At 36.2% G+C, this 288,358-nt stretch overlaps 1 long non-coding RNA gene across 3 annotated transcripts; it reads left to right on the forward strand.

Moving 5' to 3' along the window:
* The first annotated feature begins 22,173 nt into the window (after positions 1–22,173).
* On the forward strand, positions 22,174–141,712 carry LOC309666652. 3 transcript variants are annotated; one of them, XR_014267190.1, is made up of 5 exons: positions 22,174–26,936; positions 32,075–32,152; positions 34,119–34,201; positions 120,779–120,915; positions 138,851–141,712. It is a non-coding gene; the product is annotated as an uncharacterized lncRNA (long non-coding RNA). The 3 variants fall into 3 exon arrangements; XR_014267191.1 differs by lacking the exons at positions 120,779–120,915; positions 138,851–141,712 and adding an exon at positions 39,014–40,712 and having other exon boundaries at positions 22,174–32,152; positions 32,615–34,201; XR_014267192.1 differs by lacking the exons at positions 120,779–120,915; positions 138,851–141,712 and having other exon boundaries at positions 22,174–32,152; positions 32,615–37,034.
* The last annotated feature ends 146,646 nt before the right edge of the window (positions 141,713–288,358 follow it).

The following is a 288,358-nucleotide window of genomic DNA, read 5'->3' on the forward strand; positions in this document are numbered from 1 at the left end:
TAAGTTTATGTGGTGTGTACACTTTGTTTCGCGTGTTTTAGTTGAAGTAAAATATCCATCATTTGATTTCAGAATAAGCATAGTTTCAAAGTATTGGCAACAACTGGCAGTATTGGAGAAAATATCAGAGAACACATGGAGGACTATGTCGTGACAATTCTGAAAATCATTTGGAGAGGATACAATTTTAAAGAATGATTTTTGGCTAAAGAACATCCCTTGTCATTTATTCAAATAAATGCTAAAAGTCAACCTGCACATACATAAACAAAATAAATTAACCATTTTGAGAAATTTTAACTGAAGTCAATTAGCCGACAGAAATCCACCAGAGGCGGACTCCATTACCCCTTACTCAGTAAAAAGAGATTGTCTCTTTTCTAGATAATTATTTTATTTTTGTAAATCACATTCCCTTTTTAGATATGTTTTTAGATATTTTATTATCTTTTAACTTTCTCTCCTAGACTTTCTAAGAATTTTCCTGCAAGGAGTTCCAAGTGTGTTCTGTACCAAGATGTACTTTATAAAGTTAGCAATGCCTTACAAAATGTTTACTGTGTTCACATGATCATTTTCCCAAATGTACTGTTTTCCATTATTCTTGGTCAATGTCTCATAGTTACTGCAATCCAGATATACGTAACTAAGTGGTACAGATTTTGTAATATAAAATTTTTTGCAGAAAATGTATTTAGCTTATAATCTTTGCATTTGGCTCAGTTATATTTTCTGGTACTACCCACTCTTCCTCTACATCCTTCTAGTATTATTTGCCATTCATATCAGTAGATTGTGATATAAAATAATAGGTTATGTAAGATCTTCTTTAGTATATAATGTGTTTCAAATACAACCGAGGCCTAAAGCGCAGCATGAATAATACAGACTTTTCCATTAAGGATCAAGGATTTCACAGTGCAGTGATGGAGACAGAGATGAACAATCGATCCGAATTAGCATCGTGAGGCATATGCTAAGATGGTGGCAGAAGGCACCATGAGGCTAGGGAGGGCTGCATTTAACTGTGGTTAGTATTCCAGTCTCCAAGCATGGGAATCAGTCAGATCTTGTGATAAATTGCAGCTTCTGAGGTGTCCACCAGAAGGCAACAGGCAGCCCTCTAGGAGGGAGACATCATGTTAACGAGGCTTTGCCTTATTTTGGTTCTTCAAGTCTATCAGGTTCATCCATTCCTTAGGTCTCCAGCTGATACTATTGCCTCTACTAGGAATCATATTTTGTAAGGTTATTATCATGGCCAAATCTTTGCTGCCATTCAGGTCTGAGCTCAAATGTCACCTTTTCAGGTAGGTCTTCCCCAATCTTTTTTGAGTTGTCTCATTTATTTTCTTTATGGCATTTCTCAATCTTGATCATTTACTTGTTTTCTTATTGATCGTCTTTCTGTCCACTCTCATGTGCCCCTCCCATTTCAACGCAAATGTCATGAGGATAAAGCTCTTGCCTTCTTCCCTGCTCTGTCCTCAGCAGCGAGGGGCAGTACTGGATCACTAGAGTTGCTCAGAAACTATGGATGAGTACATGAATGATAATGAGTGAATAAAGGCATTGGAGATCGAGTTAGAAAGTCTTTATTTTAGGGTAGTCCTTCCCCCACTGAAAGGATTGAAGAGTAACAGACATAGAAGGGACTTGCAGTGAGGGTGACTAATGATGAACTGCCAGTGTAGAATTCCTTCGAATTCTTCCTTTTGGGACTGTTAGAGTGTGGTGAGGGCCTGGACCTATAGGTAAGGATTCAATGAATCTTCAAGGAACACAGGAGCCGAAGGGTGAAAATAATCAATTCATTGTTTTACCTACCCCTTAAAAAAGAGTAAAAAGCTTCAGGCAAAAGCTTCACTGACATCTGAGTTAGCTGAAAATTAGCTTTCCAAAACAAGTGTACTCATAGTTGACCTATTAGACCGAAGTAACTGGTTGTTTCAATTAACTGGCACTGTCTTTACCTTTGTACATCACCAGCACAATGATAGTATTCTATCACAAACATCATGTTTTTTTTTTTTTAATTAATTTATTTATTTATGGCTGTATTGGGTCTTCGTTTCTGTGTGAGGGCTGTCTCTAGTTGCGGCAAGCGGGGGCCACTCTTCATCACGGTGCGCGGGCCTCTCACTATCGCGGCCTCTCTTGTTGCGGAGCACAGGCTCCAGACGCTCAGGCTCAGTAATTGTGGCTCATGGGCCCAGTTGTTCCGCGGCATGTGGGATCCTCCCAGACCAGGGCTCGAACCCATGTCCCCTGCATTGGCAGGCAGATTCTCAACCACTGCACCACAAGGGAAGCCCCAAACATCATGTTTTAATAGAATTAAAATCTGGACAGTAGGAGACATGAACATAATCTCTCTTTTTGGCCTTTCACACAGATTGGGTTAAGGTCCTGGATCCTTGCAATGCCAGTTTATTATTAGGCTAGTTTATTCTGGGGATAATGCCCAGTAGTGTGCTTCTAAAGAGACATTAATATTTTAACCTTTTTTTTTTTTTTTCCCGGCCACACCATCTGGCTTGTGGGATCTTAGTTCCCTGACCAGGAATCGAACCCATGCCCACTGCAGTGAAAGCATGGAGCCCTAACCACTGGACGGCCAGGGAATTTATTTGCCATAGTGAGTAAAGTAAGTCAGACAGAGAAAGACAAAGATATTGCTTATATGCAGAATCTAAAAAAAAAAAAAAAAATGATACAAATGAACGTATTTACAAAACAGAAACAGACTCGCAGACTTAGAGAACTTGTTGGGGGGGGAGGGGAAGGGGGGGAAGGGATAGTTAGGGAGTTTGTGACTGACATGTACACACTGCTATATTTAAAATGGATAACCAACAAGGACCTACTGCATAGCACAGGGAACTCTGCTCAATACTATGTAACAACCTAAATGGGAAAAGAATTTGAAAAAAAAGATACATATATATGTATAACTGAATCATTTTGCTGTACACCTGAAACAAACACAACATTGTTTATCAACTATACTTCAATATAAAATAAAAAGTTAAAATAAAAAATAAATTCAAAAAATAAATAAACCATAATAATAATAATAATAATAATAATAATAAATAACCATAACACAGGGAACTCTACTCAATATTCTGTAATAACCTATATGGGTAAAGCATCTGAAAAAGAATGAATATATGTATATGTATAACTGAATCACTTTGCTTTACACCTGAAACTAACACAACACTGTAAATCAACGATACTCCGATAAAATTTTTTTAAAAAACATAAAAAATAAAGAGACATTGATAGACAACATCACACTATTATAGAGTTTATTCCAGAATTTCAAGGTTTAATACAAAGGCTTCAGCTAAAATTTGTTTACATATAATAAAAAAATTTAAATTTCAGTAAGCTATGAACACAAGCAAAACATCTCACTCTGCTAAAAGGCAGAACCAAAAAACTACACTAAACTTCACATGCGATAGTCAAAATAGAAATATTCTCACCAAAGTCTGTAAAAATGAGATGAGGGTACCCATTGTCATTGCTATTAGTCAATATTTCAGTGGAGACAGACTATACAAAGAGAAAAATTTTAAAGCATGTAACTATTTGAAGTGACTATTATTGTCTACTTATACAATGTAAGCAAATGAATAAAAATTTTAAACTAATAAGAGAATCTATTACGATAACTAAAGATCAACATATAAATAAGTAGAACTTTTCTGTGTAAATATATGCCAGAATTTATACACGAATAAAATAAAATAATCTCATTTACTGCTGTAAGAAAACCAATAAAACACATAGGAATGATCCTAAGAAACGGTCATGAAAAAAACTATAAAACTTTTCTGAGTGACACATCCAAATCAATTAATCAGTCCTCAATAAATAGGCTTAATATTAAATGTCAATCTTATGAACTTAATGCCATTTCTATCAAGATCCAAGGAGAATCTTTATAAAATTTGACTAATTTTCCAATCAGGTTGGAAGGAAAAATTTCAAAATAATTTCAATATTTTGAAAAGCAAAAACCAAAATCAGGAACAGTCTGTAGGGGTCTGTATGACCATATACTTAAAACATACTTAAAAGCCATAGTAATTTAAAATATTGTATTGGCACATAAAGACAAGTAGAGAACCATAACTTTAAAAAATGTTCAGAAAGAAATATTAATATCTAACATTTAATTTGTGAAATAGGTGACATTGTAAATTATGCTTGTAAGATGGGTCAGGGAAAATAAATGATATTGTGAAAATAGGTTATCATTGGGGGGGAACAAACAGGTTAAATCATTACCTTGCTCCCTTCTGAAACATAATTCTAGATAAATTAAAGAACAGAATATAAAATAATGAAAAGCAAAAGAAAACAAAATTAAAGAAAATATAACTGACTTTAAAAATCATCTTAAAATGAGAAATGCCTTTCTGATTAAGATATATAATTTGGAAGACATAAAAGAGTAGACTGACAGATCAGATGGCATGTAAATCAAACACTTGAGTGCAATAGGACACCACATGCAAAGTTAAAAGACAAATAACAGAGTAGAGGAAAATAAATGCAATACATTTAACTGAAAAGGGTTCCTGTGCAGAGTACATGCAGACTGAGAAGAAAAGCAGACCAACTGAAAAATGTGAAAAAGCTGTCATCACGTTTTCACAAAAGAAACATGATGGAAAACAAGCGTGTAAATGCCATATAATTTTTTTCTTATTGAGAGGGTTCTATTTTTACTAGGATGAAAATAAAGTTGACTTGGATACTAATCTAAGATCTGTCTAAAGGAAACCCTGCACCTAAAGTAGTTTTTCTAATACAATTGTATGTATGAGACTTTTCTGCTATAGATTAATTTTAGCAGAATATGAAAATTAAATTTTAGGGCTATTCTTTTTCTGAAATGGTGTGTTCATTGGACTGACTGCCCTAAAAAATACATAAAGGTAATCATTTATGTAGTCAGTGAGTGATTAAAAAAATAGTAGTAGTAGTTAACTTGATTAGTCTGTCTTTCAGCCACAATCTGACATTTAGATATTGGTATTGGAATAGTTGACTCTCTTAGCCACTTTCATTCAACAAATAATACTTATGTGCCAGGTAATTGTTTACTAGAAGTGTAAAAAATAGACAAAAATTTCTCTGTCTAGAGATCTACTTGCTTTTCCAACTTCCTGTACATCAACATCTGTAAAGCTGTAAGTTAGACATAGCTCTTCCTGCCTACTCTTGGCGCTCATGAAATTTTGTACATTGTTCTATTATAGTACTTATTATATTAAATGTATTTGAACACTTACAGCTCTTTTAAAATGTTTACCTCATTTGTTCCCTGTACCGAGTACTGTGCCCAGATTCTGCATGGCATAGTTTCTGTATTCATCTGTCTTGCTCTTCAGTCTTGGGGCAGTGGTTTGCCCTGTGTCTTCCCCTCCCTTGTGGAACCAAGATTTGTTGTTCTTTTAGTTTCTTCAGCTTTTCCTTTTTATTAGGACAGAGTGGCAATTTTCAAGCTTACATGCAAAGCTGGAAGCTAGAGTCCTTGCCATGCTACATTTTAAGAATAATATCTCTGCTCATCATAGTTATATTTCTGAGTTTGTTCACTGTTTTGACATGGTATACATATAAAGAGATTCCTAGAGAATTGGGCACCTCATCACATTGTTTTTTAAATTAAAAAAACCTATGACTTTCCAACATGCAAAGAAAATCTTGATTATTAAGATTGAAATCCATATTAAAATATACTTTAAAAGTAAAAGGAATATTCTTGCTAATTACCTTGCAAAACAGATATGTTATTGGTTTTATAATGAATTATAGGTATTATAGATACTTGATTTTATTTCCAGAATCCAGAAGAATGTAATTAAAAAAATAAAAACCTAACCCTACAGATGAAAAAACATATTGGCCATTTCAGTACTCTCTCAGGAATGATGAGAGATGATGAAAATTCCAAGGTAGCCTCTTGGTGATTCTTAAATCCATTTGTAAAACTTTCATTCACATGCTACATAAGAACATCCATAATAGCAGGAACAGATTGGATCAGACTTCATAAAAATATTTGTGGGGTGATTTTCTGAAAAATTTAATGAGTGACTGAATCTTGCCTTACCTTTAATTTACATAAAATGTAGCTTTGCTGTACAAGTAGAACAACTGTTAACTTCTACATGATGTTCAATTTAACCATTGAATAGTTATAAATGGATGTCATTTGTGCTATTCACAGGCTTGGGATATGTTTTAGAAACTGTTTTTAAAATTTCTTGTTGGCTAGAAGCTCTCTCTTAGAGAAAGGCTAATGGTCTAACTGTTACACAAAAGCTTATGCTCTATCATTCAGGAAACACTTATCAAGCACCTTCTATGTGTTTGACATTAAAGAATGTAGATACAGTATGTAGCAAGATAAACCCATTTCCTGCTCATGTAGAATATATTGCCTCATGTATAGAAACCATTAACCATGAAAAGCATCCAAATTAAATGTTAAAATGCTGTCTAGAAAACATAATCAGATATAGTTTGCCTAAAAATCTAAGTGCACCATTCAGATTAATAATTCTAGTTTTTCCTAACAATATTCATGAACAGTTGTTTTTAGTTAAATGTAAGACTCAAGAAAGCATTGAATGTTCTACTAAAGAATGAACATACAGTTTCCTAACCAGGAGTGTGCTTCAGAATTATCTGGGGATATTTTAGAAATACCTGTGCCTTGGCTCACTCTTAGAGATTTGTCTTCCTTAAACATCTCTGTATTAAGTTGGTTTCCCTCGTGGTTCTTAACTAGCTAAAAGCTGTGTGATATTAAAAATTCTTATTAGAGAGCCTATATGCCTCATCAATCGCAATAATTTGAAGGAAAATAAGAAAAAGAGAGACATGTAGTGATTAACTACATTAAGCAATAAGAAGAGAACAAGCAACACCCAGGGTCCCGAGTGAAAGGAGCTTTGTTATTGGTTAGTGATGCTCTCCGTGTGGAACTTTAGAAGGAGTTGACTCCTGCGATAAGTGGGCTAGTAGAACAGAGAGAAGGATACTTCTACTTGTTCCATGGGTTTGGAAAATTTGAGAAAATGACTAACGGATTCTCTTAGGCATCTTATGATTTCCGAACTGGGTGCACTTGAATAGTTTCATTTTGATTATGAAGATCCTAGAAAAGAAAAGAAAAAATAGAGTGACCACTAAGGACCAGTGACCATCTGAAAAATGCTAGGGAAAATACTATCTCCAGGTAAGCTTTGCTAAGCATCTAACCAAAATAAGTAATAAGCCCTTAACAAATGATTCCATCCAACTGAAATCCCTTCCTGGGGTTTGTACTTAACTCTTTTAAGTTAACAACTTCTTACAAAATATATTGACTAAGCATGTGCTTGTATTAACTATACAGTTATTTGTGCCTTTATGAATGTTAGAATAAAATATTTCTACAAAGGTACATATACCTTGTATGTTATATTTACCAATATTGCTGCTTACTAAAATAAAACACATTAATAAGGAATTTGTCCATGTGAATGTGCCAATTTGATTTCCGCTGTCATTAGGAATGCAGATGGTGAGAGGTCTGAGAGCCCAAATCATTCTTCTTTCTGTTTTGACTAGAAATAATAAATGGATCCTTAATTAGTGTGCAAGGAAATATGTTTTAGTCTGTAATACAAATGCATTATGTTTACTAGGTTAATTATATTATTACCAAGGAAATCATAAAGCTTTGTGTAGAAAATGTGTTCAGAGTGAATCAGTGAGTGAAACAAAAGAGGATTTGGATTTAGACTGGAAGAGTGTTTGGGTTATTTTATGTCTTGCATATCTATCCACTTTTATCAGTTCTTTTGTCTCTTTATTTGTGATACCTTTAGAGGGAAAAAAACACTTGAGTTGTCAGCAACCTCCTATCTCTAACTTCTAGGAATTCTTTGAAAAGAGGAATTCTTTCTATTGCTACCCCTCTATGTTAAACTTCAATTAGCATTTTTCTTCAATAATTTTTCTTTTCATGTCAATTTTTGAAGGAGGAGGTGAATAGGAGTTCATATTTGGAAAAACAGAAGACGTGAGAATACAAAGCTAGTATTTAGATTTGGGTCCAGAGAGTTGGCAAGAAAGTTGATAAAGAGAAGAATTCAAAATAATCAGTGGACAGTTTGAGGAAAGCTCAGATGTGTTCTCTACAAAAAAGAAAAGGAACTCAAAGGAGAAGGAAATCACTTCTATATCGACAAACCCTCACTTTCTCCACAAATTGCTAGTGGGATCCAGTTTACTTTTGATCCAGCTTTACATGTTCCTGAGATAAAACTCAGGCCATTGATCCACAAGCTATGCATATATCAGAGCTTTTTTCGATATATAATGTGCTGTATTGGAAATATACAACCCAAATCTATGAAGAAATGTTTTATTGTTTCTGTCAAAGAATCCTTCCTCTGCTGTAATAATCAATTTTTCAGATTAGTTTTGTAGATCAAGGAATAAAACTTCTAAGAAGTTCTTCTTAAGCTTAAAATTCGACAGCAGTTTTGCTTAAAAAATTCTGTATAAGCCTAAACATTTCTTTTTAACTATTGTGAGAAGGGAAAGACTGATTAGAAAATGAACCTTTTGATTATGCTAGTATTTTCTATTAATGATTCTTTTATTTGTATATTTTATAGATATCCAATGAGAGTTTGACAAGATTAATACTTTTCATGGGGACTGGGAGATCAAAACTGCTTTCATAATAATAAGGTTTTATTTGCTTTTTGCACTGTTCTGACATTTTCGCTGATGGTACAGAAGCAATGGTGGACAAAACAGTAAATGTCTTGGCCGAGAATCAAAGCAGTGGTATGAGACTGTTGCAGTGGTCCTTGTTTACTTTACTATCATGCACTCATAGTTAAAAATTTAAAATACACGGAGAGTTTCACTTGAGTGTCCTTAATGGAAATGGAGAATTTATTAATTTCATAAAATCTCTAACTTTGAGTACATCATGCTTTACTAGTCTGTGAGACAAAATGGGAAATTTGAGTAAACCATTTCTGTTGGTTTCCAAAGTAGGTTGGTTGCCTCAAAATAAAGTGCATTTGGGCAATTGTTTGGTTCTAAGTTGAAATAGCAGCTATTTTTTTTTAATGGGACAACAGTTTTACATGAAAGAATGAATGATAGACAAACATACAGACTTGAGCATTAGGCAAACTTTTTTTGAAAATGACAGGTGAGCTCATCATTTCAAGAGCAAAAAAAATGACAGTATTTGTTGTTAAAATTTGAGTTGTAAGCAAAAATAAGAATTTTGAAAACTTCTATCTACCATTATGAGCTTGACAGTGTCCCAATACTTAAAGAATTTTCTGATATCTGTGGTAGTATTAACAGACATAAGTTTTTTAAATCATATGATGAAACATGTCAACATTTGGACAATTTGTATAATTTACTGCATTAATATTTTTCAAATGACCAATGCTTGACATTACAAAACCATGCGTGGATAAATATCCATTTAAAGTGCAAGATGGAGGAGACGTTCAAGATGGCGGAGGAGTAAGACGTGGAGATCACCTTCCTCCCCACAAATACATCAGAAGTACATCTACATGTGGAACAACTCCTACAGAACACCCACTGAACGCTGGCAGAAGACCTCAGACTTCTCAAAAGGCAAGAAACCCCCCCACGTACCTGGTTAGGGCAAAAGAAAAAAGAAATAACAGAGACAAAAGAATAGGGACGGGACCTGCACCTCTGGGAGGGAGCCGTGAAGGAGGAAAGGTGTCCACACACTAGGAAGGCCCTTCACTGGCGGAAATGGGGGGTGGCAGAGGGGGGAGCTTCGAACCCACGGAGGAGAGCGCAGCCACAGGGGTGCGGAGGGCAAAGCGGAGAGATTCCCGCACAGAGGGTCGGCGCCGAGCAGCACTCACCAGCCCGAGAGGCCTGTCTGCTCCCCCGCCGGGGCGGGCGGGGCTGGGAGCTGAGGCTCGGGCTTCGGTCGGATCCCAGGGAGAGGACTGGGGTTGCGGCGTGAACACAGCCTGAAGGGGCTAGTGCGCCACAGCTAGCCGGGAGGAAGTCCGGGAAAAAGTCTGCAGCTGCCGAAGCGACAAGAGACCATTGTTTCCTGGTGCGCCAGGAGAGGGGATTCAGAGCGCCGCCGAAACGAGCTCCAGAGACGGGCACGAGCCGCGGCCATCAGCGCAGACCCCAGAGACGGGCATGAGACGCTAAGGCTGCTGCTGCTGCCACCAAGAAGCCTGTGTGCGAGCACAGGTCACTCTCCACACCACCCCTCCTGGGAGACTGTGCAGCCCAACACTCCCAGGGTCCCGTGATCCGGGGACAACTTCCCCAGGAGAACGCACGGTGCGCCTCAAGCTGGTGCAACATTATGCTGGCCTCTGCCGCCGCAGGCTCGCCCCGCATTCCGTACCCCTCCTTACCCCCCAGCCTGAGTGAGCCAGAGCCCCATAATAGCTGCTACTTTAATTCCGTCCTGTCTGGGTGGGGAACAGATGCCCACAGGCGACCTACACACAGAAGTGGGGCTAAATCCAAAGCTGAACCCCAGGAGCTGTGTGAAAAAAGAAGAGAAAGGGAAATCTCTCCCAGCAGCCTCAGGAGCAGTGGATTAAATCTCCACAATCAACTTGATGTACCCTGAATCTCTGGAATACCTGAATAGACAATATTCATCCCAAAATTGAGGTGGTGGACTTTGGGAGCAACTCTAGACTTGGGGTTTGCTTTCTGTCTAAATTGTTTTTGGTTTTATGTTTATCTTAGTTTAGTATTTAGAATTTATTATCATTGGTAGATTTGTTTACTGATTTGGTTGCTCTCTTCCTTATTTTTAATATATATATAGATACATATACATTTTTCCTTTTTCTCTTTTTCTGAGTGTGTATGCTTCTTTGTGTGATTTTGTCTGTATAGTTTTGCTTTTACCATTTGTCCTAGGGTTCTCTGTCCATTTTTTGTTTGTTTGTTCGTTTGTTTTTGTGTAGTCTTTATTGCTGGTTATCATTGGTGAATTTGTTTTTTTGGTTTGGTTGCTCTCTTCTTTCTTTCTTTTTTCTTTTTTTTTATTACTTAAAATTTTTTTTTACTTTTAATAATTTTTTTAAATTTTTATTTTAATAAATTTATTTTATTTTAATTATTTTTTTTCTCTCTCTCTTTCTTTCTTTTTTTCTCCCTTTCCTTCTGAGCCGTGTGGCTGACAGGGTCTTGGCGCACTGGCTGGGTGTCAGCCCTGTGCCTCTGAGGTGGGAGAGCCGAGTTCAGGACATTGGTCCACCAGAGACCTCCCAGCTCCATGTAATATCAAAGGGCGAAAGCTCTTCAGAGATCTCCATCTCAATGCTAAGACCCAGCTCCACACAATGAACAGCAATCTACAGTGCTGGACACCCTATGCCAAACAACTAGCAAGACAGGAACACAGTCCCACCCATTAGCAGAGAGGCTGCCTAAAATCATAATAAGGCCACAGACACCCCAAAACACACCACTGTATGCAGTCCTGCCCACCAGAAAGACAAGATCAAGCCACATCTACCAGAACATAAGAACCAGTCCCCTCCACCAGGAAGCCTACACAACCCACTGAACCAAACTTAGTCACTGGGGGCAGACGCCAAAAACAACGGGAACTATGAACCTGCAGCCTGCAAAAAGGAGACCCCAAACACAGTAAGTTAAGCAAAATGAGAAGACAGAGAAACATACAGCAGATGAAGGAGCAAGGTAAAAACCCACCAGACCAAACAAATGAAGAGGAAATAGGCAGTGTACCTGAAAAAGAATTCAGAGTAATGATAGTAAAGATGATCCAAAATCTTGGAAATAGAATGGAGAAAATACAATAAACGTTTAACAAGGACCTAGAAGAACTAAAGAGCAAACAAACAATGATGAACAACACAATCAATGAAATTTAAAATTCTCTAGAAGGAATTGATAGGAGAATAACTGAGGCAGAAGAACGGCCAAGTGACCTGGAAGATAAAATAGTGGAAATAAGTACCAGAGAGCAGAATAAAGAAAAAAGAAGGAAAAGAACTGAGGACAGTCTCAGAGAACTCTGGGACAACATTGAATGCCCCAGAATTCGAATTAAAGGGGTCCCAGAATAAGAAGAGAAAAAGAAAGGGACTGAGAAAATATTTGAAGAGATTATAGTTGAAAACTTCCTTAATATGGGAAAGGAAATAGTCAAGTCCAGGAAGTGCTGAGAGTCCCATACAGGATATATCCAAGGAGAAACACACCAAGAAACATATTAATCAAACTATCAAAAATTAAATTCAAAGAAAAAATATTAAAAGCAGCCAGGGAAAAACAACAAATAATATACAAGGGAATCTCCATAAGCTTAACAGCTGATCTTTCAGCAGAAACTCTGCAAGCCAGAAGGGAGTGGCAGGACATATTTAAAGTGATGACAGGGAAAAACCTACAACCAAGATTACCCAGCAAGGATCTCATTCAGATTTGATGGAGAAATTAAAACCTTTACAGACAAGAAAAGCTAAGAGAATTCAGCACCACAAAACCAGCTTTACAACAAATGCTAAAGGAACTTCTCTAGGCAGGAAACACAAGAGAAGGAAAAGACTTACAATAACAAACCCAAATCGATTAAGAAAATGGTAATAGGAACATACATATCCATAACTACCATAAATGTAAATGGATTAAATGCTCCAACCAAAAGACATAGACTGGAGGAATGGATAAAAAAATAAGACCCATATGTATGCTGTCTACAAGAGACCCACTTCAGACCTAGGAACACATACAGACTGAAAGTGAAGGGATGGAAAAAGATACTCCAAGAAAATGGAAATCAAAAGAAAGCTGGAGTAGCAATTCACATATCAGACAAAATAGACTTTAAAATAAAGACTATTACAAGAGACAAAGAAGGACACTACATAATGATCAAGGGATCAATCCAAGAAGAAGATATAACAATTGTAAATATTTATGCACACAAAATAAGAGGACCTCAATACATAAGACAAATGCTAAAAGCCATAAAAGGGGAAATCGACAGTAACACAATCATAGTAGGGGATATTAACACCCCACATCCACCAATGGACAGATCATCCAAAATGAAAATAAATAAGGAAACACAAGCTTTAAATGATTCATTAAACAAGATGGATTTAATTGATATTTATAGGACAGTCCATCCAAAAGCAGAATACACTTTCTTCTCAAGTGCTCATGGAACATTCTCCAGGATAGACCATATCTTGGGTCACAAATCAAGCCTTGGTAAATTTAAGAAAATTGAAATCGTATCAAGTATCTTTTCCAACCACAATGCTATGAGAATAGATATCAATTACAGGAAAAAGTCTGTAATATATACAAACACATGGAGGCTAAATAATGCATTACTAAATAACCAAGAGATCACTGAAGAAATAAAAGTGGAAATCAGAAGATACGTACAAAAATGACAATGAAAACACGATGACCCAAAACCTATGGGATGCAGCAAAAGCAGTTCTAAGAGGGAAGTTTATAGCAATACAATCCTACTTTAAGAAACAAGAAACATCTCAAATAAACAACCTATATTTACACGTAAAGCAATTAGAGAAAGAAGAACAAAAAACCCCAAAGTTAGCGGAAGGAAAATCATAAAGATCAGATCAGAAATAAATGAAAAAGAAATGAAGGAAACAATAGCAAAGATCAATAAAACTAAGAGCTGGTTCTTTGAGAAGGTAAACAAAATTGATAAACCATTAGCCAGACTCATCAAGAAAAAAGGGAGAAGACTCAAATCAATAGAATTAGAAATGAAAAAGGAGAAGTAACAACTGACACTGCAGAAATAAAAAGGTTCATGATATATTACTACAAGCAACTATATGCCAATAAAATGGACAACCTGGAAGAAATGGACAAATTCTTCGAAAAGCACAACCTTCTGAGACTGAACCAGGAAGAAATAGAAAATATAAACAGACCAGTCACAAGCACTGAACTTGAAACTGTGATTAAAAATCTTCCAACAAACAAAAGCCCAGGACCAGATGTCTTCACAGGCGAATTCTTTCAAACATTTAGAGAAGAGCTAACACCTATCCGTCTCAAACTCTTCCAAAATATAGCAGAGGGAGGAACACTCCCAAACTCATTCTACAAGGCCACCATCACCCTGATACCAAAACCAGACAAAGATGTCACAAAGAAAGAAAACGACAGGCCACTATCACTGATGAACAGAGATGCAAAAATCCTCAACAAAACACTAGCAAACAGAATCCAACAGCGCATTAAAAGGATCATACACCATGATCAAGAGGGGTTTATCCCAAAAAAGCAAGGATTCTTCAATATACACAAATCAATCAATGTGATACACCATATTAACAAATTGAAGGAGAAAAATCATACGATAATCTCAACAGATGAAGAAAAAGCTTTCAACAAAATTAAACACCTATTTATGATAAAAACCCTCCAGAAAGTAGGCATAGAGGGAACTTACCTAAACATAATAAAGGCCATATATGACAAACCCACAGCAAACATCGTTGTCAATGGTGAGAAACTGAAACCATTTCCACTAAGATCAGGAGCAAGACAAGGTTGCCCACTCTCACCACTATTATTCAACATAGTTTTGGAAGTGTTAGCCACAGCAATCAGAAGAAAAAGAAATAAAAGGAATCCAAATCGGAAAAGAAGAAATAAAGCTGTCACTGTTTGCAGATGACATGATACTGTACATAGAGGATCCTAAAGATGCTACCAGAAAACTACTAGAGCTAATCAATGAATTTGGTAAAGCTGCAGGATACAAATTAATGCGCAGAAGTCTCTTGCATTCCTATACACTAATGATGAAAAATCTGAAAGAGAAATTAATAAAACACTCCCGTTTACCATTGCAACAAAAAGAATACAATATGTAGGAATAAACCTACCTAAGGAGACCAAAGACCTGTATGCAGAAAACTATAAGACACAGATGAAAGAAATGAAAGATGATACAAACAGATGGAGAGATATACCATGTTCTTAGATTGGAAGAATCAACATTGTGAAAATGACTCTACTACCCAAAGCAATCTACAGATTCAATGCAATCCCTATCAAACTACCAATGGCATTTTTCACAGAACTAGAACAAAAACCATACATTTTGTATGGAAACACAAAAGACCCCCAATAGCCAAAGCAATCTTGAGGGAAATAAAAGAGCTGGAGGAATCAGGCTCCCAGACTTCAGACTATACTACAAAGCCACTGTCATCAAACAGTATGGCACTGGCACAAAAACAGAAATATAGATCAATGGAACAGGATAGGAAGCCCAGAGATAAACCCATGCACCTATGGTCACCTAATCTATGACAAAGAAGGCAAGAATATACAATGGAGAAAAGGCAGTCCCTTCAATAAGTGGTGCTGGGAAAAGTGGACAGCTATATGTAAAAGAATGAAATTAGAACACTCCCTAACACCATATACAAAAATAAACTCAAAATGGATTAAAGACCTAAATGTAAGGGCAGACACTATGAAACTCTTAGAGAAAAACGTAGGCAGAACACTCTTGGACATAAATCGCAGTAAGGTCTTTTTTGACCCACCTCCTAGAGTAATGAAAATAAAAACAAAACCAAACTAATGAGACATAATTAAACTTAAAAGCTTTTGCACAGCAAAGGAAACCATATGCAAAAAGAAAAGACAACCCTTGGAATGGGAGAAAATATTTGCAAACGAAGCAACTGACAAGGGATTAATTTCCAAAATATACAAGCAACTCATGCAGCTCAATATCAAAAAAAAACCAAACAACGCAATCAAAATATGGGCAGAAGTCCTAAATAGACATTTCTCCAAAGAAAGCATACAGATGGCCAACAAAAACACATGGAAAGATGCTCAACATCACTAATTATTAGAGAGATGCAAATCAAAACTGCAATGAGGTATCACCTCACAGCACTCAGAATGGCCATCATCTGAAAATCTACAAACAATAGATGCCAGAGAGGGTGTGGAGAAAAGGGAACCCTCTTGCACTGTTGGTGGGAATGTAAATTGATACAGCCACTATGGAGAACAGTATGGAGTTTCCTTAAAAAATTAGAATAGAATACCATATGACCCAGCAATACCATATGACCCAGCAATCCCACTCCTGGGCATGTACCCAGAGAATACCATAATTCCAAAAAGATACATGCACCCAATGTTCATTGGAGCACTATTTACAATAGCCAGGATATGAAAGCAACCTAAATGTCCATCAACAGAGGAATGGATAAAGAAGATGTGGTACATATATACAATGGAATATTACCCAGCTATAAAAAAGAACAAAATAATGCCATTTGCACCAACATGGAAAGACCTAGAGACTGTCACACAGAGTGAAGTAAGTCAGTAAGAGAACAACAAATATTGTATAATATCGCTTATATGTGGATCTAGAAAAATAGTACAGATGAACTTATTTGAAAAGCAGAAATAGAGACACAGATGTAGAGAACAAACTTATGGTTACCAAGGGGGTAAGGCGAGGGGGCTGGGATGAATTGGGAGATTGGGATTGACATATGTACACTACTATGTATAAAATAGATAACTAATGAGAACCTACTGTATAGCACAGGGCACTCTACTCAGTGCTCTGTGGTGACCTAAATGGGAAGGAAATCTAAAAAAGAGGAGATATATGTATATGTATAACTGATTCACTTTGCTGTATAGCAGAAACTAACACAACATTTTAAAGCAACTATACTCCAATAAAAATATTAAAAAAACAAGCTTATGTTATTTATTTTAACATATAATGGCATTATTATTGCTATTATGAAAATATTTATAAATACATATATTTTTTAAATTTCTGTTTTAATTGCTAATATGTTAAATATTGATAGATATAACCCACATAAACAGAAGCTCTTTGGCATCCTCAATAATTTCTAAGAGTAAAGACCTTTTGAGACCAAAGTGTTTGAGAACCCGTGGGCTAGGTTCCTCTGGTTCCCTATGTCAATGTGGGGTTATCTTTCTCTACTTCTTATTATGTCATAGTTTTGGGGAGAAAATTTCACACCTACACATAGGTAGAGATAATACTATATTAAACCTCTATATTCTCATACCTAACTTCAACAATTATGAACACTTTACCAATCTTGTTTGAACTATTTCTTCTTCCCATGAACATTTTATTTTGCTTAAATGTTTTAAAAACAAATCTCAGACATCATGGCATTGCCAGGAAAAACTTCAGTATGTATATATAACTGATAAAATGTATATGTATACATAATTACATACATCATATGCATACGCCTATGTATAATCACTATGCCATTATCACACATAACCAAATTAATAATATTCCCTTAATGTTACCCAACCTCTAGTCTGTAATAAAATATCCCCAACTGTTTCTGACATATATGATTATAGATTATAATTGTTTTGTCAAATTAGAATCTAGTTAAGGTCTTCTTACTGTTATGGGTTATGTGTCTTTCTAAACTCTGTGTGATGTAACCTTTCATATTATTGCTATGTTGGAGAAAGCCATTCTCTTGTCCAATAGAATGTTTCAGTTTCCACATCTGGCTGATGGTTTCATTTGATGTTATTAACTTTTCCTCTATTCCCTGTAAGCTAGATATGAGGGTGTGATTAGATTCAGATACATTATTTGGCAGGAATACTTCTATGGATACTTTCAACTTCCTTTTGAAGTACCTCTCAAAGCACAAAGTGTCTTTTTCCATTTTTAATGAATGTTAAAGTTAACCAGTGGGTACAGGTGGGGTCAGCCTGATTTCTCCAATATCAAGTTCTTCATTAACATTTCACTTAATGGCTTTAGAATCCATTTAATAATGGTTTGTTGGATTTATTATTCCACTTTGGTTGTTTTCAAATTCGGTCATTCTTTCTGCATTTTTTTTAAAAGCTGAACGTTTTCTATAAAGAACAATTTTTCCCCATTTACTGTTGATTACTTTGAAATTATAGGATTATAGGATTATAGGAGGAATGCTTGGCCATTTTCCTTTACTTTCTATTTCAAAGTAATGTGTTGGTGCTCTAGTAGCCAGCACTGTGGGCCAATGAGGGGTTTTTTTTTGTCATTAAAAATACGAAACTTTATATAAAATGTGTGTTAATTACTTGCAGTCAATGTTCTTTCTGATGATCAAATTGCTCCAAGCGTGGCTAGTGTGAGCCCCTTTGAGTCGGCTCCTGTTAGTGTGTCATGGTCTGCAAGTCATTTGAAAATTTGCTTTGTTTCTGGTAAAAAAGATGTCTCAGGCTCATCTTGTATATTTCTTATATATATGGAAATAGTCATTTCTGCAAGGAGATTGGTTCCTTCCCATAGGAAATAGTATTCAAAGCTATAATCTATGTCCAATCCCACTTCACTTTTAATTTCGCATATTAATCTAAACAAATAAAATTAGTAATTAATATCTGTTAAGAAAATCCCACCATATATTTTGCAGTGTAAATATTGTGTACATATTTTGCTTACTGGTGGGATTTAGAAGAAGGCATGTGATTGTTTAATGTTCATTTTTCCTCCATGCACTGTCATTATTAAGAATTGATCACACAGAGCATAAGCTAACACAACATTGTAAAGCAATACTCCAATAAAGATGTTTAAAAAAGTTGATCATAAATTCAATTTATATGATGCCTTTCAGTTGCCTAAGACAAACTGATTTTATTCCTTAATACCCCCCCCCCAAAAAAAACCGGAAAGGATCAATTATGTTAAAAAGTTGGTCCCTAGATTTATAATACAATATTAATGATATAACCAGACACAAATCTTGCTCTCCTTATAGATTTTTTCAGATTTAAATCTGTGAGTGCCTCAACAATTTGGAATTCCTAAGGACAACAAAGATGAATAAAATGGGCTCTTGAAATTTTCAGATTTTGAACCCTTAATGTTTAGTTTAGATTTTCCGTTTGATCAAAGTACTCAGATAATTTATAAACTCCATTTCACTTTTGTTAGGTTAGGAGAGATGTACAGTCCAGTGCTTAACCATTTTGATAAACACTTTTAAAAACTGACAATTTTCAACCTCCTTTCAAATGAAATATTACCCACAGGCCCAATACTGGCAAAGATATAAAAATAAAACATGGGGGCTTCCCTGGTGGCACAGTGGTTGAGAATCTGCCTGCCAATGCAGGGGACACGGGTTCGAGCCCTGGTCTGGGAAGATCCCACATGCCGCAGAGCAACTAGGCCCGTGAGCCACAACTACTGAGCCTGCGCGTCTGGAGCCTGTGCTCCGCAGCAAGAGAGGCTGCGATGGTGAGAGGCCCGCGCACCGCGATGAAGAGTGGCCCCCGCTCGCCGCAACTAGAGAAAGCCCTAGCACAGAAATGAAGACCCAACACAGCCAAAAATAAATTAAAAAAAAAAAAAAAAAAAAAAAAGACAACAGAACTGGGGTATTTATACACTAAATTCAAAAAAAATAAATAATAAAACATGCCCAACTGCTCTGTTTAAAGCAGAGATAGGCAAGGAAAAAGGGTGAGACTGAAGCCCTGAATGTAGTTTCAAATAAATTGATTTTTTTCAGTTACTCTCAAAGTGTGCTATGCAGACGTAAAGCATCAGCCTCACGTTCTCCAGCCCCACCCAGTAGGAGCTGAGTCAGACACCAGGGAGTGGAGAGCTTGCAGTAGCTGTTGTGACAAATCCTGATGCATGCTAAAGTTTGAGAACCACTGACATAGAGAACCACTGACTCCATGTTTTTCAAGGTGCACTTCCCCATATCCGCTCCTTGTATCTTTGTAACAGTTCGGGGTTGGGGGGGCAGTTTCTAAACCTGCTTTATAGTTAAGAAACCTGAGAGACCCAAGCCCAGTGATAACCAAGCTTCTGGACTTCTCACCTTTGAATTGGACACATTTTTACAATATCATGCGGCCACATGGTAAGTCTCCTCTGTCATGGATATTCTGTATTTCAAATGCTGGGACATATTTTAAAGTGATACTTGGCAACCATTAATGCAAGGAGAACAAGAAATCCTTCTCCTGTGAAACTTCTTATAAAACAGGAGTAATCTGAAGGCAGAAGTGACACTTACCTTACGGGGCTGTAGGAGCATCATATGAAGTCAAGCCTGGACTCTCTAGCAAGAGACAACAGTGTGCTGGGTGCATGTACGGATTTAGCTACTCCTATAAACCCACTTCTTATAAAGTAATCACCTATTCAGGGAATTGGTCACAGTGTAAGATGCCTCTATATTTAGTGACTTTCATTCTTGAGATACCTTGGGCTATAAGAATCATTTCAGTTGCTCCTTGTAAGACATGCAAGAACCTGAGTTTAAAGATAAGAGTATATTTCCTCCTCCCAAGAGACAAACCCCTTGATTATTTGTTCAGGTCTCCTCAGCAGCTGGAGTACCAGCTGCCACAGCAGACAGCTGCAGCGTGAAGGGCCTCGTGTGCAGTGAGAGGGAGATTTGGTACCCAAGGAAATGAAAAAAAATATCAGAACTGTTATCTTCTGTACTTACAATAGAAGTACTGCAGGGCAGATAACAGCATTGGAAGTTTTTTTTTTAACTTATCTTGTGTTGCATCTTCTGAACAAAACCAAGGTGTAGACAACTGAGGCTTGTTCTAATAACAAAATTGTTGCCTGAAATGAAATTTTTGACATACCACTCATTCTCTGTAGCCAAATCATTTTTCTTTTCATATAAAACATGTTTGGAGAACACTTTAATGAATGTTTTGCACTTAGTCATCCACTTTATTTTCTTTGCTAAGAGGTCCTTCAGTCGCCACTAAAGAACAAATCTCTCCTGGGAGGTATATTTCCTGGCATGTTATTAGCAAAATGTCTTCCTAGCTAGTTAAGAAGAAACTGACAATGATTGGGAACAAACATGACTTTTCCTCTGCAATTAAAACGAGTGAATGAGAAATTTTGTGATTGCTTGTTTTGATACTGTAGCTGCAATTTTGAGTTAAAGTGTTCTAAGGGCATGGCCTGATAGATCTCACAAAGGGCAAATACTTACTTAACAATTAATTGATGGAGAAAAGCCATTCCGGGTTAAGGCCATGGCCCTTGAGTTTGAGGTGAATGCCGAGAGACACAATTTAGGGGAGAAGGGAGTGACCCTGGGCTTAGTCCAGATAAATCAGGGTTGCATGTGTGCCGTAATTTCCCTTGAGCAAGACACTCTGCCTACCTCATCCTGAACCTCACTAACCTAACACTTGAACCTTTCATCCCATAGTTAGAAGTAATAATTCACATGAGCTACCCTTGAGGAGAGTAACACTTTGCTTATTTTTAACACTAAGATCAATATCAGCTTCTTTTCTGAGAGCAAATTTTGGAAACTAGGTGGAAAAGGAAACTCTAAGGGCAGTGGTGGCAAAGGGATAATATCTCCACTAAAGTAAAGTCTCTGAGGTCAAGGCCACACCTGCCTTGCTCACCGCAGAACTCTGGTGACCAGCGTGATGTCTGCAGCAGCTGATTTGTTGTTTGAATAAAGGCACCTATGAAGGGTGAAGGCTGAGAAATGTCATTGAGAGTGCAAAGGGATTTCCAGGTGCCCCCAAACAAACCTGATATCACAGTGTCTGCAATTGAAGCTGATGTTTCACTTAGTAGCTTTTAGGCAGCTGTTCCCTCTGGGTTTTTAAAAGTAGCTACAAACATTGCTAGAAAAGCCATCTGAGGTACTGAAGCAGTATTTCTCAAACTACCTGTGGTGAAGGACCAGTTTTATTTGGTTTTTTATTCGCATTCAGTTGCAGGCCAATACTTTAGTAAAATATAGTAAAAATGAATTAATAGAGCAAGTGAAAAGGCAAAAGAGGACACACAAAATACAAGGCCATTTGAAGAATTATTGTTACCGAATCCAAGTTCGCACTTGTCGCTGCACGACAGGCCAATAAATCAAAACATGAGGCATTGGGGCAAGGAATAGTGCTCTTTGTTGCAAACTTCTTGTTGCCAGCTAGACCCCGGCAGGCATGTGATAATCCTCTGTTCTTACAGCTGTCCGTGTAGGTCTGGTCACGATGTTCCTGCAAATCTCCAACAAGACAGATGTTATTTTCTGTTCTGCAACTTTATCTCTGTAAGAATGTAAAAGTGTTATACATTTAAAGGTCAAACCTGGGAGGCAGAGCCTTGAGAATGGGCTATCATGTATATTTCAGGCAATAGGCAACATTCCTTTACAAAGGTGCAGAGCCAGCCTGGCTAAGCACAGGCAACAGAGCACAGAGGTTAGGGGTAAAGGAATAGATCCAATATGGAGTCAGGTTTGTTCTCTGTTACATTTTGAGTTTCCACAACCTAAAATTACTCTGTAAGATGACTATAAGAATGGCTCCAAGCATTCCCTCCTTTGTTGCAACCCGGTAACAAGAGCTTCCTGGAAGGCACAGTTGCACAGCACACATTGAGTTGTGCTGCCCAAACACTTGGCCCCAGTATCCTTTATTTGAAGGTTGGGAGTGGAATGATTTGGGCACTTTCTAGAGATTAGCTATTCCAGTAAAGAACTGCAGGGTTAGTAGTGATTTAATGTGTCATAGCTCTGAGTGCCAACCCTGCCTTCTGAAATATAGGTAGAAAGAATTAAAGATGCAATCATCTTTCAACAGAATTACTTGCTGTAAAATAATGTCCAGTAAACTTCAGACTAAACTGATAAGAAACAAAGACAATTGCTTTGCTCTTCTATTCTCCCTATGCTCCTCCAAGGGCACTGGCTACAGTTAGAGTGAGGGGGAGTACAGGTAAACCAAGGACTTGCTTACTACATGCGTACTTTATTTACTTCCCTTAGAATGTAGGTTCTATAAAGTCAAATGCATTGATTCTTCTTAATCAGACTTGCCAGGAGTTTTATAGTAATAGATTTTTCAACCCACTGAAAAATTGCAGGGGGAGAGTAAACTAACTTGTTTCTATTTATTTATATTTTAATAACTAATTTAAATCATAATTATTTCCTTACTGTGATGATATGGATAAAATTTATTGCTGATTATAGGTCTAATTCCTAGAATTTAAAACTTTGTTCATTGAAAGCATTTAGTATTTAATTTTTTCCATATATAATTTTGTTACACTCAAGAGATTTGATATATTGTACTTTTATTTCAGACCTACATATTTTTAAATTTCTTTCTGATATCCACCTTAGGTTATATATTATTTTAAAGTGAATTTTTACATTCCAAATATTATATTTTAATCAACATTTTGTTTTGAGTTCTAACTTCAATGAATTCTAGTCAGTGAACATGGGACCTATGATATTGATTTTCAAAAAAATGTGGTGAAGATTTCCTTTGTGGTCTAAAAAATATATAGTGCAGATTGCATATCACATATTTCTTTTTTATTAATATATGTCTGTGAGTTTCTGTAAATAGCTTTTCCTTTGAATTATAGCTTGCCCAATGCAACTAACTTTTGGTTAGTACTTGGGCAATATAATTAATTCCACTCCTTTTTCTCATCAGCTCTATATATTTTAATTTTAGTTGCATTATTTATAATCTAAAAGTTATATTTAAAAATATTTTTATATTTAAAAAGTTATATATAATCTGAGAGTCTTCTGCTAACAAATATGATATTTTACATAATATATATGTTTTTGGCAAAACTTTAATTCATGCTATACATTTCACATCCTCCTGAACAAGACAAAAAGGAAATTTGGCTTAGTAGCAGGAAGGTGACACTTGGGAAACAGGCCAGATATGATCTTGCTTCCTCTGAAACAGGATAATAAAGGGGAAGAGAAAAAAAGAATAGGAAAAAGGGAGAAGAAAATTCTGGAGAGTATAGACAACCTGAAATGGCTTTGGGGTTAGAAGGAAAAAAATGGAGGTCTGTGACAGCTGACTAGATCACTATACATATTATTGGTAGGAAGTAAATACATGTGATATCCACTCAGTTAGGGAATTCTGTGTTTAATTGTCTTATTAGTCATTGTTTGTAATCACAGATCTCCATGTATCAAAGGTAAACCTTCTTTAATACCATAACCAGAAGACTGTTTTTGCTGTGCTGAAGACACTTCATTAAAGGGGTAATTGTAAGAAACAAAGGGAAATGTTTGATGCCCCTAAAACGTAGTCTTTGGAGACAAGAAATTCCATGTCCCTAAACTGATGGCAGAGGAGAAAAACTACTTGGCAAGGATAATGGGGAAGCTTTTTAATAAGTGTGGCTACAGATCTCCTGAATCAAGAAAAACATGCTCACTGGATCCAGGTGAGTCAGAATCCTTTGGGAACCTGAACGCATTAAAGAGAGTCTGAAAATACCTCAATTCATATCCTCTGTTTCATTTTCCAAATGCCACTTAGAAAGCAGAAATAACATCTGAGTGGCTTTCTGTTTCAAAGCAGCAGTCTGGAAGGATTGTCTACTTCTGCTGGAAAATGAGATGTCACTTCCATTTTTCCTTCATTTCTTAGAGACAGGAAGAAGAGAAAGATAGATATCAGGGACAACAGACAGTGGTGGTTTTTGTTGGTTTTTAGGGAGAAAGATGGAAGTATGAAGCAAGATGAGGAACCAAGAAAATACATCTCCATTGGAGAGGAAAATTTTGGCGTTGGCGTTACCGAACCAAACTTGTGTCCAGTCACCTGCACGCAGTGAAGCCAGTCTACTGATACGGGGTGTGGTGAATGAAAGTGCAGTATTTATAGCAAGTTGCCAAGCAAGGAGAATGGGTAGCTCATGCTCAAAAGACCCAAACACCTGGATGACTTTCAGGGAAGGGGTTTTATAGGCAGTGTGAGGGAGGGGGCTGCAGGGTGCATGATCAGCTCATGCACAATTCTTGGATTGGTTGGCATCAAGGTGAAATGTCAAGCATCATCAACATTCTGCTTTCAACCAGTCTAGGGTCTATGCTCTTGCGGTCAGCAGTTTTTATCTGGTGGGGCCTGCTTCCTGTAAAAACAACTTAGGAATGTGTGCCAGGCCTTTATCTATCTCTTTCATTGAACTGTGAGTTCGGTGATCCTGCTATGTGGTGGATTTATAGTCTAAATTGTTACCAGTTCCTCAGCCCAACAGCTGTTCTTTATTTCTACATCTTCAGGTTTCCTAATCATTAACTGTTGAGTCAGCCTTTTGAGACTCAAGGGACACCAGGGAGACTACAGCAAAAGCCTTTTACTTCAAAGGACAGGGACACAGGGGCTGGTATATGGTTTCAATCCCCCCTTTCCTTTGATACCTCTCAATCTTGGTGGGGACAGGTTCAGGAAAAGAAAGGGAATAAAGTTTTGGATAGTGAGGTTAATCATAAACTCAGCAGAGGAACTCAGTTTTAGGGGGACTCGGTTTCAGTGGTGTCAGTGTGTGTAATTTACCATGTCCAACTTTTCCTTGCTCTGACTTTGTCACTGATTCTTCTCCATTCCAGGTTTCCCCAAAGACTATGAAATAGGGGCAGGCTAAAATTTTTCTTTATTTTAAAAATCTCCTAGGGTCCTTTTTGTGCTGTCCTTTACACTTCAGGGATACTGTTAAATTAGGAACCCAAATGCTGAACATCTTTACGGAATGAAGTGTTTCCAAGGATTCATATTCTTCCATACCTTGAGCCTGCTAATGTAGATTACTATATAGTAATGTACCTATCCAGAGAGGTTAACAGGAAGATGTGCCTTTTTATTTCAGAAATATTATTATTTCTTGTTTGCAAAAACAATAGTAAAATTTGTCCCAGTTCATATTAAGAAGGAAAAAAAAAAGAGATTTATTGATATTTATCTCCTACTATTAAACCCGTTTTTAAGAAACTGGTTTCCTTCCAAGACAATTGTCTAAAATGTATAGATTGGGGACTTTTCTTCAATCTTCATTCAAATTGAGTAACAAGACCAGTAGATGACAGAAAAAAAATACAAATGATATATTTCAAATTTCACAAGAATTCTGGTTTAGTTCCACATAAAAATTAAGGAAATTGTTTAGATCACACTCATATGCAGTACATCTAACCAGTTAAATATGCCATAATTACAGCTTTAGAGGTTCAGTGGTGTCCCAGGAGAAAAGAGATATAAACAAAGTAAAGTTTTAAAAGAGCTCTGTCATGAGTCCAAAATAGCTTAAGGTATTTTTTAAATCATGTGTGTTATCAAACATTTTATTATCCTACCCTTCATCAAATAAAATCTTCTGCAAAGTGTAATTAATGAAAAATTATAAGTGGATTGGTATTTGTATTCACTTATTTTCTAAGTTCAATTTCAGGAGAATTACTTCTTTTAGATAAATTGTGGTATCAGCAAGAATGATTTAATCAGTCCAGCCATTTAAAAATGCATGGTTATGGATGATAATTTCAGAATCTTATTAGTTACATAGTTACATTCTACATTTTGGGGGAAGAGGGGTGAATAAAATTAGGAAAATACTGATTTACCCAGGTTTTTTTTTCACAAGTGGAAAAAAAATTAAAATAGGATACCTTACTATCTCAGGGTATAATTTACACAAAGTGACCTAAGATCAAATTTTTCTTTCAAAATTTACTTGCAGATTGACAAAGGAGCAAAAGCAAAACAATGGAACTAAGACAGTCTTTTCAACAAATGGTGCTGAAGCAACTGGACATCTACATGCCAAAGTATGAATCTAGACACAGACCTTACACCCTTCACAAATATTAACTCAAGATGGATCGCAGATCTAAATGTAAAACACAAAATTAAAAAAAAACTTCTAAAAGATAACATAGGAGAAAAATGAGATGACCTTGGACATGCCTTTTTAGATATAACACCAAAAGCACAATCTATGAAAGAAATAATTGGTAAGTTGAACTTTATTAAAATTAAAAATTTCCACTCTGTAAAAGACAATGTCAATAGAATTAGAACACAAGCCACAGACTGGGAGAAAATATTTGCAAAATACACATCTGAAAGAGGACTGTTATCCAAAATACACAAAGAACTCTTAAAACTTAATAATAAGGAAATAAATAACTCAATTAAAAAATGGGCCAAACCTCTAGAATTTGTAGTTTAATTATATGGTGGAATTACTCAATTAAAAAATAAACTTCATGCCTCTCACCTCTCAAGAAAAACAAAGCAAAACAAAAAAAAGATGGGCCAAAGACTTTGACACCTCACAAAGGAGACATACAAATGACAAATAACATATAAAAAGATGTCCCACATCATATGTCATCAGAAAAAATGCAAAATTAGACACCAATGGGATATCACCACACACCTATTAGAATGGCCTAAACAGAAGACAGACAGCCCCAAGTGCTGGCGAGGATGTGAGATAACAGGAACTCTCATTCATCACTGGTGACAATGGGAAATGGTAGAGCCATTTTGGAAGAGCTCGGAGATTTCGTACAGAACTAATCATACTCTTACCATGTAACACAACAGCAATTGTACACCTTGGTATTTACCCAGAGGAATTGAAAACTTATGGCCGCTCTAAACCTGCACTAGGATATTTATAGCAGCTTTATTCATAATTGCCAAAACTTAAAAACACCTGCGATGTCCTCAGTAGGTGAGTGGGTAGATAAACTGTGGTACATTAAGACAATGGAATATTATTCTGCACTACAGAATATGAGCTATCAAGTCAAGAAAACACATAGAGGAATCTTAAATAAATATTACTAAGTGAAAAGAGTTAATCTGAAAAGTCTACGTACTGTATGATATCAACTATATGACATTCTGGAGAAAACAAAACTGTGGAGACAGTAAAAATGTCAGTGGTTGCCAGGGGGTGGGGTGTGGGCAGGAATGAGTAGGCAGAGCACAGAGGGTTTTTAGGGCAGGGAAGATACTCTGTGTGATACCATAGCCATGCATACATGTCATTATACATTTTTCTAAACTGTTAGAATGTACAACACCAAGAGTGAATCCTAATGTAAACTATGGTTTTTAGGTGATTATCATGTGTCAATATAGGCTGGTCAACTGTAATATACATTCATCAAAGGTAATACCACTTTGGTGAAGGTTGTTTATCATGGGTAAGGCTTCGCATGAGTAGGGGTGGGGGCTATATGGGAACTCTCTGTACTTTCCTTTTAGTTTTGCTGTGAATCTTAAACTGCTCTAAACAAATCTTAATAAAAAATTGAATCATGCATATAGATTTCCTTAGTCTGTCAACTCAGACTAAGAAACAATGACACCCCAAAAGCAATAAACACACCTAGTTTCTAAGGAAGAGATCCTGGTTTCTAGCATTATTCTGCCAAAAAAAAAAAAAAAATCAGAAAATTGGCTTAGAAAAGTGGATGATTCTGGGACTGGAGCAAGAAAATATAAGATGGACCTGGAGCATCTTGTACCGCCAGAAAGTACAGAATGCTAAAAAATAGAAACCCACAATAATGGGTATATCAGAGGTACATAGGAGCCAACTGAAATAGCTCCCAATGGTGGAACAATTTGAGGAAAAGATAATTGAACAAAAGAATAACCCAAGGTATAAAATAAATATCCGTAATCCCATACTTATATGTATAAATTATTGAGTAAATAAATAACTGGGAGAGAATAGACAAGTCTCCTGTGCAGAAGAATTCTAAATAATCTATGTTGACACTCTATGCTCAAGGAGGGGGAGTGTAAATCCCCGCTTCTTAAATAATTGTCTTTCAAAGAGTATGCTATGGGAAGAGGGGAAAAACTCTATAGAAAGGGGGCAAAAGAGTAACCGACAGTGGAGAAATCTGACCTGTAGTACTTCAGCCTGGAGATCATGAATTACAATGGTAATTCATGTTGATACGATATGGTGTGGAGAGATTAAAAAGATACTTCATCTCTCAATCTTCCTCCCTAAAACCAACAATCTGAGTCTAAATATGAGAAAAACATTAAACCCATTCTAATAGAGGAGCATCCTAAAAACATCCAACCAATACTCCTCAAAGTCATCAAAACCAAATAAAGTCTGAGAATATATAATAAAAGGGAAAGCCTCTTTTATGACAATAAAAATACGATAAAATACTTAGAAGTACATTTAACATAAAACACCTGAACAGGGCTTCCCTGGTGGTGCAGTGGTTACGAATCCACCTGCCAATTCAGGGGGCATGGGATCGAGCCCTGGTCCTGGAGAATCGCACATGCCACGGAGCAACTAAGCCCGTGCGCCACAATTACTGAGCCTGCGCTCTAGAGCCCACAAGCCACAACTACTGAGCCTGTGTGCTGCAACCACTGAAGCCCCTGCGCCTAGAGCCTGTGCTCCGCAACAAGAGAAGCCACTGCAATGAGAAACCAGCATACCGCAACAAAGAGTAGCCCCTGCTCGCCGCAACTAAAGAAAGCCCATGTGCAGCAACGAAGACCCAATGCAGCCCAAAATAAAATAAGTAAAATAAATAAATTTATTTAAAAAAAAACCTGAACATATGTGAAAGATATAAAATGCCCTGAAATTTCACAAAAGTAGAATTGAACAAAAGTAGCTCTTTAGAACATTTCAACAGCATCAAGATATAAATTCTCCCTAAGTTAATTTATAAACAATGTGATACAAATAAAAGAATCATAGAGTTTTGTCTGGAGCTAGTTGAGTTAATGGGAAAAATAAACATGTAAAGATGGCTAGGACGCCACTGAAAAGGAATAGTTATGAGGAGGAAGTAGTTTTTTACACTGTGTGAAACATACAACAAAGCCTCTATGATTAGAGTTTGTGTCGCTGGCCCATGAATAAACAAATAGATGTATGGAATAGAATAGAAAGTTCGGATATAAACCCAAGTACATATAATAAAGGAATATCTCAAATCACCGCAGCAAAGATGGGCTTTTAAGTAAATGGTGTTGGAATAATTTAATAGATATTTTGAAAAATAAAATAGACTTTTCTCAAAACATACACAGAGGAAACTCCAAATGAATCAGAGTTCTAATTGTGAAATATAAAACTGTCCAAGTATTAAAAAAAACACCTTCATGAATTCCTTTATGAATGTAGGGAAACTTTCTAAATATACATAAAAATTAATATTCAATAAAATAAGATTATTTTAGACTTTATAGAGATTTATGTTCATATGATATATATAAATATATAAATTCATATAAATATTTATAATAAATAGATTTGTTAAAATTTGCATAGGAAAAATGCACATCAGAAAGAAAATAAAAAGGCAAATGACAAACTGGAAGAAAATTTGCAGCATACATCACTGATACAAAGTAATATACTCAGTATATGAAGAAATTTTAATAAACGTGAGAAAAAAACCTAAAGAAAATGGGAAATCATATATAGACATACACACACAAACGGTATACACACACGCACATACACACAGAATCTTTAAATATTTAAATATATGCAGAGATGTTCATCTTTACTTATAAGATAAGTGAACTATTGAACAAAATTTGAAAGCTTGACAATATATCCTGTTGGCAATGCTGGAGAAGCTGTGGTCACTCTATGAAATAGTCACTCATATATTGCTCAAAGAATGTACAACTGCTATGAACGGGAATGTCTAAAAGTCAATGTATGCATTTGCCTTTTGACTCAGCAATCTCTTTTCTGGAAATTAACTCTAAAGATACACCTCCAACAAAAATGGCTTTGCTCAAGGTTATTCATTAAAGCATTATTTGTAACTGCAAAATATTATAAACCACTTAAATGCCCAAATATAGTGGAATTGTTGAATGAACAAAAGGTTCTGTTCAGCTGTGAAAAAAATTGAGTAAAAACTGATTGAAATGATTTACAAAATACATTGTAATAACCATAATATATAGGGAAATTGTTTATTCTTTATGTTCTTTATATATTTTGTAATATGTAATATATTAAAAAAAGTAAAGTGCACATTTATATATAGCATTTTTCTATTTGTGTACAAAAGAAGGAGAAATACAACGTACATGAATCTACTTTTTTTGTTTTTTAACATCTCTATTGGAGTATAATTGCTTTACAGTGTTGTGTTAGTTTCTGCTGTATAACAAAGTGAATCACTATATGCGTACATATATCCCCATATCCCTTCCCTCTTGCGTCTCCCTCCTACCCTTTTCATCCCACCCCTCTAGGGGGTCGCAAAGCACCGAGCTGATCTCCCTGTGCTACGCGGCTGCTTCCCACTAGCTATCTATTTTACATTTAGTAGTGTACATATGTCAATGCTAGTCTCTCACTTCGTCCCAGCTTACCCTTCCCCCTCCCCGTGTCCTCAAGTCCATCCTCTACGTCTGCGTCTTTATTCCTGTCCTGCCCCTAGGCTCTTCAGAACCATTTTTATTTTAGATTCCGTATATACTGTATTTGTTAACATATGGTATTTGTTTTTCTCTTTACTTGTGGATGGACCTAGAGTCGTCATACAGAGTGAATCTACTTATTGTTATAAAAAATAGCACAAAATGGATAACTAGAACCCTGCAAGATTGGTTACCTATGTTATTAGGTTAAGGAGAAAAGAAAGAGAAAACAGAGGGAGTAACACTTTTCTGAGTATGATTTTTGATTAATTTGGGAATCATGTTCATAGTCTAAGCATTCAAAATTAAATTTAAAAAGATAGAAGGAATTCTAAGATGGAATGCAAACAGGGGCCAGTAAATCCAACTATATTATAGATGAGTAACATAGCCACGTTGAATGGGTGGGGGGGTGTCTGAGAGACAGCAAGTACAAGACAGTCCTCCACTATCATTATGCTGATGAGAAGGGGAGCAAGAATGGGCTTGTAGGCTTTGAACAGCGCCTCGTTCCCTAAGCATTTTGTACCATGAGTCAGGTTCTATTTGGTTCCTAGTTTGTGCCTCAGTTTGCTTTCGTTTTGCTATCTCAGTTCCCTGACAGTGGGTGTCAGATTTGCCTCTGCTATCTGTGACTCTTCTTTTGAGTGCGCATCAAGGACTTTCCTTGGATTCATTCCACTTCTCAATTTTTTTTCAGCGTGTCATGTGTTCACTTCCGATGTCTGGGACACCTGGCTCTCAGCTGATCCAACAGGCAGAGAATTAAGGAGAACAGGTGAGGACAAGAGATTATTTCTCCTCTGAAGCTATGTTGGCCTTGTCAGAGCCGTCTTAATAAGAGCGCAGGTTGTTGGTTCAAAGAACTGGTACTGAAAGAGGACTTTGGGCTCCAGTATCATATCTACTCTGTTAGTGGGCATCTGGCCACTCACTGGATTAATTAAACAGGTGAAGTCCTGCTGTGCAGGTAACACCATGGTATTATTGGCTCTCTCACAGCCCTGCTGAGTGATCTTGGGCAGCTTCTAGAAACCTTAACTATTCTTAAACCTTACGTTTCCATCCCTATAAAATGGGAAACAATCACATTTCCCTCCTAAAGTTAGTCCAGGGTTGAAATGAATTAGTGCATGCAAGATAGAACAGGGCCTGCCATATGTGTTACTTACTATTACAGTTAAAGAGATATTTGATATTGTTAATAGTATTAGCTTGTTAACTACTCCCTCCTTTTTAGGATTAGTGTGGAAGGGATTATGGCAACCCACAGGGTTTATAGACAGTGAAGACACTGCCCCTCCGGGTCTGAAGGATATGGTGGGATGATGCGACTAGTGCCAGTGAAGTGTGGATGGCACCCACTTGCCATGCCCACTCCTCCTCTCTGAGTACGTGCTTCAGCTTTAGTACAGATGAGTCACCGGCCCAAAGCCAGGCTACAGAAGCTACCAGGTACCCCTAGTGCATGACATAGAGACAAGTCTTGATCTTCTTCCAATGGAAGTCAAAGCATGGATTTGGTGAGCAGAGGTCAAATCTGGGCTATGGGAAGTGTGACTTTCCTCACTGGTGGGGTTGACGTTCTGGAGGCGCCCACACATAAATTAGCCTGGCTTACTGTCAGCACCAGCCTGGTATGAAGCCTATTCCATACCCTTTCTGCCAGCGGAGTGTGAACACTTTCACTCCAGGACATGATTTGCAGCCATTAAAATGTTTGTGAAAAGTGTATAATAACATGGGAACTTTATGTTATAAAGCCAAATGAAGGAAAACATGAAATTCGTTTTACAGTGTTATTTCTTTTTTTCCCACCCCATTAAAAAAATCTGCCCTTCCTCTAAGCACCTGTTTTTATCACAATACAGATAAGTGCATTTTAAGACACATAACACCTTTTAATAAAGCATTTGTTTGCAATTGCATTTTGAATTAAAAATGAGCTCTTTAGGGTAAAGTTTCTTCATTTTTCTACCTCAGCCCCTAATACATTGCCTAGCACATAGCAATTATCCAATAAGAATTCACTGAAAGAATGAATCAACAAAAATCTTTGCCACTAGGCTAATTTAAAAATTAAGATACACTTTCATTTTTTGAATATTTTGAACACTCTTTTTAGAGGCACGGATCTGGCTTTAGTTTCTTTAAGTCCTCAGTGGTCAGCTGGTTTGTTTTTATGAGCCCACATAAATTAGACTAAATAACATCTATTTTTCTTTGGAGAAGTGGTATTATTGCTCAGAATCATGGGTCTCTTTGACATTACATCACCAACCTACACACATTAAGCTCCTTAGCCTAACTTGGAAATTAATATTTCTTCTCCCAATCATTTCTTTTGCCTGTCTATTGCACTCTTGGTAGGGTTATATTACCTCAGACACTATATCAGATGCGGTGTCCCCAGAGCTTTGCAGAAAAAGGCTATTACTTTCCTAACGTATGATCAAATGTCTCTTTATACACAGCTTTGAGAATCACTGCCTGTTTGGGTATTGTGTTACATTGTGTGTGCAACTCTAATTTGTCCTCAGTTTTCAGCCATTTGTCTCCTTTGGTGATATTGATTTCTAGAGCAATTCTGCTCATTGATTTCAGACTATTTTCCTGAGATCTATTCTTGTTTGTTCTCTTCAGCATTTATGGAGTACTTCCGAACTTAGCTTCAAATTCTTATATACACCCTTTAGGAAAGTCTTACAGCATCTTTGAAGTAGTTCTTTCTCTTTTACAAATAGATATGAACAAATCACAGGAAGGTAAAACAAACCTCTCTGGAAGGAGTGATTTTGGCTCAAACAAGATTAGGAAGATGTATCAAGTAAGCTGGGGTGGGGATGGTGATTCCAAAAAAAAAAAAAGTTTCCTCATATGCCCTTGGATAAATCTTAAATCTCAATTTACAAACTGTAAAGAAGAAGGATAAGGAAATGCTTTTCCCTCCCTATCCACTACCTACCTTACAAAGTTGTTGTAAGGATCAACTGAGATAATGGATATAAATATTTCACAAAGGGGAGTTGAGCTCAGAATAAAGAAGCAGTGAGCATGTTTGATATATTCTAACTCAAATCTTAATAAGAAGTGTTAACAATGAAATAATCACTAATGCTGATGGCCAGTTGAGCATTTTTTTACAGTTTTTTCAACTAAAAGAATCAAGAATTCAAGCATGAAAATTCTCTGTGTGCTCAGTAAAAATGCATGAGATTCACAGATTTAAATAAAGCTCCTCTTAGATGTGTCCTGCCTCCTAGAAATGAAAATGATCTATGAGGATTTAAAAGTACCAAACCAGACAGACCTGGTTTGAATCTCAGCACCACTGCTAACTATAGCAATCTAGGTACTCTTGGAAGAGTGGCTTACCTATAGCTTCCTTAACTCTAATGCAAGGCAAGGTGCCAGCATCTGTTTGAGGATGAAATGAGAATGCAACCCAAGGACTGAAAGCTGGGTCTGGTTTGAATGAATATGTGTTATTATTAGTTTTCCTTTTAGATACATTTGACTGTGAGTATTCCTTTTTTAGTTAGATATCACTTGAAAAATGGCCTCTGGTTCCTTTCTTCTCCTATTCTCCAGGTTTGTGTGTTAGACGCTGGGGGGTACAAAGATGGGTGAAATAGAATCTGAGCAATCACTAGCTAGGATGTGGACCTGTTCATTGGTGCATCTCCCTGAATAACACTGTATCTGGTACATAGTCCATACTCAATACTTTTTTAATTAAATGAGTTAATGTCTCAGTGCTTTTGGCTGAGCAGCGGAGATGACTATGTAAAAAATTTTGCAAAATGCACTGTAGTAAGTGTTATAATTTAGGAGTCTACTGTCTCAATTTAATTTCATTTCATCATAATATTCCACTGTTGTTTAGTTGAATTTCATTTGTTTTATTTTCCTTTTTATGGCTACCTTGCTATTGGTTCTTAGGCTTTTCCAACATTTGCAGTGCCTCCCAATTTCGTGTCATGTAAATATTTCATTAACTTTGTATTTATTCCCTCTGCCTGATGTTGAATAAAAATAATTTTACACAACCATTACTAACACCCACCTTCACTCTCTGGCCGCCTCCTCATAGCCTATTAAATACTGCATTTATCATATGCTTTGATCTCTGGCCTTTGAGCGAGTTTGAATATTCACAACTATAATTTTATGAAGAGCAATTTCATAAGCATATTTTCCAATAATATATTTAGGAAGAAACTTAGGAGACCTACATCAGAGCATGTGCACGTGCACACACGTGTGTGTGTGTGTGTATTTGTGTGTGTGTTTGTGAGAGAGAGAGAGAGAAAGAGACAGAAATTCAGTCAATTTAAATCCAAATCAAATTGAATGATTTATGTTTAATAATAAGCAGGTAATCAAATGATTTAGAAATTACTTTCTAAAGCAGGATATACATTAGATCATGAATAAGGACGTTAAGTCTCAGATAAAATAATATTAGCTAATGTTTTTTGAGTACTTACAGACTGTCAGGCACTGCTCTAAGTTTTTTTATGAATTAAATCAACATTTTTATGAGATAATTCTAGAATTTTCTTTCATCTACAGATGAAGAATACAAGGCACAGATCAGTTAAGTAACCTGACAAAAGTCACAGAGCCAGTGAACATGGCAGAGTTTGAACTCCAATCCCCTCACACTGGCACCAAGGGCTCATTTTCTTCTGGAATAGGATTTTTAGCTGTCACAACTTTGTCTGCCAAGAGTCCATTCCTCCTGTTTCTTGAAACAGCACTTTGATTTATCTTTGGGCACCATCCCAGACCCAATGAAGAAAGACTCAGTAGAACTGTTTATCAAGTTTCTTGACCTCTCTTTACAGAGAGAGATGTGCGTGACTTGAGAGCCAACAAACTCTCTCCTCCAAACTTTTATCTTGATGGGAGGTCTAAAAAGACTGAAATGACTGGAGTCATTCAGATGGCACACTGAAGAGACTCTATTAGTTCCAGCTTTTGAAGTCTCTGGAAATTCTCTGATTTGGGGCCTTTCAAAGTCTGGTTTTTCATTTCCTTCAATTCTCCAAGGTTCTTGAATAAGGCCATGAATTATGATTGTACAGGTTATTCACTGCCCAACTATAGCGGGTACCAGGCTCAAGTAAAGGCAGCTTTGTCCCTGACATCCACTCAGCACACTCCGTTTTGTCTAAATTGATCATGGTCAGTACCTATTGCTTGCGCTTAAAGAACCCTAATGAAACTCCCAGGATACAATGGCTATTATGAACTGAACTGTAGTCCCCCAGTGTCAATATATGGAAGCCCTAACCCCCAATGAGACTGTATTTGGAGATAGGATTTTTAGGGAGGGAAAACCTCATTTGAGGTTGAATGAGGTCATAAGAATAGGGTCCTAATCTGATAGAAGCAATGTCTTTATAAGAAGAAGAGACACCAGAGACCTCTCTCTGCACACACATAGAGGGAAGGCCATGTGAGGGCACAGTGAGAAGCCGGCTGTCTACGTGCCAGAAAGAGAGATCTCACTAGAAACCAACCCTGACAGCACCTTGATCTTGGACTTTTAGCTTCCAGAACTGTGAGAAAACAAATTTCTGTTGTTTAAGCCACCCAGTCTGAGGTATTTGGCTATGGCAGCCTAACAGACTAATATGATGACCTTGAACTCTTCCAGGGGAAGAGTTCTTCCACATTCTCTTTGGGAGAATGTGCTGTATCTCTTGCTCTGGCTGTCCAGAGACTAATATCTACCATGTAAGGACATTTTGGCTATTCCTCCCAGAGTAATCATTGCGTGCTGAGTGATGAGGGGTCAGAGGCGAACAAAGTAGATGCAGTGTCTGCCCTCATGGAGGTGATTTAAAGTACGTAGTGCTAACTTCATGGACAACTCCTTTACATCCTTAAGATTTCTGCTAAAATGGGGCCTTCCTTGACCACCTACCCAAAGAGGCAATCTCTTAACTAGGAGTTCTCCCCGTCCTGCCCTGGTATTTTCCTTCTATAACATTTCCTACCAGTTGACAGATTAGATATTAATTTCTTGATCTTCTCATTCCTGTTTCCCCATGAAAATGTAAACTCCATGAACTCGTGGGCCTGCTTTTCTTCATTGCTGCATCTGTTTCAGCTACGCAGTGTTTGGCATCCAGAGAGAGTCAATGTATCTTTATTAACTTGAATGAATTGGGGAGTGAATAAATGAGGTACATAGCAAAGTGAAATTCTCAATTGCTATCAATTCAGAATTTCTCTAACTACTCTCTATATGCTTTCCCAGTGTGTGAATGGCTTCTCTCTTCCAGGATGTGTTTCTTTCCAGCACCATTTGTCTGCTCTGCCTTTTTAGTCTCTCCTTGCTTCTCTCTTTCTTCTTTTTTCATTTATCTTCAAACCTGCTTCCTCTACTCACTCTCCCATTCAAACTTCTCCCTCTTTCTAGTTATAACTTTAATAACAGATCATAACACAAGGTACAAAGCATATTCCAAATTACTTGATTAAGCGGTATATCCATTCTTATTGATTAAAAAGCTAATGAAGTCATTTAGGTAAAATTCTATCAGATAGAAAAGGGCAAGCCAAGTTATATTTGATTTCCTTCCTAACTGACTAGTGAACCATGAATTAAAAAATAATGGTTCCTCAGTCCTATAACAACCCCACGGCTTCACGCTGAAACCACTGATATTCCCACTAACATGAATTTATAAAATTAGATTTAGTTGCCAATATTAAAAATCGTTTAATGCCATACTTAAAAAACTCTCAGAACCTGGGTTTCTGGATCTTCTTGAGAAACCACATCCTGAAGAGGCCCTTGTTGCTATCCAACTAGCAGCTCTGTGCGATCTACAGTTCTCCCCTTCTCTTCACCCAACGCTCTTTATTAGATTCCCTGCATCTGACTGCTTTTGTCCAGTTGCATCTCATGGTTGGCCCCTTGAGGTATGTGACATCCTAACACTGATCTACCCAAAGGTATATTTTTATAGGATAGTAATGGCTACTTAAATAAAGCTACTGCACTGAATGAAATCTTTCTAGTTTATTTTAATGGAGTAAGAAGGATTTTAAATTGAAATCAATTTGGATCAGTATTAATTAATTCCCTGTCGAATTTATGGTCTTTTCCTGTCCTTTAAATGGCTATAGCAAGTGTCAAACAATCCCTCACTAAGACATTCAGTGCTTCTTCAGTATCTGGGCCTAGTGTTATCTTTCCTTAAAATGGGCTCTTATCCAACATCTCAGTCTTACAGCTAATTCTGCTCTTCCTTTCCATCCCAAGTCCCAAGAACTAGGATCTTGCATTGTTTCTGGTGCCAGGACCACAGCTTGTAGCTCCATTTAAGTAACAAGACTTTCTCTTCCTGGCTTTCTGCCTTTGCAATTTGATGGTCCACCTACTCTCACCAGTTCTTGTAGGGACTAGATTCTTGAATTTGAACTCATATACATACACTTTATACACTCTTCCTTGGAAATTTAGGAATCTTTAGTCCTCTGTGTTCTTTAACAAGGTGAGACGTCGATGCATAGTGCCAGATGAAAGCAAAGTACAGCATCGGTTCTATTTTGTGTAAAGTTTCATTGGAGACTGTGGCTATGGTTTCATTAAAAAGGAGGCTTCTCTCTTTCCCCAAAGCTAGATCTTGAGGCATTTGTCCGAAAGTGAGCATACAGAGATGACCTTTATACATGAAGAATCCACATGGCTTCATCAAACATACAATCTCCTAAAGGATGGATAGTTTCAGAGAGAAAGGAAGAAGGGTACAGAACAAGGTAAGCCTCCAGGTAGGCCTTTAGAAGGTCTGTTTTGCTATCTGGGCCAACAAGATAAAAACCTTCCTTAGTGATTAGGATAGCAGAAGGGAGGTAAGCTCCGGACCACTTCCTTTTTTTTTTTTTTAATGCAATGACACTGCTCAGGATTTATATGACAGTATATATCAGGTTTCCCCCATGTTCAACTGGCATGTTATTCTTCTTTGTACATTGATTAGCAAAGGAAAAAGTGTTAGAGAAGAGGTAGAAATATTTAAGACTGCCTTCTCTTAGGGCTACAGGGATCAACCAAAATTGGTAACATAAGGATAGAACAATGCTTCCTCTGAAATCCATAACAAGTGAATATACATACTGTGCCCATTTTACAGGTGAGGAAACTAAGGCTTAGAGATATTAAGCAAATTGCACAAGGGTATATGCCTAGCAGGTGGAAATACAGAACTTGAACTTGGTCTCTATTTCTTGTTAATAAACTACCCTGAATAGGAACTCCTGCCTGCCTGGCATTTCATTTCAACTGTGGATGGAACCAAGGTTCCTACCTCAAACTGCTATGAAGATCTATTCTGCAGGTTCTTCTTTACCTCCAAGTCGTTCACACTGACACCTGTGTCTCAGTTCTGACCCTTTCAACAAACTAATGTGCTTTGGATACAACACAAGACATCAGAGAGAAAATGAGAGGAATAACATTAATGTTTCTGTTTAATTTCTAGAGTCCAGAATGAGAATAACATTCTTTGCTTAAAGGCATTAAATGTTTATTATGGGAGGTAGAATTATGCAGAGAGATTGGGCTGTACTTTCTTAACAAGAGAAGTTGATGCCCTGGGACAGAGAAATGAGTTCATTTATTCATTCAGAGCAAAGACATATTTGTAAATGATAAAATATTTTATTTATTTCACTACTTGTGAAAATAGCCCATAGAAAGGGACCACTTGTACTCTGTAAGCAAAACTGCCCTGTGGCTTTTGGATAGATCTATGATAGATCTAGATGATAAGAAATGGTGTAGTGAGATTCGATTTAAAGGAGGTATTTTAAAGCTGGATGTAAATCTCCTGAGTGAATTTTGTCCATCCTGTTCACAGCTGTTACCCTAGCACTTAGACTATTGGAAGATACATTTTAGACACTTAAATGTTTGTTGAATAAATGAGTAAAATTTTGGGAAACTATTAAGTCATGGGGCATTGGGGCGTAAGTCGTTCACTAGAGTATGTAGATGAATAGTCTAGTCTTGTGATAGGATATTATTCTTCAGAATTTATTTTACTTTTTGTTCTACTACAGTTAGCTCCAAGCATGTCTCTGAATTAGCCAAAGCTTGCATTGGCCTCCAATGCAGTTGAGCCCCTTGAAGAATTCTCTTTCCACTTACATTAAGTGTCCATTTCCCTTATGGTCCTTCCTTTCATTTTCACTTTATAGTTCCTGAATCTAAAATATGCTTTGAAGAAAGCATTTCCAATTTATATTAAATGTATACACATCATAAATTTTTACATTTTCGGTAGGGATGAACATATAAACCCAAGACAAAAGAAAAAGAATTTTCCCTGGTTGATTTTCACATAAGGGAGACCAAGTATGGATGTCCTGATGGACCCACCAGGTACTTGCCGGCCCCTCTGTCACTTCAGGGCAAGCAGTTGCCTATTCAGTCTGCATATCTGATGAGTCTTGGGACTGAATTTGTGATTGCTCAGACACATTTATTAATATTAATTTAAAATATTTAGTGCTACGTAGAGTGTCTCTCTGGACGATAAGAACTACTCAACTCAAAATGGTAGTGTTTTGGCCTTAAAGGATTATTTATTAAATGCAGCTGCTTTAATTACAGATTCATTCAGTTTCAAGGGAGAACCTTGAGAAAGAAAAACAAAAAGAGTCATCAGAATGTCAAGTTTCTTCACTGTAAGATAAATCTAAGATGGAAAGATTCATCATGCTGAGATAGCAGAAGTGATCATACAAAGGCTCAAGGCAGAAGGAACAGAAATCCATTATCTAAAATATCTAACTCCTTCAGAGATTTATAAACACTAGTGCATAACCTAAGGAAGGGTGAGTCATTGCTTTCAGTGTAGTTAGCCTGGTATTCACCCACTAAAGGAAGGAAACTAAAAGTTTATGAAGAAGTAGTAGAAATTGCAATATGGTCCTTATGCTATTTGGATGTCAGATTCTGTGCAATTTCCAAATCGCCAAAATGGAGAGTATGGACAATATATAACTATTTCCCCTGAAAAATATCATTTTATACATGCATCTTCAATTCTTTTAAGTCAAAATAGTCTATGGATATACTGCTTTCCTATCTTCTATGATACAGATTATAACAGCTGCCATCCAGTAGGTGCTCAATAAATATAGACTTGAAGAATCAACAAACTTTTCCTACCACTCCATTTTTTCTCTATTTAGTTTTATATCTGAACATTAACACTATTAATATGGTAAAAAAAATAATTAAAAGTATTTCTAAGAGTCCCTTTAAATTTTTTCACTGTTGTATTTTCAGTTCTTCTGATTACATGATAATTATATCTAAAGATTCCTGTATCAAGAACATGCAACAGCGCTGTGTCCTTTTTATTATTGAAGGTCTATTTGGGGAGCGGGAGAGATAAAATTGTTTGTTCAGGATGAATGCTGTTCTATTAAGCATTAGTGAAAGTTTCTGAGTCTCTGCTCAGGCCCATGAATTCTATGATAGCCTTCCCTATGGTCCCTGCTTCCAAGTTATTTAACTCTGGAGCAGCCTCAGAAACATCTTCCTGATATTTTAAGGTCTCTACTGGATGCCACATGGAGGCCATCAGAGGGTCTCATGTGCTGGGCAGGTCCTGAGGAAGAAGCTATCCAGCTCCACACGTTGGCATCTCCAGAAAGAACTCCTTGCATTACCTCTGGGGGTTGCTTCCATGACCTTTTATGGTGACCAGTTTCTAGACTCCATTCATTTATCTCAAGCATGTAGACGTCAAGATCACTTGACAAGAGAATGCAGAAAGCAAAAGTGACAAGAAATTAAGGGAATTAGGAACTTTCCTGCTCATTTCAGACCTATCAGTGGGCAGGGAGGTGGTGGGGCTTAGTGGGGAAGCATGCTAGGTCTGGAGTAAGACACTTAGGTTTGAATTCTGCCTCTGCCACTGTTTAGCCCTGGTGTCCTTGGGCAAGTTGGTTAAGCCTCTTTAAGCCTCACCTTCCCTATAATAATCCTTCCTTCAAAGAGTAGGTGTTATGACCTTGAAGTGGGATAGCATATGCAAACTCCTAGTACATAGTAAGTGCTCATATTAGTATTGTTGTTGCTTTGTTTTCTTTTATGAACTAGCCTAACCACTGCCTGCTCAGTAAATTCTCACCCACCCAGGAACAATTCTTGCAATTTCCGATACACATGTCTTTTAATTACCAAAACAAGTGGAAGTTTTCTGATTTCCCAATAGTCCCAAGTATGACTTTCATTATGTTCACTGAAAATAAACCTTGCACAAGATGTGCCTACAATTTTGTGGGTGCTTTTAGTTGTTACATAAACCTGAACAAAGGAGAAGTGTGAATAACGCCAGAGTTCCCGTTCATCAACTTCCCCCTCAGACACATTTACAGTCTTCAGAACATTTCTTCGTATGTCAGAGTACTGTCTGAAGTTTCTCATTTTCCTGGGGGAATGACTAAGTTCTACGTGTTTAATTGTTCTGTAAGACCTTCCCTTCTCTCTTGGGAGGGGCAAGTCCAGCATGAGAGTCATACTGAGCCCCTCGTTCAGAAGCACAATGCTGGGTGGGGGGGGGGGGAGAAGTGGCTTTGAATATTTCACAGGCGAGGCAGCTCTGAAGCTCCCCAAAGAAAACATTCTGTCTAGAAAGTCTCTAAAATGGCTCGTTAGCAATATCCGAGAGAATGGCAGTTCCCTCTGGTTTTATTTAAAGATATAAAGAACGCAAAGGGAATTGGGTTTTCAAAACGCAGCAGAGAACATTCTTTCTCTTACTTGCTCTAAAGTTTGATTTGGTTATGTTGCAAAAAGAAAAAAAAATAAAAGAAAGAAAGAAGCAAACCTATTTTGGGGATGGAATGTTTCCCTTCCACGTTTTTTAAGATCACTGAGTTCTGTAGTTATCTGTACACAGATCTAATGCTATGTACCCATCCCACTGCTGTCTTGCTGAAATCCTTATAATCCCCCCATCCCTTAAGGAATAAATTTGGGAAAAGCAGTTTACTTTTTCACCTCCCTGTTTCTTCTCACGATGTTCACCCTGTTTGGAATTCCCTCTCCATTTCTCTCCATCTATCCAGTTTTCAAAGATTTAAGCTCTTCCCAAACCAACCCTAAAAATCTCAAGCCCAGCTGCGCCCTTCTTCATTTGTCAGCTGTTACCTGAGGTGCCTGTATTTCTCATTTCGCACCTGTCTATCATGTACTACATTAAGGGGGCAGGTCTGAGATTGTTTTGCGATGCTACCAAATTTGCCATACAGTGAAATTTTGTCTTCCAATCTGGACAGTGGTTATTTGGGTCCTACTCTGCCTTATACAAAAGAAGTTTCTTAGCATTTGTTATTTTTGAAGCAGATGATTATTACTCTATTTTGTCCAAGTTTTGGTTATAAACCCCATTTTTATTGTCTACGTGGCAAAGGGTCATGGAGGATTGGACACGCACTCTGATTTGTTGCTTAACGAGTTTCCACAGTATCCATAGAAAAGCTGATGTCTCCTGGAATCCTGGCATCATTGAGAAGCCTGCCAAGTCATTCGGTCCTGCATTGACCATAGGCTCGAACCACAGGTCTGTGTCTTCTTCCAATAAAGATGTTACATTTATCCTAAAACTCATAAAGGAATGTTAGAGAATCAGAAGGAATCGTGAATGTCAAGTTAACTAACTATTAGGGCTTTGGAGTAATAAAAATAAAATTGGGGCATTAAGCTTTCAATCAATAAAATTAATTCATTGGTCTGAAGGAGACTGGTCCATGTTAGTGTATCTCAACATAGTTCTTGCTAACAGTATTTCTTTGGATACATAGATAAGTCATATAACAAATTCGAGGATGGAGATGTGATGAGAATATTGAGCTCTATAATTATTAAGCAGACCAATCTGAGGACCAATGCATTAGTTGTATCGATTGAAAGCTTACAGCCCTGATTTAATTTTTATTATCCCAAAGCCCTAATAGTTAATTAACTTGACGTTCATGATTTCTTAGACTCTCTGACATCTCTAAGTTTTATGGTAAATTTAACGTCTTCATTGAACCTGTCTGGAGATAAGCAGCTGTCCCAGCCCTCCACATCGGCCTGGAAGGAGTCAGGAGGTGGCCCAGGAACTGGCAGTGCTCCAGATGAGACTATCTCTCACCCCAGCACGAGTGAGAAATGCACAGTCCAAACAACCCCCTTTCTCCACCTTTACCTCCCTCCACCCAAATAAAACCCTCATAGCCCCATCACTAACTTTCTGGAGGCAATAGGTCTAACCTCATGTCCTGGTTATATCAGTATTCAAGATGCATTGGACACCCAGACTATCTCTTCCCCCATAGAGGTTCTCCTCCCAAAGCAGTCTGAGGGGCAGTGAGGCCACAGTTCACCATTGCTCTAGTTGCCTCTTCTCTCCTTTATTTTTCTCCATAGCGCATATCACTAGATGAAATACTATACGTTTCACTAATTATCTGTCTCCTCTGACTTGAATATACGTTCTGTAGGGGCAGGTGTATGCGTGCATGTGTGTGTGAAAGTCTGTTTCTGCATCTCCAGTGTTTATAATCGTGCCAGCACGTTGTAGGCACTGGGTAGATGTTTGTTGAATGAATGGATGAATGCATGTATCGAAGTTTCCCTGGAGAGTTTGTCTGCTAACAAGGTCAGGGCTCTGCAGAGGCAGGCCTTGCTCATGATTCCTGAAGCCCGTCTCCTCAGCCTCAGCTGCTTGTTTGCAGCTGATACCCCTTGGTTATTTCTTAAAATGTCTGTGAATGTTTCAAAAGCCAGACCAATATTTAAACTCTCTGAACAAACGTCACTTCCAGGGCTTTATGGTAAGGAATAATCCAAGAGAAGGACAAATTTTAATGCCTGTAAATGCTGACTGCAGTCTTTTTGAAAATAACTAGACATTTATTCATTCATCTCTCTATCCAGCCATACCTCTAGTCAACAAATTTTCATTGATCACATATTATGGGCTGGAAAATGTGTTAGACGCTGGACATATCATGATGAGCAAAGCCAAGACAGTACTTATCCTCATGGAGAATTTACAGACTAGTGAAAATGATCTAAATTTTCAACCCTGATACAATGACTCAGCAGATTGAATAAGATAACTTACACTATATTTCGATTTTGATGACAAAAGAATTGTGTGTTGTCATATCATTATCCCTGTTCCTCTCTCTATCCTACGTAATGTCCACCCCAGACCTTTTCTTTATTATATTTCTAAACCTGGAACGCCTCATAGTTTTCCCTTCACTTACTGAGTGGTTATATTTATTTTTTTCTATTATTTTCTAATAAACTGCATATCTCTATCATAAATTTACCACATTGTTTTTAATTATTTGCTTATTTATTAGTACTCTCTTGTTCAGTATTCAAAATAAAGTGTATGCCTTATTAATTATTGAAACTCTAACACTGAAATCACTCTTTTGATACATAGGAAAGTACATATATGTTCACCAATTCATGGCTAAATCAATAAATGAATGAATGATGGAATTTTAGCACTACAGAATGACGGGCAAGACTTGAAATTAGATATGGTCATTCTTTAACAATTTTACTCATATGCAGTAAATATATTTAATCTGTAATGTGAACTTTCATCTTTCCAGTTTTCTTATAATTTCTATGCTTATGTATGCATGACAAATTCGACTTTCTCTGCCCTAGGCTGATGGCTCTAATTGTAAGTGATAATGAGAGAAAACATACACTAAACATCTAAAATGTTTCAACATAATCTCTCAATATACTTTCAAATCTCTATTTCTGAATCTTACCTCCATTTCCATAGAGCCTGGTTGAATTTGCATTACCAGTAGTACTATAGACACAGCATTGTATATTTAAGACTAACCCCCTTTAGGTTTACCAAATTACTCTGGTTAAGGTTTCTATTTTTAGTTTAGGATCTAGTCAATCACATAATTTAACCTATATTTACTAGGAGTCTGAGATACAGCTGTCACTGTGAGGGGCCATAGTGAGAAAATGTATCAGGCAGGCAAATTGCACATCAGAGAAAATATTTCAGAATCTCCCCATTTATTTAATATCTTGTAGCATGAATGTCAATTTCCATTGTCATTTTTTCCCTGCAAAACTGCCTTTTGGTAGGTGAATTAGTTGTCAGAATTCACATTTGTCGATTTTCATATAGTGTAAGTAATGTAGTTATCTCCGAGTAATTAGAAAATTACATAGAAAAATGCACCTTATTGCTTCCTTTGTTTCCTGTTCATCGTACTTTTAATCTTTTTAATGGAAACTATCAAACATTAAAAAAGGAGGTAAAATAGATAGAAAGGGTAGCATGGTGAATCCCAAGAACCAATAACACTACTTTCATCATTATCAACTCTTGTCCAATCTTGTCTCTTCTGTATTGATACTAATTTCTCTTCCTCACTGTACTGCTACACTCCATATTGTTTTGAAGTAAACATATGATTTCGTCCCTAAATATTTGCATATATAACTCTATTATCATATAAAGGCACTAAATTATTATTTTAACAAAATCACAAAACAAGTGTCATACTAAAAGTTTTAACAATAATTTCTTAATTTCAATACTCATATTTCCAATTGTTGCATAAGCAATTTTTTTTTTCCTATTTGCTTCCATTTGTATAAAGTACAAGAACCGGTGAGACTAGTTTCTGCCATTGTAACTTGTTTATACCCTTTGTTTAAATCAGGGTATAAACAAGTCACACACATGGAAATTGGCGAATATGATCCTTAATTTTCTTCTGTGTTATGTCTCTTCTGTAACTATTTTCCTCTGCAATCTATTGTTAAAGAAACCTTATCATTTGTTCTACAGAGCTTTGCAAAGTCTGGATTTTGCTGACTGCATTGCTATGGTTTCATATTTTGTGTTCTTCTGTCCTCTGTGTTTCTTGCAAATTGATGGTTGGATATAACAGGATTTAGGTTCAACATTGTTGGCAAAACTTTTTCAAAAATGGTGGTTTGAGCTTCCATCATGAAACAAATAATGTCTGTTTATCTCCATTTTTGTGATGTCAGCAATTATTGATGCTCAGTTTTCTAGATCAGTTTATTTATTAGTAGCTATGAAAAAGGGACATTCTAAAAACTAACTTTTTAAGTCTATTGACTGAAATATTTCTATAAAGAGAAATATCTCTTTCTTTACTATTTGTTTCCCAAGTGGTACAATTAGTATAGGGAAGTCAGCTTATGCTGACATTTATATACCTAATTTGTCTACTTACCAGTTTTCAAAATAGTAAGTTAGTTTATTAACATCTATCAAAAGCAACTTTTTTGTTTTCTGTTTTTGGTATCAAAAAGAACTAATCAGTTTAACATATTTTGTATTTTCAATACATTGTAATTATTATTACTATTAATCAAGGTGCCCCAACTTTGGCCAATGGGAAACTCTTCAAATGGCCTTTGAGTCCCTTAGATAGAGCCCTAGTAGACTTTGACGGATTCCTTGTTGTTTGGTATAACAAGAGAATCTGGTGTATTTTTTTTTTTAACATCTTTATTGGAGTATAATTGCTTTACAATGGTGTGTTAGTTTCTGCTGTATAACAAAGTGAATCAGCTATACGTATACATATATCCACATATCCCCTCCCTCTTGAGCGTCCCTCCCACCCTCCCTATCCCACCCCTCTAGGGGGTCACAAAGCACCCAGCTGATCTCCCTGTGCTATGCGGCTGCTTCCCACTAGCTATCTATTTTACATTTGGTAGTGTATATATGTCCATGCCACTCTCTCACTTCGTTCCAGCTTACCCTTCCCCCCTCCCCGTGTGTATTTTATGTCTCAGTGATGAAATTAGCCCTTATTCCAAAGAACCCTTGCTTCTTTCAGTGGGAAATGATGTTTAAAAAATCTAACCTAGGGCTTCCCTGGTGGTGCAGTGGTTGAGAATCTGCCTGCTAATGCAGGGGACACGGGTTCAAGCCCTGGTCTGGGAAGATCTCACATGCCGCGAAGCAACTAGGCCCATGAGCCACAGCTGCTGATCCTGCGCGTCTGGAGCCTGTGCTCTGCAACAAGAGAGGCCACGACAGTGAGAGGCCCGCGCACCGCGATGAAGAGTGGCCTCTGCTTGCCACAACTAGAGAAAGCCCTCGCACAGAAACGAAGACCCAACATAGCAATCAATCAATCAATAAATAAATCTTAAAAAAAAAAAAAAAAATCTAACCTACACACTAAGGTTGCTCATTGCTATTAGCTCATAATGATTCCTGGGCTTCTTCAGTGGATGGACAGAGGAAGGGAATTGAATGTTTGTATTTTTAAAGATAAAATACTGAAGAATAAATATTGATAACTACAATTAAAATGACACTATAGAATTTTCACTTAGTTCCTTCTATTTTACAGCTGTTTCTCCTTTCTCCCACAAGAAACCTGACAGCCACTCTGGGAAAGAGTAAATTTGAATATCACATACTCATTTACTTTATCCCACACTACATACATGATTTTCTCAGAATAAAATGCCAGTGTTACCAGCAATCGTATGATAATTAAAACAAGTAATTTTTAATACCTCTTTTGTCTTTAGGATATGTCTCTCTAGAGATGACTTATCAAATTACTTTGTTTTAAAGGCACTTGGAAAAGGTGATTTCTGTGTGGTTATGCTATAAACTAGAGAAATATTTGGGCTGATTTGTTCTATTTTAAAAATTTAGGGATGTCTTTTAAAATTTAATTTTGTTTTATATGTATCCATACATGTTTTTATGTTATTTTATTTTTTTAAACTTTGGGTTTATTTATTTATTTATTTATTTAATTTATGGCTGTGTTGGGCCTTCGTTTCTGTGCGAGGGCTCTCTCTAGTTGCGGCAAGTGGGGGCCACTCTTCATCGCGGTGCGCGGGCCTCTCACTATCGTGGCCTCTCTTGTTGCGGAGCACAGGCTCCAGACGTGCAGGCTCAGTAGTTGCGGCTCACGGGCCTAGTTGTTCCGCAGCATGTGGGATCTTCCCAGACCAGGGCTCGAACCTGTGTCCCCTGCATTGGCAGGCAGATTCTCAACCGCTGCGCCACCAGGGAAGCCCCATACATGTTTTTAGATCAATTTAAAAAAAAAAAACAACAATAAATAATCACGCATAGCTGCTACCAAGGTCTTTTCTAATCTATTCTCTGAATTCCTCTACAGATAACCGTTAAAACATGTTATGGTTTATCCTTTCATTTTTAATATTAGTATATAATTCAGAAATATATATATTTTAATCGTTTCTTGGATACATATTATTTTATCAGTCTTTCCTCTTTCCCTAAGTTTTCTATTTTATTTGCTTTCTAGAATTGTTTTTGTCTTTTTAAAAGAAGGGCTGTATTTTTTTTTTACAATGGTTATTTTTATGGTAGTCCAGTCCCCTTAAAATACTCTTAGTTTTTTTACAGTTATTATCTATTCGTTCACTTTGATGATCAAAATTAAAATAAACTAATAGCTTCTTTTTTCCCCTTGAGCCTAGTATCACTATAGATATGATCCTTTGGTTTTTGGCTTTTTTTGTTTAGTTTCTCTGTCTGTTTTTATTGAGGGGTTCAGGTAGATGAAAGAACAATGCAGTGTCTACCTCTGTTTCCCCAGATAGTACACTAATACATTACTTATTTTGCTATCTTTATTGTAGCACATTATTGGGAATTTACTGTAGCAGAAAGAAAAATCAAATTTATGATTTGACTTTCTCTTTTGCAGCATTTCCAATTTAAAGAAACCAAAATTATAATATGTTATAATCAGAACAAAAAGTAAATAGCTTGAAGATTCTTGCTGGTAAGAAGGTAAATGTCCATCATATTTGATCCTTAATATTACCAATTTCTAGGTAATTACCTTCTCCTGAATGTTAAAATCCTCTAAATAGTTTTACACTTTTGGTATTTGTCAAGTGTCATCCAGGTTATTTTGCCTTTGTTCTTTTATTTTAAAAAGTTAATCTCATAATTAACAAAAAGCAATTATAAAATACTTTATAACTCATAAGAGTTATACTGAATACTATCTGTGAACTCTGCATGCCTTTTATAATTTGTAAAGTTTTATTTTAGATAAAAAACAATTACCCTGGAAACTAATGGATAGCTCCACTGTGATGAGTTCAATAACCGTGCATTAGGCTGAGGGGGTCTCGGAGGAGGAAAGTATAAAAAGGATGTGAGCTGATTGCAGTGGGGATAGAACTTTTGTATTTTTCAACCAAGTCCCTTCAGTAATGGAGCATATTTATATTTTTTGCTTTGGGTCATCCTCTCTTCAGCTTCTTGAATTGTAGACTCCCAGCATTTGTACAGTGGAAGAGATACATCTGAAAGCTCTTCCCTGCTTCTGTTGAATTTGGATATTGTGTGTGTGTGATCTAGCCTGAGTCACAATCATTTGATTCCAGCAGTGTGATTACCTTATTAGAAAAGCTAAAAGGGGGAAATCAGACTTCTGATGGCAAACACACAAAATGTGTTCTGTGATATTCTTTTCAAAATGAGAAATAATTCTCTTCAAATTGTTTAGTTCTTATGTAAACATCAGGTAACAGAGAGTAAAAGACACCTGTAGAAATAAAGAACATATTTTTTCCTTGTGGCTTTACTCTACCATGTATGCTGTTTGAAGCGTATTGTGTGCTATACACATGAGGCATTGGTTAGGGGAAACATTTATGCAGAAAAAGTCTGCCTCTACCTCTGTCACTGTCTTACGAACTTGGACAGGAGAAAAGAAATCCCGTCTTGGAAGACATTTTCTGTAACACTTCTATGTTTGCACTAACAGTTTCGTTGCCATCTCTTTCCCCAAATGCTAACCACAGAAACATTTTGGCTACTGCCGCTAAAAAGGCAGATTATTTGCACCTTGAACATGAGTGCTGTGGTGCTTCGTTTCTGAACAGAGATTTGTGTGGCCAGTGTCTTGGTCTGCCACTGAGAAGGATCTGGATTCTTCAGGACTCCTGCATTCTTGGGACCTCACCAGAATGGAAGGGGTTAGAGCCCTGGGCTTTAGAGCATATCTGAGCCTTACCAGGAAGCAGAAATGGCCCAGGCTCCTTGTTTCAGCCCTGCTGGGCTGTTAAAGCAGGAATTTCCCAGATCCTGCACTCTGTACCTTTTGGTGATCATTTCTTTTCATGAAGGCTGACATAATGACACTGACACCTACTTGCAGTGCAGTCGAAATGAAGGTGATGTTTTCAGAGAACAACACGCTCTGCAGCTAGGAAGTTCAGCAGAAGTGGAGTGATGCAGCCCTGCCTCAGAGCAAGCCGGTGCCCACGGATACACAGCGCTGCAAGCGAGCTACCGGCTCCTGGGTATGTGCTCAGGAGACTCAAATCATCATTCCTCATCTCCTCTCACATCACAGTCATTGTCGACCTTCCCACCGACTTGATATCAGCCGATCACCACAGCTCATTGCTCCAGCCACCTGGCCACCTTTTGTTGACGCATCACACCAACTCCCTTCCTGCATTAGGGTCTTCTAGGACTTTTCTCTCTGCCTGGAATGATCTGCTTCAGGTCTGCCTCTAGATCTTCCCACGGACATTTCCTCTGGTCAATCAGTTCTTACAGAGGCTTTCTTTCCACATCTAAAGTGGTCCTATGCACTCCCTAGCACACCGTCTCATAGCACTTCTTCATATTATCCTAAATAAAATTGCTTATTTATTTAGTGACTTATTTTGTAAACTTAAGCCCCTCCACCCCACACACAAACAGACCGTATGCTTCATTAAAAGAAAGTCTACATCTAACTCTTGTACATTTCTGTGTCTCCAGTGCCTAGATAATATGCACTCAGTAAATATTTGTTGAATAAACGATTACTCTATATTTTCTGCCTTTTGGTGCAGGTGTAGCTCTAAAAAGTCACTTTAAAATCAATAACATTCAATTTTTATTGACTATAACTCTTATGGCAAGAACTAAATGACTATGCAAAATGTGAACACAGTCTTGTGAAAGCTGGAATTCTGATGAAAGCCTAAAGACACATTGGTGGTCCGTGGAGGAATCCATTTGGATGATGTGGTTCACCTCTTATCAACTGGCTCCAATGATGTTGACGACACAGTCTCTACTCCCTCTTTTATGAGCTCGAAAAGACTGTGTTTTTTGTGGTCTTTGTACATTTGTGTTCTTAAATTGAGTGGTTTTACGTGTTGATTTTATTTGTTGATGTGTAACTTACATGAATATATGTTCTTTGGCATGTTTCAGAGTAAAGGTGATGAGAGTAACCCAGTGATTGATGCAGTTTGGTGAATATAGATATAAGGACTCATTACCTGCCTTTAAGTGGTTTTCAGTTCAGTACAGTGATAGAGGCCTGAGAAGGAAGAAACCCTGGGAGAATCCTCTTATGGCTTCCTCAGATTTAATCCTCCTCTTCTGTGACTTGCTAGAATTGATCATTACACCATTGAGTAAATTGGTAGAAACATTTGGAGTTTCCTCCCTCATCCATACAGGGTTTTATTATGTGGATGTAAATGTTGGTCTAAATTTTGAATTAGCGGACTTGAGTGGTTTGTTTGGTTAAGTTGGATATGTGAACTAATGAACAGATGGTGGCACCCGAGTGACTGATGGTAATCCCAGGTGTTCTCCACCTCATTAAAGAATGGACATCTTGAGACTCCTTATTTTTTACAGCTCTGTGTAATGATCTCCATTTTGCAGCCATGCAAACCCTGCTGGGTCAGAAGTGGTGAATGGAAGGAGAGGATTTAGCATCATATTGGAGTCACAGGCTTCTGGGATGAGCCGCCACATTCCCTCCCCTCCTGTGTGTAACTGACTATCGCATGAAAGCGTGAGAGATGCCCTCCACCAGAGACCCACTCTCTTATTCTTCTGGCCCAAGGGTTTGGGGAAATGATAATAAGTCAGTTAGAGCATTTGCTTAAAAATGTGGGTATTGTTCTGTCTTCTGTCATTAGAAATAGATGAAAGTTTCATAAAAGACTAGATACAAATATGCAACCAGATCTGTGACGTGATCATAACTGATACACAACTTTCCATCTTAGATATCAATTTGGGTAACTAAATTCCAAAATTTCTTGAGCATAAAACTGCCATAGAACTCTAAAGGACTATATAATAGGCTGACCTATAATTTTGGAAGATGTGAAATTTTCCTGTTAATCATTCATTTTCCCCTACCCAAAAGTTTTGTGAATTTAATTACAGCAAATTTTTGTCAAGAATTGTGACCTGCAATTAACACAGTATTTATATTCTAAATACTTTTCGGGCCAATAAAATCTCCAAAGTCTTGTTCAAGATCAGGCTGTTTAAAATCAGGAACTTTGTTTCAAGTTCTGACTTAATCACATGCTAGCTGTATGAACTTGGGAAATATACTCAACTTATCCCCAGCTTGTGGGAATGTGAGCTGATACAAATCACATTTTTGGGGGGGGGAAATGAGTTTTTGGAAATCAATCTGGCAATATTTAGCATACTTAAGAATGTGTGTAATCCAGGTCTCTACGGCAGCACTTCTGGATATATGAACCAATTCATTCACATACAGGTTGTAAGGAATATAAACAAGAATGCTCATGTTCAGGATGGTGTTGAGGCAAACTTGAGAGAAAATAAAACAAATTGAGGAATGGTGTATGGACCAGTGATGAGAACATGCTATGAAATGAGAAGTGTGATGATCATAAACCTCAATATCTGAATGCCATGCTCTCCCCATCACAGATCATTTTGACTTTTACTGTGTCAGCTCAGCTACTTTAACGTGTTAATGAGAGAAGGCCCCTGCCCTCCCCAGCTGTCTATCTCTCTGTTTATCTGTCTCTGTGTCTCTTTTTCTCTGTCTTTGTCTCTCCTTCTCTCTCTCTCTCATCATGGAGAATAATAAATTTAGACTTCTATGAACACTGTGTATTGTCTAGTCCCAAGAGATAACTAAGAAATGGGATTTCCAGTCACATGCTTGGGCTCTTGCAATCCACAAGAAGTGATGCGAGACGTCCCACTTGAAAGAACCTCTGGAGTTTGGCTAAGAGAAGCTTTAATTCTCTCCTTGGCTGTAACAATTCTATTGCTCATTTCCATTCCTGTGTTAAAGAGAGAGTGAACGATTATACTGACCTCCTTCAGCAGAGGTTTAACTATCAGTATTATTATCTTCATATGGCCTCATGACGACAACGTCTGTGTGGTTTTGTTTTCATTGATAATAGACAAGCATCTTTTGGCATAAAACTCATTATTCTTACTACTTCATATTGAAAATAGAAGCCCTCTAACTCTGCCAACCATCTAAGATCCATATGGGCTTTTTGAACTTGGATGTGCCACTGCGCTCAATTGCATATCCATCTATCTTTCATTGTTGTGGAATTAAAAGGGTATTTTTACATAGAACTGTCCCCAAATATGTAACTATTTCTAATCTCTGTTAATGCTGTCTTAATTGTTTCTAATTGATGTATTTTGAGAACTAGATACAGAGTATCCAATTAACCTTGACAGGAGATGGCTGTCTTTAATCTGAGGTGCCAGGCTCTGCTCTGAATTTTAATGAAGAAAAGAAGGAAAAGAAAACTCCTCTCTCTTCTCTTTTTATATCTTAATGCAAATGCATGCCTACATTTTCCCCCTGTTAACAGGAAAGAGAAAACCAGGGATTTGAAAGTAAGGATTATCAAATAGATCCCAGGAAATTTAGGGCAATATAAGTCCTGGCTTCCTTTTTGTGACCTTATAAATTAGAAGGATGGTTAGCTGATCAAGCTTGATCATATAGAAAAGCAAATGTTTGGATAGAAGCTCTCTGACTAACTACTTACATTTCCTTGAGAAAGAAACAGCAACTTTCTGAGTGTGAGTTTCCTTAATCATAAACTAGATAATTTTTCAGGTTTATTTGAAAGATCAAATGAGATACTGCATTAAAATTTTATTTATAAATATAGCACATGGCAAGTGTGTACAGTACAATAAATAATATATTTTAATTTTTTCTTCATTTTAATGTCGATGTACATATTAGCTTGCCACTTTTGAGAGTTTATGGCATATAACAGAAGAGTGAAGTAAAAAAGTGTTAATTAAAGATAATTTTTGAAACTTGACACTTTAAATAACAGAATATTTCCAAATTTTGCTTTTTTGGTAGGTCATTACTTAGAGAATATGGTGATACCAACCAATGTTCATACATGGAATCCTAAGAGACTCCTTTCAATCTCTTTGATATTTAGTTACTGATTTGCACCACTTGTTTAAAATCACAGTATAATGAGAATATCTCAAAACTTACCTCAATCAGCTTGTGAATAGCATCTTTTATTCCAGTGATTTTTTTAAGAGCATGAAATTATTGCCACTGAGCTTTATTTTCTTTAAAACAACAATTACGTGAAAATGAGTTACTTACAAATAAACTAGAAAAATGTGTGTATCAGACAATAACTATTTGTAAATATTAAGTAAAATGAAACACACTACAGCAGGTAAGCAACACAGAGCCAATATTTAAGCATTTTCAGATAAATATATACTAGGAAGTGATTTTCATTAAAAAAGTGCAATATAAGTATTTCCAATTTGAGGAAAACTGCTATTGGATTATAAACCAGTTAACTGCCATAATAATCATTCATCTAAAATGAATAACATTAGGAAAACTGTTTTGCTTCCTGGATATCAATGAGGTATTTTCATATAATGAGCTTCTTAGTAAAAGGCATAATTTTTTAGCAGTTTTTGACTGACAAGGTGACCATTTAAATCTTCCCGAAGTACATTGAAAAAACCTCTTTCTCTCTTTCCCCTTACCACTTTCATTCAGGATTCCCAGCACCAGAGATTTATTCTATTCCATTAGAGGTCTAGGAACCCCTTGTTAAGATATAGGTGTTCCTGGTACTAACCAATAATTATCCATTAACATCCTAACATTGGCCATATCATTAACTGCATTCGTCTAGCTGGACTCTTCAGGCCATGTTGAGAAATAATCGTCCACAGGTCTCTTACATTTCTGCATGTCTTGAAATTAAAGGTACTGACTGGCTTTTGTTCTGGACAATCTTTTCAAGGAAGTTTGTATAGTAAACTGCCTTGGAAGATAGTGTCTTTCTTGCTCTCTGTCCAGTATAATAAAGATGATGGATTCCATCAGAGCAAAAGTCAGGTAAGTTTGCTTGCAGCCAATTGGAAAAGACTGAGGTTTCTGCAGCTTGGAGTTTCTCAGCAAAACCCTACTGTGTGCACAGCATCTACCCAGGCTGCTATGTGCCATCTCCATGTGACTTGAGGGTCAAAAGGATCTGATATAACCATTAAACTTCTGCCTGTGCTGTAATAAAGTCTTTTTGTCGGACCCAGTAGTCTCATATTTTCTATCAGCATCCATGAAACTGAGGCAGGCTAACTTGTTAGCTTGCAAGTATAATATCACAGACCTTCTCAGTCTTGTCAGGCCATAAAGGAGACACACTGTAATGGGAGGTGAAGCAAGTTTTGGAATATAGGGCAGTCTACTGAGATAGGTTCTCAATGGGTTTCCCTGGATACAGAAAAGGTATAGAAAGTGAGAGATATTGAAAACTCAAGGGTAAGAATTTGAAGCAGAAATGTTTATTCCGAAAGGGATGGAGGGAGGGTGCATGAAACGATGACCCCTGTTTTTTTTCTTAAATTAATAATCTAATGTCTTTTAATTCCTTACCATGAGGACATGGTAGAGCTTATTATGTGCACACACCCTGATGCTAGAATATGAAAATGTACAAGTTCTATTGCTAGTTTATGCCCCTGGAGAGGCAGGAAATAAGTTATACTAGAATAAGCAAACACTTTTTTAATGAAGAGAAAATTGAAATAAAACAATGCCATCAAAGAAAATAATGAAGAATGATTCTAAGCTGAACTTCCGAGTGAATAAACAATCAAAATGCTTGCGCATTCTAAGCGTTCCCATCGCCCTCTCACTTTAGTCAGCTAGAGTGCATCCTCTGAAATCCATGTCAGATTCTGCCATCCCACTTCTCAGAAGTCCTCCAGTGGATCCCCATATCTCTCAAAAGTACACCCAGATTTACTCACAGTGACTTACGAGGCCCACCAGGACCTGGCCCTTTTCTGTCTCTCTGACTTGATCTACAACCACCTTCCTCCTCACTCTCTCCTATCCAGTTATTTGGCCACCATGCTCTTCATCAAACATGCCAAGATTTCTCTCATCTGGGGGCCTCTGCACTTGATGCTTCCTCTGCTCTGGCCACATCTCCCCTAGACATTCCCCTGTCTTCCAGGTTTCTTGTTAAATTGTACCTTTTGAGCAAGGCCTTCCCTGACCACCATATATAAAATAGCACTCATTCCCTTAGCTGTCACTCTCTGTCCTCTTTAGGTTCTTTCACTGTTTTCATCACACTGAACGCCGCAAGCCATGTGTACTCATCAACCTGTAACATGTAAGTGCATGCACACACACATATTGACTTCTAGGTCACTTCCTCTGCCATGTGAATGGGAGTCTAAAAACCTGCTTTGTGCCAACAAACACACGAAAAGATGCTCAACATCACCAATTATTAGAGAAATGCAAATCAAAACCACAATAAAGTATCACCTCACATCAGTCAGAATGGCTATCATTAAAAATCTACAAACAATAAATGCTGGGAAGGGTGTGGAGAAAAGGGAAACCTCTTGCACTGTTGGTGGGAATGAAAATTGATACAGCCCCTATGGAGAACAGTATGGAGGTTCCTTAAAAAACTAAAAATAGAACTACCATATGACCCAGCAATCCCACTACTGGGCATATACCCTGAGAAAAACATAATTCAAAAAGATACATGTACCCCAATGTTCATTGCAGCACTGTTTACAATAGCCAGGTCATGGAAGCAACCTAAATGCCCATCTACAGATGAATGGATAAAGAAGATGTGGTATATATATACAATGGAATATTACTCAGCCATAAAAAGGAAAGAAATTGGGTCATTTGTAGAGACGTGGATGGATCTAGAGACTGTCATACAGAGTAAAGTAAGAAAGAGAAAAACAAATATATATTAACGCATGTATATGGAATCTAGAAAAATGGTACTGATGAACTTATTTGCAGGGCAGGAAAAGAGACGCAGACGTAGAGAATGGACTTGTGGACACGGTGGGGGAGGGGAGGGTGGGACAAACAGAGAGTAGCACTGACATATATACACTACCATGTGTAAAATAGATAGCTAGTGGGAACCTGCTGTATAGCACAGGGAGCTCAGCTCAGTGCTCTGTGATGACTTAGACGGGTGGGATGGAGGGGTGGGAGGAAGGCTCAAGAGGGAGGGGATATGGGGATACATGTATACATATAGCTGATTTACTTTGTTCTACAGCAGAAACTAATACAACATTGTAAAGCAATTATACTCCAATAAAAAAATTTAAAAATAAATAAAAACCTGCTCTGTACATGCATTTGATTAAGTTACATTTATCAGTAAGCAGTTGATCATTATGTCCTGACTTACACTTTGGTGTAAAGGAGTTTCACTCTCAAAAAGGTGCCTGATATTTGACAGAAAACGCGACCATGAAGTTTCTTGTTCAAATAAAGCCCTTTTGAGATTCAAGGACACAATTATAATCCCACTAGGATAGAGATAATCTTGGATTGTCCTAGGCAAACCAAGGTGCATAGTCACCCTATTTATATGGGATTCAGTGTGAGAAATTCAGGGGAGAAGCTCCTCCCCAAACTGCCCCACTTTACCAATGTTTGCCCTTCTGCCCAAAGAAAACCTATCCTTTGAGACTCACCACATACATCCTTTCCTCCATGAAACCTTCCTGGTTACCATTCTATCCTCAAGCTCCAGCGAAGACAGTCATCGTCTCTTCCAGATTTTTAGTAAATATTGGTGTTCATTTGTGATCCCTCATGACCTAGCCCAGTGCCTAACTCACATTAGATACTCAGTAAATCTCCATTGACTGAGTGACTTCAGGACTTGAGGCTCGTTGGGTCCTGTATGTCTTAGCACAGGAAGGTACCTATCTATCTGGGAGTGGGCCTTGGGTTAGACAGCAGACCACAGCCACCACTAAGAGGTTGATAAAGAGTTGGAGTCAAAGATCTTCTGATGCATTACCTGGTCCTGATTTTATTATGATGTATAAAGGTTCTGACCTGTATATCTAAGATAGTGACTCTCTATACAACACAATTCCAAGGGAAAGGTGAAATATTTTTGTTTTTGTTTTTGTGGGTTTTTTTTGCCAACTTCACATTTTCTGAAGGCAAGAAGTCAACTGCTCTTCTTTCTAGCAGCCAGTTGAGCTGCCTGTTTTACTTCCCTCTGGAGCCTGGCAATTAACCAGTGCTTGAAACCCTCCTGTCAGGCCTCTAGGAACACTTTTAACACCATTACTTCTTCAATTTTCTCTGCTAAGGGAGTCTTCACAGTTCATTAACCGAGTACCAATCTTAGCATAACATTTTTTGCACTTTTTTCTTAAACCTGCAACGTTTTAACCTTTGGGCATTGGAAATCCATCACATAGTTTCTGGTTCCTGTTTTATTTTGTTGATGTTTTCATTTAAAAAGATTTTTCTTAACCAGGACCTCATTAATTTTCAGAAGTCTTCTCTCCTCTTCTAATAAAAGGAGAATTTTTCACAAAAGAAATCAGTGCACAAAAGCTCATTTGGCAGAAGAAAAGATTCTGCGAAGTAGAGAATCTGTAGAGAGAGGTAAAGAATTGGAGTAACTATGCAACAAACATACCAAAGCACATACGTTCAAAGAACTCTTGTATATGTTTAGGTAGTCACATTATTTTTATTTTTAGGAAATTATTAACCACCTATATATTTCACATAAATTTTCTACAAGCCATGATTTTCAGATAATTTTGGGAAGTTCATGTATTCTCTTTTACAACTTCTTCCAGAAATACTGTATCTTTTGGGGACCTATTCACCCTGGCTTCATGTTAAAGTGTTTAATTAAGAGAATACCATCAAACATACTTATTCAGCACTTAGTGGCTTGCACATAGGCTATTCCTTAGAGGCCGCCGTGTTCAAAAGCTCTTTCACCCCACCCGCAACCGGTGTGCTCAATTCAGCTTGGTCTGGCCAGTAAGACTATGGAATACACTTGCCTTTCAATTCGGGGCACATGGCTTATGTCTTCTGAAAATTTTTTTCAAGGCCTTAACCCATAGTAGGACTAGCTAGCCCGGCCATATAACACACAAAGCGCCTCAGAGGCAGAAAGGCAAACCCTCAAATGTGTCTCAGGTGAGGTCTTCCAACTGTAGAACGTCCATAGGCACAGGTAAACTCTCCACTTGAAGGATTTAATCAGGAAGGAAGGAAAATCAATACTCATTTTTACCTTATTTCTTTTTTTTTCATTTCTCCCTGTTAGTGTTGAGTGGTCTCCATTGCCATCTTATTTCTCCGGTTTCTCCTCTGAGGACCTCTCTTTGACATTTGCACATCAGACTAAATCTCTACCACCTAGCCCTCAAATTCCTCATGGCTCATGTCATTTAAAAAATTTCCCTTTTGAGACTGTATTCAAAGGCAGCTTTTGAGCACATAAGCACAGTCGTCTTATGTATAATAACAAGTCATTTATTATCAACCTTGCGTGATTTAGGCCAGTGGTTCTCACACTTGAACCTGCATCAAAACCACATGGAGGCTTGTTAAAACGCAGAGGTTCTGGTTTAGTAGAGCTGGGGTGGGACATGAGAATTTGCATGTCTAACAAATTCCAACTGATACTGATTTTCTCAGTCCAGAGATCACACTTTGAGAACCACTGACTTAAGCAATGCTGTGTGGGCCCTTCACAACACTTTGTTCGAAGGGATAGAATTGCCATCTCCAGCTTCTACTTAGGCTTCTGGTTTATTGCACTACTATCAAGATGTCCAACTTGGGGAGTCTGAAGGCTTAACTACTTTAGGATAGTGTTAGGCCAGTGTCTCATTTGGTCTATGAACAATGGCAGGGGGTGCTAGTATGTTAGTCGGGTATATATTTTTTAATGCTTTGACATGAGAACTCCTTGGTCACAGCAAAGGATTATCTGTCTTTCTTTATTTCCATGTGTCTACTGTGTACTTGCTACTTAAGTTGGAGAATCTATAGAATACTGCTTAGAAAAGCAGGGATTTGTCATATTTGTCATATTTGTCATGTCTGACCAAAACAAACCAAAAGAAAAAACAAACAAAAATTCAGATAGACTGTCTTTTATCTATCTTTTTATTTAACCTAAAAGGAAGAAGGGAGAGAGTGTAGGGGAAATACTAAGCTGTGCCTTTTTTCATAAATTCAGCTTTTCAGCAACATGACCCTTCCCTAGAAAACATAGCCTGTGGGCTCAACATTATAGCCTTTATTGTCTTGTTTCTCAATCCTCTCCTATTTCTCTCTCCTTTTCTCCTTCTTTCTGATGTTTGTGTATTTCTATGGCGACTCAGTTTTCAGTAACAGTATTTTAGTGTAATTTCAGGAGAAGTGTGGATGAGGCTTTTGAATTAGGTCTTCCAACCCCTAAACAGTAATGTGCCACAAGGGGCTTCAGTGCCCATTAAACACCAACTGACCAATGCAAACTGACCTACTTGTCACAAAATAATACACAAAGAAGTACAGTATTTGGAGAATCATGGAGGAATATATTTTTCTAATATGCTCTGGAAGTGTGAGAATGGCAATTTTCTTTCTCTTCTTTTATTATGTTTTAATTTTTAAATATAGTTTAGCTTGGAATGGATTCCAGGAGTTGATAGCTCCATTAATTTACTGACTGGGGCCAGTAGGGTAGAATGAACTCTAGTTCCTTATTTTTAAAAAGAAATAGTTTTCCAGTAACACCAGGAACTGTACAGTACTACAGAAACAGACTCAAAGACTTAGCGAGTGAACTTATGATTACCAGGGGGGAAGAGTGGGGGGAAGGGATAGATTGGGAGTTTGGGATTGACATGTACACACTTCTATATTTAAAATGGATAACAAACAAGGACCCACTGTATAGCACAGGAAACTCTGCTCAATATTATGTAACAACCTAAGTGGGAAAAGAATTTGAAAAAGAATAGATACATGTATATGTATAACTGAATCAATTTGTTGTACTCCTGAAACTAACACAACACTGTTAATCAGCTATACTCCAATATAAAATAAAAAGTTTAAAAAAATGTACTACTGTAAAAAGGACCTGCTAACTAAGGCTCTTATGTAGTTACTGTTTAGTTCCCTGTGGGTTGTTTTAGGTGCATTCATGTCAACATTACCTTTCTGAGTGGATAAGTACAGGGCTCTTCTATACAGTTTTCAGTTTAGAAAGTTAAAATGATCTCAGTCAATGACTTAAATGATGTACTTCCCTGCGTCAATCTGCTTAATACCATCCATTTCCCAACGACCTAAATTCCCTCAAGTATTCAAATTATCCTTTAATTTTTAAATGACTCATGGGTTCAAGATTTTAAAAGAAGGACAGTGCAACCACCATCATCTTTCCCAAACTGTGATTATTAAATATAGCAACTCTTGTACTCGGATGGCTAGTGCAGAGAGGCAGTGAGAGGAAATTGGATGTGTTAAGAATCTTATCCATTAGTTATACCTTTTTTTTTGCCTTGTTCTTATCACTTTATGAGGTCTTTGTGTGCTAGTTTTTTGAAGACAAAGAATAAATGAAAATTGAGGCCCAGCATATTACTGTTAAGGAAAAGTAAGTTTTAATAAGCGTGTTATGCCAAAATTTTAACGTTTTTCTGTTTATCTTGTAAATTTGCCAAGGCCATGACTACAAATTAAAGCTGAGAAGTTGTGTAATTGTCTAGATTACCAATTTAAGATATTTTTGCAATTAGTTCTGTAATGGGGGAGTTTAACTTGAAAAAAATTTTTAATCCAAAGCTACTACCGTCCCACTGTTGTGTAATCAAACTGTGGGAACCATACAAAGGGTTCCATAGTTATTATCTCCTATTGAGGTCAGGCCAGGCTGTAGGTCTCTCTTCTCATAGTTTGTTATAATTTATAAGGTGCTGCTAAGGTGATGAGGCATGTATAAGTTAAGCATAGCGATACAAGTTTGCTGCAAAGAAATAAACAAAATATTTGTTTTTTTAACATAAAGAACGACAAAGAATCTAAACTTTTTGGCCCTTAAAAAGGATATGAGGCTTTCCCTATCCTACTTCCATATACACACTCATACATGGCCTAGAAATTTCCATAAAGTCATTCAAGCTTCATTTTTTGATCTTATTTAACATACGTAAATGAATAAATAAGCAAACTTCTTGTTGTCACGCGACATATTCGCAATCATGTTGAGACTAAGTGTCACGTATCAAAACTGAAAAATTAAAAACCTAAAAGAAAATGTTTACAGAAAATCACAGAATAATGATTTCATGCCTTTGTTTCTGTAAGGGATAGAAAGTGAAGGGGAAAGCAGCCTTCCTACAAATTCCTTCTAACTTCTTTCTGCTCTTTTTAAAAAGAAATACTAAAAATATATAGAGTCATAGCAATAAATTGCTTCAAGATAGAAATGTACACACAACAATATTGTTGCTCCTGAATTCTTCACCAAGAATTGAGCAGGTATCAGTAAAGCAAAACTGACACATTAAGTGCACTGCTATGTATTTTCAGTTGGAGATAACACACAGTAGGCACATAATGAATGTCTGCTAAACTGAAAGAATGTCCAGCCTTAGTTTCTTACCACTACAAATAGTGGGGTGCAGGGGAGAAGCAAAGAGAGGTGGTTGAAAGAGGAAAATGGCATTCCACACAGATATGCATATATCACATACCCCCAACTAGGAAACTGTCTTCTACCCTTCATGTCCTCTCCCTTTCATCCTTCCATCACGGTAAATGATGCTTCTTTCTGAAGATCAGATTTGTTGAAGCCTGCCTTGATCAAATGGTAGGGCTGAGGCCATAATGATGGTGAGTCGTCATTGAACAAATGATTATATTTAGAGAAACTGCTTCTTTTCTAAGTGAAGTATAAGTTCTTCCAAGTTTTACATTTTATCATGTGAAAGTGAAGGAAATGGATATATATTCCATTAGAGTCTTTCACTGACATGGAGTGTTTCATTGACATGCTAAGTCATTACTTCTCTGTTGTTTTTGCATGATCTTTATGATCTTTGTTCTGTTGGTTGAATGACATTGAAAGTTACTTTTGCAGAAGTTTTCATGTTTTTGTTTCTCCTGTGAACATTACTCATTAAGGGCTCCTTTTTGGATCAGAGTAGTGGCCATTTCTCAAGGCTGGCATTTCCATTTTGTAATGTGGCTCTGCTACTTTTAGTCACCAGTGGAAGTGCTTCATTAGATAATGTTAGGGATAACTTAATACATTTTGCTAGCTACAGGGAAGCAAACGCGCTCCAGGGCTCTGTATGTGATTCGTTAGTGAATCAGAGCAGGCTTCCTATGGAAGGATAGGTCTTTAGCTGAGTTTTGCTGGCTGTTTAAAAAAAGTAAAAGATTAAAGACAAATAAATTTTTCTATGTGCAAAGCTTTTTTAGAGTTGTACTGTCTGCTTCTTCTCATGGATGAATTCACAAAGAGATATGGAGAAAATGTTTCAAGAGCTCCTAGCAAGTATAGATAGCAATAGTGACAGAGACCTATATAGATGCTTACACCTCTCATTATAGTGAGAACAATTGAGTCTTTCTGTAAAATTTGGTGTCAAAGAAAGGAAAAGAGGTAAGAACTGGATATAGACAAGTCTTCAACTGTAAAAAGAAAAAAACTTGTATTTTAGCTTGTAAATCCATTAATTTTTTTCTCTATTGAGATATAATTGACATATAACATTGTGCAAGTTTAAGGTAAACAACACATTGATTTGATGAATCTATTCTTAAGGAACCTGGAATTATTCCTACTGTATATGTGAATCCCTTTGCTTCCCTTTTTCCTCTCTCTTTCTGCCTTCTATGACCTTGACAAAGAAGAAATAAATTCACAACCTCCATTCAGAGTAAGCTCGTATCTCCCATATGAAGAGAACACTGTGTGGAGATGCAATAGGCGTACATTTTAAGGAGGCTTTGTAAGATGCAGATCCTATTGTGAACAGAAAAACTTTCTTTGCATTTTGTATTCTATGTTTTATTTTCTAAAATTCAACCAGAAGTTTTAAATACTTTGAACTTAAAAGTATTTATACACACACACACATGCACACACACACACACACACACACACACACACACACATACACCCATATATACGCCCTTGCTTACACCAAGGTTACATACTTAATGTTTGTATTATATACATTTTAAAAAAATGGTTTAATTAGGTAATTCAAACTGCCTGGAATTAGTCAGTCCTGGACAATTTTCAACTTTAAAGTGCTTTAATGGAGTCAAAGAGGAGGAACAGTATCCTACTGAAGTATTCAGAAAGGCACAGTCATGGTCTCCACCCTCCAGACACTTTCTATGCCAGATACTAACAAATGCACAAAGTTTTTATTTTTATTTTATGGATTCTGATCAATAGCTCTATTAGCAAATTGTATAGGCTAGGCCACACAACATCTAAAGAGAACATTTACATTATAGTTAATATTAGAATGTTTCTGATGAATGATGAGTTTGTGTGTCACCTGGGGTTGCAATTCATATTTTTATGCCTCAAAGGAAGGAAGCTATACTAATAAGTTGCACCTCTGTGAAGAATTTTACTCAACAGTTTAGAAACAAATCTATTTTTTTTCTGGGGGGCCTAAGCATTTCTTTTATTGAAGTATAGTTGCTGTACAATATTATATAAGTTACAGGTGTGCAATCTAGTGATTCACAATTCTTAAAGATTATATTTCATTTATAGTTATTATAAAATATTGGGTATATTCCGTGTTTTGTATAATATATCCTTGTAGCTTATTTTATACCTAATACTTTGTATCTCTTACTCCTGGTTATCAGTGGGGAGAGGGGAATGGGGAAGGGCAATATAGGGGTAGGAGAGCAAGAGAAACAAATCTACTTTTAAGCTACGTATCCATTTATTGTGATCTGACTTTATTTTACTAAACTATGAAGACAAGTTGTTGAGGAGGAATGGTAGAAATACATAAAAATACGAAAACTGTAAATAAAAGAGAAAAAATAATAAAAATGGTATGTGGCAATCTGTAAGAAATGACTTTGAGGGTTAAGAGACAAATGATCAATACAAATATTGAAATTAATAAAGATTTTCTCTAAACATAACAGTTATTTACTGTGCGTGGATACACATTTCTGTTTTTAAACATTTTCTTTAGTGTATAACAGTTTTGCTTTCCCTATATAAAATTTTTGGAAAATTCAGAAGCATGTGAAAAAGAAAAAAACCAAAAACATCCATTTTCTCACTATCATTCAAAACCCCTGGTACCTTTGACATATTTACTACCAGGTTCCTTTCTATATAGGTACATGTAGTTGAGATAATTTTGTGTGTGTGTATATGTATATATATATATTTTTTAAGTTTTTTTAATATTTGGTTTTATATCTTCAAGGTTTTTCCTTAGTATTGCATCACTTCTGTGACCAAAACTTATTCACCAGTGGATTTCTATCTTACTTGTCACGGGCTGAATGATCTTGGCTCACCTTGGGACCTCATCTCCTTCCACTTTCCCTCTTTCATTCCACTTGCCACGTGGGCCTCCTTTCTCTTCCTATTACTTGCCAAGCCTGCCCCTCTTTGGGGTTCTTTGTCTTTGCCACCCCTCTGCCCACAGCGCCCTTCCCTTTAGTGTAAATGGTTTTCTTCCTAATTTCATTCAAGTGTCTGTTCTAATACCACCTTATAGGAAAGGATATTCCTAACCAACACATGTAAGTAAAGCCCCTCAGTCCTTCACTATCTTCCCACTCTACTTGGTTTTCTTCATACTTCTTGTCATATATATTTATTTCCTTAATATCTATTTTTCCTTCATCTTACACACACACACACACAGACACACACACCACAAAATCTAGGAGAACGGGGTCTTTGTTTTGTTCACTGCTCAATTAACAGTGTCTGATACATAGTAGATAATAAATATTGAACAAATGATTAAATTTATTGGCTGTATAGTATTCCATTTCATAGATATGCCTTACTCTGCTTAACTCTATGGCTGGACAATGCTCTTATAATAAATAATGTGATGTTTAGCATGTTTATAAGTAAGTTATCTATCAAGTTTATGTCCATAAGATTAAATCTTAGCAAAAATTTGTTGGGTTAATAATATAAAATTTTTGTAAAATTCCCCTTTAACAGTATAAATCATCATTATTAACTTTAGAAAAATTTGTAAGCAATTTATACAGATTTTCAAATTGCCATTGTAATAATCTGTACTAATTTATACTTTTACCATTTTGCATATAAATGGCTATTTTTACTACAATCTAGCCAGGAAGAATATTGCTAATTTTAAAGCTATAGTAATTTGAAAATTTGTTATTTTTGAATAATAATATAGCAAAATGTATTTTCATTGTGTTAGTGATTTTTTTTTGTATTTATTCTGCTTTCTCTATTGAAGTTTTGCAGTTTTATCTATCGCTTTCTTCACAAAATATATACATATATACATGATACTTGTATATATATTTTCCATAGTTAAAATACATGAATATCAACATATAAAATATTCACCTATATAAGTAATAAAATTTAATAGATATCTGATATTTAAGAAACACCTTATATTTAAGGTATGCAATTTTTCTTATATGTAATCCCTAATTGCTAAACTAGCATGGAAAATAGTATTTTATCATCATTATATTAAAAAGGAAGATATCAAAATTTACATATTAAATAACTTTCACACTCTTGGTGAAGTAGGAATTTGGAGTCGGTCTCCTAATTCATACTGTCTCTCCAGTATGACATATAATCAATACATTTTTAGTCTGTTATTGGACTTTACTTTTGTTAATGGTGCTTTTGGCAAATAAGAATTTTACTTTTCAATATTATCAAATGTACTTAGTTGGAGCACATAACACATCTAACGACCAATATTTGACCATTTTTAACTCATGAAATGGCAATTTCATATGCTTTAACCTAATATTATTTTCTTTATGACTTTTCCCTTTGATTAAGGTTTTAGAAATGTTCTAATATTCATATATTTGTCATTTCACATTAGAATTTTATGCTTCAATATTTCTGTTTATTTTTAAATCCCTCAGGATATATTTTTTTCCAAGAAACTAACCTATTTTTCCAATGGCGTTTGTGGATAAGTTTTCTTTTCCTTCCCAGAATTTGATGTCATCCTTATATACTATAAAATTAGAATATATACAAATTGTATTAGTTTCTGAAAGCTGCCATAACAAAGTATCACAAAATGAGAGGCTTAAAAGAACAGAACTTTCTTGTCTCACAGTTCTGGAGGCTAGGAATTCAAAATCAAGTTGTCATCAGGGCAATGTTCCCTTTGAAACATGTACGGTAACATCCTTCCTTACTTTTTCCAAGGTCCAGATATTGTGCCTGCAATCTTTGGTGTTTCCTGGCTTGCAGAGACATGTCCCAATCTTTCGTCTTCACATGCACTCTCCCTGTGTCTTCACATCATCTTCCTTCATTATGTGTCTATGTCTCTGTAAAAATAAATGTCTACTTTTTAGAAGGACACCAGTCATATGGGATTAGGGCTCACCCTAATGACTTCATTTCAATTTGATTGCTCTGTAAAGATTCATTTTCCAAAAAAGGTCACATTTTGAGGTATAAGAGGTTAAGACTGCAACATATTTTGGGGAAGGAAAAGTCGTGGGGACACACTTTGATCCATAACACTAGTTTTACTAAAAAAAAAAAAAAAGACTCTTCACTCCATTTTATTCATCAATATTTCTATTTTGGGGAACTGCCCTGAGATAATTATTTTGGTTTTATAATAAGTTCTATTTTTTATGATAGGATCAGTCTTCTAATATCAATCTCTTTTCTTCAAAAATGTCTTAGCTATACTCAAACATTTTTATTTCCAGATGAGTTTCAGAACGTTGTTCTTCCAACTTCTGCTAAATCTATAAATTAATTTGAAGAAAACTGACATCTTTGTAATAGTAATTCTTTTAATTTGGAAGCATAGTAGGTCTTTTGATTTATTATGTCTCCTTTTTCCTACACACACTTTTATACTTTTCTTCATAAAGTACTGTCAGAATACTTGAACAGGTTATTACCAGGTGTTTCACTGCTGTGTTGCTATTGTGAGTGGGATCTTTCTCCTTTTTGTTTTCCAAATGGCCATTGCCAGCACATGTAAATATAGTACTAATTTTTTCACATTGGTAAAATGCTTAATACATTTATTAAATACTCTATCTAAACCAACACGTAAGCTAGCTTAAATGATGCCACATCCACATTTTAATATGTTACCCATCTAGGGTATTTGCATTCTGGAAAAGGGTTTCATGAGATGCAATAATTTTAGCCCTTGAGAACTTCACATCAAGAAACACTGTTAAGATGTTATAGGAGAGTTCTTTGAGCAATGCTCTCTAAATTACAATGAAAAGAGCAAATAAGGTGAAAAGTCTATCCTTGTTTAAAATGTATGTCCATATAACACCACGTGAAAGTGACCCTTAGAAATTATTTATTTGACCAAAATCAGCTATTTTTTAGACACCCTTTGGTTGACTGACTTAGAAATGCTGTGTAAGTACAAGCACACCTTCTTCCTTGCACATGTTAATTTTTAGGATAGAGATTTTCATTTATCAATTCAGATAGCAAATTAATCAACTAACAAGGATTTGACACATGGAACATGGATCAGTCAATTTTACAACGATAATTGGAATCAGACACTTCACATTTTATGCTAATATTAGTGATTCAGGTGACTGAGTAATTAGAAATAAATTATTTCTGCAAAGATCCATCTCAACACATAACAAAACAGGGGCTAGGAATAAACTAATTTATTTAAGAAAATCAGAGTGTAGTAAATATTTAGTGAGAAGCATAATAATGTATACTATATTAAGAAAGATAGATGTAATGTAAGATGAAATCTGAACATAGGCATGGCTCTTCAAGAAACTCCTTACCCTGGTTTACAAAGCCCTGTATGAGTTGGTTCTAGCTATGTGGTTTGTATTGTATTGTACTGTATTGTATTTTACTTTATTTTATTGGCCGCACTACACAGCATGCCAGATCTTCCTGTATGAGTTGGTTCATGTCTACATTGCTAAGCATATCTGCTTTTTTTCATCTGCTATGTTCTAGCTATGTGGTTTTTATTTTATTTTACTTTCTTTGATTTTATTGGCTGCACCACACAGCACGTGGGATCTTTCCGTAGGAGTTGGTTCATGTCTACATTGCTAAGCATATCTGCTTTTTTTCAACTGCTATTTTCTAACTATGTGGTTTTGATTTTCTATTATTTTATTTATTTATTTATTTATTTTTGGCCATGCTGCATGGCATGCAAGATCTTAGTTCCCCAACCAGGGATCGAACCTGTGCCCCCTGCAGTGGAAACACGGAGTCCTAACCACTGGACCACCAGGGAATTTCCTGTTTTTCTATTATTATTATTTTTTTTTTAACATCTTTATTGAAGTATAATTGCCTTACAATGGTGTGTTAGCTTCTGCTTTATAACAAAGTGAATCAGTTATACATATACAATATGTTCCCATTTCTCTCCCCTCTTGCATCTCCCTCCCTCCCACCCTCCCCATCCCATCCCTCTAGATGGTCACAAAGCACCGAGCTGATCTCCCTGTGCTATGCGGCTGCTTCCCACTAGTTATCTATTTTACATTTGGTAGTGTATATATGTCCATGACACTCTCTTACCCTGTCACATCTCACCCCACCCCCTCCCCATATCCTCAAGTCCATTCTCTAGTAGGTCTGTGTCTTTATTCCCGTCTTGCCACTAGGTTCTTCATGGCCTTTTTTTTTTTTTTTTCCCCTTAGATTCCGTATATATGTGTTAGCATACTGTATTTGTTTTTCTCTTTCTGACTTACTTCACTCTGTATGACAGACTCTAACTCCATCCACCTCATTACAAATACCTCCATTTCATTTCTTTTTATGGCTGAGTAATATTCCATTGTATATATGTGCCACATCTTCTTTATCCATTCATCTGTCGATGGACATTTAGATTGCTTCCATGTCCTGGCTATTGTAAATAGAGCTGCAATGAACATTTTGGTACATGACTCTTTTTGACCTATGGTTTTCTCAGGGTATATGCCCAGTAGTGGGATTGCTGGGTCGTATGGTAGTTCTATTTGTAGTTTTTTAAGGAACCTCCATACTGTTCTCCATAGTGGCTGTATCAATTTACATTCCCACCAACAGTGCAAGAGTGTTCCCTTTCCTCCACACCCTCTCCAGCATTTATTGTTTCTAGATTTTTTGATGATGGCCATTCTGACCGGTGTGAGATGATATCTCATTGTAGTTTTGATTTGCATTTCTCTAATGATTAATGATGTTGAGCATTCTTTCATGTGTCTGTAGGCCATCTGTATATCTTCTTTGGAGAAATGTCTATTTAGGTCTTCGGCCCATTTTTGGATTGGGTTGTTCGTTTTTTTGTTATTGAGCTGCATGAGCTGCTTGTAAATCTTGGAGATTAATCCTTTGTCAGTTGCTTCATTTGCAAATATTTTCTCCCATTCTGATGGTTGTCTTTTGGTCTTGTTTATGGTTTCCTTTGCTGTGCAAAAGCTTTTAAGTTTCATTAGGTCCCATTTGTTTATTTGTGTTCTTATTTCCATTTCTCTGGGAGCTGGGTCAAAAAGAATCTTGCTGTGATGTATGTCATAGAGTGTTCTGCCTATGTTTTCCTCTAAGAGTTTGATAGTGTCTGCCCTTACACTTAGGTCTTTAATCCATTTTGAGTTTATTTTTGTGCATGGTGTCAGGGAGTGTTCTATTTTCATACTTTTACATGTACCTGTCCAATTTTCCCAGCACCACTTATTGAAGAGGCTGTCTTTTCTCCACTGTATATGCTTGCCTCCTTTATCAAAAATAAGGTGCCCATATGTGTGTGGGTTTATTTCTATTATTTTAATATGGCAAACCTGTTGTAGCTTGAGAGCCTTTACGTCAGCTGTTTCCTTTGCCTGGGATGCTCATTCCCCAGATATTTGAACTTCTGACTCCTTCTCATCACTCAGATTATTATTACAATATTACTAACTCAGAGAGGCCTGTCTAGAACAACTAGTCTAAAATAGTTACCTAATGGCTCTCTATAATATTATTTTATTTTAATTATCTGCATATACTGGTCCCTAGCTGATGTTTTTTAATTTGTTCATTTATGGTCTTTCTTGCATTTCCACCCATCTCTAAGCTTCATGAGAGCTGGCAAATAATATAAGCTCTATGTAGTAGGCTGAATGGTGTCTCCAAAAAGACATGCTCTAATCTCCGGAATCTGTGAATGTGACTTTATACAGCAAAAGATGTGAGAAGTTAAGGATGTTGAGAGGAGGAACTTATCCTAATCTATCTGGGTGGGCCCTAAACACACACAGAGGAGAAGATGATGTGAAGGTGGAAGAGGGATTGGAAAGATGGAACCATGAACCACGGAAAGCCAAGGCACGCCGACAACCACCAGAATCTAGAAGAGGCAAAGAATTCTTTCCCAGACCGGCCAGCAGCAGCATGGCCCTAACAGAAACTTGATTTCAGATTTCTGGCCTCCAGGACTTGGAGAAAACAAATTTCTGTTGTCTTAAGACACCCGGTGTGCAGCAATTTGTTACAACAGCAATAGGAAACTAATATACCTTCTTTAAAACAAAACAAAACAAAACAAAACTTAAAATAAATAAATCGAGATACAGAGTTGTTAAGAAAGAGTTAAAAATAACAGAAGGAAAGCTAAAGGAATGACTGGAAATGTTGCTAGGAAGCAATATTAAAAGCAATGAAAGTTAAATTAAAAAGTGACTGAAAACACAGAGACCTAGGGGACAGATATAAGCAATTCTCACAAAAAGAAACTGTAAAGTAAAAACATTTCAATGATTGTGGAGACTATGCTTAGTACAGAAAATGGCAAAGATGAAACGCATGTTTTTGGAGTCCCTGAAAAAGAGAAAAGAAAAATAATATTCAAAGAAATGCCATATAAATTTCCCTGAGTAAAAAAATATAAATTTATTTATCAAAGGAAATACCACTTCCCCCCAAACTAATATAATATGATTAATGAAGAAATATCAAGCTATCGTTTATGCATTTCTATAAAAATAAAGGCATATGGTTATAGAGGTAGCAAAAATAAGAATTGTCCAATATCAGAGGTAGAAGAAAGGTAGCTTATTTAATCTCAGACTTCCTCTGGACCACATACAACCTCAGAAAACAAGAAAGCTGTTTGTGCAACTCACTGAATTCAGGAACTAAAGGAATACAGCATCCATGAGCCTTTATTGGAATATGATATTTGAGGATGAAGTCTGACTAATCAAGAGATTAATGATAATAGTACAAACGTTAGGAAAGTAAAATAATAAAACTTCTGGTGGTAGAAAAGGATTTCTAACTGTGGCTCAAAATCCTGAATCCACAAAATAAAGATTGATTTTGATAATCTTAGAAACAAATTTCTTATTAGCCAATCAAAAGATAAGTTACTTTCTGTGAAAATTATTTGCAATTTTATAACAGACAAGAGCAAATATTTTGAATCTGTAAAGAGTTTCCCAGAGTTGATAGGATAAAATCAATCACTTAATAAACAAATGGGCAAATTATGTGAACCAGCAATGAACAAAAAAGCAAAGCAACTTGTCTGTACACATAAGATGCCCAACCTTGTTTAAAATAGAGATGGACAGTAAAATTGCACTGAAATATCATGTTTTCCCTGTCAGTGAAATGAAAATCTAAAAATTTGATAACACTCCCAATTTGTAAGATTTAGGATATCAGGAACTTTTCTACTTTGCTGTTGGAGGGTAAATTTGTGCACGTTCTCTGAAAGAAAATTTGTCAGTAGTTATCAAAAACAAATTCATATACCTTTTGTACACCAATTTCACTTTGGGAAATTTATTTTACAGATGTACTTCCAGAGGAAAGAAATTAAATATTGCAGTATTGTTTGTAGAAACAAAGTATTTTAAACTTCCTAAGTGTCCATTAATAGGGAACTGGTTAAAAGAATTGACACATTGATACAATAGAAAACTATGAAGTTATAGAAAATTATGATTCAACATCAGTGATATGTTGTGAAATAATAAACATGTATATTCCCACATATATGATTAGCATAAGATGAAATAAAAGTGAGTATAATGTACTATGTTTTCCATTTTAATTACAATGTGTCTTGGTGTGGACTCTTTGGATTGAGCTTGTTTGGAACTCTCTGTGCTTCCTGGATCGAGGTGTCTATTTCCTTTCCCAAGTTAAGGAAGTTTTCAGCTGTTACTCCTTTAACTAAGTTCTCTGCCTCTTTCTTTCTCTCTCCTCCTTCTACGACCCCTAGAATGTGAATGTTTGTATGCCTGAAGTTGTCCCAGGAGTCACTTAACTATTTTCATTTTTAATTTTGTTTGTTTGTTCAGCTAAGTTTATTTGCACTACTCTGTCTTCCATTTTGCTGATCCATTCCTCCTCATCATCTAATCTACTATTGATTCCTTCTAGTATATTTTAAATTTCAGTTAATGTATCCTTCAGCTCTGCTTGGTCCTTTATATTTTCTAACTCTTTGTTAGTCTTCTGACTTCAGTCATCCATTCTTCTCCTGAGTTCCTTGAGCATCTTTATAATCATTACCTTGAACTCTTTAATAGGTAGATTGCTTATCTCTACTTTGCTTAGTTCTTCTTCTGGGGTTTTATCTTGGCCACTCCCCAGCGTTGTCTTTATAATGTTTTTATTTTGTCTGTTTCTCTAATAAGAATAAAAGTTTGTGTTTCCTGGAAATAGATCTAAAATAAAGACTTGTCTACAGAAACTTTCTTGGAGAGTGCTCTTGTGAGATAAACGCGTAAGGAAGTAAATAAGGCAAAATTGGAAAGAGATGTTGCTATAATTGCAAGAGACCTCATCCAATCTTTAATATGCTCTGAGCACACTCTAAACTTGAAGTGGATACCCTTAGGGGATGTTAACATGCTACACAAAAGTGTTCACAATTTGTGCATACTCATATTTCCAACTACATTCCTTTCCCTAAAACTTCAATTCTCCCATCTCTTTCTTTTCATGTCCCATACCATCCAGTCAGGCCATTCATCCTGCCTATGCATCTATACAGACTATTAGCTCAGCCCATTTCTCTCACCAAAAGTGAATGACAAAACGTGTCATCTAGACCTCTTCCCATAGAAGGATGTCATTCAGGACCATCTCACTGGGGCTGTAACTCAGTTGCCCTCCATTAGTAGCTCACATAAACTTACTCAACTGACCCATTCATGACAGTCAAAGCCATCCTTTTTCCTTCTTCATGAATTGGCCATAAAGAATCTCTCACATGATCATAAGCATAAGCTTAGCATGAAGCACTGGTGCAGCAATGAGGGATGACATAACAGTCTGGGTAACCTACTTGTGTAGCTTGTGTGGTCACTCTTGCACTGCTCACACATGACCCCAGATGTGTCACTTCCAACTTATGATAGACTGCTGTTAAACCCACTTAACTTTATGATATGTTGGGTCTGACAGAATCCAATGCATTATGGGCAGCTTTGGTTAGATAATCAGAGTGTTTCACTCTCTGTTACTCCATCTCTCTCAGGTGGATTAACCAGATAGGAGCTATTTTTGGAATGGTATATAGTACTCTGTAGATATCATGGCCTTGCTCTAGAACCATGTGATCTACATTGTCATTCACTATTGGGTCTATCATTAACTGCACATATCTTTCCAGCAATAAATAACCCCCTGCACTGTCCAATATGGTAGCTTCTAGGCACATGCGACTATTTAGTTAAATAAAATTAGAAATTCAGTTCCTTAGTTGCACTAGCCACATTTTGAGTGTTCAGTAGTCGCGTATGGCTTGTGATTACTATATTGCACTGTACAAACATGGAAGAATTTCATCACTGTTGAAGGTTTTATTGAAAAATGGTGCAGAACCATGAGGTCTTCCAGGTCATAGGAATTAAGTGGCATGTCTCCTTTCACCATATGTGGGACCCTTTTGAGCTCTTTCCTGTACTAGGTCCTTCTCAAAGCTGACCATCTTTTATGGCACTAAGGAATTGAATTTGAACTAATTTTCCCAAGTTAATAATACGCTACCATCTAAGACAAGCCACAGCCTAGGAGAAAATATTTGCAAAAGACATTTCTGATAAGGGACTGTTATCCAAAATACACAAAGAAGATACATAGATGGCAAAGAAGCATATGAAAAGGTGCTCCACATCATATGTCATCAGAGAATAAAAACTAAAACAATAAAGAGATACCACTACATACCTATTAGGATGGCAAAAATATAAAACAGTCAACATCAAGAACTAGCAAGGATGTAGAGCAACAGAAACACTCATTCAGTCCTAGTGGGAATGCAAAATAATACAGCCACTTTGGAAGACAGTTTGGCAGTTTCTTACCATATGATTCAGAAATCATGCTCCTTAGTATTAACCCAAATAAGTTGAAAATTATGTCAACACAAAACTTGAAAATGAGGGTGATGGCAGCTTTATTCATAATTGCCAAAACCAGGAGCCAATCAAGATGTTCTCAGTAGATGAATGGGATGAATTCCATACAGTGGAATATTATTCCGTGTTAAAAAGAAATTAGCTATCAAGCTCTGAAAGACATGAAGAAAATATAGATGAATATAAATATAAGTGAAAGAAGCCAATATGAAAAGGCTACACACTGTACGATCCCACCTATATGGCATTCTGGAGAAGGCAAAACTATGGAGACAGTGAAAAGATCAGTGGTTGTCAGGAGTTCGGGGAGAGGGAGAGGTAAACAGGTGGAGCACAGAGGATTTTTAGGTCAGTGGAACTACTTTGTATGATACTATAATGCTGGATACATGTCATTATACATTTGTCCAAACCATAGAATATACAATACCAAGAGTGAACCCTCATATAAACTATGGACTTTAGGTGATAATAATGTCCGTGTAGCTTCATCAGTTGTAACAAAGGTACCACTCTGGTGGGGGATACTGAAAATAGAAAAAACTATGAATGACTTAAGAAAGGAGGTATATGGGAAATCTCTGTACCTCTGGCTCAATTTTGCTACGAATTTAAATTTACTCTAAATAAAGTCTATTTTTAAAAAAGGATATGCTTTGTAGATAAGTTCAAAAACAGAAACAGAGTTACAGATGTAGAAAATAAACTTATGGTTACCGGCGGGTAAGGGGGAGGGGAGGGATAAATTGGAAGTTTGGGATTAACACATACACATTACTATATATAAAATAGATAACTAATAAGGACCTAATGTATAGCACAGGGAACTCTACTCAATCCTCTGTAATGGCTTATATGGGGAGAGAATCTGAAAAAGAGTGGATATATATATATATATATATATATATATATATATATATGTATAACATTCAATTTGCTGTACACTTGAAACTAACACAACATTGTAAATCAACTATACCCCAATAAAAATTTTTTAAAAAGGGTATGTTGCCTCCAAAGGTCAGAGTCTTACCGAGTATGCTGTTTCTTACTTGTGGGTCATGCAAGATGTGATATTTTGTCCTATACTTTAGATTGCATATCCCAGTATGACCTAGATTTCTGGATCCATAAAATTCCATTTACATGGCCGATCGTTGAATCTTTATGCAGTTTATCTCCCATCCTCTGGAGTCTGAGTATCTAACTAAGCCATGTGTGCCCCTTGCCATTTCTTGTTCATCTGCCTGTCAACATGATATAAACACTATACTTGACCAAAGTGATGATCTGAGGAATGTCCAGAAGGTCAAGTTACTTTTGGAAAGTTAATATAGCTCCGGGACAAAAACATAATGTATACTGTTGTCCATATCTTGTGATGTCGACAGTTTCTCATGATCCTTCTGAATAGGTATGAAAAATAATCATACCTGCATGTGCCAGAAGCTAAATTAATATGCCCTATCAAAGATACCACATTTGCACAACTTCTACAATTGGAACTACTACTTAGTTGTTTGTATTAGGCTACTGTCATCCATAAACCTATCCAATGTTTTTAGGGGCTAGACTACTGAACTATATGGGGATGGTAAGAACTACCACACCTGTCATCTTTAAATATTTAAGGGTGATAGTAAGTAACCCATTCCTTCAAAAATGTGTTGCTGTTTTTTATTTACTATTATTTTCTGGAGAAGTGGATAGTTTTAGAGGCTTCCAATGGGCCTTCTCCACTAAACTCTTACCATGTGGACAGAGTTGTAGATATCACACTCTCAGACCTCAGACTATAATACAAAGAGGCAGTAATCATAACAGCATAGTACAAGCACAAAAAACAGAAACAAAGATCAATGGAACAGAATAAAGAGCCCAGAAATAAAACCACACACTTATGGTCAATTAATCTATGACAAAGCAGGTAAAAATACACAACAGTGAAAGGATAGTCTCTTCAATAAGTGGTGCTGAGAAAATTGGACAGCTACATGTAAAAGAATGAAAATAGAACATTCCCTAACACCATATAAAAAGTGAACTCAAAATGGATTAAAGAGCTAAATGTAAGACCTGAAACCATAAAACTCCTAGAAGAAAACATAGGCAGAACACTCTTTGACATATATCATAGCAGTATTTTTTGAATCTGTCTCCTCAAGCAAAGCAAATAAAAGCAAAAATAAACAAGTGGGACCTAATTAAACTTACAAGCTTTTGCACAGCAAAGGAAACCTTCGACTAAATGAAAAGACAGCTTACTGAATGGGAGAAAATGTTTGCAAATAATGACCAATAAAGGATTACTATCCAAAATTTATAAACAGCCTATACAACTCAACATCAAAAACAAAAAAAAAGCCAGATTAAAAAGTGAGCAGAAGACTTGAATAGACATTCTTCCAAAAGGACATGCAGATGTCCAATAGGCATATGAAAAGATGCTCAATATCCTTAATCAGCAGAGAAATGCAAATTAAAACCACAATGAGACATTACCTCACCCCTGTCAGAATGGCTATCATCAAAGACCACGATAAGAGATGTTGACTAGGATGTGGAGAAAAGGGAATCCTCGTACACTGTTGGTGGGAATGTAAATTGGTGCACCCAGTATGGAAAACTGTATGGAAGTTTCTCAAAAGACTAAAAATAGATCTACCATATGAACCAACAATTCCAGTCCTGGGTATTTATCCAAAAAAATCCCCAAAACACTAATTCAAAAAGATACATCCTTGATTTTTTGTTATAGAAATTAAGCAATATCCTGGTTAGCTTTCCATGTAAGTTACTTTTAGAAGTATTGTGTTATATTGACCATCTCCACATATCTCTGCAGGTCAAGCCCTCGCCAGCCTGCCACCCCAAATTTGCTGCTTATTTTAATAAAGTGCTCATCTTACCTTGACAGTAAAGGGCCACTACCTGACTTCGTTTGTCTCAGGATACTCATTGCTGTCAGGGATACTGGTTCTGTTACAGCATCTCCTACATCCAACCCTAGAGGAGAACCTTACCAAGCTTCCCAGGGACAATAGATGATAGTGCCATTCTCATCAGTGTAATCTTTATTGCTTAGTGAATGAGCTGTGCTTCTGGCTATTTATTAGTACTTGTATATAGTTTTCTGGTGTTCTTCTGATCTTACATAGTATATCACTATACCACACACATTTCTTTAAGCCATGTCATACCTTCCTCTTCTATCTGTCACACAATTCTGGCATTGTTACTTCACTTATATGCTCCATCATGTTTCAGACTTTCTAAGTGACATCCTAGCAATGTATTATATGCCTCCTACGGTCCTTGCCAGTGTGTTAAATCATGTATCATATGAGAATGCTCCATACTGATACAATCTCCATTATCCAACTTTATGTTCTTTACTTCTTGGTCCATCACCTTCAGGATCCAGTTTTATTCATATCTCTTGGACACTGTGGTAACTATTAAACAGATCCTGCATCTCCTTTAGCATAGTCTCTTTCGTCCTATAGCTAGCTCAGTACTTCCTCATGGGACTGTACTGGTATTTGACCCTTCTTATTGGTCTGTTTACTTGGAGGGAGATGAGGGTAGATCCTTGGGATGCAGGGGCATTGGTGGGAACCTTGACTTTGAAAGCACCTAACTCATTTGAATCTTCTGCATGATCTCCAAGCCAAGTCTTCTTTAAAAGAGAACCACTCTCTTCTAACAAAGGAGTTTGGGTTACTTCCACTACTAAGAGGGTTCAGGGGAAAATGGAACTTCAAGGTTCTCAACTTCATCTAATCAATTATCTTTATTCCAAATCTAAGAGGAATATGCCTTTATTATTAGAACCCTGACCTTAGTCTAGGAGATCTGCTGGGCTGAGAATTCAATTTTCTTTGATGCTTCACTAGTTTTATGATTAAGTTTTGAACCCAGTCTTCTATTCTGTCTGCTCTCCAGTGGCAGGCAATTAAATTCTCCTTAAATGCTGCCAAGTGTCACACTGGTATTCAAATTTTGCCTTGGATTGATAATTAATCACATGAACTTGTCATTATCTCTCTACAATTAAAACAAAATGGCAGAGTGAAGTAAGTCAGAAAGAGAAAAACAAATACAGTATGCTAACACACATATATGGAATCTAAGGAAAAAAAAAAAAAAGGTCATGAAGAACCTAGTGGCAAGACGGGAATAAAGACACAGACCTACTAGAGAATGGACTTGAGGATACGGGGAGGGGGAAGGGTAAGCTGGGACGAAGTGAGAGAGTGGCATGGACATGTATACACTACCAAACGTAAAACAGATAGCTAGTGGGAAGCAACCGCATAGCACAGGGAGATCAGCTCGGTGCTTTGTGACCACCTGGAGGGGTGGGATGGGGAGGGTGGGAGGGAGGGAGATGCAAGAGGGAAGAGATATGGGAACATATGTATATGTATAACTGATTCACTTTGTTATAAAGCAGAAACTAACACACCATTGTAAAGCAATGATACTCCAATAAAGCTGTTAAAAAAAATTAAAAAAAAAAAAAACCAAAAAAACCCCCAAAATGGCTTTAAGTAAAACCTTCCCAATTCATAGTTTGTTTGTTTTTTTAATTAATTTATTTATTTCTTTTTGGCTGCATTGGGTCTTCGTTGCTGCACACAGGCTTTCTCTAGTTGCGGCGAGCAGGGCTACTCTTCGTCGCGGTGCATGGGCTTCTCATTGGGTGGCTTCTCTTGTTGTGGAGCATGGGCTGTAGGCACGTGGGCTCAGTAGTTGTGGCTTGTGGGCTCTAGAGCACAGGCTCAGTAGTTGTGGCTCATGGGTTTAGTTGCTCTACGGCATGTGGGATCCTCCTGGACCAGGGCTCGAACCTATGTCCCCTGCATTGGCAGGCAGACTCTTAACCACTGCGTTACCAGGAAAGTCCCCTCAATTCATAGTTTTTATATTTACTGTTTCCCTTTTGCCATTAAGTTCCATAAATGATTGGAACTTAGCCAATGCGTGTCCCCTTCCACCAGCACTGTGCCCCAATTCACTTTGTCATTTTAACAATTGTCAAATGATAAAGACTTTATTTTCTACCTACCACCAACAATGGAGTCCTCATTGCTAGATAGCCTTTATAAACAAATTACCAGAGTATATAGCCATTTCATACTAGTATTTTCTTCTTCTTAGCCCTCATTTCATCTTAATTCGATAGGCAACTATATATTGATACTCACCACCAGTCCTTATGTTCATGCATCTTCAGTCATTTGGGTTGCCTGTAGGTTATTCTCTCATAGATTTCTCAGGTAACGCTCATAGGAACAATATTCTTTGAATTCTTACATATTACACATTCTTTTCAATTACATATTGTAATTGAAAGTCACTTTCGTTAGACATAAAATCATTATCTTACAAAATTGTTCCTTGAATATATGAAACATTTTTCTCCATTTTCTTGTTGCCTAAGTATATAGCTCTTGAAATCCTTGTGATAATCTATGCTTACCCATATGAAATGTATGGTAAATTTTCTAGATGAAAAATAATTTTTCTTGTAATCACTTAAAATCTAATAATTTTATTTGAATGTGCAATGTGGAATTGGTGATTCTGGAATAAGATTCTTGGGTTCATGATATGCTATCTCAATTTGTGGTTTCAAATATATTTCTTAATTATTATTTTGGGAAAGCTGTTTTATCACTTTGCTTTGGTTTTCAGCTCCAGAACTCCTATTATTTTAATTTGGACTTTCTCTTCCTATCTTTGATATTTTCCCTTTTTTTTCTAAGACTTCTTATCTTTTTCTTCAAGTTTTTATTTTATTTAAAAAAATTTACTTCTTTACATCTCTGTCGCTTAAGGTATCAGTGTTTATTCACTTGTATTCTTTCTAGTTTATTACTCTTTTCTAAACAATAATAATTTTCTTTTTCATTTTTTCCTGAGTACTGACACATCTTTTCAAATTTTTCTAATTCTTATTTATGTTATGTTTGTTATGTTATGTTATGTTTTTCTTTCATGTTTTTAAATGTCATTAAATGTGATTTAATTATTTTAAAGGCATATGTTTATGGCATACTTTCATTGTAAGGTTGTCATTTTTCTTCTTATTTTTTCTTACAGTAATTTTATAATGTACATTTTTATTCAAAAATTAGACTTCACAAACTTTTAGGATGAAGCATATTTAAAGAAAACTTTGATCAGTTCACATGACTCCCCCTCTGTTGGTTTTCTCTAATGCTCAAATATATGGCAGCTTATTTTCTGAAATATTCTGACTGTAGGCTTCTCCCTCACTTTGGTTTAGATCTTTCTTTTTCCTTTGCCTTTACTTTTCCTGTCATCCTCAGTTTTGATTCTACTCTCAGAAGCTTTCCTTCACTCTTAGGTCCTGTCCAAAATGAAACTCTAGTGGATCAGTTTTCAAGTTTACAGGGGTTGCACTGCCCAGCAGTTAAATATCCCTTTCTTAGAAAAATTTGAAGCATCTCTTCAATTATTCTGGGAAACATTGGTAGAGTGGGGTTAATAGATTAAACTGTAGAAATATTAAACTTTTAAAATGTATTTACATATAATGCCAAATTTATTTCCAGATATTTTCTACCAATCTACACAATCTATCACCATGGAATAGCAATTTCCATGTCACCACACCCATGCAGGGACTGAATGTTGTTCTTTTCCTTTGTCTGACAATTTAATTAAAGGTTGTTTTTCGGTGTTTTAATCTGCATCTCAGCCTCAATCTCACTCTACCAAAACACAAACAAAAGTGCTCATATGCCTAAGTTAAATGATGTGTATGAGTGGTTTCTTTTTAATAATAAGAAAAAAGTAGTATGTTTGGTTTGAAAACTCTAGAGGAATTGTAGAGACTCTTAGACATTACATGAGGCATCAAAACCCAGATTGGCTGTGACTGGTTTTCTCTCATTATTCAGATCAGGATTAAAGGATTCTTTCAGGCTCTGGTCATTAGGCTGTTCTTTCTGCCCTGCTACTGGTCCCTTCTCTTCCTGATGATTCTCCTTAATTCTTCTATATAGTTTCAATAGAAACTTCCTCTTTTATGCCACACAGTACTTTTTTATATTAACCTCTGTTCCTCCACCACTTCACTTAAATCCCAACAGACAAATGTACACGTGTGCGTGCACACACACAGACACACACACACAGTCACAGGTACCTCCTTTTCTCACAGGAAATGTTTTTTTACTTTCAACTCTGGCCCCCATAATCCTAGGATAGAAGCTGAAGTTTCATGTTGCAGGACAGGAGAAGTAAGAAAATACAGTGATTTATCTGAAGTAGTAAAAACAAGAGATTTGAGTGTAGTACCTGTGCTGCCAGCAAATCAGCAGGAAAGAAATCAGAATTTACTCAGAAACTTATTTTCCTGATACTGTGCTTGGCACTTTTCATGCTATGTTGCTATCAGTCTTTAACAATAATTCAGTGAAGTAGAAGTCATTATCCCCAGTTTACAGAAAAAGAAGCTGAGACTTAGAAACATGTGAACTGCCCAAAGACAGAGGTATCGAATCACTCTTACACATTAATATGTGTAAGAGTTGAACTCTAAGTTTAGAACTGTCTGACTCCACAGTCTATGCCTTTTTCCCATACTGTCAAACTACAGAGAACATTTTTCTCTGAGGTCTTTATTAATGATGTTGTTTGGGCTATGGTAAACAGTGTCTCTGTTTTAGCTTACTGTGCTTTGCAGAAGTAAAAAAACTCTTTTTAAATCTCTATTTCCTCCTATGGGCATACTTCTCTAATCATCTCATATGAATAAGGAGTTTTCAAATACTGTTCACGGAGATAATTGAGACAGTTCCTAAGTGAGCAAAATTAGAAACCTAAGTCCTGTGTTTAACACTTAAAGTATACAAGTATTTAGGGTTTGTGGACTTCAAATAATATTAAAATTACTTACCTTATTAAAATGCATTTTAAGCTATATATTAAAAAGTAGAGTGATTCATAAGTATAATAATAACTTGATATTTCTAAAATCTGATATAAACAGGTCATATCCTGCTTTGATTTAAATCTGTTCTGTTCTCAAGTCTATGAGCGTTGCTGTGAAGAGCAAAGAGGAATAAATGACTAGGTGTGTGTTGTGGTGGGCTGCATGCTTCTTCTGCAAACTTGGTCTCTTTTCTAGAAGTTTGGTTAACTTTTATGCTCTGTCTACTTTTAAACTAGGCCTAGATATATTAACATGACATTTTGATGAGAAATTTGCATAAAATTTGCTAAATTTACCGTTAGTTGAAGACTTTCTCCTTTCTTATCACACTCCTCCATTCTGCAACACAAAGGCCTTGCTTAATTTAGTAATTCAATTAATTTCAGTGTACAGTAATAAGGGAAAGGAGAAAGAGTTTTTTCCATGTTACCATGGTGAATACTTCTAGATTTACGTTATTTTAATTTTTTAAAGCTAAGTTTTATTGATTCCTTTCAATAAAAAACACTTTAAGAGTAATAAAAGAAATTACCCATGTTGAGACTACTATTTTGAAGCCATGACACTAAACAAAGAGGAAAACCAAAATGCATGTTAGCTTTAATTTTATTCTTTCCCTACATTTTGCTTACGTGGGTTGGGTTATGGAATTCATCACTTGTTTCCTTCTGAAATTAATTTTAAAGGAATTAAAATGATCATTTTTATGAATACATTATCGTATTTAAGAATGTTAACTCTTTTTCCCTGCATTGTGACTAGTATGTCATAACTTTGTTCATTCAGCATTCTGATGAAAAAACCAGTTAAGTCACCCCACTTACATATTAGTCATTTAACCAAAAAATAATATAAGAAAATAAAAATTCTCAATTAGCATAACCTAGCTTTGCCCCTCTAAGTAATTTTATTTATCTCCTTAAATCTATATGCATGAGGAAACTAGATTGATTACAAATTATCCTTTTTGCTAATGTCAAAATGTCACCTAAAATCAGCCAAGCATTCCTGACCTGGATCTTGATAGTTTAAATACTCAGGCAAAGTTATTTTAAAAATTTGAAACCATCACTTTTTTGACACAGAAAATTTCGCTTTGACTTCCTCAAACCTGTACCTTATACAACAACTTCTGGTTTGTCCTTCATTATAAGACATGAGTTTGTTTACAATGGATATTTTAATTGCTAAATTATATATATGTATACATATATATGTATATATACATATTATATATGTCATATTAAATATTTATAAAATTATATATCATTATACTATTATTAATATTAGTAGTACATATAAAATTATATATAATTCCAACAAATATATAATTTAAATAAAATAATTATATAATAACATACACTGCTGTATCATATAAATATATGTGTATGTGTGTAATGGCTGTTTACGTATTCTTCAAATGAAAAGGGAAGGCTAACATATATTCATTATCATATATTCATTATTAGATATTAAAACCCTTGACAAATATTTTTAGATGAATAAATGAAAGACTTTGAGGAACATATTTCATAACCTCTGTTCTTCACACGAAGAAACTGAAGATCAGAGAGACTGAAAAACAAGAACAGGAACCTCTAGCCAGTTGGAATAAGAACCTCACTTGTAAATACAAATCAGTTTTATTTCAAAAACTTTTGTTCTTACCAAATTAAGTTGTATAACAATATAGTAAGTTGGATTAAATGCATGTGGAGACCTGAGCAGAAGAAATGCAATTACAAAAATTTTTTAAAGTATAGAAAAAAGTGCTGTATATAATACATAGCTAGCTCATTCTGCATTAGAACTTTATTTTATATAATACCAGCATTAATTCTGTTTTCATCTATTCATAAAATTCTCCATTTATCAGATTTGGGGTGTGAATTAGGTAATACTAACTGAAGAATAAAAAAGTAAATGTATTTGAATTTTTTACTTTTTGAGATTTTTTTTTGATAAATCTGGAAAAAATTAATATTTCCAGAGTTATTCAAACTTCTTACTGCTAATATACAACTCATTTGGGAGGAAGATAACACTGCCTGATGTAAGAGCTACGAAAAAGATAAGCAGAAGTGATATTTAAATGACTTCTATAATCTATATGGAGAAAATACACTCTATTTGTATATTTCTGTTCATACGTACTTTAATTTTTAAGGAAAAATATCACTCTGTGAGGAATAGAGACACAATATTAATGATCAAGCTTCTAAGGCAGAAAACAAAATGCATAGATACTTTCATGGAAGATGAGGTCCCCAGGTGCCTCTATGAATTCTGCTCAGATTATTAAATAAATCATATACAGCTTCCTAACATTCATTCAATAATTTAACAAATATTTATTGAATATCTGCTACAGGTCAGGTAATATGCTAGGCTTCATAGATACGACAATAAGCCAAATCATTCATGGCCTCTGAATCTTGCTGAGCATTGAATAAATCTCAACCAAATTGTCTAAAAATAAAAGGTTGCTAAATAAACTTTTAAAGTCCATGCATACTATTCTCCAGCATTGAATTCCTTGGTAAATTCTGTTGGCTTTACCTCCAAGATTTGTTGAGATCCCAACCCCTTCTCATCATCTCCATTCCTCCTTGGTCGGCACCCTCATCTTCTAGCTCCAGAATTATTATGATGGCTTTCTAACTTGTCACTGTCTTCTGCTCTCGCCCCATCTCCTCTCTCAATGTCTTTTCTCAACACAGTAGCTACAGTAAAACTTTAGTGAGGTCTTTCCTTATCTCTTACAGAGAAAAGTAACTCCAACCTCTAGACCTTTTTTCCCTTGACCTGCTCTATTATTTTCCATACCGTGTATCACAACTGGACATGATTTGTTCCCCAATAATTCTCAAATGACTTAGAATACTACCTGGCACACTGTAGGTATTTCACAGTATTTGTTTTGCATGAATATTTTAGGATAATATATTTCAATTATAATAATGCTATATAAAGGTTATTAGTAACAGAATATTTATAAAACCTATTAAGCTAAAAATAAGATAAAGAATAGATAGGTAGATATATAAGATAGCTTCAAAATATTATCTTTCAGTGGACTTTGATTTGGGTAATTTTATTTTCTTTTGCAAGATTTTCCTATTTATTCCAATTTTTTTACAATGAATGTGTACTAACTGGTTGGTAAAACACAAAACATCAGTAAAAATGCAAAAATATTTTTAAATAAGGAAAAAATAATTTGAAAAGTGATAAAATATGTAGAGACAAAATTAGGAATAATGCACTGGGGTAACGTCAGCATACGTCTGTGTCAATACCAATCAATCATTCCCAGTATGGTTTGGGAATGAAGCCTCTTTGTTAGGAGGGGGTAGAATTGTGGCCTTGATGTCCATCTAGATAATCTGCTTTTATCATCACGTTTCTGTGGCTCTCACTTTTATTCTTCCTTTTCACTCTCTCATTTTTCCAGCCTATTACTAATATCAGAGACTTCTGCTCATGCAAAGATTGTTAGTTTCTTTGATGTAGAGAACATCTGTTCTGTTTCCAAAAGGGCTCAACAACTCTATTCCTATTGCTCTGTTTTGTTTTCCAATTCTAATTTCATGAACCCTTGCTACATCTTCAGGAAGGGAAACCTTCTTGTATAATTTATTTGGAAGGCGGATGTACAGTGTTTGGGTTGAATGACTGACTGTGACTATGTATAAAAGGTACATTGTGAAATGTTCTATTTCTTATATTGAACATTTCCCATAAAGTACTGCCCTGCTATTCTTTGAATGCCCTTCATGATTATATTTTCCCACCACAGACATTTGTACGATATTCAGCCCTAAGATTGAATTAATTTTAGCCCTCTGGGATTTTGCTCTTTCCCTACTTGATAGCAAGTCACACCTAGGTTGGGGTTGCCTTGACTTTCAAATATCTACTAAAATTCTAGGGATAAAAGAATGATGAAATGACTTAGTGTAAACTCTTATTTGTTTTGATGATTAGTACTTGATATCGAGTAGATCCAGGTTAGGAATGCTTGGCTGATTTCAGGTGACATTTGGACATTAGCAAAAAAGATAATTTCTCTCTCTCTTTTTTTATGTAAATATTTTCCCCTGTGTTCTAGTGTGGTACTTGAGAAGCCCAACGCTAGTCTTTTTTTTTTTTTTTTTTAATTGAAAACCAAATTTTTCTATGTGGAAGCTTGTAAAGTATGCTTTTTATTTTGGGGCTATAGAAATGTTACCAGGATCTATCTAGGTAGAATCTGGGTTTGTGCCTTTTTTTTTTTTCATTAGCCCTATATAAAATTGATTATATATTTCCATTAGGAGAACTAGCATTCCTATTCATGGAAGATCTCTTCTATCATTTCTTTAATTTTCATATCTCACATTCTTTTACTACTTTTCTTCCTGGAAAATATTACTTGAATGTTAGTGCTCTTGAATATGTCCTTGTTAAATATATATATTTTATACGTTATGGGAATTTAAAAAATTTAGTGCGAAGGCTACTAGGATATGCTTTTCAGTTTTATTTTCCAGTTTATCGACTGAATTTTTACATGTAGAAATTATTTTTAGTTCCATACGTTGTTTTTATGTTTTATGTTTCATTCCATGAGAGTTCTTAATATCACTCACGCATTTTCTCTAGTGCCTCACTAGGTCTAACAATTGTAATATTTAGCTTTATTTCCTGCTCACATAACCACAAGTCCTTGTAAATGGGTATACTTAATTTTTATCTTCATCGATATTGTTTCCCAGGTATGTAAGCTGTCAAGTATCTCACATGGAGGCCACTGGCAGGAAATGATGGACCAGTTGCAGAGCAAGAACTTCTCCAGTGGACCTCTGGCTGATGTGGGGATGTTATGTGGTTTCTCTGGTTCCAGGCTTTTTCATACACAAGTGCGGATGGTGTGATCCTGTAAGACGTAGGGAGGCAATTAAGTTCACCTGGATAAGTCCTCTCCAGGGTGTCCATCATCAACTCAACCAGGAAGAGCCCTATAACCGAGTACCTACCAGTCTGGCAGGTTCAAACTTTCCCTTCACACCATTAAAACAATGCTCTGACACCTGTGATGGCTGAGTATTCTGTGGGCCTGTCTCCAGAATGTACTGGAATCTTCTGAGCCCTTGATTTTCTCAGATATTCCAGATAATTTCCCTCTGGGCAGTTTCATATTCTGCAATGAGCTAAGTTTCACTTCCATCTGATTTATTTTAAGTACTTATGGCTTAGGATTTAGAAGACAGGAGCGTGAAAAATGTAAGTGTCTAATACTTTCTTCTCTAAATATGCTTTTGGGCATCCCATTTCCTTTACAGACTATAAAACCACTTAACAGCCAGTATATGAAAAACTAGAAAAGAATGGCTTATTGCATGGAAAGAGACATACTTGAAACAACGATCATGATGATAGTGACAATAAAGACACCTATTGTCAAAAAGTCAAAAAAAGATATAGACACAAAGATATCAGTAGAAAATAGATTTTATAATCATATTCACTTATTTATTCATTTGTTAATTCAATAAATGCTTGTTTACATCCATTATGTACTAGGCACTTTTTTTTTTTTTTTGCTGGGGATGTAAAGACAGATAAGGCAAAACTTCTCTTAAATGTTTCATAGTCTAAAAGTTTTGATAGCATTAGTTGTAGCAATAGTATAGTAATAGTAATCAACATTTCCTGCACACCTAAAATAGTCAATGTTCTTTTCTAAGTGCTCTGAATGTGTTTTCTCATTTCACGTTATCTCATCTAATGTTAAAATGTTTCTAGGAAATAGGACTGTTATTACCCTCATTTTACAACTTAGAAAGCAAAGGCATTGAGAAAACAAGCAACAAGATCATACTTGTATAGGTAGGTACAAGAATTCAAGTTCAAGTAGTCTAGTTCCAGAATCACCTTATTACTTACTATGATGTCAAGCACATATATAACTAATAAAGCCATTAAATTAAGAAAAGAGCAATAAAAGAGACTTGAAAAATCATCTAGGTGACACAGGTTATGCAGGGAAGATCTCTGCTGTGGAATAGACACCTGCGAGAGTCCTTAGTAATTCCTTAGTAATTAATCCCATTGGGCTAGTGGAGAAGATTTGTACTGGAAGGAGTACACTTAAAAAAAAAAAGGTTGACAGAGAAAAATTATCTCAGAGAGGAACAGAATAAAACATGGAATGAAAAAGCCTAGAGTTTTAGACAGATAATTAACTTTGAATCCTCAAACATATGGGAAATTAATTTTAAAAACTCTTTCAAATGATGAGGATTAATATACCAATTATCAGGAATTACTTTTGGATGTGAAGAAAATGCAAAGTAGTTTTAGTTAAAAGGAGAAAAAATTCTATCACATTGAATTATAAGAATCATTAGGAATCCTTGACAAGCAGAGTAAACACATCTTATTTCCATTTTAGTGAAAAAAGAAAAAGAAAAAGCATTATTTTAGTTTAATCATTCGTCCACTTAAGCAAACATGGGTATGATGAGCTAGCGAGTCTTAGGTATGATTAACAGTTTAGTGTTCTAAATAGATTTTTGTTAACTTTCCTAATATGAACTGTGCTTCTTTCACATCTATTCAACACAACATGTGGCAAAATAAATTTTTGTCAAGCCAAATGGACCCAACAAACCATGTCTGCTATAAATCATGTTTGTAGAAAATCCTGAGATTAGTTTTCATATATTGACTTTCCTATGGGAAAAATATTGACAGAAATTGTTGTAAGAAAATTGAGCTTCTTTTTTGGGAGATGGAGGGAGAGTATAAGACTCTCAGGCCTTATGTTGTAAATTTTCATAGGTTTATTCTGAACTGTTTCAATATCTCAGTTTCCTTGGATGGTGAAATTGAAATCACCCTAACTTCAGTATCCATAGCTGTTTATTCCTATGTTCATGTCTATGTAGATTTCTTTACAATTATTATTGTATATATTTATGTTACTCACAGACAAACCTCTTTTACTTTTTGCCTTCTAACTTTTGTGAAATTTTGCCTTGCCTTAGTGCACAGACTAAGTTTTTCAACACAATGTTGAACAGAAGTAGTGAGAACAGACAACCTTATATTATTCCCAATCTTAATATTTTACCATTAAGTATGATGTTAGATGTATTTTTGCCTAGATGCTCTTTATTGGATGGAGGAAATTCTCACCTGTTGCAAATATGCTGAGATTTTAAGATTATGAATGAATGTTGAAGTAGGTCAAATGCTTTTTCTATATCCACTGAAATTTATACACACACACATTTTATTCTGTTAATGTAGTGAGTTATAGGAATTGATTATTTACTGTTGAGCCAACTTTGTATTATTGTACCTTTTTAAATACATTGCTGGATTTACTTTGCTAAGTTTTGGACAATGATTTTGCCTTTATTATCAAGAGTAATGTCAGTATGTAATTTTATTTTTCTGTAATGTTCCTGTATCAGGATTATATGGGACTCATACAACAAATTGATAAGTATTCACTTCTGCTTTATTTTCTAAAACAGAAATATGTAAGATCTGTACCATTTCTTCCTTAAATATATAATAGAATTTACCAGTGAAGACATCTGGGCCTGGAGTTATTTTTGTCAGAATTTTTAATTATGAACTCAGTTTATTTAATTTATTCATATACTTTAAATTGTTTAATAAATACATCCATTTTATTAACTACATTTAATGATAATTACATTCAATAAGTATACATCTGTTCTTTTGTTTATTTTGATAAATAGTGCCTTTGGGAATTTACCCATTTCATCTAAATTATCAATTTTATTACCACAAAGTTATACATAATATTTCTTCATTATTATTTTAATGTCTGTAGACATGTTTTATTCCTGATATTAGTAATTTGTGATTTCTCTCTTTTTATATTTTATAAATTTTAATAGATGTTTAGTGGTTATAGTAATCATCTAGAAAATAAACTTTGGCTTTGTTAATTTACCTTACTGAAGGTATGTTTTAAATTTTATTAACTCTACACAACTTTATTATTTTCTTTCTCTTAATTTCCTTGAAAACTATTATTTAGATCCTTTTTTAAACCTTAATTCAATTGTGATTTTTTATTCTAATTATATTTATTTTAATTAGTGGAATTAATGTCTTTAAGTCTTTCATCTTGATATGTTTTCATTTGTCCCTTTCATTTTTGCTACTTTATTTTCCTCTTCTTGATTTCTTTTCTTTTTTTTTTTTTTTTTTTTAAATTTATTTATTTATTTATTTATTTTTGGCTGTGTTGGGTCTTCGTTTCTGTGAGCAGGCTTTCTCTAGTTGTGGCGAGGGGGGGCCACTCTTCATCGCGGTGCGTGGGACTCTCACTGCCGCGGCCTCTCTTGTTGCAGAGCACAGGCTCCAGACGCGCAGGCTCAGTAGTTGTGGCTCACGGGCCTAGTTGTTCTGCGGCATGTGGGATCTTCCCAGACCAGGGCTCAGAACCCGTGTCCTCTGCATTAGCAGGCAGATTCTCAACCACTGCGCCACCAGGGAAGCCCCTTGATTTATTTTCTATTGATCTAGTATATGTTTTAAAATTTTCCAGTTTTATGTCTCTATTAGCTTTTTATTTTGGTCATGCTTTTAGTATTATTAATTTACTTGTTACCTGGAAATCACAAAATGCAATCTTGACTTGCCAGCAAGACGGCAGAGTAGAAGGACGTAAGCTTACCCCTTCTTACAAAAACACCTAAATCACAACTAACTGCTGAACAACCATCAACAAAACAAAACCAAAAAAAGTGCTGGAACCTACCAGAAAAGATACCCTACAAAGACAAAGAAAAAGCCACAACAAGACAGTAGGAAGGGTGCAATAGTGATAAAATCAAATCCCATACACACCGGGTAGGCAACCCACAAACTGGAAAATAATTATACCACAGTTATTCTCCCACAGGAGTGAAAATCCTGAGCCTCATGGTAAAGATATATATTCTTCTTTTTGGAAGAATCAATATTGTCAAAATGACTATACTGCCCAAGGCAATCTACAGATTTAGTGCAATCCCTATCAAATTACCAATGGCATTTTTCACAGAATTAGAACAAAAAATTGTACAATTTGTATGGAAACACAAAAGACCCTGAATAGCCAAAGCAATCTTGAGAAAGAAAAACAAAACTGGAGGAATCAGGCTCCCTGACCTCAGACTATGCTACAAAGCTACAGTAATCAAGACAGCATGGTACTGGCACAAAAACAGAAATATAGATCAATGGAACAGGATAGAAAGTCCTGAGATAAACCCAGGCACCTATTGTCAATTTATCTATGACAAAGGAGGCAAGACTATACAGTGGAGGAAAGGCAGTCTCTACAATAAGTGGTGCTGGGAAAACTGAACAACTACATGTAAAAGAATGAAATTAGAAAACTCCCTAACACCGTACACAAAAATAAACTCAAAATGGATTAAAAACCTAAATATAAGACCAGATACTATAAAACTCTTGGAGGAAAACTTAGACAGAACACTCTGGCATAATTCACAGCAATATCTTTTTCAAACCATCTCCTAGAGTAATGGAAATAACAACAAAAATAAACAAATGGGACCTAATTAAACTCATAAGCTTTTCCATAGCAAAGGAAACCATAGACAAAACAAAAAGACAACTGACAGAATGGGAGAAAATATTTGCAAATGATGTGATTGACAAGGGATTAGTCTCCAAAATTTACCAACAGCTCATGTAACTCAATATCAAAAACACAAACAATCCAATCAAAAAATGGGCAGAAGACCTAAATAGACATTTCTGCAAAGAAGACATAGAGATGGCCAAGAGGCACATGAAAAGAGTCTCACCATCACTAATTATTAGAGAAATGCAAATCAAAACCACAATGAGATATCACCTCACACCAGTCAGAAGAGCCATCATCAAAAAAATCAATAATTACTGGAGAGGATGTGGAGAAAAGGGAACCCTCGTACACTTTTGGTGGGAATGTAAATTGGTACAGCCACTATGGAGAACAGTATGGAAGTTTCTTAAAAAACTAAAAATAGAGCTACCATGTGATCCAGAAATCCAACTCCTGGGCATATATCTGGAGAAAAAAAATGTTTGAAAAGATACATGCACCCCAATATTCATTGCAGTGCTGTTTACATCAGCCAAGACATGGAAGCAACCTATATGTCCATCAACAGATGAATGCATAAAGAAGATGTGGTACATATATACAATGGAATATTACTCGGCCATTTAAAACAATGAAATAATGCCATTGGCAGCAACATGGATGGACCTGGAGATTATCAGACTAAGTGAAGTAAGTCAGACAGATAAAGACTAATATCATATGAAATCGCTTATATGTGGAATCTAAAATAGAAAATGACACCAATGAACTTATTTACTAAACAGAAACAGACTCATAGACTTAGAGATCAAACTTATGGTTACCAGGGGGGAAGGGTTTGGGGGAGGGATAGATTGGGAGTTTGGGATTGACATATGCACACTACTATATTTAAAATATATATCCAACAAGTACCTACAGTATAGCACAGGGAACTCTGCTCAATATTCTGTAATAACCTAAATGGGAAAAAAATTTTGAAAAAGCATAGATATATGTAACTGTATAACTGAATCACTTTGCTGTACATCTGAAATGAACACAACATTGTTAATCAACTGTGCTCCAATATAAAATAAAAATATGTAATCTTAGCTTAAAAGACTCTACCTTATGTTAATATTTTTATCTCCTACAATATGAAAACCTTAATATAGTTTAATTACCATTGTCATTTGCCTTGCCTTCTGTGATACAAATTGCCTGTATGAGACATCTTTGATTATATCTGATATCTTTATTATGTTCTTTTCAGTTTTATCATTTTTTTTCTGTCAATTTCATTTTCTACCCTCTAGTTTGCTAAGCCTTTCTTCAACTATATCCAGACTGTTATTAAAGCCATACAGTGTATTTTTATTTCATATATTAATTTTTATAGCTCCAGAATGATTGCTGGTTATTTTCCTAGATTGTAATTTCCAGTAGAAATATTCTACCGTTTCATCCAATTTATCCTCATTTAATTCTATTTCCTTTCACATGTTAAATGTAGTTATGTTCTTGTTGCTAACCACATTATCAGATCACCTTGGGATTTATTTCCACAGACTGCTTTAACTCTTTATCAGTAAAATTTTCCTGATTCTCAATGTATCTAGTGATTTTTGATGTATGAAGTATGCCGTGAGGATGATATATAGTGTAGAATTTCCTCCAAAGAGTGTTGAGTGAGTTTTATTCTTTCTAGCACTTGCATTACCTGCTGATCTTTGTGATCCAAATGAAGCATGGTTTTAGGACTGATTAGGATAAGTCTATTTCAGTTTCTCCTTTTTCCCTAGGGCATAGTCCTTCTTCCTATACTTTACAACTAGGGCATGTATTTTCTGCGATCTCAACTCAATGACCAAGGTATGCACTGAGGTTCCTCCACTCTGGCTGGACCTGAACATCTCTTTCTCTTTTTCTCATCTCCAGTAGTCTTGGTCTTTTCATGCACAGTTTAGGACTTGGCCAAAGACCCGATGGGAATATTACAGTTTTTAGTTCTTCTATTCTGCAAATACCTTCTCTTGTCTGGTGCCTTGTCTCTTCCCCCATCTTTTCTCCTTTAGCAGTATTGAAGTCAATCCGTTTCTTCCAGCCTGAGACTGTCTCCCTCTGCACTGCAGTTTGGAAAATTCCTTGAGGCAGATCACTGGTGTAAATATGGGGCTCACCTAGTATGTTTTCCTTCCCTTAGGAATTAGCCCAGGGTTGGTTGTTGTACAGTGCCTGCAGAAAGCTCTTTTTAACTTTTTACATGTTTTTATTTAGTTCAGCTTATTTTTAGCTATTTAAGAATTGGAGGGTAAGTCTGGCATGGCCAGAAACAGAAGGCTCCTAGTCACTTAATTATCCAAAAATATTTATTGCAAGACTGAGTTAGTTTCTGGGAATCCAGTGATGTGCAAAATAACAGTTTCTGCTTTCAAATACCTTATGTTTTCACAGAGGAGGTAGACAACTGGAGAGATATAGCATTCTGTGTCTGCCAAAGAATTTACAAGCTTACCAAACACTCTAGAAATTGACTAAAAAAATCTTTAAAACTCTTCATGTAACTTAGATTTCCTTTCCCACAATTGTCCACAGAATTGCTTTGGTAGCAGGATATAGTTATGATATATGGCTCATTATTTCTGGAATTAATTTTCAATCTCTGAAGCTGGCCATTAAGATATTGATGGAAACTTCAAATATAGCATACTTTCTTTCTTAAAAATATAACATATTTTAATGTACTTGGTGTTTTTACTTATATATACATTTTGATATTTATTACTATAGAATGATGTTCTTTTCACATGTAGAGAGAAGTCAAAGTATCTAAGTGTATGAATATTTAATTTGAAACATATTTTATAGTTTATATGTAGATTAAATACTAAATAAGAGAAATTTTTTTCTGTAAACAGCTAAAGTTAATATTTCTTTCAACATGTCAGGGATTTAGCAGTTAGAATTTCCTAAAGCCTTCCATTATATCTGCACCCCTTTTAGTCAGTTAATGTAGATTAAGTCAGATAGTATAGAATATCTATTCTAGTTGCAGACATGCAGTCTTTAGATGCCCTTTGAGACAGCTGTATTTTATATCCTAGAATTTGGTAACATAAGAACTTCGTCTTTACTGATACTATCTAAAGGCAGAGTATTTTCTATTTAACTGTGAAATAAGTTACTCACCAATTAACATAATTATAGTTATGCCTATGTTTTTCATGATGTGATTTTAATATCCCAAATTCTTTGGAATAAATTTTATTAATACTTCCCTCATTTTGATGTGGGGAAATGTGTACTCCAGATCAACAACTTCTGGTTCAAAAAAAAATGTAAATGCTTAAAATATGAGAACACCATGGTTAATTTAGCATTCATGTGACTTTGAAGATGTGCTAATTTTGGTTATTGCTTTGTGACATTTTTACCAAGTATCTTAGAAGGTCTTAGTTCTCCTGATCTATAGAAAACATATGACCTGCTATACAATAAGGCTTAGGCTATCCTTGAAGCATATAAATGAAGGTCTTTCAGTTTTCTTTGTCCATCTTAAAAATAAGTTTGGAAAGAAAGGAACTAGTTAGGGTTTCTCAGCCTCAGCACTATTGACATTTTGGATGGAATAATTACTTTTTGTGATGGGCTGTCCGGTACATTGTTGGATGTTTAACCTCATCCCTGGCTTCTACCCACTACATGCCAGAAGTATCTTTCCACCCCAATGTGGCAACCAAAAATGTCTTCAGACATTGCCAAATGTTTCCTGGAAGGTGGGATGGCTACAAAATTGCCCTCAGTTAAGAACCACTGTGCTAGAGGATATAATAATTTGGTTCCCATTAGAGAAAATTTTGATGGGAAATATATATTCGTAACACAGGATGGTAGAGCTGAAATGGCGCAGAGTAGCAACAAGAACGACGGAACAAAAAACTAACACATGCAGTGCTTAGTATGTGGTAGGCACTGCTGTAAGCTTTATACATATTAAAATTATTTAACACTTTCAACAATCTTATTAGTTAGGTGTTATTATCTGCATTTTACAGATGAGGAAATTGAGGAATCAAAATTAAATTGTCTAAAGTCATACAACTAGTAAGTGGTTTCAACCCTAAGGAACTTATTTCCAGCATATGAGCTTAGTTGTTTGTTTTTAATATATTTTTATTTAGAATGGTTTGAGATTCACAGAAGAGTTTCAGTGATAGTACAGAGTTCCCATGTGCCTCATACCCAGTTCTTCCTATTGTTTCCCTATTTTACGTTAGTGTGGTACATTTGTCCCAAATAGTGAATAAATATTGATATATGATGAACAAGAGTCCATACTTTATTCAAATGCTTTTAGTTTTACCCAATGTTCTTTTTCTCTTCCAGAATCTCACTCAGATACTCCATTACATTTAGTCATCATATCATCTTGTTTTAGACTTCTCTACACTGTGGCAGTTTCTTAGACTTTCCTTGTTTTTTATGACCTCCACAGTTTTGAGGTGTACTGGTCAGGTATTTTGTAGAATGTAGAAAGTTTGATGTTCTCTCAGGAGTATACTGAGATTCTGGGCTTTGGGGATGGAGAGCACAGAGGTAAACTCACCTTTTCATCACATCATATCAAGAGCACAGGCTATCAATGTTCATTATCACTGTTGATGGTAACATCGCTCACATAGCTGAGATGGTGCTTGTCAGATTTCGGTAAAGTTACTCTTTGTTTGCTTTTTTAAGTTACTCTTTTTTAAGTGTAAAATTACTCTTTTTCTCCCTCCTTTTAATACTCCTTTTGGACTCCTTTTGGAAGAAGATCACTATGTGCAGCCTAAAATTAAAGAGTGGGAAGTTCTGCTTCACCATAAATTTATATAGTTTGTGTACATAAATTACTTGGAATTCTTCTGCATGTGAGATTAGTTTAATCTCCCAATTCTTTATTTTTTTTTCAATCATTTAGTTATATCAATATGAACTCATGGTTATTTAGTTCATACTTTGGGTTACAATCTAGTATTACTTTACTTCTTTTATTACTCAAATTGTTCCAGCTTCGACCATTGAGAGCTCTTTCATTTGGCTCCTACTTCCCTTTGATAAACTCCCATCACTCTGTGTCTGTGTGTATGTGTGTGTGTGTGTGTGTGTGTGTGTGTGTGTGTGTGTGAAGCATTTCCTTAATTTCTGGCATTATAAGATGTCGCAGGTTCATCTTGCATAATCCCTGCCTCAGACCTAGTATCAGTCAATTCTCCTTGTTAATTTTGCTGGAGAATGGTATGAGAAAGCAAGATCTGGGTACTGGGTTTGCTCATTGCTGCTAGGGAATACTTTCTTCTAGGCCCTCTCTAATAAAGCAAGGGAATATATGTGTGTGTACTAACCCATGTACACACAGTGTTTTGTGCTAGTATCAGCATTTCAATAATGATGCTATGGCTTAGGAATGCCTGAGGGCACTCATTTGGGCCCATGCTACTTGTGATGAAAAGACACTGACACATTCCCAACTAGAGCCAATGTTGTGGCTGGACCAGCCCTTGTGGTTCTTATTATGATTGCAGGTGTACCTCAGCAGCAGCCATCAGGGAACCTTGAAAACACTAAGATCACAGATCCTAGAGAGCAAATGCCATGGCTGGGACCTCACAGCCTCAGCAGTGAGGCTGCTGGGAGAGAGAGAGAGGGAGGTGGCATGGGCCTGGGGTTCTGCTTTCATTGAGATTAAGAGCAAGGTGCCTATGTTTTCACAGATTCACTCTTAAGTATAACGTATTAAAGCTCATTATTTTATTAGAAAATAATCTTTGGGTGGTTAACTTAGTAGAAGTCAATTTGTCTTAAAGCACATGGTGTGCATTTGAATCAATATAAAGAAGTACAGGTAAAATACCATGTGAGTCAACAAAAAATCATGGCCTTCCTTTTCAGTTCTGCACTGCAAAGTTTAGGTCATTCTGTCTCACAAACCTTAGTCTTTTTAGGAAAAGTGGGGTGCAATCCAGATCTACCTTCCATAAAGAATTGCATTAGATACCTACTTAAGTCAAAGTACAGGAAAAAAATTTATTAAGAGCCAATGTTAATTATCATATAAATCATAGGTGTTATCTTTATTGTTATCCTGGAAAAAAAAGTTGATTATTAAGAAGACATTTTTTCAGGATCTGATAAAGTCCATAACTTAGCGCACAGACAGAAAGAAAATTAAGTCTGATGTGTAGACTAATTGTCTCTTCCAGCGTAAGTAACTGAGCCAATGTTAAATCACAAATACGATCAGTTTACTAAAGAACCAAGGTGGCCTGAGAAAAACAGGTGCCAGTATCAACCTTTGAGAATAAACATACTTAGAAATCAGAGAATAATTAACTCAATATATTATACCTGTTCTTTGAACTAAATGTTTTAAGAAGAATATTTTAATTATTTTTATTTTTAAAATTAGTTATAGCTATTGGTACAATCAAATGACAAAAAGCATTGTTCCCTCTTCTATTTCGACTTTCATAGCAATAAAATAGATAACAGAGACCAAAATGACTGTAATACAAACTTTCACAAGTAACATTTCCATGACTCTTGGGTTTTTTAGGCAAAAAAGGATATGGAATGTGTTAGTTATCTTGAGTGGGGAGACTACAGAGCCTGGGGGACTGTTTAGAAGATTTATCTAGAGGGAGCTATTGCTGATCTGTGAGTCTTTACTCCATGGGCAGGTAAAGGTGACTCTGTGTGTGTGTGTGTGTGTGTGTGTGCACGCACGAGTGTCCTCCATATTAAACCTTGTGATAGCGTTTCCTATGTAACGTATTAGCACATATGAAATATTATTCTAATAGTTGTGATACTGAGGAGACTGGTAAGAAAGAAAACATCTTGTTTGGGGTCACAGTATAGAGGTGACTGCAGTGTGATCAGCCTTTGAAATAAGATTGAAGGTTGATTAATGGATTTGATTGAACGTTTGAATTTCTAAGTTGGGATTGTGTTTGCAAACAATTGACAATATGCACATTCATTACCTAAAAGACAATAGCAAAGCCATGAGCCTGTTGGAGCTTTCATTCAATTATAGAGGAAGATTAATTCATAAGAATGACTTTTAAAGGGCAGTGAGTGACAAAAGTATAAAAAGTAAATATGTCAGCTATTTCTTTCTTTCTTCCTTTCTTTCCTTCTTTCTTTCTTTCTCTTTCTTTCTTTCTTTCTTTCTTTCTTTCTTTCTTTCTTTCTTTCTTTCTTTCTTTCTTTCTTATTTTATGAGACATTCCTTTTCAACAGTTCAACATATAGTTATAAACATTTGTCAAAAGTATGTATACTAATTTTATATATTTTTCAATTAAATAAAAATTTAATATTATTTTTCAATTCACATTTTAACTTTGGAGATGTCTTGTTTCTTTATATAATTTAGCTCTAAGGTGATAATTCCATTTACCTAAATCTGTGTTATTTAAATATGATATAAATTTCTTTTACTCACTTGTTAGAGAGGAAGCAGTGAAGGAAACATATTCTCTTTTAAAAAAAAAAGAAAAATAATTATTGACAGTGAAATATTGGAGCTATATCATCATTTTAAAGTCTATGGTACCCTAAAAATTATAAACACAAACCTACTAAAGACATTAGGGAATCAGTCCTCACAACTGTTCCAAAAATGAGGTTGACTCCATAACTATAAAGAGATAAAATGGTAATAATTCATGAAAACTGGGATGAGGAAAAAAATAAAAAATGAAACTGGCCATTCAATAACAAATAATTCTAAAGAAGAATAAAACAGGAGAAGGAGAATGTTTGTACAAAAGCCCTTTTTCTGAGATGAATTTTTTAAAAAAGATATATGTATAAGAGATGGAAAGGAGGAAATAACTAAAGATAAATGCAAAACAGTGGTATGATACCTGTAATATAATTTCAGAAAGATAAGGAAAACTCAACAAAAACAGGAAAATCCTTATTTTGTTTACTGCTGTTTTGTTTGCAATAACAGAAGTCAACTGGACTTAGTTCTAGAAAAAAAAGAGAGGGATCAATTAAAAAGCTGCATGAGGGGCTTCCCTGGTGGTGCAGTGGTTGAGAATCTGCCTGCCAATGCAGGGGACACGGGTTCGAGCCCTGGTCTGGGAAGATCCCACATGCCGCGGAGCAACTGGGCCCGTGAGCCACAACTACTGAGCCTGCGCGTCTGGAGCCTGTGCTCCGCAACAAGAGAAGCCGCGATAGTGAGAGGCCCGCGCACCGCGATGAAGAGTGGCCCCCACTCGCCGCAACTAGAGAAAGCCCTCACACAGAAACGAAGACCCAACACAGCCATAAATAAATAAATAATTTAAAAAAGAAAAAAAAAGGCTGCATGAGTGTCTCATCCACAGCCAGGAACGTGGGCAGCTTCAGACAAGGACTGCACAAGGAACTGAAATGACATCCACATTTTCTCTCTTCCCCTCATCCTTAATTTCCCATTGCATCTCCTTCATTCTCTATTTTTTGGTCCATCAGCTTTCTCTGTTTCTTAGTCTTTGTGGTAAAGTAAAAGGTATGGTCACCATTAGCTCTCAAGTTTACATTTTACAGGTCAGCTACCTGGGAGAGATGAAGAAATTTCTCCCTTCATACAAATTCAAGATTTTTAGGAAAGGGATTCTGATTGGACCACTGGGTTTGCATACATGCAGCTTGACCAATCAGCTGTGATCAAACGAACATGGTTACAATGAATAAAAGCATGGTGGTTGTGAATCCCTGTGTGAACTTGGTTCCCATAACTGTGGGTTAGAGATGTAGTAGGCATCAGAGAAGGGGAAGCTGTGACTTGGAGACACTACACAACAAGTGCCTACAATCAGCTGAGAAAACATGTTTGTCATGCACATGGTTTTGCCTTATAAGGAAAAGTTTCCCCTCCTTGACTCCTCTCCCTCCATACTTGTTCTGAGAAGGCTGCCTTATCTTCCCGACCAGATCACCGATCATTAGATTATATTTGGGATCCTGACTCAAGGCTGCAGTCCTTCTAATCAGGAATGATGCTAATTAACTGTACCAACCCAATTCTACTGTTCAGGATTTTTTTCTCAAGAGGAGTGAAAAAAGCAGTAACAATAATTAAAAACAAAAAAACTCACAAAGCAATTTCATAAGAATAGAGTAGAAGAGAACTGCAGCCATAACATTTCTGGTGAGCTGACAGTGGGACAAGGCCACCCAGAAAATGAATGCAAACCTAGAGGATATTCCAGCTTAGTTTTCAGCAGATGAAAGGTGATGTCATCACATGCTCCACAGGTCAGAAGACGGGGGAACATGATGCTTGGTTCTGAGCAAAACTTGATACAAGAGATCGTGACAAAAAGAAGCATAATTAGAATGAAATGATTTGAATAATGAACACCTCTAAAAACATGCCATATAAGGCATTTTGAAAAGAAATTAGGAAGTTTAGCCTGGAATAAAACATTTGACAGGGGAGGGAAAATACACTCACTGTCTTTATATCCTTAAAGGTTTACCAGTTGGAAGAGAAATTAACATCATTTTCAGTACCTATGTAGGGAAGGACCAAGAACAATATGTATATGAATGGAAACAACCCCACTTTGAACTATGATCACGTGTAATAGGGCTGTTTAACAAAGCAGTGGGCCACTTTAATACTGATCTCTCAGTATTAGGATGAGAGGCAAAATAACCATCTTCATTGATGTTGTGGAAGATGGATACACTCTAAAGTACCTTTTGATTGCAGTTAAGATCTAACATTGAAAAGAGAAAGTGTGAGAGCTGCTGGGAGCCCAGAGAGAGCCGCTAGTGGTAGCACAGATTGCAAAGTTGCTAGAAGAGAGAGAGGTCATCTGTGGTCTCATCTTCAGGACATGAAGAAAGACACTTGTCCTCAGGCTGCCCACTGGGTAAGTAGCTGGTATAATCTTAGGAAAATCCTTTATTTTCCCAGTTCCTTAGCTTCCTTATTTTAGAGTGAGAGAATTAGACTGGGTGCTATTTAAAATCCACTTGGCCCCTAAAATTCTTTAAATGCAGTATATTGATATTGCAAATCTCCCCCAAACAATAAAATGTTATCAGCATCCTCATGTTAGAAGGCTGTGCATTCACTGATACATACACATGGAGTCCTTATTGTGGCTAGACACCCCGTCGGTACGTTCTCCTTCTATTTGGGAGCTCTGCTTGAGAAACTGAGCTGTTATAAAAATAACTGTAGAGCTGTATACTCATATCTATGGAACTGTTTTTTTCACACCTCAATAGAGTATATTTGGAAGGGAATTTTGTGAGCATTTGTTTTAAATCTGTCATTTAATAAATAAGAAAACTAAGGCATAGAGCATCATATGAAGTCAAAAAAAAAAAAGATTAGGGAATTTCATTTTAGCTGTATTTAAAAACAACCTGAAAGCAGAGCTTTCTCTAAGAGTAAGCAGAATATATCGTGATCTCACCTAGGATGCCACCTCTTGTCAGTGAATTCTCTCCATGCTAAGCCCGGAATATTTGTGCGTAGTAGAATCATGCTCAGTGACATCCAATCCTCTACTTCTGAGGCTCAGGAAAGTCTACACATCCCAGCACCAGGCAGCAAGTGACAGTAACACTTCCCCTGTGGGCTGAGGCAGTGAAATCCCTAGTGACCCTGTAGTTCTCTCTGCCCCTAAGGGAAGACAACACGCTTGGAATGATCACTTTGCTTTTGCTTATTTAATAAACAATGAATAAATAACAATTTCTGTTAGGTTTCAGTCACTTTGAAATGCATTGTTTAAATTTTAGCTTATTGGCACATTTCCAGAAAATTATCACTTTAAGCAATTTGCCATGTTTTTAATGTAAGTGGTAATGTGCTCACATCACCTGATGTATTCTTGAGAGCAAGGAAGTACATAATGGACAGGGGCCATCGTCTTATAAAAAGGCATTGTGATTATATAAAGAAGCTTAGATTATATAAACTAACTGAAGAGATGGATGCCTGAACCGGTTTCTATCAGCCCTTAATCATCTAATACCCTTGGTGATGTCTAGCATCCCTACCACGTTGCATCTGAGCAGATGTACTTGTTCAGTTGATTATGGAGTTTCTATTCTTCACTGGCTGCTTCACCCAATTTTTTTTTCTCTCACTTTTCCTCATTGTGATAATTATCAGGCATAGCACTCCCTCTGAAGTTAGCCAAAGAAAGTGAAAGGCAACACTGTGCATCATTTCTGGGCTTTAAGAACCACTGTGAGATTGATTTCCATATCTTTTTTCCTGCCTTGGTGATGTTGTAAGCATATGTCAAGGGAGAAACTCCATCAGTCTGGGTCCCAGTGAGACTAAGCAACAGAGCCTGCCTCCAACACATTAAACATATTGCATAAGCAAGACAACCCTCAGAATGAGAGAAGATATTCACGAACAAAGCAACTGACAAGGGATTAATCTCCAAAATACACAAACAGCTCATGTAGCTCAATATCAAAAAATCAAATAACCCAATCAAAAAATGGGCAGAAGATCTAAATAGACATTTCTCCAAAGAAGACATACAGATGGGCAAAACACATGAAAAGATGCTCAACATCACTAATTATTAGAGAAATGCAAATCAAAACCACAATGAGGTATCACCTCACACTGGTCAGAATGGACATCATCAAAACATCTACAAACAATAAAAGCTGGAGTGGGTGTGGAGAAAAGGGAACCCTCCTACACTGTTGGTGGTAATGGGAATTGGTACAGCCCCTGTGGAGAACAGTATGGAGGTTCCTTAAAAAACTATAAATATTAATGCATATTTGTGGAATCTAGAAAAAAGGTACAGATGAACCAGTTTGCAAGGCAGAAATAGAGACACAGATGTAGAGAACAAAAAGTGGGCACCAAGGGGGGGAAAGGAGGGGTGGGGTGAATTGGGAGATTGGGATTAACATATATACACTAATATGTATAAAATAGGTAACTAATGAGAACCTGCTGTATAGCACAGGGAACTCCACTCTACAGTAGAAACTAACACAACATTATAAAACAACTATACCTCAATTTAAAAAGTAAAAAACACTCAAAAAAAAAAAAAAAAGAACTACCATATGACCTAGCAATCTCACTCCTGGGCATATACCCAGAGGAAACCATAATTTGAAAAGATACATGCACCCCAATGTTTATTGCAGAACTATTTACAATAGCCAGGACATGGAAGCAACCTAATGTCCATTGACAGAGGAATGGATAAAGAAGATGTGGTACGTATATACAGTGGAATATTACTCAGTCATAAAAAGAACAAAATAATGCCATTTGCAGCCACATGGATGGACCTAGAGATTGTCATACTGAGTGAAGTAAGTCAGACACAGAAAGACAAATATAATATAATATCACTTATATGTGGAATCTAAAAAAAAGGGTACAAATGAACTTATTTACAAAACAGAAGTAGAGTCACAGATGTAGAAAACAAACTTATGGTTACCAGGGGATAAGTGGGTAGGGTAAATTGGGAGATTGGGACTGACATATACACACTACTATATATAAAATAGATAACTGATAAGAACCTGCTGTGTAGCACAGGGAATTTCACTCAATACTCTGTAACGGCCTATATGGGAAAGAATCTTAAAAAAAAAAAAAAAAAGAGTTGATATATGTATATGTATAACTGATTCACTTTGCTATACACCTGAAACTAACACAACATTGTAAATCAACTATACGCCAATAAAAATTTTTAAAAAAGAAAGAAATAAACATTAATTGATATAATGCACTAATATTTTGGAGTTGTTTGTTGCCACAGCAAAACCTAGACTATCCTGAACAAAATGTTCTCAGATATGTTTAGATACAGATCATTCCTCAGATGAAAATACCTAACTTAACTTTTTCATTTTTCTTTTTTCTTCCCAAGTAGATTGTAATCTTTCAGAAAATAGGAATTATATCTTTTCCTTTGTAGTACTTCTGTAGTGCCTAGTGTAAAGCTTAACATTTTGTATGTAACCTACTACTACTAGTACTACTACTAGTACTACTACTACTATTGTTATTATTCACTTGAATGGCATTTATATCTGAGTGGCTGTGTTAAGATTTTAAGTGCATCTAGAGATGAGTTGCAAACTTGGTAATGAAATGTAAGTGATATTAAAAGAGAAAATACCTGTCAGTAGAAGAAAGGGATCATCCCCTGAGGGGATTTTGATGTTATTTTTAGAGTCTAGATTTAGCATGATTGGGGAGTAGAATCTGTTTGTAAATTCAGGAGAATTTCACAGGAGTAGTTCAATCTCAACGGAAGAGTTTTAGGTGCGCTTGAAAACGGAAATGGCTAAGCAAAAGCTCATAAACTGGTGAAAAGGATTTGAAAATGGATACATTCAGGCAAAGTGAGAAGAGATTACACACACACACACACACACACGCACACGCACACACCATCATCATCATGACCATCAATCACCATTATGTAAATAACTAGGAAACTTCATATCTCAATTTCATCACAGCAATATTTGCTTTGAAGAATTCACCTGTTGGTAGTTCTGGGGAAAGTGTAATTGCTTTAAGTTACTTCAAAGTGTATTTGATAAAGTCTCAATGGTAACTTAAATGTTTTGCTCAAAGTAATACTTTGTTTTAAACATAGTTTCACATTTTCATTCAAGGATATGTTTGACATTGAAAAGCTGAATTAATACATATATTCACTGTGACTTTAGAGCTGGAATCTGCGAGCTCCTGAGGAATATATGACATGACAAGAACTGACTCTGGTACCACAGAATAGTGTCTGTTCTAAAGCAATCCATCCAGATTATATCAGGATCTTCCAAAATAAATAACATATGGAATGCTTCTGAAGATCAGAAAAAATGGCAGGATACTTTCAGCTAAAGCGATGAAGAAACAGTAAAACGAATTCAGTTCAAAAACGAACATTTGGATATAGCGTATTCAAAGATGGGCAGCACATGCATATTATTTTGTAGGAGCTCAAATTCAGACAGAGAGCAGAAAGGCCACAGTGTAATATGTGCTGTGATGCAGGTGAGTGTTTAGCACTATCAGTACAGAGACATGGAAGCAAACAGGTGTGATTACAAGGTGGGATGGGGAGAAGAGGACGGAACAGATGAAACAAGGCTTTGTGCTATCAGTACATCGCCCAATAATTTAATGCACACCTCTTAGATTCTGATTGTGCTATTAACTAAGATCAGTAGTCCCAACAATGTGAATAAGAACAAAAAAAACACACAAAAATATTGTTTTCTATCAATGATGATATGATCTTGGAGATGCCTAACACCAAAATGGGATCATAAAATGCCAGGGCTCTTCTACGTCTCTATTTTTTGGAATGAGAGGCTTCTTCTGGAAAAAATTACATCACATTGCATATTTTCCTGTAAGAAGAAACATAAATAAATTATGCATTAGGAAGCTAGAGGCAATTTGGAGAAAAAAGTTGGGCTTGGAATTTGTTTTACTCAGGGAAATACAAAATGTTTCCACCGTCCATCAGTATGAAAGAAATAAGCTGTGCATCTATCACAATAATTTGAATTATGTATTTCAAATATTAGGTAAAAATAATTAACAAAATAAGAGAAGAAGATGAGTGCTGTATGTTGCAGCCTCAGAGTTTGGAAATGAGGAAAATTAAAATTTTCTTTGAAGGATAAAATAAGTATAAAGGATGACGTGATATAATGAACATTAGCAAAAGAGAAAATGTCTTTTGATACTTGAGAACCATTGGATGGTTGAGAGGTACATGTACGTATACAAGGGTAGGGCACAGAGACAATATTCAAGCAAGAATGGTCCAGGGAGGAACCAAAGTATTCAAGCGTGTTGTGCAGGTCTGGTGCCATCATGGAGAGGAAGACATGAAGAGACCAATGTCATTAAGCATTCAAAATACGCAAGAATTCAAAATGTGCAAGTGACCCTCTTTGTTCTTGTTCTGTACACATCAAGAATACTTCTTTTGACTTCAACATGAGCTGCCCATAAAAAGAGAGTCTCAGTCAAGTCACTGTGAAGCAGTTATATTTCTTGACAGTTATATTTCTCATTGTAAAGTAATATGCCATCTTTTTTATTATTTTTTTAACATCTTTATTGGAGTATAATTGCTTTACAATGGTGTGTTAGTTTGTGTTTATAACAAAATGAATCAGCTATACGTATACACATATCCCCATATCTCCTCCCTCTTGCGTCTCCCTCCCACCCTCCTTATCCCACCCCTCTAGGCCACCTTTTTAAAACATTTTCAGGAATATTTTGTATTCCATGCAATGCTAACTTCAAGGCAGTTGCAGTTCAATGATAAACATATAGGAAGAATTGTAAGTTATGCTTCTTAAAAAATAGTAACATTTCTTTAGTATTTGGGCCAAAAAAGCCACAAAAATGGCAAATTGACAGCTACCTCAAAGAAACTGCAACCCGTTTTGATATTCCTTGTGTTAACTAGAGGGGCAAGGCGGAAATGTTCTGGTAGTAAAGAGACACTCTAGCTAGGAAAGAGTAAACATAGGACATAAAAGCTACTGATATTCACTTTGATGCCTATCTCAGAAGTAAGTGTTTGAAAAGTAAACATGTTAGAATTCTGGAACTTCTCTCAGCATCCCATTAGACTTGTATTCAAGGTGTATTTCAAACTCTGACCTGCATTTCTCCCCTGCACTTAGATAGCCCAGCCTGCTGTGCATCTGATACGAAACCTGAGGCTGTACTCCTGTGAGACCATTTTCATATCCTTCTGAACTCAGGGCTCTGAAAACCGTTTTCATCAGAGACACTGCTTTATCTAGTGAAATGAGAAATACCCTAGGAAGCATGAGGTGGAGTGGACAGTGGAGAAAGGATGTTTCATGTCTGCTGTATAGATCCCTGGGTAGCCCTTGCCACTCTCGGTAGACTTAGGCAGGGCAGTGATGTCTAGAGGTCTGAACATGGCCTGAACTGGCAACCCTCCTTTGTATGGTACCTTACCTCTCCTCAGCCTCTGCTCTTACAGTAATTTACACCAATGCTCAGCTTGCTTTATTTGGTGAGATAAAAAAAAAAAAAAATGTGAACAATATGTAATGAACACAGTAAAAAAAAAAAAATAATGATTTTAAAGTTCTAGAGAATTGTAAAGCTATTAGCAATGAACTAAGACTTGCCCAGCAGATTATAGCGTTAGAGCTGGAAGATCCCTTTGTTAGGGCCCTTAGTTCAAACTTCTCATTTTGCACATGAGGAAATGGATCTCCAGTAGCTGAGGCTTGAAAGAGAAGATATGGAAAGAGCAAGTTTATTCATTATGGGTTGTATTAGATTTGAGTGGCTACTAAGATGCCTCAGGAGAAACATTAACTGGACATTAGGCAATGTGATCCCAGGGACAGGCTTCCTTCGAGTTCTGTATGGTGTTTGTTCTGAAACAATTTTCCCCAAGATATTATGACTTTGATAAGTATCACATATTTGTGCCACCAAGAAAGATTATATTTCTTTATTATAGACTGGGGACAAGGAACTTAAAACAACATCACCCCTAAATTTTCCACTGGATACTTTCTCCCCAGGACTGTGTATATGAATCTGTAATAATCCTACCTCATCTATGGGCTACCCTTCACTCTGTGAGAGGTTACTTACTTTCTAGAACTTTTGGAAAAGTTCTCTTTGTGGAAGACGACATCCTTCACAGGGAAGTCAGTGGTTGTGGATGCAGAGCATGACGGAGGTCTCCGACTCCTACACACAAATCTGTATCAGTACTTAGGGTTGGGGTGACTAAAGAGAATTAGTACGGGGGGAAAAATAAAACCACATTATTTGTGCCTTTTCCCAGTGCTCAAGGAAATAGCTTCCTAAAATAAAGTGCTCTTGAAGCATCCTTTTACAGAAATTTCCTGGCCTCAAGTGCAACTTGGTTATAAAAACCCAATGGTTCCCAACTCTGGTCGCCCATTAAAAACCCTTGAGTTATTTGATTTGTGTTTTGCTTTGATTATTGTTTATTTTTTATTGAAGTACAGTTGATTTACAATATTGTGTTAGTTTCAAGTGTACAGCATAGTGATTCAGTTTTTTTTTTTCTGCAGATTATATTCCATTATAGGTTATTACAAGATATTGGTTATAATTCCTGGTGCTATACAGTAAATCCTTGTTGCTTATCTATTTTAAGTATAGTGGTTTGTATCTGTTAACCCCATATTCCTAAACTGTCCCTCCCCTGACCTCCCCTTTGGTAACCGTAAGTTTGTTTTCTATGTCTGTGAGTCTGTTCCCGTTCTGTACATACATTCATTTGTACTATTTTTTAGATTCCACATATAAGTTATATCATATAGTATTTTTCTTTCTCTGTTTGACTTATTTCACTAAGCATAGTATTCTATAGGTCCATCTACATTGCTGTAAATGGCAATAGTTCATCCTTTTTTATGACTAATATTTCATTATAGACATTTGATATATATATACATATATATCTCACGTCTTCTTAAGCCAATCCTCTGTTGATGGGCACTGGGTTTCCTACCATGTCTTAGCTATTATCAATAGTGCTGCTATGAACATCAGGGTGTGTGTATCTTTTGAAAGAGTTTTTGTTTTTTCCAAGTATATACCCAAGAGTGGGACTGCTGAATCATATGGCAGCTCTATTTTTAGTTTTTTTAAGGAACCTCCATACCGTTTTCCATAGTGGCTGCACCAATTTACATTCCCACCAACAGTGCAAGAGGGTTCCCTTTTCTCCACACCCTCTCCAGCATTTATTATTTGCAGACTTCTTGATGATAGCCATTCTGACCAGTGGGAGGTGATATCTCATTGTGGTTTTGACTTGCATTTCTCTAATAATTAGCAATGTTAAGCATCTTTTCGTGTGACTGTTGGCCATCTGTATGTCCTTATTAGTAAAAATGTCTAATCAGGTCTTCTGCCCATGTTTTGACTGGGTTGTTTGTTTCTTTGATATTGACTTTTGTGAGCTGTTTGTATATTTTGTTGGTCGTATCATTTGCAAATTCATTTTGTTTGGGGCCTTCCATGTTTCCTGTACCTGGATATCTGTTTCCTTCTTTAAGTTTGGGAAGTTTTCAGCCATAGTTTCTTCAAACACATTTTAGATCCCCTTCTCTCTCTCTTCTCCTTCTGGAACCCCTATTATGAGTAGGTTGGCACACTTTTTTTATCCAAGAGATCTCATATGTTGCTTTTTTTTTTTTAATTTGTTTTTCTTTCTGCTGTTTTGATTGGTGATTTCCATTATTCTGTCTTCCAGATTACTTATTTGTTCTTCTGTGTCATTTAGTCAGCTATTCATTGCTTCTAGATTGCTTTTTATCCCAGAAATTGAATTGCCTACTTTTCATTCATTCATCTTCATAGTTTCTAGTTCCTTGTTGCAGTGATCTGCATTTATACCAATAATCTTTCTTAATTTAGTTAGCATTTTTATTATGACACTTTTGAACTCATGGTCTAATAGACTGGTGATCTCTGTTTCATTATTTATTCTTTCAGGGGATTTCTCTTGCTCTTTTAACTGGCAGTAGTTCCTCTGCCTTTTCAGATTATTTAACTCTCTCTGTCCCTACTAATTAGGGAAAAATTCTAAATTATCTATTGTGGCCTTGAAGGGGTGCTTTTATGTAGGAGTGCCCCTGTGTAGACTGTGTGTGTCCAATATTATCGGTGTGAAGGCTGGTTTCAACACGGGCCATGTCTTTCCTCAGGGTGTGCTAACACTATCACCTTAATGGGGGGTGGTGGTTAGGACTGGGGTATCTAAAACCTAGGTAGGGTGTGAGGCAGAACTTCCTCTCTGCTACCTGGCTGTTGCTGCCCCATTAGGGGTTGGGTCTGTCCCCCAGTTGGAGTAGCACCCCTGAGGGTCAGGGTCAATCGTGCTCCCTCCCTCTTGAGTTCATGCCCTGTCCTAAGGGAGAGAAGGGCTGAAACAGATGCTCATTCACTCGCAGAGGTCTGATGCACGGCCTGTGTAGGCGTTTGAGGATCCTTTCCACTGTTGTGGTTGTCGCAGTTCTATTGCAAGGCTGTGGCATGGTGTGTGCAGGGCCAAAGTGTATGCTAGCCTGGGCCTTGGGGTCAGGGCAGGGCACTGTGGCTTCAGGAATTGAGGTAGCCGCACTGCCGCCAGAGATCTGGGCTGCCTCTATGGCAGACTTCTCCCAGGACCTGTCGGTCCCTGATCCAGCACCAAGCTGTGGCTGGAGTGGACGGGGCCGAAGTACTTGCTTAGCTGGGAAATGGACCACGGCATGCTGGTCACTCCTGAGGCACTGCTGGAGGAAACATCAACAGTAGCCACCTTTGACTTACTTGGACCACACCCCAGGCCTCTGGGCCATGTCTGCATCCCTAGATAGAGTCTTCTCCCAGGGTCTATTTGCCCCAGATCCAGCATCAAACTGTCATGGGAACGGGCAGAGTCAGAGAGTTTGCTCAACTGGGAGCCAGGACCTAGGCATCTGGTTTCCAGCTCTGCTCAAATAAGCACTGACAATGGCATTACTGCCCCACCTGGACCACACCGCAAGCCCCTGGGATGTCTCTGTGTAGTGAGACTGTGTCTTTTCCCAGGGTCCAGCTGGCGTGCATCCTGTGCCAAGCTGTGATGTGGAATGAGCAGGACCAGGGTGTTCACGTCACTCAGATTGCGGAGTACAAAGAGGTGGCAGCTGCCAGGGCAGAACTCTGTCCACCTAACTGCTGGCAAGCTGGACTGGTGCATCCTTTGTGAGTAGTCTAGGTTTCTCCAGCCCTTGTATATGTCCCAGTAATTCTCCCAGCAGCCAAGGGGTCTTGTCTCCTCCACGCAGGACCCCAGGACCAAGAAGCCCAGTTTATGGCTCTACCCGTCTACTTACCAGGGTGAGGGCCCACCCGTGAGGACCTTCTCTTGCTTTCGGATTCCTTCCAGGGGTGGAGGTCCTGACACTATGCCTTTTTTCCATCCTACCCAGTTACGTGGACATCTTTCTTGCAGCTTTGGTTGTATAGGAATTCCTCTGCCAATTTCCAGTTAGTTTAATGTGAGAATTGTTCCACATGTAGATGAATTTTTGATGTGTTTGTTGGGGGAGGTAAGCTCCACATCCTCCTCTGCCATCTTGATCTGATCTCTGGTTTTGTTCTTTAATACAAATCCTCAATTTGCATCCAGATCATTGAAAACAGTATCTTTAAGTAGGTAGACTAAGCAATTATCATTTTTTAAAGATCTTCCCAGGTGATTCTTAGGTACAGACAGGCTGAGAAACATAGTCTTGACATCTCTTGGGAATGAGACAAGGCTGGATGGTTGTTCTAGCAGGATAATAAGTGGTAGTTACCTTTGGCAATCCAATTTCTGAGAACAACGAGGAATCCTGGGGCTCTGAGTCCTGCAACGCAGCTCATTTTATACATGGGAACACCAAGCAAAGCAAATATTTCTCAACGAGCCACACACAGCAATCACCATGGATTGCAAACCTGTTTCTATATTTTTCAGATTTTCCAATGGGTAAACATTGCATAAATCAAATGGGTAAATACCGCCCTCCCACACACACACACACACATCTTAGAACAAAGTTAAATCTCAGAGACCAGATCATCTTACTTGAATGCCTTGAGGGCCAGGCAAATAAAATACATTTCAGATTCAAATTTGGGTAAAACAATAAAAAGTGGTGAAGTCCACAGTTGCCAGCGAGAATGTATCAGATTCATTTCTAAAAAGTCACTAGACTGGTTAAATAAAGCAGAGTCCTTGGCAATATTCATGACCTCTAGCTCTAGATCTGGTTTTCTAACTGATTCGTACTTATGAAACCATCTCTCTTCCCACAATGGAGTTTGTCCATCATGTTATTAAGCGTTGAAGTGTTAGTTCCTTTATTTTTTTTTAATCTACATCTCCTTGCACTTGTGCATTGTTCTTCCTTAGTCTTGGGGGGAGTAAGTACACAAGCCCATTGCTAAGCCAAATATCTCTTAGTGGCTACTACATAAAGTGTCATACAAATTTTGCAATTGCCTTTCTCCATTAATTTCTTGGCCAGAGCCATTTTTAACTCCAGACTCTGTCTCAGCGGAGGTCTGGATAAAGTGGGAAAGAAATTTTGTTGGTTTATTTTTTTCTTTCTTTTATGCCCACTGCAGGCAAGTTGTTCACATAGACAGGGTCAATCTTGTACAATAGAAGCTCACACAATAATCAAAGTGTGGACAGATATTACTATTTATAGCTGGATTTATGCAATTTCATTCCATATTCCATTCTAAATATAGAATGAAGTGGTGATAATTAGTTACATATTTATCATGATGTCCTTTGAATGTTTCTCTGTGTAGCTCCCCAAAAGAAAACAAAGTGATTGCAGGAGAACGATTTTTGTATACACTTTTCTTATCTTCCCAAATTGAAAGCAAGTGCTCTGAAGACAGGAGATATGCCTCAGTCTATTTTTGTGTGATACTGAGTGCTTATACAGTGTTGGACACATCATAGGTACCCAGTAAGCATTAGTCAGAGCAAATTTAATTCTGCATTTTGTATTATACAAAAGAATTATAAAGCATTGTCTTTCACTGGGCTAATATAAATATATATCTGGTTTACTTAGCATCCTGAGAAAGACTGAATAGATGATCCCTTCAGAACTAATGAACACTGCTGTTAATAGTACCACACAGCCTGCCAGGGACCCTGGAAAGGGAACTTTAGCTCTAGGTGTACCAATATTGGAGGTAGCTTTATCATATGCAAATTTTTTTCTAGAAATGTTTTGAGATTTGTTTTTATATGTTGCTTTGGAAATTGTTAGGCTCCAGATTTCCCCTTTAGTGTATCACTGCCTATGATTTCTCAGAAAGCACTGTGAATAGGGACATATGTAAGCAAGAAAAGTTATTGCTCCAAATTCATTTATTCATTCATTCAAAAATTTTATTGACATTCTGCTCTGTTGTACATATTATTTCAGGAAGATTGGGATACATCAGAGAACAACACAGTGAAATCTCTGTCATCATTGATTTTTTCTGGTAGTAAATGGAATTTTTTCCAAGAGTAATTAAATTTTGATAAATACTAACCAATTACTGTAGCTGACAAAATGTTAACTACTCATTTTGCAGATGTTTAGTTAAATATTTGTTAATTTTTAGTTTTGCAGCTTTCTTTTCCATTTTAAAGTGTATATGTATTTATACACATGTGCACTCACTATATATTTATATGTATAATTATATAATTTATATATATTATACATAGCTAATCTATTTTATATATATTATATACATTTAGTGGGTATAATTTTTTCTTCTTACCTTTCTTGGGCCCCTGAAAATCTCAAAACTTCTAGGTATTCTTCCTAGTTCCTAAAAATGGTAAAATGGTTCTGATTTTTGTTTAATGTTTTGAGTTAGAGAAATGCTGGTTGATTCAGTGCTAAATATATTTTATAAAACATAATGAAGACAAAATTCTACACTGGAATAATGACTGCTGTAATAGGAAAAACACTCTTGTGTATCTCTTTTCTATCACCCACACCGAACACTTCACTTCTGACACTTCTGGTAATCATATGTGTGGCCCAAACCAAGCAAATTTCTGCAACACCAACAGGGTGTCCTACAATTCAATTCAATTCGTTTTTTTTTTTTTTTTGAGTTGATATACCTTTATTTTTTTAACTTTTTGTTTTATATTGAAGTATATCCGATTAACAATGTTGTGAAAGTTTCATGTGAACAGCAAAGGGACTCGACCATATATAAACATGTATCCTTTCTTCCCCAAACTTCCCTCCCATCCAGGCTTCCACATAACACTGAGCAGAGTTTCCTGTGCTATACAGTAGGTCCTTGTTGGTTATCCATTTAAAATACAGCAGTGTGTACATGTCAGTCCCAAACTCCCTAACTATTCCTACAATTCAATTCTGACACTGAGTTCGTTCAGACCACACAGTTTAAGAGCTCAGTCCCACAAGACTTTCCTCCACGTCAGATGCCAATTGCAAGTAGTAAGTCCCCAGGTTACCCAAATCTTCTGTCAGACTTGGCTACAAATCGGATGTTCTCATGACTGCCCTCCTTGGGTTTGATCATTTGCTAAAAAAGTTCACAGAACTCAGGGAAACACTTACTTACATTTACAAGTTTATTATATAGTAAAGGATAGATAAAGGGTATAGGAGGACAGTCAGGCGAAGAAGTACATGGGCAAGGTTTGGAAGGGTCTTGAAAGCAGGGGGTTTTGTTGGGTTGTACCACTCTCCCAGTTCGCGGATGTGTTCACCAACCTGGAAGCTCTCAAACCCTGTAGTACAGGATTTGAATTTTTATGGAGGCTTCATCACATAGGTATTAACTCAATCTCCAGGCCCTCTCCCCTTCTCAGAGTACAGAGGGTGGGACTGAAAGTTCCAAGTTTCTAATCATGGCTTGGTTTTTCTGGTAACCAGCTCCAACCAGGAGCCCACCTAGAGTCACCTCATTACAACAAAGACATTCCAATCATCCAGGAAATTCCAAGGAATTTAGGAGTTTGGTGTCAGATGCTCCTGTCTCTCAGGAAATTACAAAGGTTTTAGGAGCTCTGTGTCAGGAATTGGGGCCAAAGACTAAATGTCAGGACAAAAGATTATCCTAGCACCAATATTTACAAGGATTGTAGGAGCTCTGTATAAGGAACCAGGGGCAGATATATAGATATAGATATAGATATATCATAAGATGTATATTGAAATAATAAGTATAAATATATTTCTTATTATTTCATACTGTGATGTTACAAATCTTCAGTGTCAAAAATGGTACAGAATACACCAAGAAAATTCACATTAAAGAAGAAAACTTTTAAACTTTAAGGACATTTTGATGTCAACGAAATTGTAATAACAGAATATGAGTGCATCTTTCACTATTTTAATTTAAAAAAAATTTTTGGCCACACTGCACAGCAGGTGGGATATTATTTCCCTGACCAGGGATCGAACCTGCACCCCCTGCATTGGAAGTGTGGAGTCTTAACCACTGGACTGCCAGGGAAATCCCAACTATTTTTAAAAATAGGGACAACTCACACTAGAACTTAGTTTTCTTTACCACCTTCTAAACTGAGAAATGAATACAGCAGGAGGTATATTTGTTGTTGTAACAAAGCACATCTTATTTAAATTTAATAAATTAGTGAGAAATTGTCCATGTGGAATTTATTTTATTCATCACTTTTGATTTTTTCCAAGGCCTACAGAGAGGATAAAAACATATATATATATATTTCTGTCATGGCACTGGTTTCCTACAACCATTCTTGGGGGTAGAGAATGACAGCCACAGCTTTTATTTCTTGTTGCCGGAAACCACAATAAATTCTAAAGACATGTCCATGGTTTAAAGGCTTCTATAGAATGACTGATTGTGTGTCTATAATTGACATTTGTATTACCAGAGAGAATTCCCCTACTTCAGAGAAATGGTTGTAGCATTCAATGTGTTTCCGAAGAGAATTTAGAAAACTTCTCAAGAGCTGAAACTCTCTTAAGATTTTCTACCTTTAGGATAGCAAGATGTTTTTGAGTAACTTAATTTTTTAAATTTAACTTTCAAATAGAGTTGTCACCTAGTTCATTGGCCCCAAGTTATGTGTTACATTTCTTTTTGCTTGAAGTCTAAACGAATTATATGCATCCTCAGAAAGCCAGTGACCCTGGAATAATAATCCCTAAGAGTACAGCCTTATGCTCCAAAGTAATATCCATCAAAAATGCATTAGATATTCTTCTATTTTACAAGAAGTGTTGTATGTGATCACATCAAATAAAAGGCTCTACTAGGAAAGACATTCTGGTTTATATTTACTTTCTCTCATCAGACTAATACTAACAACCAGTGTGGAATATTTTTTTAAAACATTTTTATTTATAAATAAATTTTATCTTTTATTTTCCTGTTATAAGATTTATACGGGGCTTCCCTGGTGGCACAGTGGTTTAGAGTCTGCCTGCCAGTGCAGGGAATACAGGTTCGAGCCCTGGTCTGGGAAGATCCCACATGCCGCGGAGCAACTGGGCCCGTGAGCCACAATTGCTGAGCCTGCGCGTCTGGAGCCTGTGCTCCGCAACAAGAGAGGCCGCGATAGTGAGAGGCCCGCACACCGCGATGAAGAGTGGCCTCCGCTTGCCACAACTAGAGAAAGCCCTCGCACAGAAACGAAGACCCAACACAGCCATAAATTAATTAATTAATTAATTTAAAAAATATATATATATATTAAAAAAAAGAAAAAAAAAGATTTATACGTGCATATAATAGAAAGGGGAAAAATAACAGCAACAATGCCAAAAATCACCCATGGCCTCATACTATGGAAATACCTACTATAGATTTTTTTATATTCTCCTAATCTTTTCCTATGACTAATTATTTTAGGTTTAAGAGCCATAATCACACTGTATGTAAGATTTTGCATTCTTTATTTAGTAAATTACTATATTATCCTCTAAAAATTTTTCTATAGACTCTTGAACATTATCTTTTCGATTTTTGCCTCATACCTGGGAAAGAGAGTGAGACAGGGAAACAGATACATAGAATGCCAAAGACTGTCTCATTAAAGAATAATCAAAAGAAAGAGTAACAGAAAGACAATAAAACTGAAGTTTTCAACTCCTGGAGATGCTGCTCTGTATCCTTGTCAGCATCCAAATACATCACTCCTCGACATTCCATCAAAATATAAAATAAATAAAACAAAAATTTCTGTGGTTGTGATGAACACACTCTAAAAGTTCCTTCAGTTATTCCCATCTCTGTGTACTCATGCTCCTTGTTCGATGTGGGTAAGACCCTGTAACTTATGTCTAACCAATGGAATATGGCAAAAGTTATGGAATATCCCTCTGTGATTATATTATTTAAGACCATAACAACTGCCTTTCAAAGAACTTTGCCCCTTATTGTTTTTCAGGAAGCAAGTGGCCATTTTGCTAGATCCACAGGGCAAGAAACTGAGAGCAGCCTCTTGCTGATAGCCAGAAAGAAACTGAAGGTCTCAACCCAACGGCTGACAAGGAATTGAATACCACCAACCACATGAGCTTGGAGGTAAATCCTTCCCCAGTTAAAACTTCAGGTGAGAACCCAGCCCTTGCTGAACGTCAGCCTTGTGGAAGGCCCAGTTAAGTTGTGCTCCTGACCCACAGAAACTGTGAGATTATATATGTGTATTGTTTTAAACTGTTAGATTTGTAGTAGTATTGTCATGTATGTAAGTAATATGGTGTTAGCAACTATGTTTCAGACACATGCTAAAGGAATAGGAGATAAATCAAGTCTGTATTTTAAGGGCTTTCACACTTGCTTTGTATGAAAATTATTTAAAACAATCTAAGTTCTAAAATTTAATGCAAAGTTCTGGTGAGGAAAAAAAAGGGAAAAGATGGATGGTTTTGTCTGTATATCGAGGATGCCTTCAAAGAGATGGATCTTGAAAAACAAATAAGAGTCAAATGAACAGAGAAGAGTGAGAAGAACCTTTGGATGTCTGTCAAATGAAAATAGACTGACACGAGATCAATTTATCCTATAGATCAAAGAGAAACACCGATCAATAAGTAATTTGGTCTTAATGGGAGGACATTTATGGTGGCAGGGAATAGGGAATTGTATCATGTGATGAAAAGTAACATTGCATAAAATCAGCATTATTTACATTTTTTCAGAATTTTTCTTTCTTTTTCTTTAACTATCCCTCAAAACTACCAACACTAAACACTTGTGTGTGGGTACACACATATATACACACATACACACAAACATAAAAACACACACATGCACACACATGAGTATTCCTCTTAACTCTACTTTCTGAATGTGCATAAGAATACAAAGCATCAGTTTTCCAGGGGACTGTCTTGATGCCTCTAAGGTAGAATATGTGATGATTGGGAATCATGGCAGGAGATAAGGTAGGATAGTAGGATGAGAATGTCTCTTCCTCCCTTTCTAGAAGTTTGAGCTCAATCTGCAGAAATTGAAAGTCCAAGCCTTGATAACTAATTAGAAGATACTTCCTGTTCTTACCAATATGTTTCTAGATTTATATATTTCTGATATGGCAACAACATCATTATTAAGGAAAGCAAAAAGTGGAAGCCCATAGTAGATTGACACTGAGAGACTAATTATCTCAGCTGCTGTTGAAAGCTTATCAATTAAACCTCTCTAAAGTTAATGAAGTAGTGGAATTTATTTATTTATTTATTTTCTGTTTGGATTTGCCTAATGAAAAAATGGCATTTGCATAGGGATTACTTTCCTACAAGTGCCCTCTCCTAATACCATACCATGTGCAATCTTGCCTATCAAGACAAAAATATGCTTTTAGGCAAAAAATTGATCTCAATGTCTCATGTTTATTTCCTGAAAAAAGCAAAGAGTGATGAAATATTTAACCTGTGGGAGCCTCTCAATTTTGAAGAACAAAAAACTCTGAAGGAAAAAATAGAAGAAATGAAAATTGTTTCTATTTTTCTTGGTTATCTTTTAAATGATATATATACTCATTTACAATTTAACTCGAAGGAATTACATTCTTAACCAATTCTTTCATCAAATTCATAGAGAGATTTGAATTACATTGTTTATACATTTTAGGCTGGTGAATGAGTAAGACACAATTTGAAATCATATGTATCTGTAGGCATTAAAAAGAAATTATTAAAGAATAATTCTTAACCTGGAGTCAATGAATGTGCTCTTTTATTTGTCAGCCCCTCCTAAAATAAGTCAGGACTGGAGGTGTGGTTTTCTCAGTGGAGAAAACATATAAAGAATCTCTGCTCTTGCCCTTTCATCTGGGTAACATTTCACTGCATCCCATTTTGCCTCATATTGACTATGTAATCAACTGGTTTCCTGATTTAGAAAACAATGATGTATTTGTTCAGTTTTCAGTAAACCTTTTTCTGTAGAAACTGCACACTCCAACAGTCATGATTGTACTCTACCACCTTGCCTGCTGCCTTGGCTACAGTTGTTTGGACCAGTGTGGGCACCTGCTTCCAATTGGTACAATTCTTATTATTTTTCTAGCTGGAATTTGGTATAGGGACTAAGAGATTTGTAGTCAGTCTGCTTAGATCAAGGAAATGAATTAAATGTAAACTGTAAAATACAGGAAGCCAGTATTCCTGATATGTACATGAAGAATCAGAGTGAAAAATCATGCAAGAAAAGAAGAATAAATCAAACAGTGGAGAGATGAAAAGATGAGAGATAGAGAAGGATGACTATTTGGGTTTCTGATGACCTTCTCATTATTAGTTTCAATCATGCCTTTTGTTTCCATGAAATAACTAAGGTTTCATCAAGTACATTTAATTATTTTGCTTAAGTAACTTCAGTAGCTTTCTGTTAATTACAATTCACTCATGACTAAAACATTTCCTAGGTCTCCTTCACATGAAAAAATGTTCCCATATCAGACTAATAAAATAAATTTTTGGAAACGAAATGGAAGTCTCAATGTGCATTATTAATATTATAGATAGATGATAGATTGATTGATAGGTAGAGATAGATTTAAGCTTATGCTCTAACCAATTGAATTAATTTTGATCCTTCAACCAAATATATTATCTTTATTTATGTTTGTAATTCAACAAACATTGTAAGCCTTCTGCACCACACTACTGGAAATATCCCTGAGTTATCAACAGTCTCTTAATCAATAGTTTTCTGGTATGTTTTACTTCATCTTCAGTCATGAAGACCACATCCTTAAGGTTCATATACATATATATATGTATATATACACACATACACATAATCTATACCTATACCTATATCTATTAGAAATTTTATAGACGTTGATGAAATTCTTGCTAAAACACAGATGTATCAGGCCAATAGTGTTCCCTTGGTAAAATGATTTTAAGAAAGGGGAACAATGTTGGTTTAGCATAACGTATTTAGGTGAATTTGTCTTTGTATTTTTCATTTATGGATCTCTCTTCTTTTTGTTGTTAAGCCTCTCTTTTATTCCACCACAAATGCCTTTATGTACTTACTGACTTTCTATATATGTTCTAAAAACCCTTCAAAATATGTTTTGATCTGTTTTTTTCTCCAGCAAGTTCAGTCTTATTAGGAAAACAGGTGAGAGGTTGGTAAAATTCCCACTGTCAGACATGGACATCATGGCTCCATGTACAGGGACATTACACAGAGGAAACGACACTTTTCTTCAGCAGCCTTTGGATTTCAGGACACAACGTGGGGCTATGGTAATGGTTAGTGCATGTCCGCACAGCTATGGTGACTGCATTCAGACAAGGAGTTCCACGGTGTCTGAGCAGAGACTAGCTTTGCCAACGTTCATTAAACCATCCTGGATCTTTGCCAGCAAGGCTTTTGAATACAAACTTGTTTCCCCTTTTTTGCAGCTTCCAAACTTCATGAGACTTTTATCATTTGCTCCAGGCTTACTGCAGGAACTTCCTAGCACATCCTATTGCCTTCAGTCACTCTTTTTCTTGGGAAAGTAGCACATTGTCTAATCTTCTTCAAAACTTATGTCTTAATATTTATCACTACTTAGTATATATTCCTAGCTCTTACTATATAAAGTTAAAAAATGCGCTCTATGAAATTTCTTTATCTTCTAACCTATTTGTTCCATGACAGTATTTTTATGATTGTTTTTCTACTCCCTCTACAGCCATTTCCCAGATTTATCATGCTAGCTCAGTTTCTCTGATAATATTTCACCTAGCTGGAAATTCTACATCACACCAATCTGACAACTTTCAGTTTTCACTACTTACTATTTGTCAAAACTGTATACTTAGTGCTTTTCATATATCGTCTTGCTTAACCCTTAAAACCCAATGCAGCATACATTGTTGTTCACATGTTTCAAATGAGAAGATAGGTATTTCTCCCAAGGTCACACAGTTGATTTATGATGGGTTAGGATATGAAGGATCTCTGTGCTCTGGAAACTACATTTGTGATGATTATCCCCAAAGACTTGTCTTCATTTCTCTGTGATCTTTTTTTCATAACTTGAATTGCACTAGTTTCTGTTTACCCTCTGATTAATGACTTTTCTATATTGATTTAAAACGCCCTGTCCACCTAAAATGCATTTGAGACACTGCTCATTTTTGGTTGAGTTCCACAATATTTTACTGAATATATAATTTAGGCTAGCAGAGAGACTCAGTAATGAGGGAAACATTCTTTCTTTCTAGAAGCTTAGTGTAGCAGAGAATATATACACCTGAAGAAAAACAGTTAAACCCTTGTCCTTAATTTTTGTAATTTGGGATAAAATATGAGGTCAGCTAAGAATGGAGTGGGCTGCATTAGGGAGAGTCTTAAAGGAGATCTCTCCTGGCCCTAAGTAGCTCAGTAAGATGAGCATTTAGTATATTTCAGTGCCTTGGAAATATTCTGAGAATAAATGAAATAATGTGTAGGAAGTTTCTGCTTTGGAAAAAGGCAGTTCAGCATGTCTGTAAATAGGGAGCAATGTAGAATTCAATTTCAGAGACTGCTTTTCACCAGCTTAATCTTAGTATGCAACTATAGATATACTTTTGTATCCCATGGTCAGGCTATGGTAACTAGTAAAAAAATCATAATTGTTGTCACAAGTGGTAATGATTTGTGTTTGTGATTGAGACATGTTTTCACTAACCTGCACTTTGGACATGGAAAACAGTACCCTTATACATAAACATGCAGGCAGTACAATTTTATAATAGGCTGGATGCTTAAAATGAAAATGAAAAGATTCTACATTTTAAAAGTTATAATTCAAAAGGGTTCACAATGCTTGTTAACAAAGCATTTTCTGTGTAGCACCCACTCTGACCTTCCTTGGTGTCAGGTTGAATGTGATATATCAAAAAGAACAATCTGCTTCTGCCTTTAGGGGATTTTCACCTCAATAAGGCAAAACCATTATACAAATCCTTTCCCCTTTCGTAAAATGTGTTGGATGAAACTGACAAATATATTTGCTTTTTTCATACATTGACTCATTTATTTGTCGGCATAAGATAATATCCAGAGTTCTACCCATTCCACATGACTTTGGCACCTGAATGTATGAGAGATGGTGGGACTGACTTCACGAATAGCATGGAAACAATTATGAACAGAACTGAGGAATGAGCCATCAAGAAAGCCCAAGAAGGAAAGTAGGAGAGAGGAAGAATAGCGCTGGGCAAAACTGATTAGTGAAACATAAACAGTAGTGTCAGAGAAGCATGGACTATCTGAGTATCCTGAAGATGAAGTTGATTAGTGAAGGCTCTAGAATCTGAGAATAATTGCTTTAAATTTACCAGGGTGTCTGAGAGTTTTGTGAAGAGTAATGTCTTATCCGAAGGAAGAGATGAGAAAAAGCATTTTGAAAGCATTTTTGAATTAATATTTTTTTTCCCTCAGATTTATACCCAGGTATAGAATTACTGGATCATATGGTAGTTCTATCTTTAGTTTTTTGAGGAAACTCCATACTGTTTTCTATTGTGGCTGTACCAATTTCCATTCCCACCAACAGTGTACAAAGCTTTCCTTTTCTCCACATTCTTGCCAACATTTGCTATTTGTGATCTTTTTGATGATAACCATTCAGACAGGTGTGAGGTGACATCTTGTGCTTTTGATTTGCATTTCTCTGATGATTAGTAATGTTGAACATATTTCATATGCCTGCTGGTCATCTGTATATCTTCTTGCAAAAACACCTATTCAGGTCTTCTGCCCATTTTTAATCAGTTGTTTGTTTTTTTGATGTTGAATTGTTTGAGGTGTTTATATATTTTGGATATTAACCCCTTGGTGGTCATATCATTTGCAAATATTTTCTTCCATTCTGTAAGTTGCCTTTTCATTTTGTTTTCTTTGATGGGCAAAAACTTTTAAGTTTAACTGGGTCCCATTTTTGAAATTTTTGTTTTTAGTTCCTTTGCTTTTGGAAATGGATTTTTAAAAATTGCTACAATTTATGTCAAAGAATATTCTGCCTATGTTCTCTTCTAGGAGTTTTATGTTTTCTAGTCTTACATTTATGTTTTTAATTCATCTTGAGTTTATTTTTGTATATGGTGTGAGGAAATGTTCTAATCTCTTTCTTTTACATGTAGCTGTTCAGTTTTCACAGCACCTCTTTTTGAAGAAATAGTCTTTTATCTATTGTTTATTCTTGCCTGCTTTGTTTTAATTGATTAATTGACCCCAGGTGTGTGGGTTTATTTATGGGTTCTCTATTCTGTTCCATTGATCAATGTGTCTGTTTTTTGTGCCAGTACCATACTGTTTTGATGTCTGTAGCTTTGTAGTATAGTCTGAAGTCTGGGAGGGTGATAACTCTAACTTTGTTTTTTTTTCTTAGAATTGCTTTGGCAATTCAGGGTCTTTTGTGTTTCCATATAAAATTTAGGGTTATTTGTTCTAGTTCTGTGAAAAATGACATTTGCATTTTGATATAGATTGCATTAAATCTGTAGATTGCTTTGGGTAAAATGACCATTTTAACAATATTAATTTTTCTAATTCAAGAGCAGAGGATATCTTTCCACTTCGTTGTATCATCTTCAGTTTCCTTCATCAATGTTTCATGGTTTCCAGAGCATAGGTCTTTTACCTCTTTGGTTAAGTTTATTCCTAGGTATTTTATCCTTTTTGATACAGTTTAAAAATGGATTTTTTAAAAATTCTGTTTCTGATACTTTATTATTACTGTGTATAAAAAAGCAACAGATTTCTATATATTGATCTTGTACCCTGCAACATTGATAAATTCATTTCTTAATCTAAATTTTTGGTGGAGACTTTAGGGTTTTCTCTATGTAGTATCATGTCATCTGCAAATAATGACAGTTTTAATTCTTCCTTCCAGCTTGGATTCCATTTCTTTCTTTTCCTTGTCTGATTTCTGTGGCTAGGACTTCTAATACTGTGTTAAATAGAAATGGTGAGAGTGGGCATCCTTGCCTTGTTCCTGATTTAGAGGAAAGGATTCCAGCTTTTCACCAATAAGTATGATGCTGGCTGTGGGTTCATCATAAGTGGCCTTTATTATGTTGAGATATGTTCCCTATGTACCCACTTTGATGAGAGTTTTTATCATGAATGGGTGTTGAATTCTGTGAAATTTTTTTTCTGTATCTATTGGGATGATCATGTGATATTTATCCTTCTTGTTGTTAATGTAATATATCACATTGATTGATATGTGAATATTAAACCATCCTTATATCCCTGGAATAATTCCAACTTGATCATGGTGTGTGATTCTTTTTATATATTGTTGGATTCAGTTTGTTAATTTTTTGTTGCGGATTCTTACATATATATGCATTAAAGATATTGGCCTGTAATTTTCTTTTTTGTAGTATCTTTGTCTAGTTTTGGTATCAGGGTAATGGTGACATCATAGAATGAATTTGGGAGTGTTCCATCCTCATCAATTTTTTGGATTAGTTTGAGAAAGATAGGTATTAGCTCTTCTTTACATGTTTGGTAGAATTCCCCTGTGAAGCTGTCAGTCCTGGATTTTTGTTTGGATGGAGTATTTTTACTACAAATCCCATATCACTACTAGTGATCAGTCTGTTCAGATTGTCTATTTCTTCTTGATTCAGTCTTGGCAAATTGTATGTTTCTAGAAATTTGTCCATTTCCTCTAGGTTGTCCAATTTGTTGGCATAAAACTGTTAGTAGTATTCTCTTATGATTTTTCTGTGTCTCTGTGGTATCAGTTGTTATTTTTCCTCTTTCATTTCTTATTGTTTATTTGAGTCCTCTCTCTTTTCTCCTTGGTGAGTCTGGCTAAAGGTTCATCAATTTTTCTTTCTATAATTGATTTCTAGTTTCATACCATTGTGGTCAGAAAAAAATGCTTGATACAATTTCTATCCTCTTAAATTTGTTGACACTTGTTTTGTGGCCTAGCATGTGATCTATCCTGGAGTACATTCCATGTGCACTTGAAAAGTGCTCTTTTATCCAATCAGACACACTATGTCTTTTGCTTAGTGCATTTAGTCCATTGACATTTAAAGTAATTATTGATTACTTGTTTTCTGGTTGATTTTGTAGTTCTCTGTTCATTTCTTCTTTTTGTTTCTTCCCTTGTGTGTAATTATTTTCCTTAGTAGTATGCTTGTATTCCTTTCTTTTTGGTTTTGTGTATCTATTGTATGTTTTTGATTTGTGGTTACCATGTGGTTTGTATATGTTGACATATAACTACTTGGTTTAAACTGGTAATCATTTAAGTTCAAACACATTCTAAAAGATCTATATTTTGTCACACCCCCCACAACATTTTGTGTTTTTGACCTAATATTTTATATCTTCATCTTTAACCCTTAACTATTTATTATAGTTTTTGTTTTTTACAATTTTTTTTCTTTTAATTTTCATACTGGCTTATTTAAGTTGTTGATCCTCAGTCCTTACACTATATCTGCCTTTTCTATCGGGGTTTCCCTTTCCTGTAGATTCTTACTTCTTTTCTACTTTGAGAAGAGCTTTTAACATTTCTTTTAGGGTAGGTTTAGTATTGATGAATTCTTTTGTTTTTTCTTGTCTGAGAAATTCTTTCTTTGATTCTAAATGATAACCTTGCTGGGGGAAAGTATCCTAGGTTGTAGGTTTTGCTCTTTCAGCCCTTTGAATATATCATGCCACTTCCTTATGGCCTGCAAAGTTTCTTCAGAGAAATCAGTTGATAACCTTAGGGAATTCCCTTGTAAATGACTCTTTGATTTTCACTTGCTGCCTTTAGAATTTTCTTTAAATTTAGCCATTTTTATTATGAAGTGTCTTGGTGTGGATCTGTTTAGGTCCATCTTATTTGTAACCTGCTAATTCCTATACCTGCATATCTGTTTCCTTCTGCAGGTTTGGAAGTTTTCAGCCATAATTTCATCAAATACATTTTGATCCCCTTCTCCTTCTCTTATACTTCTGGGAGCCCTATAATGCAAATGTTGGTATGCTTAATCTTATATTAGAGATATCTTACACTGTTTTTTATTAAATTTAAAAAAAATTTTTGTTCTTCAGAATGGGTGATTTCCATTATTCTGTGTTCCAGATCACTTACACAGTCTTCTGTCTCACTTAGGCTGCTATTCATTCCTTCTAGTGTCATTTTTATTTCAGCTATTGGATTCTTCATTTCTGATTGGGTATTTTTTTTTAATATTTTCTAGTTCCTTGTTAAAATATTCAGTGTTTAGATCAATTATTTTTCCTAATTCAGTTAACATTTTTATTACCGATTTTTAAAAAATTTCTGTTTCATTATTTATTTTTTCAGGGATTTTCTATTGCTCTTTCTCTGCCTTGATAAATTTAGGTAGAACAGTTACCTATTGTGGTCTTGAAAGGGCATTCTTATGTTGGAGCCTCCCTGTGCAGACTGTGTATGTCCAGTGCCTTTGTTCGGAGAGCTGGCAAGACAAGAACACAACCCCATCCATTAGCAGAGAGGCTGCCTAAAATCATAATAAGGCCACAGACACCCCAAAACACACCACCAGACGTGGACCTGCCCACCAGAAAGACAAGATACAGCCTCATCCACCAGAATACAGGCACCAGTCCCCTCTACCAGGAAGCCTACACAACCCACTGAACCAACCTTAGCCACTGGGGACAGACACCAAAAACAACGGAAACTATGAACCTGCAGCCTGCGAAAAGGAGACCCCAAACACAGTAAGTTAAGCAAAATTAGAAGACAGAGAAACACACAGCAGATGAAGGAGCAAAGCAAAAACCCACCAGACCAAACAAATGAAGAGGAAATAGGCAGTCTACCTGAAAAAGAATTCAGAATAATGATATAAACATGATACAAAATCTTGGAAATAGAATGCAGAAAATACAAGAAACGTTTAACAAGGACTTAGAAGAAGTAAAGAGCAAACAGTGATGAACAACACAATAAATGAATTTAAAAATTCTCCAGAAGGGATCAATAGCAGAATAACTGAGGCAGAAGAATGGATACGTGACCTGGAAGATAAAATAGTGGAAATAACTACTACAGAGCAGAATAAAGAGAAAAAATGAAGAGAATTGAGGACAGTCTCAGAGACCTCTGAGACAACATTAAATGCACCAACATTCGAATTATAGGGGTCCCAGAAGAAGAGAAAAAGAAAGGGACTGAGAAAATGTTTGAAGAGATTATAGTTGAAAACGTCCCTAATATGGGAAAGGAAATAGTTAATCAAATCCAGGAAGCACAGAGAGTCCCATACAGGATAAATCCAAGGAGAAACACGCCAAGACACATATTAATCAAACTATCAACAATTAAATACAAAGAACAAATATTAAAAGCAGCAAGGGAAAAACAACAAATAACATACAGGGAATCCCCATAAGGTTAACAGCTGATCTTTCAGCAGAAACACTGCAAGCCAGAAGGGAGTGGCAGGACATATTTAAAGTGATGAAGGAGAAAAACCTACAACCAAGATTACTCTACCCAGCAAGGATCTCATTCAGACTTGATGGAGAAATTAAAACCTTTACAGACAAGAAAAGCTAAGAGAATTCAGCACCACCAAACCCGCTTTACAACAAATGCTAAAGGAACTTCTCTAGGCAGGAAACACAAGAGAAGGAAAAGACCTACAATAATAAACAAAAAACAATTAAGAAAATGGTAATAGGAACATACATATCGATAATTACCATAAACGTAAATGGATTAAATGCTCCAACCAAAAGACATAGACTGGTTGAATGGAAACAAAACCAAGACCCGTATATATGCTGTCTACAAGAGACCCACTTCAGACCTAGGGACACATACAGACTGAAAGTGAGGGGATGGAAAAAGATATTCCATGCAAATGGAAATCAAAAGAAAGCTGGAGTAGCAATTCTCATATCAGAAAAAATAGACTTTAAAACAAAGACTATTACAAGAGACAAAGAAGGACACTACTTAATGATCAAGGGATCAATCCAAGAAGAAGATATAACAAGTGTAAATATTTATGCACCCAACATAGGAGCACCTCAATACACAAGGCAAATACTAACAGCCATAAAAGGGGAAATCGACAGTAACACAATCATAGTAGGTGACTTTAACACCCCACTTTCACCAATGGACAGATTATCCAAAATGAAAATAAAGAAGGAAACACAAGTTTTAAATGATACATTAAACAAGATGGACTTTATTGATATTTATAGGACATTCCATCCAAAAACAACAGAATACACATTCTTCTCAAGTGCTCATGGAATATTCTCCAGGATAGATCATATCTTGAGTCACAAATCAAGCCTTGGTAAATTTAAGAAAATTGAAATCATATCAAGTATCATTTCCGACCACAATGTATGAGACTAGATTTCAATTACAGGAAAAAATCTGTAAGAAATACAAACACATGGAGGCTAAACAGCACACTACTTAATAACCAAGAGATCACTGAAGAAATCAAAGAGGAAATCAAAACATACCGAGAAACAAATGACAATGAAAACACGATGACCCAAAACCTATGGGATGCAGCAAAAGCAGTTCTAAGAGGGAAGTTTATAGCAAACAATCCTACCTCAAGAAACAAGAAACATCTCAAATAAACAACCTAACCTTACACCTAGAGCAATTAGAGAAAGAAGAACAAAAAACCCACAAGGTTAACAAAAGTTTACCATTGCAACAAAAAGAATAAAATATCTAGGAATAAACCTACCTAAGGAGACAAAAGACCTGTATGCAGAAAATCATAAGACACTGATGAAAGAAATTAAAGATGATACAAATGGAGAGATATAGCATGTTCTTGGATTGGAAGAATCAATATTGTGAAAATGACTCTACTACCCAAAGAAATCTACAGATTCAATGCAATCCCTATCAAAGTACCACTGGCATGTTTCACAGAACTAGAACCAAAAATCTCACAATTTGTATGGAAACACAAAAGACCCCGAATAGCCAAAGCAATCTTGAGAAAGAAAAACGGACCTGGAGGAATCAGGCTTCCTGACTTCAGACTATACTACAAAGCTTCAGTAATCAAGACAGTATGGTACTGGCACAGAAACAGAAATATAGATCAATGGAACAGGATAGAAAGCCTAGAGATAAACCCATGCACATATGGTCACCTTATCTTTGATAAAGGAGGCAGGAATATACAGTGGAGAAAAGACAGCCTCTTCAATAAGTGGTGCTGGGAAAACTGGACAGCTACATGTAAAAGAATGAAATTAGAACACTCCCTAACACCATACACAAAAATAAACTCAAAATGGATTAAAGACCTAAGTGTAAGGGCAGACACCATCAAACTCTTAGTGGAAAACATAGGCAGAACACTCTATGACATAAATCACAGCAAGATCCTTTTTGACCCACCTCCTAGAGAAATGGAAATAAAAACAACAACAACAACAAAAAAAAAACAAATGGGACCTAATGAAACTTAAAAGCTTTTGCACAGCAAAGGAAACTATAAACAAGACGAAAGACAACCCTCAGAATGGGAGAAAATATTTGTAAATGAAGCAACTGACAAAGGATTAATCTCTAAAATTTACAAGCAGCTCATGCAGCTCAATATCAAAAAAACAAAAAACCCAGTCCAAAAATGGGCAGAAGACTTAAGTAGACATTTCTCCAAAGAAGATATACAGATTGCCAACAAACGCATGAAAGAATGCTCAACATCATTAATCATTAGAGAATTACAAATCAAAACTACAATGAGATATCATCTCACACCCGTCAGAATGGCCATCATCAAAAAATCTACAAACAATAAATGCTGGAGAGGGTGTGGAGAAAAGGGAACCCTCTTACACTGTTGGTGGGAATGTAAATTGATACAGCCACTATGGAGAACAGTATGGAGGTTCCTTAAAAAACTACAAATAGAACTACCATACGACCCAGCAATCCCACTACTGGGCATATACCCTGAGAAAACCATAATTCAAAAAGATTCATGTACCACAATGTTCATTGCAGCTCTATTTACAATAGCCAGGACATGGAAGCAACCTAAGTGTCCATCAACAGATGAATGGTTAAAGGAGATGTGGCACATATATACAATGGAATATTACTCAGTCATAAAAAGGAACAAAACTGAGTTATTTGTAGTGAGGTGGATGGACCTAGAGACTGTCATACAGAGTGCAGTAAGTCAGAAAGCAAAAACAAATACCGTATGCTAACACATACATATGGAACCAAAAAAAAAATTGTCATGAGGAACCTAGGTGCAAGATGCGAATAAAGATGCAGACCTACTAGAGAATGGACTTGAGCATACGGGGACGGGGAAGGGGAAGCTGGGACGAAGTGAGAGAGTGGCATGGACATATATACACTACCAAATGTAAAATAGATAGCTAGTGGGAAGCAGCTGCATAGCACAGGGAGATCAGCTCGGTGCTTTGTGACCAGCTAGAGGGGTGGGATAGGGAGGGTGGGAGGGATGGAGATGCAAGAGGGAAGAGATATGGGGACATATGTATATGTAGAACTGATTCAGTTTGTTATAAAGCAGAAACTAACACACCATTGTAAAGCAATTATACTCTAATAAAGGTGTTAAAAAAACAAAATAAACAACATATATACATTATATGTGTAAAATATATATTATATATATTATATATAACATTAAATACTTTAAATATATATTTTATATAACATTATATATAATAATGTACATTATATATAATGTATATATACTATATTTATAAGTATATATTATGTATTATAATATATATATTTAATTGAAGTATAATTGTCTTACATATATTAGTTTCAGATGTACAACACAGATTATAGATTATACACCATACAAAGTTATTATAAAGTATTGAATATATTCCTTGTGCAGTACATTATATCCCTGTGATTTATTTATATTATAACTGGTAGTTTGTACCTCTTAATCCCCTTCACCTATTTTGTCTCTCTCCACACACCCTCTCTTCTGGCAACCACTACTTTGTTCTCTGTGTCTGTGAGTCTGTTTCTGTTTTGTTATATTTGTTCATTTGTTTTGTTTTTTAGATATCTCATCTAAGTAAAGATATACAGTATTTGTCTTCCTCTGTCTGACTTATTTCACCAAGCATAATACCCTCCAGAACCATCCATGTTGTCAATAATGGCAAGATTTCATTCTTTTTATGGCTGAGTACTATTCCACTTTGTGTATATATAATCCACATCTTCTTTTTTCCATTAATCTATCAATGGGCCCTTAGGTGCTTCCATATCTTGGCTATTTTAAATAATGCTGCTGTAAAATTGGGGTGTGTATATCTTTTCAACTTAGTGTTTTCATTTTTTTAAGTTACTGGCACAGAAACAAACACATAGATCAATGGAACAGAATAGAGAGCCCAGAAATAAACTCACACACATATGGTCAATTAATCTACAACAAAGAAGCAAGAATATATAATGGAGAAAAGACAGTCTCTTCAATAAGTGGTGTTGTAAAAACTGGACTGCTTCATGTAAAATAATGAAACTAGAACATTTTCTCACACCAAATACAAAAATAAACTCAAAATGGATTAAAGACCTAAATGTAAGACCAGAAACCATAAAGTCCTAGAAGAAGACATAGGCAGTAAGCTCTTTGACATCAGTCTCAGTGATATATTTTTTTGCATCTGTCTCCTCAGACAAGGGAAACAAAAGCAAAGATAAACAAATGGGATCTAATCAAACCAAAAACGTTTTGTACAGCGAGGGAAACCATCAATAAAATGAAAAGGCAACCTACTGAATGGATATACTTTGAAGATAAAGCCAAAAGGATTTCCTCAGGGATTGAATAAAGGGTGTGAGAGAAAAAGAATGGGCAAGGATAATGCCAAGGTTTGTAGCCTCAGCAGCCTGGAATGATAGTATTCATGGTAGACTTCTCTCTACCTTGATTCCTAAGTAATGTGATCTCCACTTAAGGAGGCTGCACTTTGATGACTCTTAGCATGAACTGCTTTTATTCAACTTTGTATCAATTCAGAAATCCTGGTTCTAGAATTTTCTCCAGTTTTCTGCAGTTGTATAACCTTTTGGGTAAATCATACCCAGTGACCCAAAGCCGTCTATAGCAACTAGAAAAATGACCTTCTGGCATTGCAATATGACATATGTAACTACAGTGTAGGTTTGGATATTTATCAGAATCCTTCTGCAGTAGGACTGGGCTGAGGACATTACCCAGGACCGGCTGAAGCAAAATCTCTGCTCTGGGTGGCGTCCAGAGGCAGATCATTCTAAACGCCAAACATAGGATTTGGAGTGAAGCCCAGCTAAGTTTGAATTCCAGTTCTGGCCTTTACATAGTTAGCTTCAGGCTCTCATCTATAAAATGAGGAACATAATATTATTTCCTGAATTTTTTTAAAGTTAGCATTTAAGGAAATGCATATACAGTTCTTATAATTGTTGATTCTTATTCTCTCCTCATCCTTCTCCTTACTTTTAATCATGTGCTAGTATTGACAGTCTTTGTACCAAGCATCAGTGTCTGTAACAAAACTCATAAAAGCCTGCATCATCTTGATACTCCACCTGTCCTCTCTTGGGTATCTTTTGTTAATTACAGGAAGGTTTCCTGCCTAGACTTGGTCCCAGTCTCAATCCTTAAAACAGGCTTTCTGGGCTTCCCTGGTGGCGCAGTGGTTGAGAATCTGCCTGCCGATGCAGGGCACACGGGTTCGAGCCCTGGTCTGGGTAGATCCCACATGCCGCGGAGCAACTAGGCCCGTGAGCCACAACTACTGAGCCTGCGCGTCTGGAGCCTGTACTCCGCAACAAGAGGGGCCACGATAGTGAGAGGCCCGCGCACCGCGATGAAGAGTGGCCCCCGCTCGCCGCAACTGGAGAAAGCCCTCGCACAGAAACGAAGACCCAACACAGTCAAAAATAAATAAATAAATAAATAAATAAATAAATAAATAAATAAATAAATCAACAGGCTTTCTGCTTCTGCTACCCAACTTTTCATGTCTAACTCTGTTGCGCTTATGATTTGTATAGTTGTTCCCATCTGGTATGTGGCACACAGCAAGAACTCAATAAATGTTCTCTATTGTTATAATAGTAATATTATTATTAGAGAAATAAGATGATGGATGTCCGTAAGTGTGTGAAATGTTTCATTTTCCTAAGGGAAAGTGGTTTATAGGTTTTTGTGATATTATATGGGAAATGTAATTCTACTCATGCATGAGCTGAAGATCTGTATCTCATTACTTACTCATCCTTTCCCCATGATGTTGTTGTTTCTTGTCTTCAATTGGAAATGCCCTTGTTGACTGTCTCAGGACAAATTTAGCTGATCCAGCCTTGGGTTTACTGCTCATAGGTTTTGTATTCTCTTCATACGCTCCACATAGGTGTGGATCTGAGAGTTGTTCAGGTGAATGAAATAAAAATGATGAGGATTGGGTAAAGTTAATGGGAGAAGAAATTGAGTATGGGAATAGAATCAAGGTTCTATGTAAAATCGGGGGTTGGAAGATGCACTCAAAAAAGCAAAGTCAATTTAGACTTTCCACTTTCTAAAGTGTCAATTTGCTGACAAAAATATTTTGTTGTATTTTGATAGACAAAGTCCTGTTCACAATAAAATTCATGAAGTAAATTTTAAATTAATTGTTAATTTCGAAAGCACTAATGGATAACATTTTTGACTCAACTCTTTTTCCTTAAAAGAGAAAAAAATAAGCTTTTTTCATAAAAATGTTTATTTCATGCCTTTTTCATAGCTGGACTAATCTTTAGCTTTCTTAACTCTCCACATTGACATAAGGCTTCCCTGGATTTCAACAAGTCACTGTTTGATGCCTTTCCTCGTATACCCATCAAGTTAGATTCTGACATGAGTTAAATTGGGAAATTCAGTCAATGTAGAGTTTTCCAGAGAAAACAAACGCCATCCTGAGATTGAGAAAGTTAATTCATCAGCTTCAAAAGGAGAACAAGAATTCTTGATTCAGCGTTATTACCAAATGTGTTCATATTCTGTATATATTTTTTCAGTGAATGCAGATGAAACAGTTCTGAGTGGAGGCTGGGAAAATTATTACTTTTAGTCTCTTACAAAGTCTTTGATCTATCTTTGTATTTCACTTCTGTTTCCTTACTGCTAAGAAAAAGATGTCATGTGCCTTGCAGAGATGCTATAAGAATCTCTCTTTAATAATTATTTAAGCTTTTAGAAAATATATCCCTTTGTTGTTACACAAGAATCAAGTAAGATGATAAATATTTTGCATTATACAAACTCTCTCCTCAAATAGATATTCCTGAATATGTATCTGAGCCATTATGTTTGGACAATGGTGACTCACGCAATACTAAGGGAAATTTTATCCAGTGATTTAAATTTTGGGTTAATTTTAAACAAAATGTGATCTATGGATTAATTACTTAGGTAGGCATATTTCTCAAAACCATTAAATGCACTTTTGTTTACATCAATGGAGGAGAGAAAATTAGTAAGGTTTTCTCTGTTATTTTCCCCCAGACAATGTGGGAGAAATAGACATGAAGACTTTTGTGAATCAAAGTAACTTGATTAAGAATTTATTTTAAAATACCTGAAAAGTACAACTAAATTTCATAGCTAGCCAGTCTGTTGTTTTGGTAATTCTGTCCTTTGTTATGACTTTTAAATGCATATTTTCTACACAGCTCCTTTTAGAGACTGAAAGCAAAAGACAGCTTCTCAGTAATAAATGCTCTCTAGCTTCCCTAAAGAAAATAATAGCTTCCAAAAAAAATGTTTGAAAGAGGACTGTGCCTACTTTTTCCACTGAATATTTAAGCAGAGAACAATAGATTTATTATGATCAATATCATCATATTTTCCTGGCCATATTCATTGTTTTTTTTTTTCCTCAGCTTTTGGGCTTGTGTCACTATCATTATCTTTCCCAAATTAGTTTTGGAAAAATAAATAAGTACAAATTAAAAACTGTTGGTCATTTACCTTAGGTTGATACAACCCAGGGATTCACTAAGAAGTTCACCTGCATTCGGTACATGAAGATTATATGCATGAAGCACATTGTGATGTGAGTATGCAAATGTCATGCTTGCAAGATTTCTCATAAAATAAGGTGAATGAGAGCTGCCTCATCCTCATCCTTGAAGAAATGAGCTGATCTGGAGGACCTGAATCCCACATTCAACATGGATAATGTATTCATCGATTGTGACCAAGTAAATTCAGCACCCCTTTCTCCTTTTAACATCCCCTTTAGTGTAAAGTTTAAAAGGTCATTTAACTGATGAGTTTCAAAGAAAAATCAATCACATTGGCTGAAAATATTGGGCTTGGTATGTTACCAATGTCTACGTATTTTGATTTTCTGTTTTCTAAGCTCCCCCAGTTCAGAGCGATTGGCTGATCAGTCGCTTTCATACAGCCCAAACCTCTGCAGGGCACATCTGAGATAAACAAAAAGAACAGAAAAAAGACCCCATGGTACCCCTCTACTGCCCCTGTTGCCACCCTGTTGCTGCATTCTTTAAAAACGGCTCTGCATGCATCAGTTTCAAAGAATGAAATGCTTGAAATGGCTCTGCATATATTAGTTTCATATATTGAAATTCTTGTAAGGTTTCATTTGAAGAAGCATTTCTGCTGCTTTTCACAAATTACGAAAACTACCTTGCTAAGCTATTTATTGAACATCAACAGTTTTGATGTTTTGCCAGAATCCAAAGGGCAGAACTCCTTGTTGACAGGAGTGCATATTAGGTCAGAACAGGAAGGAAATCAGGAACTTACATAAGAAACCCTATGCTAAACGGCAGGTAGGTTTAAGATGTCAGAGCAAGAGAAAGTTCTTTTTTTTTTTTTTGCTCAAACTATTTCTTTTTTAGAAGAATTTTTAACTGAAGTATAGTTGACTTACAATGATGTGTTAATTTCTGCTGTACAGCAAGGTGATTCTGTTACACATATATATATATATATATATATATATATTCTTTTTTTATATTCTTTTCCATTATGGTTTATCATAGGCTACTGACTATAGTTCTCTCTGCTATACAGTAGGACCTTGTTGTTTATCCAAGAAAGTTCTAAACACTACGCAGAGAGGTAAAGTGGAGCCCAGTGAAATGGAATTGCCATTTTTCTATATGGTAAAATTGGATTGATACCTGTGTGTGGCTTTCCTGAGCCTATGAGCACAAGCTGATTAAGTTCTCCACTTGGTTGCAGAGCTGGCGAGAACATGCTCTTAATTTGACTAATATGCTTTCCTCATGTGCTGTGCTGTTTTGTTAAATACTCTAACATATTATGGGTTGTAAGGTATAGTTTAGGCCAGCGGTTCTCAAACTATTGTGTGTTCATCGTAATCAGCTGGAGGACAGGTTAAACTTCAGAATGCCTGATACCACATTCACAGTCACTGATTCAGTAGGTCTGGAGTGAATTTCTAACAAGTTCCCAGTAATGCCTCTGCCGCTGTTCTAGGAATCATACTTTAAGAATGAACCAATGGTTTAGAAATTACTGTAATTTGCTTTGTTAAAAATTTTTATTGGCGTATAGTTGATTTACAATGTTGTGTTAGTTTCAGGTGTACAGCAAAGTGAATCAGTTATACATATACATATATCCACTCTTTTTATTTTTTTAGATTCTTTTCCCATATAGGCCATTACAGAGTATTGAGTGGAGTTCCCTGTGCTATACAACACATTCTTTTATTAGTTATCCATTTCACATATAGTAGTGTGTATATGTGAGTCACAATGTCCCAGTTTATCCTTCCCCCCATCCCCTGGTAACCATGAGTTTGTTTTCTACATCCCTACCTCTACTTCTGTTTTGTAAATAAGTTCATGTAATTTGCTTTTTAATTAAATGATTTCCATAAATTCAGGGTGGCATTTTCTTCTTTCCTGGATGGCTACTCTCATCTTAATTCCCATCCCTTTTCTATGGGGACCCATCACAAAGATATGCTAAGTTTGTGCTGAAGTGATCAAAATTAGCAAAAGGAGAGATTTGCTTTTCATGAAGGTACTTCACCACACCAAGAGATCATACACAAACCAGTAGGGTCAATGAGCTATACTGGGCTAAGTAACTGAACTGTCTCTCCTTCTGAGAACAGTCAAAGATACTAGATTAAAAATAGGTGTTGTGATCTGGCTTCTGTCCATGGATGTAGAAAGTTGGAAGGAGTGTTGTTCCCATGCTTACAATTTAAAAAGAGTCAGATTAACTTCAAAATCATGACTTTATTCAAAACTACTGGAGAGTTGAGGTCACAGAGAAACCATCTGAGCCAAAATGTTAGAAGACGTGACAGTGACATCAGGGATAGAAAAGATTTAAGCATGCCCTCACTTGGAGTACATGCAGCCAGACAACCATAAGGAGAACTAAACTGAAATAGTTCCTAAAGGCTAGTGGGACAAAGTAAAACTCCTGGGGAAGCACAGGTACTGGGGAGTCTGAACTCTCTTGCAGGCTTTGTCTACATGACCTCTACTGAGCGCTCACAGAGAGATCATAAAAATCCCTAGGAAGTGCAATTGTGATTCCAACCTGAGGGAGTCCTGCAAGAGAAGCAAGAAACTCCTCCCATATCCTCTTCTTCTATCTCCCCTACAAAAGACTTTACATGTGGGGTATAGGAAAGAATCAAGAAGTGCTTCTTTAATCTGATAAAAGATGTCTACAAAAATCCTACAGCTATCATTATACATAATATTGATAAAATGAATTCTTTTTTTCCAAGATCAGGAATAAGGCAAGGCTGTCCTCTCTCACCACTCCTATTTAACATCACACTGGGAGTTTTAGCACAACAAAGTAAGAAAGATAAAATAAAGAATAAACAATACTGCTTATTTTTGCAGAGGACATGAGATGGCTGTCTAAGTAGAAAATCCCCCAAAACTGTTAGAAGTAATAAGTTTAGCAAGGTAGTACACTATAACAGCTCATTAAAAAATCAATTATACAAGCATGCTAGCAATAAGCAATTGAAATGTAAACATTTTAAAAGATACCATTTACAATAGCACCCCATAAAGTGAAATATTTCAATATAATCTAACAAAAGATATGAGATCTCTATGCTAAAAATTATAAAATATTGATATTTAAAAAATCAAAGAAGTCATAATAAAAGGAGACATGTACTGAGTTCATGGATTGGAAGCCTCAGTATTGTTAAGATGTTACCTTTCCACCACAGATTCAACAAAGGTTCTAAGCCAATCATTAGGAAGTAGAAATCTTTTAAAAATTGCTCTAAGAGTAATTGGGTATTCATTTGGATAAATTAAATATAAAACAAATGTATAACAGTGAAAACTGCAAAGATAATAGTTGACTCAAAATATTAATGAGTTGTCCGTCCTCTTATTATATTGACTAAGAAAAACTTTTAAAAAAGGAGGGCTTGAAATAGAATAAATTAAAAATGAGACATGAATACAGATGCTACAAACATTAAACATATAATAAGGAACTGTGTGACTTTGTGTCAATATATTTGGATATTTAGATAATCAAATAAAACAAATATAACTAACATATATAACTAGTAAAAACTGCCATAGAAAGACAAAACATAGTCTTATAATAATTAAAGAAATTGAATTAGTAAAAATGTTGCCACAAAGAGGACTCCAGGCACAAAGGTGCTACTGGTAATATTCAACAAATATTAGAACATTCCATCCTGGCAAATGATTCACCCCAAAATTCTACTCTCACAAAACTATTCCGAAAGGAGAAAAATTCATTAACTCATTTTTTTGTTTTTCAACTTTGTGATGGTTAATTTTATGTGTCAGCTTGGTTGGGTCACAGGATGGTCAGATATGTGGTTAAACATTATATCTGTGTGTGTCTGTGAGGATGTTTCTGGATGAGATTAACATTTGAATTGGTGAACTGGGTAAAGCAAAGGGCCATGTTCCATGTGGATGGGCACCAGTCAATCCACTGAGAGCCTGAATAGAATAAAAATGTAGAAGAAGGTTGAATTCACTCTCTGCCTGACAATGTGAGCTGGGACACGATCTTCTCCTGCCTTAAGTGCTCCTGAATCTCAGGCCCTCAGACTTGGACAAGAATCTACTTTAGGCTCTCCAGCTCTTGGTGCTTTGAACAACATCACTAGCTTTCTTAGGTCTCCAGCTTGTGGAAGGCAAAATGTGGGACTTCTTGGCCTCCATAATCATGTGACCCAATTCCTTATAATAAATCTCACTTATATATATATATATAAATGTATATATATACATATGTATATCTCACTACATATATATATATATATATATATATATATATATATATATATATATATATATAAATCTTCTATTGGTTCTGCTTCTCTGTAGGACTGATTAATACAGTCTTACATAGCTTTGATATCAAAACCCGACAGAGTTTCAAAAGGAAAATCACAGGCTATCTTACTTATGGGCATAAATGTAATATCCTAAACAAAATTTTATATTGCTGAATGCAGCAATATTAAAAAATTATAATTTATCGTTATTAACATAGTTTACTTTAGGAATGAAAGTAGTTTAATAATATATTACCTGAGTAAAACAGTAATCCGTAAAATAATTTTATTAGATTCAGTTAAAGCCTTTGAGGAACATAGTACATCATTTCATGAAAGATTGGTAGCAAAATACTAATAAAAGTGAACGGCATTAACCTAATTAAAGGTACTTACAAAGACCTATGGCAAACATCAGGCTTAATAATGAAGTGTCAAAAAATAGGTCTGAAATCAGAAATGATCATTTTGACTTTCTCCTTTACCATAATTCAACCAAATAGGCAAAATATTTTTCTTAAATGTAAAAAATGTCCATAATGTAATCATCATGTTTGTAAATCTCAGAAGTAAAATGGTTCCCCAAATAAAATAAAGATGTGCTTTTATTCACTTATGAAACAAACAAACAAGGATTGATTTTTACCATTTCAGAAATGTTACAACTGGCTTCAAATATGTTGACTTTTTTGTATTGATTTATTGGATTGAAAGTGCAACTGTGAACATTGAGAGAAAGATGGCTTATTTTCTATCCTGTTGCCTTTCCTCCTGCTGACCTAAGAGACTGGTCTAGTTTCAGTCTGTCAGTGCAGCTGTTCAGCTGGCAGAGTCGCTTAGCATACAAACAGGCATCTGGAACCCAACCCAAGCGTCTCTTAAATTGCCACCAATGCATCTTTTTCTTTTGCAGCCAAATTCTTGAACAGCTCGACTCACATAATTCCTTCATTGAGTTTGCTGCAATACACCTGCTACATCGTCTCATATTACTCCTACCCTGTTGCCTTCTCCTTTCCAATCTGAGCTCCCACTTCACAATAGTTCAATATCCCTGTGCAATGGCCACAGCCTTCAACCACACTTGGAGTGCTCTGCTGGCTTCACAAAGTCTCTGGGCTTCTTCTTTCTCCTTCTATAGGAGATGCTCTCATCTGACTCACTCTATTCTCCCAGGTAGAACTGAAGAGATGAAGTTAAATGAGCAACGTTTGCAGCAAGATGAATCATACTGGATGTATATTGCTCTAGATCAGACACGTAAGTTATCTACAGCCTTAAATCAAGTGTGTGAAAAAGTTGTATGTTCCAAAATTGTTCTCACTGAACTTTGGACCAAAATCTTCCTATTATAGTCATAATCATTGCAGTCTATAACTGACTCTACTATTTCCCCTCTTATCCTGCCCAGTAGGGAAAGGCAAGTAAGATAAAGACATAAAGAATAATGGATGGCCAACTGAATGGTTCATTCACTCTAAAGTACTTAATTCCTACTCTGCTCCAGGAGATAGTTGCATGTGGAATGAGTATTCTATGTTTTGAGATCTTCTTTTTGAAAAGAATCCTGATATTTATAAGTGAAATACTGTAATGTTTTACTGTTTGCAAGTAATTAAGATTTTTTTGAATCTCACTGCAAGTCATACAAAAACGCACACCCATGTGAGCCAAGTTTGAGCAGGGGACCACCAGTTTGAGGCCTCTATTTTAGAAGTTGGCCTAAAGGAAAAATCTGTTTTCTAGTACCCCAAAGGATTTTTAAGCCTCCGTGACTTTGGTTTGGGTTTTATGTTCAGTGCAGAAATAACAGAATATAACAGCTATATTTCCAATTTTCTTATAAAAGCTTTGAGAACAGGAAGGATTATTTTTGTTTAGGCTGGTGTATGGCCTTAGTCCCTTCAGGTTTATCATCAGTTTATGCTAAAAATCCTTGTAATGCTGTTTGCAACATTAATGCTTTATATGAGTTTGAAAAATGATTCATTTCTAGTTGCCAGGTTTTAACCACTAATGTTATTCTTTTCTGGTATAATTCAGTTTGTGCCTGAATCCTAACTCCTTATCTAAGCTCTTGAAGATGCGACAGCAGTACAAATGAGATTATTATAATGCACTAAGGCATTCCAAACCTCTGTAATGAGAAAGATGCCCAGAGACAAAAGAACAAATATAAAGGAAGCAATACATATTCACTGGTTTCACAGATTCATTGAGTTTCCTCACTACACAAAGGAAAGAGTCATGACTTCTGAATTCAAATACATTTAAAATCAAACTGTTATACCTAAGACATGATAGCAACCACTGATATAACTCATGAAAAAGACCTTGGGGAAATTCATTGATTGGTAGGTGTAAGGATTTTCTATGGGTCTCCCACTCATGTAGGTCAAAGAAGAAGGGCCTGAGTGTTGCTTAATAAAAGCCTAATATCAGATTGCTTTGGGTAGTATAGTCATTTTCACAATGTTGATTCTTCCAATCCAAGAACATGGTATATCTCTCCATCTGTTGGTATCATCTTTAATTTCTTTCATCAGTGTCTTATAGTTTTCTCCATACAGGTCTTTTGTCTCCTTAGGTAGAATTATTCCTAGGTATTTTATTCTTTTTGTTACAATGGTAAATGAGAGTGTTTCCTTAATTTCTCTTTCAGACATTTCATCATTAGTGTATAGGAATGCAAGAGGTTTATGTGCATTAATATTGTATCCTGCTACTTTACCAAATTCAACAGATTCAGTGAAATCTCTATGAAACTACCAATGGCATTTTTCACAGAACTAGAACAAGAATTTTCACAATGTGTATGGAAACAAAAAAGACCCCAAATAGCCAAAGCAATCTTGAGAAAGAAAAACGGACCTGGAGGAATCAGGCTCCCGGACTTCCGACTATACTACAGTAATCAAGACAGTATGGTACTGGCACAAAAACAGAAATATAGATCAATGGAAAAGGATAGAAGGCCCAGAGATAAGCTCATGCACATATGGTCACCTTATCTTTGATAAAGGAGGCAAGAATATACAATGGAGAAAAGACAGCCTCTTCAATAAGTGGTGCTGGAAAAACTGGACAGCTATATGTAAAAGAATGAAATTAGAACACTCCCTAACACCATATACAAAAATAAACTCAAAATGGATTAAAGACCTAAATGTAAGGCCAGACACTATAAAACTCATAGAGGAAAACATAGGCAGAACACTCTATGACATAAATCACAGCAAGATCCTTTTTGACCCATCTCTTAGAAAAATGGAAATAAAAACAAAAATAAACAAATGGGACCTAATGAAACTTAAAATCTTTTGCACAACAAAGGAAACCATAAACAAGACAAAAAGACTACCCTTAGAATGGGAGAAAATATTTGCAAACGAAGCAACTGACAAAGGATTAATCTCCAAAATATACAAGCAGCTCATGCAGCTCAATATCAAAAGCCTAATACTAGGCAGTCATGGGATGTTTGCAGTATGCAGTGAATAAGCAAAGTCATATAGGTCGCTTTCACTATTACTTTTAATAATTCAAGAAAGGCTTTATTCTTTTTGTTATTATAACCTTAATAAACTCTTTAGGCAACTTTTAACTTTGTGGTCAATATCTTGGGGTATTTTTATGCTACTTCCTTATGATTGTCATTCTTGGGGACTTATGATTCAAGAAGATCATTGTCATCTTCTAACCCTAAGACTAACTAGTGAAAATTTTCTTAGCAATTCTTATCGCAAAGCTTTTTATTAAAATTCTCATTTTTGAAATTTCAGAGGAGTCTGGATTAAATCCAGGTCTCCCATTTCTCTATTTTGAAGAATTACGCTAAGACCTGGATTGTATGTAAAATGTTATCTGTAAATTAAGAATCTGAGCTGCCTATAAACTCCAAATTTCCACCAAATAAATCCAGTTCACCTAAAGGTTTCCAGACTTGTATAACAACCATAAACCAAAATATTCCTCCATCCTTACTTTCAAAATAGACATTTTTGAGTGATGGACACAAGGGAGTTTTAGCATTATAGAAATTTGTCTTGGGAGAAATATATCAATCTCATGTTCAGTTAATATGTCTAAGAGGTTGAATGTTCTAGTCAGTCTGGGGATGGCACCAGACTTTAGAAAACAGACTGACAAGGTAAAATACGATTCCCAAGAGAGAGAAATTTTCAGACACCATGTTCTTTGGTAGAGGGTTCCAGCAGTGAGTCAGTGAGAAGAGAGAAAGTTTCAGAGAACTAGCCATCTTCACATATTGATGGCTGCCACATAAAAGACTTGCTGGTTCTGAGTTACTCTAACAAGCAGAAGTAGTACCAAAGGGTACCCAGAGACATATTTTGACTTCCATATGGGAAATATTTCTAAGAATTAGAAATGATCAACAATGAAATGGCCCATTTTATGAAATAAGCAATCCCATATTTCAAAACATTCTGGGAAACCGGACAACTGTCTGGGTTTCAAGTGCAATTCCTTCAAAGGGTCCAATGTACAATGCCTTCTTCCTCTACCATTACATGTCTATTCATTTCCAGTTTCTTTGCCATCTTTCCTATGAGAGAGAATCTTTTCCCATTGTCATATTCTTCCAACCTGGTCACCATCACTAACAGATTACAGTGGAAATTTGGTGCAACAGAATTAATTCCCTGGGGTCCATTACACCAAGATACTTTACTCCCTAAGATCACCAACATATAGTTATCATACAGAACACTTATTCCTTGAATTAGGATGATTCCTGAATTAGGATGACTCACGACTACTTTTCAAAGCGTAAATATTGAAAGTTTACTATTTTCCAGGTACCAGGCCTCGTGGCTTGGTAAGCAGAATGGACGATATCCTCACAGACAGACAAAGTGTGTTAAGTGACTTCTGATCCCACCTAAGGTATACAAACTCCAAAATGAACTCTCTGGTTCTCTAGGCAAACATTTCAATTGCCTTTCTTGACATTATATTTTGTAGGTTTCTACTGAATGAATGTCTAAATTCTAGGAATACCTACATTCTTGAATATAGTACAATGTAGTTGTCACAAGTGTAACTGATCGAAGGAAAGATGGTAAAAGGCACAAATATATTATCCTAGTTCTTTTAATGTATATTAAGGATATAAATATGTAACTCTGTAAAGGCAGCATTATCCATACAAGAAGTAGATTCTCAAGTTCTATAACCACCTCACTGGGGTGATAATCTTGTTCAGTTCTTTGGGGAAACTAAACCAATTCCTTTTATCATGGAGTTGTGGGTTTCTTTATATCTCTGTGACTGTTCTTGGGTGTTTTGAGATGATTTGGCAATCCTGCCAGCCTGGTGCAGCAAGGTACAAGCAATAAACCTACTGGGTGGGTTATGAGTGCATTTGCCATGGAATCATTCATACCCATGCCTCTTATTAACTTATGGTTCTTATTGCTAGTACAAAATATTGCTGGCTCATGCCTGCATTTTTTTCAGTTTAGCAGGTTGAATCAGAAGCCAATACTAGGTACTTCTGGGTTCTGATGATCCCTTGGAACCAGATTTCAAACACGTATAAAGTCTTATCTCTGTCAACGGAGCGGTTATTTCTCAATATGTTATATTGCATGTATTTTGGAATCTTACTCAATTATTCTAGTCTCTATGGATTTGGTTCTGAAAGACTCTACCAAGCACATTACTAGCATATAAATATAAATGCTGATGGTGCTTCAAATCATCATCATGTCAGGTTTAGCAGCTCAAGACTTAAGCATTCAGTGGTTTCTTTTTCCCAGTTTTCAAATTAAGTCCCTTTCTTGAAACACTGGCTCTCTCACAGATATATCCCCACCTGAACACACACTTCCTATGAAATAAGAATCATGTCAGAGAGTGACTTCTGTTCTGAGTTGGTCTGGATTCCTCTTCTCTCAAGATAAGAAGATGCTTTTCCGTATGCCCATATTGTTCTCATCCCAGCTTGTCTGCACTTCATCTAAGGCACTCATTAGTATTTACAAGTGGTGTTAATCTTTGCACTTATAAAGGTTCAGTGTTCACAGTTACCATTTGGCTTCTATGTAAATACCATATACTAATAATTCTCATAAATATCTCAGCCATATTGTTTCACCAAAGTGTGACATATGGGCCAGAAATATTAGTATCACCTGAGAGCTTATTAGACATGCAGAATAGCAAGGTCCATTCCAGACCTACTATAGCAGTCAAGGTCACGTAAGTAGACAAAAGACACACTCGTCATTTTAGCAGAACTTAATACTAAAAATTAACTAGAATTAAAGGTGTTACATAGATAAATAAAAAAGGCAAAAGGAAACACAAAGGTATTATGATGGAATAGTTGTAAGAAGCATTTCTTACTCCAAGGGCTGGTTGGAATTGTTAAATATTGGGGACATGGAGAAGCTCCATGGAGCTGAAATCCAGACCAATGAAGAGGCAGTGCTGGTCAGCTCATGACCTGAGTATGGAGGAGAAGCCCCACTGGGCTGGGACCCCAAGGAGAGTGCAAGTGGGCAACTGGAGGTAGCATCTCAGCTCAGAGAAGGGGCTTCTTGAATCTGAAAATCAGATTCCTGAGTGGGGAACTTGAATGGCCCAGTGCAGCTTTGCTCCAGTAGGGTAGTGTGGGGAGGCAATGAGGCTGGTCCAATGAACGTTCAATAATCCAAACTGGATTTAGCTGCTGCTGCTGCTGCGAAATGGTATCGTTAAAATGGCATTCACAGTAGCATGAAGCAGGCAGGAAACCTAAAGGACGCAGAAAAAGAAACTTCCTTCATCCTTGCAGTCTACATTCTGTGTCCTGTTGGCAGAGCCAAGCATAGACCAATCTGATAGACACAGAATCCTGAAGAGTGGGTGAAGAACTCAGAGTCAACGGATCACCCACAGAATAAGAATCTGTATTTTAATGAGATCCACCTCCTCATCCTCTGTGCCCCGGGATTCACAAGAGCATTCAAACACGAGAAGCTCTCATTCAGTGGATGTTCTAAGTAAACATTCTTGTTTGGAATGGATAATTTGAATTCTTCCCCAAAGACTAGCAATTACTCTAACCTACGATTGTTGGTCCTTAACTACATATCTTAAGCAACATTAATGTTCAATAAACATTAGTCTAAGTTTCCATTTTTTGAAACAATGAAGCTGATAGAAGATTACATATCTATGACATCATATAACAAATTCATGAAGATCTGGTTGATTTGTCCAGATAGTCTTATATCTTTATAATAAGAATAACTGCTAATTGTGGTCTTTGAATCCTTGACGAATTCAAGTATAACTTTGTGCACAGGTTCATAGGACTCTGCCGCAAGATCCGGACATATTTTGCAGGTGGATATTTAGGCTCTACTTTTGGTTTCACCCTTGACTTTTTTAATCCTTTGGGGTAAGTCCATTAACTTTTGCTACCAAATAAATGGAGAAAATGTGATTATTTGCTCTATATCTCAGAGGTCGTGTAAGATCCTTGGGCTTTAAAGTTATGCATGTATAATGCACGTGTAGAGGTGAAGTACAGCTATAAAGAAATAGTAGTCGTTTTGTGCAAAAGTTCTAGACTTTACTTCCTAACTTCAAAACTGTCACCCCGAGAAGGTATAATGTTTGGATATTCCTAACTAGGACTGCTCCCTGGATTTTGGATTTTGGATTTATGAAATCAGATTCAGTTTCAGAGACAGATTTGTCTGAATATTCTCAGTAGTTGCACATTGCTTTTGAATGGGATTTATTTTAGAAATACACCCTTTCAGTACTCTTAGTAGCCCAGCACTCTATAAGAATATATCTAGATCTTGATTTCTCTAATTCCAGTGCTAAATTTGGGCCTGGCATGTAAAAGGCTGTATCAAGACTTGTTAAGTAATAGAATAAATGAACGGTTAAATGAAAAGACATAAGTGAGTAATAAAGTTTAATTTTAGCCAAGGTATAAATGTAAAATCATTATAAATGTGGCTAGAAAACAGATATAAAAATATTTCCTAAATAGAAACTTCAGAACTACTTTAAGAAATGGAATAAGTGTAGAATTGCAAAGGAAAGGGAAAGTATTGACCTTGAAAGACAATTTCTGCTAGGTTTGTTTAAATCAGCCTGATTTTAATAATATGCACATACATTATACATAACTTAGTTACATATGTTATGTTTCTATAATTGCAAGGAAAATGATGACTGAAGGTTATTTTTATTATATTAGTAAGCATATCTCTTTCTGAATTGTTTTACAAAATTACTCAAGTGCTTGGAAATCAGCTCAGATACACTAAATCCTCAGTAGTACCATTAGCGTTTTTAGTGCAAATTGCTAATTTTTGTGTCAAGTCAATAACTGAGTTTGTGGTCTCAGCAGCTGAGAAGTCTGTTTAGCTGTAGTGAACCACAAAATGTCATGCCACTCCAGGATAGAGTAGCTCTAGAAATCTTGGCAGCTGTAGGCTGACCTATACAAAAGAGATATTTGGCCAGTTAAGACATGTCTGGGAATATTTTAGGTCGGAAGAAAGGGCTATCATTAGATAGAAATATTGAAACATTCTCCATGGGAAGCCCAGAGACTTTGCTAGATCCACATGGCAAAGGCAGTGTAGGGGCTGGAGCTTCAGAGATGGAGGGAAGACCCTTCTCTGTGAGTTCTCTGGTCCACAAGAAACCAGTGAGGTCATTAGAAAACCAGTGAGGTCATTTTGACGTGAAATGGTCAACCAATGGTATAAATTTGCTGAGATAACGCAAAGATAAACAAATCTGGAAATGCAGGAATTGTAATAAACATCCTTATCTGGTGACTTAAAGAATTTATTATGTATTAGTGCTCATTTGCTAGAGTTGCTCTGAGCCACTTGTCTCCAGACTCATGATGAATTATCATATGACAAAACTTTTCCCGTATTTATTAAATATATAATAGAGCACTAAGAATTTTAAAATGACTGTCATGATTGTTGTCTCCATTCCTGTCACCTTTCATGGGAAAAAAAGTTCTTCCCAGGCTGGCCTGAGGCAACATTGTGGAAGAAGCTTACTCTTCCTTCTCTGATTCCCTCTCATCAAAGAATAAATTCAATGACAGGAAATCTTGTGAATGATGGTTAAAACAACCGCTGAGAAGTTACTGAAGGCAGGCACTCTGCTTTAAGGGTGGCAACAACATTAATCCTCTCCCAACCCCAAGTGACACCCAGTCTTTTCTGCATTTTACAGATGCATTTTATAGACTGAGACAGAGACAGGTTAAACAACTTGCCCGAAGTCCCTAAACCACTCAGTGGAGAATCCGACAGTGACTCCAGAATTACCACACACACGCTTTAGCAAGGGTAGCAAATGCCCTTGCATAAAGACGTTTGCATATTAAGAGATTTAGTTCAAAAATTCTCAAAGGAAATAGTCTATGAGATTTCATTCCAAAGAATTCATGACCTGAATCTGAACTGAGTCAGGAACTGTTTTGACTGGGACAGGCTTCTCTAACGTTCCTGGAGCAGAATCCCTTGGGAGCTAACCCCCCTGCCTAACTCAGAGTGATGGAAAGGAAAGCAAACAGCGACACCAGTATCTGGTGAAATCATCATCTTCTTTTCCCATGTGGTCTGTTGAAAAGTTTCTTTTTTTGTGGGCCTTGGTGTGTCCTTGGCTCTGGAGAGATGTGTGCCTTTGAGACATTCTTGCAACTTCCTCTTCCACTTCCCAGCAAGAGCTCATTGCTCCCTCTCAGGCTACGTACCCTTCATTCTCTTCAGCACTTCCTCTGCGACATTGATGCTGTTTGTTTGTTTGATGCTTCTTTCTCATTAGACATGAGTAAGTGCTGCAGAGCAGGGACCACACCACTCTTCCTGGGTACCCAGCCTCTAGCATGGCCCTATAGGTGTCAGGCGCCAGGACTCATAAGAGCTTTATGACCCTGGTATTTATCAACAGAAATTTAATATCGACATGTCGCTTATGTGAGGTATCAAATACTGCTGATTTCACAAGTGGAATAGAGCTTAGAGAACAGTATTAGAAACGGACTATGGCAGCGTAGGTCAGCCAAGATCTATATATCTGTTAGCTTTAAGAACCCGTATTTAAGGCTGATGAAGATAAAGACAGAGAAAGTTAGAAGAAGCAAATTATAATAAACTATGGCATCCTCCCTTTTGAGGTATAAGTCCAGGCTGTCTAAGTCAGTAAGAGTCTCCTGAAGGCTATAATTTTTGTGCTTAGTATTGTCTTCTTGAAACAGATTATTTATAAAGCACTTTAGACAGCAGACTTCAAATTGGATGTGTTGACTTCACATATTTTCACGCTAAAATTATAGAAAATCTGGTATAAAAGTCTATTTTAGTCTCTCCTCCTTAAAGCACTCCCTAATTAATAAACTAAGGCTTTAGGCTGCTGATATTCCATGATTCCAGTTCTTTCCCTCATGGCTATGTCACATATTTTGTCTCTCAAGCACACACATGAGAAGGATTTTTTCTCATACTGAAAAGTTATCATGCGCATTCCACCAGAATAGATCATAATAAAAGATCTAATGATCATAATAGATCATTTAGGGACTTCCCTGGCATTCCAGTGGTTAAGTCTCTGCACTTCCAATGTAGTGGGAGTGGGTTCAATTCTTTCTCAGGGAACTAAGACCCCACATACTGGCACGTTTCCCCCCCCCAAAAAAATTAACATTCATTGAGGAGTAATTACATGTGCCAGGCCGTAAGCCTAGCACTCTATGTGGGCTATCTTTATCCTCATAAGAATTCTGGAAATCACCTACTATTATTATTATATTTTTACAGATAGGAAAACTGAGATGTGAAGTTATTTACCTGAAGTTGCTCATCTAATAAATGGTGGGGCAGTATTTATTCTCAGGCACTCTGAGCTCAAGGAAGTTATGTCGAGGAAGATGGCCAGGAAGAGTCATCTTGCATTCTTGGAAAGTAATCAGCCAAAGCTTAAATGTATAAAACCATCTGAAGGCAGCTGAGGAAGCAGAACTTGGGACACAGTCACAAGGTTGTGATGCAGTCCTTCTTCCCTTCCGTTTACATCAGGGTAGCTTCAGGGCACACGTTAGGATCTAACCTTGAAGTGACACACAGAAAGCGGTGTGAAGCTTGATTGGGCCTGCGTGTCCCATAGTCCTGACTCTTTTTATTTGTTATTTTTTCCATGTAAGCATTTATCTTTTAAATAAAAAATTATATATATTTAAGGTATAAAACATGATGATTTGATATACATAGTTGAATGATTACTACAGTCAAGCCAATTAACACATCTTCTTACCTAGTTACCATTTTTTGTATGATGAGTGAACCTGAAATCTACTCTCTTAGCCAGTTTCCAGTATCCAGTAAAATAGTATTAACTATAGTCATCATACCATACATTTTACTCACCCTACAGCCCTGCAACTTTGTACCCTTTGACTAACATCTCCCTTTTCTCCCACCCCCCTACCCCTGGTAACCACCATTCTACTCTCTTCTTCTATGTATTCAACTTTTTTTGGTTTTACATGTACATGAGGTTGTGCAGTTTTTTCTTCTTTCTGTGTCTGGTTTATTTGACTTAGCATATTATCTTTCAGGTGTATCCATATTGTTGCAAATGGCAGGATCTCCTTTTTTAAGGCTTAATAATATTAATAACTTAATAATATTTATTTATTTCCACAATTACTGAATCTCCTTTTAAAGGTAATATGTAATGTGAGGAAGCCGTATCTTGGAAGAAACTTTATAAAAGAAAATCTAACCAATCTCTGAGTGCTGGTTGGCCTTATAGCTCTAAGTATTAAGGAGAAACATATTTGAAAATAATGGTTCTTACCTAGTGCATCAAATTTGACCTATTCTAGAGACTAAGTGTATCCAGTGGAATACTGTGAATCACAGACACAAAATATGAGAAATCCGAACGTAAGTATCCAAATCAGAGCTCTCTGCTCAAATCAGTGCTCATGCCAACCACAACCTTGATCACAGCTCTGCCAGCCACACATCCTGGTGGTGAGTTGCCTGGGCTGGAGCAGAGCCGTTCACATGCACACGGATGCACTACTCTCGCCCAGTAGAAGTTATCCCGCTTGGGGTTTGACTGCAGAGAGATGCAGACTAAGAGGACTTGCAGTATATCAGACACAAAAAGGACATATTAGATCTCTTTTACATAAAGGAATCAAGACCCAGAGATGGTGAAAACATTGTCCAAAGCCTCATAGCTCAACAGGGACAGAACTCCAAACTTTTACTTCGACCCTATTTTACTGGCTCTGGATTTGTATCTTTAAGGTCCAATGAGGTACCAGATTACTTTCGAAAGGAATTTTATTTTTGTGTGAAATCAAATCCAGATTTCTTTTTTCTCATCATACATTTTCTTTCTTGCTAGGTGGGTTTTTTTCCCCCTTTTTCTTTTGGACATGATTTCACTTAGCTGCCCAAGTGGCTAGCATTTGTATGGTTGTTGGTTATAAAGTGTGTATCTAAACAGGGAAGAGCAGTACTGAATTTGCTTTGGACATAAAAAGCATAGTGATATAATTGGATCTAAAAATGCACAGGATTGCAAATCCATGTGTTCTATAAAAAAGGAGGGCATATTTTCCATCCCTCTAGAATGCTCTTTGCAACTACAATGAATATTTTACTGTTGTGTCCATATGCATACTTTCTCTAATTTGTCTTGAAAAAGCTTCTTAGTTGAGATGGCACTTTAAAACCCACCGATCCACCAACGAAAGCATCCAATAAACAAAATTAAGCCTGCCAGCAGACATTAAGGACCATCTCATTCGGTGTCTTGAAATCATAGGCCACACTTGCCTCCTACCTACAAGCATAGTAAACCCAGTAAACATTGGCTAAGTGTGATGCCAGCTATGGTTGATGGATATCAGATTTACAGTCAAAAGAAATCTCTGGAAAGTAGCTTTGTGAACAGACACAAAAGCCAGCTGGCCTTGGGAGTAATATCAGGAAGGGTGCTTTTAGCAGCACCTGCCTCTAACAGTAAGGACATTTGCCAGATGACATTCCTGGAAGTTTGTTGACATCAGGGTTGGTTGATTCTTTTGCTTAGCAATAAACTGAGTTCTCAGGTTCTTCCAGTCTCTCTACTTTGCCAGCAACAGTGTTGGCTTCATCTATAGCCACATGGCTGAAGAAGTACCTCTTACTCTATCCAGACTGGAACTATATCCAGAGGCTAATAAAATAAATCATTTTCTTACTCTATCGCTAAACTGTCTAGTAAAACCTTATCATTGATTTATCCTCAGTTCTTATGCTTAAACCAAATTCCTATTAGGAGAAAGGATTGCTCTTTTAGGACAGGATGTCTGTTGAGGATTGCTCTTTTAAGACAGGATGTCTGTTGAAGTCAGGAGTGGGTTTTATGTACAGTGTTGACTACAGCAATATTTCAGATTGAAAGATTCATGGAGTCCAGCTTTGGAGATTCCATAGATAGATGGAAAGTACGGGCACATTTCATTCTTCCACTATCCTTGAGTGCTATATGATACACATTTCTAACTTATTGTTGATCTAGTATAATTATTACATATTTAACATTAACCATTTCCAAAGTAATTTCCAATACATTCCAATAAGTTATCTCATTTGCCCTCACAGAAATCATGTGGTCAGAGAGGGTATTCATTTTCTATGTCTGCTTTAACAAATTACCATAAATATAATGGCTCAAAATAACATAAATATATTATATTACATTTCAGAAGGTCAGAATTCTGAGGAAGGTTTCAATGGGCTAAAGTCAAGGTGTTGGAAAGGCTGGTGCCTTTCTGGAAGCTCTAAGGCGGACTATGTCTCCTTACCTTTTTCAGGTTCTAGAGGTTGCCATAGTTCCCTGGGTCATGCATGCTGCCATATTCAAAGCCAGCAACAGCAGGTTGAGCCTTCACACTGCATAACTCCAACCTTGCTTCCACTGTCGCATCTCCTTCTCTCTTCCACCTCCCTTTTCCACTTGTAGGGACCCTTGTGGACATTGTGCGCATCTGGATGATCTCCCCATCTTCAGGTCTGTTATTAGCAACCTTAATTCCATCTGTACCCTTAATTCCCCTTTGCCATGTAACATAATACTTTCTCAGATTCCTACGATTAGGACATGCACATCTTTAGAAGGGCACGACTCTGCTTACCACAAATACATATTATATTATATCCACATTTCATAAATAAAAAAAAAAACCAAGGGGCCAGAGAGTTTTAACATTTGCAAAAGGTCAGACTAATAATGGACAGAATTAAGGATTTTACTCATTTATTCAGACCCCAAACTCAGTGGATTATTTAGAAAACAAAACAGTTGCTCCCAAATGGCTTTCTAAAGAAGACTTTATTTTCAGTATTTACACTGCATGTAAATATGAAATAGAATGTTCTGAAGGTACAGCGGGAAAATTGTTTTATGCTGGATGCATAAGTATTAATTTGACCACAACTGCTTTGAAAAATGTAGAGTGAAGAACAATCACTTTTTTGTCATCAGGTTCCCAAAGATATCTCGGGCCGGGGGGGGGTGTCCCTCGTTGAGTCTAAACAGTGTCCTTCCCTCACCCTCATGCTCTTCCTTTATCATGTCACCTGTTATTTTCCTCATGGGACCAGTCATTATATGAAATGATGAGGCTTACATTTTTATTCAGTTGTTATGCACCTCTCTCCTCTCACAAAGGAATGTAAGTTTCCATATCCTTCTTGATCATTTCTTTATCACCACAACCAAGGTAGAACCTGGTATTTAGTAGAAAATCAATAAACAGCTGTTCAGTGAACCATTGCCAAAATTATTGGGTTGGCCAAAAACTGCCTTTGGTTTTTAAGTAAAAGTAAAAGACACATTTTTCATTTTCACCAAGATCTTTATTGAACAATGTATTCACCCTTTTGTTCCACTACCTTCTGCCATGTTTTCAGGAAACTTCATCATGCCTTCTTCCCAAAACTTTTTATCATTTTGAGCAAAGAACTATTCCAGTGCCTTTTACAGTCTTCCAGGGGACTGAAATTTTTTCCATTAAGAGAATTGTGTGAAGACCGCAATAATGGAAATCCGAAGGTGCAATATCTGGTGAATATAATGGATGAATCAGAACTTCCCAGCCAAGCTGTAACAGTTTTTGCCTGGTCATCAAAGAAACATGCGCTCTTGCATTAGCCTGATGAAGATTATGCGTTTTCTGTTGATGAATTCTGGATGCTTTTCATCGAGTGCTGCTTTCAGTTGGTCTAATTGAGAGCAGTAGTTGCTGGAACTAATCATTTGGTTTTCCAGGAGCTCATAATAGAGGACTCCCTTCCAGTCCCACCATATACACAACGTCACCTTCTTTGGACGGAGACCGGACTTTGGTGTGGTTGGTGGTGGTTCATTTCGCTTGCCCCACGATCTCTTCCGTTCCACATTAGTGTACAGTATCCACTTTTCATCACCCGTCACAATTTGTTTTAAAAACGGAACGTTTTCATTACATTTAAGTAGAAAACTGCATGCGGAAATACGGTCAAGATGGTTTTTTTCCACGTAACTTATGTGGAACCCAAACATCAAAGCGATACACATAACCAAGATGGTGCCAATGATTTTCAGTACTTGATTTGGGTATTTTGAGTATGTTGGCTATCTCCCACGTGGCATAACATTGATTGTTCTCAGTTAATGTCTCTATTTGATTGCTATCAACTTCAACTGATCTACCTGACTGTGGAGCGTCATACAGCAAGAAATGTCCAGCATGAAACTTCGCAAACCACTTTTGACAAGTTAGGTCAGTCACAGCACCTTCTCCATACACTGCACAAATCTTTTTTTGCATTTTGGTTGCGTTTTTACCTTCTTGAAATAATATAGCATAATATGGCAAAAATGTTGCTTTTTTTCTTCCATCTTCAATATTGAAACGTTTACACAAAAATTCATCAATTTTGATGTCTTTTTTTAAATGCATGCTGATATAAGAGCGGTCACGTACAATCTAACAAAATTGTTTCAAATGAAGTTAAAGACAACTAAGTGTTACTAGAGCCATCTTATGGAAAAAACTGAACGAACCTTTCGGCCAGCACAATATTTCCACAGAAGAGAACATACCGAGGTGGGGTAAGACCGGCTCTTTGACCAACTCTGGTCTTACAACATGGATTCTGCAGAACTGGCAACATCTATATGCAAAACATGTTTTTCACCATCTCCTTATGGTTTGATGTGCAATTAATTTCTTATGTTCCTTCTTTCTATTAAAAATAATAGTGATGAACAACATTTTACAAAATTGTTTTCCTTTACTTTGATTTTATCCTTGTATTAAATTCCTAGAATTAAAATTACAGAGTTAAATGATCAGTGCATTTTTAAGATTCTTGATAAATATTGTCTAACTCTTTACTAGAAAGGTTGTATCAAATTATATTCTTACCAGCATGTGTGGAATGATGTCTGTGATCATATTATTGGAAACAGTGAGTATTTTTTCTACTTTTATTTATTTATTTTTTTATTGAAGTATAGTTGATTTTCAATATTATATTAGTTTCAGGTGTACAGTATAGTGATTCAATATATTTATTGAATTTATACTCCATTTAAAGTTTTTACAAAATAATGGCTATATTTCCTTGTGCTGTGCAATACATTCTTGTGGCTTATCTATTTTATAGATAGTAGTTTGTATCTCTTAATCCCACACCCGTATATTGCCCCTCTCCTCCTCCCTCTCTCCGCTGTTAACCACTAGTTTGTTCTCTATATTTATGAGTCTGTTTCTGTTTTGTTATTTACAGTCATTTGTATTATTTTTTAGATTCTACATAAAAGTGATAACCTAGAGTATTTGTATTTCTCTGACTTATTTCATTAAGTATAATGCTCTCTAGGCCAATCCACATTGTTGCAAATGGCAGAATTTCATTCTATTTTATGACTGAGTGGTATTCCATTGTATATGTAAAACCACATCTTCTTAATTCATCCATCTGTTCATGGACACTTGGGTTGCTTCCCTATCATGGCTGTTGTAAATAGTGTTGCTATGAACATTTAGTTGGGGGTGCATGTATATTTTTGAATTAATGATTTTTTTTCTTTGACTGTGTACCCAGGAGTGGAATTACTGGATCATATAGTAGTTCTATTTTTAGTTTACTGAGGAAGACTCCACATTGTTTTTCATCTTGGCTGCATTAATTTACATTCCTACCAAAGTATACCATGCTTCTCTTTTCTCCACATCTTTGCCAACATTTGTTGTTTATATTCTTTTTGATTATAGCCATTCTGGCAGGCATTAGGTAATATTGTGGTTTTGGTTTGCATTTCTCTAATAATCAGTGATGTTGAGCATCTTTTCATTTGCCTGCTGGCCATCCATATGTCTTCTTTGGAAAAATGTTTATTCAGTTCTTCTGCCCATGTTTTCATCAGGCTGTTTGTTTTTTTTGATATTGGGTTGTATGAATTGATATAATATTTTGAATATTAACTCCTTATTGGTCATGTCATTTGCAAATATTTTCCCCCATTTATTAAGTTGTCTTTTCATTTTGTTAATGGTTTCCTTTGCTGTGCAAAAGCTTTTAAGTTTAATTAGGTCCCATTTGTTTATTTTTGCTTTTGTTTGTTTTGTCTTAGGAGACAAATCCAAAAAAATATTGCTACGATTTTTCTCAAAGCACGATCATATTCTTGGAAAAAATGAGTATTGACTTTTAAAATATTTTCAGAGGAGGCGTCAAGATGGTGGAATAGGAGGATGCGGAATTTGTTGCTCCTCACAAGTTCATCCAAAACACGTTGACAAATGGAATAATTCCCACAGAGCTCCTGCCGAACAGTAGTGGTAGACACCTAAAAGAATGGAAGAAGAAGAAGAAAAAAGAAGAAGAAAAAAAGAGACCAAAAAATGCGGCAGGAAGCTGAAGGTGATGAGAAGTTCCCTCATTAAGAAAGACTCCCTCATGGAGGGGAAAGACAAGGAACTTCGGGGGATCACAGGAGAATGCAGCCGATGGTCTGTGGAAGGCAGGACAAAGTAAGAACTGCGTTCATGATCTACACCGCAGCTCTGCACATTCTACCCTGAATAGTGAGTCCCCCATTGCGAAGAGGAGCTGGGTGCTGGAAAGAGTGGTTTGGAGTGCAGACCCAGGGAGAGGACAGCTCTTGGCTATGAAAAGACAGCCTGAAGGGGCAGAAGCAATGGGCACCACAACCGGGAAAGTCTGTGGAAAAAGCCTGAGGCACCAAAGCAAGACGTCATAGTCGAGCATCATGCAAGGGGCAGAGCTGCCCTTATAAACCCCTTCCCCACCCCCCAGCTTCTTCTGCCTCTGAGGGCATTGGGAGATGCTCCCACCTGAGTGGGCCCACCTGCCTCTTGGGCCGGGGTCGCCTCCTCCTGCATTGGCTCCAGGGCCCTGAGCGCCACCCACCCCAAAACCTCCCTGGGAATCAGCCCTGGGTGCCCCTGCCTGGGATGAGAGTCTGCCAAAGCTGGCAGGGTCAGAGGGCTAAAGCATGGGGTTGGAAGAACACACCTGGGAAGAGAAACGCAGTTGGCTGCACAGATACAATAGAAGGGATGGGAGTGAGGGGACGCGTGGCCTGGAATGCCCCTAGAGGAAGTGGGGTCTGCCTGGAAAGTGAGGCGTCATTGTTGAGAGACCCATGGGGGACAGAGCCAACAATGTTCCCATATGCCAGCTCCTGCCGCTGCAGGTACTGGGAGTACCCAAGTGTGCTCCAAGCAGCCACTGCTTTCGCTCCCACTCACCTGGGCAAGGATCAGATGCCTGAGGGTGGCACACATGCAGAGGTGGGGTTAAAACCCAAACTGAGCCCAAAGGGTTGTGCAACTAAGGAAGAGAGACATAAATCTTTCTATGTAGCAGCACAAGCTGTGAATTAAATCCCCAAGATCGGCTGTGTAAACCCTGTGTTTGTGGAATACCTGAATAAACAATGAGTGTTTCAACATCTGAGACCAGTCTAGCCTTTGCCGCACTGGACTTTGTGTGTAAATACACAAGGGAATTGGGCCAGATCAGAGTCTGAGCTGGCCCCACAGTGTCCACAGCAGGTCCAGAGACCTACTGTATATTCTATGTTTTATTTGCTTTGTTGTTGTTGTTGTTGATGTTGTTTGCTTGCTCCTGTATCTGTTTTATTTTACATTCTTTGTTTTTGTTAGAATAATCCTTATTGACTGTTCTCACATTAGAATTCTCTTGTTTGGTTGTCTGTTCCCTTGTTTTATTTATTTACTTTTTTCTTTTCTGTGTGTGTGTGTGTGTGTGTGTGTGTATGTTGTGTTGCAGTTGCTGCTGTTTGTTTGCTGCTGATTTTGCTATTTGCCCTGAGTTTGCTTGTCTGTTTTTTTTGTTTGTTTTTTGTTGTTGTTGGTTTTTTAAAATTTTTGTTTTCTTTTTCTTTCTTCTTTTCTTTTCTCTATTTTTTATTGGGCTGCACTGTGCAGCTTGCGAGTTCTTGGCTCCTCTGCCATGGGTAGGGCCTGGGCCTCCAGGGTTGGAACATAGAGTCCAGCATGCTGGAACACTAGAGAATTCCTGGGCCCAGAGAATATTAATCAGCATGCACATTTCTGAGGGTTTCCTTATCAATGCCAAGACCTGGCCCCACACAACTGCTGGCAGGCTCCAGTGCTAAACATCTCACACCAAACAACCAGCAAGACAGGAACACAGCCTCACCCATCAGTAGACAGGCTGCCTAAAGTCGTACTAAGCTCACAGACACCCCAAAACACACCACCCGACACAGCCCTGCCCATCAGAGGGAAAAGACTCAACTCCACCCAGCAGAGTGCAGGCACCAGGCCCTCCCACCAGGAAGCCTGCACTAGCCCCTGGACCAACCTCACTCAGCAGGAGGCAGTCAAAAGAAACAAGAGGAACTAGACTCTGCAGCCTGTGGAAAGAAGACCGTAAACGCAGTAGGTTAGACAAAATGAAACAACAGAGAAATACACTGGAAACAAAGGAGCAAGGTAAAATCCCATGAGACAAAATAAATGAAGAGGAAATAAGCAAGCTATCTGAAAAAGAATTCAGAGTAATGATAATAAAGATGATCCAAGATCTAGGAAACAGAATGGAGAAAATACATGAAACGTTTAACAAGGACTGAAGAACAATCAGTGATGAACAACACAATAACTGAAATGAAAAATACACAAGAAGGAATCAACAGCAGAATAACTGAGGCAGAAGTATGAATAAGTGAGCTGGAAGATAGAATGGTGGAAATCACTGGTGAGGAACAGAATAAAGAAAAAAGAATGAAAAGAATTGAGGACAGTCTCAGAGATCTCTGGGACAACACCAAATGCACCAACATTCGAATTATAGGGGTCCCAGAAGAAGACGAGAAATGGAAAGGGTCTGAGAAAATATTTCAAGAGATTATAGCCAAAAATTTACCTAACATGGGAAAAGAAATAGTCAATCAAGTCCAGGAAGCACAGAGAGTTCCATACAGGATAAACCCAAGGAGAAACATGCTGGGACACATATTAATCAAACTAACAAAAATTAAATACAAAGAAAAATATCAAAAGCAGCAAGGGAAAAGCAACAAATAATCTACAAGAGAATCCCCATAAGGTTATCACTGATTTTTCAGAAGAAACTTTGCAGGCCAGGAAGGAATGGCAGGACATATTTAAAGTGATGAAAGAAAAAACCTACAGCCAAGATTACTCTACCCAGTGAGGATCTCATTCAGAATCAAAAGAGAAATCAAAATCTTCACAGGCAAGCAAAAGCTAAGAGAATTCAGCACCACCAAACCAGCATTAAAACAAAGGGTAAAGGAACTTCTCTAGGTGGGAAACACAGGAAAAGAAAAAGACCTATAAGAATAAACCCAACACAATTAATAAAATGGTAACAGGAACATACATATCTATAGTTACCTTAAAAGTAAATGGACTAAATGCTCCAACCAACAGACACAGACTATCTGAATGGATGCAAAAACAAGACCTGTATATATGCTGTATACAAGAGACCCACTTCAAACCTAGGGACACATACAGACTGAAAGTGAGGAGATGGAAAAAGATATTAAATGCAAATGGGAATAAAAAGAAAGCTGGAGTAGCAATATTCATATCAGAAAAGATAGACATTAAAATAAAGACTATTACAAGAGACAAGGAAGGACACTACATAATGATCAAGGGATCAATCCAAGAAGAAGATATAACAATTGTAAATAACTATGCACCCAACATAGGAGCACCTCAATACATAAGGCAAATGCTAACAGCCATAAAAGGAGAAATCGACAGCAACACAATAATAGTGGGGGACTTTAACACCCCACTTACACCAATGGACAGATCATCTGAGCAAAAATTAATAAGGAAACATAAGCTTTAAATGAAACAATAGACCAAATATTCTTAATTGATATTTATAGGACATTCCACCCCAAAGTGGTAGAATACACTTTCTTCTCAAGTGCTCACAGAACATTCTCCAGGATAGATCACATCTTGGATCACAAATCAAGCATCAGTAAATTTAAGAAAATTGAAATAGTATCAAGCATCTTTTCCAAGCACAATGCTATGAGATTAGAAATGAATTACAGGGAAGAAAAATGTAAAAAATACAATCACATGGAGGCTAAACTATACACTACTAAATAACCAAGAGATCACTGAAGAAATCAAAGAGGAAATCAAAAAATACCTAGAAACAAATGACAATGAAAATATGACGATCCAAAACCTATGGGCCACAGCAAAAGCAGTTCTAAGAGGGAAGTTTACAGCAAGACAATCCTATCTCAAGAAACAAGAAAAGTCTCAAATAAACAACCTAACCTTACACCTAAAGCAGCTAGAGAAAGAAGAACAAACAGAAACCAAAGTTAGTAGAAGGAAAGAAATCATAAAGATCAGAGCAGAAATAAATGAAGTAGAAAAGAAGAAAAGAATAACAAAGATCAATAAAATTAAAAGCTGGTTCTTTGAGAAGATAAACAAAATTGATAAACCTTTAGGCAGACTCATCAAGAAAAAAAGGGAGGGGATTCAAATCATTAAAATTAGAAATGAAAAAGGAGAAGTTACAACTGACACCATAGAAATACAAATGATCATAAGAGAGCTACAAGCAACTATATGCCAATAAAATGGACCACCTGGATGAAATGCACAAATTCTTAGAAAAGTACAACTTTCCAAGACTGAACCAAGAAGAAATAGAAAATATGAACAGACAAATCACAAGTAATGAAATTAAAACTGTGATTAAAAATCTTCCAACAAACAAACGTCCAGGACCAGATGGCTTCACAGGCGAATTTGATCAAACATTTAGAGACAAGCTAACACCTATCTTTCTCAAACTCTTACAAAAAATTGCAGAGGTTGGAACACTCCCAAATTCATTCCATGAGGCTACCATACCCCGATACCAAAACCAGAAAAAGATATCACAGAAAAAGAAAATTACAGACCAATAACACTGTTGAAGATAGATGCAAAAATCCTCAAGAAAATGCTTGCAAACAGAATCCAACAACACATTAAAACGATCATACACCATGAACAAGTGGGATTTATTACAGAGATGCAAGGATTCATCAATATACACAAATCAATCAATGTGAAACACCATATTAATAAATTAAAGAATAAAAAGCATATGATCATGTCAAAAGATGTGGAAAAAGCTTTTGACAAAATTTAACACCAATTTATGATAAAAACTCTCCAGAAAGTGGGCATAGAGGGAACCTACCTCAACATAATAAAGACTATATATGACAAACCCACAACAAGCATTATTCTCAATAGTGAAAAACTGAAAGCATTTCCTCTAAGATCAGGAAGAAGACAAGGATGTCCACTCTCACCACTATTATTCAACATAGTTTTGGAAGTCCTAACCATGGCAATCAGAGAAGAAAAAGAAATAAAAGGAATCCAAATTGGAAAAGAAGTAAAACTGTCATTGTTTGCAGATGACATGATACTATACATAGAAAATCCTAAAGATGCCACCAGAAAACTACTAGAGCTAATCAATGAGTTTGGTAAGGTTGCAGGATACAAAATTAATGCACAGAAATCTCTTGCATTCCTATACACTAACAATGAAAAATCAGAAAGAGAAATTAAGGAAACAGTCCCATTTCCCACTGCAACAAAAAGAATAAAGTACCTAGGAATAAACCTACCTAAGGGGGCAAAAGACCTGCACTCAGAAAACTATAAGACACTGATGAAAGAAATCAAAGATGACAAACGCAGATGGAGAGACATACCATTTTCTTGGATTGGAATAATCAGTATTGTGAAAATGACTACACTACCAAAGCAATCTACAGATTCAATGCAATCCCTAACAAATTAGCACTGGCATTTTTCACAGAACTAGAACAAAAATTTTTACAATTTGTATGGAAACACAGAATACCCTGAATAGCCAAAGCAATCTTGAGAAAGAAAAACGGAGTTGGAGGAATCAGGCTCCATGAATTCAGACTATACTACATAGCTACAGTAATCAAGACAATATGGTACTGGCACAAAAACAGAAATATAGATCAATGGAACAGTATAGATAGCCCAGAGATAAACCCACGCACCTATAGTCACCTAATCTATGACAAAGGAGGCAAAAATATACAATGGAGAAATGACAGCCTCTTCAATAAGTGGTGCTGGGAAAACTGGACAGCTATATGTAAAAGAATGAAATTAGAACACTCGCTAACACCATACACAAAAATAAACTCAAAATGGGTTAAGACCTAAATGCAAGACCAGACACTATTAAACTCTTAGAGGAAAACATAGGAAGAACACTCTTTGACATAAATCACAGCAAGATCTTTTTTGACCCACCTCCTAGAGTAATGGAAATAAAAATGAAAATAAACAAATGGGACCTAATGAAACATAAAAGCTTTTGCACAGTAAGGGAGACCATAAACAAGATGAAAAAACAACCCTCAGAAAGGAAGAAAATATTTACAAATGAAGCAACTGACAAAGGATTAATCTCCAAAATATACAAGCAGCATATACAGCTCAATATCAAAAAACAAACAACCCAGTCAAAAAATGGGTGGAGGACCTAAATAGACATTTCTCCAAAGAAGACATACAGATGGCCAAGAGGCACATGAAAAGCTGCTCAACATCACTAATTATTAGAGAAATGCAAATCAAAACTACAATGAGGTATCCCCTCACACCAGTTAGAATGGGCATCATCAGAAAATCTGCAAACAACAAATGCTGGAGAGGATGTGGAGAAAAGGGAACCTTTCTACACTGTTGGTGGGAACGTAAATTGGTACAGCCACGATGGAGAACAGTATGGAGGTTCCTTAAAAAACTAAAAATAGAATTACCATATGACCCAGCAATCCCACTCCTGGGCATATACCCAGAAAAAACCATAAGTCAAAAAAAAAAACAAAAAACATGCACCCCAATGTCCATAGCAGCACTATTTACAATAGCCAGGACATGGAAGCAACCTAAATGTCCATTGACAGAGGAATGGATAAAGAAGATGTGGTACATATATACAATGGAATATTACTCAGCCATAAAAAGGAATGAAATTGGGTCATCTGTAGAGATGTGGATGGACATAGAAGGTGTCATACAGATTGAAGTAAGTCAGAAAGAGGAAAGCAAATATTGTATAATAATGCATATATGTGGAATCTAGAAAAATGGTATAGATGATCTTAGTTGCAAAGCAGAAATAGAGACACAGAGGAAGAGAACAAATGTATGGAAAAGAAGGGGGAAAGGGGTGCGGTGGGAGGAACTGGGAGACTGGGATTGACACATATACATTATGGATACTATGTATAAAATGGACAACTGATGGGAACATGCTATATAGCACAGGGAACTCACCTAGTGCACTGGGGTAACCTAAATGGAATGGAAGGGAAGTCCAAAAGGGAGGGGATGTCTTTATGTGTATGGCTGATACATTTTGTTGTGCGGTGGAGGCTAACACAACAGCGTAAAGCAACCATCCTCCAATACAACCTAGCAATCCCACTACTGGGCATATACCCTGAGAAGACCGTAATTCGAAAAGAGTCATGTACCACAATGTTCATTGCAGCTCTATTTACAATAGCCAGGATATGGAAGCAACCAAAGTGTCCATCGACAGATGAATGGATAAAGAAGATGTGGCACATATATACAATGGAATATTACTCAGCCAAAAAAGAAATGAAATTGAGTTATTTGTAGTGAGGCGGATGGACCTAGAGTCTGTCATACAGAGTGAAGTAAGTCAGAAAGAGAAAAACAAATATCGTATGCTAATGCATATATATGGAATCTAAAAAGAAAAATGGGGCTTCCCTGGTGGCGCAGTGGTTGAGAGTCTGCCTGCCAATGCAGGGGACACGGGTTCGAGCCCTGGTCTGGGAAGATCCCACATGCCATGGAGCAACTAGGCCCGTGAGCCACAACTACTGAGCCTGCGTGTCTGGAGCCTGTGCTCCGCAACAAGAGAGGCCGCGATAGTGAGAGGCCCGCGCACCGCGATGAAGAGTGGCCCCCCGCTCGCCGCAACTAGAGAAAGCCCTCGCACAGAAACGAAGACCCAACACAGCCAAAAATATAAATTAATTAATTAATTAATTTTTAAAAATCTATTAAAAAAAAAAGAAAAAGAAAAATGGTTCTGAAGAACCTAGGGGCAGGAAGGAAGAAAGACACAGACGTAGAGAATGGACTTGAGGACATGGGGAGGGGGAAGGGTAAACTGGGACGAAGTGAGAGAGTTGCATTGACATATATACACTACCAAATGTAAAACAGATAGCTAGTGGGAAGCAGCCGCATAGCACAGGGAGATCAGCTCAGTGCTTTGTGACCACCTAGAGGGGTGGGATAGGAAGGGTGGGAGGGAGGCACAAGAGGGGGAAGATATGGGGATATATGTATACATACAGCTGATTCACTTTGTTATACAGCAGAAACTAACACAACATTGTAAAGCAGTTATACTCCAATAAAGATGTTAAAATAAAATAAAATAATTGTTAGTTTGAGGAATCAAAGGAAGAGAATCTCATTGCTTTGGGAAGAATTTGTTTTCATTTAATTGCTAAGGAGCTGCACAATTTTCATGCTGGCTATCTTTGGTTAGTCTATGCATAATTTCATATGTTACAAATTATTCATGTCTTTGACTCAATTTTCTGTTGAGTTCTTCCAGTTTTAATATTCATCGCTTTTTCAATAGATCAACTATATAAAATCTCTGTTACATTTTTGGTATTTTCCCATTTTGTCACTAGTATTTTTTTTTTAAACATCTTTATTGGAGTATAATTGCTTTACAATGGTGTGTTAGTTTCTGCCGTATAACAAAGTGAATCAGCTATATGTATACATATATCCCCATATCCCCTCCCTCTCACAGAGAATTTTGTTTTTTCAGGACTTCAGAAATATGTTGATTATACCCCTCAGCTTATGACATGATGTCATCATCAACCTGTATCAGACAGCTTTTTTTCTTCGTTAAGATATGTTTGATATATGTGTAGTTAGAAAACATACAGTATTTTATTTTATGTGTCTGTTTTTATTTTAAAATTCATTATTTTTCTTAATTTTCATTCAGATGATTTTGAAATCTACCCACAGCATCCTGTGCAAGTATAGATAATTGCAGTGTAGTATAAATCACATGCAATGATCACTGTAGCAGATGCTGTTCTGCCTATGCCCTCACAAGGTGTTACCTTTTTTGTGTTTACCAGACAGATTTCAGCTGGCCAGCACTTGCAGCTTCACCAGTGGTTTGCCCTTGGGCTACAGGAATTCCCTCTGCTGAAGTTCATTTCAGGCCAGAGTGCCTGGAAATTAACACCCACTGGGCAGCACGGGGTGGATAAATACATAATCTCCCTGACTGTTGGCTGAGATTATTCTGAGGTGTGTATTCTGCACAGTTTTCCAGAGCCTACCTGTGGGACTAAGCTTCAGTTGCCCACCGTAGTAACTGGCTTCGAAACAATCTCTTATTGGCTGCTTCTGATCTCAGAAAGGCAGCGGTGAGCAGTCTTGAAGAGAGATCTTAGTTTCCTGCCCAGGAATTGAACCCGGGTAGCCTGGATGAAAACCAGGAATCCTAGCCACTAGACCACCAGAGTCTAGAAGCTAGAAGCAAAATTCCCCTGGCTTTTACCCCCATTTGAAAGCAAGAATGTTTCAAGGAGGCAAAAACTGTAAAAACAGGTACAAAGTTTATTATCAGAGACACAGCACAATATATGGGAGAGCATACAGAGAAGCAGTTTGTTTATTTAAAACAGAAGCAAGGCAGAAGTACATACCGGGAGAGGTGTGCGGGAGCGCTGAATGAGGGGAACAGTGAAGAGGTGATTTAAATCACTTACATAGAACAGTCCTTCTAGGTCTTTCTTTACATTTGGCCAATGATCTCACTTCTTTTTCCACATCTGACCTGTCTTAGGGCCCTCCCCAACATGCATGTGCATCATTTTGCTAAGATGAATTCCACCGCAGAAGCCTGTGGGTGCATGTCCACACTTATTATGGGGCGGTGTTGTCCCCTCCCTTTTTGACCCCCGAGGAACCTTCCCGCACATGTGCAGACAGGGAAGTGTCCCTTGACCTCAGGAGTGGTCATCTTATCTCTTTACTTCAGCAGAGCTCAGCTTCTGCCACCAGCTTTGTCCTTGGTGTGTCTGGGTGAGAACAAAGCTTCAGTTTTACTCCACTTGACAAACACCAGCTGTCCAGCCCAGGGGCCAATCTATCTCCTAGCTCACTTCCTTTTCCTTATTTTACCTCTCCACTTCCCTTCTGGTTTCCTCAGTTCTTGTCGCAAGGTCTGCTTCTGGAGAGAACCCTAGTAGGGCAGCCAATCTTTTTTTAATCTAGTGGATAGATTGTTTCCAACATCTTGCTACCACAAACAAACCCACACAAAAAACATTGTGTGAGCATAATTTTACATCTCCTCATGAATCTATGTAGGATTTCTTTAGGCTATATTACCCAGGAGTGGATTATCCAAACATCAGGTATATTACCCAGGGCCATGGAGTAAGTAAATATGTAATTTCACTCTCTACTTTCAGCTGCTTTGAGAATTTGCTGCCCAGAGACAGTCCCACCACTACAGTACATCTTCTCTGTTTCTCCCACATCTTCACCGGCATTTTATATCATGTGACTTTCCAGTTTTTTTTCACACTGCTTGGTATCAAGCAGTGTTTCATTATTTGATTTGTATATCTCTACTTATTAGTGAAGTGAAGCATTTTTCTTTCCTATTCTTCTTAGCTGAAGGGAGGGCGTCTATTCTATGAATTCTCTATTTTTATCCTTAGGCTGATTTTTCCACTGAGCTTCTTAATTTTCTTGCTGGTTTACAGAAACTCCTATAAAATCTAGATGCAGATGCTTTCTTATTTTTTTGACATTGCAAATATCTTTTTCTCGTGTCACACCTTTGTTCATGTTGTGTGTAGTGTTATTCATGGAAGAGACAACTTGAAATTGATTCAGTAAAATCCACCAAATGTAAGATAGGTACCATTATATCTTACGCTTTGGGGTTCTTAAGAAATCCTCCCCTACCCAAAGGTCACAAAGATATTTTATTACATTTTGTTTTTCTAATACTATTACTTTCATATTTAGAACTTTAATACATTTAAAGTTTATTTTTACATATATTGTGTGACATAGAAATTCAATTTTATCTTTCTTTGGATCAGAGCTAATTTTCTTTACACCATCAGTTACACAGTCAATTTTTTTCTGTACTGATTTGTGATGCCATTCTATACTTTTCTGATTTTTCTATTTTGTTATGCAGGTCGATTTGTCAGCACGTTTGTTAATACAACACAGTTTTAATCATTTTTGCTTTATAATGTCTAGAAGGGCAAGCATCTTTTTCCAGCCCTTAGCTCCTTATTTTCAAAATTGTTGTAGATCTTCAGAGGTCTTTATTTTCCCATACATATTTTGGATCATTTTGTCCAGTTTTCAGGAAAAAAAGAAAAAAAACAACGCTTCTTCTAATCAATTGAATTGAATTGCACTGAATTTTTAGATTAATTAGCACAGAATTTACTCCATAGCAGTTGTGCTTATGTTATCTTTTCCTATCCTGATAGCAGATGTATTTTCACATATATTTTTATAATTCTTAATGAGTCTATTTTTACACATTTATATCAAACAATTTGAAATTTATTTTGGTAAGTTATGGGAGTAAATATTTAATCACATTTCTGTAATAAGTTAATTACTATTTGTCTAGTTGCTTCTTTACTGATTTGTGATATAAATTTATTCAATTTTAATTTATTGCAGTACAAGGATTATTTTTTCCTCCTATCTATTCTGTTGCAATGACCTGTTGCCTGCATCTTATAAGCATAACATATTAATTATACTTAGACCTTGGGAAGGCATGACCTCACTGATTATTTTTATTCCTAAACATTTTGGGAGTCTCTTCTTGTTCATTTATTCTTTTATACAAGCAACTGAAATAACCTGTAAATTTTAATTTAAAATTCCCATTAGAATTTTGTTCATAATTGTATTAAACTTCAAATTAATTTGTGAAGTTACATATTAATTCTATATTTTAATATGTATTTTCACTAATCAAAATCTTATTCTGTGTCACATATATGTGCTTCATAAGTGTCTGCCTTAGAAATGATCTAAGTGGTCTTCAATCCCTTTTATGATGGCAGGGGTTGATTAGAATGGGGGATTATTTGAAGGTAATGTGTCAACTTAAATATATTGCATAAGAATATCTTTGAATGCTAGCAGCATTGACTCAGGGCTATGTCACCCCTAAGATCAACTGTGATGTATTAATAGGAAATACCACTTTATCCAAAATCAACATGTAAATGGTGCACACATTAACTAGGAAAGGGATTTTGTATAAAGAAGGCGTTCAATGATTGCATAATTGAATGATTGAATGCAGCAACTCTAACTTTAAGCTCCCATTTTTCTAACTTTTATAGACTAAGAAAATTTAGTTAATGATGTAACAGGATGGGCCTATCACAATTTAAAAGTATCCATCCAGAGGTCCTGCCGTATCAATGCAAATAGTCATCCTTCTGGTTGAACTAATTAAAGCTTTGTAAACCGTACATTATTTGCATTCACTTTTGATCTAGCAACAGCTTCAGAAATTTTGCACACTGCAAATATTCTCTACACACGACTTCACTAATCATTACTGAGCTGGGAAAGAAGCCAAACACTTGATACCAATGCTGCTTTTTGTTGAAAATCTTCATATGCAGTGTGTGCCCCTTTATTTTTCCTGCTATGTGTTATTTGATGATTTTAATTGCATTGTAGGAGAGGTCTGTATAGATTGAGTGAGAAAAATAAGATTAAGGAGATCCCTGAGGTTCAACTCTCCAGGCAGCTCATTAATCCACCTAGGCAGCTCGTGCTACAGTGGTGATGTCAATCATAAACTGTACAAAACCTAACTGAAAGTTTGGAGCAGCAACAAAGTTACCAGATGAACCATTTATATGCCTATCTATCTCCTGACAGCAGTACCCATTTTCAGTATTGGGAGAGCAATTTTCCTTTTCATTTCCAACTACTGCAGTCCTAGACGATTCAACATTGAGTGTGGACACTGGCTATAGTAGAGAAATTGTTGTAATACACATCAAATAATTTAAGTTCAAAGGATTTAAAACACAGAGCTACAGATATCTGTTTCTTTTTTACTACCAGTAGACCTATAAGTGCTTGAAGTGGATTAAATTCCAAACCTGCTAAATTCCAAACCACACTCCATTCTAATGCTGAGTTCATGGAGTCTCACTTTGTCTTCTCCTCGAATCCAGATACAGGGCTCACCTTCTTGCTTATAATTGGACTTCAAATATCTTGCCCGTATCTCATCCATCCCTTACCACTCTTTTTGTCTCCATCAGCTACCATGTTCTCCCATATAAAAAAAAAATAAATGATAGTGCATCATTTCTATGTTCAAAAAATCAAAAGGTGCTATATGATCTCACTCTGGCTTGCTTTCTGAAGTCATCTGCTATCGCTTCCCTTTTGGTTCAGTTCATTCCAACCATATAGTATATTTGTTGTTCTTTGGACTTGTCAAGCTTACTCCTCAGGTGCTTTGCCTCTACTAATCCCTCTGTCTATCTGTAATCTCCCCAGGTTTTCACCTATTTGCTTTTTCACTTAATAGAAGTTTTTTGTTTTTTTTTTTAGGTTCAGTGTCTCCTAGAATCTTTTCTTAAACACTCTATTCAAAACTTCTCCCATCATTTTCTTGATCTGCCCTGTTTTTTATCTTTGTCTTCATTGGCTTTCTTCTACATTAAAATTTTGGCAACATGAAACAAGGGTTATTTCATCTTGTCTCACTGTATCCTCCTTTCTATCACTCATATATATTTGTTCATGAACATCAAATATATGTGAGAACCAAACCCATATTGGGTGCGATTTATCTGATTCTGGGTGGGGAAGACTTAGACAATATCACTCCTAGGTTTATTCAGTCATGGAGACATTTGACTTACTTGTTAAACAGTCAACAAATATTAATTGAGCACTGAGTATAACTTGGACCCTGTTCTAGGCACTGGCGGTACAGTGGTGAGCAAACCAGATGTGTTTCCTGATGTTCAGAACTTACATCCTGGTGATGTTGTTCATATTGAAATTATGGCAAGTTTTTACTAATTAGGAAAATCTATGTTCATCTGGGGTCCTAATAAGAAGAAATCCTTTGTTTACAATCAGAAGAGATCCCTGAGAAGCTTGTTCTGAAAACTTCAGTTCACCTTTGTCTCCTTTGTCTGCACATTCTAGTGAAATATTTCTCTAATATTTGTTGGCTTCTGTTATACAAACAGAAACGCACTGTGAAATATGAACATTAGTTTTAAATACTTTTATTAATTTGTGAGAGCTAGAGACAGCAGCACAAAAGACACTGGCAGTAGCTTATTATACATATATATTATTATACATATATATACATATATACATTATTATACATATATATACATAGAGAGAGAGAGAGAGAGTTTTAGGATCACTTGATCTCTGTCAACAGCAACTTTCCAAAATTCTTCACTCATTCTTCACTTTTCACTCACAAAACCATCAGTCACTTTTATTGGTATCACTACCTGTTGCCTTAAAGGTAATGAAATATCACCTGAAGAACTATGGTAATGACCAGGCTATTATTGAGGTTTTAAACCATTTATACCCACCAAGTCCACCTAATCCTATGGATTTGGTTGTATGTTGTAGTTTGCACTGTAGTCAAAAAGTCTTTGTATTTGTGGAATTAAAATGTTTTCCCCAGGAAAAAAAATAAAGAAGAAATCTTGCCACTTAAAAGAGTAGACTTTCCTCCTACAATAGTCTCTGAAGAATACAGAGATGGAAACAGAAGCCCATTAGTGTGTGCAGAGACCAGCAGACTCAGGGCCCAGAAAAAACTGTTAAAAGCTAATCCTGGAGAAATAAGAGATTTGAAGCAGGTATTCAACAGCATATGTTTGTAAGGGAATAAAAACGTCCTTACAAATACTCTTGAAAAAGATTATTTTTAAGTAAAGTTTAAGGATTTACAGGTACATAGATTAATAATTTTATACAAAAAGTAAAAATGTTATAAAGGGTGTGAAAAAGGAGGAAAAATGGGCTGTAAGTCAACTCACTGAAGGTTTTCTTCCCATTAAAAAAAATTAACACCCAAATCAATTTCTTGATTCTAAGGCTAGTAATCAGAGACACGTGAATCAATGGAAAATGTTATCAGTATCAGCACCTTGTTGCTTTACTACTGTATTTCTCTTAGATATTCACTGTGAGAAATATCTATATCTCTAAATATTTTGCTTTCTGATTCTCCCGTAGTATGAGATTCAGTACTGTTGAACATAACTGGTTTAATTTTTAGCCCCAGAGCGCATTTCTGTTCATAGTAGATTGTATGTATCAAGTCCCTTTTCTGATTGAAAATCTACAGTTACCACACGGGGGGCTGATATGCTACCGTCCTTTGCCACAAATCCTACCCATGAAAGCTCTCAAGAGCTCAACAAGGAGGCTTGCCAGGACTCTTTACTAACTAATTAATAGCGCTAATTAATCCCTCAGCTCTGCCCTCAGCGTGATGTCTTTATAACTATGTTAAATGATGTATCTTTTTCTTACTCATGGATTTTAAGCACGTGCTTGAATTCCCAGTAAGATTCCAGACATAGAGCAAGTCACATTCTTATCTGCCCCCCTTTGCTTTTTCATATGTTCCTGTAACTGAGCAGAACCCCATGAGGCCTTCTCAGAATAGACCTCCACCCATGTCCACCTGCCTTTTGTCTGTAGAAAAGCTTTAGCCAAAGAATAAATTTAATCAGAGAAGTGAGAAAAAGCAGAAAGAAAGGAAAACAGTCAAGCAAGACAAAATAATAATACTTTAGCCATTAAACAAAGTCAAGGACATTTAGTTCTTCCTCAAGGACTCTAGGTAATATTCTGAGTCATGTTCTTTGAGCTGTTTTGCAGATACTGAAACCCTCACCAGATGGAAGAAATTAACTGTATGCTGCCCACAAGCACAGAGACCCCAGACTTGTTGGAACCAGAAGGTTGGTGATAATGACTCCCGATTACCTCACCACCAACCAGTCAGAAGAATGTCCACGAGCTGATCACGCCCTGCTCCTTGAACACTATAAAGACTCCTCACTACCCCCTCCAGGGCAGGACACAGTTTTGAGGGCATTAGCCCATTTTGGGCCCCTTTGCCTGGCAAAGAAATAAAGCTACTCTTTTCTACTCCACCCAAAACTCTGTCTCTGAGTTTCAATTTGGCACTGGTGAACAGAAGCCAAGTTTCAGCAACAGTCCTAATATATATGTAAGTGGTGCTCAATAACATCTTTAAAAATCTACTAAATTGATGAAGAAGTAATTCTTTGTCATTCGGAGGCTGAAATATTTGCTTGGAATCTAAAGGGAGATACTCATAAAATATTACAGTGGTTCAGAGGGGAAATTGTTTTTAGAAAACCATTTATGACTTAATTTTCCATTTACTTACTATACCCCAATTTCAGATAAATATTTTATATAAATACTCCTGTGTGTACCTGCTGGAAAACTGATAATATAATAAGCCCTCAATAAATGTTTGTTGGCTATTTTGGCTATCCTTTTTCTCTTTCGATATTTATAACTGTTTACATTTATAAAGAGTTTAAGTAAGAAAGTCTTTTGGAAGCTATAATTAGAAGTGTATGAAGAAATTCATTGTTGACAAAAGTAGTTAAATCATGGAGATTAGAGGATATTTTTAGGAAGTTTTCTTTTTCCCTTAGACGAGCTCATTGTTATTTCTGGCTTCAAACATTTGGACCACTAGAAGGACTTCTGGAATCCAGAATATGAAGACGCTGAAATATGTTTTTTGTCTGCTTGAAGACAACAAACTGTTCATGGGAAACTCAGTGGAGAGATTTGTCAACCTAAACATCCCACATTACCATCAGAAATATGGGATCTGCAGTTTTTGAATTATAATGGAGGATGGTTTAAATTTTGAGGGTTGGTATGATTTCTTTCCATAAAGATAGCTAGTTTAACATTATCAAACCTTTTTATAATCGTTGGTTTGTTACACTGTTATCTTTAGAGTATGTCAATGACTTTTTTTTCATAGCATGAGAAAATTTGTCATAGAGACATTTAATAAAACAGCTAAAGAAACCATAATATTTTCTAACTTCTTCCTCCACAACTATTTCTTGGAATTTCATTCAGTAATTAACGTTCTAATCCAGGGCACTTCTCTCTGAGGTAAATCACATTAGAGGATAGGACTTAGGGGAGTATGACTTGATCAAAAATTGTTCTCTTAGCCTGGGCAGAAAGCAACATTTCTTTGCAAGCTATTGAACCATTTAGGTTTGGCATTCCAACAATCATTTGGTCTGCCTTTAGACATATGACCATGTCTATCACGAGCTTTGCTTCTTGCTTCCAAAGAAGGAGGAATTTCCCTGAAAACAACAGCTGTGTTAGGTGAGAGAGATCAAAACAGAGAGAGCAAAAATAAGACACAACGATGCAGCCTCATTTGTGTGACCTAGGGTGTGAAAAGCATTGGAAGTAAAATTGAATTTGATTGAGCAGAAGATCATGAAATCTGTGAGTTTCCAGTTGAGAAGGGATTTGTTCTGCCCTTTCGTTTATAACTACAATTATAGAAGCATTGTCACAAACAAAAGGAAATTATCTTCAGTAATCAGAAAGTATAACTGGCTGGCCAGAGTTCAGGAAGTTCAGAGGCAGTTACAATAGGATACTGCTTGGACAATGGTGACAGACCCATACTCACGAATTGAAAACGACAAAAATTGTATAAACTATTCTAGTGGTTTAAAAACAAAACAAAAGTTAAGCTACTTCTGATATTAGGAGGACTTCAAAATAAAATAAACAAAACAATTAAACAGATATTACCATCTAAGGATCAAATAATTCTGAACAATATTCAGGGACATATATTGAAAGTTTTGAAGTAAAGATGGTAGAGAAAATCCTCAAATAAGTAATGGGATGAGACGTGACATCTGGTATAGTGACATAAACTGAACCTCTGGGATTTCGTCACATACAAGGTGCCAAATGACTCCATTGACCCAGTCTGTGTGCTCTCTCAGAAGAACATATGTTGAGAAGTTCTGCATGGTGATTATTAAAATGCCTCTACTTTTAAGACAAAGGCCACACCAGCCTTTCCCAAGCTAAGCTTGGGGTTATTCTCTAATCTGCCCACTTTGTACTGGCACACTTAAAAGACTCTAAAGGAGAACCTACAGGGAAAGGCATTCAAATTCAAAGCAATGAGGAGTTGACACAGCTATGACTACTTTTTCTCTCTACACACTACCCTGAAACTCACATATCCCTCTGTAGATTGAAGATTTGATTTGTTTCTCCACCAGAGACCTTAGATGAGGTGAATATCCCAGAAGAATAATTCACCCAATAGAATAAGAAAGGTGTAAGCTATATGGTGCTTGTCCCCAGTCCAGGTTGAAAGAGGGGACAAAAAAAAAGTTAGTGCAAAATGTTTGTTCTTAGAAAGTACTGTCCTTCTAACAATTTATCATATTTATGGTCATATTTAATGTTAGTTATATTTTCTTTAATTAATAAACTAAAATTTGGCTGTTTCATTGATCTTTATATATATTTTAATTTATGGTTAAACATCACTGAGTGTTGGAACTTCCCTAATTAATGTAACTCAACAATGAAGTTGATCAAGAAAGCTGAAAACTCTGTTGCAGAATGACCAGGGAAGTTCAAGCAGCCTAGCCCATGTAAGAGAGAACACAACAGAATAGGCTGCAAGAAACAATTTAAGACTAACAGGTAAAATGAAACTTCTATAGTATAAACTAAATTTACATTTATTTAAGGACCTGAGATATCCCTTAGTCTCACCCTCTCAATTAGCAGAGGAGAGGTTCAGGCCATTACAGGCTCCCCAGGCTGGGGAGTTAGCTCTGGGAAAACTGAGAACCAGAAGCTTGATCTGCCCCTAAAGTATATTCATTCTCTTCCAGTAAGCTGCTTCATTCAGACAACATGTCGTTAAGCTTGTTCATTTGTAGTAGGAAAGCTGAGGCATAGAAAATTTGTGAAACAAGTTCTAAAGAAAGAAAATTTGAATGCTTCCACTGAGGAAAATAAGATGAGCATTATGAGAAATGAAAAATCCTATCTTCAATGAAAAGAGAAATCCAGGGGCAATGGTGAAAGAAGAACATGAGAAAGAAAAGCATCAGAAGATCATTCCGGGAGAGTATACGGGACTGATAAATTGAGCCTCGATTCTGAACAAAACCATCAAGTCCAAGTGAGGCCCCTCTTGACCGTTCCTCAACCCAAATCTACACCCCACCCTGCCAGCGAATATCTGAAACCTTTTGGAAGCAAGTGGCTAAGGTAAAAAGGAGAGAACTTTGTGTCACAAAGGCTCCCAAAGACCAAGGAACACCCGCTGAAAGAGATAGTCATGAGAGATGAATTTTGTTAACCAGGTGGACAGAAAGCAGGAAACATTATAGGCAAAAGACTGAGGGTGATATGAATATCAATTGAAAGAATATTCAGTAACCTATAAGCAGCAGGTTAATAATAACCAGTGAACAGGACTGTAGAATGGCACAGAGTATCTCTGATAACTTGCAAAGAAACCCCTTCACTCCTAGGGGTTCTTAAAGGAAGGAGCTAAAGACTCACAAACTGCTGAAAGGAGAAGAGCTAGAAAAAAATCTCATAACAAAGGTAAGCAAGCCCACAGTCTTATGGGAATAACAGGGAAAGGGTATTTCCTTGGGAAAGTATGGGCTTCTTACTAGGCAGAGGGCTAGGATTCCAAGCAAAACTACTTGGGGTGTTTGTTTAAGTGTGATGCTTTTATATCCATAGGCCACCAAATGTTTATTTGGTTTTACTTACATGCGAAGATTGGCAATGGAGAAAAGACACAAAAAAACAATAAGAAAACATAAAATAAGAATGAAAGTACCAGTCTGAGGCCATTTGGCATAGACAAGCAACTCCATAGAATTGATTAATTCTCTTAGTCTGACACAAAGATTAGATTCCCATTCCAGCAATTCTTTAGGATATAACATGTTTTGAATGACTCTTCACTTTATCTGTAGAGCTCTGGCTTTTCCAATGCTATTTCCTTATTTTTGTGATTAACCAAGGAGAAAGTTGTTAATAGCCTTTAACACATCTTGATCTCCCTTTTTACAGGAAAAGCTCAAACCATTTGGAAGTGTGGTAGTAGCTAGAGAGCAGTCATCAGAGAGAGGTAAGAATAGGAGCAATCCGAGTCAAGAAGAAAAATAGCAAAAACTATGAAGCTTAACTTACATTGCACTGCCCTAATTTAGAGTTGACAAATAAACCTCCTTCCTCTCTCTAACTTCTTTCCATAACATAACTAGCTAGGGATTAGTATTTATACCAGATAAGAATTGGGAGTGTGTGGGAAGTAGAGGCCTTGCCAGAGACTGACCTAACTCCGCTTTCCAATGCAGATTACTGCAGAAGAGACTGCATGTGGACATGAAGCTGGCCCAGTTTAAAATAAAATGTTTCACATTTCCTCACTGGCTAATTTTATTTCTGTATGTCTCATTTGAGGGAGACACCCCACTGTAAGGGATAGTGATTGACAACACGGAATTTGGTAATTCCTTGGTTCCAAATGATAATACTATTTGTTATGGGTTGAATTGTGTCCCCTCAAAAAAAAAAAAAAAAAAAAAAAAGATGCGTTAAAGTCCTAACCCCAGGTTAGGACTGTCTTGTAATGTAATCGTATTTAGAAATAGGGTCCTTGCAGATGCAATTAATTAAGATAAGGTCAAACTTGCAATAGGGTGGGCCTTTGATTCAATATGACTGATGTCCTTATAAGAAGAGGACATTTGGGGCACAGAGAAGACAGTCAAATGATGAAAGAGGCCGAGGTTACAGTGATGTATCTACAAAGGAAGAAATTCCAAGGGTTGCACCAGAAGCTGAGAAGGGGCAAAGAAGGATTCTCCCCTAGAGCCATCAAAGAGAGCATGACCCTTTCAACAACTTGATATTAGACTTGCAGCCTCCAGAACTGAAAGAAAATTAATTTCTGTGGTTTTAAAGCCAGGAAATTTTTGGTTCTTTGTTTCTAAGGCACTAGGAAACCAATATGCCGTGAATACCAAAAGCAATCGTGTGTCATTACCAAATCCAAGCTCCTACTGCTTGCTGCACGACAGGCCAATATATTGAGAGATGAATTGTTGGGTCAAGGAATAGCAACTTTATTTGGAAAGCCAGCAGACCGAGAAGATGGTGGGCTAGTGGTCAAAGAACCATCTTATCCAAGTTAGAATTCAGGTTTCTTTTATACTAAAAGGGGAGGAGACGTGGTTGGTTGCTGCAAACTTCTTGGTCCTGGAATCCTTTGTTCTCTCAGGTCCACATAGGTCTGGTCACCATGTTCCTGTGAACCTCCAACAAGACAAATGTTCTTCTCTGTTCTGCAACTTCTTGTCTCCATATGCGTGAAAAAGTGTTATACCTTTAAAGTTCAGAGCCTTCAGAATGAGCTATCCTATATATCTCAGATTATAGGCAAAAGCAATAGGATACAAAGGTTGAAGAAACAGATCTAATACGGAATCATATTTATTCTTCCCTATTATATGTCCCTTCGTTGTTAACACTTTCTTTATGGAATATCCCCCAAATTAGGAGTTAATCATATTTTTAAGCCAGTAGTCATAAAAATACAACCTTCAGGCCAAATTTCACCCTGTCTCTGCTTTTGTAAATAAACTTTTATTGGAATAGCTACATTCATTTGTTTATGAGTGGTTTGTAGGTACTTTTATACTGCAACAGCAGAGTTGAGTAGATGCAATAGAATTGTAGGCCTCACAAAGCTGAAAATATTGTACTTCATGCTATTTGGAAGATAAATAACTCCCTGAATCTTGTTTAAGCCACTGTTAATTGCAATTTCTATGACACGTAGCCCCAGCACCACCACCACCACCATATTCTTAAAATTGGAAATGAAAAGACTCAGAATTGTTCACCATCACTCAGACCAACTCCTTTGAAAAGAGAATGACTAGCAAATGTACTTCAGCAAGAAAAAAAAATGTATTCAAGTGATACAAAAAGCAATGATAGGAAATAATAAACATGTATTATTAAATATAAATAACATTTTGTTTAAATAAATGAGGGTGAAGGTAGAGTATGATATTTGGAAGTAAGTAATGGGAGACAGTGGAAATAGATACTATTACTCTAAACTTTAATATAAAATATATAAGTTCAAGGTAATCACTAGAAGAATCAAAATAAAAGGTATGACTTTTAAACATTTAAAAAATTTTATTGCATGTGTCTGCATAACAATTAATGCTATTTTGAACATATACAAAAAGAGTTGGATAAAAAGGTAAAACATATGACCCAAATATCCTAATATCTAAATTATGCATTGATTTAATTTTCTTAACCATTTATACATTTGGTCTATATCACCTATTTTAAACATACTCACATAAGAGAAAGTAATACAGTTTTCACATATAAAAAATGTAGAAGTTTTCGCTTGTTTTTTTCCAAATGAAAGGTTGTCAGCCATTTGGGAAGATACACTAGTGCTTTTTAGCTCCAAATTGCCCTTTGGGTCACAAAGTAATCAATTCATAATCAAATTTAAAGGTTGAATTGATCTTAAATTAAGTCAAATTGGGACAAATCTAAGCAATTAGAACATTACAGAAAAATCATATGGAATATTTCAAGTTTGGGCTCAGAGACATCACTGATAGGTGATATTATTCTAAAATCATTGTGCTTTTACTAATTAACTTAGATAATTTAAAAATAATATGTTTTATCCATATATTATTTGCTTACTACTTGATACACTTCATATGGGAAAGACACTTTTTATTTACTCAGTTTTCAAGAGAATGGATTGCTTCCTTGCCATCCTCAGAAGGTTTTTTTTTTTCTTTTGTTAAAAACTCATTAATATTTAGTAACTTGCAACCCATTACAATTTCATATATATATGTGAAAATCTCAAATTTGTCTATCTTTGGCCACTGGGACCTCTTCAAATTGACTTGAGACTCTAGTTGTTTTTAATGGCTGTTTTGCCATCTGGTATAGATCTTCCATGCTCATATTTTACAATTTCTGCTACAAACCTGGGTCAGCCAGTTATCCAAAATTCCCTGATATTTAATACTATTTAATAGGAAATGGTGTTTCAAGAAATCAAAAAGAGAAGACACCGATTTTTTTTTAATGCAACTGATTCATTGCAGAGTTTCAACTTCTTGGTTTAAATCATGAAATGGTATTATTTTCCCTAATAATTGCTACTAACTGTGCTCTGTTTTTTCCCAAAATGTTGTTATAAAATTTTCAAACATACAAAAAATTGAAAAAAAATTTGCTGTGAAACCCATAAACCCATCATCTAGATGTTACCATCAGTATTTTGGTATTTTTGTTTCATTGCATATGAATTTATCCAGTAACACTACCTACCCCCAAACCCTTCACATTTATTTATTTTTTAACTCCACATATATTTATTTAGCTTTATTGACTTATAATTTACATAGCATAAAATTCTTACACTGTAGGTGGAATTTGAGAAATTTTAGAACATTTATACAATTGTTCAACCATCACTGCAATCTGCTTTATACTTCCGTCACCCTAGAAAATTTCCTTGTTCATGCATAAATTCTAAATAAAATAAATAACTGGTGAATAAACAGCACCTAAGACAACAATCCTTATCTAAGCATCTTGTTAGTTGCTTCCAGTCTGGAGTGGGCTGAGAATCTGTAAAACAAATCATATTCTAGTTATGTCTAATGATAGAGATGCTCAGATTCTTGGTGACTACAGTATATGAAATTCAGTGCAGATATTAACATCCAGTTAATAGTCTTAAAGAAAGATTTTTTTTTGTTCGTATTCTGGTTCTCAGCTGTATTCTTCGTGAAGCACTGAAGAAGAAATTTCTTGTAAAATGAGATGTCACATATTTGTTTCATGAATTCGCATCATGTTATTCTCCAAGCCTCCAAATACTGCGTTGAACATATAATCAATTCTAAATTAATTTTGATAATGAATTATTATTTTTTTTAAATTTAATATCTTTATTGGAGTATAATTGCTTTACAATGGTCTGTTAGTTTCTGCTTTATAACAAAGTGAATCAGCTATACATATACATATATCCCCATATCTCTCACAGGTGTAATTTTAGTACTTTTTAAATTGAAAGAAATATAAGAAATATGTTTTTCATTACTTGTAGATTCTCCATCAAGTCAGTAAGGTAAGCACAATGGCTTCAATAAAGAATCACTTCATTGATAATATGAATATTGACTTTAGGTTATACATAAATATTTATGTATTATAGGATATCTTATTTGCACATTTTCTGTTCACCTAAGCATGATCTAAATCTTTTGATATATTGCACACACTGTACTTAACTTAACATTATAAATAAATTTTCGTAAAACAATTCCTATTGACTATGTCAAAGGGCAGGTTTGAAGATAAATTTGGACTACAAAGAATGTCTCCAGTGCCCTGCAAGCTCCTTGGAGTTCACATAGGAAATGCCCCTCAGGCCTGTGGTTCTGTTCATTAACTCCGAATTATTCATTGCTGTTTGTGAGGTCATAACCAGTGGACAGATGAACTTGAATAAGAAATGCTGGAGGCAGAGTTTGCAAAAGGCTCTTACGGTTTTTAAATTATGAAAGGCAGGAAGTGATTCTAAATATCAAAAAAAAAGTTTATTTAATTTGTCCCAGATTGTAGTACTCAAATCCTTTATCATGTCCACTTAAAAATTATACAATTTTTATATGTAACCGAAAAGTAAAACCACAGTTATTTTTCTTAGATATAAATCCCTCTTCGACTCTAGAGTACTTATAGATAAGGTTACTTTTAAGGCCAATTTTATTAGATTTTTTATTAATGTGCTGGTGAGAGGAAAATCGAACTCTTTCCAGTGTAACATGACCTAGGAATATATCTTACCCGTGTCATAAATATAGGACAATAATTGATGTCATCTTGAACTTCATGTGTTGTAATACAAACACACTTCTTGATTTTTTTCTCTCAGCCTTTATACTTATGGTGATACTTTGGCCTTCATTTTAACTCCTAATCTTTCTGGTCAGGAACAGAATGGTAAAAAATCTGCTACCAAAGCAGTGTCACAGCATCCCTTGTGTAATTTTTCTATTTTGGTTCTAGGGCAATGACTTAAAAGTAAAATAACTGGCTGAAAAATGGGTAAATAGGTAGCAATTCCTCACTAAAATGTTTCATTTTAACAACGATGATGACAGAAGAAAGTGGAGATTGTTAACTGGTTTCTGACAATATACATATTTCGTTGTAATCATGGTCTTCAGATTCCAATGACGTTGAGTTTTAGGTTAGTATGAACTTTATACCATCTGGGTTTGAAACATTGCAGTAAAAACAAGGTCATGTTGTCATAAATTCTGTACACATTTTATTTTTTTCTGACTAGCAGTCAATTATCTTCCAAATGGAAAAAAATTACCTAATGATTTCTACAGAAGAAAACTGTCGATAGTGTCAAAATATTTTTTGGCAGTTCTGTAACCAGGATGAACATTTCAATAATAAATGTCTCATGGTTAAGTTGGGTAAAGCACTGACCAAGGGTAAAGCATTTGTAATAAATGATGATGTCATATGTTTGTGACAGTAAATGAATATAACTAATTGATTAAGCATTTGAAATTTCATGTTTCCATTTTGGAAATACCTACGCTTCAAAAGCATTTTATAAGGTAGGAGTCCAAGAAGTAGCAGATTTAGTCAATAAAATTTTAAACATATATTTTCAGTGCACTTTATACTTTAACGATGTGACCACAAGCATAATAAATTATGTAAACAAAAATACTGAATCACTTTTTAGAAGAAAATTATTTTCCACAACAAGAAATTTGAAGATTGAATGACATAATGATCATCGTTAGACCAGTATATTATAACTTATTTTAAAATTACTCTGAAAAATGAAGTAGCAACATTTAAAACCTCCTGGGCTGTCATAAAGTTTGAATACATGTTAGAGACTTCAACTTTCCATTCATACCTAGAAATTTATCAAGTGTATCAAGTGTCTATTGTGTGTCAGGAATTGTTCTCAGTCCTGAGCAACAAGACCAGATCTTTGATGTGAACTTTGCTTTGGCTATATCATTTCAAATGGTTTCATCTTTCCATCAGACATTTCAGGTTTTGTCATTTATTTATGATAGTTTTCTTTGCTTCTATTATTCCAAAGATTTGGTCTTACTTCTATTTGCTTCTCAAAAGGATTTAGATTCTTTTATAATTACACTCTTCAGAAACATGAACTATGTCCAATATCTAGGTTTTGGATGGTGTTTATATTCTCTCATCTTTTCATCTTTAATTTTCTTGTCTTACATTTCAAAAGTGTTTCTTGGTAGTCTTACGTAAAATACAAATTTTATTTTTCTCCCTTATATTCATATTATGAAATATGAAAAATTAACTAAAATGTTTCTTCTTTCAAGAATATTTTGAAATTTCCTAGCGCTAAACAAGTTTTTCAGCTTTTAATAGCCAAACATTACAAGTTTATATTTTTCTAAAAATGGCTCAATCATTGATTAATAAATTTCCCTTAACAAACAGGAAAGTTTGTAGAACATTTGCAAACTACTTTTCCCAAGTAAAAGAATACTTTGATATTTTGCATGAATTTATTTATTTGTACAGGCAAAACCTAAGAGGCACTAAGCAAAATGTTAATTAAATCAAATTTAGACATTTCTGGCACAGAATCTCTTTCAATGAATGAATGGCATATTACCTAAGGGTATTAAATGACACATTGCATTTGGTTATTAATGTGCATAATTATCAGATTTCAGAACTAATCTTTAGGTTGAAACATTAACATTTTATTTATATAACTCTTACCTTGAAATGTGAATAGTGTACATCAGGGAGATTAACTGATATGTAACATTTTGTTGTGTTTTGTTCTGTTCAAAGCCATCTTGTACCAGAATAGCATTTAATACCTCTCCTCTCTTTTCTAGGCACAACATCGATGCATGTCTGTTTAAATAAATCAGATTTATATTTCTATTGTCTCATTTTACTGGGGGTGGGAGATTGGCAGTTAATGACCATAAGCTAGTCGATTGTACCTATAATATTTCCATCTACAATAGTTTCCTTATATATTCTTATACTCCATTTATTTAAATAGTATCCACTACCTATTCCTGAATAAATTCCAATATGAAAATTCGTTAGGAAAAGTTGAATTCCTCATCTCTGCCATGACATAGGCACTTGTTTCCTCAGCCCCTGGGTTGTTGTGATTCTCCAGGGCTCTCTGTTGTCCTCTCCCCATCACTCAAGTTTTAATGAAAACTTTGCAGGTCCCTTCTAATAGCTATGAAGGAAAATAGCCACACTTACTGCAGCTTTCAGGAAATCTTTGTCAACCAGGTCATATAATGGACCTTTGTCAGACTTCTTGAAGCTGGGCTCCCCAGCAGGAGTTCATGTGATTGACTATACCTATCCCCTCATTCAAATGTTGACCAAGATTCAGAACTTTAAATTAGAGATTCCACCCTCAGGCCATTGCCATATTCTATTAATATTTCCTGTCTTTCTCTTGAGGTTGCATTTTTTCCCCTCATCTGCACATGTGTCCCAGTCTATAAGCTTAAAGACTGACAAAGCTATTTCAGCCCACTGGATTTTTTTGCTGTTCCTCAAACAAGCTGTCTTAGGACATTAATGGAATTATAAAGATCTCTTTAAATGCAGTTTATTTGCCATAAAATACACAAAATGAATTGAAGGTAATGAGACTCGTGGCATAGCTGGCAGTTCCCATTAAAGAGCTGCATCTCCCATCTTCCTACCAAAGAAGTTTCTGAGCAGGGGCCGCCTGGGGGTGGAAACACCCCTGACAGTTCCTTGTCTAGTTTTTATTATGTTGTTATGAACATTTTTCTAATAATGGTTCCAGTCAGATTAGACACTAAACCTTACTATTACACAAGCCAAATTCACTCCAGCTTTATGGCCTCTGTTCTTGTTGTTTACTCTGCCTGCCTTTTTTCTATGTCAACATATTGGAGAAAGGTCATTTCTCATCTTCCAGCTCTCAGCTCAATGCTTACTCCCTCCACCAAGCCTTCCCTATCCATCCTAGGGTACCGCCCATCCATTGTAGTCTCTGTTCCACTGCCCTATTTATTTTTTTTAAATGAGCTCTTTATGCAAACTGAATTATCTTATTTGTTTTCATACTCATTGCCAGTTCATCCCCATCAGAATGGAAGCTTCATTAAGGCAGAAACGGTGTCTGCCTTCTCAGGTTCTCTGCTAAATTTCTAGGTGTTCAATAAGTAATTCTTGAAGCAATGCAATAAAATTGCAATGAAGCTACCAAAATGCACACTCTTTTGCAAATAAACATCACAATTAATATATTTTGAGTTCATTTTCTGTGCTTCTACAGCACGTCATTTTTCCATTATTGCAATACTGTTCTTATTGAATTTAATTGCTCATGGATTTATCATTCTCCTTGGAATAACAGGAGTACAAGTGTCATGACTTTGACACCCTGTGGCACGCTGTCCCTGTTCCTAGAAACAAGGAGGAGCTCAGTCTATTTGTTGAATTATTGAGTGGGTAGACGGATTCACCGAGTATTTGTGAATAAGTGCTGCAATTTAGTTATTGATTTTTCTAAATAACCTTGTCATATTTGCAAAAATAATCATTAATAGATCTTGGAGTTAATATAGGACTTCTCTAAGTAAATGTTTACAATGTCTCAGAACCTTGTTACTTAATACCTGGTACCAGATTATGTCTGTATACCTTCAATTTCTATGGGAGGATGCGTGAAACAAATGCCAAGGTTAAGGATTGGTAAATAATTCCATAACCATATTAGTCACTGACTTCCTGTCACCTAGTTTAGGAAGTGACACAGGGTCTTCAGGATCCTTATCAGGTTTTAGATTCCCTCAACCAAGCCACCATTCTTCCATGCATCTTCATGCAGCAAATATGCTGCATCTTTATCAGGTCAAATTTTTTTCTCCTGTTTTCTTTATTTTGTTTACAGTCTTCCTGATAACTTTATAGACAGAATCTTAGTTTTTTCTTAATTCTAATATTTAATAGGATATGTCCCTAGCTTTCATTATTATTATTATCATTATTGTTATTATTTTCTTCGTCGAGAGTACAACTGTAAATAAGCCATCTTTTCTACATGAAAGGCTTCCCTTAAGTGCTTCTTGAGCTATTAGGTGGCAGGTTATCTTTCCCTTACATTACACACACAGTGCTAAGGACGTTGAAAGTAGGAACACGTGTCATTAGTAAAAGCTCTTTGAACACCTGGCTCCTGGATAAGGAAGTTTCCTTTTCAAACTCAACTTCAGACATCTGAGAAAGGGGAAGCAGCAAGCAAATGGCATGAGGATTTCAGCTGGTGTATCCTGCCCCCGCCACCAGCCTGAGTTCTTCCAGAATGCTCTGGATGTCATAGGTTGGAACAGAAACTGGAAGCTGCAAAAGAACAGACTGGGTAAAACTTGGTAGGTTTAAACACATAGTAAGCGCTGTAGAGAAAAATCCATTTTCATGAATGAGCTAAAACAGGTGACTATGGAAACAAAGAATTAGAATGGCCACACTAATCAGCTGCTTTCAACAGGTCATTAGGATAATTATATTACCATAGTATGACTGCCAGAGAAAAGCCACATACTGTAGATGAAAAATGAAGTTTACTGACTTTTGAAAAAAGTCCAGATGGCGTTTTTCTTTCTTTTTTCCTTCCTACTGTCCTTCCAATCAACCTTCCTCCTTTTCTTCCTCCCCTACACTCCCTTTCTTAATTTCTTCCTTTTTGAAAGTTTGGATGTCTTTTAATTTTGAAAGAATATTTTTCTTTCTTTCTTTCTTTCCTCCTTTCTTTCATTTTTTCTTCAAAATTAGGGGCAAAAAGAGGCTGTGGAGATGCAACAAATTGAAACCAGGGAAATGAGTAGAAGCTATTTTTCAGGGCATGAGATAACACCTCACATTAGAATGTAGTTAAACTACAGAATCCTGAATGACACACAATAACTAATGAGTAGTTGTTATTAATTATTTTTGAATTTTGCTATGATAATGAGATTCGAGAAATACACCTTTTATGTTCCCAGGGCTGCAAACTTGAATTTCACTGTGCTCAGAGATGTATCTTTTCTAATTGTAGTGTTTCATAGGATTCTGACAGGAATTTTATTCTTGACAGAAAATGTGTGGGTGACATTTCATATTTGTCTGGTCTAATAATTATTTTTGATAAATGAAATATGAACACTTTATGCCAACAAATCAGTTTTGAATAATAAGTTTTCCATTTTCTTTTTTTTTTCTCACCAACAGGCTAAAGAAGTTGTTTACCAAGTTTTCTAGAACTTTTTCTTTCATTCATCCAGTAATCCAAAACACACATACCACACACATCTATCCACCCACTATTTTTTGAGTTGGACAAAGACTCTTCTTAAATGAATTTTAGTCACGTTCTTCTGAAACTTCTCTTGAGTAGGCCTTGATCATGACCCCTGTCCTATCATGAGCCTGCCTAGCCTGGTTTTAGCATCCTTGGTGTCTGATCATCCTTGATATTTGATCAAGTTCTTCATCCCCCACATTTGATGTCTAAGTCCTTGGCCTGCCTTTAGCAAGAATCCTTTTAGGTCAGTTAAGAAAGAATCTCCCTACCCATAGTAATTTTCCACCTACTGACCCCATCATCCTATTACTTGGCCATAAAATCCCACTTGCCCTTGTATTTGGAGGTGAGCCGGATTTTTTTCCCCTATTGCAGTAGTCTTGAATAAAGTTTTCCTTCCCATTTTAACCAGCATCAGAATAACTATTTCTTTAAAAATCTAGTCCCATAACTTTGACAGAGTCAATTCATCACTGGACTCCTGGGCCTCTCACCCAGGACCCCAAGTGCGCACCTTTGAAGCCTTTGTCTTCACTCTTGACTGACTGATCGGGGTCCATTGGTGAGTCCAGCTTCTGATCCAGTCTTGTGCTCCAGATGCCGGTCCATTGAAACAGACCAAGGACAGAGCACGATTCTTAAGATTCTAAGGGTACCCTCTGAGGCCAGGTTAGAGTCTCACCAATAATTGCTTCCTCAAAGAGTAATTCCCATGTGCCAGTAGACACCCACACAACTCAATAAGATGATACAGGCCAAACATAATAATAAGAATATAGAAGATACTCTACATTTTCCTAAATATGGGAAAAAGAAATTTTCTTGTCCCAGGCTTCTGTGTCAGTGAGGCACGATTAATTAAAATCACAGGAGTTCTCAGTGAACTGAAACTTCCCTTCTCAAAACTCTACCACTGTAATGCTAACTCTGTCCACTTTTTTGTTGTTGTTGGCATGATTCTACTAAGGATAATTTGGAACTTCATGGGCTTCTTTGAGAAGCTTAAGATCTCCCCAAACTGGCTCATCGAAGACCTCTCCCTCCCCATCACCTCCATCTTACCTCTTTTTACCATCTTCAGTCTTCCCTTTAATCCTTTAATGTGCCGCCTTCCAAACCCTTACCTCCTCCCTCTGCATCCACCTGGGAGAGCATCCCTTTCCCACCCAGCTCCTCAGCTCCCCACAATCACTTGAACTTTAGGCCCCTGCCCCCCATGGGGAGCTCCCAATGGACTCAGGATGCCCAAAAGTAACTACATATCAGGACAAATAAAAATCTTAAAAGTCTCTTTCAAATAGCATTTTATTGATTTTTGTCATGAAAGTTAACAATACATACGTATCATTATAACAGTTTATTGGACTGTATGGTTACAGTTTGTGCACTTTTCTCCTTTTAGAAAACTGACAGCAAAAGTGCTTTTTCAGGTTAATACTCTATTGTCTTTTTTAATTGACATACTAACACTTCTTGAAATGTGATTTAATTCAGTAAGAACCTACTGAATGCCCTCTTTAGAATATCAGGAATAGCTGCTTCTAACAACTGGAGTTGATTCAGATAATCTGACTGGCTGGCAGATATCCCCTACATCCTCAGCCTCATGCCACTTAAAGCTGCTCAGTGCGTTGACAAATGTGATCTTCCCAAAGAGAGATATATTTTCTGGGCATATCTCTGGATATGCTAAATTAAAATCCATATGGATGCATTAAAAATCTTTATTTCTAATCCCCCACATAATTTTATATGACTTTAAAATTGTGATGTATTTGCCTTATTTAATAGTTATCATGAAGAAGTAAGTCATGTGGAAAGCCTTAGTATTGTATGTTTATAAATCTACCACCACTGACATATCTTATTAACAAGAGTCCTTAACTTTTCAAATAAATCAAAGCTGAACGAAATAAAAATTAGAAAGCAAGAATGAAGCAAAAGTACACTCTGTTTCATTATGCTTTTATTTTTTTCTCATCATAAAAACAATACATGAAAATTATAGGAATTTTATAAAATTTAAGAAAAAGTAAAATAAAATGTAACTAAAAATTGTACCACCCAATAATTACTACATCAAAGAGTAATTCTCTCCCTTGTATCAGTAACCATCCACCCAACTCAATGAGATGATACAGGCCAAACATGATAATTAGAGTACAGAAGATAGTATACATTTTCCTAAATATAAGAAAAAGAAATTTTCTTGTCACATAAAAATTAAAAATGGTGGATCATTTTTCAGTTATATTAAGGAAAATTTGAAATAAAATGTCAGTTGTAAATGTTTTCACATGATGTCTTTAATAATGAAAACTATCTTTTACACTTTAGAATCTCATTAAGTGAATAGCTTCTCTGTTTTTCTTGCTTCTTCCACCCCATATGAAACATGAAAAAAAGATGTAAAGAATTTTTTCAGAAGCTTTGAAAATATAAATTAAATAACGTATTGTCAAGCATTTAGTACTCTCTTTCACTCTCTCTCTCTCCATCCTTTATCTCTATCTCTCTGTCTCCTTCTCTTCCATTATTCAACTTTCAACTGGAGTGAGAGATGATGCTTCCTAAACTTGCTTTCGTGAATTGTCAAAACTTGCTTGCATTTCATTTCCACTAAATGGACTTGCGATAAAACTCTACTTCTTATTTTTATTTCCTACATCACTCGTCTTCTACTCTGTCCGTCAGTCACACACCTATTCAGCGTCTTCATCATTTTACTGGGCTCTTGCAGCTTCAGGATCACCAGCTCCTACTTCCCTTTTGTCAGATCTATTCAGGGACTGTATGTCTTCTCTTCATCCCCACGGAGCACTTTTGCTGAGAAAAATAGCTACAGGCTCTGCTTCTCATTGTTCTTACTTGACACCTATTCAGGCTTCATTTATGGCAGCTATTCTTCTTTTGGAGACGGGAAGATTATATATCCTGGTTTGAGCCTGTTTATCCCAGTATCCCTTCCATTTTAGCATTTGTCTTGTGTTTTTCATTTTCCAACAAAAAAGGAATTTTATTTTTCAAAAGCAAAATTTTAACTTAAATTCCTTTTTTTTTTTTTGGTAACTTCAGTAACAATCACCCATGGATCTCTTCTTTTGTCATTTTTTCCTTTGATTTTCATTCACTTGGTACTATATTTGAGACAGCCTTCTATATTTTTTAAGTTTAATTCTAGACATTAAATAAGAAAAAAATAAAAGCCCTAGATGATATTATCTTCTTCCAAAAGGGATAATTTCTTTTTTCAAAAGCTTTTATAATGTCAGATATATTTCTGATCATCTTAAAGGCTGGATTTCAGATTTTTCAGAGATAGCATATATGCTTTTCTTTTATTCCTAGTATAATTTCTCATTTCCACTGTGTGGTCTTTTTGGAGCCTCAACAAAAGCCCAGGGGTTTCACCAAGCCCACCCTGCCCCATATTAGCAGGGTTTGTACTCCAAAGTCTGCTTTTGGAACATTTTGTAACTGCTAAACTATCTCCTTGGTTCTTTAATCTTCCAGTCACTGTTTCTACCTGGAGTTATTGAAATCTTACTCTGTGCCCTATTAACTTAGAAGTAAGTCACTGCCTTGAGAGGGGAGTTGCAAATGGCTTTTAAGCTCCTTCCCCTGAACTCTCTCTTTTCAAGTCTTAGCTGCTTTTGTAGATTTCAACCTCAGATTCTCTCTACTAATCCCAGTAAAACTGTCCTTTTACTTTTCATTTTGTGAATTGAAAAAATGACCCTTTTTTTAAAAAAAGGCATGGGTGAGTTTGGGGCTTACACTAGTGTGCTTTTAACTCAATTTCATAGACCCTAAAATCTTGCTTTGATTACTTCCAGTGATTTTTATCTATTCTTTTTAATGTTTCCTGGCTTCCATAGTATCTATCAGTGAGAGGGCTATTCTAATGCATTTATTTCATTATAATCAGAAAAAGAAGTGGCTTAATTTATTTTAAGGGTAAATTTTTAGAATTATTATAACTTGCTGGTGGACTGACCCTTTGGATATTACAAAATGTCCCTCATTCAGTGTACTCATGCATCTTGCTTAAGTGAATTTTGCCTTTTATACTTTCAAAATTTTATATGTATATGTATGTATATGTTCACATATGTACATATATACAGTATAAGCATATGCATATAAAATTATATATATATATATTTAATGAGTATGTTTTTAAGCAGCTTGCACTTTCTAAAGTGTTAAAAATCTTTGTCTTTGTGTTTAAATGTTAAGTTTACTTACATTTACTGTAATTTTAGTGTATTTGGGTTTAAACTTATACCTCACTATTTTTTATTTGTACATCATTAGGGATTCTGCTTCTCTTATTTCCCCTTTTTTGTTATAAAAAGCAGAATAATGCTACCCCTGCCCCCATAACCACCTAATCCCTGGAACCTGTGAATATGTTACCTTATACATGCAGATAGGATTAAATTAAGGACCTTGAGACAGAGTTATTCAGGTGGCCCCACTATAACTTCAGGGATCCTTACAAGTGAAAGAAGGAGGCAGGAGAATCAGAAGAGATGTGATGAGAGAAGCAGAGTCAGAGCATTATGGTAGAAAAAGACTAGACAAGCTACTGCTGGCTTTGAAGATAGAAGAAGAATATGAGACAAATAATGCAGGCAGCCTCTAGAAGATGGAAAAAGTAAGAAATTAATTTGTCTCTAGATCCCCCAAAATAAACTCAGTTCTACTAACACCTTGATTTTAGATTGGTGAGATGCATTGGAGACTTCTGACCTCCAAAACTGTGGGATACAAAAATTGTATTATGTTAAGCTACTAAACTTGGGATAATTTGTTAGAGTCAATAGGAAACCAATGCACTTGTGTTTCAGGTAAACCAAGTATATACACTTTTATTTCATTTTCCCCTTTTGTGATTTATTAGCTATAGATTCTTTAACTGCTCTCCTAGTGCATTCTCTAAAGATTACAACATATGCATCCATAAGGGTGCATTTTTGAGTTCTAACATGAATGATTACTTTTACCAATTTCTGGGCAATTCAAGAACTTTAAGACACTGGAAATCTGGTTATGCTTCTCACATTTGTGCTACTACTGTAATCTGTTTTAATCTTATATATTTTATAAACATCAAAAACATTGAAGTTATATAGTATTCTCACTTTTTTAATTTCCATTAAGCATCATTGCTTAATGTCTCTACCTAATTTATCATAATTTTCCTTCTGCTTGAAGACATCTTATTTTTAGTTATCTAGTGCAGATCTGCTGTTGACAAAGTGACATTTTTAGTTTACCTAAAAATGTCTTTAATTGTCCTTTATCTTTGAAGGATATTTTTACTGATAATGATATTCTAGAATGGTAGTAATTTGTTTTCATTATTTTGAAAATGTCATCCTACTGCCTTCTGGCTTTCATTGTTTAGGTAAGAATTCAGTTGTGTCTCTTATATTCACTTCTTTGGAGGAAATGTGTCTCTTCTTATTTTTTTTGCTACTTTTAACATTTTATGTTTTAAGATTTATTTTTATTTCAGCATATTTGCTACTATGTGCCTAGGCTTAGTTTTCTTTATGTTTATTCTGCTGAGGTTTTGTAGAACTTCTTGAATTTGTAGCTTGATACTTCTGGTCAATTGCAAAAACCCTTAGCTGTCATCCCTTTGATATTGCTTCTGCTTTGTTTTCTTTTTCTCTTTATCTTTGATTCCAGTTACATGTATTCTAGGCCTTTTAATTGTGCCCAATAAACCTCTTATGCTATTTTCTGTATTTAGCATCTTTTTTCTTTATTTTCACTCTCTTTTTGCTATCTGCCACAAATCTGATGTTTGAAAATGACTGAGCCTTTGAAGAATTGCTTTGAAAATGTTACAAAATTCTATACCTCCGTCTTGTGTGTTTTGGATATTTAAAAAATTTTGTCTGCTTATTTCTCAAATATTATTTGAAAATCTTTAATCAACAATTAAAATGTCCAAGTAATTCCAGCTCTTCATGTGTTTGGTAAGTTGCAATTACTGTAAGAAAGCTTGTAAATAGGAAGACATTTAAGTGTATCCATAAGAAGCAAATAGAAATTGAATGAATTAAACAGAGGGAGCTCAAAAGGTGTATACTATTTAATTTTGAAATATTATACAGTACCTGCTTTGAATATTTTGACTTGTGGGAATATTTTAACGAAGCTCCAACATTTAGTTGGATAAAATTATATTTTGTTCAAGAACAGAATAAAATTCAGAAGGCCTATGATTTTGCAGTATCCAAATGTAGCAAAACATTTGAGATAATCACAAATAAAAAAACTTACTTGCTGAGTTTTGTACTCCAGAAAGTTGTTGACAAATGGTAATTTTAAGTAAGTCATAATTGAAACTTAAAAATATTGCTGTGAAATATTTACAAATTTCACTATGAGAAAACGTTGGGATCGACATCTTGATACCTCTGCAAACCTCCACAAGACTCTCTTCTAGAACTTTGCCATTTCAGTCAGCTTTGTGTGGTATTCAGCTCAGAGTTATGAGACATTCTGGCACTAATGATAGTGATGGATTATAGAATGTGCTAAATTTTTGTTTCATTTTATTATTTCTTTGTAGTTTGGGGAGTGATAATTTTTATTAGTGGTATTCTCTTGGAATACCTCTAATAAATTATAATTATAGCAAATATCAAAATACGAAATTCTTGCTCTTTAAAATCATTCCCTCTCTTAAAATATAAGACACTTTATTGAACAGAGTGTCTAAGAGAAATAAATTTTATCTTTCTACTAAGGTCAGGTTCTGCTTTTAGCTACTGTTATGTCTTAATATGGCACATACTATTTTTCATTTTAAAATGAATGTTGATAATCTCTTCTTGCTTCATCTCTAGTTTCTAATTCACTGGAGAAACAAATTAAATTATTTTACATAAATATTTAAAATATTTTAAAATCAACTGAATTAATGTATAATGAACATATCATAAAATATAAAAAGTTTAAATGTACAGTGAGATGGGTTTGACAAATAAACTCCCCTGTGTAGCTACTACATCAATCAAGATATAGATTATTTCATTAGGCTAGAAAACTCCCTCATGCCCCTTTCTAGTTAATAACGTCTCTCCTTCCTAGACAAATTGATCTATATTAGTTTTAACTGTCCTACAATTTTACATAGACACACAGTATGTAGTATTTTTTCTTTCAGAGTTATTCATTTTTTGTGAATATTGGCAGTTTGCTCATTTTTATTCTGATTATCATTCCATTGTATGACTGTACCACAATTTGTTTTCTAGTACATCTGTTGGTGGACATGTGGAATGTTTCCAGTTTTTATCTGTTATAAATACAGCTGCTCTGAACAGTGTTTATAACTTCTTGAAGACATGTTTTCATTTCTCTAGGAATAAAATTACTGGGTAGTAGACTAGGCATATATTTAATTCAATAAGACACTGTGAAAGTGGCTATACCATTTAACAATGGCAATAAAGGTATATGAGAGTTAACGGTTGCTCCACAACCTTATAAGAACTTAGTATTGCCTGTATTTTTACTTTTAGCCTTTTGGGTGAGTGTGAAATTGAATCTTGTTGTAGTTTTAATTTGCATTTACTTGATGCATAAAGATGTTGAGCATATTTTTGCATTCTTATTGTCCATTTATATATCTTCTTATGTGTCTGTTTATATATCTTCTTATGTGCCCACTTAAAAATCAACTTGTCTTTTCTTATTTAATTTTTTATATGGTCTGGATACTATTCCTTTCTGAGGTATATGTATTGTACATATTTTCTTTCAGTTTGTGGCTTACTTTTTTATTTTCTTAATGGCACTTTTTGAAGACCTTATTATGTATAAGATTAATGGATTTTTATAGATTTCTTGAGTTTTTTATCTAGATAATATGTCATGTACAAATAAAGACAGCTTTACCTTTTCCTTTAAACATTTTAAATATTGTCAGATGACTTTCTATATTTATTGAGTTGATCATATAATTTTTATCCCTAATTAGACTAACATGATTTAATAACTTAATTGATTTTCAAATATTGAATTGACCTTGCATTTTGGGATGAATCACACTTCGCCATTATATATTTCCTATGAAGAAAACCTAAATAAAGCAGATCCATCTTACAGAAAATCTCAACTTCACAGACAAGAAAGCCGATATCATTAGCTCCAAAGTCTCTGTTAACTATTGAGATCTGAAGTTCCAGATGCCAGCATTTCTCCCAAGTTCTAGATTGACTTTGTCCCTGTTGTCCGTGTTCTTGCTTTCTTCCTACCACTCTAGCTGTGGGTGCTTCCTTTATTCAATTCAGTCTCTGTAGTTGTTCGTATTTTCACTGCCACTGGCTTGCCCTAACCTGTCATTTGACACCTCAGCTGTCAATGATTCTGATTTGATCTTCCAAAAATGGAAAATGCAATCCCTTTACCTTACCTCAAGTGTCCTGGAATTATAGGTATTAATGTTTATTTAGAGCACAACTACCTAAATTTAGTTTCATTCCTGTAACTACATAGTCATACCCATTGTGATTCCTTGCTGCTCACGTTGTTCCAGACTGAAATGTCTCTTACTTCAGAGTGATTTTCCTGCTTCAACTGGTGCAATATTCTTAGAAAATTTGTTTACAGTTTTATTTTGTTTTGAAATGTTAATCTTGGAAATTTGTCACCTGCATATCTGTCAGTTCTCTTTCCCATAAAAACACTCTTCCTTCAATATCCTGGAGTCCTCAGGCAAATAGAGCTCCAAACAACTTTCTCTAATTTCCCAATGGTGCTATGCAAAGTATGTATGTAAGGCCCCCAACGTTACCCTTGACACAATCAGAAGAGAAAGAGCAATAATAATGATTAGGAAATCATGTGTTTTTTTTAATGCTTTCTGTACACAAGGCATTTCCCTAAGCACTCAATATACAGAAACTCATTTAAAACTCACATAAATTCTGGAAAGTAAGCTCTGTAAAACCTACTGTGCAAAGGGAGTAATTTGCCCGAGGCAATTTGGAACCATGGAAGAATTATACTTCAAATTCAGATTGGTCTGGCTCTTTCTCCTAACCTTATGCTACATTGCCATAGGAAAAATCACAGTAGCCTTAACTCTCACACCCGCCCATTCACGTATCAAAGAAACACAAAACCACCCTAATGATTGTTCCACACATAAACTAGTGATGCTACACATGCCTTATATCTGGCTTGATTAACTGTCTTAAAGAAGGGCCATGACATCACTTTTGCTGAGCAGGGGTTCATTTAGTGCTTCAGTTCTTAAGTTGCACCAATTCTGACCTTAGCTTTCAAATGTCTTATTTTAGGATCTGAGCTTTAATTCCTGCATCTTGACATGGATTAATGTTTGACTTACATATACTTTTTCCTAGACCATGAACCAGTCTTTTAATATTTGTAGGCATTTTATAGTAGCCACAGTGACCCCTAAATTTCTACAATACCTTGTACTTTAAAAATAAGTTTGGGACCTTCACCCACTTTTTAATCCCTTATTTTTTAATTCTTTATTTAATCCCTTTCTATAAAGTATGTTTTGGCAAAGTATTTGCTGTTTATCTAAACTTCCAAAGCATGATGCTTCTTTCCATAAGTACGTTCTACTTGATTATTACATTATTACAAAAGATAGTGTTAATTCTTGTAAGGAATAATCAATTTGGAGGCCAATCCTCTTGGAGCATGTTATGAAACAAAACTAGTCATCAACAACCATTAGTTACTTTAATTCATTTGACCAATTGCTTTATTGTAATTCAATAAGACCAAACTACCTTGAGTACTTCAAAAGTGTGGTGATTCACCCCATACAGATCATAATACCATGTGATCTACTGCACTGCAAACAAATTTAAGGAATCAGCAAATAAACTGCCCCATGACATATTAAACAAGAAAAATAAAATATATTCATAATTTAACTGTAGGACCTAATAGGTGTCTTAATCTCACTCAAAAGAGAACTCCTGATATCTCTACACCCTCATCAAATCTTCTATTTTCCCAGTCTCAGTTATCTCAAAAAAATGGTATTACTATCAATCTGGTTGCTTAAGCCAAAGTGTACATGTATGCTTGGATTTTCACTTTTTCTCATCCTCACACCAAGAAATTCTATGAATCCGTTTCCTCCTGTTCATCTCTGCTTCTCTCATATTAGTCCAGGCAGCATCATATTTCCAGGATTACTTCAATCGTCTTAAACTGTTCTAATTTCATTCTTGCAACTCATTCCAAAAACTTCCCTTAACATAAATTAATTTACGCTACTCTTCTAATATACAACTTTTAATAATTTCACATTACTCCTAAAATATAATCCAAAACCTAACCAAGATCTATAAGCAACTCCTTTATCTGTTCCCTGATTTTTTTTTCCTTGACCTGATCTTCTACATGTGCATCATGCTTCAGACACACTGACTTTCATTCCCTTTCTGGGATACACAATACACTACACTCAATAGTATCTTAAGACTTTTGCACTTGGATACCTTTGCTTGGCTGGGTCCGTCTCTTCATTCAGGTATCAGCACAAATCAGTTCTTTAGAGAGGCTTTCTCTGATACCCAAATTAAAATGAATGTTTTCAAAGTCCTTCTATCACACCAATCCATGGGTGTTTGATATTTTGTTATTTATTTTTTGCTAATTTATTTATTGGGTTTCTTCCTCCATAAGGGTTGGGACCAAATCTTTTTTGCTCAGCACTATGCCAATAAACATTTTGGGGATAATTTAATGAATAAATGAGTGAACAATTCATATATAGATATTAAGGCACACATTAAAATTAGAACATTGAAAATTAGGGAATATTAATCATGGGTTGTATTTATTATGATCATGGCTCTAGTGTCTTAGAAGGATTTCATGGAGGTGATAGTAAAGAGAAAAGCCTTGAATTTCCTAAGGCTTGGCACAAAAGAAAGGACCAGAGATGAAAGTAAAAGCAATGAGGAAAACTCATCATCTGATTATTTCACGAGATTTTTTTTTGGGGGGTGGGGGGTTTCTACTTCCTACTGTCCCTAGATTTAAGGCATAGACTCTTGACATATGGATTCTGTCTCACTGCCTACTTCTAGTGAGTTGAGAACATGGTGATAGTCTATTTGGAATTTTATTTAACTGTGCCATAGAACAATAACTCAGCATCTTCCCCACAGCTCCTCACAGTGAAACCTATAGATATATTGTGTCTTTACTAGCCCTGGCACTGGTTCTCAGGAAGACTCACCCTTGCCTTGGCTCTGGCCCTGCTTAAACAAAAGAGATATGTGAGGGAATTGGTCAGAAGCATGTGATACAAAAGAGGGAGAGGAACTCTGGTATGACTTAGTAAAAAAACTTAGAGTTGAATGTTAAAATTTGATTCTGATGTCAGTCATTTCTTAAAGGGGCAATGCCTTGAGAGTAATATGCTTTTGAGTGTTCAGGATTGGTAATATATTTGCAATACTTATATATTGGTCCAAAAATATATTAAAAAGATCATACACCATGAGCAACTGGATTTATTCCAAGGGTGCAAGGATGGTTCAATATTTTCAAATCAATCAAGTAATGTGATATACCATATTAATAACAGGAAGGATAAAAATCGTATCATTATCTCAATAGACACAGAAAAAGTATTGATAAAATTCAACATCCATTCATGATAAAAACTCTCATCAAAATTGTTACAGAGGGAACATATCTCAACATAATAAAGATCATTTATGACAAAACCACAGCCAAAATCACACTCAACAGTGAAAAGCTGAAAGATATTCTCCTAAAATCAGGAACAGGATAGGAATACCCAGTCTTGCCACTTCTATTTTTCTAGTATTGGAAGTCTTAGAGACAACAGTCAGACATGGAAAAGATATAAAAGGCATCCAGATTGGAAGGGAAGAAGTAAAGCTGTCAGAAATGCTAGAACATCTCCTCACATGACATACAAAACTAAACTCAGAATGGATTAAAGGCCTAAATGTAAAACCTGAAACTATAAAACTCCTAGAAGAAAACATAAGCAGAACATTCTTTGGCAACTGTAGCAATATTTTTGGGATCTGTCTCATAAAACAAAGCAAATAAAAGTATGGGACTTAATTAAACTTAAAAGCTTTTGCACAGCAAAGGAAACTATCCACAAAACAAAAAGACAGCCTACTGAATGGGAGAAAATGTTTGCAAATGGTATAACCATCATGGGGGTTAATATCCAAAATATATAAACAGCTCACATACAACTCAATAGCTACAAAACTAAACAACCAGATTAAAATTGTGCAGAAGACCTGAATAGACATTCTTCCAAAGAAGAGATACAGATGGATAAAAGACACATGAAAAGATGCCCAACATCACTAATTATTAGAGAAATGCAAATCAAAACCACAATGAGATATCAACTCACATCTGTCAGAATGGTTATCACCAAAATGTCTACAAGTAACAAATGTTGGTGAGGATGTGGAGAAAAGGGAACCCTTGTACACTGCTGGTGGGAGTGCAAATTGATGCAGCCATCATGGAAAACAGTAAGGAGGTTGCTCAAAAACTGAAAATAGAACTATTATATGACCCAGCAGTTCCACTCCTGGGTATATATACAAAAAACTAAAAACAATAACTCGAAAAGACACATACACCCCAATTTTCATAGCAGCATTATTTAAAATAGCCATGATATGGAAGCAACCCAAGTGTCCACCAACAGATGAATGCATTAAGAATCTGTGGTTTTATATATGCAATGGAATACCACTCTGCCATAAAACATAATGAAATCTCCATTTGCAACAATGTGGATGGACCTAGAGAGTATTATACTTAATGAAATAAGTCAGAGAAATACAAATACTCTGTTATCAATTTTATGTGGAATCTGAAAAATAACACAAATTACTGTATATAACAAAGCAGAAGCAGACTCAGATATAGACAACAAACTAGTGGATACCAGTGGGGAGAGGGAAGTGGGAAGGAGCAAGATGGGGCAGGGGATTAAGAGGTACAAACTACTATGTATAAAATAAATAAGAAACAAGGATATATTGTGAAGCACAGGGGAGTATAGTCAAGACTCTGTAATTACTTTAAATTGAATATAACCAATAAAAATATTGTAAATTAACAATATTTCAACTAAAAATATTACTGAGGTTTGCCTGAGCTGTCAGTCGTTTGGGGGAAGGTGAGTAGAAAGAGTTTGGATATGTAACTCTGTTTCCGGATGCATGTTCAGAAGGCTACTTGCAACTTCTGGTGATGTCAAACCTGGGAAGAAAAGGTACATGACCCATAGGTGTATTAAATATTAGGAGTGGGCAAGAATCTGTGTATAAATGAACAGAGGTGCATGCATATGTATCTGTCAGGGTAATTAATAATAAAAAAGAAACTATATGAACCTTCAAATTAGTATATAATATCTGTTGTTAACTAGTCTTATAATATTCCCATATTTCCTCTCACCAGGATCTCAAATTATATTAGTATTTTAAAATTATTATTAAATTAACTTCCAATGAAAACTCTGAAGTATTTAGAGTGTAATGGTGACAGAGAACTGTCTCTCAAATATAATCCTCAACTTTGAAATGTTTTAATAACTTTAGGGTGTCTTAAAGTTTATCATTTCCTTCCATTATTGAAAAGTATTATGATGGATCTAATTATTATTACATCATTTTAGCTATTAATGTGAAAAATATTGTATGCCAGATAATGTGAAGATAAAAAGCATATTAATGCAATAGAGGTTCATCTTACATATACTGAAGGAATCCATTTATTACCATGTCCTATATGTGCATGCTATTTCATCTCATCCACCTGGGTTCTGCTCTGTTGTGCATGCTATTTCATCTCATCCACCTGGGTTCTCCCTTTCTAGCTAAATCTTATATAAGTCCCATTTCCCCCTAAAGCTCTATCTAATCATTGAACTATGTTACAAGTTTAACTTCTCAAAGGTTAAAGCAATCAACTGAGAACAGCCTCTTCAGTTCAAAATGTTTTCTGGCTATGCATTACCATTTGCTACTTAATCCTATGCATGCTGGACTGTTATTTTTACAATGTTTTTATTTATTTATGTATTTATTTTATTATTACTGAACTACTCATTTGTGTATATTTGCACTGTGCAATTGTAAGAGTTTGGGCAGCAACTGAGGAAGGGGTGAAAATACAACAACCCTAAGCAAACTCAGGGGAGTTTTCCTTATGGAAATAATTACGAGACAAGCAAGCACACTTGACTATTTGACTATTTGCCAGGAGTGAGAGGGAATGGAAGAAGGAGGGATGAAGAGAGAAGGAGGTTTTAAATTTAAAAAATGAAAACGTGTCTAAGTAAAAAATAGAGAATTTTCCTTGACTCCTTCAGTGGATCCAAAGAGGTTACCCATCTTTAATGAACTGTAATTTTGTTTGGCATGTAGGAATGTCATCCAATGAAAAGTGCATTCTTTGCATTTCATTTTAAATTACCCTACATATTTAATTCAGAGACTATAGCTTTTTGCTAAAAAAAATTCCGAAGACATATTTGTATTAAAATGATTATGGCACCTACTGTCTTCTTCCAAATTCTCAGCAGCACAAATTCACATAGACAGTGTTACACACTAGAGCAAAAAATGAAAAGCCTAGTGAATAAAGCACTGTTTTGGATACCCGACACCAGGCTAACACTCAGAAAACCTGTGGTCCTGACTTTATTCTTTATTTTGATTGTTTTGCTTATAGTTTATGAGACTATTTAGTATGTAGACTGTTCTTGGTACTAGAGGAAATTTTTCTTATATTACACAAGCTTTAGAATTGTCTGTTTAATTTAATGACATAGCTGTTTTATTTAATTAGTAAAAATATTATCTTAAAATTTGATTTTGAAGACACATTTGATTGACCTGATCCTGTTTATCCAAATCAAGTGAAATCAAACTTCAGTCTAATGTCAGGCTCATTATCTGTATAAAGAAAAAGACATTCTCTACAGAATTCTTAAGAAACAGAAGTTTCTGTTAGGTTACCAGAATTATTGATCACAACTACTGCTCTTATATTCCACATTATGGGAAGTATTAAAGAACTGTTGCGCACAAAATGCTACTAAACAGTCTCGTGATCCATCAGTGAACATCAGGGAGATACCTGAAGGTGCTTGTTCTTGGTTAGACATTAGGTAAGTTGGTAATTCACCTTGTCAATGGCAGCTATGTATTGCATATGGATAAAATGAAAAGTTCCTCCTTTATTACTGATTCTCCTTAGTCTAAGCAATTAACCTCATTAGATATTTTTTAATGTCCTAGATTCCCGCAGCAAGTAGAACACTTTAAATTTCACTTCTCTACTTGAATTAGTATTATCATTAGATTATAAAATGCTAACAAATAGATCTGAAATTTCATCAAGATTATGACATACGACCTTTATCTAATTTTGTTTGAGCAAGACTGAATTACCAGTAAAAGTGAAAGTTGTTAAATTTTAATGCCAGAATAAAGCCAAATTATGCAGGCTCTTAGATAAAGTAGACAATTATGTGACAGACAGTAGCTGGCTTCTCATAGGTGGAAACGTAATCCCCAACAAAGATGCAACATTCCAAATTTTGTGAATGTTCAAATTAATTTATAGTAATGAAAATTATGTTCATTCATTTATTGTTTATTATGAAGCAATATATAATTACAAACTTATTTTTTATGGAATGTCCAATTTCTTTATTTGGATTTTTTCTGTCCTGATATGAGAAACTCGTTAAACGGACAGATCTGCTCAGCACATGTCACTTATAATAAAAAGAAGATTGAAGAGAGTCACTAATCCATCTCCTTTTTTTTCCCCAGTCTAGAACCTTTTAATCTAAAATATTTTCTAAATTCTTGTTTTATAATGTTTTACATTGCTTTGTTATAGATTCACATACAAATTTATCATCCATTAGGGGAAATATATTTATCACAAATCCTCACTGTTGTGGTTTTTCAGAAGACAGAAAAGCAAAAAGTCCACAAATAATAAATGCTGGAGAAGGTGTGGAGAAAAGGGAACCCTCCTACACTGTTGGTGGAAATGTAAATTGGTGCAGCCCCTATGGAATGTAAATTGGTGCAGCCCCTAAGGTTCCTTAAAAAACTAAAAGTAGAGTTGCCATTCTGGGCATATATCTGGAAAAGATGAAAACTCTAATGTGGAAAGATACATGTACTCCAATGCTCACAGCAGCACTATTTACAATAGCCAAGACATGGAAGCAAACTAAGTATCCATTGACAGATGAATGGATAAAGAAGATGTGAGATATATATATATATATATGTATACACACACATATAAAATGGAATTCTACTCAGCCATATAAAAGACTGAAATCATTTGCAGCAACATGGATGGACCTAGAGATTATCATACTAAGTTAAGTAAGTCAGACAGAGTAAGACAAATATCATACGATATCACTTACATGTGGAATTTTTAAAAAATGATGCAAATGAACTTATTTACAAAACAGAAATAGACTCACAGACATAGAGAACAGACTTGTGGTTGCCAAAGGGGAAAAGGGGGTGGGATAAATTAAGACCTTGGGGTTAACAGATACAAACTACTGTATATAAAATAGATAAACAACAAGGACCTACTGTATAGCACAGGGAACTATATTCAACATTTTATAATAACTTATAATGGAAAAAATCTGAAAAAGAAAAAAGAATATATATATAACTGAATCCCTTTGCTGTAGACCTGAAACTAATACAACATTGTAAATCAACTATACTTCAATTTAAGAAAAGCCTTTATTATTTTATATTCCTCTTTAATTTATTAAAGCCAACAGTTTAGATGTAGTAATAATGAGGATGTAATTTTACCATTTGGGGCAAAAGATAAAGGAAATTATCTGTTCCTGAAGAAGTTGTTCAGAATCAAAATTACTTTTGTAAATCTAATTATTTCTCTGACCATCTGGCATACTAGGAGTGCGAACATCAGCACATGTTAAGAGGACTATCAAGAGATTCAGCCTTGCACTGCATGCTTCAAAGGACACTATAGAGAAAGTGAAAAGACAACCCACACAATTGGAGACAATATTTGCAAGTCATATATTTGATACAGAATTTTTATCCAGATTATCTAAAGAATTCTTACAACTCAGTAATAAAAAGACAAATAGTCCAATTAAAAAATCGGCAAAGTATCTGAGTAGACTTTTCTCCAAAGAAGATACGCAAATTGCCAATAAGCACATGAAAAGTTGCTCAACTTCATCAGTCATTAGGGAAATGAAAATCAAAACCACGATGACATGCTACTTTACACTCACTCAGATAGCTAAAATAAGACCAACAAAAACAAGTGTTAGCAAGGATGATAATAAACTGAAATTCATATACATTACTCTTGGGTTCGCAAAATGGGGAAGCCACTTTGGAAAATATTTTGGCAGTTCCTCAAAATGCTAAACATAGGGTTACCATATGACCCTGCAATTTTACTCGTGGGTGTATATCCAAGAGAACTGAAAACATGTGTCCATGAAAAAACTTGTACATGAATGTTCATAAGATCATTATTTATAATAGCCCAAAAGTGAAAACAACCAATAGTCCATCAACTGATGATTGGATAGAATCCATTCATACAATGGAATATTATTCAGTCATATAAAGGAATGAAATACTGACACATGCTACAGCATAGATTACCCTTGAAAACCTCATACTGAGTGAAAGAAGCCAGACACAAAGGCCACACATAGACTGATCCATTTACATGAAATTTACAGAATAGGCAAATCCATAGAGTAGGGCTGGATTAGGGAATGAGGAATGACCTCTAATGGGTATGGGGTTTCTATTTGCGAAATAAAATATTCTAAAATTAAAGAGAGGTGATGGTTGTACAACTCTGTGAATATAATAAAATCCCTGATTTATGCATGTTAAAGGATGAATTTTATAGTATGTGAATTATATCTCAATAAAGCTTAAATATATACATATATACAAAACTTAGGGGCTTAAAACAAATATTTTACCAAGCTCCCTGAATCTGTGGGTCAGGACTTTGGGCCAGATTTTGTGAGAATGACTTGCCTTTGTTATGTGATGTCTGGGACTTCCCCTGGGTGGACTCAGCTGCCTGAATGTGACTATGGCTGGGGACTAGACCCATCTGGAAGCATCTTCACTTACATGTTGGTCAGTGGATGCTGATTTTGTTCTGAGACTTAGGCTGAGGCTGTCAATGGCACTTACTCATTGTTCCTCCATGTGCCCTGGCTTTCTTACCATGCATGGTGGCCATAAGGTACTCAGACTTCTTATAATGGCAACTCAGGGCTCCACAGGCAAGTGTTCCAGCAAATAAGTCAGGCACTATATTGCCTTCTTTAACATAGCAGCATAATTCTTGCATCATTCTGCCACATTTTATTGATTTCAAGTGAGTCAGAAACCCACCTAGAATCAAAGGGAGACGGAGAGCATGTCTCTCAATGAGAGTCAAAGAATTTGTGGCAATGTGTGTGTGTGTGTGTTTTATGACAAAATACATATGACATAAAATTTGCCACCTTAACCATTTTTTAAGTTCAGAAGTCGGTAATGTTAAGTATATTCACAATGTTGTGCAGCCAATCTCCAGAACTTTTTTCATCTTACAAAACTAAAAACCTCTCTATACATATTAAACAACAACTTCCCATTCTAGTCCCTGGTAAACACCGTTCTATTTTCTGTCTCCATGAACTTGTCTACTCTATGTACCTCATATAAGTGGAAGGGATCAAACAGTATTTTCCTTTTGTGACTGACATTTCACTTAGTATAAGGATCTTCCATGTTATAGTGTGTATCAGAATTTCCTTCTTTTTTAGGGCAGAATAATATTCCATTGTATGTATACTGCATGTTTTGTTTATCTATTCATCTGTTGATGGGTTGCTTCCCATCAACACTTGGGTTGCTTCCACCTTTTGGCTACTGTGAATAACGTTGCTATGAACTTGGATGAAGAAATATCCCTTTGAGTTCCTACTTTCAATTTTGGGGGGTATATACTCAAAACTAGAATTGCTGGGTCATATGGTAATTCTATGTTTAATTTTTTGAGGAACTGCCATAATATTTTCCATAATGGCTGTACTATTTTACATTCCCACCAGCAGTGCACAAGGTGTCCGATTTCTTCACATTCTTGCCAATACTTGATATTTTCTGTTTTGTTGTCTGTTTTTAATTTATAGTAGCCATTCTAATGGGTGTGAAATGGTATGGCTATATTTTTAAATACTAATTGAGCAAGGGAAAAATGTTACCAATTAAACTGCTTATTTGTCTAATCAAAATAGTTTATTGCATGGAGTTTAAGCTGGCCTTGTGACTTACCATGGTAGACTAACAGAATGCAAGGAGAGGAACATTATAGGACTTCAGAGAAGTCTCAGTAGGCACTGAAGTTGCTTCTACCGTCCTCTTGGAAATCTGCCCTGGAACCACCGAGTAAAGACCCACATTAGCTTACTATGCTATGAGAGTGCATGGTGAGTACCAACTGCCAGACATGTAAGTGAGACCGTCTTAGTCCACCAGTCCCTATTGAGATGCCAATTGACTGCAGCCAATAGTTGTAGTTTCTCGGGAGTGGTCCCAGGAGAAAACAGCTGGGGAACACCTAGTGATCCCAGACAAAATTACTGTCCAGAATTTTAAGCGAATGAGTTTTTGTTTTAAGCTGGTAAGTTTGAATGGTTGGGTTACGCCACAACAGATAACTGGTACTGTCAAGTCAGTGGTGTGTTGCAGACTGATCTTACCACATCACACAAGCCAAGTGTATGCAACTCGATTCAGCTCCACATACTTCACATTTAGTGATGTCAGATTGCTCGCATGAAGTGGGCCATGCTATCTGTGTTTACATATTTACATGTAGAAATCAGCAAACTGGAACTTTTTTTTTAAAGGCAGAGAGCTAGTTAAGTACTTTTTAACACATAACTAGATACAGTCATGTAGATGCTGAGAGGATAACAGCTATTTGGTGATGAGGGAACAGACTTGAAAGACCCCGTCAGGGCTGCTGACAGAAGCAACCGTGGGGAACCACTGGAGCTGCTGCTTCTGGCTGTTGAGGGATTTAGAGCTGCTACTGCTGTTTGAAGCTGTACTGCCAACATATAGTGGCTTGGATAGCTGGTACTGCAGCTCACCGTGTGCTAGTGGGAGCCACTGCACTGTGACAATATCCATCGGGTCTGAAAGTTGCCATGGGACCACCTGCCTGCAAACAGGGCAGGTATATTGCATAAGACATTGTATCGGATATAGGCTAAGCTTCTGTAACGAAGTGATTCCAAAGTGATGTCTCACATGGTGTAGAAGTTTATTTCTCTCTCTCATCACAGACCATGAGGCAGTAGACAGTACACAGTGTGGGCAGGTGGTTTTGCTTCCTGAGGTCTTCTCCATACCCTGTTTATTCCTAATGTGTTCCTCCTCCCGCCCTCAGGGTGTTGTTCTTGTCTGCACACCAAAGCTGCCTCGTTAGCAGGGCATCTGATATCTAGTCTGTAGATAAGGTAATGGGAGTAAGCAGAAGATACATAACTTCTTTTATGGAAAAGACACAGAACTTACGCACATCACCTGTGGTCACATACCATTGATAAAAACTTATTCACATAATCCACCCAGGGATACGGATACATTTGCATCTAACTGAGTAGCTGTGTGCTCAGCTCATGGGACCGATGTCTGTTACTAAAGGCAGAGGAAAAGAATGAGGCTGGGGAATGACTACCAGTTTCGGCTACATCAAAAATGGCTATTTATAGAATCATCCATTCATCTAACAAACATGAATCAAATCCTATCACGTAGCTGATACTATTTTAGGTACTCAGATCATAAACAAGAAAGACCCAGTTCTCAAAGTTCTCACAGTGTAAGAGACATCTAAATAGATGGAATGTAATAACATGTGAAGTTTAAAAAGGACCGTGAACAAAATATCATGGGATCACAGAAGAAAAAATCAAATAACTGCCTGAGGGGGTTAGGAAAGGTTTTATTGAGTTGGAATGTAAGTAGAGTCTTGAATAGCTAGACATTTACCAGACAGGAAAAGAAAGACATTATAAGCAGAGTAAGTCCCTTGACATTCACAGCATGTCTGAGATTGGTTGAATTTAAGATGAATCCCAAGGAACTGCAGACTTAGAAACCCAGCCCTCAGAATTGTGGAGGAAAATGTAGCTTGAAGGAAAAAAATGTATCTTAAGTTTATAAAAGCAATTGCTTAACATAAAATGTATAAATCATGTATTTATTTATGAAGTTAATTTAAAACATTAAAAATTTTAGCTATAAAATGTGACTGTCTACATTCTAAATGTGGATGCTGTGAGAATCACCAAGGTATTGTCTCTTGAAGCCTTTCTAGATGTCGCTACCATGGCTTACATTCCGCTCACCGTTCTGTTACTATCACTCCATTAACATTCTTTCACAAGACATTTTCTGATATAATACGGCACAGCTCTAAAGCAAGCCTTTGCTTAAGGCTTAATCTCTTCTGTAAATTTAAGGACATTATGGCCTTTTTCTTTAATAACAACTTTATATATTGCAGTTTTTGGAATGGTATCACTAGGGTGCTTTATTTCTATACTTCTTTCCAGGATGCAGTTACTAAATCATTTTCTTTTTAATCAGATAACTTAAAGAAAATAGCATTTTATAGACATATTGAGAGGAAAGAATTCTTTGTGGTCAGACATATGAGAGAAAATAAATACTGATCTTGAAACAGACAATTTTATATATTTTATTGAAATGCTGAAAGCTCTAAAATAATATGAGGAAGAAGCATACTCAAATTAATCCACTTTGATAAGCTGATTATTTCTATTTCTAACCAGCTTTCTGATTGAATTCACTTATCCTCTTCACCCACTTTTGCTGAAACAGTTTTTGTAGATATAATTAGTAGGGGGAGAACATTTTTGAATTCTTGACAAATTTTTTAAAAAGGAATCAAATGTCAATTGCATGGTGAACCATATTTGATAAAGTAGCTTTTCCTCCCATTTTACTGAAGACAATGGAATAATAAAACCATTAGGAAATTCAGGTTTTGAAAGTCCTAATTAACTTTGTGCTTTAATACCCTGCGAGCTAGGATTTTTGGGCAATGCAATTTGTCCACTTGGTTCTGACATAGTTATTTCTGTACTTTTGGTATAAAAGGAGGAGGGAGGAAACTGACAGGCTTTTACTGAGTGGGTGCATGTTTGGAAATGGAGAATAGAATTGGGTTGCTTCTCCAATTACACAGTAGAATAAATACTCAGTATGCCTAATGAGGTGAAAGATAACCAGTGAAAAATTGCCTTAATATTCTAAATTATTTTCAATAACGATTATTAATGCATTACGGATTTACATTTTGTGGGATTTGGAGGAAAGCCAAACTCTCTATTGCTGCAAGTTTCTGCAGTCCTTAAAAATGTTGACAAAAATGTTTGTAATTCAGTAATCATTAGAAATAATCCTGAAAAAAATTAAAATGGAAGTAACTTAAAAATTTGAAAGAAAAATGCATTTTTTTTGGCTGCGTTGGGTCTTCGTTGCTGCGCACAGGCTTTCTCTAGTTGCAGCGAGCAGGGGCTACTCTTTGCTGTGGTGCGTGGGCTTCTCATTGCGGTAGCTTCTCTTGTTGCAGAGCACGGGCTCTGGGTGCATGGGCTTCAGTAGTTGCAGCACACAGGCTCAGTAGTTGCAGCACGCGGGCTTAGCTGTTCTGCGGCATGTGGGATCTTCCTGGACCAGGGATCGAACCCCTGTCCCCTGCATTGGCAGGCAGATTCTTAACCACTGCGCCACCAAGGAAGTCCTGAAAAATGTATTTTTAATTTGTATCCTAATTAATGGTTACTACATTACAAATATTGGTTTGTGGGTGTTTTTTATAATTTTGTAGGGGCATTCAAGGACTTCACAAACCTTAAAAAGGATTCATAAATGTATCAGTCAGGACAGAACTGGTTATGCTGGGAAAACCAACAACTAGAAAACTCTCAGTGGTTTGAAATAGCAAATTTTATTTATTGCCCAGGTTACATGCCCTCTGGGGGTTGGCAAGGTTGATGAAGGCATCACCTTGACACAAGCTTCCATGACGACAGAATTAGATGCAAGAGAGTATGGAATGCCATGTTCTGGTACTCAATAACTCTGCCTAGAAGTGACACATAGTGTTTACATTCATGTTTTATGGGCAAAGCAAGTCACAAGGCAACATCTGAATTCAAGTGGCAAGCAAGTCAGTCCTACCACATGTCTGGAACAAGAGCACTCAACATCTGTGAATAGCCATAATGATGAACAGAGCCTACGCATTGAGTTATAAATATTCAGGGCCCTAGCCTTTCCACATGCAATATACACTGACTTCCCCAGAAGGAAGAAAACCCAAAAGTCCCATCTGATTTTCAGTCAGCCTCAAAGTCCAGTGCTATGAAATAATTTGTATCAAGTCCAGCATGATTTTTCTTGGTTTGAAAATTAGAAAAAAATTTATCGGCCCCTAATAAATACTATGTAAGTAATGAATCAGAGAAATGAAAATGGTGGTAAAACATGCCCATCCTAGATTTTTAGATCTTACTGAGAATGTACTGTGAGGAACCCCTACCTTGTGTAGAGGGTAGAAGGGAAGTGGTCCTTCATTAGGCTCCTAGTCTAATCCGTGTGGGTAAATGCATCAGGTCACTGGACACCCTTCTTCCATGACTTCATGGCTATTTCCTTAGGACTAGGCAGCTTTCTCAGTTGGCTTGCTGCCTCTAGAGGACTGAGGTCCCGAGGTCTATTATAAGTACTTAATAGTCATATTCTTTTAGTTCAAACTGTTGATACCTTAGTCAGTACACTAGTCTTTAACGCTTTTAAAAACCTATTTGTATTCTTATCTATTTAGTTATGGTCAACTCCATGTGCTATAAACAAACTCATAATTCTTTTAGATACATGCCTTTCTGTCTAGATTTAATTATGGGTGTCTTGGACCTCTCAGGTGTCCATGGCATGACTCAAACCTTAATCTCTTCCCACTGAGCCATTACTGAACATCAATGTACTAAACTTAGAGAATGTAACACAGTGAAGTCCATACCCTTATTTGGCACATTCTGTAGAGTGCGATTTTTAATCAGCAGTGTTGAGAAGTTTCTTTTTCAAATTAACAAGTGCTAGATTTCTGAACTCTGTGTGTCCTGCTAGAAAATTTGTTATTTTTTTCTGTACACATTTCTTTTCAAATGCTGTTAATAGCATTTCACCTGAAGTCTCAGACTCATTACTCTTTCAAGTTATCACAGGTGAGCATCTTATCAAATATTTTGCAAACATAAGCCTATTATTATCCCTGGCACATAATAAAGATGTGTATACCTATTGATATACTGATAAAAATAAAAGATATCTATTTATGTATTTACACCTTTATTCAATAATTTATGCACAAATATGTACCAGGTACTGATCTAATATTACATGTGCCTCTGAAATACAAACATATAGTGAACAGCAAGAAATAAGATTCTTCACTATCACATATATCATTAAAAAGGGTGTGCAAAAACATTGTCACTGGAAACTTGAATATTTTTAAACTATTAAGTATTATCATGTACCAGACATGATTTAAGGAGTTTACATGCATTAAATTATTTAATCAACATTGAAGGCATATCTGAGTGCTGAATTAAAAAACTAAATCTCAGTTTTTTTAAATTTTAAATCTGAGTGAAAAAAAATTTTTTTCTTCATAAAATGTTCCCCATGAAATATACAGTGAAATTACATTTAATAGTGTTGCTTTTAGCAAAATACAGCCTTGAAATACTAAAGTCAGAATTCCACATATATTTTAGCTTCTTACCCATTTTTCCCTACTTGGTTATGTTTAATATTTTTCACTGATTTTTAACATTTACTTTACCTAACTAATAATAGTAGGGCAGTGGTTCTTAATCAAGGAGAATTTTGTCCCCCGGGGGACATTTGGCAATATGTAGAGACATTTTTGGTTGTCCCTACTTGAGGTGTGGGGGGAAGAGGTTATTGGCATTTAATAGGTAGAGGCCAGGGATACTGCTAAATATCCTACGATGGCCCCCAAACAAAGAATTATCCAGCCCAAAATGTCATTACTTCCAAAACTGAGAAACTGTACTATAGGACTCTAGTACAGTTTAGACCTTGACCTTTAATGTAGTTTTCCAATCCTTGGAAGTGAAAGATGTTTGAGGAAGTCTCAAAGACTGAAATTAAAGTGCAAGCCACATACATCATGCAGTGAGCACTGGGAAAGATGGAACTGGCAAAAGTGGTTCTCAGGGATTTATATCCTATTTTAAGATTCCAAGTCCTATGCATGTTCTTTCCTAAAAAACCATAAAATCTTAAGTTTGGAAGAAATTAAAGTGACCAACATTGACCTCTCACCCCTGCAATGATACCCTCTGCACCACTATCGCCTCCCCCCAAAATCAGGTGATTCTCCAACATGAACACCTTCAGTGATACTGTTGATCAGCTATAAGCATTTGCATTTTTATTAAGCCCAAATTCTTTTCCTGTTATTTCCACTTTTTGATTCCAGAGTAAGTGTGAACAAGTTTATTCTCTATGTTGGAGGCATTCCAATATTTGGAATTATCTTTCATGCCAAAATTACTTATCCACACCAGTCTTCTTCTTTTTTTTCATTTTCCATGTTCATATACCTTCAGAATATGCTACCATTCCTCTATGTAGCACTGCTATATCCCTCAGAACCTAACACAGTATCTTTTCATGTGCACAAGGAGCATTCTCCAGGATAGATCACATGCTAGGCAACAAAATAAATCTTGATAAATTTAAGATTGAAATCATATCAAGCATCTTTTCTGACTACAACAGTATGAAACTAGAAATATATCACATGAAAAAAACTGAAGAAAAACCCCACAAATACATGGAACGAATGGGTCAGTGAAGAAATCAAGAGGAAATTAAAAAAAAAAAAAAAAAAAACCTTGAGGCAAATGAAAATGGAAACACAACTTTCCAAAATCTATGGAGCAGAGCAAAAGCAGTTTTAAAAGGGAAGTTCATAGGGAAGTCCTACTCAAAAAATAAGAAAACAAACAAAATGAAAATGCAACCTACTGAATAGAAGAAGATTTTTGCAAACAATATGTCTGGTATGGGTTAGTATGCAAAATACATAAAGAACTCATACAACTCAATATAAATAAAAAAACAAATAAACAACACAGTTGAAAAATGAACAGAAGATCTGAACACACATTTTTCTAAAGAAAACATATGGATGGCCAACAGGCACATGAAAATATGCTCAAAATCACTAACCATCAGGGAAATGCAAATTAAAACCACAATGAGACATTCCCTCATACCTGTCAGAAAAGATATTATCAAAAAGACAAGAAATAAGTGTTGGCAAGGATGTGAAGAAATTGGAACGCTGTATGCTGTTGGTGGGATTGTAAATTGGTGTAGCCACTATGGAAAACAATAGGAGTTTCCTCAAAAATTAAAAATAAAACTGTCATATATGATCCAGCAATTCCACTCCCAGGTACGTGCCAAGGAAAACAAAAACACTAATTTAAAAAGATATGTGCACACCAATACTCACTGCAGCATTATTTACAATAGTCAAGATATGGAAGCAACTTAAGTCTTCCTCAGCAGATGAATGGATAAAGATGTCATATATGTGGTTGACCAAAGTGTTCATTCAGGTTTTTCCGTAACATCATATATATGTGTGTGTGTGTGTGTGTGTGTGTGTGTGTGTATAATATAATTTAATATAATATATTATATATATAATCTTGCCATAAAAAAAGAATGGAATCTTGCCACTTCTGAGAACATGGGTGGTCCTGGAAGGTATTATGTTAAGTGAAATAAGTCAGAGAAAGAATACTGTTGAGTTCACTGACATGTGGAACTTATAAAGACAAAATAAAGGAACAAGCAAAACAAAACAGAAACAGACTCACAGATACAGAGAACAAACTCGTGGTTGCCAGAGGGAAGGCAGGTGGGGATGGGCTAAACAGATGATTGGGATTAAGAGGTATAGACTTCCAGTTAAAAAATTTAAAATTCACAGGAATGTAACATACTGTATAGGGAATATAGCCATTAATAAAATAATAATTTTGTACATGGACAGGTGGTAACTAGACTCAAGGTGGTGATCCTTTTGTAATATATAAAAATATCAGATAACTATATTGTACACTGATGCTAACATAGTATTTTAAGCCAAGTACCCTTCAAATTAAAAAAAAAAAACAAAACTGTATTTCCAATGAAATCATGATGAGAATAATCCTAAATAAAACAAATTCTTCTTAGATTCCAATAATAAAATTCATATTCCCTCTCTGTACCCAGAGAATCAAACTGAACGTTGACAGAGAAAATATGTTGAGTCTATGGTGTAAAACTCTAACTCTCTGTGATTAATATTTATTCTTCTCTATTCTTATGACCACCATAATCCCTATCAGCCATGAAAGCAGCACGAAACTTCCAATGCTTTAAGAACCTGATATGTGTGTGTTTTCCGCAAGTGGTGTCTGGGATGCCTTAGAGTTGATTGCTCACAAGGACTCTCACTGTTGATATTGTACATCTACCACGTAATATGGATCTAGATGTTATTCTCATCTTTTATTCATCAAAAGTCTTCAGGTATATTTGTTGATGGATTTGTCCACACTAATACTTTCTTATTTAATTCAGTAGGATAACAGAATCCAATGAAGGAAATTGATTATATGAGTTATATAAAAATATTAGGACATTGATGGCACCTCAGTATCTATATAACTTGTATGTGTGAAACCCTTCTTTATTCTGAAAATCAGAACACATCTGCCAGACTCCATCAAGATTCAGAAGAGAATGATGCTAGCATCAGGGCAGAAACTAGATTCTCCCTGTCTGCCTTGGCAACAATGGTCATAAACTGAGATGCAGTGTTTAATATTTCTTTCACCAGACTCTACCTACTATCTCTCAGTTTGAAACCTAGCCCATGTACCCTTTTTCTACATTCCATTGTCACATTCTCTTCACACGGTCCTGACAGCTGCTGATATTTTTGGACACCACTTATACTTCCGTCATCCTGTCTCTTAGGTTTGTGACAAACTCGATAACGGGCCTAGCAAGATGAATAACATGCAAGGATTTGATGGCTTTTCACCTTGAAAGTAGATGTCTGGATGTGGACATGGGTTCTACCCCCGCCGCAAACACCACCCCACCCCCATTTTAGTAGCTGTGGACATCATTGAGTCCTGAAATAATTTGTACGAATTCAAACTCTTACTGGCTAGAAGTATTTTAAGAGATTTTATTGGATACATGAATATCCAAATTATTCTCTCAGATTTATAAGCAAGAATATTAGAATGTCACCACTTCTCCAAAATTCCTTCCCTTTTCTATCACTGTCACAATGAGAGCAATCAAAGGGGCAATAGGATAGCTCTCTGATGTCACCTGGATGTTGAAGGGTCTTGGTTCACTCTGATTTGCTAAGGTTTTTACCACAAGTAAGTTATCCTTTATGCTTTGAGGAAGCAAGTTTCCTTAAATTTATTTATCATTTGCATTGGTTCTCTTGAGAGACTTCAGGAAAGAGTTCTGGAAATAGCAGTGGTATTCTGAAGCATTAAATTAATGAATTGGATTCAAATCAAAGTCATGAGGTAAATTTCTATGTAAATTAATGTCTATTTAGAGTCATTCCAAAGTGAGAAACTTTGGTAGATATGAGGAAGATTGTAGATTTGAAAGGGTTAATGCTATGTGATTTAGTAGATTATTTATTATAAATATCTGTCCTCTCTATAATTCTTAGGATTAGTCCTCAACAGATGGGAGCCAGTTCTTAATTAGGACAAAATTGGGTCTAGGAGCCAGACCCCTGGAACCTGGAATTGAGCTGAAGATTAGGAATAAAATCCAGGCAGGGGCATAAATAAGGATGTAGAAATCCAGGCAGGCTGAAGTGGAAGAAGAAAGATTGTGGAAGCATGAGAAATATAAAATTTTCGGCCACAAATACAGTTTGAGTTGAGCCATGAGTTAATTAACACAGAAACAATATGGGGCTCAGAAATTAGACCAGGTTATATGAAGTTGTAGATAGATAGATAGGTAGTAGACAGATAGATAGGTAAAGATAGATTAAAGTAAATTAAGTTATATTGTATTACACTAAATTAAAGAAATTCCCACTAGGCCCAGACAGAATTCTTCTGGACTCCTGTAGCTGCTATATATTTGTATTATTTTATTTGAGGCACTACTGCTATCCTATCTATATCCCCTCACTGCTATACATGTACATGTATATTCAAGATATAAGCATACACACAAACCTGACTTGAGACACCAAGAAGTTCTTGATACCAATCTGTACCCATTCTGTCCTTCCTACTAAAATGCAAGCTAAAAAGCTTGAGGATTTTGTCTGTTTTGCTCACTACTGAGTCTTCAGTGCCTAGTGCAATGTCTTACATGAAGCTGAACAAATGAACTAATGCAGAAGCATTTCTATTTTCTCTGTGTACAGTGTCACGTTTTTGACAGACTTCTCCCAGCTGTAAACATCATTAGATGATTAACCCTCAAGAAGCTACCTTTTCATAAGCTGTCACAACCTTAGTGTAGCTAACGGGCAACAGTACAAAGGTGACTTACATTCACCACACCTGATGCCACTGTTGACCTCAGTCATCACCAGAAGTTCATACTTCCCTGGTAACTTATCATCACTCAGACTGTATTTTTATTTTTTTTACATATTGATTCATATGCCTTCTAATTCTGAACGTCTGCCATGCTCTGTGAAACTCAAATTATATATTCATCAAAAAGGAAAAGTCCTTGCCTTTAATTATTTTCTCTTATGGACATGACTTTCTTTGCAGCCTTCTCAAGGAAGGCAGGCTGTTTTATTGTATCACACAAGATGTCTCTCAAGGCCAGGAAGTCGGGAATGGATATTCTAGCTAACTGTGGCCGCTTCACTATTACTCCCTCATTCTGCCAAATTTTTCTTGGATGTATGCTCCTCTCATGATGGGCCTGGCCGGGCACTTTGGTTCTTGGGACTCACTTGAAGTTTTAGTTAAGTCTTTTCCTGCTGAGAATATATCTCCTAATTTGAGATCAATCTTCAGACTTATATTCTATTGGGGCATCCTTAAAATGTTTAATCACAAGCCTCATTCCACCTTGACATCTGTCCTCATTCAACTCTGTGATTTTACTTGCACTCTTGTGTTTGCTTTCACATTCTGACCTTTTCCCCAGCAACAGAGCCTCAATTCTGATAATTAATTATGTGGCTGGTAGCCTTGGTTAATTGCTTCAGTTGCTTTTTTCCATAGTAACAACCCAATCATTGTCATGGTCAGAGTGTATAATGATTGTTTCATTTAGAGACAATTTCCTAGTTTGGATAAAAGAGTTGAGAATTACATTTACTGAAATACAATTCTCATGTGCTATCCATGTCAATTAAACCACCCAAAGTCTTGTTGATTTTATGTATTGTAACAGTAAGTGTCTAATTACTTGCGACAGTTCAAATGGGTACTATTGACTCAAATAATAATGATTCAACCCAAAGTTTTCAAAGTAATTTTAAGAAAATACAATATATTCATTAATCAAACCTTATCAGAACTTATTTATCCTCTATTTATTGATCAGATTCTTATGGATTTCCCAGTCACTGCAACGAATACCAATTTTTGTTGTAAAATATTTAGTCCTATAAGTTTAGAATATGTTGAGATTGGGCTAAATCAATGTTGACCTTTTAAGCTACACAAGAATTTCTTTTTGCTGTTTTAAAAAAATATACCATAAGACACAGTAGTCATAGGGTAGGACTCAGTGCATTGAAAAAAGTAGACACTCAATAATTATTGCATTTTGAATATTACAGTGTTCAAATTATCTTAGCAAAAATAAATGTCAGGCATCTTTTCTCTATTTCTTTCCTGCAACCAAATTCCACCTGTTCTATGTTGTGATGTGTTTCTTCTATTTCTTTTCTTGTTTTTTAACACTCAAGATTCTTTCTAAGTTAAAATTTTTATTTTGAGATAATTGTAGATTTTCATAATGTTGTAAAAAATAGTACAAAAAGATCCCATGTACACTTAACCCAGTTCCCACAATGGTAACAACTTAGAAAACAATGGTATAATTTCACAAGCAGGATATTGACTTCGGTACGATCAATATGCCATCGCCAGATGGTTATTCATTTTGCCTTTTTTTTTTTTTGTAGCCATACAGATGTCTCTCCCTTCTCCGTCTCACCCTATTTGCTTAGACCCTAGAAATCAATAATCTGTTTCCCATTTTATAATTTTTCACTTCAAGAATGTTACATAAACAGAATCACATAGTATATAATATTAGAAGACTGGTTTTTTTTATTCAGCATAATTATTTGGAGATTCATTCACGTTGTTGTAACAATAATTTGCTCCTTTTTTCTTTGCTGATTAGTAGTCCATGGTGTGGTGTTTCACAGTCTGTCTAATCATTCACCAACTACGGATATTTAGACTGTTTCCAGTTTGAGACTACTTTGAATCAAGATGCTCTCAACGTTCATTTATAGGCTTTTGTGTCAATATAAGTTTCCATTTCTTCATTGCATGTTTAGTTTGTTAAGAAACTGTCAAACTGTTTTCCAGATTATCCATTTTTACACAACCTTCCAGTTTCACATCCTCACCAACATTTAGTGCTGTCACTACGTTTTACTGTAGTCATTCTGGTAAGTGTGTGGTGATATCCCACTAAGATGTTAATTTGTATTTCCCTAATAGTTAAGGATGTTGAATACCTTTACATATATGTTTTTGCCATCTGTGTCCTCTTCAGTGAAATATCTTTCCATGGTTTTGTTTATTTTCTAATTGGATTGTTTTTTTAAAATTTTGTTTGTTTTTTACTGTTAAGTTTTAATAGTTTTGTATATATTCCAGATACTGAAACTTTTTGTTTACAAACCTATCTGGTTTGTAAATATTTTTTTCTCAGTTTATAGCTGGGTTTTTTATCCTCTTAACAGGATCTTTTACAGAGTAAAATATTTTGATGAAGTTCAGCAAAAGTATTTTGATGATGTCCAGTTTTGATGAAGTCCAGATATATGGATTGCGCTTTTGGGGTCAAGGACTCTTTGTCTAGCCACAGATTCTGAAGATTTTTCTCCCATGTTTCTTTTATAAAGCTTTATAGTTTTATATTCTACATTTAAGTCTGTTATCATTTTGAGTGAATTTTTCCATAAAGTATGAGGTGTAAGTTGAGGTTCTTTTTTTTCTAGTACAAATCAGTTGCTCTACCACCATTGTTGAAAAGGTTTTCATGCTTTTGTCAAAAATCTGTAGACCATACTTGTTTAGAGCAATTTCTGGGCTCTCTATTCTGTTCAATTGATCTATGTCTGCCCTTCTACCAATACCACAGTCTTGTTTACTGTAAGGATATAATAAACCTCAAAATTGGCTAAACTGTTCCACTTAAATTTTCTTTTTCAAAATTGTTTTATAGCTATTTGAATTCCCTTGTTCTTCTATATAAATTTTAGAATAGTCTGATCAAAAACTCTTGCTGGGGTTTTCATAGGAACTATGTTAAACCTGTTTATCAATTTGAGGAGAATTGAGATCTTTACTATGTCAAGTTTTCCAATCCATGAACATGTTATGTCTTCCCATTATTTACATCTTCTTTGATCTCTTTCATCAGTATATTGTAATTTTCGGTATGCAAGAACTGTACAGATTTTGTTAGGATTATTTCTAAATATTACATTAATTTAGAGTGACTTTAAATGTCTATCTTACGTTCTGTTTATCTGTTATGCAAGATCTTAGCTTTTGATAGTAATGTTATGGGTTAGAAATATCTGAGACACTTCCCTGGGTCCATTCTACTTGTGGTAAGCTCCCACAGACATTTCCTTGACAGGAGCCAATATGGCTGGACCAGCCCTTGTGCTTCTTACTATGATTGCAATATGCACCTCAGGAAAAAACAAATTAGAGGACTTTGAGGAACAAGGTTTATTTTATTACTCACAGGTTCTGGAGGATACGTAGCATACATGTGATGGCCACACAGCAAGGTTGCAGGCAGAGAAGGAAGGAGTGTGTAGCTGGAGCTCTGCCCTTATTAGAGTCCAGAGTGGGGTGACTAAGGTTTCATAGGTTCACTCTTTATTGGCAAATTTAAAGTATAACAGTCAGAATTAGGGTACAGGAAGGGAAAAACAGGGCTGCTCAAGTTTTCAGTTATCTAGGTTACCCAGGGCTTTCTAAAAGGGGAACTTCATGGGTGGAGGCAGCCTTGTGTCTGATTTACTTGTTTTGCTGGCTGCTATGTTGTACAGATAGCGATATATTTATTCAAGAAGTATGTCTTTGAAATGAATGCCTTAGTAATCAAAAGCTTACTGTCAGGCATTTACATTACAGTCAAAAAGCTTAATGCCAGGCACTTATTCTACAATGTCTTATAATTTTGGTGAATTCATTTATTAGTTCTAGGTGTTTGGGGGATTTTTTGTAGATTTCTTGCAATCTACAAAATCTATGCTTGTCTAAATAGGCAAATATATCATCTAAAAATAGAAAGAATTTATTGCTTCTTGACCTTTTGACTGCTTCTTGTTTTGCTTTGTTCTCTGTTCAATCTTTATATGGTTTTCTTTCTTTTTAAAAATTTGATTACACTGGCTAGAACTTCTATAAAATATTGAATAAAAGTATAGATCATTGCCTTGTTTCTGATTTTAAGGAAGGACAATCATCTACTTTTTCTTTTGTTGCTTTTATTTTTGGTGTCATACCTCAGAAACCACTACCTAATCTAAGGTTCCAAGATTTACTCCATGTTTTCTTCTAAGAGTTTTATGGGTTTAATGTTTACGTTTGTGTCTCTGATCCATTTTGAGTTAATTTTTGTCTATGATATGAGATAGGGGTCCAACTTTATTCTTTTCTATGTGGCTATCCCTTTGATATCCCATGATAATTTTTTTGAAAGAACTCTTCTTTCTCCAATTATGTTGTCTTGGCAACTTTGTCAAAAAATCAGTTGACTGTAAGTGTAAGGGTTTATTTCTGAATTCTCATTGCTATTCCATAAATCTTTATGCCTTGTATTATGCCAGTACACATTCTCTTTTTTTATTTAATTTTTATTGAGGTATAATTGATTTACAATGTTGTGTTAGTTTCTGGCATACAGCAAAGAGAATCGGTTATACATATACATATATCTACTCTTTTTTTTAGCTTCTTTTCCCATAAAGGCCATTAGAGAGTATTGAATAGAGTTACCTGTGTTATACAGTAGGTCCTTATTAGTTATCTATTCTATATATGGTAGTGCAGTACACATTCTCTTGATTGCTGTAGATTTTCAGTAAGTTTTGAAGTCAGGAAATGTCGACATCTAACTTTTCTCTTATTTATCAACATTTTTTTGGCTATCTGGGTCCCTTGCATTTCCATATGAATTTTGAGAACAGCTTGTCAATTTCTGAAAGAAAAAAAAAAAAGCTGGAATTTTGATAGGGTTTGCATTGAAACTGTAGATCAACTTGGAGAGTGTTTCAATCTGAACAATATTAAGTCTTCTGATTCATGGGCATGGATGTCTCTCAATTTATTTAGATATTCTTTAATTTCTTTCAGTGATGTTTTGTGGTTTTTAATGTACAAGGCTTGTACTTCTTTTGTCAGATGTATCCCTTAGTATATTATTTTTCGGTGGTTTGTAAATGGAATTGTTTTCTTAATTTAATTTTCCAACTGTTCACTGCTAATGTGTAGAAATAAAATTGACTTTTATATTGATCTTTGACCTGTAATCTTGCTGAATTATTTATTAGTTCTAATAATTTTTTATGGATTCCTTCGTATTTTCTACATGTCATCTGTAGATAGAGAAAAATGTTACTTCTTATTTTCCAATCTGAATGCCTATTTTTTTCTTTACTAGCTAGAACTCCCAGTGCAATGCTGAATAGTAGTGAGAGTATACACATATTTCTTGTTCTTTATCTACGGGGAAAAGAATTCAGTCCTTACCACTAAGAATGATGTTATCTGTGAGTTTTTCATAGACACACTTGACAGGATGAGGACATTTTCTTCTGCTTTTAGTCTGTTGAGTATTTTTATCATGAAAGAGTGATGGAGTTCATCAAATGATTTTTTTCTAAATCTATTCAGGTGATCATCTACTTTTGTCTTTTATTGTATTAATAAACTATATTGCATTGATTTCCCTTCATATAGTAAGTCAACTTTTCATTCCTCTGATAAATCCGACCAAGTCATGGTATTTAATCTGAGTCTCTGTTTATACATTTTAATCTTTTTCTTTCTGATTCTCAGACTAGATAATCTCAATTGACCTAAATTCTAGAGCACCGGTTTTCTTTTTTTAGTTCAAATATGTTGTTGAGTCCCTTTAGTGATTTTTTTTTCATTTCACTTGTTGTGTTCTTCAATTCCTGGATTTCTATTTGGTTATTTTAAAAATAATTTCTATCTCATTGATATTTGGTGACACACTGTTCTTCTACATTTATTTGATGATATAGACATGGTTTCCTTTACAGTTCTCAACATATTTGTTAATGGTTGATTTGAAGTTCATTTTGAATAAGTCCAGCAACTGGGCTTCCTGAGGTACAATTCTCTTGACTCCTTTTTTTTTTTTTTTTTTCTGTGTATAAGCATACTGATTTTCTATTTCTTTGCATTCCTCATGATCTTTTGTTGGAAACTAGACTTTCAAATAATATGTGACAACCTTGGAACTCAAACTCCTCCCCCAAACCAGGATTTGTTGTTGTTGCTGTTTGTTTGTGCAGTGACTTTCTCAATTAATTCTGTAAAGTTTGTATTTTTTCACATATGTGGACATTGAAGTCTTGCTTGGCTACTTTAGTAGTTAACTAATAATTGAACAGATAATCCTTTTAGATAAAGGATTATTTCAAATTTTTACTTTTCCCTAGTATTTCCTAATAATGTCCCTTGTATGTAATGAGAATGTATTAAATTACTAATCTGAACAAGACACTATTTTATAATGTTTAGGTTGAAAATTACACTTATTGGTAATTTCCACATATTTTAACATTTTTTATATTTTCAGGGTATATTGAACAAGACATTGACACTGAAGTAATTTTTAACCAAATTATTTTCTAATGTCAAATATCTATGTTTGTGATAACACTTGTATGTGTGTATCTAAGTCACACTGACTATAATCAGCCTTATGGATTCCTAACAAAGAACAATCATACTCTATAGTCTGAAATAGAATAGCTACTTTATTTTTTTTATTGCAAATATGCATGAAGGAGGAAAAGGCAATTTGGATATATGAAGCATCAGGAAAAGAATGTGAATCAGGAAACATCAGCTTGGGGCTTCCCTGGTGGTGCAGTGGTTAAGAATCCGCCTGCCAATGCAGGGGACATGGGTTCGAGCCCTGGTCTGGGAGGATCCCACATGCCACAGAGCAACTAGGCCTGTGAGCCGCAACTATTGAGCCTGCGCGTCTGGAGCCTATGCTCCGCAACAAGAGAGGCCGCGACAGTGAGAGGCACGCGCACCACGATGAAGAGTGGCCACCGCTCACCGCAACTAGAGAAAGCCCTCGCACAGAAACGAAGACCCAACACAGCCAAAAATAAATAAATAAATAATAAAAATTAAAAAAAAAAAAGAAACATCAGCTATAGATGTATGGTCAGATGTCATCAAAAAGAACTTTGATTCTGCTAAAAAGACACTACAGTGGCTCTACTACTGAAAAAAAAAATCTTTTGGGAATATTTCCCTATCTTTATCAAATACTGTTAAATGATTTAACTTCTGAATAATAGAAAAGGTAGAGTCTAAAGTTTCACTCATATTTTTATTGCAAAGTATAAACAAGTAATATCTTGAATGTATTAGTGACAAAACATAAATGAAACAAGGTGAATCATGCATGGAGACTACTGGTAATATAAACTTGGAATTTGTTGAAATACACTTGTAACTAAAGTTTAAATTTAGGCAACATAGCTATTTTTCTGTCAGCTAATCTTTCTTCTTGAATTTTCCCTTTCACTAACAAACTGTAAGACAGCTACATTACAACTTTTCTATATTTATCCAAATGATTGGCATTTTCTGGAAAGCATTTCATGAAAAGCAGCCCCATACCAGATATTTTTTTGATACCCAGTCTTGACAACAGGACCCAAATGAATCAGATTTTCACTTCTCCCCTCTTTGAAGATGTTTGTGAATAAATATATGCTCTCTAGAGGACATACTGAGGATTTGCTTTTGTAGTCACTGTATGTTAATATGTTGCTTCCAATTTCTTCATAAAAATAGTTGTTGTTTAAGAGAGATTGGGAATTGAAAATATTGTTCAAGAAGGAGAAGATATAATTCCAAGAGGTATCCAAAGAAAGACAGAAGCTTCCTAGTTAAAACCAATGAGCCACAGTAACAACACAAAGATAATAAAACATCCTCTACTTGTAGAAATATGAGTGTGTTGCATAAAGAAGTAAATAGTGCTCAAATTTTCATCAGTAATGAGTTGTTGAAAATATATTTGTTAAAGAATATGTATAGCAATAATAAAAACAGAAATCTTGCCTGAGTATCTGGGTCTCACAAGGACCTATGAACACCACACAGTTGGGCTCATAAAGACAGGAATGGAGTTTGGGAAGTGACTTGGCTATTGAGTTTCCAAGCTGACAGTGAGTCTGTAGCTCTCTATTTTTGCGTTTGGCTATTACCTTGTCTTTGGTATTCCTCGACTCTGCTTCTGTCGCTCCCATCTCTGAGAAACAACTTTTCTCTATCCTCCTTTTCTTTGTCTCATTGCTTCAGTTTACTCACAGTCTCCACTTCTCATTTCCTGCGTATGAATTACTCTTAGTTCCTCACGTCTTCTGCATATTACCTTCTTTCTCCCTGTGTGAATTTTGGTTTCTGCCCCCCAGCCATCCACCCCTCACTCTGTATGTCTTGAATTCACATTCCCAGAATCCACATTCAGGTCTAGGGTCAAGAGCATGGAAAAAGATTGAGATTTGAATTGGATGAGAGGAAACCTTATTTTTAAAGACTGAAGGGGAAAAGGTGAGAGAGACATTTCTGTAGGTTGAAACAGGAATTGAGAGAGATTATGTCAAATGACTTTTGTCTCCTTAATGGAGTGAGAGAGAGCACTGTCTGCTGAGAGTGACAAGGTCTGAGTAAGGGGCTAATAGAGCGGTGGCGGTTTGGGCCACAGCTTTAGAGGGGAATGGGCAAGAAACTGACCAGGAACAGGTGAAAACTCCGACAGGTGGAGCTGAGAGATTGGGACTAGGTGGGGACCAACCTGCCACTTCCTTTTTATTACGGGATTTCTTCCTGATTGTGAGATTTCAGCCCTGCCAAGAAAACCCATCTGACTCCCTGGCTAGGAATGGTGAGGTCAGGTGAAAAGATTGCTCAGGAGATCAACCACTTGCATTTAGAGTGAAAAATTAGTTAGGAAGAGGCTGGGAAGATGCAGAAGTCAGGGACTGGAAGTCTTGAAGAGGTGGATACCAATGCAGAAAAGTGGGTGATCTGGATTAGAAAGTAGGATCTTTGAATGAGGTGAGTCACATTTCCCAGGTGATGCCATGGTGTGGCACGTGTGGTAAATTCAATCTGGCCACACCTGCTTTGCAGCTCCTCTTTACTCTGAGTCAGAGCTGGCCTTCGGACTTGCTTTGATCAATAGAACACAGATGGAGTGAAGGTGTGCAAGTTCTGGAGCTAGGCCTCTATAGGCCTCATGACTTCTGCTTTCCTGTTCTTGGAACACTGCTCTGCGACTGCCATAGCAAAAAAAGTCCAAGGTGTAAGAGCATGGCAAGAGAGACCCAGACACCCCAGCTATCTCAGCTGAGCCCATCCTCTATCTATTTTTGGCCAAATGAAGCCACAGAAGTGAGCCCGGTGGACATTAGCAGGACTGCTCAGTCGACCAACAGACTGATGCAAAATACTAAATATTTGTAAATTATGATGCATTTTTTTAAGAATAAATAAACCTGGAGTATTTGAGGCCCAGCTGGTAATCCAGAGCAAGCAGGAGATGAGGTCAGAGGACAATGGGGTGAGGAAGGTAATGATAATGCTTAGAGATTATTGTACTTGCACTTGGACTCTGTGATGCAAATGCATTCAATGGTTTCATGCAGAGGAATGACATGATCTAACCTGAGTGTTAAAAGGATCATTTTTATGAATAGCTATGATATGATATTACATACAGATATGATGTGACATTGCTTTATTTATTAATTCACTGAAGACCAGTTGGCATATGAATACAAAAAGTATGGATTTGGCAGTCATATTAATTGACTACTGTTGACAGCTAAATTGGATAATTTGAGTCCCAATACAGAAATTTTGGCTTCAGTTTTTGTGCATTAGACTTACACTTTCATTAACTTAATTTTGTTTCTCCAGGCCTCTAAGTTACTTTTCACAGTTCCTACCTGAGTTCATGATTTCCCAAACCTCCCAATTAGAGTCTGGGTCAAGTAAGAAGCTATAAAAATACAGATTTCTGTGTAAAAGTAATTTTTTCTAGATTTCAGAGTTGTATTCTGTTAACATGACAAAATGAAATTGTTTCTCATAAAATCTTAATTGCTAAATTCTGTCAAAGTATAATAAAAAAAAAAACCTCAGTAATACAATATTTGGGATAATAAAGCTAAATGAAGAAAAATGATATATAAGGGAACTAGAACATGCTACATCATTTAAATTTACATTTACAGACTCCACAATGACCTCTCCTTGAATATGACAACATATTCTAACAAACAGCTAAGTTCTACTAAAATCAGTACAGCAACCTACCCCTAACTTTTGAAGCAGCAAGAGTAATGTCATATTTTATTTTTATATTCAATTATCTATGTCTAAAAATAAAACTCTGAGTTTAAATTTGGCCAATATGATCACAATAATGTGTTTTGCATGATTCCATCTTAAGGCCTTATCTCAAATTTTTTGCTTGAAACCAAAGTGTTGTCAGGAAGAGGCCTAAATAATTACAGGAATGGGAGGAAAAGAGACTTCTAATAAGAAATTATAAATCAAATAACATCTAAAAGTACAAAACACAGAGTCTGGAAGGAAATACATGCTCAAAAAAATCACCTCAGCATGATTTTCATGCATTTCTTCAAGATTTAGACAAACATCTGTAGCAGGGTAATATATTAAAATAATAATTTTGTGTGTTACATATTTCTCCCACTCCCATATTCTAACACATTTTATAATTTCTTTCCTTAGATAATATTGCTGTTAGCAAACAAGTTGCAATTTCAGAGATTTTGGGCATCAATATTGTATTGTTTTATAAAAAAAGGAAGTCTGTATTACTTTTGTGTTCTGGGAGAATTTAAATATCATTGGAATCTTATCTTTAAACATTTGGTAGAAGTGGCCCTTGGAAGCACTGGAACCGAGCGCTTTGGAAAGGAGGGGTTTAGCTCGTTTACCACTTTCCCTGTCCTTCTATGGAAAACACACAATTTAATCTGTATTAATAAATTGTAGACTGCTTTAATAAATTACATTTTCCTTAGAAATTTTTCATTTCATTCAAGATATTTTTCACAGAATTGTGCAAAGTAGTTTTTTATGAGCTTTAAAATTTTTCTCCATTTCTGTTATCTTTTTCATTTTTTACTTCTTATGTTATGTACCTGTAATTTATCTTATTTTTTCCTTTATCAGGTAACCTAGTACTTAGTGGTTCAACTATTTTACTGACTTTTAAAAAAGCAGATTTTTAAAATTTGTTTTACTGTTTTTCTAATTCTAACTTACTAATTTTATTTCTTCTTTATTAATTCATTCTTTCAGTTTATTTTGGTGTTATTTTAAAGTTTTTACAATTATATGCTTAATTTATATCTGTATACATACATTTTAATATGTAATAATAGTGCAATTTAATATTATGAATGCTCCCAGGAGTACTGTTTTATGTGTATCCTAGAGATTCTGATATATACTGTTTTCTTTGTCATTCTTGTCTATGAATCTTATGACATTTATTTGAACTTTCTCCTGCATCAACAGTTTCTTAAGATAAAGTTTTAAGATCTCTAACCAGGAGGATTTTTTCCCCTGATTTTTAGAAATTTAATTTCTATTTTTATTTAATAGAATATTATATTCATTATTTATGTTTATTTACTTGGAATTTACTAAATTATTTGCTTTATGGCCTTTATATTTGGTCCATCTTTGTATATTTTCTAAGGGCAGGTAAAAAGAAGATACATGCTCTAATTACACTTATTGAAACCACATTTCCTTGACCTTATCTCTGTCATATTGTGTTGTATTTACCAACTTTAATTGATGTTTGATTCTCAATTGTTAAAGATTTGGAAATTAACTATATCACTTGACCTAACATAACCTCTTTCCCTTTGTTTCTCATTTTTGACAGTTGTGTCATTTCCTCTTTTTCATATGGCATGTATATTTCATTCTGTCACTTATTATTCTACTTCTACTTTTTTACTTTTATCACTCTTATTCTACTTTTACTTTTCCTTAGATTTCAGCTTAAATATTCAAGGTTCTGTCCCTATCTTTTTGCTATAGCTTCTTGAAAATATCTGTTTGGCTAATTGTTCTCCACTTTCCTCATATGAACAATATTTCATATGAGAAGTATATGAACAATATTTCCTAAGTTCTTCCTCCCCACTCCCATTTGGCTTTTTTACTTGAAGGACATTAAGTATGGTATACATTAGGTGGTGCCAGTAGGATGGGGAGAAAGAAGAGTAATGGGAATAAGAATGTGAATAAGGGAACCTATAATAATATAACATAAACTGCAGTTAAAACAATGTTAAATGTTGCACCTGATGCACACCTAAATTTGGTACCTGAAATTTATACCACTCAATATCATCATTCCAGGCAATAAATTTTTAAGTGTCCAGGGATGAAGTAAAACGGTACATATGAATTTCTTTAAAATGACACAAAAAACTGACTTGTAATTACAGGCTGCTTATCTACACACAATTTATTGAGCAGCAAAATACCCCGTGGGCTAAGGTTCATCGAAAAAGGAGGTGGACAGAAATCCTTGCCCTCTGGGAGCTTACATTTACACTAGTTAAAAGTATGTGTGCTTTGGAGCCTTTCTCTACATAATCTTTGAGCATTCTGTTCTTCTGAGTCTGAGATAGGCACAGAATTTTAACAAAATTTGCTTATATTTCCGAAACATCTTTTAGTTATAGAGAACTACATACGATCAATTATTTCACTCATTAAATGTTATATTTGAGAATAATAATAATAATGTCAGTTGCATATATAATAAAATATATCAAAAGTAAAACATTGTATTTTACAAATAATGATTTAGATTTATTCGAAGCACTTTTGCTGATGCTAGCTTACCTAAGTAACCCAAGTATTCTTAGATATTTTATTTAGTAACTTTTTTTGCTTTCAAAAAGAAGTGGAAATAAATAATGACCTTATTTCTTTAAATTTTTATTGGAATATAGTTGATTTATAGTGTTTCAGGTGTACAGCAAAGTGAATCAGTTATACATATATGTATATCCACTCCTTTTTAGATTTTTTCCCCATATAGGCCGTTACAGAGTATTGAGTAGAGTTCCCTGTGCTATACAGTAGGTCCTTATTAGTTATCTATTTTATATATAGTAGTGTGTATATGTCAACCTCAGTCTCCCAATTTATCCCTCCTCTCCTTACCCCCTGGTAACCATAAGTTTGTTTTCTACGTCTGTAACCTTATTTCTGTTTTGTAGATAAGTTCATTTGTACGCTTTTTTTAGATTCCACATATAAGCAATATCATATGATATTACTATGAAGATAATGGTTAAAATACAACTTTGTAGTATTTTTCAAGAGTCCTCCTATTTTAGATGGCAACCAGGAAAATAAGTTCTGTAGTGTTTCCTTTTTACATATATTTATTAACCAAGTAGCCTTTTGCTGGGAGGCTATAGCTTGAGCTGTCTCATTTGCTATTACTACCTTTTAAAGTAGGAGAAACGTTTCATAGTTACAAGAAGACCTTGAGACCATAAGGTTGCAGTTGGCAGTTGCTAGTAGATACTGTTTTGAAAATGGCTGATGGTGCCCTTAAGTCTGATAAAGTTTAGAGAACTCAAGTTTTCAGTAATATAAGAACGTGTCTGAACCCACATCCATAATGGCCACCTAGTTCCATTTTGGATGTGTGAATGACAGTTATTTCATTTTGATTTTTAATGTAATTTTTTTAATGGCTAAAGCAGATGTGCAATGCATGTGTAATAGGCCACAAACAGGCTGTTTTTGTTAGCCTAAAGTTCAAATTCAATCATGCATAGCCAGAATGATTTCCCCATACCTCAATATGTGAAAATTTCTTCCATTATTTTCCCCTTTCCATTACAAATCTTTCCATAAACGGCATTGATAATCAATACATTTTTCCAACGTTGCCAGAGTGGCCCAGTTGCCTGCTCTGGGTCCATTTATGTCCCTCAATGATAGGCCTCTTTTTTTTACCTAGTTCTCCATTTTGCAGGAAAACTAATCCGATCTCCTGAACAGGCTCAGAGGTGTGTTAATGGGGAAATGCTTTGCAGGCCATACATTCTATCACTTATACCCAATTGTCACACAAGCATGGTACATGTGCTTTGAGCAATTCACTTAAAACAAGCACGGATACATGTCATGAATAGTTATAATCTGTGACAACTTCACTAGAGAATTTTCTTTTCATCCTGAACATTGGGTCAAAAATATGGTTAGAAGTAAAACAATAACTTTCCATTTTGACAGGAAGACAAACATTTGGTAAACAGTGCAATTGAATTAGTTGGATGGTTCTTACAGGCCTGGTCTAGATTTTTATGTCAGCTGTCTTCCACTCTTGTTGTCTTCTCATCCTGGTATGGGTGTCATTTGGGTCAACAGTCTTTTCTATAGACAGTCCAATGCAAAAGCCCTTCTTAAATGGGAATTACGAATTTAAGAGTCAATCCCCTTCAGTTTTGTTGCACGTGTGCTAGTTACGAGTACCTAATAAGGGTCCTTTTATTTACTTTTGAGACAGTCCATTAAATGATGTCTTTTCCAGTGTACATCATCTCCTAGTTGCAGGTCACAGGGCATCTGATCTTCATCCAAAGATAGATTAGTGTGATTGGCTTTAGAAACAAGCTTAGAATATACTTTTACTAATTCAATTAAACTTTATAATAATATAACATAGCAACAAGGAGCCATCTTGGACATAGATAATGAATACAAAACCTCAGTAAATACAAACCTTCAATATCCACAAAGGTATAGTATTGAAACATAATTTTTCTCTTTAGATTACCTTCATTTCTACTAAATCTAGCTAAATTAAGACTAATTTCTTCAAAATAAGTTTGGTTTCAATAAGCATGGCCTGATTATTCATATAAGTGTTATCGTTCGTATAGGATTTTTCAAATTGGCTGCACTGGAACGTTTCATTAGGAATCTCAGATAGAACTTTTAAAAGGCCTTTCAAGGCCAGGAAAGTCATGCCAATGGCTTGCCTTCAGATTCTGCCTGTGATATCTACAGAGTGGGTAAATTTATCTCTTTTCCAGGTCCCCAAAATATCTAGTTTTCTGCACATGCCAAGAGATATCCTTTTCCATTCACCTGATAAGGTTGCTCAGAACCCAAGAATCTCCAATTTTTGGAGGAACCAGATGGAGAGAAAAGAAAAATATTATAATTTTACCCACAGGTATAAATTAGCAAATTGTCGTAAATCATAAGTAGCTTGAGGAAAAGGGCTTTTCTATATCTGAAAAACAAAGATTAGAAGCCAGTAATATGTCAGACAAGTCATAAAATTATAATCTTATTTAGCAGTTCATTTAATCCCATGTAATTAATCTTTGTTCTGTTTGAGTCCAGTTTTTCCATTAGTTTTGTTGTCCTTGCCTGATGGTTGAGGATGATAGTGATAATTTCAAGACGTCTGTGAAAGTTTTGTTAATGCTAGTATGATTTGTCCAGTGAACTGGGCGCCTTTATCACTGGAGACTGTAGAAACTATACTCCAAGTGAGAAACACATTTTCTAACCTTTTCCTTTTCATTGTGAAGGCATCAGCCCTGCAGCCAGGGAAGGCTTTAACCCATCAAATACAAAAATGAGGTTTATCAAGGAGCCAGGAAAAGCCAAGCAACCGTTTTAGATTTCCCATAGCCCTGACTATTTAATTTACAGCTATTGTTTATTCATTTTAAAGTCCCTGACTTAGGAGTAGACCGTTTCCATGCTACAATGGCATCAGGATGGCAGAAGTCTGACAATGAGGGCAAGTCCTAACAACATACAAAATTCTTTTTTCAAAATACCTTTTTCACAACCCTTTTATCACTTTCTGGATTCATATTAATATGTCCCATAGTTTTGGCATCCAGAAACAACCTACTGTAGGACAAAATTATTGTCATCATTTTTTTCCTCAATAAAAATATCTTCAGTCTTTATATCTTCTCTCGCTGGCAATACATTTCCTACATGCTTTACACACTGAAATGTTTCCCTTATCATTTTACTAGCTTTAATTATGTATTATAATTTTTAACCTTTAAAAAAACCATTAATCTCTAATGAGAACCAGGAAGAAAGCAGTTGTGAACTGTTTGTCATATTGGCATTCTCTGATTAGCAAACTTAAGAACATATTCTATAAACATGCATTTTCCCAAAGCACAATTTCTTTTTTCAAAGTGGTATGAGACATGTGTCTAATAAACGCAAACATCTTTAGTTTCCCTCTTGCAAGAAGCAAAAGTAGGTAAATTTAGATTTGTTTCATTTGTAAGCACTTACTTTTCTTTAAGCCAATCAAATAGAACTCATTTACAAATTAACCTCAGCAATATTGTCCAAAGACAAAGACACATACGGAGACATACATATATCCAGACAGAGATATCATTGTTTCATCTTTTTATATTTCATGAATCAGGCATTGCAATTAAACTTATCAGTGTATGAATAACAGAATAGTCAAATTTACACATTTGATTTTAAAAGGCTTCTTTTTCTTCCCTCCTTTTTTTTCCTCTTGGCTTGAAGTTCCACTAATTGACCCAAGGCTGAAGTCCCAGCCAAAATGGGCTGTGTTTGTACTTCAAGGTCATGATAAGAGTTAATTTCAAGTTTTCTCCTAAGAATATCTTGTTCTCTCAGGGTCAGTGTTATGAAAAAAAGTATTTTGTTAAGCCAGCTTTCTCTGACTGCACATGCAAAAAGGACCAGTTTTGGAATTTCAAAAGAGTTTCTCAACAAATTTTCTCCAGAGTCTAAAGAATACTGTGACCACACGGTGTTAAATTATTTTTTCTTATTTATAGGTTTATAATTATAGGTTGACCAGTCTGCCAAAATTTTCCCTAGGGGGCTGTCAGATGGAATCAAAGAAGAAGGACATCCCATGTTGAGTCAGATTAAACACTCTCAGGCAAAACCCAAGGCAAACCAAATCCTTGCCAGCCAAATGGAAGCCACAAACAAAAAACAAAAACAAAAACAAACAAAAAACCAAACCAAAACAAACGAACAAAAAACCCAAACAGCCCAATGCTCAATTGACTTCCAAGTCCCACTAAGCCCATGGCCTTAGTCCAAGTGGCACCTTACAAATGAGATCTAAAAAATCCCCAGCAGGGAAACAAAAGTTTCCCCAAATAGACAAGGTTGAGGGACCTCAGAATGCACACCGGGAGACTTACTGAAGTGCTGGCAGAGGTGTCATGATGTCCCAAATGCTACCTTTCTCCTTCCCCAAAATATTTTCTCAGAGCAGGAAGTCCAGACCATTGCAGGCAGGAGAGGAGAATGTCCTCAAGGAAAAGGGGGACTTGGCAGCTGTTAGGGAAGCCTCTATCCTCTCTTTCATCCCCACCCCAGAGCTCCAACTACCGAGAAGGCAGTCTGGGTATGATCAGGGCACAGCCCTACGGCAGGGGATCCCTGGCAATCTGGCCTCCAGAGGAGTCTTCCAACCCCCGACTCTCCCAAAGGAGGCTGGTGTAGAGAGAAACCTCAGAGTGTCTGATCAAGCTGAGGGGCGAGGCAGGGACGCCTGCCCATGAGTCGATCCTAGCCAAGCCCCAAAAATTCTGTTGCAGAAACTCAGACTGTGTTCACTGGTGCCTAATAGAAACACAGAGACAGAGTTTGGGTGAAGTAGAAATGAGCAGCCTTTATTTCTTTGCCAGGCAAAGGAGGCCACAGTGGGCTAATGCCCTCAAGACTGTGTGAGCCACCCTGGAGGGGGTAGTGAGGAGTTTTATAGTGTTCAAGGAGCAGGGCTTGGGCAGCTCATTGACAATTCTCAGATTGGTTGGCATCAAGGTGAAGTTTCAAGCATCATCAACCTTCTGGTTTCAACCAGTCTAGGGTCTATGTTCTTGTGGTCAGTAGTATTCATCTGGAGGGGATCTGTTTCCTGTAAAAACTACTTAGGAATCTGCATCAGACCTTTATCTATATCTTTCAGGGAACTGTGAGTTTGGTGATTCTGCTATGTGGCAGATGTTTCTACATCTTCACATTCCCCAGTCATTAACTATTGAGTCAGCATTTTACTTCAAAAGACAAGGACACAGGGGCTTGTACAAGGTTTCAGAACTACACCTTTCCTTGTGTGATAGACGCTGTAATAATACTAGATTTGCAATGGAAATGCTTATGTAAATAATTGCATACTTCCCAGCTAGGTCTGCCCCAGTGTTTTTCTCTAAGAATAGCATAGTGTTTTGCTCATATTTCCAGATGCAGGTGGTCAGACCTGCTTGGTAGAGAGGAAACTGGGTCACAGGGATGACTTAGGTGATCGACATGAAGACCTACAACTTAGCCCCGTAAAATGTCGCCCTTCGGTGAGATGCCCTCCAGCACCATGCACGGCATGTTGTGCAAAGGGAGTGGAGTTTGGTCATTGTTTGGTCCAGATCAGTGGCCACTCTCTCGTGATTCTCAGTCCCTTAGTATTTCTGCAATGTCAGCCTCATACAGAATGCTTTCCTTAAATTCTGTCCCCTGAGCTTCATACAATTTAGTAATGTCCTACATAACTAAGAAGTGGAAAATGGATGCACAGGGATTGGTGTTTTCGGCCAAGCAGCTGAAAATAGCGTGCCATCAAGATGTGAAACCCAACTACGAGTCAATGTCAATAATGTGAAGCAGCAGGAACAGGTCAATGAGAGCATGAGCCTTCCCGTGCCTGAGGCTGAAGGTCAGAAGCTTACACACCTACAGAATCCTAGGACCCGAGAGATAGAAAGGACTTCACAAGTCAGTTAGAAACTTCCAGTTTCCATACAGACACCCCTTCTGCATGGCCTGAGCAGAAGATCATCCAGGACATCCTGGAACATTTCCACTGAAGGAAGAACATGTAGGTGCAGCGTCGCTGCCCCCTGGAACATGACCCCCCAGAACTGTATGAGATAATTGAGACCAAGGGATCAACCGCACATAGTTTATTGCATTTCGAGGGGTGGAAAAATCCATTTGTAATAAACTGAGTTCAAACATAATTATTGAGGCAATGACCTAATTGATTTAAAAAATACAGCTTAAAAAAAAATACAGCTTTGCCTGAAATACATGGACTCTTTTATACCTTGTATTATTTGAATTAATCACACTTTGTTTTCTAAAGCAGCATTATAAATAGAAACAATTCCTCTTGACTTCTAAAACCCCACCTTGTTTTTCAAAGATGTTTTTAATTGACACAGTAAAGAAATACATTTTTTTAATTACATCTTGGTACAAACACATACACACACACAACTGAAATGCAAACAAAAGCATCACAGAGTAATACTCACCCTTAGCACTATGCAGTTGAATGTTTTCTATTATTTACTACTCTATTCCACTTTTTTTGTTTTGTAAAATCATCAGCACTTTAATTTTTGCTCACACCAAGTGTACATTCTCATTCTAAGTCAGCTGTGGTTCTGCTACACATTGTTTTCACCCAGGACCTAAGATGATGAAGGAGATTCTAAGCAGAACATTGTCCTTTCTTGTGGTACATGGAGAAACCATATGCTGGTCCTTAAGGCTTCTGCCTACAATTGAAACACATTCCACTCACACTGGCCAAAGAAGTTAAGACACGTGGCTAAGTCTGATGTCTTCAGGTTGGGGAGACATAATCCTCCTTCAGAGATACTTAGCAGATATTTGTGAAAAATAGTGTTTCCTACTTTTGAGCTTTACATACATTCATGATTTCTTATAAATCTTAAACCCAGGTTTATAATAGGTATTATTCACCCTATTTAAATGATGACAAAATGAGGCTCATGGACCATAGAACTATTAAATGACACAGCCTGGATTCAGAGTGTATCTGTGATATATAAACCCATTCTCATAACCTGTACATTTTTTAAATCACATCCCAGTAGACTGAGATTTCTTTTACAAGATCTCCCCAAACCTAGCAATTATAGTAATGAAAACACAAACAATAATATTCCTATTCTATCATTTAAAAATAACTATTGTCCAACCACTGTAAAAGATTCAGCTCTGCAGCTTGAAAAACAGTGTTCTATGGATGTTCAAAGAGGTTCAGAATGTGGAAAAATGTCTTTGTTTTCCATAATGACTAATTCTAAGAAAATAATATTGCATTATGAAACTAATTTAATTACAGAGCCGTGAGATACCTGGAATGGAGAAACTAACACTGCATTCAACTCTACACACAAGTGTTAGTTAAACCTATTTCAGAAAAAAAAAAACAAAAAAAAAACCTGTCTAAATTACAATAGATTTATATGTGAGATATCTGTTTTTAAACAACCATCATAAGAATGAATGTAAAGGAATACTTAAAAAATTCAAATTGCTAGCAATTGTCTGTTTTTCCTTTAATAATTTTCTTGACAAATACCTTTGAATAACAGCACTTTCTAGATCTTTTTGAGCACTTTTAATGGGTGAAGTTTTGTTCTAAGTGCTTTACATAATTTACCTCAATTAATCCACACAACAACTTATAAGGCAAGGAATATTGTTACCTCCATTTGACAAATATGAGAACAGAAGTTAAGTAAGGTGCTTATGGTCATGCAGTGGGTGAGTGAGAAAGTCTGGGTCACACCCAGGCTCTCAGGCTCTAGAAAATAGGTCCTATTTTTCTAATTATGAAAACATATAAAATAACATAAAATTTACCATTTTAACCATGTTTATATGTGCAGTTCAGTAGCATTAAGTGCATTTACATTGTTGTGCAATCTTCACACCATCCACATCCAGCGCTGTTTTCATCTTGTAAATCGGAAACTGTGTACTCACTAAACAATAACTCCACATATTCCCCATGGCAACTACCATCCTACTTTCTGTTTCTATTAATTCAATTATTCTAGGTACTTCATATGAGTGACATGATACAATATTTGACCTTTTGTTACTGGCTTATTTTACTTAGCGTGTTTTCAAGGTTCATCCATGTAGCAGCGTGTATCAGACTTTTTTTCCTTTTTAAGGCTGAATAATATTCCATTGTATGTATACACCACAATTTGTGCATCCATTCATTTACTGATGGGCACCTGGTTCCTTCCATCTTTGGGCTATATCAGTAGACCTGCTATGAACATGGGAGTACAAATATCTTTTCAAGTTCCTGCTTTCAATTCTTTTGGGTATATACCCAGAAGTGAAATTGCTGGATCATATAGTAATTCATGTTTTAAATTTTTGGAGGGACTGCTATTCTGTTTTCCACAGCCATTGGACCATTTTATATTTCCACTGGCGGTGTATGAGAGTGCCAATTTCTCCTCATCTTCACCAACACTTGTTACCTTCTGATAGGTGTTTGGGTTTTTGTTTGTGTTTAATACTAGCCCTCCTATTGAGTGTGAAGTTTTTGTCTCCATCTGGTATTTCTCAGAGATGGTTTCTGTTGATTTATTTTTTCTTTGAATAGGCCATACTTAAGTTTCATCTTATGTGTTGTGTTTTTGTTTCTGTTGTTGTTGTTAAAAAATGGACATTTGAATCATTTAATGTGGTAACTGGAATTTAGAGAATTTCCCTTCCCCAGGGTGCTGGGGGATTCTCATTCTCTTTTTTTGTTTGGTTTGTTTACTTGCTTTCTTGCTGTAGGGTTTTTCTGGTCAACAATAAGCCTGAGGTGTAAACTTAAGGTCTTAGGTCTTTTCTGAGTCTGCACCTTCCCCTGGGCATGTGCAATGACTTTCTAAATTCCCTTTTATATGTAATTGCTTTTGAATGTCCTAACCCTTAATTGTCTGGCTCCCAAAGGAGGAAAAAAGAGAAAAATGAAAGGGGAAAACAAACAGGCACCGGATCTTTAAATCCCCTGAAAGTCACTTCAGCAGGAAGGGGAAAGGTTTGCAACAATTTCTGCCCATCTCTGTGTCTGAACTCCACAATCAGAAGCAGCAATCAGCAATCAGAAAATGGATCCCCAATATTTGGAGGACAACATCCTTATCGCCCACCCTGACTCCCACAAGCTGCATGAAAACTGCCCAAGGAACACGTGTATGGCTGCCATGTGGCTGTGGGATAGGGGATAGGTAGCTGTAACTGCCCTGCTGCCCCAAGATCTGAAGTTGACCAAAATAAAGGGTTATTAATCATCCAGGACTTCCCCTAGATGTTGCAAGCTTTTAACAGAGTCCACAGTTCCAAAGTAGTTACATCAGACAGATGCTGACATTGTAATTGTTGTCTACGTGGAAAACCAGATTCCCCGTCCTTCCTGCTCAGGTTTTTTTTTTTTTTTTTTTTTTTTTTTTTTAATTTATTTTTGGCCGCGTTGCGTCTTCGTTGCTGCGTGCAGGCTTTCTCTAGTTGCTGCGAGCGGGGGCTGCTCTTCCTTGCAGTGCGGGGGCTTCTCATTGCAATGGCTTCTCTTGTTGCAGAGCACGGGCTCTAGGCACGTGGGCTTCAGTAGTTGGGGCACGTGGGCTTCAATAGTTGTGGCACGTGGGCTCAGTAGTTGTGGCTCACGGGCTTAGTTGCTCCGCAGCATGTGGGATCTTCCCGGACTAGGGCTCGAACCTGTGTACCCTGCATTGGCAGGCAGATTCTTAACCACTGGGCCACGAGGGAAGCCCCTGCTCAGGCATTTTAACTCTCTAGAGAATACATTCTTAACTATGACCTTCCTGTAGCTTTCTTTTTTCCCCTTCCTACCAAAATTTGCTAATTGGCTTCCTTATACAAAGGATACATGGGATAAAGGAATAATTGTCTGGACATTCCAAAATGAATTAAACTATGGACTGCACCCCAAGCTCAAGCTTCTCTGTTAGTCTGGGAAGCATTGTAGTTTCCTAGAACCTGTTCCTGAGGCACTACTGTCTTCCACGCATTCCTTCCTCCTAGAGTTAAAATACGTCTCACTATGCAAATGATTAAGGACATTGACTTTATTTCCTCATTTTACCTAAAAATTTCAGGTCCAGTATTCATTTCCCTTTCAACATCACAAAGGAGTCTGGGTGATAAGGAGAAGGGGAAGGTCTTTCTCAAATGGTGAGAGCCTTTGAGTATAGTTCTGTGGATTCTGTCTCTGTAATGTCCCTCTGTCCCCCTTCTCACCGTGGCAACTACTAGGGCTGTCCTAAGTCAGCCTCCCACATCTCTCTCCTTAATTATGTTATTTGTCTCCCAACTGCTTTCTTGGCTCCACTCTCTTCCCCACTAATAAATCTTCCATACTGGCACAGGTGTGATCTTCCAAAAACATATATCTGATCATGTTACTCTTCTGTTTAAAAACTGTATTTTGGAGATATGAACACAGATATTCACGTGGTGTTGTCTTTGATCACCACAAGCTGGATGCAGCCTTACTCTCCATCACTGGAGACATGGGTAAGAGATAGGCTGAGAAATACAGCCCAGTGACAAGCAATTTCCTGTGGTAAAAGGCAGAGTAACTAGGTATATGTAGCCATCACGGTAGATTTTCAAAACTGTGTTGAAGGAGAAGAGTAAAAAACAGAAAAAGACAGACAGAAAAATGTCATATATGTATACATAAGTCACATACCCAAAGATATTATCTATGTAACATCCTTGAAAAATGTTTGACTTGAATCTAACCATGAAGAAACAATCAGAAAAATTAAATACGTGTGACTTCTAAAAGAAAGCTGGCCTGTTCTCATCAAAAATTCAATATTATAAAAAATAAAACAAAAAAGTCTGAGTATAGTTTGAGATTATAGGCAACTAGAGAAAGACTGCATGAGCTTTCAACTGCAGTGTATGACCTTTGAAGATTTTCTGGATCAGAAACACCAGCTATAAAAGTCATTATGGTATAATTGGGAACATTAAAATGTGGCTATTAGTTAATAATATTGCATTAATGTTCCTATCTTTAGATGGTATAATGCTATGGGAAGAAGTTAGAATTGGCACAGGAAGATGAAGGGGAAAATTGAAAGAGTTGCCTTGAACCAATGAGCATGATTATCCTAACACTTTGCATCTGAAATTCAGCTAGAAAACATATAAACAGATAGTAAAAATCTCCTGGGGGTCTCAAGCATGAACTGTAAGTCCCTTAGCATTTTCCATGAATCTTTCAAGATCTAGCATCTGTCCTCTGCCCCTGCCAATCTTCTATTCCACACAGCGGGCCCCTGCCAATCTTCTATTCCACACAGCGGGCCAGTCCAAAGTACAATGATTCTTGTAGGCAGCTATGCTCATTCACGTTTCTGTTGCTTTTTTCATACTACTTTCTCCAGTGAAAATGCTCTTCTCCTTTTCTTACATAGCATATTCTTACTCATTTTTTCAGACTCAAGGACTAATTAGAACTTTCCTACCTCCCTCTCTCTCTTCTGTCACTTCTTTGAACTCTAACCTACACATACACATGCATACACACAAACTTTCCCCTTAATGATATCCTAGACTCTATAACTGTTACTTCCCCTGATCAGTTGACGTGTCTCTCTAGATTGATATTCCTTTAAGGTGGAGGCCATGTTTTATTCATGCTTGTTTTCCAGATACTGAACATAGTGACTGATGGGCAAGTATTCAATAAATATTTGTTACACAAATGAATTGAGGAAGGAAGAATATCATGGTCTCCTTACATGCTCAGGCTGCTGACCAGAAAAGTAAATTATTTGCAAGGTCATCAAGCTAACAAGTGAGACAACACTAGTTAAATCCTAGAACAGACCTCCCTGATATAGTGCATTATGTAATCATACTGTCTTCATTCATTTTCAAACATTTATTGGCTGTCCACGGTGTCCTCAAGATTGTTCATGGATCTGCGAATACAAAGAAATGAGTAAGATGCAATTCCTGTGCTTGGGTGTCTTAAAATACAGTGGAATCAATAAAACATACCATGTATTTATAATAGTGCGGGTAATATCTTGAAAGAAAAAAAAATATTTGAGAGGTTTAGAAGAGAGGATAGTCCAAATTTAATGTAGGGAAGAGAAAAGTTTGAGAGCAAATGTTTGCAGAGATCTTAAAAGATGCATGGAATTTAGGCAGGTGGGGAGAGAAGGTAAGGAAAGAAGAAATAGTGAAGGGGATTCCGCAGGACAAGACAGACCATGGTAGAAGGTAGGTGAAGAAGAGGAGAGAGTGAATACCTCTCATCTTTTCCCTACTACTCCATTCCCACAGCCATCGTTGCCTTAGTTCAGGATCTTATTATGTCTTGTCTGGTTTAGTGGTTGCTGTATCTCCATATTGCCTCCATTCCCCATATCTAACACTCTTCATTTTCTACTCCACCATGTGAATTATGTCCCAAATGCAAAAATCACACTAACTAATGTTTTGCTTAAGATCCTTCAAAGAGTCGATTTTCCCTTTAGGTTAAAAGTAGCACACCTTTGCTTATCATAGAAACTTCCTCAGGATTTCCCTGCTGCCTCCAGTCTAGTCTCAACTCCTGCATATTTCCAACTGGGACCTTACGTATCATGCCAAGCTCTTGAATTTGCCTGAACATCTTAAACTCACTGTCCTATATCTTAACACATATTGCTCCCATAGCCTGGCCTGCTCTCCATTCCCTCTCCTTTTCTTTGCTGTCCCAACTTTCATTCTCTTTTAAAGCAAATATTTACTGAATGCTAACTATGTGCCAGATATAAGTCTAGATGTAGAGGCACAACTGCAAACAAGATGCCTGTAGTTCCTCTCCTCATGGAGCTTACGTACATTGTCCTTCACAAATATGTACTTGTCCCCACCCAAGTGAAGATTAATGACATCTCCTTTGTGCACCTCCTGTTTAAAAATACTTTCCTGTTTTCCGTATTATATATATTGCATTATGATTATCTGTTTATTTTGTCTAGTACTGATAGTTATCTGTGATATCCTCTAGGAAAAGGATTGTGTCTTTTTTAACCTCTGCTTTCCAAGTATCTTAAACATTTAAAATAAATAAATAAAAATTTTTGTGTTTTTTAAAACAATTTATTGAAATGTACTTGAATTACAATGTTGTATTAGCTTCAGATGTACAGCAAAGTGATTCAGTTACACATATATATATTCTTTTTTAGATTCTTTTCCATTACAGGTTATTACAAGATATTGAGTATAGTTCCCTGTGCTATACAGTAGGTCCTTGTTGGTTATCTATTTTATATATAGTAATGTGTATATTTTAATCCCAAACTCTCAATTTTTTACGAATTAGGAATTTGGGGATGAAAGTTTTGAAGTGAATGAATGAACAACTTATCTTTGCTAAAATTAAGTAAGGCCAGACACCTGCTCAGTATCTAGTCCCCCTTTCTCCACGCTGACAGAAACCTGAATTGTGAGAGTGACAATTTACCTAAATAAAAACTCCTTTGTCCTTTCCCTTGAAGACTAGGGTGACCAATGTTAAGGAAAGGAAAGTTGTAGAGTGAGGTCTCCAAGATAGGTCTTTGAAGGGGTTGACCCTGCTAACCTATACTGCCATTTACTCCCAACCCTTTCCTTCTTCTTTCTCTCTGGAAACCACCATCTTGGATGTTGGAGCTGGAGCCACCATCTTGCTACCTGAAAGATGAAACCCATGCTCTAAGGGTGGTGGAGAAGGAAGATGGGGGGAGGTTGAGGCATTGACAATATCATAGAGCCACTGCACTCCCTCTGGACTGCCTGCCTCCAGATTCAAGTGAGAAGGAAATACTTCCCTATCTCCAGAGAAACCAGATAGGAGACTGGAATGATACTTTGAGAGAAAGACAACTTGATTGCCAAGTGGTCTGGTGGATGGTGGAGAAGAAAGCAACTACAAAGAACAGCCCAGATTTTAACTGAGGGAGCAGCCAAGGGAGAAATCAAAGACAAGATGAAGAAAGGAGCTAAAAGCGTTGAAAGTAGGTTGGAAATATTGTCAGAATTGAGTGGAATTTTATTTGGTAAGGCAGACTCGAGGTTATTTTGGATAAACTGGTATTGGGAAGCCAATGAGGTCTCCAGGAAGTGACGTCTATGAGGATAAGAGACATTTGAGAATGAAGTTCACATAAAAGTCTGGATTCAAGCTTAATGTTTAACACTAGATGTTACCGGCAGGAGACTCAAGAAACAGGAAGTGGATCCAGCTCTGGTCCATGAAGAGCAACACCATGAAGAGGCAGCAGGAAGAGAGGAAGCCAGAGATACCATTTTCAACAGGAGAACCAGAACTCAGTATCACGTAACAGCATGTAACAACAACAAAAGCGGTGTTATGTGTGCCTGTAAACACTTCAATAAACTTGATAATATTTGGATCGTAGGTTCTTTGAAAGTTTAAGCTGAAGACTCTAGCTTAAAGAATATATATATTTTTTTTTGGTGAAAGAATATTTTTAATTACCCCATTTCCTAGCAAAATCTAGTACATAGTTGGCTCTGAAAAATTTGCTATTTTAATTTTTGTTGATTCACCCAGAATAGGGAAGGCTCCATGCTTTGCAGACAACGAGGCACTTCCGGGTATTTTCAGACTGCTGATGCTGAAGTTTGCACATAAGTTGCTCCCTTCCTTAGAATACTTTAGAAGTGAGGTATAAATATTTTAAAAAGGAAAAGGTTATACTGTGTTTTCCTTGACTGTCATAACCGAAGAAGGAGAAATTGAAATTTTAAATATATTCTGTACGCTCTGCCTTTAAATCAACTGAAATAACTTCAACTCCAATCACAGCTAAGTTGCTCTGGGAATCAGTCTTTCCTAAGGTGACAACTAAAGTAACATGGATTCTATAATATTATTTTACTACATGACTAGATTCTGAGAAATATAGCTTCTCCCAGCATACCTGTAAGAAATCAGTAAATGTTAAAATAAGCAGACTGCGATAAAAAAGAACCTGACTTTTAGCCACAACAATTTCCCTCAATTTGTAAATAGGAGAAATCTTTCTCTAAAATGGTATGAATTGAAAGTGAGCGTTTTCCAGCCTTGTACCATAAAGCATAATAACCACAGAGCCCAAAGTATATATATTTTTATTAGTATTAGGGACGTTGAAAACTTGCAAAAACTGTACTTAACAGAGGTTCACATGTTTTCTGCATCATAACCCATTCCTCTTTACAAGCCTCATCTGTTTTTGCACAGAGCTGCTATCCTGAACCCCTTGGTGCCTCCTGGTATTATTATCAACCATCAAGTTATTTCTATCATTTCACATGTTTGCCTCCTCCAGTATCCCTGAACCTTTTCTCTGTTATAATCTCCATGATGGAAAAGACAATACACGAAAGTATGAAGATTTCATCTGTACTGCAAAGAGACCACTGTTTGTTTTATTTTTTTTTTTCTCTTTTGCTTAAACCCTTGGGTAGCAGTACCATAAGTACTGAGAAATTTCTATTGATCTTTAACTTCACATTTCCTGAAAGTGTTTGGTAGAGTTATTTGGCGCTTCTTCATTCCTGCAGAGCAGAAAATAAGAGCCCAGAGTGGGGTTCAAATCTGTGTTCTTCCAATTACTGGCTCTGAGACGTTAGGCAAGTTAACTTTATCAATTTGCACCTCAGTTTTCTCATACGCACAATGGAGACAAAGCAATACTCACACTAGGAGTTTGGCGAGAATCAGTATATGTAAAACCCTTTGCAGAGGCAGTTGCTGGATCAGAGTAAGCCATCACAAAATTTTAGCAATTGTTCTTTAAACATTTATTATAATTTCTACTCATAAAGTATATATATATATATATATATATATATTTTTTTTTTTTTTTTTTTTGCAGTGGAAAACAGAAAGAAAAGACCAAACTGTCCATTGGTCAGTCCCTAGTCATGTTGACTATGTTATGAGAGTGATGCCTCTTCTGAAATACTTCATATTCAAAATGTTCAACCATATACTACTACAGATAATTCATAATCCAAAACAAATGTCCACACAGAAAACATGCTGTGGGACTATCATGTTAGTTTCTAAGCAGAAGAAATCTCAAACCTGAATATTTATTTCATTTACATTTATATTAGAAGTTGTTTTGGGGCAGAGTAGAAGGATATGAGCTCACTCCCTCTTGTGAGAGCACCAGAATCATAACTAACTGCTGAGCAATAATTGACAGGAAAACACTGGAACTCGCCAAAAAAGATATCTCACATCCAAAGACAAAGGAGAAACCACAATGAGACAGTAAGAGGGGCACAATCACGATAAAATCAAATCCCATAACCGCTAGGTGGTTGACTCACAAACTGGAGAACAATTATACAACAGAAGTCCACCCACTGGGGTGATGGTTTTGAGCCCCATTCAGGCTTCCCAACCTGGGGGTCCAGCCGGGAGGAGGAATTCCCAGATAATCAGACTTTGAAGGCTAGCAGGATTTGATTGCAGGACTTTGACAGGACTGGGGGAAACAGAGACTCCACACCTGGAGGGCACACACAAAGCAATGTTCACACCAGGACCCGGGGGAAGGAGCAGTAACCCCATAGGAGACTGAACCAGACCTGCCTGCTAGTGTTGGAGGGTCTCCTGCAGAGGCAGGTTGTGGCTGTGGCTCACCATGGGGACAAGGACACTGGCAGCAGAAGTTCTGGGAAGTACTCCTTGGCATGAACTCTCCCAGAGTCTGCCATTAGCCCCACCAAAGAGCCTGTAGCCTCCAGTGCTGGGTTGCCACAGACCAAACAACCAACGGGGAGGGAACTCAGCCCCACCCATCAGCAGACAAGCAGATTAAAGTTTTATGGAGCTCTGCCCAACAGAGCAACACCCAGCTCTACCCACCACCAGTCCCTCCCATCAGGAAACTTGCACAAGCCTCTTAGCCTCATCCACCAGAGCGAAGACAGCAGAAACCAGAAGAACTACAATCCTGCAGCCTGTGGAATGAAAACCACATGCACAGAAAGATAGACAAGATGAAAAGGCAGAGGACTATGTACCAGATGAAGGAACAAGATAAAACCCCAGAAAAATAATTAAATGAAGTGGCAATAGGCTGAATTCTTTTTCTGGAGAAAATGATAGTGAAGATGATCCAGGACTTCAGAAGAAGAATGCAGGAAAAGATTGAGAAGATGCAAGAAATATTTTAAAAATCTAGAAGAATTAAAGAACAAACACCTAGAAGAATTAAAAAACAAACAAACAGAGATGAACAAAACAATAACTGAAATGAAAAATACACTGAGAGGAATCAATAGCAACATAACTGAGACAGAAGAACAGATAAGTGACCTGGAAGACAGAATGGTGGAATTCACAGCTGCAGAACAGAATAAAGAAAAAAGAATGAAAAGAAATGAAGACAGCCTAAGAGACCTCTGGGACAACATTAAATGCACCAACATTCACATTATAGGGGTCCCAGAAGGAGAAGAGAGAGAGAGAAAGGACTCAAAAAAATATTTGAAGACATTATAGTTGAAAACTTCCCTAACATGGGAAATGAAAAAGCCACCCAAGTCCAGGAAGCACAGAGAAGTCCCAGGCAGGATAAACCCAAGGAGAAACATGCTGAGACACATAGTAATTAAATTGACAAAAATTAAAGACAACAAATTATTAAAAGCAACAAGAGAAAAATGACAAATAATATACAAAGGAACTCCCATAAGGCTACAAGCTGATTTCTCAGCAGAAATTCTACAAGCCAGAAGGGAGTGGCATGATATATTTAAAGTGATGAAAGGGAAGAACCTACAACCAAGATTACTCTATCTATCAAGGATCTCATTCATATTTGACAGAGGAATCAGAAGCTTTACAGACAAGCAAAAGTTAGGAGAATTCAGCACCACCAAACCAGCTCTACAACAAATGTTAAAGGAACTTCTTTAAGTGGGAAACACAAGAGAAGAAAAGGACCTACAAAAGCAACCCCAAAACAATTAAGAAAATGGTAATAGGAACATACATATAGATAATTACCTTAAATGTGAATGGATTAAATGCTCCAACCAAAAGACACAGGCTCACTGAATGGATAGAAAAACAACACCCATATATATGCTGTATACAAGAGATCCACTTCAGACTTAGGGACACACACAGACTGAAAGTGAGGGGATGGAAAAAGATATTCCATGAAAGTGGAAATCAAAAGAAAGCTAGAGTAGCAATACTCATATCAGACAAAATAGACTTTAAAATAAAGAATGTTACAAGAGACAAGGAAGGACACTACATAATGATCAAGGGATCAATCCACGAAGAAGACATAACAATTATATATGTATATGCACCCAACATAGGAGCACCTCAATACATTAGGCAAATGCCAACAGCTATAAAAGAGGAACTTGACAGTAATGCAGTAATAGCGGGGGACTTTAACACATCACTTACACCAGTAGACAGATAATCCAGACAGAAAATTAATAAGGAAACACGGCTTAAAATGACAAAATAGACCAGATAGTAGATTTAATTGATATTTATAGGACATTCCATCCAAAAACAACAGAATACACCTTCTTCTCAAGTGCACATGGAACATTCTCCAGGATAAGTCACATCTTGGGTCACAAATTAAGCCTCAGTAAATTTAAGAAAGTTGAAATCATATCAAGCATCTTTTCTGACCACAATGCTGTGAGATTAGGAATCAGTTACAGGGGAAAAAAACATTAAAAAAAAGAAGCACATGGAGGCTAAACAATACATTACTAAATAACCAAGAGATCACTGAAAAATCAAAGAGGAAATCAAAAAACACCTAGAGACAAATGACAAAAAAACATGATGATCCAAAACATATGGAATGCAGATAAAGCAGTTCTAAGAGGGAAGTTTATAGCAATACAGGCCTACCTCAAGAAACAAGAAAAATCTCAAATAAACACACTATCCTTACACCTAAAGGAACTAGAGAAAGAAGAACAAACAAAACCCAAAGTTAGTAGAAGGAAAGGAATCATAAAGATCAGAGCAGAAATAAATGAAATAGAAACAAAGAAAACAATAGCAAAGATCAATAAAACTAAAAGTTGGTTCTTTGAGAAGATAAACAAAATTGATAAACCTTTAGACAGACTCATCAAGTAAAACAAGGAGAGGATTCACATCAATAAAATTAGAAATGAGAAATGATAAGTTACAACAGACACTGCAGAAATACAAAGCATCATAAGAGACTACTACAAGCAACTTTATGCCAATAAAATGGACAACCTGGAAGAAATGGTCAAATTCTTAGAAAGATATAACCTTCCAAGACTGAACCACAAAGAAATAGAAAACATGAACAGACCAATCACGAGTAATGAAATTGAAACTGTGATTAAAAATCTTCCAACAAACAAAAGTCCAGGACCAGATGGCTTCACAGGTGAATTCTATCAAACATTTAGAGAAGAGCTAACACCCATCCTTCTCAGACTCTTCCAAAAAATTTCAGAGGAAAGAACACTCCCAAACTCATTCTACGAGGCCACCATCACCCTGATAATAAAACCAGACAAAGATACCACCAAAAAAATTACAGACCAATATCACTGATGAACATAGATGCAAAAATCCTGAACAAAATACTAACAGACAGAATCCAACAACACATTAAACGGATCATACACCACGATTAAGTGAGATTTATCCCAGGGATGCAAGGATTCTTCAATATATGCAAATCAATCAATGTGATACACCATATTAACAAATTGAAGAATAAAAACCATATGATCATCTCAATAGATGCAGAAAAAGCTTTTGACAAACTTCAACACCGATGTATGATAAAAACTCTCCAGAAAGTGGGCAGAGAGGGAACCTACCTCAACATAATAAAGGCCATATACAACAAACCCACAGCAAACATCATTCTCAATGGTGAAAAACTGAAAGCATTTCCTCTAAGATCAGGAACAAGACAGGGATGTCCACTCTCACCACTATTATTCAACATAGTTTTGGAAGTCCTAGCCATGGCAATCAGAGAAAGAAAAGAATTAAAGGAATACAAAATGGAAAAGAAGAAGTAAAACTGTCACAGTTTGCAGAGGACATGATACTATACATAGAAAATCCTAAAAACACTACCAGAAAACCACTAGAGCTAATCAGTGAATTTGGTAAAGTTGCAGGATACAAAATGAATGCACGGAAATCTCTTGCATTCCTATACACTAACAATGAAAGATCAAAAATATAAATTAAGCAAACAATCCCATTTACCATTGCAACAAAAAGAACAAAATACCTAGGAATAAACCTTCCTATAGAGGTAAATGACTTTTACTCAGAAAACTATAAGACACTGGTGAAAGAAATCAAAGATGACACAAACAGATGGAGAGATGTACCATGTTCTTGGACTGGAAGTATCAAAATTGTGAAAATGACTCTATTACTCAAAGCAATCTACAGATTCAATGCAATCCCTATCAAATTACCAATGGCATTTTTTACAGAACTGGAACAAAAAAATCTTAAAATTTGTATGGAGACACAGAAGACCCCGAATTGCCAAAACAATCTTGAGAAACAAAAACAGAGCTGTAGGAATGAGACTCCCTGACTTCAGACTACACTACAAAGCCACAGTAATCAAGACAATACGGTACTGGCACAAAAACAGAAATATGGATCAATGGAACAGGATAGAAAGCCTAGAGACAAACCCACGCACCTATGGTCAACTAATCTATGACAAAGGAGTCAAGGATATACAATGGAGAAAAGACAGTCTCTTCAATAAGTGGTGCTGGGAAAACTGGACAGCTACATGTAAAAGAATGAAATTAGAACATTCTCTAACACCATACACAAAAATAAACTCAAGGAGGATTAACCAAGATGGCGGAGTAGAAGGACGTGCTCTCACTCCCTCTTGCGAGAGCACCAGAATCAAAACTGGCTGCTGGACAATCATTGACAGGAAGAACCTGGACTTCACCAAGGAGGATACCCCACATCCAAGGACAGAGGAGAAGCCACAGTGAGACGGTAGGAGGGGCGCAATCAGAGTAAAATCAAATCCCATAACTGCTGGGTGGGTGACTCACAGACTGGCGAACATTTATACCACAGAAGTTCACCCACTGGAGTGAAGGTTCTGAGCCCCACGTCAGGCTTCCCAACCTGGGGGTCCGGCTACGGGAGAAGGAATTCCTAGAGAATCAGACTTTGAAGCCTAGTGGGAATTGATTGCAGGACTTTGACAGGACTGGGGGAAACAGAGACCCCACTCTTGGAGGGCACACACAAAGTAATGTGTGCATCGGGACCCAGGGGAAGGAGCAGTGACCCTGGGGGAGACTGAACCAGACCTACCTGCTGGTGTTGGGGGGTCTCCTGCAGAGGCGAGTGGTGGCTCTGTTTCACCGGGGGGATAAGGACACTGGCAGCCGAGGTTCTGGGAAGTTCTCCTTGCCGTGAGCCCTGCCAGAGTCTGCCATTAACCCCACCAAAGAGCACGGGTAGGCTCCAGTGTTGGGTTGCCTCAGGCAAAACAACCAACAGGGAGGGAACCCAGCTCCACCCATCAACAGTCAAGTGGATTAAGGTTTTACTGAGCTCTGACCGCCACAGCAACAGGGAGGGAACCCAGCCCCACCCATCAACAGTCAAGTGGATTAAGGTTTTACTGAGCTCTGACCGCCACAGCAACAGTCAGCTCTACCCACCACCAGAGCCTACCATCAAGCCTCTTAGATAGCCTCAACCACCAGAGGGCAGAGAGCAGAAGCAAGAAAAACTACAATCCTGCAGCCTGCGGACCAAAAACCACAGTTACAGAAAGATAGAGAAGATGAAAAGGCAGAGGGCTATATACCAGATGAAGGAACAAGAAAAAACCCCAGAAAAACAACTAAATGAAGTGGAGATAGGCAACCTTCCAGAGAAAGAATTCAGAATAATGATAGTGAAGATGATCCAGGACCTCGGAATAAGAATGGAGGCAAAGATTGAGAAGATGAAAGAAATGATTAACAAAGACCTAGAAGAATTAAAGAACAAACAAACAGAGATGACCAATACAATAACTGAAATGAAAACTACACTAGAAGGAATCAATAGCAGAATAACTGAGGCAGAAGAACGGATAAGTGACCTGGAAGACAGAATGGTGGAATTCACAGCTGCAGAACAGAATAAAGAAAAAAGAATGAAAAGAAATGAAGACAGCCTAAGAGACCTCTGGGACAACATTAAACGCAACAACATTCGCATTATAGGGGTCCCAGAAGGAGAAGAGAGAGAGAAAGGACCAGAGAAAATATTTGAAGAGATTATAGTCGAAAACTTCCCTAACATGGGAAAGGAGATAGCCACCCAAGTCCAGGAAGCGCAGAGAGTCCCATACAGAATAAACCCAAGGAGAAATACGCCGAGACACATAGTAATCAAAGTGGCAAAAATTAAAGACAAAGAAAAATTATTGAAAGCAGCAAGGGAAAAACGACAAATAACATACAAGGGAACTCCCATAAGGTTAACAGCTGATTTCTCAGCAGAAACTCTGCAAGCCAGAAGGGAGTGGCATGATATACTTAAAGTGATGAAAGGGAAGAACCTACAACCAAGATTACTCTACCTGGCAAGGATCTCATTTAGATTTGATGGAGAAATCAAAAGCTTTACAGACTAGCAAAAGCTAAGAGAATTCAGCACCACCAAACCAGCTCTACAACAAATGCTAAAGGAACTTCTCTAAGTGGGAAACACAAGAGAAGAAAAGGACCTACAAAAACAAACCCAAAACAATTAAGAAAATGGTCATAGGAACATACATATCGATAATTACCTTAAACGTGAATTGATTAAACGCCCCAACCAAAAGACATAGACTGGCTGAATGGATACAAAAACAGGACCCATATATATGCTGTCTACAAGAGACCCACTTTAGACCTAGGGACACATACAGACTGAAAGTTAGGGGATGGAAAAAGATATTCCATGCAAATGGAAATCAAAAGAAAGCTGGAGTAGCTATACTCATATCAGATAAAATAGACTTTAAAATAAAGAATGTTACAAGAGACAAGGAAGGACACTACATAATGATCCAGGGATCAATCCAAGAAGAAGATATAACAATTATAAATATATATGCACCCAACATAGGAGCACCTCAATACATAAGGCAACTGCTAACAGCTATAAAAGAGGAAATCGACAGTAACACAATAATAGTGGGGGACTTCAACACTTCACTTACACCAATGGACAGATCATCCAAAATGAAAATAAATAAGGAAACAGAAGCTTTAAATGACACAATAGACCAGATAGATTTAATTGATATATATAGGACATTCCATCCAAAAACAGCAGATTACACATTCTTCTCAAGTGCGCACGGAACATTCTCCAGGATAGATCACATCTTGGGTCACAAATCAAGCCTCAGTAAATTTAAGAAAATTGAAATCATACCAAGCATCTTTTCTGACCACAACGCTATGAGATTAGAAATGAATTACAGGGAAAAAAACGTAAAAAAGACAAACACATGGAGGCTAAACAATACGTTACTAAATAACCAAAAGATCACTGAAGAAATCAAAGAGGAAATAAAAAAATACCTAGAGACAAATGACAATGAAAACACGACGACCCAAAACCTATGGGATGCAGCAAAAGCGGTTCTAAGAGGGAAGTTTATAGCTATACAAGCCTACCTAAAGAAACAAGAAAAATCTCAAGTAAACAATCTAACCTTACACCTAAAGAAACTAAAGAAAGAAGAACAAACAAAACCCAAAGTTAGCAGAAGGAAAGAAATCATAAAGATCAGAGCAGAAATAAATGAGATAGAAACAAAGAAAACAATAGCAAAGATCAATAAAACTAAAAGTTGGTTCTTTGAGAAGATAAACAAAATTGATAAGCCATTAGCCAGACTCATCAAGAAAAAGAGGGAGAGGACTCAAATCAATAAAATCAGAAATGAAAAAGGAGAAGTTACAACAGACACTGCAGAAATACAAAGCATCCTAAGAGACTACTACAAGCAACTCTATGCCAATAAAATGGACAACCTGGAAGAAATGGACAAATTCTTAGAAAGGTATAACCTTCCAAGACTGAATCAGGAAGAAACAGAAAATATGAACAGACCAATCACAAGTAATGAAATTGAAACTGTGATTAAAAATCTTCCAACAAACAAAAGTCCAGGGCCAGATGGCTTCACAGGTGAATTCTATCAAACATTTAGAGAAGAGCTAACACCCATCCTTCTCAAACTCTTCCAAAAAATTGCAGAGGAAGGAACACTCCCAAACTCATTCTGTGAGGCCACCATCACCCTGATACCAAAACCAGACAAAGACACTACAAAAAAAGAAAATTACAGACCAATATCACTGATGAATATAGATGCAAAAATCCTCAACAAAATACTAGCAAACAGAATCCAACAACACATTAAAAGGATCATACACCACGATCAAGTGGGATTTATCCCAGGGATGCAAGGATTCTTCAATATACGCAAATCAATCAATGTGATACACCATATTAACAAACTGAAGAATAAAAACCATATGATCATCTCAATAGATGCAGAAAAAGCTTTTGACAAAATTCAACACCCATTTATGATAAAAACTCTCCAGAAAGTGGGCATAGAGGGAACCTACCTCAACATAATAAAGGCCATATATGACAAACCCACAGCAAACATCATTCTCAATGGTGAAAAACTGAAAGCATTTCCTCTAAGATCAGGAACGAGACAAGGATGTCCACTCTCACCACTATTATTCAACATAGTTCTGGAAGTCCTAGCCACGGCAATCAGAGAAGAAAAAGAAATAAAAGGAATACAAATTGGAAAAGAGGAAGTAAAACTGTCACTGTTTGCAGATGACATGATACTATACATCGAGAATCCTAAAACTGCCACCAGAAAACTGCTAGAGCTAATTAATGAATATGGTAAAGTTGCAGGATACAAAATTAATGCACAGAAATCTCTTGCATTCCTATACACTAATGATGAAAAATCTGAAAGAGAAATTATGGAAACACTCCCATTTACCATTGCAACAAAAAGAATAAAATACCTAGGAATAAACCTACCTAGGGAGACAAAAGACCTGTATGCAGAAAACTATAAGACACTGATGAAAGAAATTAAAGATGATACCAACAGATGGAGAGATATACCATGTTCTTGGATTGGAAGAATCAACATTGTGAAAATGAGTATACTACCCAAAGCAATCTACAGATTCAATGCAATCCCTATCAAATTACCAATGGCATTTTTTACGGAGCTAGAACAAATCATCTTAAAATTTGTATGGAGACACAAAAGACCCCGAATAGACAAAGCAGTCTTGAGGCAAAAAAATGGAGCTGGAGGAATCAGACTCCCTGACTTCAGACTATACTACAAAGCTACAGTAATCAAGACAATATGGTACTGGCACAAAAACAGAAACATAGATCAATGGAACAAGATAGAAAGCCCAGAGATTAACCCACGCACCTATGGTCAACTAATCTATGACAAAGGAGGCAAAGATATACAATGGAGAAAAGACAGTCTCTTCAATAAGTGGTGCTGGGAAAACTGGACAGCTACATGTAAAAGAATGAAATTAGAATACTCCCTAACACCATACACAAAAATAAACTCAAAATGGATTAGAGACCTAAATATAAGACTGGACACTATAAAACTCTTAGAGGAAAACATAGGAAGAACACTCTTTGACATAAATCACAGCAAGATCTTTTTTGATCCACCTCCTAGAGTAATGGAAATAAAAACAAAAATAAACAAGTGGGACCTAATGAAACTTCAAAGCTTTTGCACAGCAAAGGAGACCATAAACAAGACGAAAAGACAACCCTCAGAATGGGAGAAAATATTTGCAAATGAATCAACGGACAAAGGATTAATCTCCAAAATATATAAACAGCTCATTCAGCTCAATATCAAAGAAACAAACACCCCAATCCAAAAATGGGCAGAAGACCTAAATAGACATTTCTCCAAAGAAGACATACAGACGGCCACGAAGCACATGAAAAGCTGCTCAACATCACTAATTATTAGAGAAATGCAAATCAAAACTACAATGAGGTATCACCTCACTCCTGTTAGAATGGGGATCATCAGAAAATCTACAAACAACAAATGCTGGAGAGGGTGTGGAGAAAAGGGAACCCTCTTGCACTGTTGGTGGGAATGTAAATTGATACAGCCACTATGGAGAACAATATGGAGGTTCCTTAAAAAACTAAAAATAGAATTACCATATGACCCAGCAATCCCACTACTGGGCATATACCCAGAGAAAACCGTAATTCAAAAAGACACATGCACCCGAATGTTCATTGCAGCACTATTTACAATAGCCAGGTCATGGAAGCAACCTAAATGCCCATCAACAGACGAATGGATAAAGAAGATGTGGTACATATATACAATGGAATATTACTCAGCCATAAAAAGGAACGAAATTGAGTCATTTGTTGAGACGTGGATGGATCTAGAGACTGTCATACAGAGTGAAGTAAGTCAGAAAGAGAAAAACAAATATCGTATATTAATGCATGTATGTGGAACCTAGAAAAATGGTACAGATGAGCCAGTTTGCAGGGCAGAAGTTGAGACACAGATGTAGAGAATGGACATATGGACGCCAAGGGGGGAAAACTGTGGTGAGGTGGGGATGGTGGTGTGCTGAATTGGGCGATTGGGATTGACATGTATACACTGATATGTATAAAATTGATGCCTAATAAGAACCTGCAGTATAAAAAAGCAAACAAAACAACTAATACTAAACTTTCATTGGGTTATTTGTATGGAAATATGTTAATATAAATGTTTCAGACATTACATGAAATTCCTAAAAATCTTATATTTGTATTTGTATGGAAATATGTATGGAAATATGTTAATATAAATGTTTCAGTCATTACATGAAATTTCTAAAAATCTTATATGTTCTGGTATAATGTTATAAGTAATAATCCTAGTTATTACTTTAAAATGTATATCTCAGAAATAACTAATTTTCTTGTCAACTGCATTATTATGAACTTTCATCAAATCTTTTACCGTGGTCATTTTTAAGTCTTTTGTCATTTACAGACAGTTCTGGGTGTACGCTGATGATTTTGCAAATATGTTCCTATAAAAGGGTTTCATCTTCAAGAAATTCATGGAAAAGACTCTGACAAGTACAGGTTTCTGGTAACTGACTGTACTGCTGAACGGAATGAATAAGCATTTTCAGAACTCTGATGAAAAACTGATGAACTCATAAAAGTGCTAACAAAAGATCAAGATGAAAAAAAACAATTAATTACATGGGACTGAGTGAACTGATGAGGATGAGTATAATTTTTGTGACTTTCTGTCTGAATTAAAAAAAAAAAAAAATCCCACAAGGACTCAGAGGCAAAGAATATACAAATCAATTTTCACTGCAAAGTAAAGGAGCTGTTACAGTGGAGGATTACTGGACTGAATGTCAATATTATGACATAGTATGAGTGTGTTTCATGTTTGGTAATTGCAATCATTGTTGCTTTTGTTGTGGTCATCCATGTAAAAAAAAAAAAAAGAAAGAAAATAACACAAACTCTTTTTTTTTTTTTTTTTGGTGAAATTAGCTTTTAGAAAGATGGGTGTGTGAGAAAAAAAAAACAAAAACGCTTGAGCCAAAAAAAAAAAAAAAAAGAAACAATTGTCTCATAAAATAAAAGGTGTGAAGAGTAGAAAAAAAAAAAAGAAACAATTGTCTCTTCTCCTGACTTCTTTTAGCATAACTTTATTTAAGCCTGCTTTAATTTTGTTTAACCCCCTTTGCTGATCATCGTTATTTGTTGAACATTCTATATCTTTATAATAAAGTTAATTAATGTAAAAAATAAAAAAATAAAAAAAAAATAAACTCAAAATGGATTAGAGACCTAAATGTAAGACCAGACACTATAAAACTCTTAGAGGAAAACATAGGAAGAACACTCTTTAACATAAATCGCAGCAAGATCTTTTTTGACCCACCTCCTAGAGTAATGGAAATAAAACCAAAAATAAACAAATGGGACCTAATGAAACTTAAAAGCTTTTGCACAGCAAAAGAAACTATAAACAAGATGAAAAGAAAACCCTCAGAATGGGAGAAAATATTTTCAAACGAATCAACAAAGGATTAATCTCCAAAATATATAAATAGCTCATGCAGCTCAATATTAAAAAAACAAACAACCCAATCCAAAAATGGGCAGAAGACCTAAACAGACCTCTCTCCAAAGAAGACATACAGATGTCCAAGAGGCACATGAAAAGCTGCTCAACATCACTAATTATTAGAGAAATGCAAATCAAAACTACAGTGAGATATCACCTCACACCGGTCAGAATGGCCATCATCAAAAAAATCTACAAACAATGAATGCTGGAGAGGGTGTGGAGAAAAGGGAACCCTCTTACACTGTTGGTGGGAATTTAAGTTGATACAGCCACTATGGAGAACCGTATGGAGGTTCGTTAAAAAACTAAAAATAGAACTACCATATGACCCAGCAATCCCACTACTGGGCAGAGAAAACCATAATTCAAAAAGACACGAGGGTGGGTGGTGGTGGAGGGATGAATTGGGAGATTGGGATTGACATGTATACACTAATATGTATAAAATAGATAACTAATAAGAGCCTGCTGTATAAAGTTCAAATAAATAAAAGAAAATTCAAAAAATAAAAGTTGTTTATCTGTTTTGCCTTGCTTTTGATAGTTCCAAGAGAAGATACTATTGCCAGTCAATGTTTTATATGTTTTTATACAAGTAAGTGAAATTGCCAGTTCTTTACAGCTTTTTCTCAGCCTAACTCAGTGTCATATTCTTTCAGAGGGGTCCCTCAGCAAAAGATCTCTTGATGGTCCCAGTGCACCAATTTGAAAGGAAATGGTTTCAAGTGGAATTTTATAGTCAACTGGGCCAAGCTGAACGTAAGAAAGGCATGTTAGAAAATGGTATGGAGAATAAAGTCTCAACATGCTCAGTCAGTATATTTTAAATTATATCGACCCTAAGTCAATGATTTCCTGTACTCTTTAGGAAGATTTCAAAGAAGATATTTAAATACATGGTCTTTTCAATCTGAAAATTAGCATGCCATGCTGTAGATGAAAATGCATTTCCTTTCTTCGCATGTGACATATTCAACCTGCCTTTGTTTGCAATAAAAATTAGATTGAATACTTACCTTCCATGTTTCAATTCAAATAATTTTCAATATATGATGATAAGTTCCATTTCCATGAGCTGTTGCCACCAGAGAAGAGTGTATATATTCGTCTTTATATTTCAAATGTACAGGTATAATGTTTCAAAGTCAGGAAATCCTTGAACTTTTATTTTTTTGACAGCAGCTAGACATACCTCTGAGAAATACACAATTCTTAATCTCAGAGTTTTTTCTCCACATATGCACAAAATCTATACTGCAGTTATTTTTCTTCTAGTTCAACTGTTTATCTTTAGCAAAATAAATTTACATTGGCATTTGAAGAAAAAAAGAATATCAGGACTGCAGAAGCAGGAGTAAATGGCTGCACACTCTATTTGTAATACATAAACTTGCAAATAAACCAGACAAAGTGAATTTTGGGGAAGAGGGATGATTTAAAGCATTAATGGAAAATGATGTATTTACTCATTCTTTCAACAAAGTTTGCCAGTAGATTTCAGATGCCGAAAATAAAATGGAAAATAAGAGAGAGAACTCATCCTTCTGGAAATTAGCATTATAATGACAGTGTTGTCTAAAAAATTTTGAGGTACGTACACTTAGATGAGTTAGGATGCATAAGGGTATTTCCATGCTGGAGGGCAGAATTATATTAGAATCCTTTCTGTTTTACTATTTTGGTGCTTTGAATAAGCTGTGTGTCTTTCTATATAAAGATAAATATCACCTAATAACCTAAAACACTATCTTTTCTGCCTTTAGATTTATAATGTCTACATGTAGGAAGTATATGCGGCAAAATGTTGCCATCGTAACATTTTCAGATATTTTTTATATTGGTATGTGTAGCCGTGATTTTAATCTGATAAAAAGGGTAAGGTCTGGCATAATGACAATAACCTGTTCACAACTAAAAGTAAACACATGAAATGGATGTTAGAAATATAGAGGGTAATTGTATAAGGGCTAATGATTTAAATGCAGATGTGATGCCTGGACCGTAGCAGCCGTTTTTGACCATGAAGCAACAATCCTGATGAAAAAGAGCAAACATGGTGAAAATGGTGGTAATACATAGTTAACCCTTGAACATTGCACGGGTTAAGAGCACCAACCTTTCAGTGCAGTTGAAAATCCAGGTAACTTATGGTTGGCCCTAGGTAGAAGCGATTCCTCTGTATCTGAGGTTCTGAAACTGTGGATTCAACCAACCTGGACCCTATATTTACTATTGAAAAAAACCTGGGTATAAGTGAACCTGAGCTGTTCAAGGTTCAACTGCAAACTCATTTGTTTAGGGTACTGTCAAACAGTGTTTTCTTATTTGCAGATGAAGGCGTTGCTTCTTCAGTGTTACAGCTAGCATGGGTGAAAAGCAAGGTTTGGATTAAGAATTTTTCATACCTTGACATGAAGGATGTTTAATGTGTTGGTTACACGCTTACACTGGGGCCATGGTTTGACTGAATGAGAGGAACCTGGATACCCATCCTATGGGAGAGAATCAGACTGGGATGCAGGGATAAGCAGCACACAGAGAAAATAATGAGTGAGTTTTGCATACAGAGTGAAAGTGGCAATTCGCGGAGGTAAAGGAAGTTCACAGAAGGCTTTGCCTCTGATGAAGATTTCAACATAAGGGGAAAGGGCAAATCCGTTGGCAGTGGTAATTCTTAAATCCTCGTTTCATCTCTATGCTCTGTACATCCAGCTGGGTAGCTAATCAAGCTTTCCTTTCCCTTATGTGTGTTCATTTCTTCCTGGTATTAATTTGTATGCAGCTTTGATTGCATCAAGCAACAAACCTTCAAGCAGTAAGCATTATTTTCTAACTAACTTGGAAAGAGTAAAATTAATTAACACTTTTGGCATTTTAAGACTGTAAAACTTGCCTAAGGTCACCAAAAATGAGCACTCATGGGTCTTTATTAGCAACTTTTTGTTTAGTCCACTGGGTACCTGTAGGTCTATTCTTGTTCAGAAGTTTTAAAGAAATAAACTGTTTATATTCTAATTATAAAAAGTTAATATTTCAGCTGGTTATTAAAAATGACCACAGGAAATATATTAACCTATGAAGTAAAACTGAATTTACTGAACATAGAAAGACAGAAGCTTTTTTTTTTTTTTTTGAGGAAAATATAAGATGGTGGAGTTTGTGAAAGTAAAGATATAGATAAAAAGATACAATTTCAAAAAAAAAAAAAACAGGAAAACTAGGAAAGATCCTTAAGATAGTATGCTCCATACTAGAGAGAATATTAGAAAAAAATTAGCAGCATAAGAAAGAAACCGTACAAACATCTCTTCAGTTTATCCTTACAAAGCAAACACTGAATACTTAAAGATGTTGTAAATTGCTTCCAGACACTAGCTTGACTGAGTTTGACTGAGTTCTTTTATAAGAATTAAGAATGTCACAAGTATAATACAACCCCTAATAGGATCTATATTGTAATGTAATCTCCCTCTTTCAGGAATATTGCCAATGATTTTGCTTTTCCCTAGAAATGTACAAGGTAAAATCAATTCCAAGTCCTCAGCTTATTATTGATTTTTCTTTGTTCGACATATAACCTTCCTGTTAAGAGCTCTCCAGAATGGTCAGAAATTGAGTGAAAGTGACAACAATGTAATATACCTATTCATAAAAGCTTTAAATTGGAATTCTAGACACAATGCCACTTGAGAACAATACTATATTGCTAGGCACCACATTTTTTTCTCCTTTCAGTACATTTAACTTAAAGGAGTCTAAGGGGTATTAAATAAAAGGTAGAGTAGGAACCTAAACAGCCTGTAACTCATTGCCAATTAATTGGAATGTAAAGAAAACAGTGCTCCCTTTCATAGCCTCAGCCAACCTGAAATAGTCTATAGGCTAGTACTAGATGCCTTCATCTGTATTTTATATAATAATTGCTAAATTATAAAACTATATTTTATGATTTGGGGAAAATTAATTAAATCCGTTGCAGTTTTTAAAGGTTATGTACCTGGGCATATACCTGGGGAAAACCATAATACAAAAAGATACATGCACTTCCCAATGTTCATTGGAGCGCTATTTACAATAGCCAGGACATGGACGCAACCTAAATGTCCATCAACAGAAGAATGGATAAAGAAGATGTGGTACATATATACAATGGAATATTACTCAGCCATAAAAAGGAAGGAAACTGTGCAATTTGCAGAGATGTGAATGGACCTAGAGACTGTCATACAAAGTCAGAAAGAGAAAAACATCGTATAATATCACTTATATGTGGAATCTAGAAAAATGATACAGATGAACATATTTGCAAAGCAGAAATAGAGACAGACATAGAGAATGGACATATGGATACCAGGGGGGAAGCGGGGGGTGGGATGAATTGGGAGATTGGAATTGACATATGTACACTACCATGTATAAAATAGATAACTAGTGAGAACCGACTGTATAGCACAGGGAACTCTATTCAATGCTCTGTGGTGACCTAAATGGGAAGGAAATCCAAAAAAGAGGGGATATATATATACGTAGAGCTGATTCACTTTGCTGTACAGCAGAAACTAGCACAACATTGTAAAGCAACTATAGCTCAATAAAAGTTTAATTTAAAAAGGATATGCATAATTCTTAAAAAATGTTGACCCTATGGAAAAACAAATGTTGGTCCTATAGTTATTTGTAAATGGCAGGAAAATGCAGATAAAAACCAAAGTACGAAAAATAGCAACTAGCTAAATAAAATTTAATTATCTCACCCTGTGAAATATTCTGAATTATTTAAAACGTTAATTTAGAGCTCATTTATTGGTCAAGAAAGATGTGCACTGTATCTTAAGTGGAAAAAAATAAGATTTATGCCAATAAAGTCCTATTAAAGAAAGAGAGTTGGATTTGTGAAGAAAAAGAAAATGTTGCCCGCCATTCCAGTTCTACAGGGATCAAGCCATTAGCCCCGGAGTCACACTGCCTGAAACTGAGGGCAACTCAGGATGGAGAAAATTTTTTCTATGCATCTTCCCTTTTCTGTGCATCTCCCCATATAAAAAAGTACTAAAATCATTAGCTTGAGAGGTCTGTTCTCTGTGATTAGCAGTAACCTTTTGATGTTCCATTACAAGATTTTTCTAACAAAAAAATTCATATATGTCCTGGCTCCCCCCCTCACCTCTTTGGAGCAGTTCCTCTAAGAGGTTGTCTCCCAGGCTACAGTCGTCAATAAGATCCCCAAATAAAACTTTTTTGTTGAGCATTTTCTTTCAGTTGATAGTTCGTGTATATGGGATTTCTGCATCCTTGAAATACACAGGGAAAAACATACAGAATTATATACAATTGTAACATGATATCTTTGTTTTTTCTTTTTTTTAATATTTATTTATTTGGTTGCATTGGGTCTTAGTTGCAGCAGGTGGGCTCCTTAGTTGTGGCATGTGAATGCTTAGTTGCAGCATGCATGTGCAACCTAGTTCCCTGACCAGGAATCAAACCCAGGCCCCCTGCGCTGGGAGCACAGAGTCTTATCCACTCTGCCACCAGGGAAGTCCCCAACAGCGATATCTTTGAGTTGAGATTTTTGAGCAGATTTTTATTGACTTCTTTGAGCTTTGTTTTTGACTGATGAAGAGAAATACAAATGCCATTTTTAAAAACTGATATTGGAGAATTTAACTTCAAAGAGAAATGAAAAGTTGATCCAGACCCATCTTCTACCTAGTATTAGAATGACCTGTGCAGTATTCTCACCATATGATAACTCAGCTGCTAGCCGGGTGCCTCTGAGCAAGTATAGCTCACTTCATTTCTAGGCAGGATGAATGGAAAGTTTCAAGCATGAAAAATGACTTTTTCTTTTTCTTTCCAATTCCACCCTCCCTACTTGTTACTACTCTTTGGCTCTTCTTGTCCTCCATAAGTAGTGTGTGGGTCGAACAGGTTTATTCTTTATTCTAAAAAGCAGGCTTCCCGATACTTCAAGACTGGTAATCAAGTCCTTTCTTTCCCATATCTCTTCAATCTCTCGGCCCAAGATAAGAAGAGGGGATGGGGGAGCAGGGAGACTGAGCAGTAGAGAATGCTGATTGAGCCGACCGCCTATCATAGATAAGGCGCCAGGTGGCCCCTCTTGCAAACCACCCATTTTCTACAGGCACTTTTAGGGGTTCCTTCACCAGGCTGGGGGATAGAGGTGGGGTGGAAAGCACCGTAAATGAGGGGAGGTAAAAACATGTGCATCCATCCTAGTCTAAGAACATGGAATGCTAACTCGCCTTCTGCCTGTAAGAACTTTTTTGTATCCATATGTGTCCAAATGTTTTTTTTTTTAAGATTTTATTTTTTTTCCCACGTGGGCCATCTTTTTTAAAGTCTTTATTGAATTTGTTACAATATTGCTTCTGTTTTCTGTTTTGGTTTTTTGGCCACGGGGCATGTGGGATCTTAGCTCCTCCGTAAGGAATCAAACCCGCACCCCCTGCATTGGAAGGTGAAGTCCTCCTTAACCACTGGACCAGCAGGGAAGTCCCCAAAATGTTTTTTGAGTCAGTTGTGGATTTCAAAAAAAAAGAGTCATTTTTTCTTTTTACTTTCACTGTGAGAGTAAGAGAGGAAAGCGGCATTGGACATAGCGGAGTTAAAGACAGTACCTGAAGAAAAAGAAAAAATGATTCTTTTTGAAATCCACAACTGATTCCATGTATTTTAAATATTTCCACTGTTAGATAGTCAGCTACTTGAGTCATTCATAGTACCTGATTCACTTTGCATGTAGTACACTCAGTGATATTGCCTGTGCTTAACATGTTATGTTATTCAAACATACATGTCCTTAGTCATGTATACATGGACCCTCAAAATTAGAATCACATGCACACAGGTTTTTTTTGAAACCACATGAGAAGATTGACAAATATCCACACTGAAAAACAAACAGTCCATAGTTACCCTGGTCAGTTGAAATATACACCATACATGAGTGAATACATTCACAGTTTATTCTATTCTCTGTGGTTATGGGCTTTCTTATAGCATTATTAGTAAATCAGCTTAGAAAATAACTGAAGAAAATTCCCCATAATATCTGTGAGGGATCCAGTGGGCATCTACTAGCTAAAGTTAGGCTTTTTTAATTACTGGGTGATCTTAGTTTGGACTCTGATGTAAACATTGGTTTCAAATTGTCCCCAGAATCTTTTTGGCCAAGAAAAATATAGCGATGCAAGAACAGATTCCAATTTAGCAGAAAATATGCAGTGAAAAATACTAGATCCTTTGGGAAATATTAACTCATGTACAATATATCAGTACGTAATCGTTCAAAATGCTATTTTCCAGGATCCTAGAACTGCCCACAGAGCCCCTATTTAATTGGACTTTCAAAATAGCTCAGCATAGGATGGTGCATGCAGTGCATTTGGGTCACTGAGTACATAGGAGATCCACAGTGAGTTAGCAGTCGGTCACAGTCTTCTGTCCCATGGGTCAGAGATCAGTCTGCTCAAAACTCTAAGAGGAAAAATTCCTGTCAGGTCATACAGGGTGAAAAATTCTCTTCTCACTTAAGCAGGAGGAAGGCAGCTCTCCACAGCACCGTTTTAGTACTTCTACTTACTGGTCATCCAGGGACATCACCAGCTCAGTTCCTGATGGCAACCAGAGAAAGCTTGTGTCACTCACCCGTGCACCTCAGAACAGAGCAGAAATGCAGCAGAACCAACCCTGGTTCAGCAACTCACCCGCATGCCTGAGAGCAAAGGCAGCTTCCTGAACCCAAGGAAAAGCTGAGTCCAAAGAAGAATAGAACCCCGCAGGGACAGATTCAAGGGTAAGAGAAAAAGCCATGTAAAGATGGAGAGATAAAGGTACTCGCGCGTATAATGCTGTAGTTAACACTATACGTCTGCCTCCTTTTCCTCCTTCAGCTGCTTCTGTTTAGTGGTTTAATCTGCCCATGGGGTTTTTAATTTCAATTACTATACATATAGCTTCTAGAAGTGCTGGTCTGATTGATTTTTTTTTTTCTTTTTTGGTAGTCACTTCTCTGGTCACATTTTCATTCTTTTTTATTTACCAGGAGAAAACCATAATTCCAAAAGATACATGCACCCCAATGGTCATTGCAGCATTATTTACAATAGCCAGGACATGGAAGCAACCTAAGTGTCCATCAACAGAGGAATGGATAAAGAAGACGTGTTACATATATACAATGGAATAGTACTCAGCCATAAGAAGGAACGAAACTGTGCCATTTGCAGAGACGTGGATGGACCTAGAGACTGTCATACAGGGTGAAGTAAGCCAGAAAGAGAAAAACAAACATTGTATATTAACACATATATGTGGAATCTAGAAAAATGATACAGATGAACCTACTTCTCTAAGCATTTTAAACATAATTGTTTTATACGCTGATAATTCTAATATCTAAAGTCTTTATGGGTCTGTTTCAGCTTTGTGTTGTTCTACTTGTTCTCATTCATAGAGTTTTGTTTTGTGATTTCTGACTCTAAGTGAAGCATTTGCCTTTCAACTTCATTTGTGGGAATATGCGAAGATGTGAGTTGAAATTGAGTTCCTCAGAGAGTGTGCTTTCATCAGCCAGTCTAGGGGGCACTTCTGATCTAGAGCCACTTACAATTAAATCATTAGCTGGAGGTTGTTTAGTCCACTCTGGTTGTGTGAATTTGGACCACAACTGACGAAAGACACTCAATGTTATGAATTCTCAATATGGATCTCTTCAACACAGCTCAAAGCCACAGCATGCTATATCTCTCCACTTGGTAGGGTTTAGTTCGTCTTATACTAGAGGAACAGCTTCTAGCACCCGTGCAGGAGTCTGATTTCGGATTCCCCATCATGCCAGCAACCTAGCCTTTATCTTCCATTTTCTCTACTCCGTGCAGCTATCAAAAGAGTCTAATTTATCTCCCAGGAGTCTGACCCTCACATTTTTTTTTTTTTCCAATTTTGAACTTTCCCTTTTTTTTGTGACAGCTCAGCTCAGCATTTTAATTGTTTCAAACAAGAGGGTGATTCGGGATATCCGTTCCACCAAACTGCCAAACATAAAAGTTACTACTCCCTTGAAAATGTTCATGTTCTGATAGATTTCCCCATTTGGACGATGTTAATAATCTATCTCTTTCCAGGACCTTGCACAGAGCTGCCCCTGGGTGGAGCTAAATGAGACTTGGATGAACAGAACAAATGCATTTCATGACATTCGTCCCGTACCGACTCTGACTTCAGCCACGCTGGCTTCTTTTGTTTGTTCCTGTTTGTTTTTCTCACTCCCACATCAAGACATTTGCAAAACCTATTCCTTCTTCACCTTCTACGTTCAATCATTCCAGCTCAGCAATCTCTTCCTTAAGAAGCCTTTCTAATGTTCAGACAAGGTCAAGCCTGCTTAATTTATATTTATGTAACACTCTGTGCTTCTCTTTTATGGTGTTATCACTAATCTAGGGAGGAGTTTTTGATGTCAGTCTCCCTGATAGCTAGAAAACAGGCTCCTGAGGAAAGGAACAGGATATATCTTGTTCATGGAAAGATCTCCAGTGCCTACCATGGTGCCTGACATAAAATAGTCCTTTGCTAATTTCTTGTTGGGTGGATTCTTAAATGAATAATTGAAAGGCGTTATACAGACATACTGAAAAGGGGGAATTGCATGGTAACCTCTTTTTCACTTTTTACTTTAAAAGTGTAGCAAATGTGGGAATTAATAGTCCTGTAGATGATCAGTGGTGTGTAACCAATTCTTCCTTCTAATGAGGCAGGCAGATGCAACACTGTCAGGAAGGCAGCTAGGAATTCCTTCCTCTGTTCAGGCCCCAGGGAGCTGCATTACTTACGGTTTCAAGCGTTTAAAGTGAAGAACACTTATTTTAAACAATTGGCATGATTTAAGCTATTAACACCTGAAATTTATTTGAATTAAGCCATTGCATGCTTAATGTATCTAATTATTTATATTTCAGCTTTGTAATAGCCTCTGTAGGGCATTATAACATAAAGATAAATATAAAAGATAACTGCTGTGTATATAAACAAGGAAACACACCAAAACACTAGCACCAGTAATCAAATACGTATTTTCCCCTTCACTGAGTTGTATCATTTTGGGCGTCAAATAAACCTTTATGATAATCTCACTTGATAGATTCCCATTATATTCAATCATGAAACAAAACTTTAAGAAAAGAAAAATCAACAAAATAAAATAATGCTGTCAAGAAATATCATATTTACTCTGGATTCCTTTAATGACATTCTCTTTATGGTTTGATGAGAATAAGAAGCTCATCTTAAAGATACTGGAAACGAATTTATGTTAAAACCCTAAAGCAATAGCTGAATATTCCATAATAAAGTTAACATAGTCACTTCTATTAGAAAATTCCACAATTATATTTAACTCCATATATCTGCATTCCAAAAGGACTTTTGTTTCCTACTTTTGTTGTGAAAAACAAAAATAAAAGCAAACACGTTAAACCAAAATATATAGATTTACATTGAAAAGAGTATTAAAAACTACTTATAATACAAAAGTGAATCTGTAATCTTCTTTTGAGACATTTTCATACTAAGAAATTGTTCTGATTTTCTTTGTAAACAAAAGTAAAAATAAACAAATAGGACCACTTATTGTTTAAAGAGAAATAAGTCACTTTCTATAGCCAGAGGATCCAGAAAGCCCAGAATTATGTGTGATGATAGGTGCAATGATTTTAAATAGCCACAGCCAAAAATTCATTTCACAGAGTCAGCAAATTCAACCGATTTTACTTGTCCAAAAGAAAGTTTGAAGAGGCAGGGTTTTTAAAAAAAATTAAAGAAAGAAAACCACCTGGAGTGATAACTGAATCTGAGGATAACAAGTAATATTTGTGACCCATTTCACGATTTATAAACTACTTACATAACATATCATTTGACTCATACAAAAATCACATGTAATGACTCGGGGAAAGTGTCAGTCCACGTTTTCTAAAAAGGAGGCATCTTAGAAAGCAAACCCCCTTTCCTTAAGATCAAAGAGCTAATGAAGAGTAGAATCAATACTGGAGGCAATGTCTTCCTACAACAAACTGATGTTTTTCCCATTACTCTTGTAGATTAAATTATGCCTGAGAAAATAAACTATTCTAGTATAGCATGGAAAGATATGGTTTTGCAACAAAAATGTAAAAGGTATGATAGAATATCAAAGTATAATGTTAATTTAATAATGGGATAGATTAATAGAAACATAGACTGGTGTGAAGGAGCTAGCTTTAGTCTGTATCATTGTACTGCAGTAGAAATATTATGCCAGGTTCTGAGACCTCTGCTTTAGGAAAATTATAGATCAAGGGCCACTATTGATAGCAGGCCCAGACAAATCTGGCCCAGAGATGTTATTTCCACAGCCAAAAAAATAATGAAAAAAATTTACAATAGCCAAGACATGGAAGCAACCTAAATGTCCATCAACAGAGGAATGGATAAAGATGTGGTACATATATACAATGGAATATTACTCAGCCATAAAAAAGAATGAAATAATGCCATCTGCAGCAACATGGATGGACGTAGAGATTGTCATACTAAGTGAACGAAGTCAGACAGAGAAAGACAAACATCATATATCACTTTAATATGGAATCTAAAAAAAAAAAAGGGTACAAATGTACTTACTTACAAAACAGAAATGACTCACAAACATAGAAAACAAACTTATGATTACCAAAGGGGAAGGGGGGAGGATAAATTAGGAATTTGGAATTAAGATATACATTACTATATATAAAAGAGATAACCAACAAGGACCTACTGTATAGCACAGGGAACTATACTCAGGTTCACCACCAGAAATAGAACCTACATCTCTTCTCTTGTTGAGGAATAGACGTTAAGATCTTTAAAGATTCCAGGGATCTGGGCACCTTGAATTAAAATTTATAAATAAAGACCAAAAATAAATATATTCTACAATCTGGAGATAAAAATCATTTTAGAAGTTATATTCTTTTTTGTAAATATTTTTGGCTGCTGTAAACTAACACACTCTCTCTCTCTCCCTCTCCTCTCTATTGTCTTCCTTTTGTCTAAGCTTCTATCAAACTTACGTCCTCTTCCTTCCCTCTTTCTTTACATCCATCTATATATCTTTCTATTATCTATGTTGATGTAGGTTATTGATCTGTTCTCCAATACTGTTATTCTTTCCTGTGTTTAGGTGTAGAAAGATTTTCTACATTCCTTTCAAATTTCACTGAATTACAGAGACAGGACACTGCCTAAAACTGTTTATTCTTCTAACCCAGTCACAACAATTCTACCCAAAAACCACCTACATGGATAAATGGACAGATTTTAATCCCTGCTTCACACAACACCCTAAGTTCCTAAAGGTCCAGAAGAATGTTGTAGATTTCTGCAATTTCTGGAAGCCACAGTTTTAAAGACTAGAGAGAACAGAGGTAAGACTAAGAGCTGGCCTACCCAATTACAATGAAAACCCATGAAAGTCGACTTGTGGCACTTTATGAGGCAACTCTTTTCAGATGAGTTTCCATGGCCTTTTCTCTGAAACAATTGCCAGTGGCATGTTTAGGGCACAGACGCGGGAACCAGGTTGCTTGGATTCATGTACAGGATTCGCCACAATAGCAGCTGTGTGCTTATGGGAAGCTTTTATATTTTCTACATGGGTTTCCATATATGTAATGATAATATTACTTACATCATGTTTTTTTTGGTTTTTTTTTTTGGTAAGGATTAATGAAATTTAGCCTGATGAAATGCTTAGATACCTTGAGTGTTTAAAATGTGTCTTTAAAAAATTGTGTTAGTATTAGAGTGCAACTGAGGTTAAACAACCCCAAGGTGCTAAATTCACTGCAATCCAGTTAACAGAATAAACCTCAGACCCTGCTGTGCATTTTAGTATAAACAATTGGTTATAAGAACTGTAGGACATTGTAAATGAATCAGTACAAAATTATTCCTACTGCTATGGAGAAAGAACTCAAATAGTCGTATTGGATATGCATTCATTCACTCCTTTATTCATTTATAACTCACACATTTTTACTAATCACCATCTAGGATTTATATGAAGACCAGTTCTTTCCCAGTAGAGCTGATGGGCTGCAAGTTTGGCAACTGTGGGACAAAATGAGCAAAAAAGACCCAACTTATATCTTTATTTTAAACATATATTTCCAGTATGGAGGACCTAATGAGTGGTCCCCATGTATCCCTCAGTATTTTTGTTTCCTTGGGTAAAAGTGAATTGATTCCATATTATATAATAAAGTACCTCTGAATAGTCAGGTCCGAAGTGATGTAAGCATATGAAACACAAGTAACGGCCTGAAGAAGCGTTTTCATTATCCACACATGGCTAAATTTTTATTGTGATCCAATGTGATTGCAGTGCCCAATATTCATTGAATGTCTAAATGGTGTGCACACGGAGGATGGGCAAGGATGGTCCTGATAAGGTTTCATAGCCCAAGTTCACACAAGTCATACAGCATACAGCAGTGGGATATCACAAATAAGACCTGTTTCTCTCTCTCTCTCTCTCTCTCGTGCTCTCTCTCTCTCTTTCTCTCTCTCACACACACACATAAATAAACAAATAAAAACTATTTGCCATGAGAGGAGAGTAATTGCTTGTTAGCTCTTAGTTTCCTGAAGAATTACTGGATTTAGATTAGAAATATTCTAATGAAAAATTTTATTCTCCCCAGTGAACATTTCCATTTAAAGAAATTTGAGTTAGATTGTCTGTTAATATTAAGAAACTTCCATTCTGTGACTATAATGAGTGATTCCAGTTATTCCCAGTAATGTCAGTTTTCATTTTCTTTTGATTTAAGCAAGGCTTTCAAATCTAACTGTAATTTGAAAAATTAAAATCTGGTAGTTTCCCACCCTCCAAATAAATTTTCATTAGAGATGCCTTTCATTCCTAACTCTGCTTCAGTTCTTATAGATTTTTACTTTTGTTTGGCTTGGATGGTTGATAAATTATCTTAATGACGCTATCCGTGTTGAAGCTAATGACCTGTCTAAAGGAATTGAGATTTATTTTACGAAGTAAGCAATGTGACTACCAAAACAGAAGGCAAGAGAAACCCTGTCTGAAATGACAGTTTTTGTGCTGAAGTGTGATTTTTTTTTCTTAGGTTGGCTAAAATTACACCATCTGACTAGCGGTTATAGTAGATATGAAAGGTGAGCTTCAGCATATTGAATAAAATCTTTGGTAGAAACAGTACACCAAGAATGTAGCTTTAAACAATGAGAAATGAAAGAGATACGTGTTTCAGGTAATTTTACACAAAAGGTCAAATTAGATTTGCTTTAATACAGAAGCTATTGAAACTTAAAAGAAAATGGTTCTGCATGGTTTCGATGTACTGAACAATGCTTGGTTTTCAAAAAATAAAGTTATTTCATCTGGTCGGTGCATGAAGCATTGTTTTCTATTTAGAGAAGTTCTAGATGATTCTTTATATTACATGTTTCAAACCTTGACCACACCATTCTGTTCCTTTGATGAATCCAACTTTAATGTCTTTCAGGTGAAGACTCAACTCAAAATACCAATATCAAAAAGAAATTCCCTTCTCCTCAGTCCCATATTTTTGGTTTAGAACAAGCAAATTAATTTTGGTGTCCACAGATAAAGTTATGAAAATTAAACTATCTAAAGATTTTGGGTAATTTGGCTCTTACAGTGTGAGAAAATTTCAATATGTAAAGGAAAAGAACCCCTGAAATAAAGCAAGACTCTTAAAATCTACTTTCTAAAGAATTCAACTGAGAAAAACCTATCCTGTATATTTATAGTTGCTGTTTAAAGAGTAAAAAAGATCAGATGCTATAATTTAATTTACAACAGAAACCTGATAAATATAAGCGTTGGTAAATAAATGTAGATCACATTTTTAAATGTAGCCTAAACATATCAGTCAAGTTCATACATCTCACATTTTTTGTTATGAAAAGAGTGTTTTTTTGATCTGAAATTTCTACAAGTATCCAGGTTTGACAGTTATAAATGTATAGCCTCTCAGACCCAAAATTACCCTTCAGTGTATGTCCTGTGATAATGAGACTCTTTTAAGCATCTCTCTTGTATAGTGAGCAAAATGTTAGGATGCCAGGATATGAAAGAAGAAGCGAGTCCACTGATGATTCTGGTGCCTGGTGCGTCCATCATGTGTATATGAGAACATCTGGTGGAGCTCTGCCCTTGACCATGGTCCTTTGGTAAACTTGCAGTTTGGTCTGGCAATAACCTAACAGCAGACCTTTCATTCCAGAAACCAGCACCCCAAAGAGTTCTTATCCAAAATGTTGCCCAAACCCACTCCACCCTACACATTAAGACTTGAAGTCATCTAAAGAGTTCTGGCACCCATATTCCCGATGCAAGCCCACTCACAGCCTGCCTTCCTTAACTTCCCTGGGTTCCCATTGAAACTCTGTACCCTCTGTAAGCCCTGTACACTTTGCCTGTGGCCTGGAAACGTTCTGACCACCCTGCTCTGTGCCTGTGCTCCAGGTCACCTTCTGATTACCCAGTAACTGCATATCAACTCTAGCCTAGCCAAACCAGCAAACTTCTTCACTCTCCAGTGAGTGGAAGCACACCTTCTCCCACAAGCTCTGAACACCTTCCAAGTTTGTCCTTCCTTGGATACTCTTCCTCATTCCCAAGATACTATATTGAGTTTTCTTACATCTTAAGGTTACTCTTTTACCACACTTAAATAATTATTGATATTAAACTTACCCTGTTTAACCTACTGTGGGGTTTTTCTTTCCTGAATTAATCCAGACTGATACATCAGAATATACAGCTCTGATCTGTATATTCATGTTAGAAATAAAAATAAAATTGTATGTCAAATTCAGGACTTTCCAATTAGGCTTCATTGAGTTTCTTCCAACTTTTCAAGATTCTAATGCTGAAAGGTGTGTCTATTTCTCTTGCCATGAAAAAAAATAATCTGGTATAAAATTTTACATGACAGAGATAAGAAGTAACTTACCAATGTTTTAATACTTACTATTTAATTTTCTGTTAATTAAAAATAATGACCTTTGAAATTTTGCACATGACTATGGTATTAGATTTGGTATTAGATTTGTTCTCCCATCATAAACAGCTAGAAAAGTGGACAAATTATATGAAAAACCTTTTTCAAGCTTTGGACAGCATGCAACACCAGAGTTTCACATTTAAGAGAAGGGAAGCAAACAGTATAATAACTCCGATTTTATGCTTTGAAGCAATTTCAGACCTCAATATAGGGAGAGGTAACTCAAGCAGAGGATATCTCCTCACTGAACTGAGGAGACAGAGATCAAGTACAGGGAGACAAAGATGCTGAAATTTACAGGCCATGATATATGGGATATACATGAGTAAAAACTCCACAAACTGAACATTGAGAATTTACAAACTTAATTTTAAAATTAAATTCTTAAGATATTACACAGTCCTTATGCATTTGGGAACAAAAATTATTTATATTTTCTTAGAAAAACAAATTAAAAAAAAGAAGTTAAGAATTATTATTTCTAGTCTATTTGGACTTGTAAGTTTTGCTTTAACATAATTATTATGTTTCATGCATTTAGCAATATAATATTTGAAATGTATACTTATAATGACACAATACATTCTTAAAATAAAACTAATAATATAAAAAAACTTATCAAGACTGTGTTAGAATAAAAAGGATTAGACAAGTAACAATTTGATAAATGAAGGCAAAAGATTAAAGAAGAGTAGAAATTTTTTAATTTATAAATTTTAAAAGAAATATCTTTATGTAAACGCACAGAAAACATAAAAACTATAATCTCACCATACAGAGATAAACATCTTCAACATTTTTAGTACTTCCTATATTTATATTTTCCATGTATTCATATTTTGCTTGAAATTTCCATGGGACTTTGGAAGGAGGAAAATTAGGCAATTGTGCTCAGAAAATAATCTCAATCAGAAAAATCTGAACATATCTATTTTTAGGAGTGATGATATCTCAAAATAAGAACACAGTAAAACATACTGTGGCAAAAAAGAATGAATGCCATTCTTCAGGCAGTAGGACCTTTATACAGAGGAAGTAACTGAGATTAATAAGAGGAAGAATTATACGAAAAAAGACCTTCCCTCTGAGTTGACTAACATAGCTGCATGCACCTCTGCTGTAGCTATTGCTATCAGGAACAGGAAGGAGAAAGAATCATATCGTCCTCTGTCATTTCTTTCAGCATGACCTCCAAAGCAGTCTGCAGTCATGTCAAGACACTTGAAAAAAAGCACTGCATAACTTCTAGCTAATTATCTAAGAAGAAAAGGTAATTCATGCCTTCTCTTTCCATAGTGCGCAGAGGCAGAAAAGGGAATTAAGATTTGGGTGGAGTACATTCTAATATCAAGTTAAGAAAAAAGACATTGAGAGAGAACTCAAGATCAGGAAGGACATCAGTAATCTTTGAACATGAGATCAATTACTGGCAGGAGGGTTACAAGTCATATGGAAAACTATGAGTCTTATATGTAAAGTCCTATATGTGGGGACATTTATTTTAAAAAACTAATCAGAGACTTCTCTGTTGACGCAGTGGTTAAGAATCCGCCTGCCAATGCAGGGGACACGGGTTCGAGCCCTGGTCTGGGAAGATCCCACATGCCGAGTAGCAACTAAGCCCGTGTGCCACAACTACTGAGCCTGCGCTCTAGAGCCCGCGAGCCACAACTACTGAGCCCACGTGCCAAAACTACTGAAGCGCACGCGCCTAGAGCCTGTGCTCTGGAACAAGAGAAGCCACCTCAATGAGAAGCCGACGCACCGCAACGAAGAGTAGCCCCCGCTCGCCGCAACTAGAGAAAGCCCACGCGCAGCAAGGAAGACCCAACGCAGCCAAAAATAAATAAATAAAATAAATTAATTAGAAAAAACTAATCAGTTCTGTGTGAGATACACTTGATCTATCTAGATGTTAGGGTAACCAGAGACTGAATAAAAAAGAGAAAGAAGAGCATAAAATACAGCACATAGTGCAGGATTGCAACCACTGTCCTTTTTCTCTGCTTCCTTTCCTGGCATTGAAGTTGGCCATGAGTTCTTCTGCCCAGGAGCACAGGTGGTGGAGGAGAGAGTAACTCTTGCTGATAACCCAAGGAGGGGACAGCGCATTGTGAAATTTTGGATTACAAATAGAGGCTTGGATGATGTTCATTTCTAACTGGCAGGGCATTGAGCCTGAGAAGCAGGGAATTTAGGGAGGTGAGAGGAAGTTATCAATTTAGTGGCAAGGAAGGGCTGCTGGGTGGGCAGAGAGGAGAAATCATGAGAGAGAATTGTGCAAGTGGAACACACTCACTGGCCTAGAAAACGTGTGTGTGTGGGCATCTCCAGAGTGTGGTCAGTGAATCTATATAATCATTTATAGATGAAGGATTAGAGTGATTATCCGATACTAAACTTTTACACCTGAGTTCTCTTACTGCGTATAAATTTAATTTTATCACTGGAAACCTTAAGTAAACAGATGCGAAAGACTTCGTTGAAATAGATGTATGAATATTTACTAGAGAGACTGAGGTGGTAACTGGTAAATGGGGAGTTGTATTTCCTCTGATCCTTTGCAGTCAGGGTCAGGGATGGAGACCTCATTAGTGGAGAAAGAGAGTGATAAAAAGACCACAGGTAAAGAGGGTAAAAGGATCCCCTCTCCAAATCCCTGATACTCCCCTGCATCTACAAAAACACCCCAGGAGAGTTACAAGGACCATGCCAAAACCAAGTCCACGGCCTTGGATACATTTCCAAATGGCAGGTCAGAAATTCTAAAACTTTTATAGACTCCACTTGACTAAATTACTTATATTAAGGAAATGAGGACAAAGTACAAGTTTTAAAATTTTTAAAATTCTAGGGCAGCCTTCAAATAACATTAAGCTTAATACTTACATACATTTTTTAGTAAGTCAGTTATAAGACGATAATCCAAAATGACACTATGCTCACCCACTTGAATTCTACATTGCAAACAAAAGGAGACCTGAATACATAGATGATTCTCTCACCACAATTGTGTCAATCTAGTGATGTAGAAATGGATGGTACCAATGAGTACTGACATCAACTTGGGCATTGTGTATCTGCAGCAGGGACCATTCTTTTTTTTTTTTTAACATCTTTATTGGAGCATAATTGCTTTACAATGCTGTGTTAGTTTCTGCTGTAAAACAAAGTGAATCAGCTATACATATACACATATCCCCATATCCCCTCCCTCTTGCATCTCCCTCCCACCCTCCCCTCTAGGTGGTCACAAAGCACAGAGCTGATCTCCCTGTGCTATGCGGCTGCTTCCCACTAGTATCTATTTTACATTTGTTAGTATATATAAGTCCATGCCGCTCTCTCACTTTGCGGGGACCATTCTGACAATAACTTTTCATCTTGCTAAATGGGCAGGACTGCCAGGGGAATGGCCCTACAGAAGGATGAATGCACCAGGAAAAATTGATTGTTCTGCATCAACTCTAAGGGGGAGTAAGTAAAAACACCCTATAGTTTTAGCTAATCTCTTGAATTAATAAGTACATTTCAACAATTCTCAACTGGCAATGAAATGGGACACTTTACAGTGGGGGAGTTTTGTAAATAAAATATAGTTAAATAATGTTAAATGCTGTTTTTTTCACAGACCATAAAATTTTGATCTACTAAAGTTGGTCAAGTCACATTTGCCTCCTTTTCCAAATGATTTCTCTTGATTATAGGGGAATATTTTTTGTGGATACAAAAATAAAAGTTTAAATTATTTTCCAATCATTGCTTTTAATTGTGTCCTCCTGGCCTCACATAGCAATGAAATAATGGGTTTTTTTGTAATGGTATCTCAGAAGATTTCACAATTTTCCATCTCTTTCAGCATTTACATGAACTCATTTCACTTGCTGAGAGTTGGTCCTCCTTATTTCAACATCAGTCTCATATCTGATTGAAATTCTTTCTACTCCCTCCCTGAAATGCAGATCATAACATCTTGGAATGGAGTGAGAAAGACAGAAGCTTCTTTCATGTATTCCCTCCTGCTCCTTCTCTAATTTATCCTCTGAAGTTGAGACAGTGCTAAAAGTCAGTTCCATGGAAATTAGTTTGCTTAAATCATTTCACCAAAAGCCAATTTTCCCAATGGTCAGTTTGTCAGAGTTAATTGAGTGAATAACCAATTTGTTTCTTTAACTACATATAAATTTCACAGCAATTCTTATTGAATGCTAAGTTTTTACAGATTTGAAGTTTTTTATATGAAGATTATTTGAACGGCTTTCCTTTTGTCTTCTTTTATATGATTTTAAGCTTACCTGCCACATAACAGTTTTGCAGGTTTTTGACTGTATCAGGGCTCTCAGGAAGAGAGAGGGCAGTGCTGAAATTCAGGCCATTTTCTGATTGTCTGGCCGTGAGTGAGTGGGGCTGCTTTCAACTGGAAGGAATGATTTTTTCAATAATTTACGCAAAGTTGTGCTCTTTGGACTAATACTCGGTGCTGCAGCATTGAAAAGAAGGTGCAGGAAAAAGGACCCTTTGCTGGGAGCAAGGTAAAGCATCAAAATACAGCATAACTTAGGCTGCTAAAATAGGGGATGGACTGACGGACAAGAGAAGGTCAACTGAGGCGCCAAAGACAATAGGAGATGGAATGAATATGTTGAGACTGAAGGCCTAAAAGGGAGTCAAGGTATCAGGGAGTAGATGTTTCCTATCAAGTAGCATTCCTCTTCTTGTCTTTGATGTCCACAGGTGATGGCCGCCTTGTCCTGCTGAGAAAAAGTTTCATTCTTGTGTAGCTCCTTTAAGCACTCTGTGTTCTCTTGGCCTCAAACTGGTTGCATCACACTACCTTTCTCTGGTGTACAAGACTCTTGGGCAACCACATGGTTGAAGCCCTGGCAAGATGGTAAACTCCAATCTCATCTAGCCTTCACAGTCAAATGTCAAGCTTCTGGGAAGGTTAAGGATTCACCTGCTATTCCCTGCAGCAGTCTTACTTAAGGGGGAGCAGTACCAGTCCCCATTCTGTAGACAGTCTGTCTTCCATTTGATCTCGCTCACACAGTGTTTACTGGTCAATGGGCAAATCAAGGCCAGCCTTCCGTTTTTGAAAGCAATCTCCATTCCATCTTTATAAGTGATTTCCTTGTGCTCCCATTTTTTTTTAGCTTTGATGGGAAGGAATTGCATTGCCCAGAGTTAATATTTGCTCTACGAATCTTCTTCTGATATTATTGGAGGGTAAAAGTGGAGATATTATTAGCTTTTATAGCTATACTGATTGTTATAACTAGCATCCATTTGAGTTAGTGCTGTACCAAACTGGTTAGTAAATACTTTAAATAATCCCTGGTGAAGTTTATTCTTCGAGCTTGCACCTTTCAACAGGTCCTGTGAGAAGGTTGCTGGCCCTAATCACAGGTCAGTCTCAGAACTTACAGATTGGGATATTTCGCTCCTTTGGTCTCCAGCTTTGGCAAGTTTTGGTAACAATTCTAGGGCCCAAGAAAAATCCCACTGGCCATTCTATACCATTCTTTAATAATGCTGCTATGACAATAAGTATTTTATTGCCTTTTTAGAAAAGCATATAGTTACGTTATCCAATGCTTTCTTCGATTGGTAGTAGAGACTATGTCATGATGCTTATCCATTTATTCATATGCTTATTCAATACATATATACTTAATTTTTATGATGCTCCAGGCAATAAGAGAAACAAAAATGAATATAAATAAATAAAATTAGAACCATGAAGTCAAGAATCTTAAGTTTTCAGGGGAGAATAGAAAAGACCTGACCTTAATATGTATAGATAAAATATAGTGACAGTTAAATGTGGGATATTACACGTACATGATGGAGCAGATTAATTTGACCTGGGTCTTGAAAAAGAGATAAAAATTTGAACCACAAAATAGAAAGGAAATAAGATACTATGAACATATCATCAGAGCATCTATCTTCTCTTCTAAAGTATAGTTGATAATAACATCTGCCACTTTGAATTATTTTCTTCGATTCTTACGAAATCTTAAATCTGTATGTAGATTGATTTGGCCATTCTCAATTATATCATGGAATTTTGAGAAAACAATTTCTCTATTCTATATTTTAGCCGAATTTTTGAGTGCCTAATACTTTGCGCCTATTAGGAATAAAAGATACTGTCTTTACCTTCAAGAATTCAGCCTAGTAATAAACAAATATGATGAGTGATTCATACTATTCCATTCAACTTTTCAGTTTTTTTTTTAACTTTTTATTTTATAGTGGAGTATAGTTGATTAACAATGTTGTGTTAGTTTCAGGTGTACAGCAAAGTGATTCAGCTGTACATATACATGTATCTATTCTTTTTCAAATTCTTTTCCCATTTAGGTTGTTATATAATATTGAGCAGAGTTCCCTGTGCTGTACAGTAGGTCCTTGTTGGTTATCTATTTTAAATATAGCAGTGTGTACATGTCAATCCCATACTAATGTGTCAGTTAGTTGCTCCACAGTATGGGGGATCTTCCCAGACCAGGGCTTGAACCTGTGTCCCCTGCATTGGCAAGCGGATTCTTAACCACTGCACCACCAGGGAATCCCCTGAATTAGCTTTTTCTCAACTCTGGGTGATGATGAATATTTTCTTTTTAGTGAAGGTCAGTCGTCTATTCATATTGCCCCTAGGAGTTCTGGACTGAGATATAAATGTCTTCACTTCTTAAAACTGACAGAATTTGAGCAGCATGTGTTCAGTGAATTCTCAGCAATGAATATATGACCTGATCTCGGGTGGCCTCGGCCTGCAGTGGCTTGAAGCTGGGTTTCGGTTCCCAGCCGGTGATTGAGGTTGCGTCGCGGTGGTGAGAGAATCAAATCCCAGCCACTAGGCCCGCGGCCAGTGACAAGACCCTGGCCCTACGGCTTTGCAGAAAAGAATTCCCAAGAAGACGGAAAGTAGTGAAACAAGGAAAGTATTTATTAGGAAATAGGGAGGGTGGGAGGGAGGGAGACGCAAGAGGGAAGAGATATGGGGACATACATATATGTATAACTGATTCACTTTGTTATACAGCAGAAACTAACACACCATTGCAAAGCAATTATACTCCAATAAAGATGTTAAAAAAGAGTACATGTGGATAGACACACAGGCGGGCTCAGAGAGAGTTGCGCCCTCCTGGCTATTTGTATCACTTTTATGGGTATTGCTTCCATATTTCCTCTGGCCAATCATTTTTATTTGCCCGGTTCAAAGTCTGTATTTGGTATAGCTCAGGATTTTTCCATGTGTGCGGGTGCGTCTTTTAGCCAAGATGGATTCTACTGAAGAGGCCTATGGGTAAGTGAGCATTAGTAAGCATCACTCCCCTTTTGACCTCCAAGGAAACTTTCTGAGCATGTGTAGTCGGGGAGGTCTCCTGACTTCAAGAATGAGGAACATGGGGTATCTTATCTTCTATCTGGGCTGGGCCCATCCTCCTCTCCCCATTGTCCTGTTATTCCTGTCTTGGAGAATCAGTCCACAAGGAAAGAACTCAAACCATTTGCCCTGGGGGCCCATCTGTCTCCAGCCTGAAACCCATCTAGCACCAACTTGATACCAGGAATGATTTAGAAAAAGCTCTTTGTTGAAGCCATAATTTTACCTGATGTGGAATATATATCCACAGTGTGAATAAGAAGATTCAAAAGCAGTTCTTGATCCTTTTAAATTACAAAGTGAATATTTACAAATGTAACAAAAAAAAGAATAGACAGATTTTTTTTAATTCCATATGAACAAATTTGAAATGTTAAATACAAATAATGAAACAAAAACACTTGCTTCAAGTATGACAATGTGATTAGTTTTACTATGAAATGAAATTTCATAAACCTATTTTTTTTAAAGTAACTAAAACACACAAGGAAAATAAAAGACATCTTTATATAGTTCATCAGGAAGAAATAGAAATAGTAATTCATCATATAAAAATTTTATCAATAGCACCTAGAAAGTAAATAACCCAAACTATTAAGAGAAATTAAGCTCACTGCTGATTTTTTGTTTATAATTAATTGTATTTTCTTAACTTTCTAAAACATATGCATATTATTTTTATCATCACAAAATAATATTTCTGTTATGAAAAGCTTCAATCAATTTCCACATACCCAATTTCTTGAATGAACAATTTTCAAGATTTTGCAAGAATTTCATCTACACCTTATTTTTCTTCTTATTTTTTGTTGTTAAAATTATTTTAAAACAAATTCTGGCCATCATATTATTTTACCTCTATATACTTCAGCATATACCTTCAAAAAGTCTGAACAATTTCCTACATGAAGTCAATGTCTTTTTCATACATAACAAGGTGAGCAATAATTCCTTTATATCAACTAATACCAAGCATGTAATAAATTCCTCAGATTTTTTAAAAACTCTTTTTCATATTTGGTTTGTCTGAATCAGGACCTCTAAAATCCATACTTCAGTCACATTTGTTTATGTGGATCTCTTTCGATGTGGAGCAGTCCTCGTTAACTTTTTCTAAGCCATTGATTTGTTTCAGAAACAAACTCTTTTTAATTCTGGGGCGTTCCTATCTTTAACTTCCTCTTCATGTCTTATGCTAATCATAATTATAATCATTTTTATGGCATCCAGTCTATTTATCTGTCTGTGAAGATTTCCTTCATTTCCCTGTTTTCATTTTAGAAGAAATTCCTTCAATCAAGGATTTATTTCTATTTTGTCATTTTCTCTGACATATTTAGAGGAGTGGGATTCCCAGTATCATTTAGAAAGAGAGAAAAATATTTTCCTTTTTATAAAAAAGTGGGGGTTTTTTGGTTTGTTTGTTTTTTAGGTTGGGAGATGCAGCAAGAGAATAGTGAATTTGAAGTATCTGTCCTAATAGTTCTTTTTTTAAAGAAGCTTACTCACTAGGTGAAGAAAACCAGGACTCCAAATGGCTAAAAATTTTGTTTTTAAAAATTTTTCTCTTGTCATTTTTGATTGATTAAAATGTTATTTTCTTTCCCAAGACTGATTTTTCTCTGTAATAATTTTAGAATATATATCTCATGAACTTGATTACTGTTTTGCCTATTCTTTCGTGTCTTTTCCTTCAAATTTTACTGTCTATGATTAATATAGGAAGCATATGCCTATGATTAATATAGGAGTCTAGTTAATATATACAAATGCAAATGAGTATTAACCTGATTTTGTTGTTGAAGGATAAACCTTTTACTAAATATTTTAAGTATTAAATATGCCATTATCTCAATTTTGTATTCCAAAAATAACTTTAATAAAGACACAGCACATTTTTTAGTCTGATCTTTTATACATTTTAAAGATAATTTTTGGTTGTTGTTTAAAAATAGACTTTTTGTTTTTCCTCTGAACCTAGGTGAATAAAAATCAGCTATGACATTTCAGCAGGATTTCCAATGTAGCTTCACCTTCTTTCCTCTAGAATCAGATTTGGGTCCCATGAAGAAAATAGGGTGCAGTAGAGCAAATTTCAGTGGCTTTTTATGACCATCATGTCTCAGTCTCCTTAAAGATTGTGCCCCTCCATTTGTATATGTATTTAGTTTTGTGTGAATATGTATTTGTTCTGTTTAACCATGTGGGATTATATTGTTTTGGAAACATATTGTAGTGCAATAAAATAATGCAGAACACTTGTTTCTGATGTTTTATTTTGAGAACTATTTTTTTACAGAGAACAAAGAAAACGTAACAGACCCTCTCTTACTCCAGGATCACCGTAAATT

This window comes from Balaenoptera physalus (assembly GCF_965194825.1).
Source record: "Balaenoptera physalus genome assembly, chromosome: 9".
In the NCBI taxonomy this organism is placed as follows: Eukaryota; Metazoa; Chordata; class Mammalia; order Artiodactyla; family Balaenopteridae; genus Balaenoptera; species Balaenoptera physalus.